Below are 288,358 nucleotides of genomic sequence, written 5' to 3' on the forward strand. Positions count from 1 at the left end.
ATCGTTTAAATATTTCTATATATCTGATTTTTTTTGCAGAAATATATATATATATATATATATATATATATGATACAAAAGAAGTGACCAGCGCTCTATAGGATCTTATCTATAGTTTAACTTTATATAGATATCTGGGTTCAGTGTGTATAGAGATCTGTGTATGGAGATATCTAATGACCTGTAACAGGTGGTATTGTGCAGCGTGAACCAATGATTGTGTGTACCCCTAGCACAGTAGGTAAAATATGGAAAAAAGAGAGCAGATCTTGGTAGTTCAGCGCAACTAAATACAAATAAAGGTACAGTATAAATACAAATTATAATAAGGAGTCAAAATGTAAATCTAGGTATTATTGAAGATTCATGAAAAATAGTTCAAAACAATCTTGTATATATTCCACGTAGGTGCTGGAGTCAAATAAGAGGTATAGTAAGTAGAAGGATGTCTCCTTACCAGAATATACATCAATCGTATGAGGTAAGGGATGATCATGTAAGGAGTATTGGCCGTCCCTTCTTAGTTTGGCAGGTAGGAGTGTCCCAGAGTTGTAGTCTTGGAAATGGGTTGCCCTAGGGTCCTTCTCTGCGAACTTGTGTATGGTCTTTGTCTTGTGAAACTTCCAGAGTAATTGTAGCTTGAGCCTAAGTGTCTCTCCGGAGTATGGTACTTCAGACAGTGTTTTCTGGTCCTCAGTTTTTCAGGTGGATATAGGAAAAAGAGAAGAGTACATAGTGTGATACTGTATAAACAATCAATTTATTCAAAGCAATTGTGGTAAGATATACACTCACATGTAAAACCCTCAATCCGTGATGAGGTAAGATTGTGGCACATAAAATGGTATAAACACTTAGCCAGTAAATCACACAGGTAATGATGGTGAAATACAAGGTAAAATATAGGTGGTTTGTTTCAGAATGCTGTATCCCAAATTCTGAGTTCTGAACAATGTTCCAGGAATAGGGGAGCCCAGCTGAGTTTTTACAAGAGTGCACCCTTTACATGTGTAGATATTTCGCACCAAAGTGCCAATAGCTGGCTGATGTTGATGCAGCACAGTGTGTTTCAAAACTGGCCGCCCAAAAGGACGAATATTTCTGCTGTAGTGAGCGTAAGAGCCCTGGCAAAAAGTTATGAGCGTTTACAACTTAAAAAACAAATATATATACATGAGTAACTTGCGTAAAAATGTTGCTCAGTAGTCGGTCACAAAACAAAGTATGTGAAAACTGCACTGCCACACTTCTACTAACACCTTACGCGTTTAGAAGTTTAAAACTTACTTCTTCATCAGAGGCTGTGTGTAGTGCAGAGAGACAGGTAAAGCTTTTAAAGGCGTGAAGCGGGAGTGGTTTTCACATACTGCGTGTGACGTCATTGCGTTGTGGCTGTGAGGCGTCCAATCATACCAATTGAGTACCGGGTTGTTATGGTTACAATGCGTAAATATTCTGTCCTCAACATTATGAAAATTCTTTCCTTTAAATATTTCCGAGGATATTTTCTGTGTTGTATAGCGGGGTAGGGGATCGGGACAACAGAGTGTGGTGAAGATCGAAAATGGTAAAGATAATGCAAATGTTGAAAATGAATGATACCGGAAATGAAAAGCTGCTGATTTTGACCCTTACTTGGCGTGAAGAGTTACTATGGTTACCTCGTTAGTGTACAAGGTTGTGTAGTCCGAACAGGGATTATTTCCCTTGGGTTTGACAGCAGCAACATCAATTCATAAAAAGCATATATTCACACTATAAAAATATTTTAAAAACATATTTAGCCTTTAGTGGCAGAGCAGACTGGATAATTATGGCCTAGATTTAGAGTTCGGCGGTAGCCGTCAAAACCAGCGTTAGAGGCTCCTAACGCTGGTTTTGGCCGCCCGCTGGTATTTGGAGTCAGTGATTAAAGGGTCTAACGCTCACTTTGCAGCCGCGACTTTTCCATACCGCAGATCCCCCTACGCCATTTGCGTATCCTATCTTTTCAATGGGATCTTTCTAACGCCGGTATTTAGAGTCGTTTCTGCAGTGAGCGTTAGAGCTCTAACGACAAGATTCCAGCCGCCTGAAAAAAGCAGGAGTTAAGAGCTTTCTGGCTAACGCCGGTTTATAAAGCTCTTAACTACTGTACCCTAAAGTACACTAACACCCATAAACTACCTATGTACCCCTAAACCGAGCTCCCCCCACATCGCCGCCACTCGATTAAAAATTTTAACCCCTAATCTTCCGACCGCCACCTACGTTATACTTATGTACCCCTAATCTGCTGCCCCTAACACCGCCGACCCCTATATTATATTTATTAACCCCTAATCTGCCCCCCTCAACGTCGCCGACACCTACCTACACTTATTAACCCCTAATCTGCCGAGCGGACCTGAGCGCTACTATAATAAAGTTATTAACCCCGAATCCGCCTCACTAACCCTATCATAAATAGTATTAACCCCTAATCTGCCCTCCCTAACATCGCCGACACCTACCTTCAATTATTAACCCCTAAACTTCCGATCGGAGCTCACCGCTATTCTAATAAATGTATTAACCCCTAAAGCTAAGTCTAACCCTAACACTAACACCCCCCTAACTTAAATATAATTTTAATCTAACGAAATAAATTAACTCTTATTAAATAAATTAATCCTATTTAAAGCTAAATACTTACCTGTAAAATAAACCCTAATATAGCTACAATATAAATTATAATTATATTATAGCTATTTTAGGATTAATATTTATTTTACAGGTAACTTTGTATTTATTTTAACTAGGTACAATAGCTATTAAATAGTTAAGAACTATTTAATAGTTACCTAGTTAAAATAATAACAAATTTACCTGTAAAATAAATCCTAACCTAGGATATAATTAAACCTAACACTACCCTATCAATAAAATAATTAAATAAACTACCTACAATTACCTACAATTAACCTAACACTACACTATCAATAAATTAAATAAACACAATTGCTACAAATAAATACAATTAAATAAACTAGCTAAAGTACAAAAAATAAAAAAGAACTAAGTTACAGAAAATAAAAAAATATTTACAAACATAAGAAAAATATTACAACAATTTTAAACTAATTACACCTACTCTAAGCCCCCTAATAAAATAACAAAGCCCCCCAAAATAATAAATTCCCTACCCTATTCTAAATTAAAAAAGTTACAAGCTCTTTTACCTTACCAGCCCTGAACAGGGCCCTTTGCGGGGCATGCCCCAAGAAGTTCAGCTCTTTTGCCTGTAAAAAAAAACATACAATACCCCCCCCCAACATTACAACCCACCACCCACATACCCCTAATCTAACCCAAACCCCCCTTAAATAAACCTAACACTAAGCCCCTGAAGATCTTCCTACCTTGTCTTCACCATCCAGGTATCACCGATCCGTCCTGGTTCCAAGATCTTCATCCAACCCAAGCGGGGGTTGGCGATCCATAATCCGGTGCTGAAGAGGTCCAGAAGAGGCTCCAAAGTCTTCATCCTATCCGGGAAGAAGAGGCGATCCGGACCGGCAACCATCTTGATCCAAGCGGCATCTTCTATCTTCATCCGATGACGACCGGCTCCATCCTGAAGACCTCCACCGCGGACCCATCTTCTTCCGGCGACGTCCAACTGCAAAATGACGGTTCCTTTAAGGGACGTCATCCAAGATGGCGTCCCTCGAATTCCGATTGGCTGATAGGATTCTATCAGCCAATCGGAATTAAGGTAGGAATATTCTGATTGGCTGATGGAATCAGCCAATCAGAATCAAGTTCAATCCGATTGGCTGATCCAATCAGCCAATCAGATTGAGCTCGCATTCTATTGGCTGTTCCGATCAGCCAATAGAATGCGAGCTCAATCTGATTGGCTGATTGGATCAGCCAATCGGATTGAACTTGATTCTGATTGGCTGATTCCATCAGCCAATCAGAATATTCCTACCTTAATTCCGATTGGCTGATAGAATCCTATCAGCCAATCGGAATTCGAGGGACGCCATCTTGGATGACGTCCCTTAAAGGAACCGTCATTCTGCAGTTGGACGTCGCCGGAAGAAGATGGGTCCGCGGTGGAGGTCTTCAGGATGGAGCCGGTCGTCATCGGATGAAGATAGAAGATGCCGCTTGGATCAAGATGGTTGCTGGTCCGGATCGCCTCTTCTTCCCGGATAGGATGAAGACTTTGGAGCCTCTTCTGGACCTCTTCAGCACCGGATTATGGATCGCCAACCCCCGCTTGGGTTGGATGAAGATCTTGGAACCAGGACGGATCGGTGATACCTGGATGGTGAAGACAAGGTAGGAAGATCTTCAGGGGCTTAGTGTTAGGTTTATTTAAGGGGGGTTTGGGTTAGATTAGGGGTATGTGGGTGGTGGGTTGTAATGTTGGGGGGGGGGTATTGTATGTTTTTTTTTACAGGCAAAAGAGCTGAACTTCTTGGGGCATGCCCCGCAAAGGGCCCTGTTCAGGGCTGGTAAGGTAAAAGAGCTTGTAACTTTTTTAATTTAGAATAGGGTAGGGAATTTATTATTTTGGGGGGCTTTGTTATTTTATTAGGGGGCTTAGAGTAGGTGTAATTAGTTTAAAATTGTTGTAATATTTTTCTTATGTTTGTAAATATTTTTTTATTTTCTGTAACTTAGTTCTTTTTTATTTTTTGTACTTTAGCTAGTTTATTTAATTGTATTTATTTGTAGCAATTGTGTTTATTTAATTTATTGATAGTGTAGTGTTAGGTTAATTGTAGGTAATTGTAGGTAGTTTATTTAATTATTTTATTGATAGGGTAGTGTTAGGTTTAATTATATCCTAGGTTAGGATTTATTTTACAGGTAAATTTGTTATTATTTTAACTAGGTAACTATTAAATAGTTCTTAACTATTTAATAGCTATTGTACCTAGTTAAAATAAATACAAAGTTACCTGTAAAATAAATATTAATCCTAAAATAGCTATAATATAATTATAATTTATATTGTAGCTATATTAGGGTTTATTTTACAGGTAAGTATTTAGCTTTAAATAGGATTAATTTATTTAATAAGAGTTAATTTATTTCGTTAGATTAAAATTATATTTAAGTTAGGGGGGTGTTAGTGTTAGGGTTAGACTTAGCTTTAGGGGTTAATACATTTATTAGAATAGCGGTGAGCTCCGGTCGTCAGATTAGGGGTTAATAATTGAAGGTAGGTGTCGGCGATGTTAGGGAGGGCAGATTAGGGGTTAATACTATTTATGATAGGGTTAGTGAGGCGGATTCGGGGTTAATAACTTTATTATAGTAGCGCTCAGGTCCGCTCGGCAGATTAGGGGTTAATAAGTGTAGGTAGGTGTCGGCGACGTTGTGGGGGGCAGATTAGGGGTTAATAAATATAACATAGGGGTCGGCGATGTTAGGGCAGCAGATTAGGGGTACATAGGGATAACGTAGGTTGCGGCGGTTTACGGAGCGGAAGATTAGGGGTTAATAATAATATGCAGGGGTCAGCGATAGCGGGAGTGGCAGATTAGGGGTTAATAAGTGTAAGGTTAGGGGTGCTTAGACTCGGGGTACATGTTAGAGTGTTAGGTGCAGACGTAGGAAGTGTTTCCCCATAGCAAACAATGGGGCTGCGTTAGGAGCTGAACGCTGCTTTTTTGCAGGTGTTAGGTTTTTTTTCAGCTCAAACAGCCCCATTGTTTCCTATGGGAGAATCGTGCACGAGCACGTTTTTGATGCCGGCCGCGTCCGTAAGCAACTCTGGTATCGAGAGTTGCATTTGCGGTAAAAATGCCCTACGCTCCTTTTTTGGAGCCTAACGCAGCATTTGTTTTAACTCTCGATACCAGAGTTATATTTATGGTGCGGCCAGAAAAAAGCCCGCGGAGCGTTAACAGCCCTTTTACCGCCGAACTCTAAATCTAGGCCTATATCTTTAAGACAAATTTTAAATCCCAAATTATTTTGTAGGATCAAAGTTAAATAAAGGTAGGGAGACCCAGGGTTGAAGACTTTGTGCACGGAGTTTAGAGGTCAAATTCCGTATTGGGGGGATACTATTATACTTGGCCTGTGCCTGGGGTTATTTTTGTATAGAAATTATGTCATATTGCAGGATGTAGAGAATATTTTGGGTTTACCTATATCGTCCAATCTAGCAGGACATGCATCCAGAAAATGTACTGGATTAAAATAGGGCATTATTACCACTGGTATTAGGAAAAGAGCATTGTATCTACATGTTGCACTACCCCAAGAAGCTAACCAGTAAGGTGTTATACTTGAGTATTTTCAGATCCTAAGGATAAGGGACATTTTGTCCTATTCTTATAGTGAAAGTTGGGCATCCTGTTGTGTACTCCCTGATTGTGAAAGGAAGCTATAACCGATACTGTTTGATTTTTAATATTGGTATATGAGAGATAGGTCAATTGTATAGGGTTTTCTATTAATATGATGTTATATTTATTAGCATTTCATATTTCTTTGTTATTGTTGTTGTGTGTGTATGTGGATAGATAGGTTTGGCTACAGTTGATGTACTAGGGCACCAAAATTCAATATTAGAGGAATGCTACTAAGTCTATGTCCTCGTTTAGTCCATTGGGTGTCATGGTACCCATATAGTGGATCCAGTAAGATTCTCTCTGATGAAGTTGCTGGAATCTATCACCTCCTCTTTTTTGGAGTACCACATGTTCCAAGATATTTCCCCTTAGGAGTAGGGGGTTTTGTTGATGTGTAGTTTTAAAATGTCTGGAGAGACTATGGTCCTTGCAGCCATCTTCAATATTTTTCAAATGTTCTAATAGACGGGTCTTATATGTTCTTTTGGTAAGTCCTATATATTGGAGTTTGCATGGGCATTCCAACAGATATACGACAAAGGTAGTTTTACAATTGGTTAGCCTATTAATGATGCAGGTCTTGTTAGGAAAAGTTTTGGACTGGATTATTTTGGATGGTTTATTAGAGCTGTACGCGTGCTCACATACCTTACAGTTCAGTCTGTTACATTTGAAGAAACCTTTGCTTTTATCTGTGAGCCAAATTTCTCCTGTATCTTGCTTGAGTTTGCAAGGTGCTAGCATCTGGTTGAAGTTTTTGTTTCTTCTAAATGTAATTTTAGGTGCTAGACCTATTGTATTCTTCAGTAGTTTGTCCTGTTGTAAAATTGGCTAGTATTTTTTAAGAATTTTTCTGATTTCTGGTGCGGCTTCATTGAAGGTGATGATCATAGAGATGTTCTGCGATTTAGATATATTCTTTTCATTTTTCCCATTGAGTAGACTTTTTCTTTCCAGTGATCTAACCTTCTTTTGAGAATTCTCTACAAGTTTTTTCAGATATTTCTTTTGGATAAATTTATTTGTTAGCAACTCAGATTCTTTGTTGTAGTCACTTATTTTAGTGCAGTTTTTTTCGAACCTGTTGAAACTGTGCATACGGGATGTTACTGATCCAGGGTTGGTAGTGACCACTGTTTGCTTGCAAATATCCGTTGCAGTCTGTTTCCTTTGTGTAGAGTTTAGTTAGAATGTTGTTGTTTTCATGGAACAATATCAGGTCTAGGAACTCTATCTGGATCTCTGAAATTTTTGAGGTAAATCGGAGATTTAGCGTATTAACGTTTAGGGATTCGATAAATTCTTGACAGGTGTTCTCTTTTCCATCCCATATGACTACAATATTGTCTATCGTCTATATAATGTTATTGTGGAAGGGATTATTGGTATAAATGTGCGAATTCGCCCATATATAAGTTAGCGTAACTGGGGGCCATTGTGGTCCCCATGGCAGTTCCGCTAGTTTGTAAGAAGAATTTTTTTTCAAATAGAAAGAAGTTCTTCTCCATGACAAATCTAATACTGTCTAAGATAAAGAGTTGGTGAACTTCAGTAAGTGTAGTTTTCTTTTTCAACACTTGTGCCATCATTTGTATTCCCAGATCGTGTGGGCTACAGGTGTATAGGGATGACACATCTAGTGTAACCCATCTGTACGTATCTTTCCATTGTAGATTACTGAATTTTACTATGAGGTCCGTGGAATCTCTAATGTATGATGGTAATAGATTTACCAGTGGCTTTAAATCTAATCCACATATTCAGATAATCTTGATGTTAGGGAGTCGATTCCAGACACTATTGGCCGCCCCGGAGGGTTTGTTTGATCTTTATGGATCTTCGGTAGGTGGTAGAAGATCGCTTTTCTTGGATATGGGTGAGTGAGATATTTCAACTCATTCGTATTTAGTAATTTGTTGAAATTAGCTGTGTCAATCAAAGAATCATATTCTTTTTGGAAAATGATAGACGGGTCCCCTCTGAGGCATACATAAGTCAGAGGATCATTAAGAAGCCTGTAGGCTTCAGCAATGTAGTCCGATTTGTTTTGGACTACTAGGCCTCCCCCTTATCAGCCTCACTGAGCACTATGTTATCCATATCCATAATGGATTGGAGTGCCTCTTTTTCCTTTTTGCACAGGTTGTCCTTCTTGATTTTGAAATTGACACACAGATTTTAAAGTTCTTTAGAAACTAAGTCACTAAAGGTGGGGCTGAAATTTCCCTTAGATTGAGTGGGATAGAAGATGGACGTAGGTTTTAAATTGGAGTTGTTTCTGTCTTCTGGATTTGTGTCTCTCTGATAGTTTTCATTTTCCTGTTTTTAGTTCTACAAATCCCTGAAGATCAGCACTCACCAGCTACTGACATCACCCGGGTGCACTACCAACCATATCCAAACAAAGCAGTGTAAAAACCATGATCCGGCTGAAATCCCATAAGTAGTCTTCAAAACAGTAGGCACTCACGGTAAATAAACAAAGACTTTATTGCGACCAAATTTTTAAAAATGCTCACAACTTATTCCCCTATGTGCAAAAGATTGCAATGTGAAATATTTACAGTAAAAACACAAAATGTACACACCTATAAACAAATATATATATATATATATACACACACAGTATGTGTGTCAGTATTTTGTTGAACAACCTTTTGCTTTAATTATAGACTTTAGTCTGTTAGGATACGTCTTTACTAACTTTTCACATCTAGACTGTGCAATATATGACCACTCTTCTTTGCAGAACTGCTCCAGTTCCGTTACATATATTGGTGACCGTTTGTGGACTGCAGTCTTCAAGTCATGCCACAGATATTCAATGCAGTTTAAGTCTGGGCTCATCTGACCATAACACCTTTTTCCATGTGGCCTCAGAATCTCCTAGGTGTGTTATGGCAAAGCTCAGTTATGGCAAAGCACAGTCGTAACTGCATGGGGCATGTCTTGAGGAGTGGCTTTTTTCTTGCAACCCTCCCATACAAGCCACATTTGTGGAGAATTCGTGATATTGATGTCACATGCACACAATGACCACTCTTTGTCATAAATTACTGCAACTGCTTCAGAGTTGTTGTGGGCCTCTTGGTAGCCTCTCTGACCAGTTTCCTCCTGGCTCTTTCATCCAGTTTAGGGCGGCGTCCTGATCCAGAGAGGGTCTATGTTGTACCAAATACCTTCCACTTAAAAATAGACTTCACTGTGCCTCTAGCCATTGATAAAGCCTTTGATATTTTCTGTATCCATCTCCAGACTTGTGCCTGTCTACAACTTTATCCCCGAGATCTTTTGACATTGCCTTGCCACCCATAGCTGATTGTATGCTTCAGTTGCACAACCTGGGACTGAGATTCTCCAGGAAAGCTCTTTTCATGCTGAGCTAATAAATATGCCCACAGCTGATCACAGTTGAAGGTCAAATGGCTTTGTGTATGCCATTGAGAAGGTGATTAGCTACACCTAATTGAGTTTACAAGTACTTTTAGGAGGGGGTGATCCTTTTTCCAACTCAGTGATTCTGTTTTTGAATTGTCTTTATTTTTGCCTGACATTTTGGTGTTATATCTTTCACTTGGATGTTATAAGTTGCACTGAGTAATTACAACTGGATAAACAAAAACGGTGCCTGTCTTTATTTCAGGCTGCAAAGCAACAAAATTTGATTATTTTCAAAGGTGTGATTCTTTTAAATACCCACTGTACATACATATCCATCTTTAGACATATATATTTATGCATCTCTATAATTTTTATTAGATAGTGTTATTATGAATGCAACTGTACTTTATAATTAATTTTTTATGTGTTTTGTGACACTTTTTTGTTTTGCAAAACAGTGAACCAGAGTTCTGAGGATGCGGTAAACATTCTAGCGTAAATCACAATTGTGCTAACATTTGCTTTCAACTCGTAAAAAAAAACAGCAGAATACCCAATGAGCACAAACACCAGCAATGAACCCCTAATCTCTCATGCAAACGTTAGCTCTACACTCAGTATCTGGCCCTATATATCTTTATAAATCGATATATAGATATAGGTATACATAGATGTATATAGAATTATTTATTTAAAATAAAAATAACATTTTCCAGTATGTGAAAAACATTGGAATGTGAAATATTAATCACTCTTGCTGGGTTAGCGTGAGGGATAAATGTTAGTTTTTTTTAATCTCTGCTTTCCATTGAATTCTATGGAGAGAAAAAGCTAACACGGTCACATATCTGAAGTCCTTTACTTCTGACGGTGTTAATGCCTAGGCAAAAGCGCTAAATAGCTTACCACTTGTAATCTGGCCACTAGTTAGACCATTTTTAAAGTGTGATTAATGTTTTTGTTTGTTTGTTTGCTTTGTTTCTGAACTCAATTAACTATCTATCTGCCAAACCCCATAACTGATTGCATTACAATCTATTGATTTAGTGCTGCCCAATAAGGTCAGAATATACTAAAACATACACATTATTCATCCTAAGCAAACCAAAATACAACTTTCATTTAAAAACTGATAAAGGGATAATAGAGTCAAAACTGAATTATTCACCAATGCATTTCTATTGTGAATAAAAGTATTTTATGCAATAGACTTGTATTAGCAAAATAGTTGAAGCCATATCTTATAATTTGCACAGGGCACGAGGAGCATATGTATATATAACATGCACATGCATTCAGACATCCTGAAACAGAAATTACTTTTACTAGAAATATTTTTGCTTAAACACACTTAAGAAAATATGTGCATTTAAATTTTGATTACAATGTCCCTTAAATTCCTGTTCTACATGTAAAATAATTTTATATTGTTTAAGGGACATATTTTTTATTTTTGTTAAAGGGACAGTAAAACATGTTTGGTAAAGGCTAGTGTAGGGCATATTTGTGCTTGAAACGTCTTAAGGGTTATGCTGACTGACTGAGACGTGAATCTGGTACTGTGTGTGAGTGTGCAACATTGTTGCCATTTGCCAATGTTGGGGTGGCGATTCCTTACTGTATATAAATGGATAGCTTGATCACTCCCTATTTTGTTCCTGACTGTTCAAGAGAAGATTTTTGGCAGAGAAGTTTGAATGATGAATCGTCCCAGACGTCAATCAGTACCACCAAAGCGGTTGAGAGAGGCTTCACCGGTGACACGGTGAGTATCTGTGAGGGGGAGAGAGGTTAGGCCTGACACTGAGAGGAGGACCTCCCTGCTTCTCGGCAGGATGCTATTTCGCCCCCAGGCCTATCTTCTACCACCACATTTCCCTTAACCCAGGATAGGCATTTGTTTGATTCAGGGGTGGTGGGAGGATTAGAGGAAAAGGATGGGGCCTTGTTTAGTAGGGCTGATGATGGAGGGGTTGGACCAATCCGCCCATGGGTAATCTAGGCGGCGGCCTAGTGGCATCGACCCCCTGCAGTGGTGGTTCCGGTGGGCCCGGTGGTCCAACTGGCCCCTCTCAGGTGGAATACTCACCTAACTTACCTCTTAACGATGCAGCGATGTTGGCGGTTGCGGCCTTGATCCAGGCCATTGCGTTGTCAGTTTCCGGTCCGGTTGTCACAGGGGAAGGGGGTCGCGGGCAGTTTGGCAGTTCCCATCTGGGTCCTGTAGGCATTGGATCATTGATGAGTGGTCCCTTCCATGGTTCCGGGCTTTCGTCAGGAGCCACAGGTGGGGCATCCTTCTCGGTTGGTGACTTCCGGGCGGTATGGCACGGTCATGACATAATTTCCAGTCGCGGGTGTGGCAAAGGTATAGTGGGCGCGCGGTATGTCGGATTCGATGGTGCAGGTGAGTCGGGAGTCCGGGGATCCAGGGTGGGTGGCAACGGGAGGGAAGTTGATTCCTCAGCTCAGATTGCAAACTATAGACAAGGGCAAAGGGGGAGCTCAGGTCAGGTTCCACAAGGGGTGTTCAGAGGTGGTTCACATTTCATGAGAGAGGGTGCTTGGCAGGGGAATTTGGACAACATAGAAGTGATATGCAAGGGGGATTGGGTTCACTTGCATTTGGGCATGAGCAGGCTGTGATGAGGGAAATATTTTGACTGTCTTCTATGCTAGCTCAGGGCGCAGGGGTTTTGCCCAAAGAAAGTGGGCAGTTTAATCAGGCCGCATCTAGTAGCAGGTCAGGGGAAATTTAAAGGCTGAATGTGGGTTCCACCATATGCACAAGAGAGCACGGATGTCAGGCAGTGGGGCAGGGGTCACCCTGCGAGTTTGGCTGTGACTGCGACTGGACAATTTCAGGCTCATGGTCCTAGGTCAAGGGGAGGGCGCTTGGCATGGATCCTAGCCAGGGTGGAGGGTTTGACACCCATCCTGTGGTTATTGGTTCTCCCGGAACATCTTTTTTATTGCAGGAAGGTGCCAACTTGGGCAGCAGTTTGTCTGTGAGGCTGTCAGGGTGCCAGGAATCAGACTGAGACGAGAAGTGCAAAAATAATCACACCTTTATTAATAGCAAAAAATAATAAAAAAGTCCATAAGTCAAATAACAAGCCAGGAATAAAAAAACAGAGCTGGTAGTCAGACGAGCCGAGTCAGGAGCCAAAGTGAATAGTCAGAAGAGCCGAGTCAGGAGCCAAAGAGAGTAGTCAGACGAGCCGGAATCAGGAACAAGGAAAACAGCAGAGTCAGGAACAAGCCAGGGATCAGGAACCAGGAGGGATGTCAGATAGCCAGGTAATATACAGGAGCTCTCACAAACAGGTCTGAGACAACGCAAAGGCAAAGCATACTGAACAGAGGCCCTTTAAATAATAAGTGATGACATCACAATTCTGAGACTGCATCCTGTCTCACATGAATGATGCACACCAGTCTGGCCATTAAAGGAAGTGCAGGAAATGAGCAGCATCCCCCACAATGCACCATAGTCTGCAAGAGAGGTGAGTAAAATGGCTGCCAGCAGCACATGGCAAACAAAACAGGTAAAAACCCTGACAGTACCCTCCTCTCAACGACCCCTTCCTCGCAGGAGGACAAAAGGCTTATTGGGGAAATGGGCATGGAAGGCACGGAGGAGGGCGGGGGCATGAATATGAGAGGAGGGAACCCATGAACAATCCTCCGGACCGTAGCCCCTCCAACCAAATACTGTACGCGGCCCCTGGACATACGAGAGTCAATAATGCTGCTGACCTCATACTCCTCATTGTTATCAACAAAGATAGGATGGGGACGAGGCAACACAGTGGTAAACCGATTACAAACCAATGGTTTCAAGAGGGAGACATGAAAAACATTGGAGACGCGCATTGAAGGAGGAAGGTCAAGAGTGTAAGCCACAGGATTGACCTGTCGGAGTATTCGAAAAGGACCAACATAACGGGGAGCCAGTTTATTGGAAGGCACACGAAGGTTCAAGTTGCGGGAGGACAGCCAAACTCTCTCACCAACCTGGTAGGAAGGCGCGGGCAGACGCCTACGATCAGCCTGGAACTTTTGGCATAGAACGATGAAAGAAATCCTGAATCTGCACCCATGTGGAACGGAGTTGCCGGAGATGCTCCTCCAAAGCTGGAATACCCTGAGACATGAATGAATCGGGCAACAAGGATGGTTGAAACCCATAATTCGCCATGAACGGGGATAACTTGGAGGAAGCATTAATAGCACTATTACGAGCAAACTCAGCCCAAGGTAACAGTTCAGACCAATTATTGTGGTGATCTGAGACATAGCAACAGAGGAACTGTTCCAGAGCTTGATTAGACCGTTCCGCAGTCCCATTGGATTAAGGGTGATATGCCGAGGAGAAGGAAAGCTGGATCCCCATTTGAGTACAAAAGGAATGCCAAAATCTGGAGACAAACTGGCTACCTCGGTCCGACACTATCTCCTTGGGTAACCCATGTAAACGGAAGATCTCCCGGGCAAAAATTGAAGCAAGCTCCTGAGCGGTAGGCAACTTCTTCAAGGGAATGCAATGTGACATTTTAGAAAAACGGTCAACCACCACAAGGATAACAGTATTGCCATTGGAAACAGGGAGCTCGACAATGAAGTCCATGGAAAGATGTGTCCAAGGACGCTCACCATTAGCAATAGGTTGAAGATGACCCACAGGAAGACGTTGAGGAGTCTTATTCTGTGCACAAACTGAACAGGAGGCAACATATGCAGAAACATCAGAATGAAGACCTGGCCACCAGAATTGTCGAGTGACAGACCAAATCATTTGGTTCTTGCCTGGGTGACCTGTGGATTTAGGATAGTGGTAAGTGTGCAAAAGTTTAGTTTGAAGATTCTCAGGAACAAAACACTTACCACTAGGTTTCTCAGGAGGTGCATTGGTTTGTGCAGCCAGGATCTCCTCCCCCAAGGGAGAAGTCAAATTACTACGTATGGTAGCCAAAATATGGTCATGAGGTATAACTGGAGTAGGTACAGACTCCTCCTTGGGCAGAGGTGAAAATTGTTGAAAGAGGGTATCAGCCCTAACATTCTTACTACCAGGCAGATAGGAGACCACAAAATTGAACCGAGACAAAAATAGCGCCCATCTGGTCTGTCGGGGTGACAAACATTTTGCTTCAGAAAGATAAGTTTGTCAGGAATAACATGCTTGTTTATTTACATCATACTACCCCTTTAAGATTTGGATCATGTGAACGCCATTTCCTATTTAAGGATCATTCACCCTCTGAGCGCTGCTTGGTAATTCGATATCTTAGGATTGTTTCTGAGCCAGATAGCAGCTAAACCTACAAACGTTCTTATAAAATATATACCAAACTAACTAAACTTTATCTGCAACCCTAGCTCACAGGCAGCATTACCTGAATCTTTCATCAGCCTTTCGGATCTCAAGGAACACAGCTGAGATGCTTATACTGCAGAATCTGCAGTTCCCCTTCACCGCTCCTCGTTTCAGCTCAGCGTGTGACGTCATGCTCACTCGGCTCTCTCATGCTCGCAGCTTGAACGGACCTCAGCTGTGTTTGGATTTAACTTCTGCCACTGCTATTGCGGTCCGGACCAAGGACCCAAGTACTCCAACTTACGTACTACACTATTCTTATCCGGATTCTCTTCAACTACATTACGGTACAGTGCACTGATACTAAACAATTGCTCAAACAAGTTATATTATACCTGTGCCCTCTAAACAGTAGCGGGACACCTTATTATCTTATTGTATAGAAGGTATACTTTAACCCTTTGTTATCAGTATTGTGAACTCTAAACCTACCTAATACTTTCTCACAAAAGGCTTGCTAATTGATTACCAAAGTATATAAAATGAACTTAGGCCTTCTCCAGTTCATTAACCCTCAACAAGCTTAATTAGAAACTGGTTCTTCTTTTGTAAATTTGGATCCCCACATATTTAGCTTTAGTCTGGATCTACATATAAATCAGTAATTGTTTTTACAGGTTCAACATATTCCTTATATATATGCATACACATATATTTTATATTCTTTAAGATTACCATCTTAATGACCCCTCCATAGGTCACCCTCAGTCTATGAGCAAACATAAGGTAATTTAAGGTAAGTTTTCTAATTACCTGAAGTGTGTTGTGAGACTGAGTGGAGAATACACATATATATTCAGATTCTTCATATATATATATATATAAATATATATATATATATATATATAACAGGGTAATCACCATAAAAATCCTAACAAAGTTAAATTCTTGTGGTCAGTAAGAATGAGCACTGGCATGCTAGTACCCTCGAGAAGATGCCTCCATTCCTTGAGTGCCAAAATTATAGCCAGTAATTCTCTGTCGCCAATTTCATAATTGCTCTCAGCTGGAGACAATTTCTTAGAGAAGAAACCACACGGATGCAAGGAACCGTCAGGTGTAGGACATTGAGGCAAGAGGGCACCTACTCCAGTCTCAGACGCATCGACCTCAAGAACGAAAGGCAGGACAGGGTTAGGATGAGCCAGAACTGGAGCGGCAGCAAAGGTAGTTTTAAGACTATCAAAGGCCTTAATAGCAGTAGGTGACCAATGGAGTGGATCATTCTCTTTACGGGTCATATCTGTGATAGGTTTGACCAAGGAAGAAACGTTTTTAATAAACTTTCTATAGTAATTGGCGAACCCCAAAAAACGTTGAATAGACCGAAGATCAACTGGGCGAGGCCACTGCAGAACTGCAGATAACTTGTCAGGATCCATGGAGAACCCTGCAACGGAGATAACATAACCTAGGAAGGTTACTTGAGTCTGATGGAACTCACACTTCTCGAGTTTACAAAACAGGCCGTTCTCACGTAGTCTCTGAAGAAGCCATGTAACATCAGAACGATGAGCCTCAAGTGTGGGTGAGTGTATGAGGATGTCGTCTAAGTACACCACAACACACTGTTGCAACATATCTCGTAGGACATCATTTATAAATTCCTGGAAAACAGCAGGAGCATTACATAGGTCAAAGGGCATTACAAGATACTAATAATGCCCGCTCCTGGTGTTAAATGCTGTTTTCCATTTGTGGCCCTCCTTGATCCTAACGAGATTGTACGCTCCTCTCAAATCAAGTTTAGTAAAGACCATAGCTCCCTTGAGGCGGTCAAAGAGTTCCGTAATGAGCGGAATTAGGGTAAGCATTCTTAAAGGTAAGATGATTAAGACCCCTATAATCGATGCATGGTCTTAACTCGCCACCCTTCTTCTTTACAAAGAAGAAGCCAGCCCCTGCAGGAGAGCAGGATTTGCGGATTATCCCCCGCGAAAGAGCATCAGCAACATACTCCTCCCATAGCACAATTCTCCGCAACAGACAGAGGGTAAACCCGACCCCGAGGAGGAATGGCTCCGGGTTGCAGGTCTATGGCACAATCGTAAGAATGGTGAGGAGGCAACGTACCGGCACGCACCTTGTCAAACACGTCTAGGAACTCTCGGTACTCCTCTGGCAATTGAGAAACCGAAGAAGTGCACAAGACTTTAAGTGGTTTCCAAAGACAAGAGGAAATACATTGCGGGAACCACAACAACATTTCGGACCTGCGCCAATTAAGACTGGGATTGTGCTTTTGGAGCCAGGGATAACCCAGAACAACCGGAAAATGTGGAGACTTTATCACCTGGAACTGGAGGGTTTCAAAATGGAGAACCCCAACAGCCATGGATAACGGAGCAGTTTCGTGAGTAACGAGTGCGGGCTGAAGGGGCCTGACATCAATTGCCTCAATAGCAAGAGGAACAGACCGAGGCAAAACAGGAATGGAGTATTTTGATACAAAAGCACTGTCAATGAAATAGCCCGCAGCACCGGAGTCAACAAGAGCCTGGGTGACTATGGAGGAGTCCACCCAGGAAAGGACAACTGTGACCAAAGGTTTCTCCTTTAGCAGTTCCGGGGACGAGGATAAACCACCCAAGGTCTGTCCCCGACAGGACCTTAGGTGTGAGCATGTCCCGGCCGTGTAGGACAAGTCTTCAAAAGGTGGCCCTGTAACCCACAATAGAGGCAGAGCCCCTCCGTCCTCCTAAAGGCCCTCTCCGCCACGGAGAGATGCATGAATACCAACTGCATTGGCTCAGCAGTACCTGGTGACTCGTGACCAGGAGGCAAGGGAGGAGAGGGAGGCATGGGTGGGAACGAACACGTAGGAGACAATGGAACAGGAGGCTTCCACAAGCGCTCCTTGAAAGAGGACCTCTCACTTAGTCTGATGTCAATTAGGATCAAAAAAGACACCAATGCCTCAAGATCCTCTGGTAAATCTCTTGCAGCAACTTTGTCTTTCATCACATCAGAGAGCCCATGAAAGAAGGCAGCAACAAGGGCTTCATTGTTCCAACCTACCTCTGCGGCAAGCATACGGAACTCAATAGCATACTGAGCAACAGATCTTGTACCTTGCTGAATGGACATGAGTTGTTTAGCAGCAGAGGAGGAGCGAGCCGGAACATCAAATACCCTTCGAAAGGAGGCCACAAATTCAGGGTAATATGAAATCACAGGTTTATTAGTCTCCCACAAGGGATTAGCCCAGGCAAGAGCTGTGTCAGAGAGTAACGAGATGAGAAATCCCACCTTAGCTCTGTCAGAGGGAAACGCCTGAGGTAACATCTCAAAGTAAATGCCCACCTAGTTCAAAATTCCTCTGCACTGATTAGGATCGCCTCCATATCACTGAGGTAGAGATGCAGAACCGGACATGCTCCTGGTAGGACTAGGTGCAGCAGTGGAAACAGGAGCAGTCATAACTTGCAGGACACTTTGGTCCAAATGTGCAGTGCGAGTCAGCATGGTTTGCAGGGCTAGTGCAAATTGATCCAAGCGGTGATCCTGTTCATCCATCCTGGAAATTATGGCAGGTAAAGGTGGATTATCAGCACCATCAGGATTCATGGCCTTTGCGTAATGTCAGGGTGTCAGGAATCAGACTGAGACGAGAAGTGCAAAAATAATCACACATTTATTAATAGCAAAAAATAATAAAAAGTCCATAAGTCATATAACAAGCCAGGAATCAAAAACCATAGCTGGTATTCAGACGAGCCGAGTCAGGAGCCAAAGCGAATAGTCAGACGAGCCGAGTCAGGAGCCAAAGCGAGTAGTCAGACGAGCCGGAATCAGGAACAAGGAAAACAGCAGAGTCAGGAACAAGCCAGGGATCAGGAACCAGGAGGGACGTCCGATAGCCAGGTAATATACAGGAGCTCTCACAAACAGGTCTGAGACAACACAGAGGCAAAGCATACTGAACAGAGGCCCTTTAAATAATAAGTGATGACATCACAATTCTGAGACTGCATCCTGTCTCACATGGATGATGCACACCAGTCTGGCCATAAAAGGAAGTGCAGGAAATGAGCAGCATCCCCCACAATGCATCATAATCTGCAAGGGAGATTAGTAACATGGCTTCCAGCAGCACATGGCAAACAAAACAGGTTAAAACCCTGACAGAGGCATGAGGAGGCTCCGGGACCATTGGGGCTTTCAGGACCTAGAGTGCTTTCGATTGGACAGCAGAGGTCGGCACTTCCACTTTCGACATCTGGAGCAGGTGAGACAGGTGTTAATTTGGAGCAGGGGGTGGGTGAGAGAGACGACTCATTGGGGCCAGTGTCAAAACCTCAGAAATGGTTATTAAAATACTTACATAGATTGGTGGCTGGGCAAGAGAGGCAGAGTCAAGGCTGGTACCTGGGGCAGCTGGGGCACTTGCAGTGAGTACCATTCAAGGGGAGAGTGGGAGTGTTGCTACTGTGGGACCATGGGCTGTTAGTACGGCTGTAGCAGAAAGGAAGGTAGCGTTGCAAGGGGATTCATATCGCTGCAGTATCCACTCACTGCATTCAAATCTTAAAGCTAAGGTTGTAATGAAGATTAGAGAAGGGAAGTTTGTCAACATCTTTGAATTGTCGGTTGAGACATATAGGGCGAAAGAGCGGCGCAAGGACGCCACTGGTCCAAAGAAGGTCAAGCGACCTGAAACTATTGATAAGTAGAGGAGTTGTTTTAGGGTATAAGGCATCTTGCCTTATTGAAGCAAAGTCAAAGCAGCATTTAGATGTGCTGAAAAATATGGAAACTATCGAGTTTATCCATAAAACATACAAAGATGGGGTATAGAGGTCATATTATAGGAGGAAGATGGTGGGGAACCAGTTGTTGTCCTACAGCACAACGGATGTTCATCTATGGCAATGTTTGGGGGCAGAGAGATCACCTTCCCCAGAGGGGGGTGCTCAGGTTTGAACAGACAACCTGGGGGGTGAAGAGAAATGGTCGGGAGTGCTGGAACTATAACGACGGGAAGTGCGATAGAGGGGCAAACTGCTCCTTTCATCACTCCTGCTAATACTGTGGGACAGCACATCCCGTTACAGAATGCTCAAAGAGAAAGGAAGGCATGGGCAGAGGTGCAGGTAGAGGAGCAACTGGTGTAAAGGGCCCCAATGCCACTGAGGTTGGGCGCTCTTGAGCCGTGGCTCAGGGCTTACCCAAACAGGGAGGCCGCAGAATTACTGTCAGGTTTATACAAAGGCTTTCGCATTCCCGTGTCGGGTGAGGTAGTAGGAGCTCAACAGAAGTTGAACTTGAAGTCGGCATATGAGTACCCTCGGGTAGACAGGGAAACGTTGGACAAGGAGATGACGTTGGGGTGCACGGCAGGCCCGTTTAGGTAACCTCCTTTGAAAGGGCTGGGGGTCTCACCTTTGGGGGTTGTGCCAAAGAAGGACCCGGGGAAATTTCGGTTGATTTAGCACTTATCATACCCGAAGGGTAAATTGGTGAATGATGCAATCAGCCCGGAAGTTAGTTCCATCCATTACCAGTCGTTTGATGAGGCAATGCCTTTGGTGCAGCAGGCAGGGGTAGGGGCCCTCTTGGCTAAGCTGGACATTGAGTCATCTTTCCATTTGTTGCCAATTCATCTGGCATCCTTTCGACTGATGTGGTGTTGGTTTGAGGGTGCCTACTTTGTAGATCGTTGTCTACCAATGGTCTGCTCAGTTTCCTGAGGTTTCTTTGAAGCGTTCAGTACATTTTTGCACTGGGCGATTGCATCGGCGGCCAGGGGGGGGGGCGATAGCACATTATTTGGATGACTTTTTGCTTGTAGGTAGGGCAGGGTCATCAGAATGCGCAAGGTTCCTTTGGCGAAATCGATACCAAGAAAAGGCAATGCATGTTACCAGCAAACAAGGTGGTGCGGCGGCAGAATGGCTCCCGCTAAGAGAGCTTTAGTCATTATTGGGTCTGTTGAATTTCACATGTAAGGTAATTCCGATGTGGAGGGTGTTCAACATGAGGTTGGAAGGCCCATTAAAGGGTGATGGCAGGGAGCGCAGGCAGTGTAGGATATCCAGAGAAATGAGGGAAGATTTGAAAGTCTGGAAGCTGTTCTTAGAGGACTTTAACGGAATATTGTTGTGGAGGCAGGGTAGGAAGTCTAGTCAAGCTTTGCATTTGTTCACGGATGCGGCAGGCGCCCATGGCTATGGGGAATATTTCAACGGTGCTTGGAGCGCGAAGCCTTGGCCAAGGGAGTGGGCGGAGAAGGGCTTGACCAGGAATCTAACTCTGCTGGAGTTGTTTCCCATTGTAGTAGCTATCAAGTTATGGGGGTGGCATTTGGCCAATAGAACTGTTATCTTTTATTGCAATAATATGGGTGTCATGTTTGCTATCAACAATTTTTCAGCTTCTTCCCCAATTGCTGTGAGGTACCTATGGTGGCTAGTGCTGAGGTGTCGGCGGCACAATATTGACATCATGGCACTTGCTGGGGATTAATAATGTAGTAGCGGACATGCTGTCTCGCTGTCAGTGGGTTCTGTTTAGGAAGTTGGTTCCGGGAGCGGATGAAGTTAGTGCTTCTTGTCCTTCATCTCTTTGGCAGGTGGCCGAGGGGGGATGTGCTGAGTTTGCTGATGAGAGCATCATTGTCCCCTGCTACTTGGCAGGCATATGTAAAAAATGGGCAGAGTGGGAAGCCTTCCTGATGGGTAAGGGTGTTCCTTTAGCAGCTGGCTCTCCAGCATTGTTACTTGAATGGATGGTGCATTTGAAGGAGTGTGGATGCAAAAAAGGGGCGCTGCAGTGGAAGCTAGCAGTTTGACATTTTTTAGTAAATGAAGGGGCCTCCCAGATTGTACCGGTACTTTCTTGGTCAGGCAAGTGATGAAAGCTTGGGGTAGAATTGAAGTTTGGTCGGTTGACAGGTGTGAACCGATTACAGTGCAGAGGTTAGAGGCTTTTCTGGCAGTTTTGCTGAGTGTTTGTGCAGATGATTACGAGGTCTGTTTATTTCGAGCAGCGTTTTCATTGGCATTCTTTGGGGCTCTTAGGATAGGTGAAATGATGACACAGTCTAGGGTATCAGTAGGAGCTGGAATACAAATGCAGCATGCTAAGTTCGATTTGCAAGCATTACTATTGTTCATCCCTAGATCTAAGATAGATCAAGAAAGGAAGGGCGTATGGTTGTTGATGCAACAGCAGTCTAACCCAGAGTGTTGTCCAGTAAGGCTTGTCTCTGAGTACTCTAGTAGACGTCAAGGGAATACAGGGCAATTTTTTATTAATAGTGATGGTGCTAATTTGTCCAAATTCCAGTTTAGAAAAGTTTTAAATTGGGCAGCAGAAAAGGCTGGCATTAACCCTGATGTCATAGCTCCCCATTCGTTTTGCATTGGCTCGGCCACTAGTGCGGCAGCTGCTGGGGTACCGGAACAAGGTATACAGAGGTTGGGTAGGTGGAGCTCAAAAAGGTACAAGCTGTACATTAGGCCATTAAGGGGAAACAACTAGTAAGAAGAATGCTGTTGGGTTAAGTTATAAGTGTTAGTACAGTTCCTATTTAATTTCCTCTATTTTAGGTATAAGAACCCCTCTGTGTAGAGCGTGGATAGTCGGACATTTGTATGTCCACTGAGCGGCAATCCACGACTTGACGTGTCTGGGCGGCCAGCAGCTGGGGATTCGGCCAGCAGCTGGGAATTCGACCAGATGTGGTTTCAATTAGATGGCTGTGGAGGAGGTGAATACTTTGGAGAGATTTGCCGGGGTGCCTTAAAGATGCCTTTCTCCAATGGGGAAGGCCTTCATTGATAGTGCTGCATCTGGGGGAAATGATGTGGGTAGTGTGCCTGTGCTTGAATTAGCATCTATCATACAGTCGGATGTTCGCTGGATGAAAGTGCGATTCCCAGGAGTGAGAGTGACCTGGTCGAATGTCATTGCTCCTTTGCAGTGGAGGCATGTGAGGGTGCATAGGTCAGCTTATCAGATCAGGAAGAAGCTGAATAGGGATGTAGGAAGGTTAATCCTGGAGGAAGATGGGTTAGTGATCAGGAACAAATATATTTTGGGGAACTGCAAACGTCTATATCGACCTGATGGCATGCACTTTACTGATGAAGGCTTAGATTTGTTTTTGACAAATTTTAAAGAGGCGTTTAGACACCATGTCCTATAGTTATGCCCTAGATTGGTTGTTGGTTGTGGTAAGAGTTCCAATTTTTTTAAGGGGAGATGGATCCTGTAGAGAACAGAGAGGCGCCAAATAGGACAATAACGGTGATAGCAATCGGCTACAGGAGGCTGATGAAACGGCTAGTTTTTAGCTGAGAAACGCGTTGCTGGTTCTAACTGACTATTAATAAACAGTCTTTTAAATTATTTACTGCCTGTGCACCGTCTGACGCTCTGGGTTTCCTGATCCGTATGGTGTGTCTGTCGACTCTCAATAGAACCGACCTGCTGTCTCTGGCACTATTGACGTGCCGCTGCTCCTGTGAGTAGTTTTTTGTAGGGGGGGACCTCCTATTGTGCTGTGTTGCTGTTCTTCAGACGTTATTGTCGAATTTGGCGCCTCTCTGTTTCTGTTCTCTACAGGATCCATCTCTTCATCTGTCTCTGTCGGGAGTGCTGCCGTCATCAGGGAAATCTTATTGGCCTATATCCAGCGCACCTCTCTGGGGCTTTCTGGCTCCGGTTATTTCTTGACAATTTTTTTAAGGGGTATAGTATGTTTCTCTTGTGGCAGGGTTATGGCCTAATAATTTTTCTGGCTTCTGTAAGGAGGGGCATGATGTTGCAAGTTGCAGCTTGTAGGCCTGCTGACCTTGAAATCCCTGTCGGATGATGCCAACCCCTGAAGGGCAATTCTTGGCAGGAGCATTGCAGAACTCGACTTGTGGCTGTTGACCTCAATACGCTTGTTGTAAATATTGTTATTTATATATGTTAGGACCTCAGATGCTGCCACCTCAAGTTAAGCTTCAAGCTTTGAGAAAAAGTTTAGTATTGTTTGTGCCTGGTTGTTTAAATAAACGCGACTTTGCTCCATGGTCTTTTATCTCCAACAGTTGTCTGTGTGTTTATTGGGGTAAGGTGAGAGTTAAGTTATGGCAATTTAACCCTTAAGCGTTCTAAAATGTTGCAGTAATTCAGGCAGTTATATCTTAACCTTGATTTTAATCCTAACCCAGGGGTGTATTAAGCTGTAGGCAAACAGGGCATTTGCCTAGGGCGGCAGATTGGGGGACACTTTCTGCAGGCTTTGAGTCTTTGGGGAGCGTCAGGAGATTGGCATTGAATTTAGCAAGACCAAGGAGCTATCAACTAACCATAGGCTGGGCCGCAACTGAGCCTTACAAGTACCTGGTCCACCTAACTCCTCAGCTACCTCCCTCAAGCAATATCCTGCAGCTACAGACTGTTCCTATGCAGTTATAGTTCCTACCCGGGGCACATCAATTGTTTGGAGTCAGTCTGAAGTGGATGGTGAATGGACCCTATAACTCCTATTTGCAACAGCCTACAATCCAGTCCGCTCCCTCCCTCAAGGTAAGACCTGCAATGGCAGTTCCTACTCAGTGCCATGGGGAGCACTTGTCTGGAAGCTGCATGCTGGTTTGGTGGTGGGTGATGGGTGCTTCGCAGCTTGGTTGTTCACATCCCTCTGAATACAGTTTGCTCCAAGTAATGGTATTGTACCTCATGTCTGGCTATTGCGCTGCTGCCCTTTTGTAAATAGCAGCTGTGCTTTACGCATTTAATACCAGTGCCTGAGTTTTGTGACTGCTGTGTTCCAAACCATTGTGCTTCCATTCTTTGCACTGTGCACCTGAGCCTCATCAGCATGATTACTTTATGCTGTTAGTCACAGTGCACTAGGTGCTCTCTAATAAAGCTGTTCCCTTGTTTTTTTTTTGCTGCTGCCTGGTGGTATTGGTGCGTATCACTCCGTGCGTCACGTGACACTATCCACCGCTGGAGGAACAAACTGTGGGAGCAGGTCAGAGACAGAGTGATGTAACGCAGGTTAAATTAAAAAGAAAGGCACATGTTTTCTTTTTGAGAAACAATATTCAAATCATTAACAAAGATGAAGGGCTAGATTCCAAGTGACGTGCTATTAAGTGCTCTATTTGATTATTAACTTTGGTAGAAATTAACTTTTTGCCAGATAGCGAGTACGTTAATGTATTCTCCCCATAGACTTCAATGGAATGCGCAAACTTAAAAAAAACTAGCACCTCTATTCGCTTGCTAACCCAATCACTTTGAAACTAAGAGCACTAAATCTGACATGAATTATGCATATTTCACATTCCAATGTTCTATATATCTGATGATTTTTTTGGTAAAATATATATATATATATATATAAATAACACATAGAGAAAGTCCAGCACTCACTTACAAGCTCTCAGCTAAGATTTAAAAGCAAAAATGAAAAGGTTAGTTAGCGCATTTGGCCAAATGGGACAAGCCCAGGTACCACATCAAGGTCCTTTCCAATAACTGGGACCCTAAAAAAGCCACACAATGCAAGCTTTCAAATACAATCAAACTGGGAACAAGGGAAGGGTGCACAGGCTTACTTTATGCTGTTAGTCACAGTGCACTAGGTGCTCTCTAATAAAGCTGTTCCCTTGTTTTTTTTTGCTGCTGCCTGGTGGTATTGGTGCGTATAACTCCGTGCGTCACGTGACACTATCCACCGCTGTAGGAACAAACTGTGGGAGCAGGTCAGAGACAGAGTGATGTAATGCAGGTTAAATTAAAAAGAAAGGCACATGTTTTCTTTTTGAGAAACAATATTCAAATCATTAACAAAGATGAAGGGCTAGATTCCAAGTGACGTGCTATTAAGTGCTCTATTTGATTGTTAACTTTGGTAGAAATTAACTTTTTGCCGGATAGCGAGAACATTAACGTATTCTCCCCATAGACTTCAATGGAATGCACAAACTAAAAAAAAACTAGCACCTCTATTCGCTTGCTAACCCAATCACTTTGAAACTAAGAACATTAAATCTGACATGAATTATGCATATTTCACATTCCAATGTTCTTTATATCTGATGATTTTTTTGGTAAAAATAAAATAATATATATATATATATATATATATATATATATATAAAAATAACACATAGAGAAAGTCCAGCACTCACTTACAAGCTCTCAGCTAAGATTTAAAAGCAAAAATGAAAAGGTTAGTTACCGCATTTGGCCAAATGGGACAAGCCCAGGTACCACATCAAGGTCCTTTCCAATACCTGGGACCCTAAAACAGCCACACAATGCAAGCTTTCAAATCCAAACAAACTGGGAACAAGGGAAGGGTGCACAGGCTTATGTAATCACCCTAGACATATACAAAACACGGAAGAGAACTGCACTCTCATAACGGATCGGGGTACACATCCCATGACCCTGTAACATGCTCAGTCCTGGGTGCTCACGGGCACTCACAGGAAGCTGTGCTGTCCCCAGAGTCACAGGCAGTTAACCCCAGACAGGTCTGGGTGCAAGAACCATAGGGAAATTACAAAACAAATGAATACAACACAGCACTACCAATTTGGGTAAAATTCTAGGAATACTTTATTTCCATAACATGCATGTATTATCACATGGACCGGTCCTAGCATTTCTTAACTACTGTATATATTGTGTACTATATATTCATTGCTTTTAACCACATTTTTTCTTTATTGGTTGGTTGTTGCCATTTTAGTGAGCTTGCGCTCGGCACAGTGTGAGAATAAAGAACTACCTTTTTCAAATGCAAATTGTGTTGCTGTTTTGTTTATCTTTTGGAAAAGAGTGCTGAATTCCCAGTCTTTGATGAGGTTTCATTATAAACCTCTTTCTCTTCTTGATGTTTGTTTGATAAATTTGGAATGGGTCTGCACCATATTATCTATATGTTGACCTTCTCAAAATTCTTCTATATATGAGTTGGTATCCCTGTGTGTATTTAGGAAGCTAAATATACTCCTGCAACACTATATTAACTTAGCAGTTTTTCCATCCACACTATTTAGTAATTTTTCTATTTTTCACCTTAAGACTTGGGCTTATGCCCTCACTTTGGTTCTCTATGTGGATGAAGTTGCTTTAATTTGGAATTCATTTTTTGAAGTAGAGGTTCTTTGTTCTACGCACTGTGCTGATTTGTCTGGCTCTGTATCTGTGGCAAAAATGGCCTTTGTACTATCTGATGAAACCTGGGAAGCAGACCTCTTAGCCTCTCTGTCTATGCCTAGCACCTCTGAAGGTAATAATGCTGGGGTGAATCCCCTGAATGTCTTTTCTGCGTTCAAGGAATATAAAAAACTCTTAGTTAAACAAGTCAAATTATGGGCTGAGACTGCTAATTTGGAAAACTATATAAAGAATAATATCATATCCAGAGGTTTGAGACTAAGGCTAGATCCGGGTACAAACCTCAGGGAAGACGAAGGAGGTGAAAGTTTCATGGAAGACTGGAATTTAAGCCTCTCAGAATGTTCTATCATTTTAATGAAAAAAATGGTAGCAAGAAATAAAGAGAGGTTTGACAAAACAAGACAACTAGTTGAAGAAGCTCTAAAGGTTATAAATACCTTTGAACAAAATCCTAATTTTGGAAAACTAAATAGTGAGATTCAAGAACAATTAGCTAGACTACAAACAGATATTAAATTGCGTAAAAGTAGAAAACTAGCTAGAGACAATAATGATTATTTAAAAAATTGTGTATACAATTACCAAACTGTAAAAGGGTCACATGACTCAGGAACGGATGGTTCTCATATTGAACAAAATACTCAAACGTCAAAAAACGGGCAAGTAGAGAAACTAACTGGTACAACAGGAGGAGAGGGGGTAGAAAAATACACAGGAGGAGGGAATATAAACTCCAGAGGGAGGAGATATCCCATCAGACAGAATCGGCAGAGAGATTACAGCCAGGAGAGAGGACAGAGGGGACATCCCAGGAGGTACAGAGGATAGAGGGGCTTCTTTGCCACAACTTTCCACAGTTCCAGTGGTGAATATATTTGTAAAACAGGTAGAAAAAGACATATGTAGCATGACTCTGACAAATATAGTTGACGACAATCTAACTAAGTCAGAAAGGAAATTACTGAATGAACTAATAACAGCAGATAATGTGGTGATAAAATAAGCGGACAAGGGGGGAAATGTGGTCCTCTGGGACCAGACTAGTTACGTGTTAGAAGTCAAAAGACAACTCCTCAACAGAGATCAATATTTACATTTAATATTGAATCCAATATCTGGTATCCAGTCCTTAATTTTTAAGAAACTAAATGATGCAAAAAGCTGTGGCATAATTAATCTTGCTAAATTTAAATAAAAATGGTGACTAGCAACATTTTTAGAATTAAAAGAAACTAATTTTAAACTATTAATTAACCTACCCTAACTATTATACTACAATTAAATCAAACTAGCAATTAAATAAACTAAATTACATATAAAAAAACCTAACCCTACTAAAATTATTTAAAAATACTATTAAACCTTATTACAAATTACTAAATTACAAAAAAAAATAAACGCTGTTACAAAAAATAAAAAACATTAAATTACAAAAAACAACAACCACATTATAAAAAATTAAAAAAATTACACCTAATTTAATAGCCCTATACAAATAAAAAAGCCCCACAAAATAAAAAAAACCCATAGCCTACAATAAACTACCAATGGCCCTTAAAAGGGCCTTTTGTGGGGCATTGCCCTAAAGAAATCAGCTCTTTTACCTGTAAAAAAAATACAAACACCCCCCAACAGTAAAACCCACCACCCAACCAACCAACCCCCCCAAATAAAAAAACTATCTATAATAACCTAAGCTCCCCATTGCCCTAAAAAGTGCATTTGTATGGGCATTGCCCTTAAAAGGGCATTTAGCTCTATTACATGGCCAGACCCTAATCTAAAAGTAAAACCCACCCAAAAAAAATTAAATAAACCTAACACTAACCTCAGACGATCCAGTTATTGAAGTCCCGCTTGAAGGATCCATCCAGCCGGCAAAGTCATCATCCAGGCGGCAAGAAGTCTTCATCCAGGTGGCCTTTTCCATCTTCATCCAGCTGGAGAAGTCCTCATCCAGTCGGCAAGAAGTCTTCATCCGACTTTTAGGGGGGTTGGTTGTTTGGGTGGTGGGTTTTACTGTTGGGGGTGTTTGTATTTTTTTTTTTACAGGTAAAAGAGCTGATTTCTTTGGGGCAATGCCCCACCAAAGGCCCTTTTAAGGGCCATTGGTAGATTATTATAAGCTAGGGTTTTTTTATTTTGGGGGGCTTTTTTATTTTGATAGGGCTATTAGATTAGGTGTAATTCTTTTTATTTTTGATAATGTGGTTCCCCCCCCCCCCCGTAATTTAGTGTTTTTTATTTTTTGTAATTAAGTGTTTATTTTTTTTTTTGTAATTTAGTAATTTGTAATAAGGTTTAATAGTATTTTAATTTTTTTTAGTAGGGTTAGTTTTTTTTAATATGTAATTTAGTATATTTAATTGCTAGTTTAATTTAATTGTAGTATAATAGTTAGGGTAGGTTAATTAATAGTTTAAAATTAGTTTATTTTAATTCTACAGGTAAGTTTAAATTTATTTGAAGATAGGGATGTTGTAATTTTAATTTAAAGTTAGCGGGTTGTTAGGTTTAGGGGTTAATAGCTTAATTTATTTTTTGGTGATGTGGGGGGCTGATGATTTAGGGGTTAATAGGTTTAGTTAGTGGTAGTGATGTGGGAGGCCAGAGGTTTAGGGGTTAATACGTTTATTTAGGTTGCGGCGGAGTCGGGGAGCTGCGGGATAGGGGTTAATACATTTATTAATGTTGTGGTGGGGTCGGGGAGCAGCGGGATAGGAGTTAATAACTTTATTTATGTTGTGGCGGTGTCAGGGAGTTGCGGGATAGGGGCTAATAACTTTATTTAGGTTGCGATGGTGTCGGGGAGAGACAGGATAGGGGTTAATAACTTTATATAGGTTACGGCGGGGTCGGGTAGTAGCGGGATAGGGGTTAAACATTTTAGTATAGTGGCAGCGTTTAGTGACCGAATAGACTATATATTAGTATAGTGGTAGCGTTTAGTGGCCGAATAGACGCAAGATCGATGACTGTTAGTGAATAACAGTCTGATGCTCATCGCCCCGTACTTGATGCAGGTCTTTTTGCCGGCTTTTTTATAAATAAGGAGAGCGTATTGAGATACGCGGCCGTGATGTTAGGCGATGTTAAGCAAGCGTAATGGTGCCGGCGAATGCAACAAAGTTGAGGCTTTGATAAATATCCCCCTGTGTCTCAGTGTTGTAGTCTGGCAAATTTTACTATAGTAATTGTCACTATTTTACAGGTACAGTTTTTATTGAATACTAATTGAATACTGTGCTGTTGTAGACTAGTGTTAAAATAAACTTAGCACTATTGCACCCCAAATATTTGCTAGTTCAAACATGTTTAAACACACTGGCAAGTGAAAAGAAAGCTAAAACTGCCTTGTTTCACTTTAAGGCGGTTTTTACTTTACAGCTGGGCTCCGGTCCCATATATATATATATAATATATATATATATATATATATATATATATATATATATATATATATATATATATATATATATATATATATATATATATCAATAAAAAATTGTTGCATAGGAAATCTAGGCAAGTATCCCTGCTTGCTTTTACCCAGTAAAACTCCATATACACTGTTACCAATGTAGAAGAGGATTCTGGGTAAAATAGGCAAATATGATATCCAACATCTCAGATTTTTTGCTTCATACTAAGTTAACACACAGCGATTCCCTAAGAGGGAGATTGCAGCAAATACAGAAATCACCACTAGACAGCCTGTTTTGTTCTTGTTAGAACTCATCAGCAGCAGATAGCTTTCTGATTGCTGCTTAGGTAAAGCTCATTTAAGGGTTAAATAAAAATTAATTAAAATTATGGTGGAGATAAAAGTATGAGATTAAAATCCTCCATGTCTCAAAAGTAAATCAATAAAAATTATTGCATAGGAAATAAGCACATCTAGGCAAGTATCCCCGCTTGCTTTTACCCAGTAACACTCCAGTCCATATACAGTGTTACCAATACACAAGAGGATTCTGCATGGAGGATTTTAATCTCAGACTTTTATCTCCACCATAATTTTAATAAATATATATATATATACACACACATATCATTGAAGGTTGTGATCAAGAGTAAGGTTATTATTAGAAAAACACTTTCCTGCAATCCAGTAATGTATTTAGTTTATTTGCTGGCCTAGGCACTGCCAAATCTGCTAAACCCAGAACAGCCCCCACCTGCAGGATTATCACTGGTTGGTGAGATCTTGATCGCTTTCCACCCTCTTGGTGTCCATGTTTTAAAGCACTGCCTGAGCCACACCAACAACCTACCCAGACACCCCCATTGTCTGTCCATACACCATTCACTCTTGACCCTGCCCTCCTATCACAGCCTTGAACATAAGCAGCCTATGACCCCACCCTTCATTACATGATTCCACTCACAAGATGCCATTAAGTCACTGCTCAAAAATAAACAAGATGTCAGTTGCTGTATTAAAAATAAAAGTCTCTTTATTTAGATATAATTAAAACATGGAGGCTTGCGCCGTACTCATAGTCTTAAAACACCATGCACACACTCTAGTTTAAAAACCCCACACTGGGATTTGATTGGTGGAAATTTTAAACATCAATTAGGGCTTTACAGGTACATTACATAATACGCTCTTTTTTTTAAACAATGTGATAGAATGTATATTTTGATTCTCACAATGTAAAATATCCACTTCAACAATATCTTAAATTCTATGTATTCAAACATTACTTTCCATCCTTGTTGATACATTGCATAGTTTCTGCCCTCATAAGTAATTTGAGATGGCCCATACTGATGGGTAAATGGATATAAACATAGATATAAAACTAGAAGAAAAGATACTTCCGAAATTTTCCCTGGAATCCCTCTTAAAGGAACTGAACTGCCTAATTAGATTTTTATATAGTATCAACTACTGAGGGTGTAACATTTATACCCTACAGGGCCTTAGATAAGAAAAGATAAGAAATTAAGGAGCAAAAGCAATATATGCTTCTTGGTATAACTTGATATAACTTAAGACTGGGGCTTTTATTATCAAGTATAATTGAGGGTACTCATCAATCCTAAGCACACATCAGTGCTATCAGTTAATATGGAGCAAAAGTATATGAGGCTGAGATACATAAGGGTGATGATGGTTTGCTTATGAAGGGACCCGGGGGATAGGCTGATGACAAGATCAATTCCAATGATTGATAAAGTCATATTCAGAGTTCAGACCAAAGGGTACCTTGGTCTGAAGTCTGAATATCCAGTACATCTCCTGCCTGGATAAAATCTGGAACTTGTCTCCACCCCTCCCCCGGGCCTGGACTTTCTCAATTATCATCCAGCTAAGGCTTGCGCAATCTTTGTTATGTGTATTAATAAAATGATTTACTATGGGGGTGCTGCTTTTACCAACTCTAATGGTTGATAGATGTTCACGTATCTGTGAGCATACCTCCCTTGTTGTTAAACCTATGTATTGGAGGTTACAAACTGTACACCATACAAGATAGATGCAATACATAGATCTACAGTTCACACAGGCTGCCACTTCAAATCTTTCCCCTGTTGTACAAGATTGGAAAGATGAGCCTATATGGACATGTTCACACGCCTTACATTGGGTATTCCCACATCTGTATGTTCCCCTATGCCTAAACCAAGACGATTGTATAGCTGAAGCAGGTTTTTTGAGTTGTGAGGGAGACAAAATGCTACCCATCGATTTATTTCTTCGATACGAAAATCTGCAGCCCTTACTGACTGCATCAGCTAGACCATCATCAGCTGCCAATAATTTAAAGTGTCCCCGGATTATATTAAAGATAGTGTGGTATTGTTCTGAATAATCCGTAACAAATGTCAGTTTGCGCTCTGATTGACCATTGGATTTTGTGCGATCTCTCAAAAGGGAGTCTCTTTTTAATTTGTCTACTTCATTCCTGGCTTTCTTGAGAACTCTAACACTATATCCCCTTTCTTTCAATCTATCCTGCAATGCATCAGCATGACATTCATAGTCTTTTGCTTGTGTACAGTTCCTTTTAAGACGAATGAACTGTCCCTTGGCCACAGAATATGGCACTTGTTTGGGATGGCAACTCTGGGCATGCAATATACTATTTCCTGAAATTGGCTTTCTGTACACTTCTGATGTAATTTCACCTGATTGCCACCCCTGAGCTCCACATCTAGATAATGGTTTCTCTGTTTGTTTGTTTCATATGTGAAACGCAAATTGAATTCATTCTGACCCAAATATTGCATAAGTTCATCAACCGAGTGTCTCTCACTGTCCCAAACAAACAGCAAATCGTCTATGAAACGATGGTACATCCTAATTGCAGGTCGGAAGGTGTTACCATCTGCATAAATGTGGGACCGCTCCCACCAACCCATAAATAGGTTGGCATAAGTGGGGGCGAACTTAGCGCCCATAGCGGTCCCACATTTCTGCAGATAGTAATCACCCTCAAATTGGAAATAATTATGTGAGAGGAGAAACTCTGTGACCTCCAACACAAAGGCTCTGAAAGGTTCACCATAGGACGTCTTATTGATTAAGAAATATTCAATAGCCTTTAATCCTAAATGGTGGGGAATTGAGGAATACAGTGATGTGACGTCCACAGTGAGCCACACGGAGTTTTGCGTCCATGTAATTTGATCAATCAGATTCAAAACATGTTTTGTGTCTTTAATGTAGCTAGGAAGGGCTAAGACCAAGGGTTGTAATAGATCATCTAGCCACTCTGAAAGGTGCTCTAGCATGGACCCTATTCCGCTGACTATCGGCCTCCCTTGCACGTTCTCAGTTGTTTTATGCACCTTTGGTAGGTGTTTTGTGCTGGCCCGCTGATTGGCTCAAGCTCCACCAGGCTCCAAATGTCCAAGGCGTACTGCAAGCTGACAATGGAATCCAGGAAGTGAAATCACGCCACATGTGGGGTGACGCAGAAGAGTCGGAAGATGCTGAATCCGCATGGTGTGGATGGACGAGGGTCCGGAACAGCGTTCAACAAGACCGAGGAGGTCTAAAGTCAGAGGTACTGGGGCATGAAAGGGAGCGGAGGTATACAAGTTATACATAAGTAATATATATTTGTCTGCTGACCGGGACTTTCGAAAAAAACCTGCCTGAACTTTGCTATGTTTGCACTATCTCTACAAAGGCTATTGGTTACATATTGATACTTGGGAACATGTTATACAGGGCCTGTTTAAACAGCGCAGTACTCAAAAGCAGAAGTTATGAATGGTAGCGCTGGTCTGATTTGATTGATTTTTTATTATCCAAAGAGAGAGGGGGGCATATAATTATAATTACATTATTATTACTGCAACATAATTGCCCACAGAATTAATAAGAAATTCACAGCTTAAAGCTTGTCTGGACATTACTTGAAAGCAGTTACCTTATTTTGTTGCTTTGAACCATTTCCTTTTTTGCTATTTGTATTTTTGGTGTTTGGGCAAAAACACCAGGTTTATATTGCAACACTATGCAGCAAAATATGAATCAAGAGGGATCAGCTGTGATCACCTACTACTCATTAAAAGAAGTAAATGAGAGAGACATTGACAATGTTGAGATAGAGCATATATTCTCACATGATCGTAAGAGTTTTGATCTCCCTATGCTTTTTGATGAGATGGAACGCCTTTTGATTAAGGAAAAGAAAATTAAATGGGATATTTGGACATTAGAGAAGTACTTAGCCCTTAATATGATACCTAGGGGCCTGCGAATCAGTAAATTCCCAACTTTTGAAACTGATGACCAGGAGTTTATTGATATGTGGAAACTCATCTTAAGTGACTGTTCTGGGCGATTAATGAAGTTACTGATAAGCTATAAAACTGAAATGTTGAATGCAATCAGGGTTGACATTTGTGATGTACAAACTCTTTTAAATAATTTTTGTGCCAGTATTGATTTTCCCAAATTTGATGCAGTATTACAAAAAACAATCAGAGAAGTTAAGGAGGAGATTGTTAGTATTAAGCATAACAAATTTTTAAGGGATAAATCAGACTATGATAATAATAAAATTTACATTTGGAATAGAGGTCAAAGATTTCAATACAGGAGGAGTCAGAACAGGGGGTACAAGAGAGGAAGAGGTAGGAGACAGAGAAGCAGGGGCAATAAAACTGTCACTTTCTCAGACAGTGAGGCTGATTCTGGGGATGATAACACATATTCAGCTAAGGAAGAAACCCTTCAGGACACGGTTAATAGAAATACTAATTACAACAGGTTTTCTGGACGGGGGAACATGCACACTAGAATGGATATGAGACAGGGCCCTAACAGGGTACATGCAGCTCAACACTCTGGTAGACCTAGGTTTCAACAACAAAACACACAGCAACAGAGAAGATATCAACCATCTGTAAATCCTGTTCCTTCTTTGGAACAACAACCTATGATTGAGATAACAAGTAGAGATGAAGAGTTTTCACAGATGGAACAGGTTTTTCACATGGGTCAGCGCTCCAGGGGAGGTGGGACGGTCATTATGCAACCCGAACAAGGGAGGTATCCAGTAAGGCAAACCAGGATGCCATCAAAATACAAACCGTCATAAATCTATCTGATTATGTTTTGACAAAAGAAGAGTACAGAGTGTTGGGTTTGGGCTTGGGTTTTGTACCCACTGTAAATTTTAATTTGTTTAATACAATGTTAGATCTTAAAAAATTTGTGCGCAATCTAACACTCTGTAAACACTTCAGAACTAATGATTTAGAAATCCACTCAGAACAACCCCAGGGGCAAACAAATCCTAATTTATACCAAGAGTTTCAATTTCAGGATGTATGTGACCTCATTGCTCTGAGGGGTTTGGAACAGGAGACAGGAACTGATATTGTGAATACTCAAACTACAGTGCACAAGAAATACAAAAATCCCTCCACTTTCTACCCCATTCAGAGCAGGGGGAATACCATAGAGACCTTTTACAGAAGAGTTGAGGCTGACTTAAGAGCACTCAATCACGAGAAGAAATCAGTGAAAAATAATCTAAGTGTACGTGAACAACAAGCTATGAAATCATTAAGTGACAATATGAATATTGTCATAAAGCAGGCGGATAAGGGGGCTCCGTAGTTGTTATGAACAGGTCACACTATATAACTGAGGCCTTAAGGCAATTGGGAGATACCAACAGTTACACTAAACTTAAGGGAGACCCAACAAATGTGTTTCAGAGACAGCTTATGCACCTTTTGGATGGGGCAGTGGAAGAGGGCTTCATTGACAATGACACCTGTCAATATTTATATGTCAATCACCCTATTATTCCAATTTTCCACCACCTACCAAAGGTGCATAAAACAACTGAGAACGTGCAAGGGAGGCCGATAGTCAGCGGAATAGGGTCCATGCTAGAGCACCTTTCAGAGTGGCTAGATGATCTATTACAACCCTTGGTCTTAGCCCTTCCTAGCTACATTAAAGACACAAAACATGTTTTGAATCTGATTGATCAAATTACATGGACGCAAAACTCTGTGTGGCTCACTGTGGACGTCACAGCACTGTATTCCTCAATTCCCCACCATTTAGGATTAAAGGCTATTGAATATTTCTTAATCAATGAGACGTCCTATGGTGAACCTTTCAGAGCCTTTGTGTTGGAGGTCACAGAGTTTCTCCTCTCACATAATTATTTCCAATTTGAGGGTGATTACTATCTGCAGAAATGTGGGACCGCTATGGGCGCTAAGTTCGCCCCCACTTATGCCAACCTATTTATGGGTTGGTGGGAGCGGTCCCACATTTATGCAGATGGTAACACCTTCCGACCTGCAATTAGGATGTACCATCGTTTCATAGACGATTTGCTGTTTGTTTGGGACAGTGAGAGACACTCGGTTGATGAATTTATGCAATATTTGGGTCAGAATGAATTCAATTTGCATTTCACATATGAAACAAACAAACAGAGAATCCATTATCTAGATGTGGAGCTCAGGGGGTGGCAATCAGGTGAAATTACATCAGAAGTGTACAGAAAGCCAATTTCAGGAAATAGTATATTGCATGCCCAGAGTTGCCATCCCAAACAAGTGCCATATTCTGTGGCCAAGGGACAGTTCATTCGTCTTAAAAGGAACTGTACACAAGCAAAAGACTATGAATGTCATGCTGATGCATTGCAGGATAGATTGAAAGAAAGGGGATATAGTGTTAGAGTTCTCAAGAAAGCCAGGAATGAAGTAGACAAATTAAAAAGAGACTCCCTTTTGAGAGATCGCACAAAATCCAATGGTCAATCAGAGCGCAAACTGACATTTGTTACGGATTATTCAGAACAATACCACACTATCTGTAATATAATCCGGGGACACTTTAAATTATTGGCAGCTGATGATGGTCTAGCTGATGCAGTTAGTAAAAGCTGCAGATTTTCGTATCGAAGAAATAAATCGATGGGTAGCATTTTGTCTCCCTCACAACTCAAAAAACCTGCTTCAGCTATACAATCGTCTTGGCTTAGGCATAGGGGAACATACAGATGTGGGAATACCCAATGTAAGGCGTGTGAACATGTCCATATAGGCTCATCTTTCCAATCTTGTACAAAAGGGGAAAGATTTGAAGTGGCAGCCTGTGTGAACTGTAGATCTACGTATTGCATCTATCTTGTATGGTGTACAGTTTGTAACCAACAAGGGAGGTATGCTCACGGATACGTGAACATCTATCAACCATTAGAGTTGGTAAAAGCAGGACCCCCATAGTAAATCATTTTGTTAATACACATAACAAAGATTGCGCAAGCCTTAGCTGGATGATAATTGAGAAAGTCCAGGCCCGGGGGAGGGGTGGAGACAAGTTCCAGATTTTATCCAGGCAGGAGATGTACTGGATATTCAGACTTCAGACCAAGGTACCCTTTGGTCTGAACTCTGAATATGACTTTATCAATCATTGGAATTGATCTTGTCATCCGCCTATCCCCCGGGTCCCTTCATAAGCAAACCATCATCACCCTTATGTATCTCAGCCTCATATACTTTTGCTCCATATTAACTGATAGCACTGATGTGTGCTTAGGATTGATGAGTACCCTCAATTATACTTGATAATAAAAGCCCCAGTCTTAAGTTATATCAAGTTATACCAAGAAGCATATATTGCTTTTGCTCCTTAATTTCTTATCTTTTCTTATCTAAGGCCCTGTAGGGTATAAATGTTACACCCTCAGTAGTGGATACTATATAAAAATCTAATTAGGCAGTTCAGTTCCTTTAAGAGGGATTCCAGGGAAAATTTCTTTATATCTTTGTTTATATCCATTTACCCATCAGTATGGGCCATCTCAAATTACTTATGAGGGCAGAAACTATGCAATGTATCAACAAGGATGGAAAGTAATGTTTGAATACATAGAATTTAAGATATTGTTAAAGTGGATATTTTACATTGTGAGAATCAAAATATACATTCTATCACATTGTTTAAAAAAAGAGTGTATTATGTAATGTACCTTTAAAGCCCTAATTGATGTTTAAAATTTCCACCAATCAAATCCCAGTGTGGGGGTTTTTAAACTAGAGTGTGTGTATGGTGTTTTAAGACTATGAGTACGGCGCAAGCCGAAACATGTTAGTCTATTTTTTTCTCCAGTAGGGCATGTACCCTCCATGTTTTAATTATATCTAAATAAAGAGACTTTTATTTTTAACTACAGCAACTGACATCTTGTTTATTTTTGAGCTTTATTTTTTGCCCAAGTCAGTTGCTGTTTTCTCACAGAAGCTGCACTGCAGTCCGGACTTGCCTTTAACCCTCTCTCTGGATGATACCCTTTTTACCTGTTCCCTGAAGATATAGCAAACAGCATTTGAAAAGATTTTGGGAAGATTTTGGGAGTACCTGCATACGGCTCTATTGGTCTTTACAGACAACAGGAGACAACAGGAGACAGCAGGAGTCCCATGGCAGAAAGTTTAGTGCTGGCCCGCTGATTGGCTCAAGCTCCATCAGGCTCCAAATGTCCAAGGCGTACCGCAAGCTGACTACAGAATCCAGGAATTGACATCACGTCACACGTGGGGTGACACGGAAGAGTCGGAAGACGCTGAATCCGCATGGTGTGGACGGACGAGGGTCCGGAACAGCGTTCAACAAGACCGAGGAGGTCTAAAGTCAGAGGTACCGGGGCATGAAAGGGAGCGGAGGTATACAAGTTATACATAAGTAATATATATTTGTCTTCTGACCGGGACTTTCGAAAAAAACCTGCCTGAACTTTGCTATGTTTGCACTATCTCTACAAAGGCTATTGGTTACATATTGATACTTGGGAACATGTTATACAGGGCCTGTTTAAACAGCGCAGTACACAAAAGCAGAAGTTACGAATGGTAGTGCTGGTCTGATTTGATTGATTTTTTATTATCCAAAGAGAGAGGGGGGCATATAATTATAATTACATTATTATTACTGCAACATAATTGCCCACAGAATTAATAAGAAATTCACAGCTTAAAGCTTGTCTGGACATTACTTTAAAGCAGTTACCTTGTTTTGTTGCTTTGAACCATTTCCTTTTTTGCTATTAAGTCACTGCTGACAACCTATTTAACCCCCCACATCCTGAAAAGCCTCTGGGAAATGATGGAAGGTTTGCATATTTGCCTCATATATTTCTCACAACCAGAGGCCAGGTACTGTATGCATGAAGAAACCATACACCCCCATTAGACAACCACAAACCATTGCTTTGTAATAAATAATGAGAATAGGAGTGTAAAGACTCCAAAGGACAGTACTTGTTCTGCCCTCTAAAACCTACTGCCCTATGCACAGGCCTAGTAGCCAAAATAAGCTTTAATAAGTAGCCAAATAGCTTTAAAAGTAATGAACTATTTTACACTGACATTCTAAATCCCCTTGATCTATTTTGATCAGTAACATGTTCATGTAGATATTTCCACCTCCTCCTCCCACACCTCTTGAATTGAAAACTAGACATGACTAAGAACTAGTACATGAAATTAACAAAGTCCTCCTGAACAGAACACTAAACAAAGCATAGCTCACAGAGTAAGACACAATGACAAGTACAGGTAGCCCTCAGTTTATGCCGGGGTTAGGTTCCAGAAGGAATGGTTGTAAATCGAAACCGTTGTAAATTGAAACCCAGTTTATAATGTAAGTCAACGGGAAGTGAGGGAGAGAGGTTCCAGGCCCCTCTCAAAATTGTCATAAGTAACACCTAAAACATTATTTTTAAAGCTTTGAAATGAAGACGTTAAATGCTAAACAGCATTATAAACCTAATAAAATAATTATACAACACAGACTTCACTTGCATTTTTCTGCAAACAGTTCTTTCTATGCATTCCAATCTGGACTGATTTATAGACAGGAAGATCTTGTTCCTTTAAAATCTGCTCGATAGCTCAGGTCTGGTTAAACTGATTAATTTCAGCTTGCTTGACTTTGCTGCAACACAAGCGGACAGCTCCACCTACTGGCTATTTTAATCAATGCACTGCTTCTCAATGCTTTTCAATAGCAGCCACATGACTGGAAAAAAGGTTGTTATTCTGAAACGGTGTAAATTGAACCGTTGTAAAACGAGGGCCACCTGTACCAGGGAATGCATTGAATTAGCAAATCTTAAAAAGTCATCTTTAATTTGTTTGAAACATTCTTCTTACTCTTTAGCTTATCAAGTTGTCCCTAGTACTTGCCTGCTGTGACAGTTTCAATTACGTTGTGATGGGACTCTATATTACAATTGAAAAATAGTATTTGTTTATATCAATAACAGGTTAATAGAAGACTAGGATGTGTGCTAGCTTACTGACTGCTACATAACATCAGACATGTTCTCCTGAGGTTTATATTAAGGGAACTCTTAGGTTGTTTCTGCTGCTTGGATAAGGTATGTGGCTTTTTAGCAATATGCAACTGGCAAATATATTTTAGATCCCCTTGTACAATCACTATCACCTAGATTACAAGTTTTGCGTTCGTGCTTTAACGCTGAAATTAAAACAGTTCAACAGTAATGCAGCCATTACGAGTCTTGTCGGTATAGCTGTACCACAAGCATTTTAGCCTGTAACGCAACTTCACTCCCGCACCCAAAAAAATGACGTTTTTGTATGGGATTACCATAGCGCTGCCATTACAAGTTTTGCGGTGAGGCTAAAATACTTGCATTCCAGCGTATACCGACACGATACGTTCCACAATCTGAGACCAGTAGTAATTAGTTTTGTGCCACAAAACTGTTACACAAAACTCATAACTAAACTGTTACAAAGTACACTAACATCAATAAACTACCTATTAACCACTTAACCGAGGCCCTCCCTCATCGCAAACACTATATTAAAGTTATTAACCCCTATTCAGCTGCTCCCCAACATCGCCGCTACTAAATAAAGTTATTAACCCCTAAACCTCTGGCCTCCCACATCAATGCCACTAAATAAATCTATTAACCCCTAAACCGACAGCCCCCTACATCGCAATAAACTAAATTAAACTATTAAAATGACAAGATCCCTAAAAGGGCCTTTTGTAGGGCATTGCCCTAAATAAATCAGCTCTTTTACCTGAACAAAATATAAAGACCCCTCCAACAGAAAAACCCACCACCTAACCAACCCCCCAAAATAAAAAACCTAACTCTAACAAAAACCTAAGCTACCCATTGCCCTGAAAAAGGCATTTGTATGGGCATTGCCCTTAAAAGGGCATTCAGCTCTTTTTCTTGCCATGAAAAGGGCATTTAGCTCTTTTAAGAAACACCCAAACCCTAATCTAAGATAAAAACCCACCCAAAAAAAGATTAAAAAACCTAACACTAACCCCCGACGATCCACTTACAGTTTTTTAAGTCCGGACATCCAGGCGGCAAGAAGTCTTCATCCAGACGGCGAGGTCTTCATCCATCCAGGCAGCATCTTCTATCTTCATCCAGGCGGCATCTTCTATCTTCATCCTGGCGGGGTCTTCTATCTTCATCCTGGCGGCGCGGAGCGGGTCCATCCTGAAGACATCCAGCATGGAGCATCCTCTTCATATGGTCGCCATCATATACTGAATCTTCAATGCAAGGGAGCCTTTTCAAAATAGCGTCCCTTGCATTCCTATTGGCTGATTTGATTTTTGACATTCAAATCAGCCAGTAGGATGAGAGCTACTGATATCCTATTGGCTGTTCAAATCAGCCAATAGGATGAGAGCTACTGAAATTCTATTGGCTGTTTAAACCAGAATTCCCTGATGGCAACTCAGTAGTAAGCAATAGTAATAATATTATGCATGCTGTTTTGTGTAATGATTTTGCGGATATATAGATACATAGATTGATGATAGATTGATGATAGATAAATAGATAGATAGATTAATGATAGATTGATATATATATATTGATGATAGTTAAATAGATATATTTATTTATTTATTTATATATATATATATATATATATATATATATATATATATATATATATATATATATATATATATATATATATATATATATATATATATACAGATATAGATATAGATATATAGATAGATGATAGATAGATAGATAGATAGATTAATGATAGATAGATTAGATAGATAGATAGATAGAACTGCAAAATGCACTAATAAAAGGCCTCCCTGTATTAGGATAGTGCACATTCTCCACACACCTATGTATTGACTGGCTGTTATGGGCCCCCCCAGCACTTGGGCCCTGGTGCCACTACACCTGTTGCACTAATGACAGTGCCGCCCCTGGACTTTAGGAAAGTGCTGTCCATCTAACATGTCAAAATCTGTTTTAAATGTGTTTTTATTATACCAGTCAAACATACAGTTCTCCTTGTGAACACAGTTTGAGACACCCTCACGGCATTGCCAGCATTCAGAGATGATAGACAGGGTCTACAGTTCTCAAACTCCAGCAAAACAAATGGGTCAGATAAAAGTTGTGGATGTTCATGGAGGAAAGTAGAATCGATACATAAAGAGGTAGTTTCTGTATCATCATCAAAAGGACATGAAAGTGATATTTTCATGGTTCAGATAGAGCATAGATTGTTAGAAAAGCGGGAGTGTTTTTTTAATTGTATACTTTACCTGAATAATAAAAGTATCATTCTGTTACTGAGAGAGAATGTAAAGAATCTAAATAATAGAAAAGCCAATATCCCTGAACAGGTGATACTAAATTCCTGAGGCAAACCTGACAGAGCAGAGCAGAGATCTGCACAGAACATGTCTAGTTACAGCAAGTACATGGAGAGGAGAATGTGAGGAGACAACAAGAGAGAGGAACAGTAGATCTTGGGTACAGAGAAAGGGTGGTGGGTGTGAGAGTACCTGCAAAAAGGGCAGGACTTGTTGTTGAGGGCTTTGTGTGATAGTGACAGCAATAGTGATTTTATTGTTGAGGCCTAGGAAAGTTAATAGCAATTCAAAGAGATGTAGAAAATGAATAACAGTGTGTAAAGAAAATTCTAAATTCATAAAGCACTGCAGGAAGCTCAGGCAATTATGTGAGAACAGCTGAAGTTGGGCATCAATTATCAACATATGAAGACCAGGCAGATGATAGACCATGTGTAAAGAAGTAGATTTTGGTGCCATCCACATAAAAGGATTTAGTGAACCTCAGAATATTTTATTAAGGAGTTCAGTAATTATATGCAGAATGAAAAGAGAAGGGGACAAAGAACGAAGCCTTGTGGAACCCTAACAAAGATTTCAGTAGCGGACCTACTACCTATTAACCCCCTAAACCAAGCCCCCCCCACATTGCAAACACTAAAATAAAAATGTTTAACCTCTAATCTGCTGAACCGGACAGCAAAGCCACTATAATAAACATATTAGGGGTTAATAAACATATTAACCCCTAAACCCCTATGCATTCCAATCTGGACTGATTTATAGACAGGAAGATCTTGTTCCTCAGGTCTGGTTAAACTGATTAATTTCAGCTTGCTTGGCTTTGCTGCAACACAAGCGGACAGCTCCACCTACTGGCTATTTTAATCAATGCACTGCTTCTCAATGCTTTTCAATAGCAGTCACATGACTGGAAAAAAGGTTGTTATTCTGAAACGGTGTAAATTGAACCGTTGTAAAACGAGGGCCACCTGTACCAGGGAATGCATTGAATTAGCAAATCTTAAAAAGTCATCTTTAATTTGTTTGAAACATTCTTCTTACTCTTTAGCTTATCAAGTTGTCCCTAGTACTTGCCTGCTGTGACAGTTTCAATTACGTTGTGATGGGACTCTATATTACAATTGAAAAATAGTATTTGTTTATATCAATAACAGGTTAATAGAAGACTAGGATGTGTGCTAGCTTACTGACTGCTACATAACATCAGACATGTTCTCCTGAGGTTTATATTAAGGGAACTCTTAGGTTGTTTCTGCTGCTTGGATAAGGTATGTGGCTTTTTAGCAATATGCAACTGGCAAATATATTTTAGATCCCCTTGTACAATCACTATCACCTAGATTACAAGTTTTGCGTTTGTGCTTTAACGCTGAAATTAAAACAGTTAAACAGTAATGCAGCCATTACGAGTCTTGTCGGTATAGCTGTACCGCAAGCATTTTAGCCTGTAACGCAACTTCACTCCCGCACCCAAAAAAATGACGTTTTTGTATGGGATTACCATAGCGCTGCCATTACAAGTTTTGCGGTGAGGCTAAAATACTTGCATTCCAGCGTATACCGACACGATACGTTCCACAATCTGAGACCAGTAGTAATTAGTTTTGTGCCACAAAACTGTTACACAAAACTCATAACTAAACTGTTACAAAGTACACTAACATCAATAAACTACCTATTAACCACTTAACCGAGGCCCTCCCTCATCGCAAACACTATATTAAAGTTATTAACCCCTATTCAGCTGCTCCCCAACATCGCCGCTACTAAATAAAGTTATTAACCCCTAAACCTCTGGCCTCCCACATCAATGCCACTAAATAAATCTATTAACCCCTAAACCGACAGCCCCCCACATCGCAATAAACTAAATTAAACTATTAAAATTACAAGATCCCTAAAAGGGCCTTTTGTAGGGCATTGCCCTAAATAAATCAGCTCTTTTACCTGAACAAAATACAAAGACCCCTCCAACAGAAAAACCCACCACCCAACCAATCCCCCAAAATAAAAAACCTAACTCTAACAAAAACCTAAGCTACCCATTGCCCTGAAAAAGGCATTTGTATGGGCATTGCCCTTAAAAGGGCATTCAGCTCTTTTTCTTGCCCTGAAAAGGGCATTTAGCTCTTTTAAGAAACACCCAAACCCTAATCTAAGATAAAAACCCACCCAAAAAAAGATTAAAAAACCTAACACTAACCCCCGACGATCCACTTACAGTTTTTTAAGTCCGGACATCCAGGCGGCAAGAAGTCTTCATCCAGACGGCGAGGTCTTCATCCATCCAGGCAGCATCTTCTATCTTCATCCAGGCGGCATCTTCTATCTTCATCCTGGCGGGGTCTTCTATCTTCATCCTGGCGGCGCGGAGCGGGTCCATCCTGAAGACATCCAGCATGGAGCATCCTCTTCATATGGTCACCATCATATACTGAATCTTCAATGCAAGGGAGCCTTTTCAAAATAGCGTCCCTTGCATTCCTATTGGCTGATTTGATTTTTGACATTCAAATCAGCCAGTAGGATGAGAGCTACTGATATCCTATTGGCTGTTCAAATCAGCCAATAGGATGAGAGCTACTGAAATTCTATTGGCTGTTTAAACCAGAATTCCCTGATGGCAACTCAGTAGTAAGCAATAGTAATAATATTATGCATGCTGTTTTGTGTAATGATTTTGCGGATATATAGATACATAGATTGATGATAGATTGATGATAGATAAATAGATAGATAGATTAATGATAGATTGATATATATATTGATGATAGTTAAATAGATATATTTATTTATTTATTTATATATATATATATATATATATATATATATATATATATATATATATATATATATATATATACAGATATAGATATAGATATATAGATAGATAGATGATAGATAGATAGATTAATGATAGATAGATTAGATAGATAGAACTGCAAAATGCACTAATAAAAGGCCTCCCTGTATTAGGATAGTGCACATTCTCCACACACCTATGTATTGACTGGCTGTTATGGGCCCCCCCAGCACTTGGGCCCTGGTGCCACTACACCTGCTGCACTAATGACAGTGCCGCCCCTGGACTTTAGGAAAGTGCTGTCCATCTAACATGTCAAAATCTGTTTTAAATGTGTTTTTATTATACCAGTCAAACATACAGTTCTCCTTGTGAACACAGTTTGAGACACCCTCACGGCATTGCCAGCATTCAGAGATGATAGACAGGGTCTACAGTTCTCAAACTCCAGCAAAACAAATGGGTCAGATAAAAGTTGTGGATGTTCATGGAGGAAAGTAGAATCGATACATAAAGAGGTAGTTTCTGTATCATCATCAAAAGGACATGAAAGTGATATTTTCATGGTTCAGATAGAGCATAGATTGTTAGAAAAGCGGGAGTGTTTTTTTAATTGTATACTTTACCTGAATAATAAAAGTATCATTCTGTTACTGAGAGAGAATGTAAAGAATCTAAATAATAGAAAAGCCAATATCCCTGAACAGGTGATACTAAATTCCTGAGGCAAACCTGACAGAGCAGAGCAGAGATCTGCACAGAACATGTCTAGTTACAGCAAGTACATGGAGAGGAGAATGTGAGGAGACAACAAGAGAGAGGAACAGTAGATCTTGGGTACAGAGAAAGGGTGGTGGGTGTGAGAGTACCTGCAAAAAGGGCAGGACTTGTTGTTGAGGGCTTTGTGTGATAGTGACAGCAATAGTGATTTTATTGTTGAGGCCTAGGAAAGTTAATAGCAATACAAAGAGATGTAGAAAATGAATAACAGTGTGTAAAGAAAATTCTAAATTCATAAAGCACTGCAGGAAGCTCAGGCAATTATGTGAGAACAGCTGAAGTTGGGCATCAATTATCAACATATGAAGACCAGGCAGATGATAGACCATGTGTAAAGAAGTAGATTTTGGTGCCATCCACATAAAAGGATTTAGTGAACCTCAGAATATTTTATTAAGGAGTTCAGTAATTATATGCAGAATGAAAAGAGAAGGGGACAAAGAACGAAGCCTTGTGGAACCCTAACAAAGATTTCAGTAGCGGACCTATTCAACAGAGAGCCCTGGTGCAAAAAATTTTTTTTGGGCCTCCAAAGGTAATTTAGTTGTAAGCAATAGTAATAGTATATATGCTACTCTATATAATGATGTGATAGATAGCTCATCTGCATTAGGATTGTACACTGTCTACACATGCTTATGTATAGACTGGCTGCTATCAACCACCCCCCAGCACCATTGCACCTGCTGCACCAATGGTAGTTCCGCCCCTGAGTAGTAAAGGGGCAGAAGAAGTCCCAGAGAAAGACAAACTGTGAGTAAAGTTAGAGAGACAGGAAGAGCATCACAAGAGGGTGTTGTCACATCTTCCAAAGTTTGGCTCTGAGGGTAATTATTATCAGTGTTACAGGCTGCAGATTTGAATGATTTACATGTATTAAACCTTTACACCTAGTGCTAAGCAGGTTATTTGTCATAGTAGCAGTGATCTTTGTGGAGTGGTGGGTGAGAAACAAGATTGCATGGCGCAGATTTAGGGCTAGATTACGAGTGGTGAACGCCAGCGATATCAGGTTTAACAGCCATTTGGGTGCAAGTTAAATTCTGCTCGTATTACAAGTTGAAACTAAATGCGAACACGTGAGCGCAACCAGGATTTATGCTAGAATGATTATCACGACCTTAGAGCTCAGGTTAACTTACGCTGGAATAAAAAGTACAGTTACACTCATAATAACACTGGCCTAGATAACGAGTTGTGCATTAGGGTTAAAAAGCAGCGTTAAGAGGTCCTAACGCTGCTTTTTAATGCCCGCTGGTATTACGAATTTTGCAGGTACAGGTGTACCGCTCACTTTTTTGGCCAGACTCGGAAATACCGCAAATCCACTTACGTCAATTACGTATCCTCTTTTTTCAATGGGACTTGCATAGCGCCGGTATTACGAGTCTGACCAAAAGTGAGCGGTAGACCCTCTCCTGTCAAGACTGGTACCGCATTTTAAAGTCAGTAGTTAAGAGTTTTACACTATAACGCCGTGGCATAAAACTCTTAACTAAAGTGCTAGAAAGTACACTAACACCCATAAACTACCTATTAACCCCCTAAATCAAGCCCCCCCCACATTGCAAACACTAAAATAAAAATGTTTAACCTCTAATCTGCCGAACCGGACAGCAAAGCCACTATAATAAACATATTAACCCCTAAACCGCCGCACTCCCGCATCGCAAACACTAGTTAAATATTATTAACCCCTAATCTGCCGTACCTAACATCGCCGCCACCTACTTACATTTATTAACCCCTAATCTGCCGCCCCCAACGTTGCCACCACTATACTGTTTTTAACCCCTAAATCTAAGTCTAACCCTAACCCCCCTAACTTAAATATAATTAAAATAAATCTAAATAAAATTACTATAATTAACTAAATAATTCCTATTTAAAACTAAATACTTGCCTATAAAATAAACCCTGAGCTAGCTACAATATAACTAATAGTTACATTGTAGCTAGCTTAGGGTTTATTTTATTTTACAGGCAACTTTGTATTTATTTTAACTAGGTACAATAGTTATTAAATAGTTATTAACTATTTAATAACTACCTAATTAAAATAAAGACACATTTACCTGTAAAATAAAACCTAACCTAAGTTACAATTACACCTTACACTACACTATAATTAAATTAATTACAATTAAATAAAATTATCTAAAGTACGAAAACCCCCCCACTAAATTACAGAAAATAATAAAGAAATTACAAGATTTTTAAACTAATTACACCTACTCTAATCCCCCTAACAAAATAAAAAGGCCCCCCAAAATAAAAAAAGCCCTACCCTACACTAAATTACAAATAGCCCTTAAAAGGGCCTTTTGCGGGACATTGCCCCAAAGTAATCAGCTCTTTTACCTGTAAAAAAAAAATACAAATACCCCCCCAACATTAAAACCCACCACCCACACAACCAACCCTACTCTAAAACCTACCCAATCCCCCCTTAAAAAAACTTCTTCTGCCCGGATTCAATGAAGACTTGTGCCGGTCCGGATGTCCTCTTCTGCCCCATCGGTGCCCGGCTGGGTGAAGACGGCTCAAGGTAGGGTGATCTTCAATGGGGTAGTGTAAGGTTATTTTAAGTGGGGATCGGGTGGGTTTTAGAATTAAATTTCTTGTAATATTTTTAAATTTTTTGTAATTTAGTGTTTGTTTTTTGTACTATAGTTTAGTTTATTTCATTGTGTTTTATTTTAGATAATTGTTAATTTATTTAATTTATTTATTGATAGTGTAGTGTTAGGTGTATTTGTAACTTAGGTTAGGATTTATTTTACAGGTAATTTTGCAATTATTTTAACTAGGTAGCTATTAAATAGTTATTAACGATTTAATAGCTATTGTACCTGGTTAAAATAAATACAAAGTTGCCTGTAAAATAAATATAAATCCTAAAATAGCTACAATGTAATTATTAATTATATTGTAGCTATTTTATTGTTTATTTTATAGGTAAGTATTTAGTTTTAAATAGGAATAATTTATTTAATTTGAGTAATTTTATTTAGATTTATTAAAAATAGATTTAAGTTAGGGGGGTGTTAGGGTTAGACTTAGGTTTAGGGGTTAATACATTTAATATAGTAGCGGCGATGTTGGTGGCGGAAGATTAGAGGTTAATAAATATAATGTAGGTGTCGGCGATGTCCGGTCGGCAGATTAGGGGTTAAATAATTTTATTATAGTGTTTGCGATGGGGGGCCCTCGGTTTAGGGGTTAATAGGTAGTTTATGGGTGTTAGTGTACTTTTTAGCACTGCAGTTAAGAGCTTTATGTTCCGGTGTTAGCCCATAAAACTCTTAACTACTGACTTTTATATGCGGTAGGAGTCTTGGAGGTAGAGGCTGTACTGCTCATTTCTTCCAAGACTTGTAATACCAGCATTAGGCAAATCCCATTAAAAAGATAGGATACGCAATTGACGTAAGGGGATTTGCGGTATGGAAAAGTCACAGAGGAAAAGTGAGCGGTACACCTATACCTGCCAGACTTGTAATACCAGCGGGCATTAAAAAGCAGCGTTAGGACCCTTTAACGCTGCTTTTTAAGGCTAACGCTGAACTCGTAATCTAGTCGTTTTTATTTTAAAAATTGCATTTTTAAAATACGAGTGCAAAAAAAATTCTTCTAGCGATGTTAACACTTGAATGCGAGTGCAAACAACAGCTCCACTCGTAATCTGGCCCATAAAGTGTATTTGTAATGTAAATGGTAAGAAATGGTTATATTCTGTAGGGTAGAAGAAAGTCTTAGATGGGAATCTGGATTCCTACACAAAGGGGCATATTTATCAAGCTCTGTATAGAAACTCTCTTGAAGGCTCGCCGGAAGCAGAAGTTATCAAGAAGTTATGACCGCTGCTCGATAACTTGTCCGTCTGCTTTGAGGCGGCGGACAGAATTTGATTGGGTTGATTGACACCCCCTGCTAGCGGGCGATTGGCCAAAAAAATCTGCAGGGGGCGGAATTGCACCAGCAGTTAACAAGAACTGTTGGTGCAATGATAAATGCCGATAACGTATGCTGTCAGCATTTATCGATTGGGTATCGATGTGCAGCGGACATGATACGCTACTTCTTATCATGTCCGCTCGCACATTATCATTTCCGTTTGCACATGGCTTATAAATAGCTTTCAGTAAAGGAGATGTCTGTTGAGGAACTAACATTATTTAGTTTCAGGTATTTCTGTTATTCATCAAGATATTATGGAGAGGCAAATGACAGCTTCATATACAAAATAAAAAATGAAAAGAAATCTATATGAATACAGAATTCATAAGGACAATGACTATTTTTCTTCTGCTTTAAGAACCTTATATTAAAAGGCAAATCATTAACAAACCATTTTTTCTTGCAAGTGTTACATTTAGTGCTTATGACAGAACAATTTTAACAGATTCTAGCCAATACATTTCAAAACAATGCTATTTATTTGCAATAAAGCATAAGGATAAACTTCAATGTTTTGAAAATACTAAAACCGTTGAAAACATGATCAGTAACATAACATGATATACTGTCGTCTATTCATTTACATGAAATAGCATCTTCCATCAAGAAACATTTTTGGCCGTATGCAAAAAAAAAAAATTAAATGCTTCTGTTACCGGGCTTTTGAGAGAACTTTTCTCTTGATCTGCCAAAAATAAACTGAAAGGCAAAAAAATGAAATGCACTTTCTTTAAATGATGCATTCACCATTATTTACTATTTAATTTACGAGAGTTAAAGTTAAATGTGTATGCAGGTAAGTTACACTAAAGTCACGATTAAACTTTCATGATTTAGACAGAACATGCAGTTTTAAGAAACTTTATCATTTACATAATCAAATTGTGCACAATTTTTTATAGGCACATTTTGTAAGCCACCAGTCTGTGATTAGCTGATGGATGTCACATGATGCAATGGTCTGACAAATTAAATTTTTTAATTTGACAGACAAAAAAATCTACTGCTGTACCACTCACTGACTACACATGCAGTCACGAGCCGATTAAGGAGACTACACGTGCAGTCAGGAGCCAAAGCCGCCAATGGGAATAGTTTCAGTTCCCACTGAGCTGCGCCAATTGGTTAAGATGATCTGTGACCCACTAGGTATCAATCATGTGTCAACCATGTGATATGCATAGCAGGCAGGCGGAAAGTCAGAAACCCAAAAAAATTTTTAAAAAAAAATTAAATTTAAAAAAAATTGTGCTGAAGCAGGGACACACCTACACACTGCTGCCGACACACTAGTGTGTCCCGACACACAGTTTGGAAAGCACTGCTGTAAAGCCTTCAAAACCAAATTAAGACTCCAAGGAGGAGACATTTATTTAATGACATGCTTGATACAAACTAAAGCCTGAACAAAACAGTGAATATCAGGAAGCTTAGAAATTTTTCTGTTAAATAAAACAGAAAGAGCAGAGATTTGTCCCTTCAAGGAACTTGCAGACAAACCCTTATCCAAACCATCCTGAAGAAACTGTAAAATTCTAGGAATTCTAAAAGAATGCCAAGAGAATTTATGAGAGGAACACCATGAAATGTAAGACTTCCAAACTCGATAATAAATCTTTCTAGAAACAGATTTACAAGCTTGAACATAGTATTAATCACAGAGTCAGAGAAACCTCTATGACTAAGCACTAAGCGTTCAAATTCCATACCTTCAAATTTAATGATTTGAGATCCTGATGGAAAAACGGACCTTGAGACAGAAGGTTTGTCCTTAATGGAAGTGGCCAAGGTTGGCAACTTGACATCCAAACAAGATCCGCATACCAAAACCTTTGAGGCCATGCTGGAGCCACCAGCAGCACAAACGATTGCTCCATGATGATTTTGGAGATCACTCTTGGAAGAAGAACTAAAGGCGGGAAAATATAAGCAGATTGATAACACCAAAGAAGTGTCAACGCATCCACTGCTTCCGCCTGAAGATACCTGGACCTGGACAGGTACCTGGGAAGTTTCTTGTTTAGATGAGAAACCATCAGAACTATTTCTGGAAGACCTCACATCTGAACAACCTGAGAAAACACATCTGGATGGAGGGACCACTCCCCTGGATGTAAAGTCTAACGGCTGAGATAATACGCTTACCAATTGTCTATACATGGGATATGAACCTACAGAAATTAGACAGGAGCTGGATACCGCCCAAGCAAGTATCCGGGATACTTCTTTCATAACTTGGAGACTGTGAGTTCCACCCTCATGATTGACATATGCCACAGTTGTGATATTGTCTGCCTGAAAACAAATGAATGGTTCTCTCTTCAACAGAGGCCAAATTTGAAGAGCCCTGAAAATCGCACAGAGTTCCAAAATATTGATTAGTAATCTCGCCTCTTGAGATTTCCAAACCCCTTGTGCTTTCAGATATCCCCAAACAGCTCCCCAGCCTGAAAGACTTGCATCTGTTGTGATCACAGTCCAGGTTGGACGAACAAAAGAGGCCCCTAGAACTATACGATGGTGATCTAACCACCAAGTCAGAGATAGTCGAACATTGGGATTTAAGGATATTAATTGTGATATCCTTGTATAATCCCTGCACCATTGGTTCAGCATACAAAACTGGAGAGGTCTCATATGAAAACGAGCAAAGGGGACCGCGTCCGATGCTGCAGTCATGAGACCTAAAACTTCCATGCACATAGCTACTGAAGGAAATGACTGAGACTGAGGGTTCCAACAGACTGCAATCAATTTTAAACGTCTCTTGTCTGTTAGAGACAGAGTCATGGATACTGAATCTATCAGGAAACTTAAAAAGGTGACCCTTGTCTGAGAAATCAAAGAAATTTTTGGTAAATTGATCCTCCAACCATGTTTTTGAAGAAACAACACTAGTTGATTCGTGTGAGATTCTGCAGAATGTAAAGACTGAACTAGTACTAAGATATCGTCCAAATAAGGAAACACCGCAATAACCTGTTCTCTGATTACAGAGAGTAGGGCACCGAGAACCTTTGAAAAGATTCTTGGAGCTGTCGCTAGGCCAAAAGGAAGAGCGACAAATTGACAATGCTTGTCTAGAAAAGAGAATCTCAGAAACTGAAAATTATCTAAAGGAATCAGAATATGAAGATATGCATCCTGTAAGCCTATGGTGGACATATAATGCCCTTGCTGAACAGAGGGCAGAATAGTCCTTATAGTCACCATTTTGAAAGTTGGTACTCTTACATAATGATTCAAAATTTTCAGATCCAGAATTGGTCTGAATTAATTTTCTTTCTTTAGGACAATGAATAGATTTGAATAAAACCCCAGTCCCTGTTCCTGAAACGGAACTGGCATGATTACCCCTGAAAACTCCAGGTCTGAAACACACTTCAGGAAAGCCTGAGCCTTTACTGGATTTGCTGGGATGAGTGAGAGAAAATATCTTCTCACAGGAGGTCTTACTCTGAATCCTTGAAAAATCTTAATCTGCCCCCCACCAGCTGAGCTGGAATGAGGTCCACACCTTCATGCAGACTTGGGGGCTGGCTTTGGCTTCTTAAATGGCTTGGATTTATTCCAATTTGAAGAAGGTTTCTAATTTGAAACATATTCCTTGGGGGAAGGATTAGATTTAACCTTAGGTATTTTATCCTGAGGCAAAAAAACTCCCTTCCCCTCAGTAACAGTTGAAATATTTGAATCCAACTGAGAACCAAATAACTTATTACCTTGGAAAGAAAGATGTAGCAATCTGGAGTTAGACGTCATGTCAGCATTCCAAGATTTAAGCTACAAAGCTCTTCTAGCTAAACTAGCTAAAGACATATATTTAACATCAATTTTGATGATATCAAAAATGGTATCACAAATAAAATGATTAGCATGTTGAAGCAAGCGAACAATGCTAGACAAATCAGAATCCAATTCTTGTTGCACTAAATTTTCCAACCAAAAAAATTGATGCAGCTGCAACATCAGCCAAAGTAGCAGGCCTGAGAAGATGACCTGAATATAAATAGGCTTTCCTTAAATAAGATTTAAGTTTCCTATCTAAAGGATCTTTAAATGAAGTACTATCTTCTGTAGGAATAGTAGTATGTTTAGAAACTCCAATGTAACTGCTGGCAAAGGATACATTTTTTTAAAACTTTGAAGAAGGAATAAAAGAAGTACCAGGCCTATTCCATTCCTTAGAAATCATATCGGAAATAGCATCAGGAACTGGAAAAACCTCTAGCGTAACCACAGGAGGTTTATAAACAGAGTTTAAACATTTACTAGTTTTAATATCAAGAGGACTAGTTTCCTCAATTTCCAATGTAATCAACAGTTCTTTTAACAAAGAACTAATATACTCCATTTTAAATAAATAAGTAGATTTGTCAGTGTCAATATCTGAGGAAGGATCTTCTGAATCAGATAGATTCTCATCAGAAGAGTATAATTCAGTATGTTGTCCGTCATTTGAAATTTCATCAACTTTATGAGAAGTTTTAAAAGACCTTTTACTTTTATTAGAAGGCGGGATGGCAAACAAAGCCTTCTGAATAGAATCAGCAATAAATTCTTTTAAATTCACAGGTATATCTTGTACATTAGATGTTGAAGGAACAACAACAGGCAATGTACTATTACTGATGGACACATTCTCTGCATGTAAAAGTTTATCATGACAACTATTACAAACCACAGCTGGAGATATAATATCCACAAGTTTACAACAAATGTACTTAGCTTTGATAAAACTGTTATCAGGTAGCAGGGATCCAACCGTGATTTCTGAGACAGGATCAGATTGAGACATCTTGCAAATGAAAGAGAAAAAACAACATATAAAGCAAAATGATCAATCTCCTTATATGGCAGTTTCAGGAATGGGAAAAAAATGCAAACAGCATAGCCCTCTGATAGAGAAAAAAAGGCAAGAGGCATATAGGAATGGGGTTTTAAATAATGAAAATATTTGGCGCCAAGTATGACGCACAACACAAACAGAAATTTTTTTTTGCTGCTAACATCCAGATATGACACACTCGTGTCATTGAAAACGCAACCCTGTGAAAGGACACAGCGTCTACTAAGACGCCGGAAATTATGAATTTGCGTCTAGCATAACTTTGCACCAAAAAATCTCGCGCCAAAAATGACGCAATATACTTTGGCATTTTGCGCCCTCACGAGATTAATTCTGCCTGGGAATTTAAAATGACAGTCAATTGAAAAAAGACTATACCCCAGGTAACAAATAAATTTTTCCTAAAAAATGCATTTCCCAGGTATGAAACTGACAGTCTGCAAAAGGAAATATACTGAAACCTGAATCATGGCAAATATAAGTACAATACATATATTAAAACTTTAAATAAATGCATAAAGTGCCAAAACATTGCTGAGAGTGTCTTAAGTAATAAAAAACATACTTACCAAAAGACACCCATTCACATATAGCAGATAGCCAAACCAGTACTGAAACGGTTATCAGTAGAGGTAATGGAAAATGAGAGTATATCGTTGATCTGAAAAAGGGAGGTAGGAGATGAATCTCTACGACCGATAACAGAGAACCTATGAAATAGATCTCCCGTGAGGAAAACCATTGTATTCAATAGGTGATACTCCCTTCACATCCCTCTGACATTCACTGTACTCTGAGAGGAATCGGGCTTAAAAATGCTGAGAAGCGCATATCAACGTAGAAATCTTAGCACAAACTTACTTCACCACCTCCATAGGAGGCAAAGTTTGTAAAACTGAATTGTGGGTGTGGTGAGGGGTGTATTTATAGACATTTTGAGGTTTGGGAAACTTTGCCCCTCCTGGTAGGATTGTATATCCTATACATCACTAGCTCGTTGACTCTTGCCAATTACATGAAAGAAAAAGCCATTTTGAAGCTACATTGGTGCTGCTCTCTAGACATTGCTTCATTCAAGTGATGGTCAGTCTTTGTCAGCCAATACAAACTTGGGAGTAGTCCCTATCAGCCAGTGAGGAATAAATGCTTTTAGTAGAATTTGTGTGCAAGAATGCATATATATATATATTATATATATATATATATATATATATATATATATATATATATATATATATATATATATATATATATATATATATATATATATAATCAAGATAAAGATAAGCACTCACTGGATTTAAGTACAATAACTATTTATTACTACCAATAAATAGTTATTGTACTTAAATCCAGTGAGTGCTTATCTTTATCTTGATTGAATACCCTGCCAAGCACCCTGGTCTATGTTTGGGTTGGCGAGTGAGAGTGCACTAACTTGGAGTCTATATATATATATATATATATATATATATATATATATATATATATATATATATATATATATATATATATATATATATGAACCTAACCCCTTTACTACCTGGAATTTCAGAGACGAACTTGCCCAAAATACTGGATAATTTTTAGCATTTTCGCTATCACTCCATTTAAACAGAAATAGATCCTTGTTTGTTCGTTTTTTTATTTACCTGTCAAAACTATATATATTTTTTTAAGCAGACAACCAAAGTTATTGAACTAGGCCCATTTTGGTATAGTTCATGCCACCAATTCACTGCCAAATGTGATCATATAAAAAACATTGTTAACTTTTTCACAAACTTTGGGTTTCTCACTGAAATTATTTACACTCCACTTGTGCAATCATGGCACAAATGATTGTAAAAGCTTCTCTGGGATTCTCTTTGTTTAGAAATGGCATACATACATGGCTTTGCCATTGTTTTTTGACAATTAGAATGCAGCTAATTTCAGCTGTGCATCACACTTCTATTATTCTTGGCAGTGAAGGGGTTAATCAGGTAGTATGTAAGGTTGATTTTAGCTGTAGTCTAGAGATTACCCTCCACCTGACGCTTACCATCACCTGATCCCTACCTGATCCCTCTCAAACAGCTCTCTTCCATCCCTCAACCCCCAATGGTCAACACCATCTTAGGTACTGGCAGACAGTCTGCAAATATGAAAATTTAAAGGGATACTAAACCCAAATTTTTTCTTTAAAGGGACACTGAACCCCAAATTTTTCTTTTATGATTCAGGTAGAGAATACAATTTCATACAACATTCCAATTTACTTCTATTATCTAATTTGTCATCTTGATTGTAAATTCCCACAGGAATAGGGCCCTCAATTCCCCCTGTATTTGTCTGTAAAATGTTGTCATTTATTGTATTGTTTCTCCATTGTACTGTTCCTTATACCATGGGCAGCGCTGCAGAATCTTTTGGCGCTTTATAAATAAAGAATAATAATAATAATAATAATTTTTAGATATCCTTTGTTGAAGAAATAGCAATGCACATGGGTGAGCCAATCACACGAGGCATCTATGTGCAGCCACCAATCAGCAGAAATCTAAAGCTTAGGAGCCGGCACATTTTTGGTACAGAACCTGGGATGTGCTTGCTTATTGGTAGCTACCTGTCAGCCACCAATAAGCAAGCGCTATCCATGGTACTGAACCTAAAATGTGCCGGCTCCTAAGCTTTAGATTTCTGCTTTTAAAATAAAGATAGCAAGAAAAATTGATAATCGGAGTAAATTAGAAGGTTGCTTAAAATTACATGTTCTATCTGAATCATTAAAGAAAAAATAAATTGGGTTTAGTGTCCCTTTAAGGCAATTTTTAAAAAAAAATTTTTAATGTATTTTCTGCAGTGTATGATCCCCCCTTAACCTCCAACCTCCCTGATCCCACCCAAATAGCACTTTAACCCTCCCCCCAACTAGTGTTTGTCATCTTAGGTACTGGCAGCTGTCTGCCAGTATCTAAAAAACACTTTATATATATATTCCAGCGATCATTAGTTAGGGACCCCTCATCCCACATTTTTTTCTGTAGTGTAGCTCCCCATCCCTCCCTCCCTCTCCCTTTATTTTAATTTTTCATTAATGTAAGGCCATCCCACTCCCTCCCCCTCCCTCCTCCCCTCTGCTGCTGGACCGCCCACGCGCCTCCCGGATTCCCTACCACACCTCCCGCCGGCTCCAGCAGATGATCATTACAGACGGTGACATACACAGTGTTACCGTCTGTAACGTCATGGCAAATGCCTTTATATGGAACCGGAGCACCAGATGCACTCCGGTTTCATATGAAGACAGATGCCATAAGCTCAGGAACTCCAGCTCTCAGCTGTAACTTAACAGCCAAGACTGCTGGAGCGTCCTGCAGCTCTGACGTTGTGCAGTACCATAAGCAAAGTACCGCACAATATATATATATATTATTATGGCTTGGGGTTAAATGGACATGAAACCCCAAAAAATTATTTCATGATAAAGATAGAAAATACAATATCAAAAAAGTTTCCAATTTACTTCTATTATCAACTTTGCTGCGTTCTCTTGTTATTCTTTGTTGAAGAGATACCTAGATAGGTAGCGTGCACAAGTCTTCAGCACTACATGACAGGAAGTAGTGCTGCCATCTAGTGCTCTTGCTAATGTATAACATTGTTGCAAAACTGCTGCCATATAGCACACTCCTGAACTTAGCTTCCTGCTTTTCAACTAAGAAAAACAAGAAAACAAAGACATTTTGATAATAGAAGTAAAGTACAAAGTTGTTTTATATTGTATCCTCTTTCTGAATCATGAAAATGGGGGTTTTATGTCCCTTTAACCTTTTCTGCATATGAAATATGTTTAATATATTTGATTGCTGCTTTTCACTTAGAATAACAGTATATTCCTTGTTTTTTTCCTTTTAGCAATCTTACTTGAACAGGCAAACTCTTGTAAAACTGAAACCGCCACCTATAGTCAAAATATGAATACTGCAGTATTCTCAATAGAAAATCTATGTAAACAAGAGATGGCAGCAGAAATCAAGGTACAAGTGAGAGTGGGAGAAATAGAGAGAACCTAGCCCATTTGAAAGGATGTTCCTGCAGCTGCTTGGAATAAAACAATTATCTGCAACTTTTTTATATTTTCTCAATCACATTTTAGGCTTTTTTAACAATTGAAAATGAAAATATCAGTATCTAAGTATAGAAAGGAAGAAAGAAAGATGTTAAGAAGGCCTTTGTGTATATATTCAGAGATACAATTAGAAGGTCTGCTCTTCCTGTCTTGCAGGCTCAGCTCATTTGAATGTGCATGTTGTTGAGAAAATTGGGTTGTGCTTTCAATGAGGATCAAAAACAGCTATTTCAAATACAAAAATATTGGAGCTATTTCCCATGCATTCAACGCTCTGCAGCTGGTGTAACAATTCATTAGAAACACATTGGCCCAGCGATATTGCTTATTGCATTTTGTGCTATCATTAGCCTTCCACTTGTAATCTGGCCCATTATGGGTGAAACCAGTTTTACCAGACAGTGCCCTTTTAATCATTAACTAACATAGTATATGATACCCTGGTTACTTGGCATCTTTTGGAGATAAGTTTGACAAAAACTTATATTTAAATAAAATTATGTTGGATTTGTGGTTTCAAATGATGGGGATGCAAAAAAATGCTAAGCTATTTTAGTCCTGTCTGCAATATTACTGGATATCATTTTATAATGTGCTAATTAAGTGATGGAGTCTAGTCAAGATTATATAGCCTGAAATGTAAAAATTGTAAAGGACCCTTTAAGACTTTAGCAGTGTGATGTACTGTCAGCAGACAAATATGTGTCCTGTAAAAGCTAGTATTTTGTAAGTGACTTTTTATAGAGTTGCCAAGGTTTCCAGTAAAGGGTAAAGCTTTTGAAGTTTGCTTAGAAAGCTATTGTGGTGAGAATATATCCCTAAAATACAAAACGGTCTATCAGTCATCAGCTGGCTCAGAAGAAGAGACAGAAACATTACAAACACGGCTGGTAAACAGTGTTTATGTGCATTATAGGGATATTAATGCAAACATACGGGGAGGCACCAGACATGATTTCTTTAACAGCCATAAAATAAAGACTTTATCCATCTACATAGTACATTTCTAAATGCTTTTATTGAAAATTCTTGGATCTTAAACAGAAATTTGTAGAAGGTATAATGTGGATTGTTTTCTCTTAATGCAGAATTAAACTTAAAGGGACACTGAACCCAAATGTTTTCTTTTGTGATTCAGATAGAACATCCAATTTTAAGCAACTTTCTAATTTACTCCTGTTATAAATTTTTCTTCATTCTCTTGCTATCTATATTTGAAAAAGAAGGCATCTAAGCTTTTTGTTTGGTTCAGAGCTCTGGACAGCACTTTTTTTTTATTGGTAGATTAATTTATCCACCAATCAGCAAGAACAACCCAGGTTGTTCACCAAAAATGGGCCATCATCTTAACTTACATTCTTGCATTTCAAATAAAGATACCAAGAGAATGAAGAAAATTTGATAATAGGAGAAAATTAGAAAGTTGCTTAAAATTACATGCTCTATCTGAATCACGAAAGAAAAAAATTTGGGTTCAGTGTCCCTTTAAAATTTCATGCTCTATCTGAATCACGAAAGAAAACATTTGGGTTCAGTGTCCCTTTAAACAATTTCTATCATCTATATAAAAAGAACATTATTTAAACATTTACATTAGTTTTTGTTGAAGGGAAAGACAAGTCAAAATTAAACTATCATGATGCATGCAATTTAAAAAATAACTGAAAAGCTAAACATGGGTTGGCTCGTATGCTAATTTCTAAGCCCTTGAAGGCCCGGCCGCCTCGTATCTAAATGCATTTGATAGCTTTTCACAGCTAGAGGGCATTAGTTAATGTGTGCCATATAGATAAAATTGTGCTCACATCCTTGGAGTTAACTAAGATTCAGCACTGATTGGCTACAATGCATGTCTGCAAAAATAACTGATATAAGGGGGCTGTCTGCAGAGGTTTAGATACAAGGTAATCACAGCGGTAAAAAGTATATTAATATAACAGTGTTGGTTATGCAAAACATGGGAATGGGTAATAAAAGGATTATTTATCTTTTTAAACAATAACAATTCTGGAGTAGACTGTCCCTTTAAGTGAATGTACATGTTTCATGAATACAGGTGAAAAAGTTCACTTGGAGGGACTATAATGCTTACTTAAGCGTGCTGGAGCGCCGTGCTAACTTGCTCCTCTTCTTCACAAAGCCCCGGCCACGCTATCAGGAGGTTTAGTGTTGCGGCTCCCAAGGCCTGCACTAAAGGACCTTCTGTTTGTGCGGCTGGGCTCTGTGAAAAAAAAGGTTGGGTTAGCGCCTCTCTCCGCCCAGCTATGGTAAGTGTTTTTAACTATTTAAAGGAAATTAATGAATAATGCTGATTTGTTTCATTATTCCTTCTTTTTCTTTAAATATTGTGCAGCATTTGTTCGTATATTCATATACATGTTATCTTGCAAAACAAACATGAACTGCTACAAATGTGGAAAAGTCAAATTTACAACTGCAACAATTTAAAAACATTTTGGCAAAGTGTAATCTGTAAATAAAATACATGTAATTGTTAATGATTTGAATGTCTTTTTTATGTTAATAGTGTCTTCCTGTTTAGAACTTTATCTCGGCAATCACATGCATTCTGGGGTGTTCTGGGATGTGCTTGGCCAATTGTTATGATTTTTTTATCTACACAGTAACTCAGAATGCAGGATGCAATTGTCCTTACAAAGGGCCCAATGTAAGGACAATTGCACTGAAGTGACGGACATAACCCCCCCCCCCCCCCGAAGACGGTTTGACTGAAATGCCCTACTCTCGTGCATGTGCTTATATAGTGATGCATCTGGGCATTGAATGTTCAGTGTCCACTGCCCATTCACTGCAAAAACAGGTGGATTTGTTCCTAAGTGGGGAACCTAATTTGGCCCTAGCTTCAACATGAGGCTCAAAGTATTGAGTCTTGCAGCCCTGTCTCGTCATCTTAAAGCTGATAGAGTTATCTAATTCTTTGTTTTATTTTCATTTTTTTTTTACTTTTTACTAAATGTCTTTTGTGCAGAAATTAGGGGGACTATTTTATAGAGTGTAATTTTTTTGTAATTTTAACTTGTTTGTTTTTTAAAACTTTTTTATGATGCTGGTATGGTAGAAATTGTTTCATGCTGAGAGAAGTTAATAGGTTTAAATGAAGCTGGACTTGCCCCTCGCTGCTCTGATGGAGGGGGGTGTTAATCTATATGAATTTTGACATTTTTGAGAGATGAGTTAGAAGCTATTTTTTTCAGTGAGTTTTAAAATTGTATTGAATTTAGCTCAACAAGTAGTACTGAGATTTTTCCTTTCATCAAAAACATTTTCTTGTCCATTTTGGAAGAAGAACAAGTATTGTACCAAGTCAGTCTCATTTCTCAGCATTTAATTGTTTACTTATATGAAGTTTATTACATCCTGCCAGTTAAGACCAAAATACTTACAAAAACTTGTTAGTATTCATTTGTTTACTTTGAGTGACCTTTAAGGTGTTAAATACTGACCTCTAGCATGCTGGAGATCTGCGCTAACTCAGATCCTTCGTCTCACAATGCTGGGCCGCACAAATAGAGGCTTAACACGGCAGATCCCAAAGCCTGCATTAAAGAAGAAGCCCTTTTCATTCAAATACCTTGTCATATACAATATACCTTTTAACCCCCTTATATACATTTTTTTAATCAATATTTAGATTAATAATTTTTATCACATTGTGTATATATGAACGTAACACATTATTTTAATGTATTTATGTTGTTCGGAGCACTTTTTTTTTTAACTCGAGGGGCATATTTATCAATGTGCGAGCGGACATGATACCAAGTAGTGTATCATGTGCGCCGCACATCAATAAATGCAGACAGCATATGCTGTTGGCATTTATCATTGCACCAGCAGTTCTTGTGATCTACTGGTGCAATGCCGCCCCCTGCAGATTCGCGGCCAATCAGCCACTAGCAGGGGGTTTCAATCAACCCGATTGTATTCGATCGGGTTGATTTCTGTCCGCGGCCTCAGAGCAGATAAACAAGTTATGGAGCAGCGGTCTTTAGGCTCGCCGGAAACAAGGAGCCCCTAGATCTCCACTGTCACAAATCCGTTGTGTGCTAAATTTGTTTTGTGCTCTAGGGAATGTGTTTACTTTCAACTTCTTGTAATATGCGCACTAACAAACTAACAATGATCTAGCCCACAGTGATTTGATCATACTCATGCATACATATTCTTGATTAGCTCAACAACTGTATCCTCATATGTAGTGGCATGGGAGCATAACTTTAACTATGCATTTAATAAATTTGGAACAGTTAAACACATAGCAAAGTAATTAATTTGTGTAAAAATAACATGCTCTAAATAGGAAATGTAATTTTTACACCAAAATATCCATTTAGTAAATTAATTAATAACATTACAGCGGATAAAAAACAAACACAAAGGTTTTTTTATCTCAGTTTTGATCTCTATACATTTTAAATGCACCTAAAAAAATGACTTAGTAATAACAATTTTGCATTACATCTAGATATTTACTAACTATTAAAACTGAAATCACAGTTTCTACTTACATAACAGCTGCTACTAACGGTGTCCTCAAATGTGTATAATGTAAACAAGAGCAGGTGTGCAAAACTTATATCTGGACAGCCAGCACAGGAACCTTTGATATGTAGATGAGTTGGAGTATGTGGCCCCAAGCCAATATAATCACAGACTATGATATTTTGTTGATTGTGTTAACAGGACAAAATTAAAAAAAAAATTCTATTGTGCATATCAAAAAGCACAATACTGCTATAAGCATAGTACTGAGGTTGCTCCTTGCCTCCCTTTTGTCATGGGTGCAGTCATGTTAAAATCTGTCTTTTACTACATTTCAGTGCTGACCTGTTTGCATATGTGCAGCTGCCAGCAACTCGCTTTCAGATACCTGCAGTGAAACCTAGGTTCCAAGATGGCAACACCCATGATTAGAGGAAAGTGCATGAAATAGATTTAGATGTTTAAAGGGACAGTATACTGTAAAATAGTTTTTCCCTTAATGTGTTTACAATTGCTTTTTTTACCAACTGCAGAGAAAAAATGTATGAAAACTAGCTTTTTAAGGCTTATTTGTGTATATTAAAGCTCTGAATTTGTGTTTAGAAGCCACAGCCTAATAAAATGGGTTGAGCTTGTAGGTATAATATGATCTCATTACTGTATCACATTGTGTATATATACCTGCTTCTTTATCTTATATCTGTCCTTAAAACAATCACCAGTACTTTGAGAGAACAATGGAAAATCAACATTGTATTACCTTATGTCTGCTATATCTGACTGGGAGTGTAATTTCTTCTGCTGGCTGTGTTTACAAAGCTTATCTATAGCTGGTACGCGCGGCCACAAACTTTCAGAATAGGTGGGGATACCACATGCTAAATCAACAATTTCAAATGCCAATATAAGGGTAAAGGAGCTACTTGTAAACAATTTAATACACTCCAGCAGGTAAAGTGGATCATTGGGAACAAATTAAAGGGGAGAAAATTTTTGAGTAAACTGTCCCTTTAATGTCCCTTGAAGTTATAATTGTTTAAACTGATTTTGAAACTACATTTAGGTGCATGTTTGTCCACTCATCCCTGGGGTCAGATAATTCATTGGGTTAGATTTATCATAGTGCGAGCGGACATTATACGATGTAGCATACGCTGTCGGCATTTATCATTGCCTCCTGCAGATTTGTGGGTTGATTTCTATCCACGGCCTCAGAGCAGGCGCACAAGTTATAGAGCAGCGGTCTTTAGAAGGCTTGCACGGAAACAGGGGCATCAAGCTCCAAATGGAGATTGATAAATCGGCTCCATTGACTTAAAATGGCCACATTATGATACTTCTGAAATGACATACAGGGCTAGATTACAAGTGGGGAACTAAAATTAGTGCTGGTCATGATAAGCAAAATTGCAACAAGCTAACTTGCTAACTTACAAGTTGAAAGTAAGTGCGTTCGCTCAAGCTCAAATTAAATTATTGCATGTAGGGGTATATTTATGAAGCAGTGGATGCTGCTTATCCCGCGCGAGCCTTCAGGCCCGCCGGAAATGTAAGTTAAGAAGCACCAGTCTTAAGACTGCTGCTCCTTAACTCAGATACTATCGGGATGATTGACAACCCCTGCTAGCAGCCGATTGGCTGCGAATGTGCAGGGGGCGTCCAACAGTTGTTAAATCTACCCCCTAGTGTAAAGTGTAAGGGTTAAAATAAAATGTGCACCAGACACAACATAAATACACACATATATACTATATATTACACACATATATACTATAATCTAATACAATTATTCATATAAATATTTTTTTTTTATAAGGGTTAAAAGTTATAGGGTTTAACAAGGTATTTAACTGAAAAGGCTTATATTGTATACATATATGTCTAAATATGTGTATGGGTGTATATATACTGTATGTGTATATATATATGTGTATGTACATATATATATATATATGTTTTTATATATGTGTGTGTGTGTTTTATATTTACAAAAAAAATCATATTTACATAGAAATAAATATTTAAAAATATAAAGAACATTTTCTTCTATGTGAAGAACATTGGAATGTAAAATGTTTATAACTACCTTCGGGTTTGGGGCTGTAGGTCTAATGCAGTGTCGGGTTAGCGAGCAATAAAGTGTTAGTTGTTTTTTTTAAGCTCTCTCCATTGAAAAACAAAAGTACTAATGGCACTGCTGAAGGTTAAGAATTAGGGTAGCCTATTAATCTCTGAGTTTATAGATACCGTATGTGTAGGTTTGTATCTATAACTCTGTGTTAATTACAACATGGCTGAGGTGCTGTGTACTTGTATACTGAACCACACAGAATCAATCCTTGGATTGAAAATTTGTACACCTGGGTAGCACTCTTCCCCTTATTCATGGATGGCAAAATTGGGCAGAGACTGGATATCTTTGGAGAAAGAGTGCTTAGGGATATTTAAAATATAACCTTTATTTGTTAATTTAAAACAAAAACAAAAGCTTACACACAATCCACATATATACAATGTTTAAAAACACAGGATTTGGTCGGATTTTTTATATAATCCAATATTCTTTATTTGAATATAGTGGTTGTCGTTTACATTAAACGTATATTGATCTATCTTAAGTCAGAGATATCTGTAGGGATCAGTAAGAATCTGATTTTCTTGTAGAATACGTGATCTCACTTCGCTTTGCACCACTGAGATAATAAATCTATTGTTCCTAAACTTGGGGTTTAAGTCACAAATAAAAGTGTCTTTTTTAATGTTATGTGAGTGGATACACAATTGTACAATTTTATGGGAACTAATTTAAGATTATATTCAGCAGAATCTGGTTTGTATTCTGTCTTGATGTATATATTGGGATTTTAGATTTAACAAATCGAATATTACTGCTGATTGCAAAGGAATATATATGTAGTATTAGTCTAGAGTAGATGTTGTTCTTGGCTTATAATAATGAGCTAAATCTACCACTATTGCAATTACTGTTTGAATGTACTGAGATAGTCGCCTGATATATTAACAGACTGTAAGATTGAACTATTGTAACTGCTGTATATATATGCTAAGGATTTAGCCTAATATATTTCCAGACTGTTGTGCTGAACTCTCTGGCACTTCAAATAAAGTATGTATATATCTAACACAAAATTTGTTCCATTTTTACAGTAGGTTGTATGGAGTATACAATACTTATTGGCGTCAAAGTGCTGATAATCACACTTTTGTCGTTCAGCACTACTTAGATTTACTTTACTTATAAATTCCAATGAGTAATGGGTTAGCTGAGACAGATATTCTTAATGTCTTGTTAATATAATATAGACCCCATTTTGCTGCTGAATTAAGTGCTTATTCTATTGGTTTCTAATGTACCATACGAGAATTGCTATATATATTTAATATGTGTATACTCAAAAAGTTACTCGATAATCACTAATTATGCCACAACTTCGGATTTAATTACAAGTAGAGTCTCTATGAATATTACAAGATACTGCAAGATAACTGCAGCGGTAAGAAGGATTCGTTCTGATACTTATAGCGAATCTAGTATTTTTTGTGTTTGTTAATGTCTGTATACTTTTCTCTACCGGTTATCTCTGAGTTTTTTCTAAGTTTATATAAACACGGCTAGCAGTTTGGCGTTTTTGGTATCTATAACTTATTAGATATTGGGGTAATGTATCTAAATCCCCTATTTCCGTACTGATATACTTATGATACCGCCTTGCCGCAACTGCCGGTTACCAATATAAAGTACACGGTACTAGAAAGTACCTTATTTAGGAGATTCTTAGCTGTAGTCTTAATGTTAACAACCAACACACATGCTTCTATTATTTACATTAAGGACCAAATATCCTGCTAGTTAAAAAATGTTAGGAGGCATTCACAACAAACATTTCCCTAACATGTTTCGCCACTAACGTGGCTTTTTCAAAGGGTACGGCGCGGCCAGATTTGTGTCTTTTTATTCAATTGAAGTCTAAGGAGAGAAGAAGTTAACGCGGTCATGATATCCGTGTTTTGCTCTTGCACTAACCTTTTTACTTTCAACTTGTAATACGTGCACTAACCCGTCTGCGTTAAACGTTTACTTTGAGCATTGTTAGTACGCGGGTGACAAAATGTTTAACATGCCACTTTTAATCTGGCCCAAAGTGTATAATCATAGGAACTAACAAATATTAGCACCACCCCCTTGAAACCATTTAGCATCTGCAACTGTATAAGTACTAGAAATACATCTTCACCTTGGTATTCATTGGTATTCATTCTACTGTTCAAAGGTTTTCATAGTACAAATGTTTTTAATATATGAAATGTAATATTACACATTTAAAAAAATGTTAACTTTTAAACGTTTATTCTTTTAGACTTATGCTATAACAGATTTGTTTTTTAAACTGACTCTTCGAAGTGCAACATTTACATTTATCTTATTGCAGTGAAATGTAACAATCACTTTAAAAAAATAAAAATAATTCATCACTCATAAAATGAACAAATATGAGAAACGTTTGTTATATTTAACAAATATGACAAAATGTCCATTAAATGAACATCATTTATAGCAAATCATTTTTATTGTGTGCTTTATCCTCCAGCAACAGAATTTAAAATATACATAGAAATAATTTGATCGTATTCCTTGATAATACCAGATATGATACTACACAGCCAACTCAGAAATACCATACAGATGTTTCTACATCAACCACTTTGAAGTCTGTGAAGGGTTACTTTGTATTCCAGTTGTAAAATGTGTGAACTGGAAGTTACATTAGAAATCTCCTTACACTTTTAAGAGACATGAACCACTTTGAGATTGTAATAAAAAAATATTTGATTGTGTGTAGTAAAGTAACTTTGCAAAATGTTCACTATTTGCATATGTATTTATTTAGTTGGTTTAGATGTGCACGCTGCAGCCTTCTCGAGTATAGGCCATAAAACAGAAATCCTTGCTCTTAGTCCATAGATATACTGAGACAGGTGTGCAAGTATAACCCTGCTACCTATCTGACCCTAACTGGCATCAGCAGAGACAATCCGATAAGGGACTGCAAAACAATGGCTATTTTGCTAACATGCTCACAGTGGGAAGGCTTATATACTTCAGTAACAGCTCATGAATAGCTCCTTCAAAGAAAATAAATGTTGGGTGTAGTTTGGATATCGAAAAACAGTTAATGCAAACAAGAGATGTGTTAGAGCCTAATATTATTGCAACATTACTTGCATATAAATATATGTTTAACACCTGCAAACGGATTAAACACAAACAGTTAATGGGCAATGTAATGTAAATTTGGTTTCCCCTTAATGTGTTTACAATGACTTTTTATACCAGCTTCTGATTTTAAAATGTATCGGAAATTGCTCCTTTATGTATATTTTTGTATATGAAATAGCCACCTCTGTTACTTCAAAACCACAAGTCAATGAAATGGGCTGAACTTGCAGAGAGAGCAGACCTCATTAGCTTGTCTTTTTATATTTACACGTCAAACACACGCTAAAAAAAAACCCTACCTACACTATTTAACCTAAAATGCCACAACACCCATCACAATAAACCCCCAACACTACTTAATCCCTAAACTGTCCCAAACCCCCCATCACAACAAACCCCCTACACTACTTAATGACTAAACTGTCACAAACCCCATCACAATAAACCTTCTACAAATCCCTACACTATTAACACCTAAACTGCCACAACTCCCATCGTAATTTAACCCCCCTACACCTCAAATCCTATTTTTCTAGTATGAAACCTTTATTTATTAATATTTCCTAGATACCATCCTGAACTAGTAAGCTTAGACTGAGTGAGGGAGTCCTGTGTGTAGAGTAGCAGATGTTCTATGGGATAGTCGGTGCTGTCTGGGGTGTGTCTAGCATGCAGTTATCCCTGGTCTCTTTAGAAACCATGACATTTATAAACCAGAGAAAGCTTTGAGAGGGTCAGACCTCATAGATGGAGACAAGCTCTGTGAAAACTTAGGTGTGCAAAAATGTTTTCTTTATTCGTTTGTCAAAGGAATGAACACATTTGAGCTATATTTTGTCTGAAAATTGGTTGATGAACTAAATATATTAATGAATGAACACAAACATTTGTTCATATAGTACTTATATATATATTAAATGGAGTACTAAGGGCTAGATTACAAGTGGCGCTGTATTTGTATTTCAAAATCGTGAAAAATCCACTAGAGTTAAGCTTTTGCACTAGTCGGGTTGCATTAATATTACAAGTTTCAAAAAACTTATTTTGCGCTAGCGTTAACACGAATATCGCAAAAAACCTAACTTAAGTTTTCACGTGCGTGTGCATGTATTCCCCCATAGAAATCAATGGAGAGAAAAAAGTGGGGAAAAAGCTAGCATCCTAGATCGTGCAAACACCGTTGCATTTTCGCATTCCCCATAGAAGTCAATAAGGAAGATTTTTTTTAAAAAAAACCATCGTGTAAACAACATAGCATATTCGCATTAGCAAATGTGAAATATTTACAGTAAATACATAGTTAAAATCTTTATTAAATATGAATATTGCATAAATATGTTTTATCATGTTTTCATCTACTTAATGGCAAAGGGCTCTAATGCACTTATATATATGTCTATGTGTGTGTACATATATATTTATTTGTTTATATGTGTATATATGACTGTTCAAACATATATACACATATAAATGCATCCATGTATATGTATGGTATGTGCCTCAATGTTAAAGGGACACTGAACACAAATATTTTCTTTTGGGATTCAGATAGAGCATGACATTTTAAGCAACTTTCTAATTTACTCCTATTATCAAATTTTCTTCATTCTCTTGGTATTTTTTTTTATTATTTTTTTTTAATTTCTTTATTTATTGAAAAGACCCAGAAGGGCGCAACACAACAAGTGCACGAAGAAACAACAATCAATTTTCACAGTTATGGCATCATAGCAGAAACTTCACTTCATGGTGTATGTACTGGTCTGTTACGTTCTTGAAGTGACTATCACCCAACCAGGCGTTTTCAATTTTTGAATAAAACCAGAGAGAAGGGGTGAGGGAGGGGGGGGGAGGGGGGGGGAGGGAAGAAAGGAGAGGGATGGAAAAGGGGGTAAAAACGAAGGGGAGTGGGGAAAGGGAAAGGGAGAGGGGGAAAAGGGGTTAACCAGTTGGAAGGGGGGGGGGAGAGGGAAGAAGGGAAAAAAGGGAAGAGAGGGGGAAGGGGTGGGGGAACCAATACATTCCCAGTAACAAGAACAATCAAATAACAGCGACAACGACAACAGGGCCCTTTGTCTAGGTAACAGGACCCGGGTCAAATGGCAACGAGAAGAAAAACGGTATTCTTAGCATGACAACAGTTCAGTTTACATGGCAATAGTTTCATATTAAGAGGCTTACATCCCGTGGTCAGTGCAATTCAGGTAGATACTCAGGGCAGCTAGCACCAACACAGGTGGTCTCAGAGGGGGGGGGGGGGATAAAACACCTCCAATTAACCCTTTCGTGACAGGGTTAAAGTGCCTACATCGGAACAACTGTTCCGATGTAGACAAATTGAAACTACGCGATCGTGCATACGATCGCGAGATTTCAATTATTGGATCGCATCTGGGGGGCGTCCCTACAATCCTAGGAACGCCCTCCAGACCGCGATTAAATCCCTGAAGCACAGAAGGCTTCAGGACAGCCGTTAGTTATGACGTTCCATTCCGTCATAACGGCTTTAAAGCCCAGTCTAATTATGACGGAATGGAACGGCATAACGGCTTTAAAAGGTTAACAGGAACAGTCAATAACAACGACAATAACAGAGCCCTTTATCTGGGTAGCAGTACTCGGCTCAGTGGTTCGCAACAGGCGGACAAAGCCTTAAATTCATTGGGATTTGCTGGGGAGGAGGCACCCGGTCTGTCCTGAGTGATTTGTAGTACGTTTTCCTGCACATATTAGCCCCAACGCGTTAGAGTCTTGTGGGGAGGGTATGGAGAGTTAGAAAAGTGAAAGAAGTAAGGAAGGCAAGAGAAGGGGGAGGAAAGAAAGAAGGGGAGGAAGAAGAAGAAGAAGAGAGGGGAGAAGTTGGTATTTTTAGGAATCATTTAGCCTTCCTGTGGGTCCATGGCCTCTAAGTCTCTCTGTCATCATGAATGTACTATTGGCAAAAGGCGATATTATCTGTGCGTAAATGTTGGCGGGTAAGGTCAATAGATAGGGTTCCCATTTCTTGTAAAAAGCCTTAATTCTCTTCTCTAGGTCTCCCTTAACATCTGCCTGTTCAATTAACAGTTGTGTGTGCAGAAGGCTAGTAAAATGTGTTATGTGTGGTGATTTATTAGAAACCCAATGTCGTAGAATTAATTTCCTAGCTATCTGGATGGCGGTATTTATAAAGCGATCCTGTGGGGTACTCTGTGTGTGTCCCCTAAAAAAGAAAACATCATGTATTGTTAAGGCCAGTGTCACGCCACAAATCCTGTTCAACCTGTATTGTATCTTATACCAGTATTGGGCTATTTTGGGACAACCCCAAAACAGGTGGGTGATGTCTGGACTAGGTAAAGAGCATTTAGGACATGAGTCTATCGCGCCTGGAACCCACTTGGCTCTAAGGTGGGGGGTGATGTAGCTGAAATGTATGAATTTAAGGTGCATCTCTCTATACCTCATCGCAATTGTGCTAGTAGCAAGCAGCTTAAAGCTGTTTGAGATAGTGTCCTCACTAATGTTAAGGTCTGTGCAGCAAGTCCATTTGGCACTCAACTGTTGCATGAACTCAGCAGATTTACGTTCCATGATTAAGCTATAGATGTAAGAAATAGAATGCGATCCCTGCTTAGTCAGAGAGCAGATGGTGTCTATTGGGGTGACAGTCTTGCCTCCGAGACCCTCAATTAGCAGTTTACGGTCATAGTGTGTGGCTTGGAGATATGCAAATGTACTGTGTCTGTGGAGGTCAAATTTATCTTGTAGGTGTGCTAATGGGAATATTGTGTTGGTAAGGGGGTTTATTAAATGTGAGATTGCGCTTAGCCCCTTCTCTTCCCAGTGGGCAAATATTCACGTGGTCATGCCTGGGAGGAAGTTAGGGTTAACCCTCAGTGGGAGATGTTTAGTAACTGTGGTGGGGAGCTTCCACCACTTGCATAATTTTACCCAGGCACGTAGTGGATCTCTGAAAAGAATGTTGTCTTTGATTTGGGTGGGTAGAGTGTGTATGGGGGCATGCGGAAGGAAGGCTAAGTGGAGTGGGTGGACTAGGGATTTTTCAAGCTTTTCGTCATTAAAGACTGACGTGCGTGCTAACCATTCAAATACTATTTTTGTCAGCATCGCCCAGTTGTACCATTCAACGTTCGGAAGTTTTAGCCCTCCTTTGTCAGTAGGTAATGCTAGTTTTGTTCTGCTGATTCTGTTTCTTTGAATTCCACGCAAAGTCACTGAAAGCACTAGATATGCTCTTCAGGTCCCTCTGTATCAATAGCAAGGGGAGCAACTGTAGCGGGTATAACAATTTGGGCATTGCCATCATTTTAATTAGACTCACTCGACCCAACAGGGATATAGGCAGTTTAGACCAGCTCGCCAGCAGTGAACGAATTTGTTTAATCACTGGCGGGATGTTCAGTTTGTATTATAGATGCGGGTTAACATGTAGGTGAATGCCCAGGTATTTGAAAGAGCCATCCGTGATCTTAAGCACAGTTTGAATGGATGTGGGGGGCTGCAAGCTAGTCAGGTATGTCATTTCCGATTTGTCTAGGTTCACCTTGTAGCCCGAAATGACTCCAAATTGCTGGAATACGGAAACAAGTTTGGGTATGGTATCATGGGGCCTGGTTACATATAAGAGTAGGTCGTCAGCATACAATGATAGGTGCATTGAATGAGACCCTACCTGTAGTGCTGGCAGTTTGTTTCTGATATATATAGCTAGGGGTTCTATGGCCAGGATAAACAGTAGGGGCGATAGGGGACATCCCTGCCTAGTGCCTCTTTTGAGGAGAAAAGGCTGGGACACCTCTCAATTCACTATCACAGAGGTGCAGGGACTTTGATATAGTGTTTGTATGAGCCTATGAAAATCCCCAGTAATGCCGAATTTTTCCAGGGTAGTCAAGAGATGGTCCCATTCTACTCTGTCAAATGCCTTTTCCGCGTCGACAGAGAGAAGGCAGGCCTCTGGGAGTGTATCGGGGTCATCTTTATTACGGCTTTTTCCTTGCCAGTAGTGCTCTATCACCGACAAAGTCTTGTGTATGTTGGTGACTGAGGAACGGTGCTTCATGAATCCTGTCTGGTCTTTATGGATAACTGACCCTAGTACAGCAGCTAGCCTGTTTGCAAGTATGGCCGTAAAAAGTTTATACTCGCTGTTTAAAAGCGCTATTGGCCTAAAAGAGGCAGGGGACGTCGGATCTCTATCTGGTTTCAAAATTAAACACATGAGTGCGTCAGCGAAGTCATTTGGGGGGGTTGCCGTACCCTTCAGGTAGGCTGTAAATGTCTGGGCCAGCAGGGGGCTGAGTTCCACTTGTAATAGCTTATAGTACTCAATTGGTATCTTGTCGGGGCCTGGGGTCTTGCCCAGCTTAGCTGCCTTAATGGCTTTCAGCACTTCCGACGCGTGAATTGGGGCGTTGAGGAGATCTAGGCTGTCTGGACTAAGGGAGGGAGGAACAATCTGTCTCCAGAACTCATCCCTGTCATTCTGTGTACATGGCTGCGCCATGTAGAGTGCGGAGTAAAAGTTTAGAAATTCTGACATAATGGATTTAGTGTCTGAGTGTATCACCCCTTGTGTTTGAATTGAGGGAATTATGGATTTAGGGTTAGCCAGCTTTACCACATTAGCCAGCAGCTTTCCAGTCTTGTCCCTGAATCTATAGAACCGGCCCGTTCTATATGTTTGAAACAGATGGTCCTGTTGAGCCAGGGCATCTTCCCTGAGCCTCTTTTTCTCGTAAAATCTATTTCTGTATTGGGGGGAGGGATGAGCTAAATATTGGTTATATGCAGCTGTTACTTCTGCTGTGGTGACAGTTTCTGTCTTTTTCCATTTAGCATTATAGTGAGCGGTAAAACTGGTAATTTGTCCCCTCATGACTGCCTTAGATGCTCCCCAAAAAATTCCCGGGCTATGCAAGTGCTGGGCGTTAAAAGTATAGTACTCATTCCATTGGGTTTTTAAATGTTTACTGAACTCAATGTTGTGGTATAGTTAAGTAGGGAAGTAGGGAATAATTCTTTAAATGTGGATGAAGAAATTTGTTCATCCACAAACAGGGAAAAACTACCCAATTAAGGAGTTCATGAACTGTAGAACTAAGGGAGTAGTATATGTTGCCATGTGTAAGTGTCCCCTTATTTACGTAGGTTAAACCTCAAGAGAGTTAAGAACAAGAGTTCTACAGCACATAGGTGACATCAAATGGGACAGGAATGTACCAGTAGCTAAGCATATGAACACAGTTCACAGCCAAGACAAATATCAGATATACTTTTTTGCCATTGAACAACTTAAATTGAAGGGCAGAAGGGGTGATATTAATAAACTTCTGCTTCAGAAAGAATGCAGATGGATACACAAATTAAAATCAGCATCACCAAAGGGTCTGAATGAGGAAATTTCCTATAAGAGCTTCCTTTAGAGACAGTATCCTAAGCAAAGACTCAAATCAATGTCTATATACCACTGAAATAAACTATAGTGAATTGGGCTCAGCTATAAATATGAATATTGAAATACCTTGAATACTCAAATATATTTTTTCATATATAAACGCAATTAATATCTGCCCTTTTGCAATTTGAAATTACAATATGGAATACGTGATAGTTGTCTGAGTATTTTTGGCTATGATATATAAAGATATAAAGGATGCTAAGCTCTACCTATAGTTACTTCATAAACCTATTGATATGAACTGTACTAGATTTTTGTATGGCAATAAAAACACTAATGTGAGCATAATTCACCTACCTGAGGCACCTACGATAAATAAAAACCTAAACAACTGATATGTTACTATGTTGATTTTAAGTGATGGTTATAAATTGCTGTAATACCCAAACAATCCGGTATTAATCTCTCCGTATTCAATGTAAATACGAACAAAGAGCAAACATAATATACTAATCCATAACATTGCACAATCACATTGCAATAGCTGTCACTCTTGATTAAGTACTGACAAGATATATGGAAGCCTGTATATGCGCTGTGAAGAACAAGGGTAGACTTTGGCTCGAGGAGGAAATCCTGATACCATATATACGAACTACACACCTATATGCAAATAATGAATGGATATATTTAGGTTACCATGTTGTACTTGAGAGATGGCTCTAAACTGCTGTAAATAATCTTCAATTGATTTCAAGGTAACCAAAGTACATTAAAACAGTGAACAAAACACAGAATGCTGATCAAAATACTGCATAACCAAACAGCAATAACTATTGCTCTTTATTAAGTATCGACATGATAAGCAAATGTGTATAGATTCCATGGAAGTAAGCAAGATCTTGGCTTTAGTAGGATACCTTGTTACTATATACTAGATCTACACATCCATATAAGAATACTAATATATTCAGTAGGAAGACAGTTTCTAATATCTTCAAACATACCTCTATAATTTTGTGGATAAATAACATTGAATAAACCTACACTTTCTAATACCTGAATACTAAGCTGTAGTATACGATCGCCACAGCTATTGCGGTGAACACTTCCGCAATACACAAGCCATTACCACGGCAACCGTTGATGATAAAAGACGGACTATGAGGCTGGGCCGGCCCTATGCCCTGACGAAGTCACGCACAGTGACGAAATGTGTCGGTGGGCGTGCTCTAGTATGGTGTGAGAGCAGCTACTGAAACTTATGCTTGTTTGTTGTAATACCCGCTGGTTAAACAGCGGATTTGTATCATAGCGTTATAGCGCAACAGGTTGATAGTTGTACATTGAATTTGCAAACTGTGCCAATAATATAGAGAATTAGTTCGTTTAGTGACGATACGCACATAGAACTATACTGATTTTTTTCTAGGCTAAGTGAGCATTTATAACCTTGCAAAGAGAAGCCCTTATAATTATAAGGTGGTTTGATGTACACACTGCAGACCTTATGAATGATGATAAGCGCTATACCGCTACTATTACACGATAGACTATCTCATCTCACATGAGCATAAGAGTGTGATTCTTCAGGACACATTGATACTGTATGAATGTTGTGTTAGTTCACTTATAGGGATCAAGTTAGAAATCGGCTGACTGGGTTAAATCCCAGCAGTAGGCAGGTAGGAGGACGCCTTTGAGCGCATAGGCTGTGTGTTTGTGTTTGGTTCTAACTCTACAATATCCCATACTACACAACCTAGACTCATTCAATTACACACTGCACTAGCATCTACTAGATCACACTGCCCTCACTTTTAACTCTTGGTTTTATCTTTTTGTTGGATCATTAAAAATAACCAAAATATAGAAACTAATGGTGACAACCTGTTTCTTTAGTATGATCCAATTTAAGTGATTTGTTTGTCCTTGCATATATGTTCATTAAAGTGTTAATTTTTATCTATTCTATCTAAGTAGGGAATCTCCAAGACTTTTGAGTGGGAGAGCTGGGTTTGGGGCCAAGTAGCAGCCATATGGGCGCATGGTCTGATATTATGATGTCTGAGATGTCAGTCTGTGGAATTTGTACATGTAGCTGACCAGAGCACAAGAAGTAATCAATACGTGAGAGAGTCCCGTGTGTTTTGGAGGCGCACGTAAAGTCCCTCCTAGTCGGGTTACGGGAGCGCCACATGTCAATGAGGTTCAGTGAGTTTTTAAAGTCTGCTATGATGTCTGTTTCTTTTTTCCGCTTGTTAGCGTGAGTCCTTTCCTGTCTCTTAGTGTGCGTATCAGATCTATTCTCTTGGTATTTTTATTTGAAAACCAAGAATGTAAGTTTAGATGCCAGCCCATTTTTTATGAACAACCTGGGTTGTTCTTGCTGATTGGTGGATGAATTCATCCACCAAAAAACAAGTGCTGTCCAGGGTTCTGACTTTCTTTTTCAAATAAAGATAGCAAGAAAATGAAGAAAAATTGATAATAGGAGTAAATAAGAAAGTTGCTTAAAATTGCATGCTCTATCTGAATCACACAAGATAAAATTTGGGTTCAGTGTCCCTTTAAAGCCATTTGCCTGCTTTGTTTCCTAACACCCAAGGTCTCATATCTTTGAGACCTTATAACATTTTTGTGGAATATTTTTTTTAAATAATTTTTTTTAGACAGTGTTAATATGAGTGTAACTGTACTTTAGAATTTATTTTTTAAGTATTTTGTGCAACTTTTTTGTTTTGGAAAATAGTTAGCCAGAGCTCTGAGATTGCGGTAAGGATTAAAGCATAAATGGCCATTGCAATAGCGCAATCGTGATTTCGCTCAACTTGTAATAGCGCAATGAAAAAGGCTTGTGAAAAGACGATATCGCTTGCGCAAAACCATTTGCGCCTCACTTGTAATCTAGCCCTAAATGAACAGATGATTGAATTTAGTATTTGCTAATTAATTAGTTTAGCTAACAAATTAATTTCAACAAATCTTCATTTTAACTTGTTCTTTTGTTTTGCAAACTAATTATGAAAATACATTCTTGCAGGTATTCTGCCTAATTTGTTTTAATTTTCCTTAATTTGAGCATCTTTAATAATTTAAACAAAAGCTCCTCTAATGGATTCTATTGCCTTAGAAAACAAAAAAAAAAAAAACACCTAAGCTGCATAAGATGTTGTAGAAATTCCGAATTTCATTTATTTATTTGTAATTAGGCTGACCATATTGCCGCTTTAAGAAGGAACACATATGAAAAAACATTTCTTTAAACAGCCCTGAAAACAGCCCTGACATATGTATTTTTCATATGTGTCCCTTTTTAAAGCGGCAATATGGTCAGCCTATTTATAATGCAACCTCCGGCCATCACACCCCTCCAAAATAAGCAAATCTTCTTGTCAATCAGTAGGTTCTGATACAAAAGATAACTTTAGTAATTGCATGCGTGTGCAGGTGCACTGATACATTTTAATGACTTCTGGTTGGCTTTACTGTTCCATGAAAAGATGAAAATATATATATATACTAGAACAGGGGACGATGAGGGGAAAGAAATACATTTACAACTTGCTCTGCTTAAAGGGATAGAAAATTGAAATGTGCATGGGTGCATTTCAATGTGAAATAGAAGCATTTTTGCAAAAATGCTTCCAGCAAAGTGTATTACTGTTTTTCTACAACATACACACATATCCTGTGAGGGTCTGTGCTCCAGTATTCAGAATCAGAGATTTAAACATTTTGTTTATTGCTTCTGTGAAGACTTAAATGGACATTCCAGCCAAAATGTAAATGCACATAGATGAATTACATCTTTGATTAGAAACATATTTGCAATATACATGTATTAGCTAAAATTAGGGCTGCCAGTTGCCACCCGTTCCTTAAAATACAGAACACTTATAAGTTACACATGCTGCAGGGTGTGCAGGGAGGAATATGAATAGTGCTGTCCAGAAACACAATACATGTTCCTACCTGCACACCCTGCAGCATGTGTAACTCATAAGTGTCCAGGAAAACATGGCTGAAGTGGCAACCCTAGAAATGCTTCTGGTAAAAGTTATCACTGTTTTAATGTTAACATTTTTCTCTGCATGTGAAGGATAGCTAGATATTCTCAGTGCACCAGCATTTTAAATACTGTAGCTGCTCAGAGTGCGAGGGGGACTTGTATCATGTCAGCAATTATCAAAATGAGTAATTACCAGATGGTACAAGCACTTTAGGCTCTCTGAGCAAGTGCTGCATTTAAAATGCTGGTGCACGGTGCATATTTAAATACACTTTTGAAACAGCTGTAGCTTTTATTAGAAGCATTTTTGCTAACACATGTATATTACAAATATGCTTGTATTCAAAACTGAAATGTATCCATGTGGATTTCAATTTTGACTGGAATGTCCCTTTATTTGTGTCATACAAGCCATCACTGACTCTCTGAGAAGGTGTGGTGTTTGCATGCTGGTGCACGGGCCTCAACGGATATGTGCGTATGCTGCAGAAAAACAGTAATAACTTTTATTATTATTTTTTGGTCATGGAAATATATTGTAAAAATTCTTCTATTTTATATTGAAATGCACCCCTGCACATTTAAATTTTGACATTTCTATCCCTTTAAAGGAAAGGTTTATAAACTTTATTGTCCCTTTTAAAGGAACATTAAAAAAAAAGTTTGTTTATTCAGCACAGGAACATCCATTTTTTCAAATAAAAGAAGCCATTGTACTTCATAATGAAACATTCTATTTTAAATGAAACAGAGAGAATCATGTCCCTTTTACATTATGGCCTTTATTACAAGTAGAATGCAAAATTATCAGCGCTAACTCCACTCAAGCACAATAAATAGCGCTCTTATTCGTGTGCTCATTTTACAAGATCAAAGTAAAACAAACAAATTAGCCAATAGGATTGAGCTTGCATTCTATTGGCTGATTGGAACAGCCAATAGAATGCAAGCTCAATCCTATTGGCTGATTGGACCAGCCAATAGGATTTTTTCTACCTTAATTCTGATTGGCTGATAGAATTCTATCAGCCAATCGGAATTGAAGGGACGCCATCTTGGATGACGTCACTTAAAGGTACCGTCATTTAGTCGTCGGCCATCGGATGAAGAGGATGCTCCACGTCAGATGTCTTGAAGATGGACAAGCTCCGCTCCGGATGGATGAAGATAGAAGATGCCGTCTGGATGAAAACTTCTGCCCGTCTGGAGGTCCTCTTCTGCCCGGATAGGATGAAGACTTCTGGCTGTCCTGAGGACCACTTCTCCCCGGTTGGGTGAAGACGTCTCAAGGTAGGGTGATCTTAAAGGGGTTAGTGTTAGGTTTTATTAAGGGTGGTGTCAGGGTGCCAGGAATCAGACTGAGACGAGAAGTGCAAAAATAATCACACCTTTATTAATAGCAAAAAATAATAAAAAGTCCACAAGTCAAATAACAAGCCTGGAGTGAAAACCAGAGCTGGTAGTAAGACGAGCCGAGTCAGGAGCCAAAGCGAATAGTCAGATGAGCCGGAATCAGGAACAAGGAAAATAGTAGAGTCAGGAACAAGCCAGGGATCAGGAACCAGGAAGGACGTCAGGCAGCCAGGTAATACACAGGAACTCTCACAAACAGGTCTGAGACAACGCAAAGGCAAAGCATACTGAACAGAGGCCCTTCAAATAATAAGTGATGACATCACAATTCTGAGACTGCATCCTGTCTCACATGGATGATGCACACCAGTCTGGCCATAAAAGGAAGTGCAGGAAATGAGCAGCATCCCCCACAATGCACCATAGTCAGGAAGAGAGGTGAGTAAAATGGCTGCCAGCAGCACATGGCAAACAAACAGGGAAAAAAACCCTGACAGTACCCTCCCCTCAATGACCCCTCCCCCGCGGGAGGACAAAGGCTTATTGGGGAAACGGACAAGGAAGGCATGGAGGAGGGCGGGAGCATGAACATCAGAGGAGGGAACCCAAGAACGCTCCTCCGGACCGTAGCCCTTCCAGTGAACCAAATACTGTACACGGCCCCTGGACATACGAGAGTCAATAATACTGCTGACCTCATACTCCTCATGGTTGTCAACAAAGATAGGATGGGGACGAGGCAACACAATGGTAAACCGATTACAAACCAATGGTTTCAAGAGGGAGACATGAAAAACATTGGAGATGCGATTCGAAAAGGACCAACATAATAAGGAGCCAATTTATAGGAAGTCACACGAAGGTTCAAATTGCGGGAGGACAGCCAAACTCTCTCACCAACCTGGTAGGAAGGTGCAGGCAGATGCCTACGATCAGCCTGGAACTTTTGGCGCTGCATAGAATGATGAAGGCAATCCTGAATCTGCACCCACGTGGAACGGAGTTGCCGGAGATGCTCCTCTAAAGCCGGAATACCCTGAAACATGAATGAATCAGGCAACAAGGATGGTTGAAACCCATAATTCGCCATGAATGGGGATAACTTGGAGGAAGCATTAATAGCAATATTATGAGCAAACTCTGCCTAAGGTAACAGTTCAGACCAATTATTGTGGTGATCTGAGACATAGCAACGGAGGAACTGTTCCAGGACCAAGGAAGAAAAGTTTTTAATAAACTTTCTATAGTAATTGGCGAACACCAAAAATCTTTGAATAGACCGAAGACCAACTGGGCGAGGCTACTGCAGAACTGCAGATAACTTGTCAAGATCCATGGAGAACCCTGCAACGGAAATAACATAACCTAGGAAGGTTACTTGAGTCTGATGGAACTCACATTTCTCAAGTTTACAAAACAGGCCGTTCTCACGTAGTCTCTGAAGAACCCGTGTAACATCAGAACGATGAGCCTCAAGTGTGGGTGAGTGTATGAGGATGTCGTCTAAGTACACCACAACACACTGTTGCAACATATCTCATAGGACATCATTAATAAATTCCTGAAAATCAGCAGGAGCTTTACATAGGCCAAAGGGAATTACAAGATACTCATAATGCCCGCTCCTGATGTTAAATGCTGTTTTTCATTCGTGGCCCTCCTTAATCCTAACGAGATTGTACGCTCCTCTTTAGTACAGACCGTAGCTCCCTTGAGGCAGTCAAAGAGTTCCGTAATGAATGGAATAGGGTAAGCATTCTTAATTGTAAGACGATTAAGACCCCTATAATCGATGCATGGTCTTAACTCGCCTCCCTTTTTCTTCATAAAGAAGTATCCAGCCACTGCAGTAGAGCAGGATTTGCGGATGATCCCCCGCGACAGAGCATTGGCAACATACTCCTCCATAGCACAATTCTCTGCAACAGACAGAGGGTACACCCGGCCCCGAGAAGGAATGGCTCCGGGTTGCAAGTTTATGGCACAATCGTAAGACCGGTGAGGAGGCAACGTACCGGCATGCACCTTGTCAAAAACATCTAGGAACTCTTGGTACTCCTCTAGCAATTGAGATACCGAAGAAGTGCACAAGATTTGAACTGGTTTCCGAAGACAAGTGAAAATACATTGGGTCGACCACAACAAAATTTCAGACCTGCGCCAGTCGAGACTGGGATTGTGCTTTTGGAGCCAGGGATAACCCAGAACAACCGGAAAATGCGGAGAGTTTATCACCTGGAACTGGAGTGTTTTAAAATGGAGAGCCCCAACAACCATGGACAATGGAGCAGTTTCATGAGTAACGAGTGTGGGCTGAAGGGGCCTGCCATCAATGGCCTCAATAGCAAGTGGAACGGACCGAGGCAAAACAGGAATGGAGTGCTTTGATACAAAAGCACTGTCAATGAAATAGCCCACAGCACCGGAGTCAACAAGAGCCTGAGTGACAATGGAGGAGTCCACCCAGGAAAGGACAACCATGACCAAAGGTTTCTCCTTAAGCAGTTCCGGGGACGAGGATAAACCACCCAAGGTCTGCTACCGACAGGACCTTAGGTGTGAGCGTTTCCCGGCCATGTAGGACAAGACTTCAAAAGGTGGCCCTGTAACCCACAATAGAGGCAGAGCCCCTCCCTCCTCCTAAAGGCCCTCTCTGCCGCGGAGAGACGCGTGAATCCCAACTGCATCGGCTCAGCAGTACCTGGTGACTCGGGACCAAGAGGCATGGGAGTAGAGGGAGGCATAGGTGGGAACGAACAAGTAGGAGGCTTCCGCAAGCGCTCCTTGAAAGAGGGCCTCTCTCTGAGTCCGATGTCAATTAGGATAAAAAAGACACCAATGCCTTGAGATCCTCTGGTAAATCTCTGGCAGCAACTTCATCTTTAATCGCATCAGAGAGCCCATGAAAGAAGGGGGTTCATTGTTCCAACCTACCTCTGCGACAAGCGTACGGAACTCAATAGCATACTGAGCAACAGATCTTGTACCTTGCTGAATGGACATGAGTCGTTTAGCAGCAGAGGAGGAGCGAGCCGGAACATCAAATACCCTTCGAAAGGAGGCCACAAATTCATGGTAATTTGAAATCACAGGTTTATTAGTCTCCCACAATGGATTAGCCCAGGCAAGAGCTGTGTCAGAGAGTAACGAGATGAGAAATCCCACCTTAGCTCTGTCAGAGGGAAACGCCTGAGGTAACATCTCAAATTAAATGCTCACCTGGTTCAAAAATCCTCTGCACTGAATAGGATCGCCTTCATATCGCTGAGGTAGAGGTGCAGAACCGGACATGCTCCTGGTAGGCATAGGTGCAGCATCGGAAACAGGAGCAGCCATAACTTGCGGGACACTTTGGTCCAAATGTGCAGTGCGAGTCAGCAGGGTTTTACAGGGCAAGTGCAAATTGATCCAAGCGGTGATCCTGTACATCCATCCTGGAATTAATGGCAGGTAAAGGTGGATAATTAGCACCATCAGGATTCATGGCCTTTGTGTAATGTCAGGGTGCCAGGAATCAGACTGAGACGAGAAGTGCAAAAATAATCACACCTTTATTAATAGCAAAAAAATAATAAAAAGTCCACAAGTCAAATAACAAGCCAGGAGTCAAAACCAGAGCTGGTAGTCAGACGAGCCAAGTCAGGAGCCAAAGCGAATAGTCAGACGAGCCGGAATCAGGAACAAAGAAAACAGCAGAGTCAGGAACAAGCTAGGGATCAGGAACCAGGAAGGACGTCAGGCAGCCAGGTAATACACAGGAACTCTCACAAACAGGTCTGAGACAACGCAAAGGCAAAGCATACTGAACAGAGGCCCTTTAAATAATAAGTGATGACATCACAATTCTGAGACTGCATCTTGTCTCACATGGATGATGCACACCAGTCTGGCCATAAAAAGAAGTTCAAGAAATGAGCAGCATCCCCCACAATGCGCCATAGTCAGGAATAGAGGTGAGTAAAATGGCTGCCAGCAGCACATGGCAAACAAACAGGGAAAAAAACCCTGACAGGGGGATTATATGGGTTTTAGAGTAGGGTTGGGTGTGTGGGTGGTGGGTTTTATTTATTTATTTATTTTTTTTGAAACAAGCTTTATTGAATTCAAAAAAAGTGCATACAATAAAAACACATTTCTACATACATCCTTTGCTTGCGTTTTAACCATTGTGTCCAACTATGTATAATTTAAGGATATGTCCGATCATATATTATTTCTGCATGCATACATTGTATATTAAATATCTTTGCATATCAAGCCTGTTATATTTTTTTCTTTTCAAATACTCTCCTCCTTTATAGGTACTAATTAACTTATCTAACTTAAAGTAAATAAAAAATAAAATAAAAAATTTGGGGGGTAGTAAGGTTCCTGTATGGGGAAGGGGGGGAGTAGGAAGGGAAGGTTGAGAAGTGTGTTTTTAGTTTTGATTTTGCTAAGTCTATTTTGCTCAGAGACCAGTGCCCCTCCACGTGGCCAGCATCATTTCATGCATTTCTATTTGTTTGATTTTAAAGTAGTGGAATCTCTCTAATGTGAGTAGCTCATCTACCGTGTGGCTCCACTCCTCGAGTGACGGGACAATCCCTGACTTCCATCTCCTAGGTATTAATTTTTTGGCTCCTGTGAGCATTTTAAGCATCAGCGCTCGCGTATGTTGAGCTTTTACTTCTGGTAAATGAAACAGGAGGGTTGCCTCAGGCGTGCTTGGTATGGTTATTTGCAGTCTGTCTGACATAATGTTAAGCACTTTGTCCCAATAGTCTTTTATTTTTGGGCACTCCCACCAGATGTGTAAAAGTGTGCCCTGTTCACCACAATCTCTCCAACACATTGGGCTGGCTGTCTGATAACATCTATGTAGCTTTGTTGGAGTTAAATACCATCTACTAGTGAGTTTTAAATGAATTTCCTGAACGTTATCGGAGATGGAGGAGCGCTTTGTCATTTGAAAAGACTTGAGCCATGTGTCCTCGTCAATGTCCCTGCCTAGGTCCCTTTCCCATGCCTTTGTGTATGAGGGGAGAGTTGAGTCAGGGGGCGCTGATAGGAGTTTATATATTAATGAGATTAGTCTCCGTACTGGTTTGTTTGATGTACAAAGTGTTTCAAATGTAGACAGAGCTCTCATGAAGTTCTCTTTATGTTTGTGGTGCATTAAGAAATGTTGAAGTTGGTTGTATCTCAACCATGAGTGAAAAATAGTACCATGTTTCTCTATCATGTCTTGTTGGAGTGGTAATTTCCCGCCCACCATTGCAAAATGTAAGGAGCCTTCGCGGAGGCTGTAGGGCCTACTCATTTGTGTTCCCAGACGGCAATATGGTAGGTCTGGGTTTTCGATTATAGGTAAGAGCGGTGAATGTTTTGATGAAATATATGTGCTAGTATTAACTGTCTTGTCCCATATTCTTAAGGTTTCTGATATAATAGTGTAGTTATTGATGATTCTCGGGCGGCTTGTTGGCGATGTGAATGCTAGGACACTAACATTATTAAGATTGAGGAGCTGGCCGTCTAGTTTTATCCAAGCTTTGTGGTTGTAGTTATGGGCCCATTCCACAATTTTTTGTAGGAAAATAGCCTGTCTGTAAGATGCCAGTTCTGGGAAGCCTAATCCTCCTTTATCTCTAGTCATGTAGAGTGTTTTTCTTGGGACTCGGGGTTTGATATTATTCCATATGAATTGTTCAAGTATTTTTTGGAGCTGTGGGAGGAAGTTTTTAGGGATGGGGATCGGGAGTGTTTGTAGTATATATAATATACGTGGCAGGATGTTCATTTTTATGACTCCAATTTTGCCTAGCCACGACAGGGGCTTATTCTTCCATGAGGATAGATCTCTAGTAATTTCATTTTTCAGCTTGAGGTAATTTAATTTAAATAAGTATCGGGGGTCCCTTGTAAGAAGGACCCCCAAGTATTTCAGATGAGAGGTAGCCAATGGTATGTGGTGTGTTTCTCATATTTGTAAAAGTTGCGCTTGTGGCACCATTATATTGAGGATTTCCGATTTTGTGACATTTAGGTGAAAGTTAGAGAGGGAACCGTATGTCGCAAGGTCTTCTAAAAGATTTGGGATAGATACCTCGATGTTAGTGAGGGCATATAGAATGTCATCAGCGTATAACGCTTGTTTATATTCACTGTCTTTTATTACAATTCCAGTGATGTTTGGATTATTTCGGATTTTTTGTGCTAATGCTTCAATTGATAGGGCAAATAGAAGTGGGGAGAGGGGGCAGCCTTGTCTCGTACCGTTTATGATGTTGAAAGCGTCTGAGAGGGTTCCGTTCACCCTCACTCTTGCATTCGGGTCAGAATACAAGGAAAACAACAGATTCGTAAACACATCTCCAAATTTCATAGCTTTCATCACCCGACGCAGGAAGAGCCAGTCGACGTGATCGAAGGCCTTCTCCGCGTCGGTTGAGAATAGTACCATTGGCACCCTCTCATTGCATGCATGTTCTATGAGTTGTACTACGTTACAGGTGTTGTCCCTAGCCTCCCTTCCCGGGACAAAGCCCACTTGGTCTGTAGAGACCAGGGCCGGTAAATATTTATTTAGGCGTAGTGAGAGTATTTTGGCAAGGATCTTGATATCAGTATTCAGAAGTGATATAGGCCTAAAGTGTTCGGGAGCCGTGTGAGGTTTTCTCGATTTTGGGATTACTGATATGTAGGCCTCTAGCATTGATCTGGAGAGTTGTGGTTCTTTGATTAAGTTGTTAAAGAGTTGGAGCATTCTGGGTGCTAGGGTGTTGAAAAAGGTTTTGTAGTACTTGATAGTGAACCCATCCGGGCCTGGGCTCTTGCCGTTTGGGAGATCCTTAATCGCTAGTAACAGTTCTGCTTGGGATACAGGTAGGTCTAGTGTGTCAGCGTCTTCTTTTGAAAGACAGGGTAAATCCAGGGTCGCCAGGTAGGCGTCTATAGATCTCTCTCTGGTTAGGGTTTGTGTGTGTGTGCCGGGCTTCTCAGCAATGTTGTATAGGGCCCTATAATATTGATTAAATGCGTTAGCTATTTGTTTATTACTTTTTATTCTAGCGCCCTCTTTGTCTGTTAAACTATAAATATGTGAGCGAAGCTGCTGTCTCTTAATGGATCGGGCCAGAAGCTTTCCTGGTTTATTACCATTTTCGTGGTATTGTTGTTTAACAGAGAGCATTTTGCTTTGATATGCTTCTGCAAGGTGCTGGTTGAGTTCAGTTCTGGCGCTTTGAAGTTGTTGTGTAACCTCCTTATCTGCCGTGTTTTGCTTATGCCTTGTTTCCAAGGACGCAATTATGTCTAGTATTGATTTATGTTTTGCTCTGTATTGCTTGCGCAATCTGGCTGTTTGTTGTAGGAATTCTCCTCTAATTACACATTTATGAGCGTCCCACATGGTGGGTAGTGATGTGTGGTCTGGTGTGTTATGTAGGAAGTATTCAGTTACTGATTTTTGTAGTTCTGTTTTAATTAGGGGCTTATCCAGTAGGGTGTCATCCAGTCTCCAGATATAAGATGTTGGAGGTAAGTCAGGCCAAAAGATTTCGGAGGTGACAGGTGCGTGATCAGACCAGGTTATATGCCCTATTCTGCATTCTCCTACCATATCCAAGCCCACTGTATCTGTGAATATACAATCTATGCGTGAGTATTTGGCACAAGGGGGTGAATAATAAGTGAAATCTTTGGAGGTAGGGTGTGCTGTGCGCCAGGTGTCGTGCAGGAGCAGGTTTGCTAACGACGCCTTCACCGACTTTAGTGTTGTCTTGCTAATACTGGAGGTGCCATTGGAAGTGTTGTATTGTGGGTCCAGGGGTACATTTATGTCTCCAGCTACAAATATTGGGCCTTTCGCAAAGTCCAACATTGATTTAGAGAATCTTTTAAGAAATAAATGTTGGTCGCTATTTGGGGCGTATATTGATGCAAGGGTGATTGGGTGCTCGTAGAGCGTACCTGTCAATATTATGAAGCGTCCCTCTGGATCCCTTTCTATGTGAGTGTGTTTAAGGGGGATCGAGTGATGAACCAATATTCCAACCCCACATTTTTTTGAGGAGCCTGATGCTAAATATGCTATGGGATATTGCGTGTTGTGCCATTTGGGTTCCTTGCCTTTCAGGAAGTGCGTTTCTTGCAAAAATATGACGTGACTGTGTAACTTTTTTAGTTCTCTGAAGGCTATAGACCTCTTCCCTGGGTTGTTTAGGCCTTTAGCATTGATTGTGGTGAAGTTGAGGTTATGTGTTTGAAATTTGCTTTTGTGGGTACTCATCTTGCCGTGTAGAGGGGGTTTGGGTATTTGGGGAGACTAGGGAGGGGGGGAGGGAAAGAAAAAAAAACAAAACAAAAAAACCTTAACAAGTATCAGAATCTAGATTAACGTCTGATTCCTCAAACGACTAGGTTTTGTCTTTTATGTCAGATAATTTTTGTACTTGTGCAGTTAAATATGACAAATGTGATTCTTTAATTACTAAACAAACAATTCAAAAATACAGTGTAAAGAAAAGAAAGAAAGAACTAAAAAATAACCTGCATATTACAATAAACTTGTAGTATTTCAGAGGGAAGTAATCCACGAGAATATGCAACATACAAAACGATAACAGTTTCTAAGACCCTTATGTGATAATCCTAAGTATCTATATAGCCCATCACACCCAGCAGTAAAGGGTGCGGGTAGTGCTGGTAACATAAAAATGATCAGTAGAAGTAATTCCCGCAAATTTTGTTTCAGAGTTTGCTTTAGCAGGGGAGTTCTACTTTAAATTTTTGTAGTTTTCAAGAATGTATAACAGGTGTAGTTAAGTAGTTGCACTCACCAGTCCACATGTAGGATCGTTAGTCTGGGCCTGAGTTTCAGAAATAGCTAAGAACATTTGATTAACCAAGTAGGAACAATTTAACCAATTATGATTAACATACAATAACAGTTTTAGTAACATTTTTGAATCTGGTTGGGGTATCGTTAGTCACATGTGTGAGTGATCAGTAAATTTGACCAAGTCAACGTTATGGGTAGTGTCAAGCATTGAGGGTGCTATTTATTGGCTGGTGCTGTGCTTCTTGTGATGGCGTTCGTCAGGTATCAGGATGCCAGTTTCATAAAAAACACCGCTGTGCGCTATGGGATACTGGCTTTAGTGAATAGTTCTTCTAGATTAATACCTAATGTTAAGTCTGTAGACCAAAGTCTGTATGTTCAGTAAGTACTAAGGATCAGGTGATCCATTCACCCTCCTTGGGTAGGTCATGTCCAGTTTCTGTGGGATTTGTATTATGTTTGGACTCAGTTTGATCATTCCTGTGACACTTGTCACTCCAGATCAAACCCTTGTAAAGTGTTAATGAGTCTAGTTTTTCAAAGTTCCCATCCTTTAAATTTGTGGTTAGTTGGCTATGTCCTGGAAGATTCTCCTGTCTCTTCTCTATGGCTGTTCTTTTCAGGCTGTTGTGGGTTTATAGAGTCAATGTCCGCCAGAAAGCTTGTAAGTCTGAGCCTGGCCTGTAGATCAGGACTTTGTTGTGGTGTGTGACTATCAGAGATACTGGGAACCCCCAGCGGTATTGGATCTTGCGGTTTCTGAGTTGTGTTGTGACATGAGCCAATTTGCGCCTTTTTTGTAAGGTGTTTGGCGATAAATCTGTGTACAGTTGTATCTCCGTGCCTGCATGCTGGACAGTTTGTTTAGACCTCGCACAGCGTAGCAGTTCTTCTTTGTCCCTATAGCTAAGGAATTTAATTATTATGTCTCTAGGGGGGGCTTTAGGAGGGGGTTTAGGCCTCAGCGCTCTATGAGCCCGTTCTATTGGGATCTCAGCGGAGGTCGGTGTTCCCTTTATTGTGCGAAATAGGCTTTGTAAATATCCTTCAATGGCGGTAGGGTGTACTGATTCAGGGACTCCTCTAACCCTTATATTGTTCCGGCGTCCCCTATTGTCTAAATCCTCTAATTTATCTGATAGAGATTGTATGATTGCTGTGTGATCTTGTATTTCAGCGGCGTTATTTTGAGCTTTATTTTCAGTGGATGTCTGTGCTTCTTCTACCGCTGTCACTCTGCACTCTAGTGAGCTGATGTCTTTGCGCAAGTCCTGGAACAAACTGCGCATTTCTTGCAGTACATGCTATATATCTTCTTTAGAAGATAAGTGCAACAGGTCTTTTTTAGTGACGTTTGCTTGCATATGAACATCTTCCTGCTCATTCTGTGCAGGGGTCTTAGGGTGGGATCCCTCCATGGCACTTCTGTCTAATTCCACGTGGTGCTCAATAGGTTTTAAAAATTTATTTAGAGGTTTTTGGGATGTTTTTTTCTCTGCTTTTTGGTTCTTTTTTATAGACATTCCCCACCATGTGTTAATAAAGCAAGGTGAGCTGAGTTTTGTGCTTGAAAGATGGCTGCGTGGCAGGACCCAGGGTAGCTGAGTTCTTACTGGCAGTGCCCAGATGTTTTTTATGAGGTGTTTGGTGGGTATTGACTAATCCCTGCTGCTTAGGTTTGCTAGGGTCTGGTTTTTAGATACTCGTTGCCTAAGCAGTGCTTATGTGTGCACCTCCCAGGGCCTTGTCCTCACTGCGTGCTCCCTGTAATAATTGTGTATGTGCAGGCCTTGTTATGCGCCTTCCGGCGTTATTATATTGGTGCCTTATGTAGATGAGAGGTCTAGTGTTGGCAGGGGCAGCAGTGTAACACCGGGTGTCTGTGACTCCTCTCTGCACCCTGTGTCTCTTGCTTGTTTGCTTATATGGCGGGCTAAGCACAGTTATGTGCTATGAGAGGTGATCGCGTGTATCTGATTATGCACCAACCTTATTAGCGCATATGGTGCGGTCCCTCTGCCGCTCCTGCCCAACACTTCTTGTCTCCTTGTGAAGCGATTCTGTCACGGCGCTTCTGGTCTCCATCTGTTAGCCCCAAAGCGTGGGGGCTGCTGCTCGTTTGAATTTTTGTATAGTGGTGCGCCGTGTAGCGCTGGCTAGACCCGCTGTCTCAGTACTTGTGTGGATCTTGGAGAGGTCAGATGCGGTGCGTGTAATTAAGTAAAGGAGGTATCCAGGCTAGATCTTCATGTCCCCAAAGCTTGGAATCTTAAGTTTTAGGGTCTATGTAGCCATATTATGCTGTCGCTCTATCTCGTGGATTAGGAGCTGATCTAAGATGCGGCCATTCGCCTGCGTGGCCAAGCTCCGCCCCCGGGTGGTGGGTTTTAATGTTGGGGAGGTATTCTATTTTTTTTTACAGGTACAAGAGCTGATAACTTTGGGGCAATGCCCCGCAAAAAGCCCTTTTAAGGGCTATTTGTATTTTAGTATAGGGTAGGGATTTTTATTATTTTGGGGGGGCTTTTTATTTTATTAGGGGGATTAGATTAGGTGTAATTAGTTTAAAAAATTGTAATTATTTTATTATTTTCTGTAATTTAGTGTTTGTTTTTTTCCGTAATTTAGATAATTGTATTTAATTGTATTTAATTGTAGTTAGTTTAGGTAATTAATTTAATGATAGTGTAGTGTTAGGTGTAATTGTAACTTAGATAAGGTTTTATTTTACAGGTACTTTTGTATTTATTTTAGCTAGGTAGTTATTAAATAGTTAATAACTCTTTAATTACTATTTTACTGATTAAAATAAAAACAAAGTTGCCTGTAAAATAAATATAATTCCTAAGCTAGATACAATGTAACTATTAGTTATATTTTAGCTAGCTTAGAGTTTATTTTAAAGGTAAGTATTTATTTTTAAATAGGAATAATTTAATTAATTGTAGTAATTTTATTTAGATTATTTAAAATTATATTTAAGTTAGGGGGGGTGTTAGGGTTAGACTTAGGTTTTGGGGTTAATATATTTATTATAGTGGCGGCGACGCTGGTGGCAGCAGATTAGGGGTTAATAAGTGTAGTTAGGTGGCAGCGACATTGGGGAAGGCAGATTAGGGGTTAATAAATAAAAAGTAGGTGTTGGCGATGTTGGGGGCAGCAGATTAGGGGTTCATTAGTATAATGTAGGTGGCGGCAGTGTCCGGAGCGGCAGAGTAGGGGTTAATAATATAAAGTAGGTTGCAGCGATGTTGAGGCAGCAGATTAGGGGTTAATAAGTGTAATATTAGGGGTGTTTAGACTCGGGGTTCATGTTAGGGTGTTAGGTGTAGACATAAATTTACTTTCCCCATAGGAATCAATGGGGCTGCGTTAGGAGCTGAACGCTGCTTTTTTGCAGGTGTTTCCATTGATTCCTATGGGGAAATCGTGCACAAGCTACGTAAGCAATGCTGGTATTGAGGTGAGATGTGGAGCTAAATTTTGCTCTACGCTCACTTTTTTGCGGATAACGCCGGGTTTAAAATAACCCGTAATACCAGCGTTGCTTGTAAGTGAGCGGTGAGCATAAACTGAGCGTTAGCACCGCACCCCTGTTACCGCAAAACTCGTAATCTAGGTGCTTGTTTCTTCTTCTCTGTTGTAATTTATAATATATATATATATATATATATATATATATATATATATATATATATATATATATGTGTGTGTGTGTGTGTGTATAAATGTCTGTCCTGACCACTACCAATTGACTATACAATAAAGCTAAATATATGTTTAATGAATCTAGACCATATTTTCTTATATACCTATAAGAGTGTATTAATCATGCGCAAGATAATGGAATTATTCCAAATCATCTTGGAATACTGGCAAATATGTTGAAAAGGTCAGTTTTCACTTCATTAACACCCTTTGGCCTCTAGTTATTAAGGTCTGTCGGACCTGATCCGACAGTGCGGATCAGGTCCGACAGACCTCGCTGAATACGGCAAGCAATACGCTAGCTGTATTCAGCATTGCACCAGCAGCTCACAAGAGCTGCTGGTGCAACGCCACCCCCTGCAGACTCGCGGCCAATGGGCCGCCAGCAGGGGGATGTCAATCAACCAAATCGTACTCGATCGGGTTGATTTCCGGTGATGTCTGTCCGCCTGCTCAGAGCAGGCGGACAGGTTATGGAGTAGCGGTCTTTGTGACAGCTGTTTCATAACTGCTGTTTCTGGCGAGCCTGCAGGCTCGCCAGAAACACGGGGAGCTTGATACATATGCCCCATTATGTGTTGAATTACATGTGTCCATTTTGTTGCTGAAATAAAGCGCAAAACCCGTGGTCAGGAGAGTTGAGATTACCGAAGCCATTGCTGCCCATGCATCATATGGGTTATTTTCCTGCTATGTGCTCTGATCCAGTCTGAACATTTCCCAGTTCGGAAATGTTGTTATTTCCTGCATTGGGGTAACTCAGAATTTGGGGGGAAAAACTCACAGATCAGGATCCAAAAACCCCCCACATAAACAGCATCAGAATGACTGGAATCAACCCCAGTGTTAAATGATTTTAAAAAGTACCTTTCCATATAGATCTTTTGCTATACAGTGCTTAATTATTTATATAAGATGTGCATTTATATAAAATATCCCTTTAAAATACACACTCTGCATTCACAGCAGTTAAAATGACAGATTTCTTATATTGAAAGTGTTAAACATTTTTAAAGCCACAATGTATAGTCTAAAATACAGTGTGCTTTTCATTTTTTCCTGAACTTGTATGTTTTTTTGTTTCTCTTTTTTTTTCTCTTTTTCTTTGTTTGTTTTTAAGGGAAAGGCTATTAGGCTGAATACAGGGTGACTGACAATTTGTGTCTTTAGCGCTTATACTGGAAAAACTCCCACCAAAGGCAGAAGAAAAAAAATGCAGCTTTTCCAGAATATCTGGACATGCTCTGAAAAGAAATGTTAACTACTAGAATAAATAATTATATCCCTATTCAAGTACATTTGGAAACATGTTTTAGCTAGTCTTGGATTCAAAAATAGGACAAGAACACGCATGAAATAAATGTACTAGCACCTGTCCAGCCAAGATTCAGAATCATGTAACAACATTTGTTTTACTTGTCCTGTCCAGAGCTGAACCAGTTTACACTGAGGTTTCTGGTAGTTTTAAAAGCAAGTGTCATGAATTGGTATAAGCAGAAAAATTCTGGGTTCAAACACATCAGACAGTGGTCTAGATTCATTGAAGCTTGCTAGGTTACATAGAAGTCTTGTTATAAAGGTGAGATTACGTCCATTGAAGGGACACTAAAAACTATGGGGTAGATTAGGAGCGGAACACAATTTATCGTCCCTGTTTTCTCGTTAAAGTTGCTAGAAGGAGACTTTTTACGTGCGTCGGGTAGAGCGCAGATTACAAGTTAAAAGTAAAAAGTTTTTGCATGAGCGCTAACCTGACGCACGCAAAAAGCCGAACTTTGAAAATCATGAACGCATTAACGTATCCCACCCATAGGCTTCAATAGAGTGCGAAAAATGGAAAAAAATACTAACATCCAACATGAAATTTGAATATTTCACACTCCAATGTTCTTCACATAGCAGAATATGTTCTATTTATTCTCAAACATTTATATATATATATATATATATATATATATATATGATTATTTTTTTGGTATGATAGATATCTATATATCTATATATATATTTATTTATATATATATATTTATATATACAGTATATATACAGTATCTCACAAAAGTGAGTACACCCCTCACATTTTTGTAAATATTTTATTAGATCTTTTCATGTGACAACACTGAAGAAATGACACTTTGCTACAAATGTAAAGTAGTGAGTGTACAACCTGTATAACAGTGTAAATTTGCTGTCCCCTCAAAATAACTCAATACACAGCCATTAATGTCTAAACCGTTGGCAACAAAAGTGAGTACACCTCTAAGTGGAAATGTCCAAATTGGGCCCAATTAGCCATTTTTCCTCCCCGGTGTCATGTGACTCATTAGTGTTACAAGGTCTCAGGTGTGAATGGGGAGCAGGTGTGTTACATTTGGTGTTATCGCTCTCAGACTCTCTCATACTGGTCACTGAATGTTCAACATTGCACCTTATGGCAAAGAACTTTGAGGATCTGAAAAAAAAATTGTTGCTCTACATAAAGATGGCCTACGCTATAAGAAGATTGCCAAGACCCTGAAACTGAGCTGCAGCATGGTGGGCAAGACCATACAGCGATTTCACAGGACAGGTTACACTCACAACAGGCCCTGCCATGGTCGATCAAAGAAGTTGAGTGCACATGCTCAGCGTGATATCCAGAGGTTGTCTTTGGGAAATAGACATATGAGTGCTGCCAGCATTGCTGCAGAGGTTGAAGGGGTAGGGGGTCAGCCTGTCAGTGCTCAGACCATACGCCGCACACTGCATCAAATTGGTCTGCATGGCTGTCATCCCAGAAGGAAGCCTCTTCTAAAGATGATGCACAAGAAACTTTGCTGAAGACAAGCAGACTAAGGACAAGGATTACTGGAACTGGCCTGTGGTCCGATGAGACCAAGATAAACTTATTTGGTTCAGATGGTGTCAAGCAGGTGAGGAGTACAAAGACAAGTGTGTCTTGCCTACAGTCAAGCACGGTGATGGGAGTGTCATGGTCTGGGCTTGAATAAGTGCTGCTGGCACTGGGGAGCTGCAGTTCATTGATGGAACCATGAATGCCAACATGTACTGTGACATACTGAAGTAGAGCATGATCCCCTCCCTTCTGAGACTGGGCAGTAGGGCAGTATTCCAACATGATAACAAACCCAAACACACAACCAATATGACCACTACCTTGCTAAAGAAGCTGAGGGTAAAGGTGATGAACTGGCCAAGCTTATCTCCAGACCTAAACCCTATTGAGCATTTGTGGTGCATCCTCAAACGGAAGGTGGGGGAATGCAAGGTCTCTAACATCCACCAGCTCCATGATGTCATCATGGAGGAGTGGAAGAGGACTCCAGTGGCAACCTCTGGTGAGCTCCATGCCCAAGAGGGTTAAGGCAGTGCTGGAAAATAATGTAGGCCACACAAAATATTGACACTTTGGGCCCAATTTGGACATTTCCACTTAGGGATGTACTCACTTTTGTTGCTAACAGTTTAGAAATTAATGGCTGTGTCTTGAGCTATTTTGAGGGGACAGCAAATTTACACTGTTATACAGACTGTACACTCACTACTTTACATTGTAGCAAAGTGTCATTTCTTTAGCGTTGTCAAATGAAAAGATATAATAAAATATTTACAAAAATGTGAGGGGTGTACTTACTTTTGTGAGATACTGTGTATATATATATATATATATATGATTATATACAGATGTGTATATATACAGATATTTATAGGAATAACTATTTAAAAATACTTAGAACATATTCCCCTATTTGAAGAACATTGGCATGTGAAATATTTACAGTAAATACTTTGTTAAACACTTTATTAATCCCTTCACCCAAAAGACACACATACACAGCTGTCCTTTCTCACATCAGTGTCTGCTTATCTATAATTTCTTGTTGGATGGCCTCTCACCACCTAAAAATCAACATGTCCAAGACTGAGTTCCTTCTAATCCCCCCTCTAATTCTACCCCGGTTTCTAACTTTCAATCACTGTTGGTGACACCACTATCTCCCGATCACCCCAAGTCTGTTGCCTAGACCTAAACCCTATTGAGCATTTGTGGTGCATCCTCAAACGGAAGGTGGGGGAATGCAAGGTCTCTAACATCCACCAGCTCCATGATGTCATCATGGAGGAGTGGAAGAGGACTCCAGTGGCAACCTGTGAAGCTCTGGTGAGCTCCATGCCCAAGAGGGTTAAGGCAGTGCTGGAAAATAATGTAGGCCACACAAAATATTGACACTTTGGGCCCAATTTGGACATTTCCACTTAGGGATGTACTCACTTTTGTTGCTAACAGTTTAGAAATTAATGGCTGTGTCTTGAGCTATTTTGAGGGGACAGCAAATTGACACTGTTATACAGACTGTACACTCACTACTTTACATTGTAGCAAAGTGTAATTTCTTTAGCGTTGTCAAATGAAAAGATATAATAAAATATTTACAAAAATGTGAGGGGTGTACTTACTTTTGTGAGATACTGTATATATACAGGGAGTGCAGAATTATTAGGCAAGTTGTATTTTTGAGGATTAATTTTATTATTGAACAACAACCATGTTCTCAATGAACCCAAAAAACTCATTAATATCAAAGCTGAATAGTTTTGGAAATAGTTTTTAGTTTGTTTTTAGTTATAGCTATTTTAGGGGGATATCTGTTTGTGCAGGTGACTATTACTGTGCATAATTATTAGGTAACTTAACAAAAAACAAATATATACCCATTTCAATTATTTATTTTTACCAGTGAAACCAATATAACATCTCAACATTCACAAATATAAATTTCTGACATTCAAAAACAAAACAAAAACAAATCAGTGACCAATATAGCCACCTTTCTTTGCAAGGACACTCAAAAGCCTGCCATCCATGGATTCTGTCAGTGTTTTGATCTGTTCACCATCAACATTGCGTGCAGCAGCAACCACAGCCTCCCAGACACTGTTCAGAGAGGTGTACTGTTTTCCCTCCTTGTAAATCTCACATTTGATGATGGACCACAGGTTCTCAATGGGGTTCAGATCAGGTGAACAAGGAGGCCATGTCATTAGATTTTCTTCTTTTATACCCTTTCTTGCCAGCCACGCTGTGGAGTACTTGGACGCGTGTGATGGAGCATTGTCCTGCATGAAAATCATGTTTTTCTTGAAGGATGCAGACTTCTTCCTGTACCACTGCTTGAAGAAGGTGTCTTCCAGAAACTGGCAGTAGGACTGGGAGTTGAGCTTGACTCCATCCTCAAACCGAAAAGGCCCCACAAGCTCATCTTTGATGATACCAGCCCAAACCAGTACTCCACCCCCACCTTGCTGGCGTCTGAGTCGGACTGGAGCTCTCTGCCCTTTACCAATCCAGCCACGGGCCCATCCATCTGGCCCATCAAGACTCACTCTCATTTCATCAGTCCATAAAACCTTAGAAAAATCAGTCTTGAGATATTTCTTGGCCCAGTCTTGACATTTCAGCTTGTGTGTCTTGTTCAGTAGTGGTCGTCTTTCAGCTTTTCTTACCTTGGCCATGTCTCTGAGTATTGCACACCTTGTGCTTTTGGGCACTCCAGTGATGTTGCAGCTCTGAAATATGGCCAAACTGGTGGCAAGTGGCATCTTGGCAGCTGCACGCTTGACTTTTCTCAGTTCATGGGCAGTTATTTTGTGCCTTGGTTTTTCCACACGCTTCTTGCGACCCTGTTGACTATTTTGAATGAAACGCTTGATTGTTCGATGATCACGCTTCAGAAGCTTTGCAATTTTAAGAGTGCTGCATCCCTCTGCAAGATATCCCACTATTTTTTACTTTTCTGAGCCTGTCAAGTCCTTCTTTTGACCCATTTTGCCAAAGGAAAGGAAGTTGCCTAATAATTATGCACACCTGATATAGGGTGTTGATGTCATTAGACCACACCTCTTCTCATTACAGAGATGCACATCACCTAATATGCTTAATTGGTAGTAGGCTTTCGAGCCTATACAGCTTGGAGTAAGACAACATGCATAAAGAGGATGATGTGGTCAAAATACTCATTTGCCTAATAATTCTGCACTCCCTGTATATATATATATATATATATATATATATATATATATATATGATTATATACAGATGTGTATATATACAGATATTTATAGGAATAAATATTTATTCCCCTATTTGAAGAACATTGGCATGTGAAATATTTACAGTAAATACTTTGTTAAACACTTTATTAATCCCTTCACCCAAAATGACACACATACACAGCTGTCCTTTCTCACATCAGTGTCTGCTTATCTGTCATTTCTTGTTGGATGGCCTCTCACCACTTAAAAATCAACATGTCCAAGACTGAGTTCCTTCTAATCCCCCCCTCTAATTCTACCCCGGTTTCTAACTTTCAATCACTGTTGGTGACACCACTATCTCCCGATCACCCCAAGTCCGTTGCCTAGGAGTTACACTTGACTCCAATCTGTTCTTCATACCCCACATCCAATTGCTCTCTTCATCCTGCCGCAACCACCTACGCAATATCTCCAAAATTCGTCAGTTTCTGAGTGCTGAAACTACTAAACAGCTAATCCACTCCCTGGTAATTTTCCGACTTCACTACTGTAATAACTTACTAACTGGCCTCCCTCTCTCCCGTCTCTCCCCTCTTCAATCCATCTTAAATGCCTCTGCTAGGCTAATCCACCACTCCCGATGCTCTGTATGTGCTGCCCCTCTCTGCGAGTCCCTTCACTATATATATATATATATATATATATATATATATATATATACACACACAGTATATATATTTGTAGAGGGCCAGCATTCATGGTTTTAAGACATCTACACAGGGTGCTTTCAAGATATGGGTATAGGCAGAAGATAAAGGATGCACTCGCCACAATTTCAAAATCGTTACTTTTATAAGTTGTAACATTTTGGGGTGTTACCCCCTTCGTCAGACATCAAAAATTAACTAATATCTGATGAAGGGGGTAACACACCGAAACGTTAAAACTAATAAAAGTAACAAATTTGAAATCCTGGTGAGTGCATCCTTTATCTTCTGCCTGTGTGTGTGTGTGTGTTTGTATATATATATATATATATATATATATATATATATATATATATATATATATATATATATATATATATATATATATATATATAATGGTATTTTGGTACAATATATCTATATATGTACATGATTATATATAGGTACTGTATATAAATATACAGATCTCTCTCTCTCTCTCTCTCTATATATATATAATATATATATATGATATATATATATATATATATATATATATATATATATATATATATACATATACATACAGTGGGGGGAAAAGTATTTAGTCAGCCACCAATTGTGCAAGTTCTCCCACTTAAGAAGATGAGAGAGGCCTGTAATTTTCATCATAGGTATACCTCAACTATGAGAGACAAAATGTGGAAACAAATCCAGACAATCACATTGTCTGATTTGGAAAGAATTTATTTGCATATTATGGTGGAAAATAAGTATTTGGTCACCTTCAAACAAGCAATATTTCTGGCTCTCACAGACCTGTATCTTCTTCTTTAAGAGGCTCCTCTGTCCTCCACTCATTACCTGTATTAATGGCACCTGTTTGAACTGTTATCAGTATAAAAGACACCTGTCCACAACCTCAAACAGTCACACTCCAAACTCCACTATGGTGAAGACCAAAGAGCTGTCGAAGGACACCAGAAACAAAATTGTAGACCTGCACCAGGCTGGGAAGACTGAATCTGCAATAGGCAAGCAGCTTGGTGTGAAGAAATCAACTGTGGGAGAAATAATTAGAAAATGAAAGACACACAAGACCACTGATAATCTCCCTCAATCTGGGGCTCCACGCAAGATCTCACCCCGTGGGGTCAAATGATCACAAGAACAGTGAGCAAACATCCCAGAACCACACGGAGGGACTAGTGAATGACCTGCAGAGAGCTGGAGCAACGTAACAAAGGCTACCATCAGTAACACACTACGCTGCCAGGGACTCAGATCCTGCAGTGCCAGACGTATCCCCCTGCTTAAGCCAGTACATGTCCGGGCCCGTATGAAGTATGCTAGAGAGCATTTGGATGATCCAGAAGTGGATTGGGAGAATATCATATGGTCAGATGAAACCAAAGTAGAACTGTTTGGTAGAAACACAACTTGTCGTGTTAGGAGGAGAGAGAACACCATACCTATTGTGAAGCAAGGGGGTGGCAACATCATGCTTTGGGGCTGTTTCTCTGCAAAGGGAACAGGGCGAGTGATCCGTGTACATGAAAGAATGAATGGGGCCATGTATCGTAAGATTTTGAGTGCAAACCTCCTTCCATCAGCAAGGGCATTGAAGATGAAATGTGGCTGGTCTTTCAGCATGACAATGATCCCAAACACACCACCCGGGCAACGAAGGAGGGGCTTCGTAAGACGCATTTCAAGGTCCTGGAGTGGCCTAGCCAGTCTCCAGATCTCAACCCCATAGAAAACCTTTGGAGGGAGTTGAAAGTCTGTGTTGCCCAGCGACAGCCACAAAACATCAATGCTCTAGAGGAGATCTGCATGCAGGAATGGGCCAACATATCAGCAACAGTGTGGGACAACCTTGTCAAGACTTACAGAAAACGTTTGACCTTTGTCATTGCCAACAAAGGATATATAACAAAGTATTGAGATGAACTTTTGATATTGACCAAATACTTATTTTCCACCATAATTTGCAAATAAATTCTTTCCAAATCAGACAATGTGATTGTCTGGATTTGTTTCCACATTTTGTCTCTCATAGTTGAGGTATACCTATGATGAAAATTACAGGCCTCTCTCATCTTCTTAAGTGGGAGAACTTGCACAATTGATGGCTGACTAAATACTTTTTCCCCCCACTGTATATATATACTATATTATATATATATATATATATATATATATATATATATATATATATATATATATATATATATATATTTATATATAAATATTTATTTATAAATACATTGCAATGTTCTGCACATTGCTTAAACATGCTTTTTAATGTTTTCAGCTACTTGACTGCAAAGGGCTCCAATGCACTTCTATATATGTCTTTATATGTATACATATGTATTTATGCGTTTATATGTCTGTAAATAGATATATTAACATATAAATACATAAATACGTATATATATATATATAAATATAAACACACCTATATACAGTATATACATATACATCTTTAGAGATGTATATGTATGTATCTCTAGGTTAAAGCCCTTTGTCTGACTTTTTTTTCTCCTTACACCTGAGACCTCATATTTTTGAGCCTTTATAACTTTCTTGTGCAATTTTTTTTACAATAATTTATATTAAATGGTGTTTTGAGTGTTATGAGTGTAACTGTGTACTTTGTAATTTATTTTTGATGTGTTTTGTGCAACTTTTTTGTTTCTCCAAACAGTTAACCAGAGCACTGAGGATGCGGTAATCATTCTTGCATAAATCGTGATTGTGCTCAACCACGTTTACTTTTAACTTATAATATGAGCGGTAAACCCGATGTGCACAAACACCCGCAATAAACCCCTTTTGCTCGCACATAACTGTTAGCGCCACACTGGCCTTTATTGTTTAATGTCCCTTTAAGGCAGTGTTTCCCAAACTTGCCCGTGACCCTGAACACAAAACTTTTTTGGCCTGGTGACCCTTGGCATTTAATTTTTTTTTGCCAGGCACATTTTTATTGGTATATTGACAAATTTAACAAGCTTAGAAAAATCGTTATGCCAGAAAAGCAACTGCAAACAAACTGTATAAAAATTCAACCCCAGGGGGCGGAGCCTAGCCACTGAGCTGCATCTCGATAGTGCTCTTAGGCCCTGTGGTGTTTAAAAGGCAATAATAAGGCATGAACCCTTAATTTAACTGTTAATCCTACATCGTAGGATAAAGGGGTGCCTCAACAAGCCATCAGGGCTGGCAGATGGAATAAGACAGGTGCCTGATGCCCAATCCACTGACCGATTACATCCCAAGGCAGAAGGGTAAAACCGCTATAAGGGGCTAGTCACATGCCTGAGCTGATTATTGGGTCATCAAGTCTGCGGCCTACAACCACCATACCATACATTACACAGGGGCACACAATCCTCGACCGAGGAAATGAGCTGAGAGTGAACATAGGCAAACCGGAGTCCTGGGCCACCAGACAGTGAATCTGAGCTTGCGGTTCTTGGGGCATCCGAATAAAACTCATATGATTGAAGGTGAGGAACTATTACAACTATACAGTGGGGAAAAAAAGTATTTAGTCAGCCATCAATTGTGCAAGTTCTCCCACTTAAGAAGATGAGAGAGGCCTGTAATTTTCATCATAGGTATACCTCAACTAATCACATTGTCTGATTTGGAAAGAATTTATTTGCAAATTATGGTGGAAAATAAGTATTTGGTCAATATCAAAAGTTCATCTCAATACTTTGTTATATATCATTTGTTGGCAATTACAGAGGTCAAACGTTTTCTGTAAGTCTTGACAAGGTTGTCACACACTGTTGCTGGTATGTTGGCCCATTCCTGCATGCAGATCTTCTCTAGAATATTGATGTTTTGGGGCTGTCGCTGGGCAACACAGACTTTCAACTCCCTCCAAAGGTTTTCTATGGAGTTTGAGATCTGGAGACTGGCTAGGCCACTCCAGGACCTTGAAATGCTTCTTACAAAGCCCCTCCTTCTTTGCCCGGGCGGTGTGTTTGGGATCATTGTCATGCTGAAAGACCAGCCACATTTCATCTTCAATGCCCTTGCTGATGGAAGGAGGTTTGCACTCAAAATCTTACGATACATGGCCCCATTCATTCTTTCATGTACACGGATCACTCATCCTGTTCCCTTTGCAGAGAAACAGCCCCAAAGCATGATGTTGCAACCCCCTTGCTTCACAATAGGTATGGTGTTCTCTCTCCTCCAAACAAGTTGTGTTTCTACCAAACAGTTCTACTTTGGTTTCATCTGACCATATGATAGTCTCCCAATCCACTTCTGGATCATCCAAATGCTCTCTAGCATACTTCATACGGGCCCGGACATGTACTGGCTTAAGCAGGGGGACACGTCTGGCACTGCAGGATCTGAGTCACTGGCAGCGTAGTGTGTTACTGATGGTAGCCTTTGTTACGTTGCTCCAGCTCTCTGCAGGTCATTCACTAGGTCCTGGGAAGTTTGCTCACTGTTCTTGTGATCATTTGACCCCACGGAGTGAGATCTTGCGTGGAGCCCCAGATTGAGGGAGATTATCAGTGGTCTTGTATGTCTTCCATTTTCTAATTATTTCTCCCACAGTTGATTTCTTCACACCAAGCTGCTTGCCTATTGCAGATTCAGTCTTCCCAGCCTGGTGCAGGTCTACAATTTTGTTTCTGGTGTTCTTCGACAGCTCTTTGGTCTTCACCATAGTGGAGTTTGGAGTGTGGCTGTTTGAGGATGTGGACAGGTGTCTTTTATACTGATAACAAGTTCAAACAGGTGCCATTAATACAGGTAATGAGTGGAGGACAGAGGAGCCTCTTAAAGAAGAAGATACAGGTCTGTGAGAGCCAGAAATATTGCTTGTTTGAAGGTGACCAAATACTTATTTTCCACCATAATATGCAAATAAATTCTTTCCAAATCAGACAGTGTAATTGTCTGGATTTGTTTCCACATTTTGTCTCTCATAGTTGAGGTATACCTATGATGAAAATTACAGGCTTCTCTCATCTTCTTAAGTGGGAGAACTTGCACAATTGGTGGCTGACTAAGTACTTTTTTCCCCACTGTATAACCAGAGGGGTTAAACCATGCATAGCAATTACTTTAAGGACATTTAAAGCCTCATAAGCACAATATAGGACCGTTTCCTAATACATCTAAAGAACCATAACTTTTACAAATATGCCCCAAGACAGGTCAGGCCCTGAGCTGATAACTGACTCACTGTCCAAACCCCTTGTAGCAGGGGACACATTACCCACCCAGCACAAACTGGCAACAAACCTAGATATGCCCAGTAAGAAGTGACTAAAGATGGATAAAGGATCTACCTCTAAAACGCTGGGCCACTATTTAAAGCCTGCAGTGCCACAAGCATCTTTGCCAACCAGCCCTGCAGAAAACAGACAGCAAACTGTAACTGCCTAAGTACATACCCCTGAACTGCTACCTACTAACTAGAAGTCCCAACGCTGCTATTACAAGTCTTGAAATAACAGGCTCACCGCTCACTTTTTTGGCCAGACTATTTTTTCAATGGGATTTTCCTGTGAGTGGTAGACCCTCTCCTGTCAGGACTCGTACCGCATTTAAAAGTCAGTAGTTAAGAGTTTTATGGGCTAATGCCGTAGTATAAAACTCTTAACTAAAGTGCTAGTTGGGTGAAGACGTCTCACGGTAAGGTGATCTTCAAGGGGTTAGTGTTAGGTTTTTTTAAGAGGGTATTGGCTGGGTTTTAGAGTAGGGTTGGTTGTGTGGGTGGTGGGTTTTAATGTTGGGGGGGTATTTGTACTTTTTTTTTACAGGTAAAAGAGCTGATTACTTTGGGGCAATGCCCCGCAAAAGGCCCTTTAAAGGGCTATTTGTAATTTAGTGTAGGGTAGGGCTTTTTTTATTTTGGGGGGCTTTTTATTTTGTTAGGGGGATTAGATTAGGTGTAATTAGTTTAAAAATCTTGTAATTATTTTATTATTTTCTGTAATTTAGAGTTTGTTTTTTCCGTACTTTAGATAATTTTATTTAATTGTAATTAATTGTATTTGATTTAGTTAATTAATTTAATTATAGTGTAGTGTTAGGTGTAATTGTAACTTAGGTTAGGTTTTATTTTACAGGTAAATTTGTCTTTATTTTAACTAGGTAGTTATTAAATAGTTAATAACTATTTAATAACTATTCTACCTAGTTAAAATAAATACAAACCTGCCTGTAAAATAAAAATAAACCCTAAGCTAGATACAATGTAACTATTAGTTATATTGTAGCTATCTTAGGGTTTATTTTATAGGTAAGTACTTAGTTTTAAATAGGAATTATTTAGTTAATTGTAGTAATTTTATTTAGATTTATTTAAATTATATTTAAGTTAGGGGGGTTTAGGGTTAGGGTTAGACTTAGGTTTAGGGGTTAATAACTTTATTATAGTGGTGACAATGTTAGGGCCGGCAGATTAGGGGTTAATAATATTTAAATAGTGTTTGCGATGCGGGAGTGCGGCGGTTTAGGGGTTAATATATTTATTATAGTGGCGGCGATGTCGGGAGTGGCAGATTAGGGGTTAAAATATTTATTTTAGTGTTTGCGATGTGGGAGGGCCTCGGTTTAGGGGTTAATAGGTAGTTTATGGGTGTTAGTGTACTTTTTATCACTTTAGTTAAAAGTTTTATGCTACGGCGTTGTAGTGTAAAACTCTTAACTACTGACTTTTAAATGCGGTACCAGTCTTGACAGGAGAGGGTCTACCGCTCACTTTTTGTCCGACTCGTAATACCGGCGCTATGCAAGTCCCATTGAAAATATAGGATACGCAATTGACGTAAGTGGATATGCGGTATTTCCGAGTCTGGCCAAAAAAGTGAGCGGTGAGCCTGTCATTTCAAGACTCGTAATACCAGCGGGCGTTAAAAAGCAGCGTTGGGACCGGTGCAAGACTCGTAGTCTAGCCGTAAATATTTATAATTGATATGAGTGTGAAAAGAGATGGGGAACACTGTCAGCAGTTTAAATTTATAAATACAAGAAAGAATAAATAAAAGCAAATACTTTTATTTATTATTGATACACTTGGGGTCCAGTGATAATAAGTGGGTGTCCAGTGGAATCAGAAGTGGGGTGCAGTTGTATCAGTGGGGGTCAAGTGGTATCAGTGAGGGTCCAGAGGTATCAGTGAGGGTGCAGTGATAACAGTGAGGTGCATTGGTATCAGTGAACTCCAGTAAAATCATTGGACCCCATTGTTATCACTGCTAACATTGGAACCCCTGGTACCACCACACCCCCACTGTTATCACTGGTAACATTGTACCTCCCTAGTACCACTGGACCCCAACTGATAGCATTGCACCCCTACTGTTATCTCTGGAACCCTACTGATAACACTGGACCCTTGCAGATACCACTGGAGCCAACTGCTATTACTTATACCATTGGACCCCATAGTATCAAAGCACCCCCTGTACCAATGCAACCCTCCCCTCCCCCCAATAACACTGGACCCCCCCACTTACTTCCAGCATGCTAGAGAGCGGAAGGAATCTCACCATACAGTGCAGAGCGGAAGATCATTTTCTCTCTGCACTATATGGTGACCGCAGAGGTGGTAATTTAAAAAAAATCTGAATCTCCACAGCAGTTGCCTGCTTCTCTCCATCAGGGCAGTTGGCAGCCACTTGGATCTGAAAAAACTGCTGTGGAGGTGCAGAGTTCCTCAGTCTATTACCTCTGCTTTCATAGACGGGAGGAAGTAACAATAGACCACTTCCTCCCTGCATTCTACAGAAGCCGCGGAGGAGGTACGAGAGTAACTCTGCACCTCCATGGCAGTTCCTGAATCCAACTGTGATCAGCTCCCGTTTGGAGTGTGCGGGCACACACTCCTAAAGCCTTCCGCGACCCTCAGGAGGATGCTCGTGACCCTCATTTGGGTCGCGACCATTAGTTTGGGAACCACTGCTTTAAGGCATGTTTCACTTATATTTTCCAGAGTTTCATTAGTATGTGTTCAAGCGTTTAACAGATATAGGCCTATATTACAAGTGAAGATCAATTAATAGTGCAGGAGGGTGCGTTATATTGTGCTATATTGTCTCAAGGAAAGAACAACAAACAATCTATTACAATTGGATGGTTAAAAATGTTACCCAAACCATCTTAACAGGGTCAAATCTTTTTTGTGACTGGTCACAACACTATGTGCTGTTCTAACCTTAAGGACTTATCTATATAAAAGCATCATACACAGATACCATCTGCTGCAGAATACAACAGATAAGGAGTCTGACAATGAGCCTCTTTCTAATGAACCTATTATTACTGTAATGGCTGCTAGCAGCAGTGTTCCACAGCATATTTCAGGCTGCGGCCTTTCACCAGCCCTCCTGACAGAGTACACTTGGGTCTCTGCCATATAGCAGTGTTTAGTATACGCTGCTTACCTACTTGGGTTTGCCTATTGATCATATCTGTACACAATATGACAACTTTTAATAAGCGAGATTAGTACTCTACTGGATGAATATCAAGCAGCCTTTGAAAAGATGCTGATGGCTGCTTTTAAACTCCTGAATGCCAGTATTTCCACTGATATTACTTGCGAGGACCCTGACATCAGATGCCAAAATGGTGGCAATGCTCTATGGCCCCAGAATGTGCCATTTACCTCCTCAGGTTGCTGTCAGATCCTGAAGACAGATCATTCACCCTTGCTAGAGCCAGTGAGGGTCTTAGTGAAGAAGACCAATATGGAGGTAGATTAAAAGGCTGAGATCAGTCCTAGTCCTCCCTGGATGTTAACCTTTACTCTGAAGGCCCTCTAATAATGTTTAGTAGAGTGCAGACTTCAAAAACCATGCAACAAGCACATACAAACCCCAAGAGGATATCAGAGCCCAGGCATACATATCTGCAGTTCCATATAAATCCTGGGTTGGTTAAGGTCCTCATAGTGACTGTCAATGACTATCCTACATTGCAAGTTTGCAACATATTCTATTCTTTCTTATCAGTTATTGATCCTTTTATGACTCCTTTGTCACTTTATGATGGCTAACGTGACTAGGATATGAGGATCTCAGGAGTCTTGGATTATATATGGTCATTGAAATGATGAACATTTAACTTGCTAATTTTTTAGTGAGTAAATTAAACCCTCTTACTTTTCATGGTGTAACTAATACCAACAATATTAGTATGCCTGCTGTTTTCATGGACGACCACAGATTTACCGGGTTGACTGTAATATATTAGCCTCTGGTTGCTTTCTAGATATATGGGTTGCTCTATGATTTTACAAATAGGTTACAGCTACAATTAATACTGCTGCTTAATATTACCATGTAATGTTTAAACAAAATCTACCATTTATTATGCACTGAGAGCTGTCACAACAATGTATTTACTGCTATTCTAATTATTGTCATGGTATCATATCTGTTGAATTTTAGACAGGCAGTCTATAGATATTTTGTCATAGCTCTCATTTATTATATAATTATGTGTAATTCTTCCTCATTATATAGAAGGTAACAGGTTTAAAGTTTTTTTCCTTTGCTTTCTTTGGACATGAAACACATTTTTTTCTTTCATGATTTAGAAAGAGCATGCAATTTTAACCCCTTAATGACCGAGGACGTGCAGGGTACGTCCTAAAAAAAAGGCAGTTAACGCCTGAGGACGTACCCTGCACGTCCTCGGTGTGGAAAGCAGCTGGAAGCGATCCTGCTCGCTTCCAGCTGCTTTCCGGTTATTGCAGTGATGCCTCGATATGGAGGCATCCTGCAATAACCTTACATGGCCATCCGATGCAGAGAGAGCCACTCTGTGGCCCTCTCTGCACCGGACATCGATGGCCGGTATCGTTGGTGGGTGGGAGCCGACTTGGGAGGCGGGTGGGAGGCCATCGGTGTATCCTGTGTCATCAAGGGGGGCGGGATTGGAGGCGGGACCGTTAGGGGGCGCGCGTTGGGGCGCGCGCGTGCACGGAGGTTGGCGGGCGGGCGCGTGCACGGGGCGGGAGCGGGTGGGAACCGCCACACTACGGTAAATATTGTTAAGAAAAAATGCCCTAATCTTGTTTGTGCAAAAGCACAAAAAGAGATCATGGAGGGGTGGGGGGTTGGTTTTGTGTGGGGGGAAGCTACACTACAGAAAATGTTAATTAAAAAAAAACAAAAAACATTTTTTCTTCTAAACTGGGTACTGGCAGACAGCTGCCAGTACCCAAGATGGCGCAGATTAAGTTAGAGTGGGAGGGTTATAGAGCTGTTTGGGGGGGGTCAGTGAGGTTGGGGGCTAAGGGGGGGGATAGTAAACAGCAGCATATGTAAATATGCTTTTTAAAAACACAAAAAACAAACAAATATAGCTTTTATTTTAGTACTGGCAGACTTTCTGCCAGTACTTAAGATGGCGGGGACAATTGTGGGGTGGGGGAGGGAAGAGAGCTGTTTGGGAGGGATCAGGGGGTCTGATGTTTCAGGTGGGAGGCTGAGCTCTACAATAAATGTGATATTAACCCTGCAAGCTCCCTACAAGCTACCTAATTAACCCCTTCACTGCTAGCCATAATGCACGTGTGATGTGCAGCGGCATTTAGCGGCCTTCTAAATACCAAAAAGCAACGCCAAAGCCATATATGTCTGCTATTTCTGAACAAAGGGGATCCCAGAGAAGCATTTACAACCATTTGTGCCATAATTGCACAAGCGGTTTGTAAATGATTTCAGTGAGAAACCTAAAATTGTGAAAAATTTAACGTTTTTTTTAATTTGATCGCATTTGGCGGTGAAATGGTGGCATGAAATATACCAAAATGGGCCTAGATCAATACTTTGGGTTGTCTACTAAAAAAAAAATATATACATGTCAATGGATATTCAGAGATTCCTGAAAGATATCAGTGTTCTAATGTAACTAGCGCTAATTTTGAAAGAAAAAAAATGGTTTGGAAATAGCAAAGTGCTATTTGTATTTATGGCCCTATAACTTGCAAAAAAAGCAAAGAACATGTAAACATTGGGTATTTCTAAACTCAGGACAAAATTTAGAAACTATTTAGCATAGGTGTTTTTTGGTGATTGTAGATGTGTAACAGATTTTGGGGGTCAAAGTTAGAAAAAGTGTATTTTTTTTCAATTTTTCCTCATATTTTATAAATTTTTTTATAGTAAATTATAAGATATGATGAAAATAATGGTATCTTTAGAAAGTCCATTTAATGGCGAGAAAAACGGTATATAATATGTGTGGGTACAGTAAATGAGTAAGAGGAAAATTACAGCTAAACACAAACACCGCAAAAATGTAAAAATAGCCTTGGTCCCAAACGGACAGAAAATGGAAAAGTGCTGTGGTCATTAAGGGGTTAAACAACTTTCCAATTTACTTCTATTGTGTAATTTGCTTCATTCTCTTTATATCCTTTGTTTAAAAGCATATCTAAATAGGCTCAGTAGCTGCTGACTGGTGGCTGCACATAGATGCCTCGAGTGATTGGCTCACCCATGTGCATTGATATTTCTTCAACAAAGGATATCTGAAGAATGAAGCAAATTAAATAATAGAAGTAAATTTGAATGTTGATTAAAATTGTATTATCTATCTGAATCATGAAATATTTTTTTTTGGTTTCATGCCCCTTTAATATCATAATCTATGTTATGTTAAGCTGCAGCCCTTTGTGGACAGGATATCCAAAGATATATTATTTGGGCCACAGGTTAGATTAGATATGATAAGTTTAGTACTAAGTGTAACAGGGTAGTTAGGGACCTCATACCTTGTTTCAGGATTGTCATAGGCCTAGTTTAACCTGTGTCATAGGAAGTAGTTATGATCACCATGAAGTGTTTTTTTTTGTTTTTTTTTTAAGTAGCAAAATACTGGAGTCAAATGATGTATCACGTTAGCATTTTCAATAACTTATTTTATTGTTAATTTTGTATCATTTTATTACATGTGTTTGGTTCACAAGGGGCGCCTCTCTGTGCTTTAACTCCCTTGTTCTTCCCCTGTTCTATCGAGAACTCCAATACCTTGAAAACTCCAATCTGACGTCACTTCCGATGATTCCATGCATCTGATTGGTTCGTGTGAGTGACAGGATTCACAACCAATCAGATGGGCACTGTAATCGCCTATCTTCACTATCTATTTTGCCTCTGCCTGGGGGTTTACTTGGGGTGTATGCCAGAGGATCAGCGGTGCATCCCCCTAGACAGGCAAAAAACAGATAGTGAAAATAAAAGAGTCACCGGAAGTGACGTCAGATTGGAGTTTTCGAGGAATTGGAGTTCTCAACAGAACACCCCCTTATTTCATTGTTGCCTCAAAGGGGGTTTACTAGAGGCAGCGGCCACTACTTACCGATCAGTGAATTTTTGTATTGCAAATCTTTCAATATTTTCTGGAGATAACTAACTTTCCTTAGTAAGAAAACTTAAGGTTTGTTTTTTCATTGTAGTAAGTAGGCACTATCTGTAGTACATTTATGTTGTATATGTCTGTCTGGTATGTATTTTTAAGAGTTCATTTGAGAATAGTTGCCTTTAATTTGCCTGTTTTACTTACTGTACTACAAGTGATATGGTTTGTGCTTGAGCAATGTTCAGCACAATCTATTTGAAAACTAGGCCATAGTTGTATGAGATTCCCAATACATGATATCTCACATCAGTATCAGAGGGCCCTGGTGCAATTTTTTTTTGGGGGCCCCTCAAAGGTAACTCAGTACTTAGCAGTAGCAATAATATACTTGCTGCTCTATGTAATAATTTTAAGAATAGATAGATGGATGGATGGATAAATGGATAGATAGATGATAGAGAGATAGATAAGAGGAATCTGCACTAATACAAGGTTCCCCTGCTTTAGCACTGTACACATTCTGCACACACCTATGTATAGACTGGCTGCTATTGGCCCTCCAGCACTAGGACCCTGGTGCCACTGCACCTGCTGCACCAATGGTAGTTCCACCCCTGTCTCACCTATCAAATGAGAACTGTCAGCAATATGTAAAAGCAATAATTATAGCGACAACACTTCTGCAAAACATGTTATGATTACTGCCTCTTTAACTTATTGAAATGGTAACACTAATGAATTGGAATCACAAAGAAAATAAAGTCAAAAACCTCAAATACAACATGTATGCATGACAAACTATAATGCAATCAGAAATCAGAGTATTGTTTTAACAGTGTATAAACAAGAGTAAACCTCAAACTAGGTTTAATTAATTGGGAAAAACAGGACAGTGATTCTTGCTACTGGTGTCATGCTGTTGCTAGGGACGCGGCACCTGCTACTCTGCTCATTGCCTAGTGCTGAGTCGGCTCCTGTTGCTTGCAGCGGTGACATCGCTCCTCTAACTCTGAAGCCGGTCAGGATCTCCTGTGGTGCGAATCCTGCGCCTATGTAAGTTGCTCACTTTCTGCCTATCACTGCCCAAGTATAGGTGTTACTTTGTATGCTCCTGGGTGTGATCGTTATTATTGTATTCTGGATTGCCATATCGTTATTGAACTCTGCCTGTCTGACTACACTTGAGTGAGCCGTAATCCTCTGAGGAGGCTTATGTCCCGCTTCCTCATAATTTTAGACTTACATTTTTTTAGTAGTGTTAATTTTTTTTAATGTGTATTTTAGTTTTTTTAATAAGTAGTTATTTTAATTTTAGTATAATAATTTAGTATAATAGTTATGTTAGGTAAACTTTCGGCTAGATTACGAGTTGTGCGTTTGGGTTAAAAAGCAGCGTTGGCCGTTCCTAACGCTGCTTTTTAACACCCGCTGGTATTAAGAGTCTTGCAGGTACAGGTGTACCGCTTATTTTTTTGGCCAGACTTGGAAATACAGCAAATCCACTGACGTCAATTGCGTATCCTATATTTTCAATGGGACTTGCATAGCGCCAGTATTACGAGTCTGACCAAAAGTGAGCGGTAGACCCTCTCCTGTCAAGACTGGTACCACATTTTAAAGTCAGTAGTTAAGAGTTTTACACTACAAGCCGTAGCATAAAACTCTTAACTAAAGTGCTAAAAAGTACACTAACACCCATAAACTACCTATTAACCCCTAAACCGAGGCCCCCCCACATCGCAAACACTAAAATAAATATTTTAACCCCTAATATGCTGAACCGGACATCGCCGCCACTATAATAAATATATTAACCCCTAAACCGCCGCACTCCCGCATAGCAAACATTAGTTAAATATTATTAACCCCTAATCTGCCGGCCCTAACATCGCCACCACCTACCTACATTTATTAACCCCTAATCTGCCGCCCCCAATCCTATTGGCTGATCCAATCAGCCAATAGGATTGAGCTGGCATTCTATTGGCTGTTCCAATCAGCCAATAGAATGCCAGTTCAATCCTATTAGCTGATTACATCAGCCAATAGGATTTTTTCTACCTTAATTCTGATTGGCTGATAGAATTCTATCAGCCAACCGGAATTGAAGGGATGCCATCTTGGATGACGTCATTTAAAGGAACCTTCATTCAGTCGTTGGCCGTCGGATGAAGAGGATGCTCCGCGTCGGATATCTTGAAGATGGACCCGCTCCGCGCCAGATGGATGAAGATAGAAGATGCCGTCTAGATGAAGACTTCTGCCTGTCTGGATGACCACTTCTGCCCGGTTGGATGAAGACTTCTGCCCATCTGGAGGACCACTTCTGCCCAGTTGGGTTAAGACATTTCCCAGTAGGGTGATCTTCAGGGGGTGAGTGTTAAGTTTTTTTAAGGGGGGATTGGGTGAGTTTTAGAGTAGGGTTGGTTGTGTGGGTGGTGGGTTTTAATGTTGGGGGGAATTGTAATTTTTTTTACAGGTAAAAGAGCTGATTACTTTGGGACAATGCCCTGCAAAAGGCACTTTTAAGGGCTATTTGTAATTTAGTGTAGGGTAGGGCTTTTTTATTTTGGGGGGCTTTTTTTTTGTTATGGGGATTAGATTAGGTGTAATTAGGTTAAAAATCTTGTAATTTCTTTATTATTTTCTGTAATTTAGTGGGGGTTTTTTGTACTTTAGATAATTTTATTTAATTGTAATTAATTGTATTTAATTTAGGTAATTACTTTATTTGTAGTGTAGTGTTAGGTGTAATTGTAATTTAGGTTAGGTTTTATTTTACAGGTAAATTTGTCTTTATTTTAGATAGGTAGTTTATTAAATAGTTAATAATTATTCAATAACTATTTTACCTAGTTAAAATAAATACAAAGTTGCCTGTAAAATAAAAATAAACCATAAGCTCGATACAATGTAACTATTAGTTATATTGTAGCTATCTTAGGGTTTATTTTATAGGTAAGTATTTAGTTTTAAATAGGAATAATTTAGTTAATTGTAGTAATTTTATTAAGATTTATTTAAATTATATTTAAGTTAGGGGGTGTTAGGGTTAAACTTAGGTTTAGGGGTTAATAACTTTATTATAGCGGCAGATTAGAGGTTAATAAATGTAGGTAGGTTGCGGGATGTTAGGGGCAGCAGATTAGGGGTTAATAAGTACAATGTAGGTGTCAGCGATGTCTGGGGCAGCAGATTAGGGGTTAATAAGTGTAAGATTAGGGGTGTTTAGACTCGGGGTTCATGTTAGGGTGTTAGGTGTAGACATAAAAAGTATTTCCCTATAGGAATCAATGGGGCTGCGTTAGGAGCTTTACGCTGCTTTTTTGCAGATGTTAGACTTTCTTTTAGCTGGCTCTACCCCATTGATTCCTATGGGGAAATCGTGCACGAGCACATTTTACCAGCTCACCGCTAACGTAACAAGCGCTGGTATTGAGGTGAGATGTGGAGCAAAATTTTGCTCTACGCTCACTTTTTTGCAGCTAACGCCGGGTTTGTAAAAGCCCATAATCCCAGCGCTGTCTGTAAGTGAGCAGTGGGCATAAACTGCTCGTTAGCACTGCATAGCCTCTAACGCAAAACTCGTAATCTAGGTGTAGGTGTTTTTTTTTTTTAATTTTACAGGTAAGTTTTTATTTATTTTTAAGATAGGGATATTGTAATTTTAATTTAAATTTAGGGGGTGATAGGTTTAGGGGTTAATAGTTTAATTTAGTAGTGGCGATGTGGGTGGCTGGCGGTTTAGGGGTTAATAGATTTAGTTAGTGGCGGCTGTGTCAGGGAGCAGCAGAAAAGGGGTTTATAACTTTATTATAGTGGCAGGGATGTGAGCAGGTGGCAGATTAGGGGTTAATAAGTTTAATATAGTGTTTGCGATACGGGAGGGCCTTGGCTTTAGGGGTTAATAGGTAGTTTATGGGTGTTATTGTACTTTGTAAGATTTTAGTTATGAGTTTTGTGAAACATTTTTGTTACACAAAATCCATAACAATTGCTCTCAGATGGCGGTATGGATCGTGTCGGTATAGGCTGTAACACAAGCTTTTTAGCCGGACCGCACAACCTGTAATACCTGGGCTATGGAAATCCCACGCAAAAACGTAATTTTTTTGAGTGCGGGATTGACGTTGCGTTACAGGCTAAAATGCTTGAGGTACAGCTATACCGGCACGTAACGGCTGAGTTACTGTTTTTACGCTGAAATTTTTTTCAGCGTTAGAACCGTAACGCAAAACTCGTAATCTAGCTGTATGTTTGTCTAATGCATTTTATGAAAGGTTGTATGGACACCAGGGAGGCATTTTGTGTTGGGGAAAATGGACTCTGGTGTTAGAAAAAAAAAAAGACAGGCAAAGAGCTTTAACATAGAGAGATACGACTTCCGGCTGGGGGCGGAGCATGCAGGTAGCTGGCAGGTAGCTGCTGTCGGCTCCGTCGGTCCTTGTTACTGTTCAAGGATATTAACAAACTCCAGCCTCCGAACTGCGCCTTGGTCTACTGGGATTAGACCTGGCACCTGATCTGGGGATCTCGGAGCAGAAGTCACTATAAGGCTGAAATTGCTCTCTCGCCAAGGGCACACTGTCTAACTGTCTAACCATCATAACCCAGGGTTTCGGAAACCCACCGTATTGGTTTGGGTCTGCTGCACACTTCACTCCCGTATTTGATTGAACTACAGCAGAAAACCTGAAGCTGCATATGGTCTGGCCTGAAGATGGGAGATAAGAAAAAGGTGGCGTTCGTATAAGGAGATACTGACCGGTAGCGGCTAAGTGCGGTGTGTGGCTGGAGGTTAACCGGCTGGAGAACCGTGGTGACCGCTGATACAAAGTTAAAGTCCACAAGGAAATCAGCTCTGCACACCAGCGGGGATCGGATGCGGTGAGATAAGCCGGTGGGGTTCATGGCCCCTTAAATTAGAGGGATCTTCAGGCGCGATACAAACCTTGCTATCTCGGAGGTGAAGGTGTGTCCCCGGCTGTTGCAGTATTTTAAAGGTAAGTATTTAGTTTTAAATAGGATTAATGTAGTTAATAATAAAAATATTATTTAGATTTATTTAATTAATATTCAAGTTAGGGGGGCGTTAGGGTTAGGGTTAGACTTAGGTTTAGGGGTTAATAATTTTATTACAGTGGCGGCGGCGTAGTGGGGGGCAGGATAGGGGTTAATAAATTTATTATAGGTGGCGACGGTGTAGGGGGGGCAGATTAAGGGTTAATAAATTTATTATAGGTGGCGACGGTGTAGCGGGGGCAGGATAGGGGTTAATACATTTAATATAGGTTGCGGCGGGTTCAGGGAGCGGCGGTTTAGGGGTTAATACATTTATTATAGTTGCGGTGGGCTCCGGGAGCAGCGGTTTAGGGGTTAATATGTATAGAGTAGCTTGCGGTGGCCTCCGGGAGCGGCGGTTTAGGGGGTAATAATTTTATTTAGTTGCGGCGGTGTAGGGGGGGACAGATTAGTGGTGTTTAGACTCGGGGTACATGTTAGGGTGTTAGGTGCAGACAGCTCCCATACAAATCAATGGGATGTCTGTCAGCAGCGAACTTGTACTTTAGCTATGGTCAGATTGAGCCAATCAGATTGAGCTCGCATTCTATTGGCTGATCGGAACAGCCAATAGAATGCGAGCTCAATCTGATTGGCTGATTCCATCAGCCAATCAGATTTTTCCTACCTTAATTCCGATTGGCTGATAGAATCCTATCAGCCAATCGGAATTGAGGGGACGCCATCTTGGATGACGTCCCTTAAAGGAGCCTTCATTCGTCGTAGTCCGTCGGTGAAGAAGGAGGTTCCGCGTCGGCGGGAGGAAGATTCAAGACCCGGCTTGGAAGATGACATCGCCCGGATAGAAGACCTCTTCAGCGCCTCTTTGAAGATGACATCGGCCGGATCGAAGACTTTTCTTCAGCGCCGCCTGGATGATGACTTCATCGGATGGAAGATTTCTTCAGCGCCGCTTGGAGGATTAACTTCTTCCGCTCCGGATGTCCACTTCGGTTCCATCGCTGCTCGGCTGAGTGAAGACAAGGTAGGATGATCTTCAGGGGATTAGTGTTAGGTTTTTGTAAAGGGGGTTTGGGTTAGATTAGGGGTATGTGGGTGGTGGGTTTTAATGTTGGGGGGGGTTGTATTTTTCTTTTACAGGCAAAAGAGCTGAATTCTTTGGGGCATGCCCCCACAAATGGCCCTTTTAAGGGCTGGTAAGGTAAAAGAGCTTTGAACTTTATTTAATTTAGAATAGGGTAGGGCATTTTTTTATTTTGGGGGGGGGTTGTTATTTTATTAGGGGGCTTAGATTAGGTGTAAGTAGCTTAAAATTGTTGAAATATTTTTAAAATGTTTGTAACTTATTTTTTTATTTTTTGTAACTTAGCTTTTTTATTTTTTGTTCTTTAGTTAGTTTATGTAATTGTATTTAATTGTAGTTATTTGTAGGTAGTTTATTTAATTAATTTAATGATAGTGTAGTATTAGGTTTAATTGTAACTTAGGTTAGGATTTATTTTACAGGTAATTTTGTATTTCTTTTAGCTAGGTAGTTATTAAATAGTTAATAACTATTTAATAACTATTCTAACTTGCTAAAATAAATACAAAGTTACCTGTAAAATAAATTTAAATCCTAAGATAGCTACAATATAATTATTAATTATATTGTAGCTATATTAGGGTTTATTTTACAGGTAAGTATTTAGTTTTAAATAGGAATAATTTATTAAAGTATAGTGTAGTGTTAGGTGTAATTGTAACTTAGGTTAGGATTTATTGATTTATTTTACAGGTAAATTTCAGTTTATTTTAGCTAGGTAAGCTATTAAATAGTTAATAACTATTTAATAGCTATTGTACCTAGTTAAAATAAATTGAAAGGTACCTGTAAAATAAAAACTAATCCTAAGATAGCTAGAATATAATTATTATTTATATTGTAGCTATATTAGGGTTTATTTTATAGGTAAGTATTTAGTTTTAAATAGGATTAATGTAGTTAATAATAAAAATATTATTTCGATTTATTTAATTAATATTTAAGTTAGGGGGGCGTTAGGGTTAGGGTTAGACTTAGGTTTAGGGGTTAATAATTTTATTACAGTGGCGGCGGCGTAGTGGGGGGCAGGATAGAGGTTAATAAATTTATTATAGGGGGCGACAGTGTAGGGGAGGCAGATTAGGGGTTAATAAATTTATTATAGGTGACAACGGTGTAGGGGGGGCAGGATAGGGGTTAATAGGTTTAATATAGGTTGCGGCGGGTTCAGGGAGCGGCGGTTTAGGGGTTAAACTATTTATTTAGTTGCGGAGAGGTGCGGGATCAGCAGGATAGGGGTTAATAACTTTATTATAGAGGGCGACGGTGTAGGGGGGGCAGGATAGGGGTTACTAGGTATACTGTAGGTGGCAGCGGTGTCCGGGAGCGGCGGTTTAGGGGTTAATACATTTATAAGACTTGTGGCGGGGTGTAGGAGCGGCGGTTTAGGGGTTAGTAACTTTATTGAGTTGCGGGAGGCTCCGGGGGCGCCGGTATAGGGATAGAACAGTGTAGTTTAGTGTGAGTGCTTAGTGACAGGCTAGCAATAAAGCTGGGAAAAAGCCAAAGAGCAGCGAGATCGGATGAGTGATAACTGTCACAGTCTGCTGCTCATCGCCCCGCGGCTTTTTGACAGCTTTATTTGATAACTTAGGCGTATTTTTTCAGGTCCGCGGCGGCCAAGGTAGGCGAGCTTAGGCGGGCGTATTGGGCCGGCGAAGCCAGAAAAGTAGACGGCTTGATAACTACCCCCCATAGGCTGAATTGCTAGTCTTATTTAATGCAAGAAACTCCTTTTGATATAACGCTATTAAATACCACTGGTTGGAACCAGAAACTTTGTATACAGAGAATAATGTGTAAAGGTTCTGCAAAGTGGGTTTGGTTTAAAAAAGTATTTTGCCAAGTATTAATTTTAAGTTCTACAAATTCTTTATACCTGGAAAATATCAATTAATATTTTTAGGAGTCTGCGGAATCTAAATTAGATTTGGGTATAGTGAGCTTTTTGGCTTTAAATTTGGGAATAGAGGCGCTGAAGTCAATTTTGAGGCAACTCATAAAGATTTGAGGTAAAATTTTTGCTATCCTTTTTTTTGTTTTTTTTTGTTTTTTTTTGTTTCCTTCCTCACTGAGTTCACTAAGGATCACTAAGTGTAACACTTTTTTTGCACAATAAGTGCATTGGGATTGATATTTTGCACCCTTTTTTTCTTTTTTTTTTCTTTTTTTTCTTTTTTGTTACACTACTGGCTGATTTCAGCCCCTACACACACATTGGGATCAGTGAATCCCTCTTCCTTTTTTTTTTTTTTTTTTTTTCACTGAGTTCACTAAGGATCACTAAGTGGAACACTTTTTTGGCACAATAAGTGCATCGGGATTGATATTTTGCACTTTTTTTTTTTTTACACTACTGGCTGACTTCAGCCCCTACACACACATTGGGATCAGTGACTCCTTTTTTTTTCCCTCACTTTTTTCACACACTAAAGTTATAAAGGTCACCAAGTTTTAACATTTTTTCTGTGGCACAATAAGTGCTTGCGCTTTTTTTTTTTTTTTTCACCAGACTGCCCCTCCGGCGGTCTGTCACTGAATAATACACACAGTCCTTATTTTTCACTTAGGTATTCATAATTTGCCCTTAATTCACATATATTGAAGTGAATGGAGAGGTTTATCTCTCAACAAAAAAGTTCCTCTCCTAGTATGCCCCCGAAACAGAAAGAGAAGCGAGGTAACTCCAAAAATATAGAATTACCTCATGACACCTCACAAGACCGCAATGCTTTGAATTTGTTTAATGATATGTCTGAATTTGCTGCGGAAGTGGCAAAAATGATGGCTCCACATTTAGACGTAGTCAAACAGGAAATTAAGGCTGAGATTTTTAATCTTTCTAATGAGATTAGACAATTCAATGCCCGAATGGAGGAGGTCGAGACAAGAGTTTCTGACCTAGAAGACAGATTAAATGTTGTATCGACTGTTCAGGATAAGGCCATCACCCAGTTACAAGCTTGAGTTGAAGACCTCGAAGATAGGTCAAGACGGAACAACTTAAGAGTGATTGGCCTTCCTGAAACAGCTGAATTTCAAGATGTATTAAAATTTGTCTCTGTCACACTTCCTCAGGCGCTCTTGATTCCTCCTCCTCCTACACCATTTCTGATAGAAAGAGCCCATAGAATAGGGACACTCAGAGAAAATAATACTTCGTCCAAAACAAGGTCCGTCATTTTCAAGTTTGTCAATTATCAAGACAAAGTTTTATATCTGAACCACTATAGAAAACTTAATTCCCTGATTATCAACTCCCACAGAATTTCAATCTTTCAAGATTTTTCCGCAGAAACTAGGGCCAAACGTAGAGAAATGTCCCCTTTCTTCGATAAATTTAGCAAAGCAGAATGCAGTGTTAGACTGGTTTATCCAGCTAAACTTTTAATCAATAAGGCAGGGGTTTTATATGTGGCAAACAATAGTGAGGAAGCCAGGTCTCTATTTAAAAAAATGGACATAGCTTGATTAGTAGTAGGTGATGAAAATGTCTTGGGAAGTCTTTAAATAGAACCAAGAATGGAAGATAGTGGGTTTTTAATTCGATGTGTTATAAAATTGTATACAGGTGGCCCTCGTTTTACAACGGTTCAATTTACACCGTTTCAGAATAACAACCTTTTTTTCCAGTCATGTGACTGCTATTGAAAAGCATTGAGAAGCAGTGCATTTATTAAAATAGCCAGTAGGTGGAGCTGTCCGCTTGTGTTTCAGCAAAGCCAAGCAAGCTGAAATTAATCCGTTTAACCAGACCTGATCTGTCTAGCAGATTTCAAAGGAACAAGATCTTCCTGTCTATAAATCAGTCCAGATTGGAATGCATAGAAAGAACTGTTTGCAGAAAAATGCAAGTGAAGTCTGTGTTGTGTGATTATTTTATTAGGTTTATAATGCTGTTTAGCAAATGTTTTTGTTCATTTAACTTAGTTTAATTATATATTCTGTGTTGTGTGATTATTTTATTAGGTTTATAATGCTGTTTAGCATTTAGAGTCTTCATTTCAAAGCTTTAAAAATAATGTATTAGGTGTTACTTATGACAATTTTGATAGGGGCATGGAACCTATCTCTCTCACTTCCCATTGACTTACATTATAAACTGGGTTTCAATTTACAACGGTTTCGATTTACAACCATTCCTTCTGGAACCTAACCCTGGCGTAAACTGAGGGCTACCTGTATAGTGTTGAAATTTAGTTGTGTCAGAATCGCGTAATGTAGGGTCTTGCCAGATCAAGCTGGATCTAATTTGCAAGCTAAATTTCTTCACCTTAGTGGACTTAAAAGAGACATAGCCATCAAACAAATCTTTTGGTTGCAAATATATGCACTGTTACAGAAGAATTGTAATATATTTAATTTATGTGACTTTCTTTTTATGGGCATTAGTTGTTCTTGTTAGACTGCATATATAGCTAGGTTGTTGTACAATAGTTATTATTTAAAAACTGTGTAAATCAGAGAAAAGTATAGGAAAAAAGGAAAAGTATAGGAGAGGGGATGCAGATAAGTGTACAATATTTTTTACAAGGGGGTTGGTAATTCGCCAAAATGAATCAATTTTGTGTTGTTAACTGCTTTGTTTTGTTTTACAATATATTATACCCAGCCCTGCGCGGCAGAAAGAGGTGGATTTCTGTTATGTGTACACTTAGTTTGTGTTAAATAAATAAATATTTTAAAAAAAACATAGAGAGATACATAAGTATACATCTCTAAAGATGTGTATGTATGTAGATATATGTCCATATATGTATACATATGTATTTATGTGTATATATGTATTTACAGACATATATACACATATAAACACATAAATACATATGTATACATATATAGACATATATAGAAGTGCATTGGAGCCCTTTGCTGTTAAAGGGAAACTAAACCCAATTTTTTTCTTTCATGATTCAGATAGAGAATGCAATTTTAAGCAACTTTCTAATTTACTCCTATTATCAATTTGTCTTTGCTTGTAATCTTTATTTAAAAAGCAGGAATGTAAAGCTACAGAGCAGGACCATTTTTGGTTGAGAACCTGGGTTATGCTTGCTTATGGTTTACTAAATGTAGCCACCAGTAAGCAAGTGCTATCCAGGGTGTTGAACCTAAATTGGGCTGGCTCCTAAGATTTCAATTCCTGCTTTTTAAATAAAGATAACGAAGAAAATTTGATAATAGGAGTAAATTCGAAAGGTGCTTAAAATTGCATGCTCTATCTGAATCATTAAAGAAAAAAATTTGGTTTAGTATCCCTTTAAGTAGATTAAAACATGAAAAAAACATACGTCTAGATTTAGAGTTCTGCGTTAGGGTTAAAAAGCAGCGTTAAGGGGTCCTAACCCTGCTTTTTAATGCCCGCTGGTATTATTTTAACTAGGTAGTCAGGCAGGAAAGGGTCTACCGCTCACTTTCTTTCCCGCGACTCGAGGCTACCGCAGATCCCCTTACGTCAATTGCGTATCCTATCTTTTCAATGGGATTTGCCTAACGCTGGTATTACGAGTCTTGGAAGAAGTGAACGGTAGAGCCTCTACTGACAAGACTCAGACCGCTAAAAAAGGCTGTAGTTAAGAGTTTTATGGGCTAACTCGGGAACATAAAGCTCTTAACTACTTGGCTATAAAGTACACTTACACCCATAAACAACCTATGAACCCCTAAACCGAGGCCCCCCCCCCACATCGAAAACCTTATAATAAAAATTTTTAACCCCTAATCTCCCGCTCCGGACACCGCTGCAATCTACATTATACGTATGAACCCTCAATCTGCTGCCCCTAACATCGCCGACACCTATATTATATTTATTACCCCCTAATCTGCCCCCCCAACGTCGCCGCCACCTACCTACACTTATTAACCCCTAATCTGCCGACCAGACCTCGCCACCACTATAATAAATGTATTAACCCCTAAACCGCCGCCCTCCCGCATCGCAAACACTATAATAAATGGTATTAACCCCAATCTGCCCTCCCTAACATCGCCGCCACCTACATACAATTATTAACCCCTAATCTGACGCCCCCAACGTCGCCACTACTATAATAAAGTTATTAACCCCTAAACCTAAGTCTAACCCTAACACCCCCCTAACTTAAATATAATTTAAATTAAACGAACTAAATGTACTATCATTAAATAAATGAATCCTATTTAAAACTAAATACTTACCTATAAAATAAACCCTAATATAGCTACAATATAACTAATAGTTACATTGTAGCTATTTTAGGATTTATATTTATTTTACTGGCAACTTTGTATTTATTTTAACTAGGTACAATAGCTATTAAATAGTTAATAACTATTTAATAGCTACCTAGTTAAAATAATTACAAAATTACCTGTAAAACAAATCCTAACCTAAGTTACAAATACACCTAACACTACACTATCAATAAATTAATTAAATAAATTACCTACAATTATCTAAACTAAAATACAATTAAATAAACTAAACTAAAGTACAAAAAATAAGAAACACTAAATTACAAAAAATAAAAATTTTTTACAAGAAGTTTAAACTAATTACACCTAATCTAAGCCCCCTAATAAAATAAAAAAGCCCCCTAAAATAATAAAATGCCCTACCCTATCCTAAATTAAAAAAGTAATCAGCTCTTTTACCTGTAAATAAAAATACAATCCCCCCCAACATTACAACCCACCACCCACATACCCCTACTCTAAAACCCACCCGATCCCCCCTTAAAAAAAACCTAACACTACCCCCCCTGAAGATCACCCTACCTGGAGCCGTGTTCACCCAGCCAGGCACTGATGGGCCAGAAGTGGACATCCGGAGCGGCAGAAGTCTTCATCTGATCGGGGCAGAAGAGGTCCTCCAAGCGGCAGATGTCTTCATCCAAGTGGCATCTTCAATCAACCGGAGCGGAGCCATCTTGAATCCATCTGGCGCAAATTCATCCTCTACATACGATGTCCTAAGTCCGAATGAAGGTTCTTTTAAATGACATCATCCAAGATGGCGTCCCTCGAATTCCGATTGGCTGATAGGATTCTATCAGCCAATCGGAATTAAGGTAGGAAAAATCTGATTGGCTGATGCAATCAGCCAATCAGATTAAAGTTCAATCCGATTGGCTGATCCAATCAGCCAATCGGATTGACCTCGCATTCTAGTGGCTGTTCCGATCAGCCAATAGAATGCAAGGTCAATCCGATTGGCTGATTGGATCAGCTAATCAGATTGAACTTCAATCTGATTGGCTGATTGAATCAGCCAATCAGAATTTTCCTACCTGAATTCCGATTGGCTGATAGGATTCTATCAGCCAATCGGAATTAAGGTAGGAAAAATCTGATTGGCTGATTGAATCAGCCAATCAGATTCAAGTTCAATCCGATTGGCTGATCCAATCAGCCAATCGGATTGACCTCGCATTCTAGTGGCTGTTCCGATCAGCCAATAGAATGCAAGGTCAATCCGATTGGCTGATTGGATCAGCTAATCGGATTGAACTTCAATCTGATTGGCTGATTGAATCAGCCAATCAGAATTTTCCTACCTTAATTCTGGTTGGCTGATAGAATCCTATCAGCCAATCGGAATTCGTGGGACTCCATCTTGGAAGACGTCATTTAAAGGAACCGTCATTCGTCGTTCAGTCGTCGGCCAGGATGGATGTTCCACGTCGGAGGTCTTCAGGATGCTGCCGCTCCGCTCTGGATGGATGAAGATAGAAGATGCCGCTTGGATGAAGACTTCAATCGGATGGAAGACCTCTTCTGCCCCGCTTGGATGAAGACTTCAATCGGATGGAGGACCTCTTCTTCCCCGCTTGGATGAAGAATTCGGCTCAGCTGAGTGAAGATGACTCAAGGTAGGGAGTTCTTCAGGGGGTTAGTGCTAGTTTTTTTAAGGGGATTTGGGTGGGTTTTAGAGTAGAGGCATGTGGGTGGTAATGGTTGTAATGTTGGGGGGTATTGTATTTTTATTTACAGGTAAAATAGCTGATTACTTTGTAATTTAGGATAGGGTAGGGCATTTTATTATTTTGGGGGGCTTTTTTATTTTATTAGGGGGCTTAGATTAGGTGTAATTAGTTTAAACTTCTTGTAATTTTTTTTTATTTTCTGTAATTTAGTGGGTTTTTTGTATTATAGTTTAGTTTATTTAATTGTATTTTAGTTTAGATAATTGTAAGTAATTTATTTAATTAATTTATTGATAGTGTAGTGTTAGATGTATTTGTAACTTAGGTTAGGATTTATTTTACCGGTAATTTTGTAATTATTTTAACTAGGTAGCTATTAAATAGTTATTAACTATTTAATAGCTATTGCACCTAGTTAAAATAAATACAAAGTTGCCTGTAAAATAAATATAAATCCTAAAATAGCTATAGTTATATTGTAGCTACATTAGGGTTTATTTTATAGGTAAGTATTTAGTTTTAAATAGGAATAATTTATTTAGTTTGTTTTATTTAAATTATATTTAATTTAGGGGGGTGTTAGGGTTAGGGTTATACTTAGGTTTAGGGGTTAATAACTTTATTATAGTAGCGGCGACGTTGGGGGCGGGAGATTAGGGTTAATAATTGTAGGTAGGTGGCGGCGATGTTAGGGAGGGCAGATTAGGGGTTAATACAATTTATTATAGTGTTTGCGAGGCGGGAGTGCGGCGGTTTAGGGGTTAATACATTTATTATAGTGGCGGCAAGGTACGGTCGGCAGATTAGGGGTAAATAGGTGGCGGCGACATTAGGGGGGCAGATTAGGGGGTAATAAATATAATATAGGTGTCGGCGATGTTAGGGATAGCAAATTAGGAGTTCATAGGGATAATGTAGGTTGCGGCGGTGTCCGGAGCGGAAGATTAGGGGTTAATAATATAATGCAGGTGTCGGCGATAGCGGGGGCGGCAGATTAGGGGTTAATAAGTGTAAGGTTAGGGGTGTTTAGACTTGGGGTTCATGTTAGGGTGTTAGGTGTAGACTTAGAGAGTGTTTCCCCATAGGAAACAATGGGGCTGAGTTAGGAGCTGAACGCTGCTTTTTTGCAGGTGTTAGGTTTTTTTTCAGCCAGCTCAGCCCCATTGTTTCCTATAGGGAAATCGTGCACAAGCACGTTTTTCCAGCTTACCGCTACCGTAGGCAACGCTGGTATTGAGGGTTGAAGTGGAGCTAAATTATGCTCAACGCTCCCTTTTCTGAGGCTAACGCAGCCATTCAGGCAACTCTAAATACCAGCGTTGTCTTAAGGGTGCGCTGGAAAATAAAGGAGCGTTAGCACCGCGGGTCTTTACCGACAAAACTCTAAATCTAGGCGATATTTATTCAATATTCATTTTTAATAATTGTTTTAACTAAACATTTACTGTAAATATTTCCCATTCAGCACATAGCACAATAGGTTCTAAGTATTTTTAAATAGACATTCAAATATATATATATGTATAAATTTATATTGTACCAAAAAACATCTTCTATGTGAAGAAAACATTGGAATGTGAAATATTCATATTTTCATGTCAAGTTAGCACACTTGAGAATATGCGATCGGGTTTGCGAGTGAGTAGGATGTTAGGGATTTTTTCCACTTTTTTTGCTCCATTGACTTCTATGGGGCAATAGGTTAACGCACGCATGCTTTTTGCACCTGACGGTTAGCACGCGAACGAAAACAGTTTTACTTTCACTCATTACTTATCGCGCAGGAATGTGAAATAACGCTCCACTTGTAATCTGGTCCTTAATCTTTTCTTTTTATTGGCCAGTTTAAGATTTGGCTCTTTCTTTGCAACTCTGCCTAGAAGGCCGGCATCCCAGAGTCGCCTCTTCACTGTTGACATTGAGACTGGTGTTTTGCAGTTTATTTAACGAAGCTGCCAGTTAAATACCTGTGAGGCATCTGTTTCTCAAACTAGACACTCTAATGTATTTGTCCTCTTGCTCAGTTGTGCACGGGACCTCCCACTCCTCTTTCTATTCTGGTTAGAGTCAGTTTGCACTGTTCTGTGAAGAGAGTAGTATGCAATGTTGTAAGAGATCTTCAGTTTCTTGGCAATTTCTCGCATGGAATAGCCTTCATTTCTCATAACAAGAATAGACTGACAAGTTTCAGAAGTTCTTTGTTTCTGGCCATCTTTGAGCCTCTAATCAAACCCACAATTGCTGATGCTCCAGATACTTAACTAGTCTAATGAAGGCCAGTACAACACTTTTCAGCTGTGCTAACATAATTGCAAAAGAGTTTTCTAATAGCTTTTTTAAATGATAAACTTGGATTAGCAAACACAATGTGCCATTGAAACACAGGATGGATGGTTCCTGATAATGGGCCTCTATACATATATGTAGATAGTCCATTAAAAATCAGTCCTTTCAAGATACAATAGCCATTTACAACATTAACAATGTCTACACTGCATGTCTGATCAATTTGATGTTATTTTAATGGACAAAAAAAATTGCATTTCTTTTCAAACCAAGAGATATTCTAAGTGACCCCAAACATTTGAACACTAGTTTATATACTGTATATATGTGTATGTATGTATACACACACATACAGATATTTTTTGTGCCTGTGTAATAAGAAACACTGTCTCAATTTGTTTATATAATAAACAAGAAATGGTTAAACTTCCTTCATAGAAAGTTTAAGTGAGTCCAAAACAATAAAGAAATAAATGTTATACTTACTGGAAAGGGTAAAAGCTAGTAAGTTGGATTAGGGCTTGCTCCTGCATGTAATGCATACAGTGCATATTAGAAGACAAGATTTATTGTTGACTTACATTTTTCAGATGGGTGTATGCCGCACTATCAGTTTGCTTAGGGTTTATGTATCACTTCAGTTGTTTTACATCCTGTGCCAACTCCTAGTAATGACAGCATGCCAAAAACCTCCATTATTACTCAGCCCAGAAGATTGTTTTTAATGAAAAGCAAAGACAGATTTTTTTGCAACTCTCCCATTTAATTGTGATTTCATTGACTTCAGAAAAATAAATACTAACAAACCATGATAAAGAGAAAGAAAAAAAAAACTAGGCTTACATAGACAAATATTCCTGTTTTAGCTCAAACTTAATTTTATTCTTATCATAAATTCAGGTTTATATTGAGCTCAACAATTATCATACTAAAGAACAGAATATTTTTCTCCTGAAAAATGTTAAACATAGGCTGTTAAAATTTGAAATAAAACTAATTTAACAGTTTTGTTTATGCTATTCCTATTAATGTTGATTGGTGTATTAGGACAACTACCTGGTCACTATTGGTTGAGAGGAGCATGCCTCTACTAGCCTGACATAAAAACTTTGGTTGATTCAGGATATAAACATATGTTGATTGTCCCAATAGCGCTATGTTATAAAGGGATCCACATTGAGATTGCCGAAGGGTTTGCGTGATAATACAAGTGCAAACCAACGTGCACAAAAGCTTACTTCTAGTGTAATTAACGCTCGAGCGGAAGGGATAATTAGCGCTCTACTGGCCCTATGTATTTAAAGTAAATTCAGTATTTAAATATATGTGTGTTTAACTTTTGGTGGAAGAAGATTTTGTATATGGTATATTAATATCCCATAGAAGACAGTTGCCATGGCTTTTTCCTTTTACAAAAGTGTGTTTTAGTTCTACTATCATGACTGCATTGTACAAAACATGTTCTATATTAATAACTTATTAATATTTAAGTTTGTGCCAGTGTGGTCACAGTATTAGAAGCAAACCCCTTCAGTACCATGTAAATTTACTTTAATACATATCTATTACAATAGCACTATACTCAACGTGTTTATATGTGGTTAGCATTTGTAGGTCTTGTTAGCTTTAACATGAAACCCACATTTTTTTCTTTTATGGTTTAGAAAGAGCATGCAATTTTAAACAACTTACTAATTTACTTCTTTTATCTAATTTGCTTCATTCTCTTGATATCTTTTGTTTAACAGCATATCTAAATAGGCTCAGTGGCTACTGTTTGGTGGTGGCAAATAGATTCCTCGTATGATTGGCTCACCCATGTGTATTGCTATTTCTTCAACAAAGGATACCTAAAGAATAAAGCAAATTAGATAAAGTCCTCCTACAGCAGCTGCGTGTTCTCTCCTGTTCAGTGATAGGTAAGCAACACCACCCAATAGAGGTTATATTAATAACCAATTTATTCTGCACAATGAATGAAACAGAAATCTGGGATTAAACACATCAAACAACTGCTTACAGTTTAACGGCTACACACCCAGAAATCAGACCTCAGATGAGACATATGTCTTCATCAACCCCTTGATTGCCAGAGACATATGTCCCTGCAATTTATCCTCCTAACTGTCTGGTACATGAACCCACTTAACATTTATTTAACCCTTAAAGGCCCTAAATACCCCTAGGCAATCGAGAGACTAAATCACTGTTCTGAGTGTGTTATATGATTAACACCTGATATTCTGTTTTTGTTTTTTTACATTATTTTAAAAAAAAAATGGTAACTGTGTATGTATGTTTTAATATAAGGCTCACATTTTTCATTCGGACTTATACATTTAAATCAAATTAGTTACGTCAACAATATTTTGGACCACATTTATAAATAGGGATACATATTATAAAATAAATCACAAAACAAAGCCACATTATCTTCCATATTTCTCACAAACTGGTTTGCTTCCAATTCTTGTTTCCAATTTAAGTCTTATATTTTATAAGTTGTAAAACAAATTCTGATTTATGGGGATCTTGTTAAAGCACTGTTGTTTTTAAAGTCCTCAAATCCCTTTTTATCCATTAACTTTGATGTGAGCTGTGAAGGCAATAATTGCTTTTTTATAATATATGATCTGTCTTGTGACTAGCTTCCTTAATAAAAAATGTCATCTACAGAAATTGTTGGAGCCTGGAGCTACTTAATGACTATTTTATTTCAGTATATTATTATATGTTTTTCTTTGATCAGAACTTCATAGTAAGCAAGTTGATTATACAAAAGCATGTACCATGGGTGTGTATTTGTATGCATGTTAAAATATGCCACCTTGGACCTGGAGATCAATCATTATGAGAAGGGGGTTGGCGGGTGATTTTAAAGTTACAGTTACAAAATAAATCTCCTTGTTCAACCACAAAACAATAAATGATTTCAATATTAAAGCATATCTCCCAAGTGTCCTGGATATTGCGGGATCGTCATAGGTTGTAAGGTTTGCCTGCTGACCCTTCTGCAGGTCCCCACTCATCAGGCAAAATTTCCTGGATTTCAAGGCCTACCTGTTTCTGCCTCACACTTCCTAGCCATAATATGTCTTCTCGTATAAGTTTTATATACTTAACCAATTTTGGGCTAGATTACTAGTGGCAAGTGTATTAAAAGTTGAAAGTAATTGCAACCACGCAAGAGCTAACTAAATTTGCGCTCGTCGGGTTAGCATGACTGCAGACCTGGTGTAAAGGGTTAGCGTTAAAAAAAAAAAGTTTTTTAAACACAGCATAAGTGTCGCCAGTTGCACACGCATCCTCAAAGGAATGTTGGCTGTGCGAGGCAGCCAAAATAATGTTGGCTGTGCGCACAGCCAAAATAATCCACCTGGATGCAGTGTTGGGAAACCCGAAGCCTTAAAAAAAAACAAAAAAAACGCAACAGCCCGCATGAAATAACGAAAAAGCACGTAACCGCCTGCAAGAAATAAATAAAAAACATGTAACCGCCCGCACAAAATAACGAAAAACCTAACTGCCCGCACAAAGCATAACAAAAAAAACTAACTTCTCGCACTAAGTATTAACAAACAACTAAACCGCAAACCCCCACATTACAAAATAATAAAGTAATTAACCTCTAATCCACAAATAACATAATTAAAATATTAACCCCTAAACCGCCAACCCCTCACATCGCAATAAACCTAATTAACCTATTAACCCCTAAACCGCCAAACTCCCACATCGCAATAAACCTAATTAACCTATTAACCCCTAAACCACCAAACCCCCACATCACAATAAACCTAATTAACCTATTAACTCCTAAACTACCAACCCCCCACATCACAATAAACCTAATTAACCTATTAACCCCTTAACCACCAAACCCCCCACAACGCAAATAACTTATTTAATTACTAAGCCTCCTAACCTAAAACCCCCTAAATAAACCCCAAAATTAAGTTACAATTAAAATAATAAAACCTAATATTAAATTACAAAAAAATAATCTAAAATTACAAAAAATAATAAATAAATAAAATTACAGATAAAAATAAACAAAATTATCACACAAAAAAATTTAAACCTAATGCCTATGAAAATAAAAAAGCCCCCCAAAATAAAAACACCCCCTAAACTAAACTACCAATAGCCCTTAAAAGGGCTTTTTGTAGGGTTTTGCCCTAAGTTAAACAGCTCTTTTACATTTAAAAAATACTAAGTCCCCCCTAACAATTAAAACCCCCCACCGACTAAACCCCCCAAAATAAAAAAAACTATCACTAAAAAAACCTAAACTACCCATTGCACCTAAAGAGGCATTTGTATGGGCATAGCCCTTAAAAGGGAATTCAGCTTTTTTTACTGCCCTTAAAAGGGCAATCAGCTCTTTTACAGCCCATTAAATTCCTAAATTTAAAAAAATAAAAAAAATATCCTAAGACTAAGACCCAAATAGGTACTCACCGTTCCTAAAGTCCAGTAGAGAAGGTCTTCTTCCAGGCAGCTCCATCGTCTTCCATCTTCATCCGGAATGAAGGCGGCGCGGAGCGTTTATAATAAGCGCTTGTTTTTTTTGTTTTTTTGTTTTGTTTTTTTTTAAAGAGTTTTTATTAATGAAATTGAAAACTTACAACACAATGAGGTGACATTAGTGAACAATCAGCAGTGATACATTGTATTAATATCATCTTCATAAATACAATTACATAAGTGATCTACATTCATTGGTCAGCTTTCCTTCTACTTAGAACGAACACATAGCAAATTATTTTATTGCATGTATGTATTCTTCCCAAATAAATTTAATATTAAAGTACTCCTCTAGCTTATGGAGTTTGTAGTAGTGATATTTTTCAAGGGACAACACCAAACTAACATATTCCTTCCATTCTCCCATTAGAGGTATAGATTCTTTCTTCCATAACCGGGGAATTAGTTGTTTCGCACAGTTTAACATAATGTATAATAATGTAGTCCTCAGTTTACAATTCAATTTAACTGGCTTGTGGAATAAGCATATCAGAGGATCTAGAGGTAGGGTGATATGAATTACTTTACTTATTTCTCTAATTATATCCTGCCAATATTCACTTATCTTGGGGCAGCCCCACCATATGTGCGTAAGCGAGCCTACTTGACCGCAGCCTCTCCAACAGTTGGCATTTGCCATGGGGTATATTTGTGCTAGTCTTTGGGGCGTGTAATACCATCTACTGAGAAGTTTCATATTTGTCTCCCGGAATCTCACTGAGGATCTCGAGGAGTTCATCTTAGAGATGATATCTAACCACTCCTTTTCAGAAGGTTTAGAATTTAGCTCTTCTTCCCACTTTTGTGTATATGTGGGAAGTGTGCGAGATGTTCCTTGTGTTAGTAGTTGGTATGTGGTGGACAGATATCCCCTAGATATTATTGTCGTGTAGCAAAGGGATTCAAATGGAGTTAATGCCCTGCACAGTTTGCTTTTCTCGGGATGTGAGCTAATTATATGAGCTAGCTGATGGTATTTAAACCAGTGGTCAAGATGTGTTATGCCTTAATTAAGCAATTCTGCCTGTGTGCGTAATCTACCATTGTCAAGTAATGTATTAAAGGGTAGCAGTGTGTGTATGGAACATGTCGCATTTGGGTTGGTATTTTTCTCCCCTTTCGCTAAAGTTGGTGTAAGTGGAGAAGGATTAGAAGAGAGCATGCTGTCCTTTTTGAGCATTCTGTCCCATTGTTTGAGTGTTTCGGTAGTGAGCCACGAAGGTGTAAGTAATGTTTTCCGTTGTGATCCCGTCTCCCAGCATATACTACTGAGGTTAGTGTAATTGGCCATTTCTCTTTCTAACGCTACCCATTCTTTATCATTTTCGTCCTTACACCAATTAATAATGCGTGTTAAGTGCACTGCAGATTTATATAACGTTAAATTTGGGACTCCCATTCCCCCCCTCTCCTTAGGCATGTACATTGTCTTCATTGATACTCTAATCATGTGTTTAGACCAGATAAAGGTATTGATGGTGTTTTGTAGGGATTGCATATATTGTTCAATTATGGGTATGGGTAATGTCTGTAGCAGATACAGTATTTTTGGGAGGATCATCATCTTTATGGTGCTAATTCAGCCTAACCATGACATAGATTTGAATGTCCAGTCCTGGAGTTCCTGCTTAACTCTTTGTTGTAATGGGAGAAAATTTAAGGAGAATAGTTTGTCTTTATCATTAGGGACTTGTATCCCCAGATACCTAATAGAGGTATTATTGTGTTTATATGAAAATGTTCGTTGTATATGCTGTATGGTATTTTGAGTGTTGTTGAAGCTTAGGAATTCCGATTTAGATTCATTAATTTTGAAATATGACACTTTGCTGTACCTAGAAAATTCTGTGGAAAGGGCCGTCAAGGATTGTATTGGGTTTGTGAGTGTTAACATGACATCGTCTGCATATAATGCCATTTTATGCTCTCTTTTATGTACTGTGATACCCGAAATATTGGAATTCTGTTTTATATTTGTCGCCAATGCTTCCATGGCCATCACAAATAGAATGGGTGATAATGGGCATCCCTGACTTGTGCCATTCGATATACTTATTGGTGAGGATAATGTATCATTTAAACGTATTTTAGCTGTGGGATGCCTATATAGGGCGAAAATGTTCTCAATTATGAGGGGACCAAAACCAAATTTATACAGTGTAGCCTTTAAAAAATCCCAGTTTAGCCTATCAAAGGCTTTTTCCGCGTCTACGGACAAAAATATTGTAGGAGTATTCATCTTAGAGGTGTAATCGATAAGATTAATTATTTTAATAGTGTTATCTCTGGCTTCTCGGTGAGGTATAAATCCTGCTTGATTGGTGTTGATTATTAAAGGGAGTATTCTATTCATTCGTGTGGCTATTATTTTTGCGAATAATTTTGTATCTACATTAAGCAATGATATTGGTCTAAAATTGGCTAGAGTGGTGGGGGGTTCCCCAGGTTTGGGAAGTACTGTGATATGCGCTTCTACCATATTTTGGGGAAAAGGGTTGTCTTTATTTATTTTATTGAAGAGGTTCAAGAGATAGGGGGTCAAGATGTCCTTAAAGGATTGGTAATAGCGAGCTGAGAACCCATCTGGGCCTGGACTTTTTCCCCCTTTCAGGTTTTTAATGGCTTGAAATATCTCTATTTTGGAGATAGGGGCGTCTAATTCTTTTTTCTGCTGATCAGTTAGTGTTGGAAGCTTAGTGTTATCTAGATATGTGGACACGCTGGATCCTAGACCTGCTTGTGAGGTTGGATTATTTAGGTTGTACAAGTTATTATAGTATTCCTGAAATCGTGCAATGATCTCCGGGGTAGTATAGATTTTGTGTGTCTTGGAAGTATGTAGTTCGTGAATGTGGGATTTGAGTTTCTTGGCCTTCAGGTATCTAGCTAACATTTTCCCTGCCCTATTCCCCTCATAGAAGAATCTTTGCCTATATTTTTGAGCAATAGTCTGCTGTTCCTGGGCTAATAATTTTTTAAGTTTATATCTACACTCTTGCAATCTTTTGAGAGTACAAGGGTCTGATGGTTTATTTTTGTGTTGTATGTCTAGGCTTGAGAGCTGTGTGGTCAAGTCAGTGTAATGCTGTCTGTCTAACCTCTGTTTTTGGGCTTTGTATTTTATAAATTCTCCTCTTATATAGCATTTATGTGTTTCCCATAATGTTATTTCGTCAACTTCTGCAGTGTTGTTTATGTCAAAGAAGACTTTAAGAGCCTTATCTAATATCTCTTTTCTTTCTTCAGAATCTAACAAGGAGTCGTCCAGTCTCCATTGAAACTCAGAATTCCTAGTGTTGGGCAAACATAATTGCAGGGTCATTGCAGAATGGTCTGACCATGCAGTTGGTTTTATCATAGAGTTTTTGGAGAGTGGTAGGCCTTTTTGGTTGATGAAAAAATAGTCTAACCTTGTGTAGGTTTTATAAGGGGCCAAGAAAAATGTATAATCACGCTTTTCACCATGAAAGTACCGCCAGGTGTCAAAAAGATTATGTTCTCTCAATGCCTTCCATAAAAATCTGGCTGTTTTGAGGGACACTCCGGTTGTGGGATTTGAGCTATCTAATGTTGGTTGGATTGGGAAATTAAAATCACCTCCCAATATGAGTACTCCCCTAGAAAAGTCTAATATCTTTTGAAACATACTCTTGAAGAAGGCTGTTTGTTTGTTATTTGGCGCATATATATTTATAAGTGTCACTGGGCTTCCATATAGAAGCCCAAAGATCCCCAAAAACCTACCTTCTCTATCTTTAGATGTTTGAATGTGCTGAAAAGCAATATTCTTATCTATAAGAATGCTAACCCCTCTTTTTTTGTGTGTATGAGTTATGGAATTGTTGTGTGAAATGTTGACCATGGTACTTGGGCTCCCTATGTCTTTTGTAATGTGTTTCCTGCAAGAAAAGGACATTTGCTTTACACTTATGCAAGTCTGATAGTGCTGCTGCACGTTTTTGTGGTGAATTTAATCCCTTTACATTCTGGGATATGATATTTAGATTATGCGCCATAATATTTGTCATGAGAGCAATAGGGGAATGTGAGAGTGTAGAAAATATTCAATTCTATGGGATTGCATTGGGGGGGGTATAGAATCGGGGTGTACCTTGTAAAGGCTTCCCATATATCTGATCGCCCATATGAACCCTTTACCATAACCTAAACTGTGCTTAGAGGGAAGGATCACCCCTTGCAAACCTAGGAATGTAATTGTACAATATTTAACCTCAATGTTTACAAAACAAACTAATAATATAACAATGAAAACAGTAACAAGTAAAAAATCGAACAGTCATTCTCCAAAATTCAAAGTTAGAAAATTAGAAAATTGGAAATAACAACACAATACTTAGGGGTCATATATAGGGTGACCTTTGAGTCTAAGTATCATTTATACTTAAGGCTTTAACTGGTAGCTTTAGGGTTGCTATGCAACGTGTATGAGAAATACAAATAAACATTATAAAGATGTAAATAAAAGTGAGGCCTTATATTGGGTGGTATTATTTTTACCTCTAGAGGTAGGGCCTAAACATTATCTAATATAGAGTCTGTAAATATACTTAAATCATCAGATGACACATATTCATATATATAGTTACGGGTCCTCAGGTTCCGATTCAGAGTCTTCATCATCTGAAGGGATTTGAGTTGTATGCTTAGATAGTCTCTGTTCTTTCGGAACCCCTTGTGAATTGGATGTTGCTTTCTCTCTTTTTTTGCGTGAAGAGGCAATGTCCCATGACTTTTCTTGTGATTTTCCTTGTGATCTCGGTTTTTCTTTATCCTGATTTTTGTGTGTTACCTCCATAGCAGGAGGGTCTAAGTCCAGCAACCTGCAAAATTGTTCCACTTCCGATGGGCTGGAACAAAAGACTCTTTTGTTGTTGTGTAGAACCAGCAGCTGGAAAGGAAATCCCCATCTATAAGGGATTTTTTTATTTCTCAGGAGTGTGGTTAAAGGTGATAATTCCTTCCTTCTCTGTAAAGTCCTTACTGCCAAGTCAGCATAAAACTGTATGACGACTCCTCTAAACCTCACTGGTTGTTTCTTTCTGGAGGCAGCCATGATGTTCACCTTTTCCAGGAATATTTTGAATTTTATTATAATGTCCCGTGGGGGAGCAGTGTCCGGGGGTTTCGGTCTGAGGGCTCTGTGTGCTCGAACCCACTGTATGTTAGCACCATTTGAGTCATTTAACAGATGTGTGAACAAGGCGGGCAAATATACAGGTAGATCTTTTGGGAGTACTGATTCAGGGACCCCTCTAAGCCTGATATTTTTCCTCCTTCCCCTGTTCTCAAGGTCCTCCAATTTATCTTGTAGGGATGTAATCAATTCCGCCTGCTGTCCAACTGTGTCTTGTATGGTTGTGAGATCTTCTCTCATGATGTCCCCCTGATCCTCCAATGCTTCTATCCTGAAGCCTAGGGTGTGCATATCCTGCTTAAGCTCTTGTAATTCCTCCCTTATACAGGTTCTGACTACTTTAGCTATATCTTGTGTTGAGGCAAGAGAAGATAAAATGTGAGATGGTATTAAAGTTTGACTTGTGTCCATGTTTTCTGAAACTTGGTGGGGAAATTCACTTGGAGAAGATGGCGTGCTGGGGGTTACTTGGCGCTTTTGTGTTTTCTGGTCAGTATTAAAAAATGCACTGACAGACTGGCTTTTGTTTAAGGGAGTGCGGGAGCTTTTGGGAGGTTTAATATTCTTTTTTGTAGCCATCCTCACATGTATGTCTGTATTAGGCTCAGGCCTAGATAAAGTCAAGTCAAGTGCGTTGTTAAAAGTTCTTGTGGGTATGTAAAAATGGAGCTCTAGTTGGGAGATTTAACCCTCTACTCTGTTGTGAGTACTGCTGTATCCCCACACTTTACAAACTTATGTCTGCTTTGTGATGTTTATATTAATCCACTCGTTGCGCCCCCAGCTCCGTTTTTCATATAAAATCTGATTGTAGCTGTAGAACCTATCCCCTCCAACTTTCTCCCCACAACGGGTGCGGAGCTCCTATCTTTTCAGCTAAACAGCATGGCCGCTACTGTATTCTGCTGCTGGCTCCGTACCTGAATTTTGCGCTGCGGATCTGGAAACGGAGGATACTGTTAGAATCCCCAAAGCATCCGGTGCCTAATCCATTAACTTGCAGCTCTCTATGCCTTCATAAGACCCACATGGATCTTTCTATCTCTGGTCCCCTTCACAGAGCTCAGGGCTTAAGCAGCCATCTTAGCTGCGGCCGGCTCCGCCCCCCTATAATAAGCGCTTGTTATTTTTACTTTGAGAAAAGCCTGAGAGTGCATTCTTCTGGGATACTATTCAACAACATTTTTGCACCCAGGTGGTTGTTATTTGGTGGGTGGATTTGCAGCTTGATTTTGTTGATATATATAGGTATAAATATATATATAACAATAAAAAAAAAATATATATATATATATATCATTTAAAAAATATTTTCTTCTAAGCTAAAAACTAAGAATGTGCTTTAGCACAGTTTCGGTTAGCTCATGAGCAATACATTAAAAAGGCTTTCTTCATCATGTTCCATAGAAGTCTATGGGGAGAGAAAGTCATCACGGTTGCGATATCCAAAATACAGAAGTTAGAGCACGTGAGTTACTGTAGTAAGCTACTCACTTAGCCATACAACATCAAAGTTTTTTTAATGATGAACAGCAGAGCTTTTAACACATTGTAAACATTTTCCTAGCAGTAAATTTTACTAGTGGAAATTTTAACAAGTAAGTGCATTAAAAATATTAAACATGAGAAATACAGGTGTTCTAAAATATTTTGATTTTTAGACTAAAACTAATTCTTTTAGTGAACATCCAAAATTGATGCGTAAATATAAATTTAAAGTAGATTATATCATATCAAGCCTCTAGAATAAAGTCTCCTCTGCTTGCAAAAAACATAATATATATATATATATATATATATATATATATATATATATATATATATATATATATATATATATATATATATATATATATATAAAATTTAATAGCATTTACTCTTAATTTTAAATAAGTAGTAAATTTATTTTCTGCAAATTTCAAAACTTAATTTGCGGCCCCCTGTTACATGTGACAGTCATTAGCCAATCACAGACTCATATACGTATACACTGTGAACTTGTGCACATGCTCAGTAGTAACTGGTGCCTCAGAAAGTGTGACTGTTAAAAGACTGTGCACAATTTGATAAAGGAAGTAAATTGTAAAGTCTACTAAATCTGCATGCTCTATATAAATCAGGAGAGTTTAATTTAAATTTTAGTGTCTCTTTAAGCCATGGAATTTCAAATATATTGAGAGAAATCAGCACTTAAAAACTTTGATACGATAATTCCTTTACCATAAAAAATGTACAGCCTCTTTCTACTACTACACAATCCCTCCCTGCAAACAATAGCATTTCTTTTCAAAATAGTACGGCTACATCATCTGAAATCTTCCATTTCAACCCATTTTACAGAAAAGCTGTAACTAAATGAAACAAATCCCCTCTCTGGAAAAAACTGATGTAAGTAAATTCATGAAAAACAGAGGATTTTGGGAGTATTACTACTATGCCACAAATGCAATATTAACAATTGTCCATCTTTGAAGATTTTGATGATTCTCACAGACTTTCACTGAAGTTTATTAGAATCAAACTGTTACATTTCATGTAGATAAAATATAGATTTGATTAGGAAATATTTGATATTTAGAATGAATACAGTCAAAATATGCTACCTTAACATAGGTTATAGAAAATTCAACCATCTATATACAAATAATTAAATTTTATTTAAACCTCAAATTTTAGTAAGTAAAGTAATTGATACCAGAAATGTGGTAATATTTCTTATGGGGTAGAGTATTCTTAGCTTTCTTTGACCTGTCCATCAGTTCTGGAGATATAAAGTTATATATATATATATATCACAGTACAGTTATAACAATGTTGTCTGTGATATTTCTCATAGTTATGGATATAGATGCCTTGGTATGGGGAGGTACAAATTATTATTGATGTCAATGTTTTTAACATATGTATTTGTTAGGAATGTAATCTTTGTTTTGTGTTTTTTATATAAAACACAGAATACTCAGAGATTCATGTATAATGGTTTGGAATATAACGGCCACTATATATACTGTGTGTGTATATATATATATATATGTTACGGGTAAAGTCCGAAATCCGTGTAATCCTAGGATTAAAACCCAAAGTAGTGTAATTCCCCTTCAACATTATGTTTTTTTGCTGGGGGGGTTCAAGGAAGGCACCCCTGGCATCCACCCCAAGTGAACCTTGGGGACTGAGATTTAAAAGGGGGCTTCACCCTTGAACCCCACCAGGCAGAGGCAAAATTAGATAGTGAAGATGTGGGAATTACAGTGCATTGTATATATGTTTCATAAATGTATTTGTTACTGAAATGTACTGAAAAGCAGCAAACTTTTTTTTTTTCAATCAAATATATAGAAGATGTGAATATTTATGATGAAGTGAGTTGATGCACTCTGATTAGATTTATGATGTTACTTTGTGCTTTACCCACAGCACTCTGAGTAGATTTATAATGTTACTTCGGGCTTTAACCAGAGCAGCTTGGGTAATCCTAGGATTACCCAATTTTGGACTTTACCTGCAACATATATATACAGTGGTCCCGGACGACCTTGAAATTTCTTAAATAAATGGTCTGCTAATATATCTGTCATAAAAACTTAAATTTTTATAAAGATTTCTCATATTAGGTTGTTCCTACTTTTTCTAATACTGCTCCACACAACAAATTTCAAATAGCAAATAAAGTAATTGTAGAGGCTGTTGCAGTTTTCTCACAGTGACACTGCACTTCTCAGGTCAATATTCTCAAATGATAGGGTTATGTATAACAGAAAACAAGGGGGCTGATTTATCAAGGGCCAAATGGCCCCTGATGCCCCTGTTTCAGGCTCTCCGGAAACAGCAGTTAAGAAGCAGCAGTCTTCTAACCGATGCTCCTTAACTGATCCGCTGCCTCTGAGGCTACGGACATCAATCCACCGGATTCTATATGATTGGGTTGATTGACACCTCTTGCTAGCGGCCGATTGGCTGCGAATCTGCAGGGAACGGCATTGCACAAGCAGTTCCCCAGAACTGCTTGTGCAATGTTAAATGCCGACAGCATAGGCTGTCGGCATTCAGCGATGTCTGTCGGACATGATACGCTACAGTGTATCATGTCGGACAGACATTGATAAATGGACCCCAAGGTGTCTATAATACATGAAGAATTAATCCCCTAATCTGGTCATCAAAAAATATGCATTGCTTAAAAGAGATGATGGTTAAGAGTTTGTCTATAGTAGAGATGGTTCTACACTTTAATGTCTAAGTCTATTTATCATTCTCCTTGTCCTGCTGTAGCATAAGATATTTAAAAAAAAACAAAATCTACCTTGTAAAGGTATCGTTGTTAGTGCCTTTAAGAAGTAGGTTACTACAGCAATAAATGTGCAACCTCCATAGTATCTGCAAAACAATTGTGTGTAAGAGAGTTTGTGTGTGTTAGATAGTGAGAATATAAGAGAGTGAGAAATAGTTTGTGTTTGTGAGAAAGTGAGAATATATGTGAGAGAAACTGTGTGACAAAGGGCTCGATGATTGAAAGCTCTCTGGGCTGGGGAGATTACAAAAGAATGCACGCCAGTCCTTCTATTTTTCCTGGTGTATGATCTAAAGACACTTTTTACTCTGAAAACAGGGTGTCTCGCTAAGGGGCGTATACTGCATTTTCATATGAAATGTGCACAACAAAATTCGTATTTTAAAGATTATACAAAACAAATATTTGAACCATTCACACAAAAATAAGCATGAAAAAATGTATTGTTAAGGTGCATCAAAAACTGTAACAAAATTATTCACTAAAAATCGTATGTTAAAAAAAAGTTAAAATTGTATGTAATTTACACAGGAATAAATCAAATTAAATATGCATAACATAAATTGTAATTGTAGTGCACTGGATGTGCGAAAATCCCACAGAAATGTGAACTTATAAATACAAAATGCAAAGCGTAATTGTAATTTTTTCGTAAAATGGGCTGAACATGGGCGTTCCATGGACGTATATGAAAATGTCTCTCTAATTCCAGCGTAATTCTATAAAGATTTTCGCACTGCAGATATCACAGTTTTTTCTCGCCAACTAAAAGGTGGCCAGCTTTTCTCAAAACACTCAAAATAATTATAACCCTAATAGATAAACAACTATATACGAAAATATAGGCGAATATCAGATGCTTAATGCAGAAAGCAGCATAATGTGAGTTATATTGGCGGCAGGATTTTAATTTTAATGTGCTCCCCCTGCTCCCTGCTAACTTCGCTCTAAGGAGCAAAGTGTCCCTATCCAGCGAACTCCAATACTTTTAATAGGAGCCATCTCGCCACTCGCAGGGACTGCCCCTTTTTTACTATCATTGCACTGGGGCAGCGTTGCGAGAGTCGGCTAGAAAAAGTGGCTTTGAGCAGGCGAAGTTTATATCATCGAGCCCAAAGTGTTTAAAAGTGTGTGTGAGTCTTATTTGTAAGAATATGTGAGAGTTAGTTTCTGTGAGTGTGTAAGAGAGAGCTTGTGTGAGAGTGTTTGTGTGTGTGAGAGTGTTTGTGTGTGTGAGAGTGTTTGTGTGTATCTGTGATTGTGTGTGTGTGTGCGTATATAAATCTGAGTGTGTACATAGCCATGGCTATATTTGTATGTGTGCAATTATTCCTGCCTTAGCTTGCTGCCATGTGAACAAGAATATTCTCTTTTTAGGTATGAGAATAAGTTTAAAATATTTGTTAGTATATAACTGTATAGAAAGAGTGTTTTATTCTTAATACAAATATATATTAGAAGCGTATAATGGTGTAATACAAGTTTGCGTATGACATCATGAAAATTTGGAGTTGAAAAAGTGGGACCACTAAGAAATTTCATGGGACCACTAGCTCTTGGGCAACTTTTTCAAGCCCTATATATATATATATATATATATATATATATATATATATATATATATATATATATATATATATATATATATATATATATATATATATATATATATATATATAAACCAAAATTCATTAAAATTATGGGGGGAGATAAAAAACTGAAATTAAAATCCTCCATGTCTCAAAATTAAATCAATTAAATATTTGCATAGGAAATTAGAACATATAGGCAAGTATCCCCGCTTGCTTTTCCCCAGAAATTCTTAATATACAATGTTACCAATGCACAAGAGAATTGTGAGTAAGATATGCAAATTAGATATGCAAATTCTCATTTTTTTTGCTTCAAAAATACTGTTTTGACACAGCGATCCTTTTAAGAGGATTATGACAGCAAACCAGAAATCACTCACTAGACAAGCCTGTTTCGTTCTTTTTGAAACTCATCAGTAGGAGATGGATTTCTGGTTGCTGCATTGGTAAAGCTATTTTCATGGTTAAACCAAAATTCATTAAAATTTTGGTGGGAGATAAAAAACTGAAATTAAAATCCTCCATGTCTCAAAATTAAATCAATGTAAATATTTGCATAGGAAATTAGCACATATAGGCAAGTATCCCTGCTTGCTTTTCCCCAGAAATTCTTAATATACAATGTTACCAAAGCACAAGAGAATTGTGGGTAAGATATGCAAATTAGATATGCAAATTCTCATTTTTTTTGCTTCAAAAATACTGTTTTGACACAGCGATCCTTTTAACAGGATTATGACAGCAAACCAGAAATCACTCACTAGACAAGCCTGTTTCGTTCTTTTTGGAACTCATTAGTAGGAGATAGAATTCTGGTTGCTGCATTGGTAAAGCTATTTTCATGGTTAAACCAAAATTCATTAAAATTATGGGGGGAGATAAAAAACTGAAATTAAAATCCTCCATGTCTCAAAATTAAATCAATGTAAATATTTGCATAGGAAATTAGTACATATAGGCAAGTATCCACGCTTGCTTTTCCCCAGAAATTCTTAACATACAATGTTACCAATGCACAAGATAATTGTGGGTTAATACAGATTTATTCTTGTAACAAGAGAGCAACATCAAACAGTCTACTGCTAGTCTGCAACAGGAACAACTCAGTATAAGGCATGTGCATATTCATATAATTGATACATCTAACAACTGTATCATGTTCCTAATACAATATTGAGCTAAAAGGCTGGAAAATGTCCCACCAAAAGGCAAATTGTTTAGAGTTTGTGAATTACCATCAGCTCATGTTCCCAATCACAGCACAAACCTGCTGTATTTATAATCCAAAAGAATCAAGCTTATTATCTCAGCAAGTGGCAATCAGATATATTCTACTAATTCAGGATTATCCATCCATTTAAACTGCCGGAAGAAGCCCGTATGTTTGAACGGGTGAAACGCACGTAGCTGCTACTTAGCGGGCTTGTCAGCTGCAAGCCGCTGAACACTACTGCTTGTCTGCAAATTTTTTGAGCCATCGAAAGAGGCGAACTTATGCCCTCAAGTGCCTTTGACATGTTTGTAACTGCTTCTGTATCCTAAAAGGAACACTTGTGGCAATATCAACATTACTAAAGTGTGTGAATGGTGCTTTTACCCAACCCAAGAAGAAGGAGACATGTACACATGATGCAAGGTAACACAGCATATAACCCCAGTTTACCTAAAATGCCGAAAGTGTGAAAGCAACACTGAGCTGTTCCTAAGCTTACATCGACTAAGGTAATATAGCGGTTTGCTGTTTTTCATGTTGTGTATCCGGGGTTGGAAGGAATTGGTTCACCTGATTTTCTGCATCATTGGCAGTTTAAATGGATGGATAATCCTGAATTAGTAGAATATATCTGATTGCCAGATATTGCATTAGGAACATGATACAGTTGTTAGATGTATCAATTATATGAATATGCACATGCCTTATACTGAGTTGTTCCTATTGCAGACTAGCAGTAGACTATTTGATGTTGTTCTCTTGTTACAAGAATAAATTTGCATCATGTATTAACTGCGGGCATAGACCTTTCTCTCCTTTATCCTCCTGTGTGTTTTTTATGTGTGACATTTATGATAGAGTAATAGTTTAGTGCTGGTGAATAGTGGTCTTTTTCTCTCTTTTTGTTTCTATATATACTGTATATATATATATATATATATATATATATACAGCTCTGAAAAAATAAGGGACCACTGCAAAATTATCAGTTTCTCTGGTTTTACTATTTATAGGTACGTGCTTGAGTGTTTTTATCTATAAACTACTGACAACATTTCTATTCATTTTTAAACAACACAATACTAATGTTTTAATTTAATAATTCAAAATTCAATATTTGGTGGAATAACTCTGATTTTCAACCACAGCTTTCATACGTCTTGGCATGCTCTCCACGAGTCTTTCACATTGCTGTTTGGTGACTTTATGCCACTTCTGGCTCAAAAAATTCAAGCGGCTCAGCTTTGTTTGATGGCTTGTGACCATCCATCTTCCTCTTCATCACATTCCAGAGGTTTTGATTGGGGTTCAGGTCAGAAGTTTGGGACTGGCCATGACAGGGTCTTGATCTGTTGCGGCTCAATCCACACATTTATTGACCTGGCTGTGTGGCATTGAGCATTTTCCTGTTGGAAAAACAATACTCAGAGTTGGGAACATTGTCAGGCAAGAAGGAAGCAATATTTCTTCCAGGATAACCTTGTACGTGGCTAGATTCATGCAGACCTCTGGTTAATTTTTAAATGTGTCCCAACTGCCCCCCAAAAAATGTGTGTAGTGCCTTTTGGAAAATTAAAAAATATGAGCATCGTTTTAAAAAACAAACAAAAGAAAAGCACAAAACAGTTGTTAGGGGTTAAAGTAGGTGGGTGTGGGGTGTAAAAAAAATTGTGATCTATGGGGAGCCGTGTTTTTACTATAAATATATATGTATATGCTTATATACATAAATAATTATGTGTTAATGTGTGTATTTACACATATAAGCACATGAGTATTTATTCATATACATACTGTATATATTTATATTTGCTGCCATTGCTGTGCTTCTTACCCCCTTTGCTGTGCTAGTTCTCATGCCGTGTCTAATAGCATTAGAATGAGGCTCACATTGGAGCCTTTGGAAGCGCGCTCTCATGAGCACAATGCTTTCTAGCAATGCGAATGCAAGCTTGTGTTCGCATTGTGCTTAACTTGTAATACTAGTGCACATTAGTGTGCGCTACTATTACTCAGTGGAGTGCTAATTCTGCTTGCGTGCAATCGATATTTAGCGCCCCACTTGTAATTTGGCCCTTAATGTATACATATGGGTAGTTGGATGTTCCAGATTAAATTGAAAGAAATGCTCTTCCTGTTAGTAAACAAAGGAGCAAATGTAATTTTCATGAGTTAGATCAGATAACTGTATATTTTCTCACATCTTTAGTACCTCTTTGCAAGGGAATACTAAAAGGTAATAGGATAAATTGCATTTTTTTCTCAAAAGTATTGGGTATTTCTTACTTCAATGACATGACACTTTATTCATATAATGCATCTCAAAACCAGCAAATGTTTGTATATACAGTATATGAATATTACAAAATGTATATAGCAGACACATACTGGAATCCAAAAATCCTATGTTAAATATTAATATTTGTTTAAAAAAATTGAAAATGGTATTATCCACACAGGACTGTCCAACAGCTATACTTAGAATTTATCACGGAAGGTCAGGATGTTTCCTTTGATGTTAGAGCCTCAGACCAGTGGAAGAAAACAAAGAGACAGAAAAAAAGACTGTGCTCCAGCAGAATGCAGTAACACCGGCACCATGGTCCTGTTTGAGGTTCCTGACACCTGGTAGCTGTGATGATCAAGTTACCGGGAAATAACATTTGAAAGCCATTTATTTTATTTTGTCCAGAAAATGTAGATGACTTTTTGTGTACGTGGTTATCTTCTCCCATCCTCTGTACAAACTTCTCCAATTCTAGCAGATCATTGCTCAAGAAAATTGTTAGTAAATAGAACAATGCATTTATTAAACATCGTCCATTTAAATATTGTGGAATTAAGATTATCCCTCTAGTTTATCCTCTTCTATCTCACAATCTTGAAATCCATTTAGGCAAAGGTTGAGTGGTTTCTGAAGATCTTCAAAGAACATTATAAACCAACTCTAACATGATCCTCCATGTGTTTGGACTGATTTTTCATAGTCTCTTCTAAACTACTAGTAAATAATGTATTTTTTTCCAGACAACATTTTTTCCCCCATCACTTCAAATGTGAGAATTCCATCTGTATGTTTTATAATTTTCTCATTGCCTAGACATATCAATGGAACCTAACATTCAGAATGCTGAGTCTAATGACTATGTTTTCATCACTTTACTCTAGAAGGGCCTAATTTAGGCATCTTAAATATTTATGTCACAAAACATCACTTGTATTCTACACAAGAACAGGACTTTATTTTCATGTATTCAAGATCTATGTAATTTTGCTGTGCTCACTTTTGTCTACACCATGTGATAAATCTTACTTAGGGGCCTATCTATCAAGCTCTGTACGGAGCTTGAGGGCCCGTGTTTCTGGCGAGTCTTCAGACTTGCCAGAAGCACAAGTTATGAAGCAGCGGTCTAAAGACCGCTGCTCCATAGCCCTGTCCGCCTGCTCTGATGAATTAAGATGAATTAAACACCTAAATTATATAATTTATTTTTTGTAAAACGGTTGCCTATTTAAGAAAAAAACAAACTTTAACAACGGCTGTTTGTTTTTGATTAAATGCAAGCATATATTAGCAGATTATTCCAGAAAGTTTTTTTTGTATTGTGGAAACTTCTTGTGTATTTCCATAAAATGAAATTAAAGAAAATTTTGTATTAAAAAAAAAAGTTCTCACAAATTTAAAAATATCATTTCATCCTCCAGTCCTCGACCTCAAATGTGCCTGGTCTATACAAAATAACTTTTTAAATAATTTTTAAAATGTTTTTTAATGTATGTTGATGCAGATGTTGGCAGTTTACCCTGGGTATATGTAACTTATTACCAGAGACCCACAGAGTTAATCATGATGACACAACTTTATGTCCATTGAGCCTATGGGGCCGATTTAACATTGTGCGGACTAACATGGTCCACTGTAGCGGATCAGATCTGCCGCATATCGATGAATGCAGACAGCATACGCTTTCAGCATTTATCATTGCACAAGCATTTCTTGTGAAATGCTTGTGCAATACCACCCCATGCACATTCTTGGGCAATCAGCAAGGGGTTAAAAGTTAGATCGTTTCAAAAAACGGCTTGTCCCATATAATAGTATGTAATCCTTTAGATATATGTTCCTGTGTGCTTTTCTGTTTCCTAACTCGTTGTAACTAAGACTGGGCACTTTGTTACAACGAGTTAGGAAACAGAAAAGCACACAGGAACATATATCTAAAGGATTACATACTATTATATGGGACAAGCCGTTTTTTGAAACGATCTAACTTTTACACCTACAATTTTCCCCAAAGTTTCACTTTGCATTGATATTTGTGCATAAAATAAATGCACATTTAACTTTCCAAATTATACAAGGTGGATTGGTGACATATCGTAATAAGTTATAAACCGCAGTATAACTCTGATATATACTAGTGGTGCACCACTATTATAGATTTGCCAATAAGTCATATGTGTGGTCTCTCATTTTTTATTCTATGCAATAACTTTTTTAACATAAAGTACTTTTTCCTAAGTATGCCTATTTTTTAAATGTTTAGGACCGGTCATAGATCTGTGATATTAAACATTTTGTGTCCATTATAATAAATGTTTATGTATTATATCTACTGTTTGATGTATTGATCCTTTATTATTTTATATCTAGATTGCATTTGCTTACATTAGTTTTAAACTATCCCCTGTTGCTGCCAACGCACTTTTACCAAACTTTACCATTTTAATCTCATCTCCTGTTTTAAAACCTCTCTACAGTGGCCTCAGCAACCTCAATTTTCCTCTACCACCTTTCATTTGCCCTTTGGATTAACTGCTCGTGTGTTATATCCTCCCTCTCCTACATTTATTCTCTAGATGGAATATCTTGAAAGTTTAATCCAAGGCATTTTAGCAGCTTCATTTAATTTGAGAACCTGAAGTTTTTTTTTCACTATTTAGTATTTTATTTGGAATAAGTTCACAGTTACTGTTAGATACATTCATGTGAAGTAAGTTCCTTTTCCTGTATTTAATCTCTTGTGATAGGGTCTGAGAGTTAATGGGGTATACTATTTATTATTATTTTTATTTATTATTATTATTATTATTTATCTTTAATTTTTTTGGAAAGGGGTAATAGAATGCAGAACTGTTATTACTCAGAAACACCTTGATTACAAATTTTGTGTTACAGCTTTTAACACTGAAAAAATGGCAATTCCAGCATAATGGCCAGCAACGCATATTACGAGTTGTGTCGGTATAGCTATACCGCAAGCATTTTAGCCTGTAACACAATGTCCATTCCGCAATGTGTGGGATTTTCATAGCGCCGGTATTACAAGTTGTGCGGTCCGGCTAAAATGCTTGCGTTACAGCCTATACCGACACGATCCATACCGCCATCTGAGAGCAGTAGTTATGAGTTTTGCGCAATAAAAATGTTTCACAAAACTAATAACTTAACTGTTACAAAGTACACTAACACCCATAAACTACCTATTAACCCTTAAACTGCCACCCTCCCCCATCACAAACACTATTTAAAACGTATTAACCCCTAATCTGCTGCCCATCCACATCGCAACTATTAAATAAAGATAATAATCCCTAATCCGACATAGCCGACACTATAATAAAGTTATTAAGCCCTAAACCTCCGGTCTCCCACATTGCCACCACTAAATTAACCTATTAACCCCTAAACCTCCAGCCCCCCACATTGCCGCTACTAAATAAACCTATGAACCCCTAAACCGCCAGTCCCCCATATCGCAAAACACTAAATTAAACTATTAACCACTAAACCTAACACCCCCCCTAACTTTAAATTAAAATTACAATGTAACTATCTTAAAATAAATAAAAACTTACCTGTAAAATAAAAAATAAAAATTTAAACTATAAATTAACCTAAACCTAACATAACTATTCTAATAAAATTAAAAAACTACCAATTAAAAAATCTAAGTTACAAAATTTAAAAAAAAACTAACGCTACGAAAAAAATTAAAAAATCTAAAATGACAAAAAACAATAAACACTAAATTACGAAAAGTAAAAAACTCTAAGTTTACAAAATATAATAAACAAAATTATCAAAAATAAAAACAATTACACATAATCTAATAGCCCTATAAAAATAAAAAAGCCTCCCCAAAATAAAAACACCCCCTAGCCTACAATAAACTACCAATAGCCCTTAAAAGGGTCTTTTGTAGGGCATTGCCCTAAGTTAAACAGCTCTTTTACCTGGAAAAAAAATACAAAGTCCAAAAAAAAAAACAGTAAAACCCACCACCCAACCAAACCCCCAAAATAAAAAACCTAACTCTTTAAAGGGCATTCAGCTCTTTTAAAAAAGCCCAAAGCCCTAATCTAATTTTTTTCGTAGTGTTAGTTTTTTTTAAATTTGTAATTTAGATTTTTTTAATTGGTAGTTTTTTTTTAATTTTTTTAGAATAGTAATGTTAGTTTAATTTATAGTTTAAACTTAGTTTTTTTCTATTTCACAGGTAAGTTTTTATGTATTTTAAAATAGCTATATTGTAATTTTAATTTAAAGTTAAGGGGGTGTTACGTTTAGGGGTTAATAGTTTAATTTAGTGTTTTGTGATGTGGGGGGGGCTGGCGGTTTAGGGTTTAATAGGTTTATTTAGTAGCGGCGATGTGGGAGGCCAGAGGTTTAGGGATTAATAACTTTATTATAGTGTTGGCGATGTCGGGGAACGACAGAATAGGGGTTAATAACTTCTATTAGTGTTGGCGATGTCGGGGGTGGAAGATTAGGGGTGTCTAGACTAGGGGGTTATGTTTTCCCCATAGACATCAATGGAAATGCGTTACAGAAATTTTTCATTCCGCACTTTAGGTGTTTTTCTAATACTCTCTCCTCATTGATGTCTATGGGGGAAAACGTGCACGAGCATGTCAAAGCAGCCCTTGGATTTTGTGCGGTTTGGAGCTTAACACCACCATATCGCACGCACAAGGAGGCTTTTCAGTAACTCGCAATGGCAGCGCTATGGAGAGTGAAATAATGCATCGTTTTTGGCGTTAGTTTCAAACCCTGTTTAGTGCAAAACTCGTAATCTAGGTGAAAATCTTTTATTCAACAGTTTTTTTTAACATTTATTAAATATCTTAATGATTAAGAAATATATGTAAATGGGTAAATATATAAAAACAATATATTAATTATTTTTACCTTAAAGGGACATGACACCCAAATGTTGAAGCACTTGAAAGTAGCTGTAAAAAGCTAAATTATAAAATATCACCTGAACAGCTCTATGTAAAAAAGAAAGTTATTTACCTCATTTTTTAAGTATTCACACCCCACTGTAAAGAGTTTAGTCCCAGGACATCGAAGGGAGTGTGCCTCTAGCATGTGCAGTCACATTCATGTTATTTTCCTATTTAATTTAAGGAAGTTTTAAGTGAAATCTCATGAGATCACAGCAAAGCAATGCCAGACCTCAGCACTGCTCATGCTAATGGGCTATTGTGTTTTTTTTCTTTCTTTCCAATTTGCAGATTTATAGCATCTCTAACTTTTCACAGAGTACTTACTCTGGTGAGCTAAAGATATTCTGAGGTAAAATATCTTCCTTTTTTATATAGAGATGTTCAGGTGATATTTTCATGTCAGCTTTTTACAGTTATGCTGCATCACTTTCGGGTGATTTAGCATTTGAGTATTCTGTCCCTTTAATATTTTCTAACTGGTTTGCAAGCTGAAAAAAGCATTATGGCTCATTATGCAAGAAAGGATTGATTGCTGCCCTACTTTATGTCTTGTAGACGAGACAAAGTGCAGATACTTTTTACTGATACCCTGAAGCTGCTAATAACTCAATTAGTATGATTTGTTGACTTGGTGATGGGGTTTTCCTGTCTTCAATACATTTTGTTTTAAAAACATAAGCTTTTGCATATACATATACTTATAATGGAAAAATGTTTATCAAACTGGATTTTTATTGACGGCACTGCTTGCCTTGTAATTTCTTACAGTAGATCAAGAAATAAAGTGTTGCAATTTGTGATCTTGAAATGCAGTTCCTATAAGTCATAAAAATTGACTAGGTGTGTCACAGGGATAAAAGAGAAAAAAAAATGATGTCTAATTATATAAATATTCCATGTAATACTCCTCCCAAAGGATCTTATATTATTATGGGCCAGATTACGAGTGGAGAAATAAGAGTGATGCGAGACGATAAGGAATTTATCGCAGGTTTTTTGCTCGTATTACAAATGAAAAGTAAATGTGATGACTTTAGCCCAATTGAGGTTAAGGGGCCGATTTAACAATGCCTGGCGGACATGATACCCTGCAGCTTATCATGTCCGCCAGACATCGCTGAATGCGGACAGCATATGCTGTCGGCATTCAGCATTGCACAAGCAGTTCTAGTGAACTGCTTGTGCAATGCCGCCCCCTGCAGATTCGCGGCCGCTAGCAGGGGGTGTCAATCAGCCCGATCATACACGATCGGGCGGATTGCTGTATGCCCCCTCAGAGTTATGAGTATGAGTATGAGTTAAGGAGCAGAAGTCTTAAGACCACTGCTTCTTAACTCCTGTATCCAGCAAGCTAAAGGCTCGCGCGGAAACAGGGCGAGTTGGCCCCATTCGGGGCATAGTAAATCGGCCCCTAAGACTCATCGGGTTAAAGTGTCCTCAGACCTCTGGTTAAGTGTTTTGCGAAACAAAAAAGTTACACAAAACACATCAAAAATACATTACAAAATACAGTTACACTCATAATAACACTGTCTAATAAAAAATATATAAAAAAATGCACAAAAAGTTATAAGGGCTCAAAGATAGGAGTTCTTAGGTGTTAGAATAAAAAAGCTTTAACATAGAGATATATACATATACATGTTTAATAATGTATATATATATATATATATATATATATATATATATATATATATATATATATATTTATATAATTTGCATTAATCACTTACTGAAATCTGACTTACAATAGTGTAAAATTGTAGGTAGCAAAATAAAAGCTAAAAATTAGCACTGGCGAGCAAAAGGTTAAGCAACATTGTGTTTGCTATATCTTTTACATCCTGTAAATGTCAAAATAATGTTCCTTCAAAAGATCAGTACTTCCTCACTACAGTTCACTTTAATGGATGATCAATTTATGATCCAATGTAAAAAACTGTACATGTTCAAAGATTTCTAATACTTTCATGTGTTGAAGAAACAGCAAGCTTTATTAATCTCATTCTTATTAAACATGTCAGCAGTACTGAAGGTGTTTGAGGAAATGTGGTAAAGTTTTTGTCATAAAACTTATTACAGGGAACTCTTTCTGAAATAGTTAAGAATATGGTGTGAATATTAGAGGCTGCCGTACGGCGAGTGGGTACAGGATGTTTGATTCATGTTGTACAGGCAGACAAGTGGCAGCATGTAAAATGGGAGTGGAGTCATTTAATATAATCTACTACAGAACTAACTATATGGAGCAGGGCAAGTCTGCCTTACTAAGGAAGATAGACACAGGAACTATAAAAGGTCAGAAATTTTACAGGAGACCTTTAATTAAAGGGACATGAAACCCAAATATTTTCTTTCATGATTCAGATAAAGAACACAATTTTAAAAAACTTTTATTTTACTTCTATTAGCTAATTTGTTTCATTCTCTTGGTATTATTTGTTGAAGGAGCAGCAATGCACTAATGGTTTCTAACTAAACACATGGGTGAGCCAATGACAATCGAGATATATATATATATATATATATATATATATATATATATATATATATATGCAGCCACCAATCAACAGCTAGAACCTAGGTTCTCTGCTGCTCCTGAGCTTGCCTAGATAAAACTTTCAGCAAAGGAGAGAAGGAAGCAAATGAAATAATAGAAGTAAATTGGAAAGTTGCTTAAAATTGTGTTCTCTATCTGAATTCTGAAATAATTTTTTTGGGGTTTCATGTCCCTTTAAACATTAAACTGTAACATTTTTTATTATGAAAAAGAATCAGATGGGTGAGTTAAAATATTTGCATGCAAAAACGATGTTAGTCTATTTAAATTGTTATTGAAGCCAATTGAAAATGCATATCCAGAGAGACAGGCTACTAACTGGGAAATAAATATAACTAACATTGCTCTATTAGTCAAGCAGGCAAATTCTCCACCAACATGAAATTAAAAAGTAGTTTTATTCAGTACTGGATCATCCATTAAACAAAGCAACCCCAGAAGAAAAATATTCGCCTAGATTACGAGTCTTGCTTTAGCCTTAAAAAGCAGTGTTGAGGGGTCCCAATGCTGCTTTTTAACGCCCGCTGATATTACGAGTCTGGCAGGTACAGGTGTACCGCTCACTTTTTTTCCGTGACTCGAGCATACCGCAAATCCACTAACGCCGGTATTGCAATCGCTTGAAAAAGTGAGCGGTACAGCCTCTACCTCCAAGACTCCTACCGCATTTTAAAGTCTGTGGTTAAGAGTTTTATGGGCTAACGCCGTAACATAAGATTCTTAACTAAAGTGCTATAAAGTACACTAACACCCATAAACTACCTATTAACCCCTAAACTGAGGCTCCCCCCACATCGCAAACACTATAATAAGATTATTTAACCCCTAATCTGCCGACCGGACATCGCTGCCACTGTAATAAATATATTAACCCCTAAACCGCTGCACTCCCGCCTTGCAAACACTAGTTAAATTTTAATAACCCCTAATCTGCCGTCCCTAACATCGCCGACACCTAACTACATTTATTAACCCCTAATCTGCCGCCCCCAACGTCGCCGCTACTATATTAAATGTATTAACCCCTAAACCTAAGTCTAAACCTAACCCTAACCCCCCTAAGTTAAATATAATTTAAATACATCTAAATAAATTATTCCTTTTTAAAACTGTAAAATAAACCCTAAGATAGCTACAATATAACTAATAGTTACATTGTAGCTATCTCAGGGTTTATTTTTATTTTACAGGCAACTTTGTATTTATTTTAACTAGGTAGAATAGTTATTAAATAGTTATTAACTATTTAATAAACTACCTAGCTAAAATAAATACAAATTTACCTGTAAAATAAACCCTAAACTAAGTTACAATTACACCTAACACTACACTATCATTAAATCAATTACATAAAATACCTACAATTAATTACAATTAAATTAAATAAACTAAACACTAAATTACAGAAAATAAAAAAGAAATTACAGATATTTTAAAGTAATTACACCTAATCTAATCCCCCTAATAAAATAAAAAAGCCCCCCCAAAATAATAAAATTCCATACCCTATACTAAATTACAAATAGCCCTTAATAGGGCCTTTTGCGGGGCATTGCCTACTCTAAAACCCACCCACCCCCCCTTAATAAAACCTAACACTAACCCCCTGAAGATCACCCTACCTTGAGACGTTTTCACCCAGCCGAGCACAAGTGGACCTCCAGAGGGGCAGAAGTCTTCATCTGATCTGGCCAGAAGAGGACATCCAGACTGGCAGAAATCTTCATCCAGGCCGCATCTTCTATCTTCTTAAGGTAGGAAAAATCCTATTGGCTAATGCAATCAGCCAATAGAATTGAAGTTCAATCCTATTGGCTGATCCAATCAGCCAATAGGATTGAGCTCGCATTCTATTGGCTGTTCCAATCAGCCAATAGAATGCGAGCTCAATTCTATTGGTTGGTTGCATCAGCCAATAGGATTTTTCCTACCTTAATTCCGATTGGCTGATAGGATTCTATCAACCAATCGAAATTGAAGGGACGCCATCTTGGATGACGTCACTTAAAGGAACATTCATTCTTCAGTCGCCGTCGGATGGAAGAGGATGCTCCGCGTTGGATGTCTTCAAGATGGACCCACTCCGCTCCGGATGGAAGAAGATAGAAGATGCCGCCTGGATGAAGACATGCCGGTCTGGATGTCCTCTTCTGGCCGGATCGGATGAAGACTTCTGCCCCTCTGGAGGTCCACTTGTTCCCGGCTGGGTGAAAACGCCTCAAGGTAGGGTGATCTTCAGGGGGTTAGTGTTAGGTTTTATTTAGGGGGGATTGGGTGGGTTTTAGAGTAGGGTTGGGTGTGTGGGTGGTGGGTTTTAATGTTGGGGGGTATTGTATTTTTTTGAAGGTAAAAGAGCTGATTACTTTGGGGCAATGCCCCGCAAAAGGCAATTTAAGGGCTATTTGTAATTTAGTATAGGGTAGGGAATTTTATTATTATTTTTTTTTATTATTATTTTATTAGGGGGATTAGATCAGGTGTAATTAGTTTAAAATATCTGTAATTTCTTTTTTATTTTCTGTAATTTAGTGTTTGTTGTTTTTCGTAATTTAGTTTATTTAATTTAATTGTAATTAATTGTAGGTATTTTATGTAATTAATTTAATGATAGTGTAGTGTTAGGTGTAATTGTAACTTAGGTTAGGGTTTATTTTACTGGTAAATTTGTATTTATTTTAGCTAGGTAGTTTATTAAATAGTTAATAACTATTTAATAACTATTCTACCTAGTTAAAATAAATACAAAGTTGCCTGTAAAATAAAAATAAATCCTGAGATAGCTACAATATAACTATTAGTTATATTGTAGCTAGCTTAGGGTTTATTTTACAGGTTAGTATTTAGTTTAAATAGGAATAATTTATTTAGATGTATTTAAATTATATTTAAGTTAGGGGGGGTGTTAGGTTTAGGGTTAGACTTAGGTTTAGGGGTTAATAAACTTATTAAAGTGGCGGCGACGTTGGCTGCGGCAGATTAGGGGTTAATAAATTTAATATAGTTGCGGGGACGTTGGGTGGGGCAGATTAGGGGTTAATAAATATAATGTAGGTTTGGCGATGTTGGGGGCAGTAGATTAGGGGTTCATAGGTATAATGTAGGTGGCGGCGGTGTCCGGAGCGGCAGATTAGGGGTTAATAATATAATGCAGGTGGCGACGATGTCGGGGGAGGCAGATTAGGGGTTAATACGTGTAAGATTAGGGGTGTTTAGACTCGGGGTTCATGTTAGGGTGTTAGGTGTAGACATAAAAAGTATTTCCCCATAGGAAACAATGGGGCTGCGTTAGGAGCTGAACGCTGCTTTTTTGCAGGTGTTAAGTTTTTTTTCAGCCAGCTCAGCCCCATTGTTTCTTATGGGGAAATTGTGCACAAGCACGTTACACCAGCTTACCGCTGACTTAAGCAATGCTGGTATTACAGTGAGATGTGGAGCAAAATTTTGCTCAACGCTCACTTTTCTGAGGCTAACGCCGGCTTGCAGAAAACTCTTAATACCAGCGTTGTCTTAAGTGAGCGGTGAGAAAAAAAGGCTCATTAGCACCGCACACCATTACTGACAAAAACTCGTAATCTAGCCGATTGTATTTTGACATCAGAGAGGCCATCTAGTGAGGGTAAGAGATAGGAGTGTGTTAAAAAGCAACTAAAGTCAAAATTAAAATTTTCATGTTTCAAATAAAGCATTCAATTTAAAAAACAAAAATCCAATATATTTCCATTATTAAAAGGTGCACATTCTTTTTATATGCACAATTTCTGGGAATCCAGCTCCTATTAAGCATGTGAAACATTACCATTGTGCATCTGTATATACAGTGTATGATTAGCTGACAGTTGTCACATGGTACAGGTGGAAGGGAAATTAGATTAACTTTGAAATTTGCCAGAAAACATTCTACTGCTCATTTCAAGTAAGTGCTATTGCACTGTCTTTTTATTTTGTACATATCAAATATTCATTTCTACTGTATTTAGTGGTTCTTTAACCCCTTAACGACCGACGACGTATGCCATACGTCCTAAAAAAAAAAAGCACTTAACGACCAAGGACGTATGGCGTCCGTTATGTCGTCGGTTAAACAGAGCACTGGAAGCGATCGAAATCGCTTCCAGCTGCTCTAACAGTATTGCAGGGATGCCTCGATGTCTAGGCATCCTGCAATACTGTTGCCGAGTGCCGGGACCGGATTGATCACTCCCCCACGAGTGATCACTTCCGGTTTTGCTCCACGTGGAGCCCGGCAGTGTTTCAGAGCATCGGAAGCGATCGGACACGCTTCCGATGCTCTGCTTGTGTGCTAAGTGCCTCGGTGGGTCGAGGCACTTAGTTAGTTATAAAATAATAAATAAAAAAAAATAAAAAAAACGGATAAAATTAAAAAAAAAGCCCAAATAGCCCCCCCTTCACTAGGCATCCAAGATGGCGATGCCCAGTGCATCATGGAGCCTCTGGGGGTGTCCCTAGCCTGCATCATCATAGGGGCAAGCTAGGGTCACCCAATCTGAGGCTCCCACCCAAAAAAATAAAAATAATAATAAAATCTCCCATTTGTCTGATCATGTCAATATTTGTAAATATTGACTATGATCAGTGTGGATCTCCCTCCCTCTCCTCACTTGCCATTTTGTTGGAGAGAGAGACCTGTATTTAGCAGAGAGAGAGATTTATTTCTTTTATTTGTTAAAAAATATAGAACCAAAGGCTCTTTTCAGAGCCATTAACGCCTAGCTTGCCAGTGATCACTATAAATCACTGGCAGTAGCATAGCTGCACTTTTTTTTTTTTTGCTGCATTATTTTAGGGGTTAATTTTTTTTGTTGAATTTTTTTTTTAAAAACCCAAATGCTCTTTTCAGAGCCATTTAGCTAATTTAATTTAAATTCCAGAGTCATTAACCCCTAGCTTGCCAGTGATCGCTATAAATCACTGGCAGTAGCATAGCTGTACTTTTTTGCTGTCTGTGCATTTTGTTAGGGGTTAATTTTGTTGTTGTAATTTTTTAAAAACCCAAATGCTCTTTTCAGAAACATTTAGTTAATTTAATTTTCAGAGCCATTAACCCCTAGCTTGCCAGTGATCGCTATAAATCACTGGCAGTTGCATAGCTGTACTTTTTTGCTGTCTGTGCAATTTTTTAGGGGTTAATTTTGTTGTTGTAATTTTTTAAAAACCCAAAGGCTCTTTTCAGAAACATTTAGTTAATTTAATTTTCAGAGCCATTAACCCCTAGCTTGCCAGTGATCGCTATAAATCACTGGCAGTTGCATAGCTGTACTTTTTTGCTGTCTGTGCATTTTTTTAGGGGTTCATTTTGTTGTAATTTTTAAAAAATCCAAAGGCTCTTTTCAGAACCATTTAGTTAATATAATTTAATTTTCAGAGCCATTAACCCCTAGGTTGCCAGTGATCGCTATAAATCACTGGCAGTAGCATAGCTGTACTTTTTTTGCTAGTTAATTTAGTTAATTAATTTAAGTTTTTTTAGTAATTTTTTTCTGTGACAGATACAAAAATGTCACAGAAAAGATATAGTGCTGAGGAGGCGTATGGCATCCTTGCGTCAGAGTCAGATGCCTCAATGTCTGACTCAGACCCCAATTTTGACCCTGCCATATGCTCAGATACATCACTAGATGCAGTCTCAACTGATAGTGATGTATCTGTGGCTGCTAGCCTCCCCTGCTACCCCCCTATCAGTCCCCTGCTAGCCCCCCTGCCAGAAGGAGGCGTGTTGATGCCATTGCTGCTGAAGAGTGGGTAACGCCTCATCTCCAGAGGCCAGATATCCCACCCTTCACAGCAAATGCTGGCATAAATATAGATGTGGCAGGTTTTAGCCCCCAGCAGTTTCTGGAAGTGTTTCTGGGCGATGATATATTGGGGAACATTGTCGCCCAAACTAATTTATATGCCTATCAGTTCCGTGCTGCAAAGCCTGGAACATATTTGGCAAAGCAGCAATGGGCCCCCATCAATGTGCCAGAATTCAAAAAATTCTGGGCATTGACTATGCTGATGGGCATCATAAAGAAACCCTCCATTCGCTCCTACTGGAGTAGTAGCCCCATCTGCTCTACCCCCATTTTCTCCCAGACTATGTCGAGGAAGAGGTATGAAATGACAACAGCCTGTGCCCCCCTAGGGAGCATCCCCAATTTGACAGGCTGTATAAAATCCGCCCCCTGATAACCCACTTTTCTGCCAGGTTTGCAGAGGCTTATACACCTGGAAGGAATATATGCGTTGATGAATCCCTAATGAAGTATAAGGGAAGGCTGGGATTCAAGCAGTATATTCCTTCCAAACGCTCCAGATATGGGCTAAAGGTGTATAAGCTCTGTGACAGCGAGACTGGGTATACTCAGGCCTTCTGGGTGTATGAGGGAAAGGATAGCCACCTTGACCCTCCAGGTTGCCCAGAACATATGGGAACCACTGGCAAGATTGTCTGGGACCTAATATTACCCCTAATGAACAAAGGGTATCACTTGTACTTAGACAATTTTTATACAAGTGTCCTTTTGTTCAAGCTACTGTATTGCTTTGATACAGTAGCTTGCGGTACAATTAAAAAGAACCGCGCAGGTTTCCCAGGACAACTTGTACGCACCCGGCTACGAAGGGGGGAGACTTCAGCTCTGCGCCAAGAGGAGCTGTTGGCACTTAAGTACAGAGACAAGAAGGATGTATACCTTCTTACCACCATCCACACAGAGAGGACGGTGGCGGTTTCTGTACGTGGCAGAGCTGAGATCATAAGGAAGCCAGTGTGCATCAAGTCTTATAACCGGCATATGGGTGGGGTTGATCTGGCTGATCAGCTGCTGCAGCCCTACCTAATTATGCGGAAGACAAGGGCCTGGTACAAAAGGTTGCAATTTACCTAATGCAGATTGCAACCCACAACACTTTTTTATTGTTCAAAAAAGCAAACCCCAGAGTTAAAAAAACCTTTTTACAATTTCAGCTCCAGATTATTACGGGGATTTTGTACCATGATGCACCTGCTCCCCGGGCGGTGATGGGAGAGAGCAGAGTTGGGGCTACCTATTTTATTTTTAAAATCCCCCCTACTGCCGCAAAGCAGAAACCACAAAAAAAATGCAGAGTCTGTACCAAGAGGGGGAAAAGAAGGGACACCATATATCACTGTCCTGATTGCCCTGGACAGCCTGCACTCTGCATTGGGGACTGCTTCAAGTGGTACCATACAATGGTCAATTTTTAAAAAAATAAATACATTTGCTGTTATATATATATTTATTTATTTTTTGGTTATGTTTACTGTTAGATGTTTTTTTTTTTTTTTACTTTTACTGTGCCAGATTTTCACATTTCACTACTCTATTTTTTTCTAAAATTGGGCCTGTTTTTTTTTTTTAACCAAAACCCCTGTCTAACCTATGCATGGGGGACATAGGTGTTCTCAGGGTGCCTTGCAAAAAACAACCTGAAGTATGTTTTTGTAATAACTTACAACAGTCTCTCCTAAATCATAGTCAAAAAGCAATGTGTCTGTAAAAATGAAAATTGAAAAATTACCACCATACACTTTCTCCAATTTTTTGGGCTAAAACGGTTGCTTCAAAGGCATCAAAGCACACCATATACAATACCTTGGGGTGTCAACATTTTAAAAATATACACTTTCATGGCAATAAATAAAAGTGGGGTATGCGATAGGCCCCAAACTAAAGATATCAGAAGAAATACTCTCATTGTTAATAACTAAAATCACAAGTCATAAAATTGTAACATAACCTTCCCAAAATCCTGGCAAACCGATGCATGGGGGGCATAGGTGTACTCAGGGTGCCTTGCAGAAAACAACCTGAAGTATTCTTTTGCAATAACTTACAACAGTCTCTCCTAAATCATAGTCAAACAGCAATGTGATTTTAAAAGTTAAAATTGAAAAATAACCACTATACACTTTCTCCAATTTTTTGGGCTAAAATGGTTGCTTCAAAGGCATCAAAGCACACCATATACAATACCTTGGGGTGTCAACATTTAAAAAATATATGCACATTCATGGAAAACAAATAAATTGGGGTATGTTAAAAGACCCCCCAAAAAGACGATAGGCAAAAAAAATATGTTAAATGTGAAAAAAAATCACAAACACATGTCAGACATTTGGCATTGCACCCCCCAAACAAGCCACCAAACCTATGCATATGTACCCTAGGGTGTCTACTTTTCAAAAATATATGGTTTGATGGGGGTAAATTCTATTGGTCAGCTTCAGAAATGTCCAAAATAGGACATGGGTGCATGATGACCGATGTGAAAATTCCAAGTTGAAAAACTGGAATAAGCTACCTAAAAATAAGGCCATTTAGCCCCCAGAGAACCTGACACACCTATACATGGGTGGTATCACTGTACTCAGGAGATGTTGTTGAACACATATTGAGGTGTTTTTTGGCAGTAACACATAACAGGAACTGAAAATCCATGCCTAAAGTACAATATGTGTTAAAAATAACACAAAAAAATGACTACCCAAAAGTTTGACAAAGACTAGTGGTTGAATTAGTGCATGGAAAGTGTTAAAATACCAGCATTTGAAATACCCTAGGGTGTCTACTTTTAAAAAATATATGGTTTGATGGGGGTAAATTCCATTGGCCAGCTTCAGAAATGTCCCAAATAGGACATGGGTGCATGATGACCGATGTGAAAATTCCAAGTTGAAAAACTGGAATGTGCTACCTAAAAATAAGGCCTTTTAGCCCCAAGAAAACCCAACACACCTATACATGGGTGGTATCACTGTACTCAGGAGATGTTGTTGAACACATATTGAGGTGTTTTTTGGCAGTAACACATAACAGGAACTGAAAATCCATGCCTAAAGTACAATGTGTGTGAAAAATAACACAAAAAAATGACTACACAAAAGTTTGACAAAGACTAGTGGTTGAATTAGTGCATGGAAAGTGTTAAAATACCAGCATTTGAAATACCCTAGGGTGTCTACTTTTCAAAAATATATGGTTTGATGGGGGTAAATTCCATTGGCCAGCTTCAGAAATGTCCCAAATAGGACATGGGTGCATGATGACCGATGTGAAAATTCCAAGTTGAAAAACTGGAATGCGCTACCTAAAAATAAGGCCTTTTAGCCCCCAGAGAACCCAACACACCTATACATGGGTGGTATCACTGTACTCAGGAGATGTTGTTAAACACATATTGAGGTGTTTTTTGGCAGTAACACATAACAGGAACTGAAAATCCATGCCTAAAGTACAATGTGTGTGAAAAATAACACAAAAAAATTACTACACAAAAGTTTGACAAAGACTAGTGGTTGAATTAGTGCATGGAAAGTGTTAAAATACCAGCATTTGAAATACCCTAGGGTGTCTACTTTTCAAAAATATATGGTTTGATGGGGGTAAATTCCATTGGCCAGCTTCAGAAATGTCCCAAATAGGACATGTGTGCATGATGACCGATGTGAAAATTCCAAGTTGAAAAACTGGAATACGCTACCTAAAAATAAGGCCTTTTAGCCCCCAGATAACCCAACACACCTATACATGGGTGGTATCACTGTACTCAGGAGATGTTGTTAAACACATATTGAGGTGTTTTTTGGCAGTAACACATAACAGGAACTGAAAATCCATGCCTAAAGTACAATGTGTGTGAAAAATAACACAAAAAAAATGACTACACAAAAGTTTGACAAAGACTAGTGGTTGAATTAGTGCATGGAAAGTGTTAAAATACCAGCATTTGAAATACCCTAGGGTGTCTACTTTTCAAAAATATATGGTTTGATGGGGGTAAATTCCATTGGCCAGCTTCAGAAATGTCCCAAATAGGACATGGGTGCATGATGACCGATGTGAAAATTCCAAGTTGAAAAACTGGAATGCGCTACATAAAAATAAGGCCATTTAGCCCCCAGAGAACCCAACACACCTATACATGGGTGGTATCACTGTACTCAGGAGATGTTGTTGAACACATATTGAGGTGTTTTTTGGCAGTAACACATAACAGGAACTGAAAATCTATGCCTAAATTACATTGTGTGTGAAAAATAACACAAAAAAATGACTACCTAAAAGTTTGACAAAGACTAGTGGTTGAATTAGTGCATGGAAAGTGTTAAAATACCAGCATTTGAAATACCCTAGGGTGTCTACTTTTCAAAAATATATGGTTTGATGGGGTAAATTCCATTGGCCAGCTTCAGAAATGTCCCAAATAGGACATGGGTGCATGATGACCGATGTGAAAATTCCAAGTTGAAAAACTGGAATGCGCTACCTAAAAATAAGGCCATTTAGCCCCCAGAGAACCCAACACACCTATACATGGGTGGTATCACTGTACTCAGGAGATGTTGTTGAACACATATTGAGGTGTTTTTGGCAGTAACACATAACAGGAACTGAAAATCTATGCCTAAATTACATTGTGTGTGAAAAATAACACAAAAAAATGACTACCCAAAAGTTTGACAAAGACTAGTGGTTGAATTAGTGCATGGAAAGTGTTAAAATACCAGCATTTGAAATACCCTAGGGTGTCTACTTTTCAAAAATATATGGTTTGATGGGGTAAATTCCATTGGCCAGCTTCAGAAATGTCCCAAATAGGACATGGGTGCATGATGACCGATGTGAAAATTCCAAGTTGAAAAACTGGAATAAGCTACCTAAAAATAAGGCCATTTAGCCCCCAGAGAACCCAACACACCTATACATGGGTGGTATCACTGTACTCAGGAGATGTTGTTGAACACATATTGAGGTGTTTTTTGGCAGTAACACATAACAGGAACTGAAAATCTATGCCTAAATTACATTGTGTGTGAAAAATAACACAAAAAAATGACTACCCAAAAGTTTGACAAAGACTAGTGGTTGAATTAGTGCATGGAAAGTGTTAAAATACCAGCATTTGAAATAACCTAGGGTGTCTACTTTTCAAAAATATATGGTTTGATGGGCGTAAATTCCATTGGCCAGCTTCAGAAATGTCCCAAATAGGACATGGGTGCATGATGACCGATGTGAAAATTCCAAGTTGAAAAACTGGAATGCGCTACCTAAAAATAAGGCCTTTTATCCCCCAGAGAACCCAACACACCTATACATGGGTGGTATCACTGTACTCAAGAGATGTTGTTGAAGACATATTGAGGTGTTTTTTGGCAGTAACACATAACAGGAACTGAGAATCCATGCCTAAATTACAATGTGTGTGAAAAATAACACAATAAAATGACTACCCAAAAGTTTGACAAAGACTGGTGGTTGAATTAGTGCATGGAAAGTGTTAAAATACCAGCATTTGAAATACCCTAGGGTGTCTACTTTTCAAAAATATATGGTTTAATGGGGGTAAATTCCATTGGCCAGCTTCAGAAATGTCCCAAATAGGACATGGGTGCATGATGACCGATGTGAAAATGCCAAGTTGAAAAACTGGAATGCGCTCTCTAAAAATTAGGGCTTTTAGCCCACAGAGAACCCGACACACCTATACATGGGTGGTATCACTGTACCCAGGAGATGCTTCTGAAGACATATTAGGGTGTTATTTGGCAGTAACCCTTAACATTATCAGTAAATGTATTCTTAAATTGCTATTTTGTCAAAAATCGAATTATTTTTTTTTTCCCCCCCAAACTTTGGCATAGATTGGTGGTAAAATGGTTGCATGAAAAAAAGTCAAAATACCCCAAGTTTAATACCTTAGGTTGTCTTCTTTTAAAAAAATATATACATTTGAAGGGTTATTCAGGGATTCCTGACAGATAATTGTGTTACAATGTAACTATCGCCAATTTTGAAAAAACATGGTTTTGAAATAGCAAAGTGCTACTTGTACTTATTGCCCTATAACTTGCAAAAAAAGCAAAGAACATGTAAACATTGGGTATTTCTAAACTCAAGACAAAATTTAGAAACTGTTTAGCATTGGTATTTTATGGTGGTTGTAGATGTGTAAGAGATTTTGGGGCTCAAATTTAGAAAAAGTGTGTTTTTTTTTCATTTTTTCCTAATATTTTATAATTTTTTTATAGTAAATTATAAGATATGATGAAAATAATGGTATCTTTAGAAAGTCCATTTAATGGCGAGAAAAACTGTATATAATATGTGTGGGTACAGTAAATGAGTAAGAGAAATATTACAGTTAAACACAAACATCGCAGAAATGCAAAAATAGCCTTGTTCCCAGATGGTCAACAAATTGAAAAGTGGTCTGGTCACTAAGGGGTTAAAGGAGCAGGTGACAGGCATCAGCCAATCACAAATTCATATACGCATATTCTGTGAATTCTTGCACATCCTCAGTAGGAGCTGGTGATTTATAAAGTGTAGATATAAAAAGACTGTGCACATTTTGTCAATGAAAGTAAATTGGAAAGTTGTTTAAGGGGAGGTGTGAAGGGGGGCCTGTATAAGGGGGTGGACAGTGAAAGCTATCAGCATTTTTTGAGATCTGTTCCTTCTATCTGAGGCCGCAGCAGTGGCAGGGTGCTGGCCTTGTGGGTGACTTTTAATTGAGGGGACAACCTGGTACCGTCCTGTATGCTGGGGAGAGATTTACTTATGGAGGGCATGACTGGCTTTAAGTTAGCAGAAGGCACATAGGGGTTGATTAATCAAAGGCTCTGCTTTGCCAGCCTTCGCCCCCCCCTACAAGTCCGTATTTGTGAAGCAGCAGTCATCTATATGTGTGTACATATGTATTTATTTGTGTATATATAGACATATATATGAGTGCATTGGAGCCCTTTGTAGTCAAGTAGATGAAAATATGTAAAATACTTTTTATGCAATATTGAATAAAGTGTATAACTGTGTATGTACTGTAAATATGTGAAGAACATTGGAATGTAAAATATTCATATTTTCATGTCGGGTTAGCGCAAGTAGGTGTTAGGTTTTTTCCACTTTTTTGCTTTATTGACTTCTATGGGGGAAAATGTTATCGTGCGCACAATATTTTAAGTTCAGCTTTTTATGTGCATCGGGTTAGCGGGCGGGTGAGTGAAAAAACTGTTTACTTTCAACTTGTAATATGAGTGCAACCCGACTCGTGCAAAAAAGCTTACTTCTAGCGCAGTTAATTCTCGGGCGAGAGTGTTAAATAATGCTCCTATAGTAATCTGGTCCTAAGTTGCTTAAAGAGACACTGTACAGTACTCGAAAAATTCTATCAGGCATATAAAAGAGCAGCATTTACACATAATATTTTCGACTGAGAAAATGCTAGGTTAAAGATGATTATATTTAAATTGAAATTATCACTCAAGTATCTTTTTCTAATAATGACAATTTCTACTAACAACTGCTTCTGCTTTAATGGCAGTGAGGCAGAGAGTTCACTTTAGAAAGCCTTTATATTCTGCGCGCAGTTTCTGACCTGCTGTACTAGGCAGCCAAGCAGTTGAGGTTCTAGAGGGGGAGGTACAAATCAACCCAATCTTCTATTTTGCCCCTCCATTGTGCTGAGGAAAAGGGTAAAAAGGTAAAAATGACTACTCCCTGCCTCTGTCCTTTTAGGCAGGTCAAGTCTCACAACCGCCACCCCCAGATCACCAGGCTCTGCACTCAGAACTTCTGCAACCCCCTGCAATGACCCTGGATCACTGTTAACTATTATTCCGCCAACCCTGTCCCCAAACATTGAGAATGTACAATGAAACCAATAATAATGTTTTATGGGAATGCTACTGCTGTCAAGTACACAAAACACAAAGGAAAAAAATGACCAAGATTGCAGGCAAACACACTCTTAAGAAGAGAACCTGTTTGCCTGTAGACACCACTTGCGATGCAGCATCAGATGGCAAAATCTAACATTGCTCAAGATCATGTTTACATTTTGCCGTGCAATGTCAGTCACCCCGAACAAGCAAATGTCAAGGTGATTTATCTCCCAATCTTTGAGGTGTTGGAAAGGCTAAAAAAAGAGTGATTTTATAAATAATAGTAGTGAGATACTGTAATAGTAAAATACATATTAGATCCCCAACACAATTATACCTAATAAACAAGAGGAAAAAGGTTTTTCCTTTTTACTAATTAATAGGGTGGGGGTGCTCAATATCCTAGATAAACATTGAAAAAATGTAGAGAAAAAATATGGATATAACAGAGCACTTGAATAGTCTGGTGCAATACTGGAGCAGTGCTATCTTTGTCAGAATCCCACACAATTGAATATACTCAAATTAAGTTACATACAAGCTTTTAACACACTAACTAATAAAATCTCAGCATTTGTCAGGCGCTCTGACAAATGCTGAGATTTTATTAGTTAGTGTGTTAAATCCATAATTATAATAGACATTAACTTACAAGCTATTTCATTGGTAATTATTTCTGGATATCGATTTGTGTCCAGGCTCATTACAGACCAGTATAATTACAGGAGCTTGTATGTAACTTAATTTGAGTATATTCAATTGTGTGGGATTCTGACAAAGATAGCACTGCTCCAGTATTGCACCAGTCAGTTAATTTTGTGTGAGGTCAATCCTCTTTTTAGACTAGCAATCGTGCAATCCGCGAGCATATTATGGTGCTTCCTTGCCAGACCTACCCACTTAACACACTATAGATAGTTACAAACCGGTATCTCAGCACTTATCATTTATTTTAAATGCTTTTATATACACCTATTTGTGTGAATGTTTGTCACAATATATTTTAATTTCAACATATATTAAAAGTTACGTTTTATATATCATACCCAATCCTGCAAACTCATCATACAGAACTATTTACTATTAGGACTATTCGAGTGCTCTGTTATATCCATATTTTTTCTCTACATTTTTTCAATAAAAAAAGAGTGAGCCTGCACCATAAAGCCTCAAAACTTATGAATGCAGGTTTATAGATTTTCTACATAGCATAGGATGAAATAAAGAGTACTGCAATACTATGTTATTGAGAGGCTTGTATGTGAGTCCATAGGAGTTGATAGCACATGAATCTTTATTTAGTTCATGTACTTATTAGATGACTTGGGGCCCAATTCTCTAAAGCTTTCTAGTATGTTTAAAAAAAACTTTCCAATTTACTTCTCCTTTCAAATTTACTTTGGTCTTTTTGTGTCCCTTGTTAAAAAGCAGACAGGAAGGTGTAGGAACATGCACATGACTGGAGCAGTCTATGGCAGCAGATTTATAACTATGTTATACATTTGAAGAACAGTAGGTGGCAACAGTGTTTCCTGTCATATATTGCTCCAGAAATGAGCACAATATATCTCTTGAACAAAGAATATAATGAGAACAAAGGAAATTAGATTTTTTTATTTTATTGTTTGCTCTTTCTGAATTGCAAAAAGAACAATCTTGAGTTTCATGTCCTTTTAAAGATTCACTTGCATTTGTACCTGGAAAACATTTAATTTTAAATATAAGGAATTTGTTCTAATTGATCTGCCATCCTCTAGAACAGCGCTCGCCAACCAGTGGTCCATGGACCACTGGTGGCCCACGAGAAGATGTTGGTGGTTCTTGACACCATTACGCAGGAATTAATCTCCTCTGATGGTGTCACCCATGTTGTGCCGCAACTCCCTACAGTGCCTTGCTGGACATCAGTGAAAACCGATGGAGGAGGAGTTAAATTACAATCTCCCTACGCACCAGGCCCGGGCTGGACATCGGGCATACCGGGCATATGCCCGGTAGGCCACGAGGTAGTTTAGCCATGCCCACTGCGACCTCATTTTTTTATTGTTGAAAACTGAATTATTATTTTTTTTAAATATTTAATAAATGTTAACTTAATGTTTAAACTTTATTATCTGTATACTACTAATTTATGCAGCACTGCAGCATCAAATTCCATCCCTGATTCAAAATCCTCAACTTTGGTCATGCCGTACGGTACTACACTAGTAGGGCCATATACAAACATTCCCCATTCAGATCGGCCACACAGGCGCACTGCTTCCGGGGGTTAATTTTTGCTACTGACAGGTCTGAGCGCACGGCTGTTAGACAGAATAGTAATGCTGCCTGTGTGTCACATGTGTCAGTGGTTGGAGGCCGGAAAGATGCTGCCGCCGGGCCGGATGGGTCCTCCAGTCCATAGGCTGAGGCGCCATCCATCTCCATTGCATTCCGTGAGGCCGTGGGATAGACAGCGAGTAGTGCGGTTCCAGACTGCCAGTGTGAGGAGAGCTGCAACTCCGAGTGCGATGCCAGGGCAGGTAGGTGAGGTCTGGTCTCAGAGAGAGTGGACCTTTTCTTTGGAGTTGGTTGTTGAAAATAATACATACATACTATATTATACATTCATTTACTAGCCGTCCGCCTATGTACAGTTTCCTCTGCTGCTTATTGCTGAGTCAGAGCCCAGTAAGGGTTACTCATAATTTATCATAGATTGAAAAGCAGAGAATGTTGCCCCAGTTTACAGATGATACACAGAAGTGAGCAGTGTGTGAATAAAGCACAGAAAGTCACTTATGCTTAGTTTATAGTCTCACAAAATGTTTATTTTATTGCTAAAGTGACTTTCTGTGCTTTATTCACACACTGCTCTCCACTGTGCATCATCTGTAAACTGGAGCAACATTCTCTGCTTTTCAATTTATGATAAATTCTGAGTAACCCTTACTGGGCTCTGACACAGCAATAATTTACAGAAATAGGTGCAGTGTGTGTCAAACTACCACATAACCCGGCAGTTTGCTTAGTATGAGGAATCCATCAGTGACCGGACAGTGTTGTATGCTCACAATAAACTTCATTATCAAACAACCCAAAAGAGATTTGTTTTCTGGCAAAGAAAAAAAAAAACACTCTCTAGACACATGAATATCTTAACCAATAGTGGTGCCATTCAATAACAGCTGCCTTATTTACATGCCCAGTGCTCTGTGCCCAGCAGAGGGGTAACTGAGGCAGAAAAGCTAGTAATAAGTAGTAGGCTGATGTTGCTAACGTCCCACCTGCACACTTGATACTTAAATTTTTGGTCAATGTTTTGCACCCCCAGTTTTCTGTGACCCATAACCTCCACTGATCTAGACCCTGTTCCCAAAGTAAAGTTTCTAGTCAGCTGGTCCTGATATAAGGTGATATAGCCTCCAAGTGATTTCTAATCTCACCATCCCGATGTAAGGTGATATAGCCTCCAAGTAATTTCTAATCTCACCATCCTGATGTAAGGTGATATAGCCTCCAAGTAATTTCTAATCTCACCATCCTGATGTAAGGTGATATAGCCTCCAAGTAATTTCTAATCTCACCATCCTGATGTAAGGTGATATAGCCTCCAAGTGATTTCTAATCTCACCATCCCGATGTAAGGTGATATAGCCTCCAAGTGATTTCTAATCTCACCATCCCGATGTAAGGTGATATAGCCTCCAAGTAATTTCTAATCTCACCATCCTGTTGTAAGGTGATATAGCCTCCAAGTGATTTCTAATCTCACCATCCCGATGTAAGGTGATATAGCCTCCAAGTGATTTCTAATCTCACCATCCCGATGTAAGGTGATATAGCCTCCAAGTAATTTCTAATCTCACCATCCTGATGTAAGGTGATATAGCCTCCAAGTGATTTCTAATCTCACCATCCTGATGTAAGGTGCCCTATGCTCTGGCCTCCACAAAATAGGATCCTCAGCCAATAGCTGTACAGCAAAACCTGCAGCATAGGAGCAATCAGCTCCCCAGGTGCCTCCATGCTGGTCAGTTCCACTCCACTCTTAGCAAATATTGCAAGTAAAGAGCGTGATGTGCCCCAGTAAGCTTCCTTGAGGTGTGGGAATATCTAGTGCATATGTCCAGCCTGATCTAAGGAACCTGCAGTAATTAAGCACAATCTAGGTGAGCAAGTAAAAAACAGTCAATCATAACCCCACATCATAATGGTAATCATGTGCCTTTTTACACCACTTGAATAATTAATGTGCTAATGCAGCCCTGAAACTCAAACTGTTTTATATGCTGAATACTAAATGCCAGCTAAATGTAAAGGGCCCCATATACCTCTGTTCATTACAAATATGCCAAAAAAGAAGTAACACTACATTTTCTTTTATGAATTACAGGCAACTATGGGAGTGATAAAGAATTTCTATGTTTGTGCTCCTGGTAAGTCAGGTGGTTAAACCACCACTATGTACATGTTACTGGCAACCACAAGGATACAATGACTGCTCAGTTGTGATATATATATATATATATATGTGTATGTGTGTGTGTGTGTGTGTTTATGTGATCAAAGGTGTTACCGAAGGTTGAGCTTTTAAGGGGACATTGTGTAACTATGAAACTTGCTGAAATAATCATAGTCCCATGAAATAGCCAGAGTGAGAGGCAGAAATAGATAGGTAATTTTTAACCTTTATTATAATATATTTCTATAGATGGAAATAAACATACATGTATGTATATATACTGTGTATATATATATATATATATATTCAGAAGAAGGGGTAATTTTTGATCCCCAAAACATCAAAAAATCCCGAGAGTACTTTCTACCTTCTTTCCTATTTTTGTATGCAAGCACACAGGGGGTTGGACTATGAGGACATCTTTACTGATTGTGTTTATATGTATATTTATTAAATGGTGAGCGGAGGGGGGGGAAAGTGGGCTTCTTTGCCCTAAAATGCCCGGGCCTCTTTTTGGTCCCAGTCCGGCCCTGCTACGCACATTGCGTAGTACTGCGCAACTTGCAGAGCTAGATTGTATTTTTAACTCCTCCTGCCCGGCGCACTGTTCAGAGGAAGATTATTCCATTCTAAAGCCAGCAGAGGTTGGTATAGTCTTGGCTTGAAATAGTGGAATTAAATTATATAAAAAAAGAAATTCTTAAAAAATTTCTCTCATATTTAATTTATTTTCTTCCCGTTACCTGTCTCTTTGTAGTAGTTTTCCTAATTCCTTCAGATGGACTTACATCACTGTTTGTCTTCCTCCACTCCATCTTCTTTTTTTTTTAATTAAATATTTAATATTTTTCATTCTAATCATTTTCCCGCGCACAAAGCCATTCCACCTGAATTCCAGTAATTGCCATCCAGCAGATCAGCCATATCCCACCAGTATTATTGTAATTGCGAGTAACATCAGTCGTGGTTAGCTCACATCCATATTGAGAGCTTTCTGATATAAACTTAATTTATGACTCCAATGTCTGTCCAGGATCATAAGTAGTTTTGAATATTTCCTAACTGGGGAGGTAACTTGGAAGTCTTGTGGTCTTTTTAAACATATTTTTTTCCACTTTCTGCCTCTCTGTTTCCAGCTTAAAAGTTGGCACTCACCCCTCATCTGTCATTTGGAAGTATTCTCTCAGTTCTGTCATTCAATTAGTTAATTCCAAAAAATAATTCTTAATGTGTGTATATTTGTGTATATATATATATATATATATATATATATATATATATATATATATATATATATATATATACATAATGTAAACTTAGCTATGGTTATATTAGTTATGTACAGTATGTGTGTATGTGTATATATATATATATATATATATATATAGGCTTACCATAATTTTTAGAGGTGAAACTGGGACCACCTGGTGCGGTGCCAGTGGGGGTGTGGTCAGGAGCGTGGTCAAGGGGGCGTGGCAATTACCAGTCCTTTTAAAGTAGAAGCTTTTGTGTGTGTAATGTTTCGTGGATACTCTACCCTTCCTCAGTCAAACAAGTGAATCACACAGTTTAAATAGACCATAACACCACCCCCTAGTGAAAAAGGCACCATTACATTGTCATAGAAAATAAGTCTTTAATCTAAATCTCAGATGCTAAATAATGCCAAACATCAAGCATAATTATCACTTTCATAATTATCAATTTCACAATTTAATATCTGCAGTGTAATATGTGTTTTATGTGTCTAATTAAGGAACAGAGCCAAATACTGATAAGGCATAAATACAATATTGAATGAAAGTAAAAAAGAAACACGTACCCAGGGCCGTCTTTAATATTGACTGGACCCCGGGCAAACATTTTCTTGGGCCCCCCCTCCCAAGCAATTTCGCTCTCCACCCCAACATCCCAAAAAACAACTAAATCAATTTTTTTTTTTTTTTTTAATTATTAGCCCAGCAGTGGATCATCCACTGCTGGGCTAATCATTAAAAAAAAATTGCAATATGTGAAACTGGACCTAAGCAGTACTAATAAGTAAATAAATATATAAATTCCTCCACTTTGGATTAATTTAATATGCTTTTGAATGTGATTCTGGTGTGAGGTTAGCTGGTTAAAGAGATTTAGAGCAGCCAACAGGAGCAAAGCAAGGTAAAGACTGAGGCGGAAGCATAGAGGTGCATACAGATATAAGTTTACTGACTGGAACAGTAGAACTACTATGGGAAGCTGTAAAATCTGAAACAGAGAGAAATAAAAACTATAAAAATAAACCTTACCTTAATGTGTGAAGTATCAGCATGACACTATACATCAGCCACAGCAGCACATGTCACTACTTTGCTAGGAACAAGTTCCCTCTCATCCTGCACTAGACAATGCTGCATGGGGGAGGGGCATGTGTACACTCACTTATTCTTCCCACTGACACCTTTCTACAAAGCACTGTTTTCCTAACAAACTTCAGTTAGTTGACCTTAGAGCCACAACAGAAAGAGCAGGGATAAGGGGACCAGCAGACTGCATGTTGTCTGCCCAAGGCTGCATGGATACAGATGAGTCACACAGCCTCAAGACTGAAGAGAGCAGTGTGTGCAGCTGCACAGATGCTCAAATCCTCACGTGCCTGACACTCCAGCTTTCGGCTGCATGCGCCTATAGTAAGCCCTACCCAGAAACAATCCCCACCACCAGAGCAGTTACCTGGTAACAGTGGTAACCCCAGCAGGACCTTTTCTGATGCAGTGGGATTGACTGGATGTCTACTTAGGGCTTAGCATCCAGTGCTGCACAGTGCACATCTAAAACAGCACATGGCACTAGCTTGGAATGTCACATGACATTGGCACGGTCTGGCACCTTTTCTCACAAATAAATATAAGCAGAGAACGTTTGACTGTGACAATATTAGGACTGACTGTGTGTGTCCCCCATGTTACATGACATCAGCAGTCTGGCATGAACTTAAAAAAAAAAAAAAATTTTTTTTTTTTTAGGACTATAGGGCCCCTCAACAAAGACTGGGCCCAGGGCAGCTGCCCCTTTTGCCCTGTGTTAAAGACGGTCCTGCACGTACCTGCTAAAGCTCTTTAAGAGGCTACTCTATACCATAATGCAGGAAGATTATAGCCAAAATGCTATCCTGCATGCAGTAAAGCAAGATCCAGGCCAAAAATCCTGCCTGTCTGTACTTCCTAGTCATACCCATATGATTCCCCTAAAGGTGTATTACCGGCAATGTCACCAGGGGTCGGGGGTGTTAAATTCTTAGAAAAATAAACCAAGTAGTACTACAAAATTTAAAAAGCCCTATGCTGCTCACTCAGCCTGTATTACTAAATGTAAACTTTGAAGGACACAAACATTAAGCTAAGCAGTACAAAGTACCAGCATCCAACTATGCTGGAGAGCCACAGTCCAGTCATTTTGAATAATGTGTCTGGGTTTCAGGTGGGCTGAAACCCGGACACATGATTTGAAACCTGGAGGTGGCAACCCTACTGGGACAGAATGAACAAATGGGTGGGACACTGGGACAGCGCCTCCAAACCGGGACAATCCCAGTAAAAGTGGGATTTCTGGTAAGCCTATATATATATATACATAATGTAAACTTAGCTATTGTTATACTAGTTATGTACAGTATGTATGTATGTGTATATATATATATATATATATATATATATATATATATACATACATAATGTAAACTTAGCTATTGTTATACTAGTTATTTACAGTATGTATGTATGTGTATATATATATATATATATATATATATATATATATACATAATGTAAACTTAGCTATGGTTATACTAGTTATGTACAGTATGTTTGTATGTGTATATATATATATATATATATATATATATATACACATAATGTAAACTTAGCTATGGTTATACTAGTTATGTACAGTATGTGTGTATGTGTATATATATATATATATATATATATATATATATATATATACATAATGTAAACTTAGCTATGGTTATACTAGTTATGTACAGTATGTGTGTATGTGTATATATATATATATATATATATATATATATATATATATATATATATATATATATATATATATACATAATGTAAACTTAGCTATGGTTATACTAGTTATGTACAGTATGTGTGTATGTGTATATATATATATATATATATATATATATATATATATATATACATACATAATGTAAACTTAGCTATGGTTATACTAGTTATGTACAGTATGTGTGTATGTGTATATATATATATATATATATATATATATATATATACATAATGTAAACTTAGCTATGGTTATACTAGTTATGTACAGTATGTGTGTATGTGTATATATATATATATATATATATATATATATATATATATATACATAATGTAAACTTAGCTATGGTTATACTAGTTATGTACAGTATGTGTGTATGTGTATATATATATATATATATATATATATATATATACATAATGTAAACTTAGCTATGGTTATACTAGTTATGTACAGTATGTGTGTATGTGTATATATATATATATATATATATATATATATATATATACACACACACACACATTTTACAGGTTTGTACCTTTTTTTAAAAAAAATCATGTTAGTGGTCCACGGGATTCAAAATTGTGAGTTTAGTAGTACATGAGGTCTGAAAGGTTGGCGACCCCTGCTCTAGAAAAAGATATATTTTTTAAATTGGAAACACATTTAGACACTTCCCATAGTGAATGTCCAAAAACAAAATCCATTAATAATATTATTAACCACTAATTTTATAAAGACTTTTTAAACAAATACTCTAGTTACACAATCACTTCCCCATGGGCTAGATTAGGAGTGGAGCGCTATCTTAACGTGCTCCCGTAAATTTACAAGTGTCTGGTTAATGCTACCACTAGCTTGTGGTTTCACTTTGCGCTAAGACCACTTAACCAGAGGACAGACCTCTGGTTAAAGATAAAAAGTTGCCCCTAATGCCCACAAAATAAAGTGGACAATACTTCATAATAATAATATATTAATATGAGCATTTTTATTTAAAAAAATAATAAAATCTGCACAAAGCAGTTATAAGGGGTTAAAGTGAAGGGATGTGGGGTGTTTGATAAAAAAATGGCACTTAAAATGCCTTTATATGGAGGTGAATGGATGACTGTGTTTTCACTATATATATATATATATATATATATATATATATATATATATATATATATATATATATACTTATATACATATATATTTATGTGTTAATATTTGTATATACACATATAAACATGGAAGAGCGTTTGCATTGCACCACACTTGTAATACCAGTGCACATTTACGTGCGCTTGTATTACTGAGTGGAGCACAAATATTGCAATCGTGTAAGCGCAATATTGCGCTCCACTCAAAATATAGCCCTAAATCAATGTTTTAAATAAATTACAACAATGTTTGGATATAAAGGGACATTGGACTCAAAATATTATTCTCCATAAAATGTATAATTAAGGGAAATTAATATATTTGCAATATACTGTAATGGTTTATTTTGCATTTTGTTGTTGTACAATACATCTGAAAGTGTACTTTTTCTACTCCCAAAGTGGCTGCAGGGCCTTCATCTTACTTAAATACTGTAAAATGCAACGGACTGTGCAATATTCTACACAGTGATTGGTTAGATCAGGGCAGGAAAATAGATGCCACAAGGATTTCCTAGGTGTGTTTCCGATCATCACATTTGGGAGCAATCCAAGTTACAATTTTTGAAACTGAAATTTAAAGGATAAAATTACCTAGTTCTCTTTTAAGCAGGATGCCAAAAAAGTGAACTGAATCCATTGCAATCATATTAGATAAACATTACACAATCTCTTTTCTTAGAAGTTCACATTACCATGATATTAACATTTTCTGGTTGATATTTAGAGGTGTAATTTGCCACATTGCAGTCAAATTATGTAAAACAGCTGAATGAGACAAACATTACTGGTGTATAGTTTTAACATTGTACCTTGGGGATATTTATGGACATGTTGTAGTATTTGGAGAAACTCAACATATTGTAGAGCAATCACTCTCTGTAGATTTAGTGACTGATCTGCCTGTTAGTCAATATTTTTTTCTATGATCATTTATGCCTACGTAATGTAGAAAAAGGAATAAAAACATGAGTAATCATTTGTATTTCCCTAGAGAATGAACTCATTGTTGCCAGTCCTGAAACTCCTGGGTCAATCCTGGGATTTAGCTTTTTGTTCCTGGACTTTATTGTCCTGGTAACTGTCCCTGAGAAAACTTTGGATTTAGCTCTGTAGGTCTTAAGTAGTGTCGGGCTAGCATACAAACGATAAGTGTTAACGCGGTCGCTATATCGGAAGTTCTGATGTTAGCTCAAACTGGGTTTTGCTTGTTTGTAAACAATCTACTTTTAACTTGTAATGCGGAAAAAAATATATATTGTGCCACTTGTAATCTGGCCCACAATGTTTAATTATGCATTATTAAAGAAAACTTTGCAATGAAAAGTCATTATTTATTTTGGATGAGTTTTGTGTGATTTAACTCTTTCAGAAAACAGAAATTGAGCCTTTGGGGCATATTTATGGTTGTGCGAGTGGACATGATCCGATATAGAGCATCATGTCCGCTGCACATCGATAAATGCTGAGAGCCAATGCCACTAGCGGGGGGTGTCAATCAACCCGATTGTATTCAATTGGGTTGATTTCTAGCGATTTCTGTCCGTGGTCTTTAGACCGCTGCTTCATAACTTCTGTTTCTGAAACACGGGGCATCAAGCTATATGCCCTATATTACCTATGAAAACTATATTTTTACCACCATGTTTGTTATCAGCAACAAATGATTCTTTTTTATTTTATATTTATAATATATATATTTTGTAGTGTAGGGACCCCTCCCATTTTAAGATCACCTTTTTCTGTAGTGTAGGGTCCCCCTTCCCGCTCCAGTTGATATTTTTCTGTACTCAGTATTTTGAATAGGCAGCACTTTCACTTCAAAGGGATTAAAGCTGGTACGTTGCAGAATTTCACCATACACTCTCGTCTGTGTTCCACTGGTTAGAGCACCTCAGTAAAGCAAGGGACAGACATGGTGGAGTACAGTCAAAAATAACCAAACCACTATATGGAAAATACTCACAGGTTGTAATTTAAAAATGTTTGTTTTATTGTTCAAATCTTTCTCTGGCTTTCTCGAGAGAAAAATACAAATCAATCAGAAAACTTGCCAAATTAAAGCTGTACTCCACTTTGTCTGTCTCTGTGGTAAAAGTGTATGGTCAAATTCTCCAACGTACCAGCTTTAATCCCTTAGAAGTCAAAGCACCACCAATTTGAAATACTGAGTGTGAATACGGCAGAGGAGTAACAATGGCTGGCAGTATCCTTCATTATTAAAGGTACGTTTTTTTTTATAGATCTTGTATTGCACTTGATAATTGTGATATTTTTCCATAGTTTAGGGACTCCTCCCCCTTCTCCATTTAAAACCATTTTCCGTAGCGTAGGGAAACTCACCCCTCACCCCCCTCTTGCACTGCCCGCTCATCTCTCTCCTTTTCTCCCTCTGCTCTTACTTGGCACCAACAGAAGATCATTACAGAGAGTGATACAGTGTCACTCTCTGTAACGATCAGCGATTTGACTTCATATAAACGCACAATGACACAATGGGTTGACTCCTAATATTTTAGTGTTTTCCCTCCCCCCGAGAGTGGCTGGAGTGTTTTCTGTTATTGTAAAAAGCTGACACTCTTACATGGTGCACAGTGATTGGTTGTTTAGTGCAGGAGCTTGTTTATACCTCTCCCTAATTGGCTGCATCAAAACAGGTAAGATAAACAGCATTCCAGAGACTTTTCAATATGTGTGTCATTGGGCAGCAAAACAATGCATATTTTGCTTTTTTTTAAATTATGTTATTTGTAGATCATTTGAAATGCAGTGAATAATTTCTGATGCATAAATAAAAACATATTAAATGTCCCTATAAATACAGAGTAACCAAGGAGATGCTACTAAGATCAAAGATCACTTTCACCAAATACACAAGTAAACCAAATGCTGCTCACCATAAATAGTCAGGTAACCAATTTGGTGTATTATCAGTTGCTAAAGATATTGGGGCCTATCTATCAAGCTCCATACGGAGCTTGATAACCCGTGTTTCTGGATCGCCAGCAGGCTCGCCAGAAACACCAGTTATGAAGCGGCGGTCTAAAGACTGCTGCTCCATAACCTGTCCGTCTGCTCTGAGCAGGCGGACAGACTTTGGCGCAATTCAACCCGATTGAATATGATCGGGTTGATTGACACCCCCTGCTAGCGGCCGATTGGCCGCAAATCTGCAGGGGGAGGCATTGAAATAGCAGTTCACAAGAGCTGCTGGTGCAATGCTGAATACGGAGAGCGTATTGCTCTCCATGTTCAGCAAGGTCTGTCAGACATGATCCGCACTGTCGGATCAGGTCCGACAGACCTTTGTTAAATAGGCCCCATAGAATGTGGAGAGTTGCCAGCTATCCAAAATTTAGCCAAACAGTCCAGTATTTCAATTGGCTGCCCAGTAAAAGTAATGTAAAAAAATAAAAATAAGTTTGGTCTTATTTGTGGTCTTATATGACCAATGAATATACTTTGTCTAGTCTCAGGGCTGATTTTTGCAAACAATTGACAGGGGCTTCAGAATTATGGATTTAATGTGAGATAAATAATCATGTGACTGTCACATATAAAGGGCATGTGGCTGTCAGGACCATGTTTTTCAACTGAGGTCTGATTAAGGTACCACCAATTTCTCAAAATTTTTCACAATTTCTTTTGTTTATGTCATTATCAATGTGGTGAAGTCTTGGAATATAAAATAAAAAAAGTTATTTCATGATTCAGATAGAACATACAATTTTAAACAACTTTCTATTACCAAATTTGTTTTGTTTTCTTGGTTTCCATTGTTTCTTTCTTTAACAAAAGTATCTACTGTAACTGTAACATTTATAATAAATAACTTTACTAAATTAGATGTAGAATGTATATAAGACCAGGAGTTATTCAAGAACTATGGACACTATGGGGCCGAATTATCAAGTTCCGAATGGAGCTTGATGCCCCTGTTTCCGCGTGAGCCTTCAGGCTCGCCGGAAACAGCAGTTATGAAGCAGCGGTCTAAAGACCGCTGCTCCATAACTGGCCCGCCTGCTCTGAGGCTGCGGACATCATTCCACCCCATCTCATACGATCGGTCTGATTGACAACCCCTTCTAATTGGCCGCAAATCTGCAGAGTGCAGCATTGCACATGTAGTTCACTAATCTAATACTAAACTACCAATAGCCCTTAAAAGTGCATTTTGTAGGGCATTGTCCTATGTTAAACAGCTCTTTTATTTTAAAAAAAATACCAATTACCCCCTAACAATAACCACCCTACCCAACCAACCCCCCCAAAATAAAAAACCTAACACTCAAAAAACCTTAGCTATCCATTGCCGCTAAAGGAGCATTTGTATGGGCATTCAGCTCTTTTACTGTGCTTAAAGGGGCAATCAGCTTTTTTACAGCCCATTAAATCCCTAATCTTAAAAATAAAAAAAATTAAAAAAATTAAAAAAAACTAAGACTAAACCCCAAATAGGTACTCACCGTTCCTGAAGTCCGGCAGTGAAGGTCTTCTTCCAGACGGCTCCATCATCTTCTATCTTCCTCCGAAGCAAAGGCGGCGCGGAGCAGAGGCGCGGAGCAGAGGCGCGGAGCAGTCTTCCCCGATGCGGCAGTCCTCAGTGGCGGTCCTCAGCGGCGTCGATCCTTAGTGGCGTGGAGGCTCCTCTTCATCCGATCTCCGGCGTACACTGAAAATTGAATGCAAGGTACCACATTCAATTTTGGGTAACTTGCATTCCTATTAGCTGAAATTTTGAAATCAGCCAATAGAATTAGAGCTACAGAAATCCTATTGGCTGTTCAAATCAGCCAATATGAATAAAAGATACCCCAATAAATATGGGGTAACTTACATTCAATCTTTAGTGTGCGACGAACAATCTCATGAAGAGGAGCCTCCATGCCGCTGAGGACCGCTGCCGCTGAAGACTGCCACTGAGGACCGCCGCTGAGGATCCATGCATCAGGGAAGCCAGCTCCATACCTCAGCTCCATGCCGCCTTCACTCCGGATGAAGATAGAAGATGATGGAAGCGCCTGGAAGAAGACCTTCTCCTCCGGACTTCAGGAACGGTGAACCTATTTGGGGCTTAGTTTTAGGATTTTTTTTTTTAAGATTAGGGATTTAATGGACTGTAACAAAGCTGATTGGCCTTTTAAGCGCAGTAAAAGAGCTAAACGCTGTTTAATTTAGGGCAATGCCTTAAAAAAGCCCTTTTAAGGGCTATTGGTAGTTTAGTTTAGATTATGGGGTGTTTTTATTTTGGAGGGGCATTTTTATTTTTATAGGGATTAGGTTTCATTTTTTAAAAAATTTTTTGATAATTTTGCTTATTTTTTTCTTTAATTTTAGAGTTTAATTTTTTTTGTAATTTTAGATTATTTTTTTTGTAATTTAATGTTAGGTTTTTTTTAAGTGTAACTTAGTATTGGGGTTAATTTAGGGGATGTTAGTTTAGGGGGCTTAGTAATGAAATTAGTTATTGTGTTGTGGGGGGTTGGCGGTTTAGGAGTTAATATGTATATTAGGTTTATTGTGATGTGGGTTTGGCGGTTTAGGGGTTAATAGGTTAATTAGGTTTATTGCGATGTGGGGGTTGGTTTAGGGGTTCATATTTTAATTATGTTATTTGCGGATAAGGGGTTAATTACTTTATTATTTTGCAATGTTGGCGGTTTCTGTGTTTGTTAATACTTTGTGCAGGAGGTAAGTTTTTTTTGTTATACTTCATGCGGGCGGTTAGGTTTTTTATATTTCTTGTGGGCGGTTACGTGTTTTTTCATTGTTTTGTGCAGGCGGTTGCCAACATTCCTTTGAGGAAGCATGTGCAACTGGCGACACTGATGGACGCGTTACAAACGTGATTATAGTATAAATTCCCCAGTTTTGCATAACCAACATAGTTATATTAATATACATTTTACCTCTGTGATTACCCTGTATTTAAACCTCTGCAGACTGCCCCCTTATCTCAGTGCTATTGACAGACATGCATTTTAGCCAAACAGTGCTTATTTATGTGGCCTACATGTACTTGCGCTAACTGGGAAAAACTTTCAAAATGCACTGAAATAAGAGGCTGCCTTCAAGAGCTTAGAAATTTGAATATGAACCTACCTTGGTTTAGCTTTCAACAAAGAATATCAAGAGAACAAAGCAAATTTGATTTTAAAAGTAAATTGGAAAGTTTAATTTCGACAAGACTGTCCCTTTAAAAGTGATCTGTAAAAAAAACAATCATCTTACTAGAAAATATCACTTGAACATCTCTATCTAAAAAGGAAGATACTTTACCTCAAAACTTCCTCAGTAGCCACATCCCATTGTAAAGGGACTTTAAACAGCCATTCAGGATGCTAGTCTCAGGACTTGCAAGGAAGTGTGCATCTGGCATGTGCAGGCACAGTCATGTTATTTCTCTCATCAGTATAAGGACGTTTACTATGAAATTGTGTGAAAGCTTGTGATATCACAGTAAAGCAAAGTGTAAACTCAGCACTGATTATGCTGATTGGTTGTTGTTGTTTTTTTGTTTTTTTCGCTATGCAGGTGACAGAAAAAAGAGTAGCTGTAGATAAAAATATACTCTGGTAAACTGAAGACATTTTGAGGTAAAATATCTTCAGCTTTTACATAGACATCATGTGATAGTTTCTTGCCAGCATTTTACAAATATGCTGCATCACATGATGGATTAATACATGTCCCTTTAAGTTTATACAATAGTGTTATGTTGTATATCTTCATGACGTCATTGTGGAAGTGGATTTTTTTTCCCACAAATTATCTGATTTGTATGAGTTTATATTGGATTGTAATAGGGGAGGTTATCGAGCCCAAACACCCAAATGCATCAGGACCTGTTAGCTTCTCTCATTTTCACATTGCATTAATAAAGTGATTATTTTTAATTTTTACTATATGCTCCACTATTTCTGTTTATTGTTCAACTATTTTTAAACCTGAAAATGGCATAAACGCATTGTTTAGTCTCTCCCATAAGCCGCAATTCATTGTTTCTTCCCCTATGAGCCAATCAGGAATGTCATATGCAAAAACCACCAATCATAGGCTGTGTCCTGCTCAGGGTTGGAAATGCTTTCTGTGTGGCTAAACACAGTTACCAAGAAATATTCATGTTATAATAAAAAATGTTTCCATAGAATCATGAGAACCCAGTTTACTAAACTATACACATACATCATTAAATCACTAGAAAAAAAATAGAAAGAAATAAAAAAAAGCACTTAGGCAGGACCAATGGGAAAATGTGCTGCAACATGCCTGTGTTTTTTTGAGGACCATTTAAAAACAAATTTGCTTATTTAGTCCATATAAAAAATTTCCTTCATCAACGCAGAAAAGCAAAGAGCAAACAACGTTAAGCGCTTTTGCCAAGAGATGTACTGAACGCATAACAATACAAACACGGCCTTGAAATACAACCTCTTGTGAGTGTAAGAAAATAAACATTTTCAGCAAATGGACTTTTCTTAGAAAGGGAAACATTTTAACAGGACGTTTATTTTATTTTGGGAGGGGGGGGGGGATTATAATCTTTCCTAACATTTCTGGGGACATTGTATTTTTCCCTTGATCAAATACTATAATGATTCAAACACGATTATATAACAGACTATACCGATGTTTAAGGGACATTAAAACCTTTGTGTATCTGCATAGAGTTTAGAAAATATCAGCATTTAAAAAGATAGTAAACAATTTGAGATTTTAATATAAAATGATTATTTATGTGTAGTAAAACAACTTTGCAATATACTTCAATTATTTATTTTGCCTTTTTTTATTTACCTTACCATCCTCTTCTGCTTCTCTGTTTCTTTTTAAAAGTGAATCATGGTGCGCTGTCTAATCACAGCGAGCAAAATTGTGCCATTGAACTAAATGCAGAGCGCTTCCGTGCTTTGTAAAGATGCTGTCTGCTTTACTCAGTGTGGGAAAACATTACATTTAGTTCAATGGCCTAATTGGCCGTGTTGTGATTAGACAGGGTGACTGTGATGCACTTTTGAAAATAACAGCGGAGCAGAAGAGGTCGGCGAGGAAGGTAAGGTAAGTACATTTTAACCCCTTAACGACCGAGGACGTGCAGGGTACATCCTCAGAAAAAAGGCAGTTAGCGCCTGAGGACGTACCCTGCACGTCCTCGGTGTGGAAAGCAGCTGGAAGCGATCCTGCTCGCTTCCAGCTGCTTTCCGGTTATTGCAGTGATGCCTCGATATGGAGGCATCCTGCAATAACCTTTTACGGCCATCCGATGCAGAGAGAGCCACTCTGTGGCCCTCTCTGCACCGGACATCGATGGCCGGTGTCGTTGGTGGGTGGGAGCCGGTGTGGGAGGTGGGTGGCGGCCATCGATGGCCCTGGTCATGTGGAGGGGGGCGGGATCGTGGGCGGGTAAGTCCGGGGGCGGGGGCGGGCGCACGCACCTGCACGAGGGGGCGGGGGCGGGCGCGTGCACGGGGAGGGAGCGGGTGGGAACCGCTACACTACGGAAAAAATGTGTCCCAAAACAATAAAAGTGGGACAAAATTTAAATCTATAAAAAAAACCTTAGGTGTGATTTAGGTGGTGGGGGTTGGTCCATGGGGGGGGGGGATTGAGCTACACTACAGAAAAAAAAAAATAAAAAAATAAAAAATAAACATTTGATTGTTCAAACTGGGTACTGGCAGACAGCTGCCAGTACCCAAGATGGCCCCCAATAAGGCTGAGAGGGAGGCTTAGAGAGCTGTTTTGGGGGGGATCAGGGAGGTTGGGGGTTAAGGGGGGATCCTAAACACAGCATATGTAAATATGCTTTTTTTTTTTCTTAAATTTTTTTATTTTTTATTTTAGTACTGGCAGACTTTCTGCCAGTACTTAAGATGGCGGGGACAATTGTGGGGTGGGGGAGAGAAGGGAGCTGTTTGGGAGGGATCAGGGGGTGGGATGTGTCAGGTGGGAGGCTGATCTCTACACTAAAGCTAAAATTAACCCTGTAAGCTCCCTACAAACTACCTAATTAACCCCTTCACTGCTAGCCATAATACACGTGTGATGCGCAGCAGCATTTAGCGACTTTCTAATTACCATAAAGCAACGCCAAAGTCATATATGTCTGCTATTTCTGAACAAAGGGCATCCCAGAGAAGCATTTACAACCATTTGTGCCATAATTGCACAAGCTGTTTGTAAATAATTTCAGTGAGAAACCTAAAATTGTGAAAAAATTAACGTTTTTTTTACTTTGATCGCATTTGGCGGTGAAATGGTGGCATGAAATATACCAAAATGGGCCTAGATCAATACTTGGGGTTGTCTACTACACTACACTAAAGCTAAAATTAACCCTAGAAGCTCCCTACATGCTCCCTAATTAACCCCTTCAATGCTGGGCATAATACACGTATTGTGCGCAGTGGCATTTAGCAGCCTTCTAATTACCAAAAAGCAAAGCCAAAGCCATATATGTCTGCTATTTCTGAACAAAGGGGATCCAAGAGAAGCATTTACAACCATTTATTCTATAATTGCATAAGTTGTTTGTAAATAATTTCAGTGAGAAACCTAAAGTTTGTGAAAAAATTTGTGAAAAAGTGAACAATTTTTTTTATTTGATCGCATTTGGCGGTGAAATAGTGGCATGAAATATACCAAAATCGGCCTAGATCAATACTTTGGGATGTCTTTGAAAAAAAATATATACATGTCAATGGATATTCAGGGATTCCTGAAAGATATTAGTGTCCCAATGTAACTAGCGCTAATTTTGAAAAAAAGTGGTTTGGAAATAGCAAAGTGCTACTTGTATTTATGGCCCTATAACTTGCAAAAAAAGCAAAGAAGATGTAAACATTGGGTATTTCTAAACTCAGGACAAAATTTAGAAACTATTTAGCATGGGTGTTTTTTGGTGGTTGTAGATGTGTAACAGATTTTGGGGGTCAAAGTTAGAAAAAGTGTGTTTTTTTCCATTTTTTCTTCATATTTTATAATGTTTTGTATAGTAAATTATAAGATATGATGAAAATAATGGTATCTTTTGAAAGTCCATTTAATGGCGAGAAAAACGGTATATAATATGTGTGGGTACAGTAAATGAGTAAGAGGAAAAATACAGCTAAACACAAACACCGCAGAAATGTAAAAATAGCCTTGGTCCCAAACGGACAGAAAATGGAAAAGTGCTGCGGTCATTAAGGGGTTAAGGGGGTGAAATCTTTAATTTGCTTTATTTCCTACATGTACCGCTATGTTAATGTCACATTAACGTGTTAATGTTAATAGTTACATGTAACATTAATAAGAATGCTCACTGTCCCTTTAAGGGTTTTCCAATACTTACAACTGGACTAGGCACATAGCGGGCTTCACATAACTAACACTGCACATATCTCTATCTAATTGGCTTCAGTAGAGCTTCTAAGTACAAAACAATGATGCTTTTTATAACATAATGACTGTCGTTTTGTGTCTACCCCAATACCATGTCCAGATTGGCTCCTCCAAATAAGGAAAGGGGTGGGTGGAGTTGTGCTATTAAAACAATTGTAGCAAAGAAGGTGTTAATGCATTCACAACATTATCAAACTATACATGTCGACAGGCAAAAACATTTTTTGGATTATTTATTTGTCCCTAAATAAAATCTTTTGTTTTATCTGATATTCGTTAGGGGTTGTTCTGTACTCATTTGTTAATTAAAATGCATTTTTCTATTTCTTATGGGGAACTTCTTCAGGCCTGAAGAGAAGCAACTAGACAACAGCTTAACCTTAAATAAAGGAGTAGCTAGTGTTATTGCTACAAGTCAGCAGCAACATAAAAATGTATGAGGTCAGGATTGGCCAAGAACAAAAGTCAAGCCAACATACTTATTGGCTACACAAGAGAGAAGGAAAATGACAAGGACATTGCTAACTTGTTATTGAATAGGTTACATTTGAACTTTAGAAAGCCTTTCTGGCCTTTAGAGTAATGTTTTTATTACATGAATGAATCAACTTTTTTTTTTTCTTTAAAGGGTGATGTTTATGCAGGGCATTATGGTTGGCTAGGTTGGGCTCCTCCCTCGGCCAATTGTAATGCTTAGTAACATTGCACACTAGATTTTTCTTTGCATAAATGTTTTGTAGATGATCCCTTTATACAGCACATATTGGGGAGTGTTCTGTAACAATGTATAGTTTTGCTTATTTTTTAATAGTATTGTGCTGAATTTCAGACTCCTAACTAAGCCGCAAAGTATTAGAAAAATAATTATTTAGCAAAGCCAGCTTGCGCTACTGTCTAGATGTAGGGGCTGATTTAACATGGGCCGAATGGCCCCTAATCGCCCTGTTTCCGCGCAAGCCTTCAGGCTCCCTGGAAACAGCCGTTAAGAAACAGTGGTCTTAAGACCGCTGCTCCTTAACTCGTCCGTTGCCTCTGAGGCTGCGGACATCAATCCGCTCGATCGCACACGATCGGGTTAATTGACACCGCCTGCTAGCGGCCAATTGGCCGCGAATCTGAGGGGGGGTATTGCACAAGCAGTTCACCAGAACGCTTGTGCAATGTTTAATGCCGACAGCGTATGCTGTCGGCATTCAGCGATGTAGCGTATCATGTCCGCCAGACATTGATAAATCGGCCCCTGTAGTGTGGTACAAAGTTGTGTAATGTGTGGATAAATGTCATTTAAACTTGCAGTTCATCTATATGTAATCAACTTCTTATGAAATACTGTTATGTATACACAAATGTATGGCACTGGGTTGTTAATCCATGATGATAAATCAGAAAAGATTAAAAATAGCAATCTGAGTGGGGTTTATACGTAGCACAATGTATTTAATTAAAGAATAAACTATTAAATACATTTATTTGTGTCTGTTTTGAAAAAGCATCACTGCTTAGATAAACAATTTCTTTGGGAAAAAATAAATGCATTTAAAACAGTTCATATAGAAGTTGTAGATTGCATTACCAGAAGTCAAAACAAATAGTGATACAAGCAGGTAGATACACAGAAATACAGACTGATACACATAGATGAATAGACATACAGATACATTGTGCACTTAATTTGAATACTATTTTATTAATTTCTATAATATATATAATTAAGTTAAGGAACACAGTGATGTATTTCTAAAATTAATTTATTTAATATAGATCTCCCGTTGAGCAGGACTGATTGACAGTGCTAACACCATTACTAGAAAGGCCTGACCAGATAGAGTTAGAATGGCTTTAGGGCAAAAAGATTAGACCAAATCAACTAAATCCTCTTCTCGGAGGATGTAAATAAAACCTTAGATGAGTGTAGCAATATACATATTAAGAAAATCTTTGAATGCAAATATGGGAACTACTTGCAAATCTGAAAGGTGTCATTAGTGAATCATTAGAGAGCAAACAATAATGATAGACCAGAGAGTTTCTGTAATCTTTACAGCACCTAAAACGGCATGTACAGTAAACCTACCAGTTCTTCATCTTCAAACTTCAAATGAGTAGTAGATTTTTTTCTGACAATTTTAAAAATTATGTCTATTTCCACTCTCCCTGTACCATGTGGCAGCCATCAGCCAATCACAAATGCATATATGTATATTCTGTGAATTCTTGCACATGCTCAGTAGGAGCTAGTGACTCAAAAAAATTAAGTATAAAAAGATTGCGCACATTTAGTTAATCGAAGTAAATTGGAAAGTTGATTAAAATTGCCTGTTCTATCTGACTAATGAAAGTTTAATTTTGACTTGAGAGTCCCTTTAATAAATACTAAATATTCTTGTTCTTAAACCATGTCTAAAAACATCCTCCCCTAGATTCTGCATGTGCACCATACACACAGACATACACACTCATATACGCACACATACATACACACACACACACACACATATATTCACACAGGCACCATATACACACACGCACATACACAAACACACAGGCACATACAAACACACATGCCTACTACACACAAGCACATACACACACCCACAAAGACACATACACCCAGACACATACATTAGCGCTGCGGAATCTGTTGGTGCTCTACAAATAACCGATAATAATAATATACACACAGGCACGTACACACACATATGCACAAATGCATAAAGGCCCACACATATACATACACACACATATATACACACACAAGCACACATACATACATACACATATACACACACACACACATGCACAGACAAACACACACACCTACACACAGATACACACACCCACAAAGGCACATACACCACACACATACAAACATACATATACACATACATATACACACAGGCTTGAACACACACATATGCACAAAAGTACATACACACAAACATTCAGATATGCACAGAGACACATACACCCACACACAGGTACATATACACACAGGAACATACACACACATGCACATACACACACACATGATCACATACATAAACACACACATACATACACTCACATATGCACAAAGACACATACACACAGGCATATACATATGCACAAAGGCTCATACATGCACACACATACACACAGGCTGAGGCACATATGCACACGTTCACAACCAAACACACACACACACACACACATATACACACAGACAAATTCTCTCAGTGCATCCTCTCTCACTTCTCAATATCCTTCCATTTGGTCTTCATTTCTCCTTTTTTCCTTGCACATAGTCATTTATAATTTGTTCATTCCCATCCGTTAGCACCTGTGATAGCATTTACTCCTGTTGCAAATCTCCAGCATTCTGGTGCTTCTTCCAACACGGCAATGCAGGATCAGGCAATACTGAGCAATTGTAGCCAATACAAAAGCTGAGAAAAGCAATAACATATTTCAAACTGTGAAGCTGTTTTCAACAAAATTGAGTTTGCTACAGCAGCTAAATTATTGGCCCTCAATCATGCACATGCCATTCTCCAATCGCCCTCCAACCAGGGCTGTGCATAAATCCACTTCATCTTCTATAAAGTGCGATCTGTCATCTCCCCCAAGCATTGACTCACATACCTTTCAGCTTACTCTTAGCAATTCTCAATATACAAAATAGAATCAGCTCCTTTAAAATGAGTACTAATATCCAACCACCATCTGGGCATTCTGTCTCCAAACATTCTAGGCTTTACCACCACTGAACGTACTCTTATACCTAGGTTATCCCTCTAATACAGGTGAAGCTCAAAAAATTAGAATATGGTGCAAAAGTTCATTTATTTCACTAATGCAACTTAAAAGGTGAAACTAATATATGAGATAGACTCATTACATGAAAAGCAAGATAGTTCAAGCCGTGATTTGTCATAATTGTGATGATTATGATTTACAGCTCATGAAAATCCCAAATCCACAATCTCAGAAAATTAGAATATTACATGCAATTAATAAAACAGGATTGTACATAGAACAATATCGGACCTCTGAAAAGTATAAGCATGCATACTGTATGTACTCAGTACTTGGTTTGGGCCCCTTTTGCAGCAATTACTGCCTCAATGAGGAGTGGCATGGAAGCTATCAGCCTGTGGCCCTGCTGAGATGTTATGGAAGATCAGGATGCTACAATAGTGGCCTTCAGGTCTTCTGCATTGTTCGTCTTATGTCTCTCATTTTTCCCTTGGCAATGCCCCATAGAATCTCTATAGGGTTCAGGTCAGGCGAGTTTGCTGGCCAATCAAGCACAGTAATCCCACGGTCATTGAACCAGGTTTTGGTGCTTTTGGCAGTGTGGGCAGGTGCCAAGTCCTGCTGGAAAATGAAGTCAGCATCCCCATAGAGCTCGTCTGCTGAAGGAAGCATGAAATGCTCCAATATCTCCTGGTAGACGGTTGCGTTGATCCTGGACTTAATGAAGCATGGTGGGCCAACACCAGCAGATGGCATGGCTCCCCATATCAACACAGACTGTGGAAACTTCACACTGGACTTCAAGCATCTTGCAGTGTGTGCCTCTCCATTCTTCCTCCATACTCTGGGTCCTTGGTTTCCAAATGAGATGCAAAATTTGATCTAATCAGAAAAGAGGAATTTGGACCACTGAGCAACAGACCAGGTCTGTTTTTCTTTAGCCGAGGTAAGATGCTTCTGACGTTGTTTGTTGTTCAGGAGTAGCTTGACAAGAGGAATACGACATTTGAAGCCCATGTCCAGGATCCGTCTGTGTGTGGTGGCTCTTGTGAAAGTCCCCAACACTTTTGAATGGCCTTTTCCTGACAATCCTCTCCAGGCTGCGTTCATCCCTGCTGCTTGTGCACCTTTTTCTTCCACACTTTTCCCTTCCACATAACTTTCTATTAATTTGCTTTGATACAGCACTTTGGGAACATCCAACTTCTTTTGCAATTACCTATTGAGGCTTTCCCTCCTTATGGAGGGTGTCAATGATGGTTTTCTGCACAACTGTCAGGTCAGCAGTCTTTCCCATGACTGTGATTCCTACTGAACCAGACTGAGAGACCATTTAAAGGCTCAGGAACCCTTTGCAGGTGTTATGGCTTAATTAGCTGATTAGAGTTTGAGCCTAGATTATTGCACCTTTTCACAATATTCTAATTTTCTGAGATTGTGGATTTGGGGTTTTCATGAGATGTAAGCCATAATCATCACAATTATGACAAATCATAGCTTGAACTATCTTGCTTTGCATGTAATAAGTCTCATATTAGTTTTAAGTTGCATTAGGGAAATAAACAAACTTTTGCACAATATTCTAATTTTTCAAGTTTCATCTGTAGCTATGCATTCTTTTATAGTTGAGTGAAAGTTAATATTACTATTGTTTACACAGCTAGGACCTAAGGCTTTGTGGCAATTAGGCAAGTTGTACAATAAATTGCATAAATTATAGGAACATGAAACTGAAAATGTTTCTTTCATGTTTGAGATAGAGCATACAATTTTAAACAACTTTACAATTTACTTCTATTTTGCTTTGTTCTTTTTCTATCATTTGTTGAAAAGAATAACTAGGTAGGCTCAGGATCAGCAATGCACTAGTGGGAGCTAGCTGCTGATTGGTGGCTGCAAACATATGCCTGCTGTTATTGGCTCATCTGATTGGTTCAGCTAGCTCCCACTAGTGCATTGCTGCTCCTTTAACAAAGCATACCCGCTGGTGTTACGAGTCTTGCAGGTTTAGGGGCACCGCACACTTCTTTGGCCTTACTGCAAAACGACTTAAGTAAACTTCATAAAGTCTTTTTTTCTATGGGACTTCCATAGCGCCGGTATTACGAGTCTGTCCTGGGAGGCCAAAAAGTGAGCGTTACACACCGTCAAGAGTCCGAACGCATTTAGAAGTCAGTAGTTAAGAGTTTTACACTACAATGCCGTAACATAAAACTCATAACTAAAGTGCTAAAAAGTACACTAACACCCACTAACACCCATAAACTACCTGTTAACCCCTAAACCGAGGCCCTCCCGCATCGCAAAACATTAAAAGAAAAATTTTAACCTCTAATCTGCCGCCCCCAATGTCGCCGCAACCTACCTACACTTATTAACCCCTAATCTGCCGCCCCCAATGTCACCGCCACTATACTAAATGTATTAACCCCTAAACCTACGTCTAACCCTAACACCCCCTAACTTAAATATGATTACAATAAATCTAACTAAAAATTCCTATAATTAACTAAATTATTTCTATTTAAAACTAAATGTTATTTCCAGTTTTTGAATGTTACTTTCATTTTCAAATGTTCAGAATTAGATTAAATATCCACATTCAAAATTTCTAATGTAACATTCGATTTAACAAATACTATTCGGAAGTTCAAAAGTTCATGTGGTAGGGAATTTAGTGAATTGATACAGATACAAATATATGAATTGGAATGTTTCTATTTCGAAAATTGCATCATTTCAATACTTTTTTAAAAAGCATAAGAACTAATATAACAAATATATTGATTCAAATTTTTCAAATTCAAATATTGAAAAATTTGGATTGAATTATTAGAAAAATCTGAATAGTATATTACATTTAAAGAAGGCATTAGAAATACCATTATATTAAACAAATGTTAGAATGTTGCATAAACATGCAACATTTTAAACAAATAAATGTGGTTAAAATTTGTTTCGAAAACATTAAACTATCCCTAATGCCTATGCATCTGTTCAATAAAGAATATTAAGGGAACAAAGGATGTACATTGGAAACCATTTTTTTAAAATTGTATGCTCTGTCTTAATCACAAAAGAAAATGTTTGTGTTTCATATCCCTTTATTTAGTCATTTGATTTGTTAGTTCTTTGCTTTAGGCAGGAAAGCCACTCATCCAATAACAATCCAGCAAATGCCAATCTGAGTTGATTGATTCCAGTATCAGCCAATTCTCCAATTACGATCCAGCAAATGTCCCTCTGAGTTTATTGATTCCTGTATCCGCTAATACTAACCCCATTAAAGGAACAAACTTAGTTATAATATACCTGGTTCTGACTTTCCATTCACATGTGCCTTGCATGCTACTGCTGTCTTGCCATAAAGCATAATATATTATTAATACTATAGTATTATCAAATATTATATTAATCATTTAAATTTAATATAATATTTGCGTTTTTTTGAGAGAATAGTGGAGGAAAGAAGGGGGGGTGCTTTAGAAACAGGACAAAGTTGGAAGGTGGAAAGTTGGGGGTGTTTGAGGGTTTAGGGAAGGGCTTGGATGTAAAACAGAAGTGAAGGGTAAAAAATATTTTTACTTTAATATTTTTTTCAAGCTGTACCACAATGTCCCACAGCTCATGTGTTGCTTCCTTGGGTGCCCTGCCGACCTGCCTGTCCTTCTGCCTGCTTGTGTTAGGGTTGCAGTGGCAGAGATGGATATGGTTAATTGTGGTGAAGGATGGGTTGGGTAAGGTTAATTGTGAAAGACTAACACTAAGCTGTACTAAAAAGTAATTTGTTTAATGAAAAAAGTTCAAATGTAAATTCGATTACAGCATCAAGCAGCAGAAATAGCATAAGATGCATTTTTCATGATAGCACTTTTTAAACCTTTGAATTTATTTGAATGTAAAATTGTTTGTATTTGCAGGATTTTATAATGAACCCACAAATATTTGTTTATTTTTTACTAGGAGTGGATCCTTCCTTAGGATCTGAATGCAGAAAAAGGTGACCACTTGTGCGATTCTGCTCTTTTTGGAGCCGCATTTACTGTTGTGAAAGTTTAACACAAAACGATCTATGCAAATCCAGATCCACACAGATTTTACCTGTGTTTCAAAATCTTCTTTATTACTACAGTTTTTGCGAATTGGTAATAGTTGACTTTTAGGGATGTTTTTCTTCCACATATAGTGATGACAACTTGTTTGGTGTATATACGGCTAGATTATGAGTTGTGCGTTAAGGTAAAAAAGCAGTGTCCTAACGCTGCTTTTTTTACGCCCGAGTCTTGAAGGTTTAGGGGCACCGCACACTTCTTTGGCCTTACCGCAAAACGACTTACGTAAACTTCGTAAAGTCTTTTTTCTATGGGACTTCCATAGCGCTGATATTACGAGTCTGTCCTGGGAGGCCAAAAAGTTTGCGGTAAACCCTACCCTGTCAAGAGTCCTAACGCATTTAAAAGTCAGTAGTTATGAGTTTTATGGTACAACACCATAACATAAAACTCATAACTAAAGTGCTAAAAAGTACACTAACACCCATAAACTACATATTAACCCCTAAACCGAGGCCCTCCCGCATCGCAAATGCTAAAAGAAAATTTTTAACCCCTAATCTGCCTCTCCGGACACCGCCGCCACCTACATTATATGTATGAACCCCTAATATGCTAACCCCAACATCGCCGACACCTACATTATATTTATTAACCCCTAATCTGCCGCACCTAATGTCGCCGCCACCTACCTACACTTATTAATGCCTAATCTGCCGCCCCCAACATCGCCGCCACTATAATAAATATTAACCCCTAAACCGCCGCACTACCACCTCGCAAACATTAGTTAAATATTATAAATATAAATATCATCAGCCCTTTTGGAATTTATCATTACATCAATTGATTTTATTTTAAAACACAATTTCTTTTGGTTTAATGGAAAGTATTATTTACAGGTATGTGGAACCGCCATGGGCACCAGGTTCGCCCTGAGTTACGCCAATATTTATATGGACCATTTCGAACACACTTATGTATGGTCCAATGGAGTCCTTGGGGCGGGCCTGGTGTCCTGGAGGAGATACATAGACGATATTTTATGTATATGGAATGACAGTGAAAGCGAAATGGATACTTTCGTTTCTCATTTAAATAATAACAACATGAACATAATCTTGACACCTGAAACCAGCAAAACAGAAATCACTTTTTTAGATTTAACTATATACATATCAGAAGGTAACATACACACAAAACCTTATTTCAAAAAATGTGACACCAACACATACATTAAGAAAGACAGTGACCACCATCCAACATGGCTGAAAGCAGTCCCCAAAGGACAATTTCTTTGAATGAGAAGAAATTGTGATACCATAACTGATTTTAACATCCAATCGAAAATTATTAAAGAGAGATTTGAAGAAAAGGGATATGAAACTAGCCTATTAGAAAATGCCAGGATAGAAGTAGCAAATAGAGATAGAACAACTTTAATCTCAAACATCACTCAAAAGAAACAAGAGTCTTCCAAGACATATTTCCCAAGATTCACTACCACTTTTAATTGTGGCCACAAGCAAATAAAACACATTATAAATAAACATTGGAAAGTTTTAAAAAAATGATGAATATTTAAAAACCATTATCCCAAACAGACCATTCATTACTTTCAGAAAAGGTATGAATTTCAAACAAAAATTAGCATTGTCTCTCATAAAAGGAATGAATCCACCTAAACCAATTCAGATTTCAAACTTGACAGGCTTCTACATTTGTGGACATTGCAAAGCATGCAACCACACAAAGAAGACATATAAAACTTTCACTTCAACAGTAACAGGCAAAACATATCCAATTAAAGAATTTATCAGTTGCAAAACCAAGAATGTGATATATCTAATACAATGTGAATGTAAAGTACAATACCTAGGCCAAACTTCAAGATTCATAAAAACTAGAATACTTGAACATATATACAAAATTGATAAAAAGAAGGATGATCATGGTGTCCCTATTCACTTTAACAACTGTCAATGTTATAAAAATAAAAATCATCTATTTTGGATAGGCATTGAAAAAGTCTCCCTACATTGGAGAGGGGGTGAAATAGAAAAATCACTAAATAAGAGAGAATTATGGTGGATACACACACTAAAGACCTATGGCCACCATGGATTAAACAAATATATCAGAGTAGCGGCTTTCATATAATTAGATCTAAGAGTATAATATAAAAGATGTTTTATCTATATAATTTATCATTTTGGTTTTATCCTATCATGCATTATCAATTTTTATTTTTATTTTTATTTAATTTTATATATTTTATATCTATCATAAAATTTTGGTGAGATATTAGTTTCTCTAATACTATTCAAATAAGCATTAAAAAATAACATAACACTTGTAAATGCATTTTTGAAATGTTATATAAAAGTGTAAAGTGTAAAGTTTTATTTGTAAAACGAACTCTTAGTGATCTGCACCATTCATTTTAGATCATTGCACATAACAATTGGATAAACCGGGACTATGGACAAACTGATAAACCCCCTTCTTTGCTATATCCGGAGAAAATCCATCCACATTGGGAAGAAAACAAAAGGTTGCCGAAAACCATCCAGGATTGGCCCTTCCATCAACATGTGATCACAACACAAGAGCGGACCTGTTTTGGAACTTACGTACATCATGAACTCGAAAGGGAACTACTGTTTTTTTCTTAGATGATTTTGATTGGTCCAAATAAGCGAAGTAAAATTTTCATAATATCCTCATCCGATTTACATACTAAAACTATAATTGGATTTATCGCATTTTTGCACACAAAAAAGGCTGAGGATATTAACACCTCAATTTTGTAAGTCTGGCTCCAGTAAACCAGAAAAGGAACATTGATTAATTCTGTATAAAAAGCACCTGTGTAAACCCAAAGGCAGCATCTCATCATTTTACTGCTCTTGAGAAAGACGAAACATCGTTGAAACACGTAGAGCTTCTGTTTATGAGCTTTTATCTATCTGTCCATAGTGACACTTTTAAATAAATTTGTATCTTTTATGAATTTTGTTTGCTGCCTTTTGGATTCTTTTAACCACATCAGCGGGTGCGCTGTACTAGGAGCCGGATTCCGATTTTATCGGAGTAAGTATACTGCACATTTTGTATCAAGTTATACATTGTATTTTGAGTACATTATCCTGTATTCACAGCCACAGTGGATTTGGGGAATCTTTAACCGTAATACATCACACAGATTAACTCTTAAAGAGGAAGCTGGACTCATTTTTTCAGAGTAAGTATACTGCACTAATTATGTGGTGTTGATCTACACACATAGAAATAAAGCCCTCTCATTCTCAGGCAATTTTGGAGCACTGTAGAAGAAAATACCTGCGCCTCTATACCAAACACCACTACAAATATTATTAACCCCTAATCTGCCGCCCCCAACTTCGCCGCCACTACAGGTACAGGGTACGTCGCACACAACCTGGTCTTTAAAGACCAGCGACGTACCCTGTACGACTTTGGGGATTAAAGCGGCTGGAAGCGATCCTGATCGCTTCCAGCCGCTTTACGGTTATTGCAGTGATGCCTCGATATCGAGGCATCCTGCAATAACCTTTTTCCCCCATCCGATGCAGAGAGAGCCACTCTGTGGCCCTCTCTGCACCGGCATCGATGGCCGCAATCGTTGGTGGGTGGGAGCTGACCGTGGGAGGCGGGTGGGCGGCCATCGGTGACAAATTGAAGAGAGAGGGGGGCGGGATCGGGGGCGGGGTTGTTGGGCGCGCGCATGGGAGCGCGCGCGTGCACGGGGGCCGGTGGGTGGGCGCGTGCACGGGGAGGGAGCGGGTGGGAACCGCTACACTACAGCAAATTAATTATATAAAACTGGCAGTAAGGGGGGATACAATCCCCAACAAAAATAAATATAAGGGATCTGGGAGCGGGTGGGGGATTTGTCTGTGGGGGGGGAAGCTACACTACAGAAAAAATGGAATTTTTTTAAAAAAAAAAACAAAAAAAAAACATTTGTATTTGCAAACAGGGTACTGGCAGACAGCTGCCAGTACCCAAGATGGCTCCCAGTAAGGTAGAGGTGGAGGGTTAGAGAGCTATTTGGGGGGGGATCAGGGAGGTTGGGGGCTAAGGGGGGATCCTACACAGCTGCATATGTAAATATGCTTTACAATTTTTTTTTAAATTTTAAATATACCTTTTATTTTAGTACTGGCAGACTTTCTGCCAGTACTTAAGATGGCGGGGACAATTGTGGGATGGGGGAGGGAAGAGAGCTATTTGGGAGGGATCCTGGGGTGTGATGTGTCAGGTGGGAGGCTGATCTCTACGCTAAAGCTAAAATTAACCCTGCAAGCTCCCTACAAATGACCTAATTAACCCCTGCACTGCTGGGCATAATACACGTGTGGTGCGCAGCGGCATTTAGCGGCCTTATAATTACCAAAAAGCAACGCCAAAGCCATATATGTCTGCTATTTCTGAACAAAGGGGATCCCAGAGAAGCATTTACAATCATTTATGCCATACTTGCAAAAGTTGTTTGTAAATAATTTCAGTGAGAAACCTAAAATTGTGAAAAATTTTACGTTTTTTTTAATTTGATCGCATTTAGCGGTGAAATGGTAGCATGAAATATACCAAGATGGGCCTAGATCAATACTTGGGGTTGTCTACTACACTACACTAAAGCTAAAATTAACCCTAGATGCTCCCTACATGCTCCCTAATTAACCCCTTCACTGCTGGGCATAATACACGTGTGATGCGCAGTGGCATTTAGCGGCCTTCTAATTACCAAAAAGCAACGCCAAAGTCCTATATTTCTGCTATTTTTGAACAAAGGGGATCCCAGAGAAGCATTTACAACCATTTATGCCATAATTGCACAAGTTGTTTGTAAATAATTTCAGTGAGAAACCTAAAGTTTGTGAAAATATTTGGGAAAAAGTGAACAATTTTTTTTATTTGATTGCATTTGGTGGTGAAATGGTGGCATGAAATATACCAAAATGGACCTAGATCAATACTTTGGGATGTCTTCTAAAAAAAAATATATACTTGTCAAGAGTTAATCAGGGATTCCTGACAGATATCAGTGTCCCAATGTAACTAGCGCTAATTTTGAAAAAAAATGGTTTGGAAATAGCAAAGTGCTACTTGTATTTATGGCCCTATAGTTTACAAAAAAAGCAAAGAACATGTAAACATTGGGTATTTCTAAACTCAGGACAAAATTTAGAAACTATTTAGCATGGGTGTTTTTTGGTGGTTGTAGATGTGTAACAGATTGTGGGGGTCAAAGTTAGAAAAAGTGTGTTTTTTTCCATTTTTTCCTAATATTTTATAATTTTTTTTATAGTAAATTATAAGATATGATGAAAATAATGGTATCTTTAGAAAGTCCATTTAATGGCGAGAAAAACGGTATATAATATGTGTGGGTACAGTAAATGAGTAAGAGGAAAATTACAGCTAAACACAAACACCGCAGAAATTTAAAAATAGCCCTGGTCCTTCAGGGAAAGAAATTGAAAAATGGCCGTGTCCTTAAGGGGTTAAAGTTATTAACCCCTAAACCTAAGTCTAACCCTAAACCTAACACCCCCTAACTTAAATATAATTTAAATAAATCTAAATAAATATTCCTAGCATTAACTAAATTATTCCTATTTAAAACTAAATACTTACCTATAAAATAAACCCTAAGCTAGCTATAATATAACTAATAGTTACATTGTAGCTATCTTAGGATTTATTTTTATTTTACAGGCAAGTTTGTATTTATTTTAACTAGGTAGAATAGTTATTAAATAGTTATTAACTATTTAATAACTACCTAGTTAAAATAAAGACAAATTTACCTGTAAAATAAAACCTAGTTACACTAGTTACTCTAACACCTAACACTACACTATAATTAAATAAATTAACAAAATTAACAACAATTAAATAAATTAAATTAAATTAGCTAAAGTACAAATCCCCCCCACTAAATTACAGAAAATAATAAACAAATTACAGAAATTTAAACTAATTACACCTAATCAAATAGCCCTATTAAAATAAAAAAAGCCCCCCAAAATAAAAAAACCCTAGCCTAAACAAAACTACCAATAGCCCTTAAAAGGGCCTTTTGCGGGGCATTGCCCCAAAGTAATCAGCTCTTTTACCTGTAAAAAAAAATACAAACAACCCCCCAACAGTAAAACCCACCACCCACACAACCAACCCCCCAAATAAAATACTAGCTAAAAAAAACTAAGCTCCCCATTGCCCTGAAAAGGGCATTTGGATGGGCATTGCCCTTAAAAGGGCAGTTAGCTCTTTTTCAAGCCCAAACCCCTAATCTAAAAAATGAACCCACCCAATACACCCTTAAAAAACACTAACCCCCTGAAGATCGACTTACCGGGAGACGTCTTCATCCAAGCCGGGCGAAGTGGTCCTCCAGATGGGCAGAAGTCTTCATCCAAGCCGGGCAGAAGTCTTCATCCAGACGGCATCTTCTATCTTCATCCATCCGGCGTGGAGCAGGTCCATCTTCAACACATCCGACGTGGAACATCCTCTTCTTCCGACGACTAAAACAGCCAATCGGAATTAAGATAGAAAAAATCCTATTGGCTGATGCAATCAGCCAATAGGATTGAAGATCAATCCTATTGGCTGATCCAATCAGCCAATAGGATTGAGCTTGCATTCTATTGGCTGTAATTTCTGTAATTTTTTTGTACTTTAGCAAATTTAATTTTATTTAGGTAATTGTATTTAATTTTGTTAATTTATTTAATTTTAGTGTAGTGTTAGGTGTTAGTGTAACTTAGGTTAGGTTTTATTTTACAGGTAAATTTGTCTTTATTTTAACTAGGTAGTTATTAAATAGTTAATAACTATTTAATAACTATTCTACCTAGTTAAAATAAATACAAACCTGCCTGTAAAATAAAAATAAACCCTAAGCTAGCAACAATGTAACTATTAGTTATATTGTAGCTAGCTTAGGGTTTATTTTATAGGTAAGTATTTAGTTTTAAATAGGAATAATTTAGTTAATGATAGTAATATTTATTTAGATTTATTTAAATTATATTTAAGTTAGGGGTTGTTAGGGTTAGGATTAGCCTTAGGTTTAGGGGTTAATAACTTTAATATAGTGGCGGCAAAGTTGGGGGCGGCAAATTAGGGGTTAATAAATGTAGGTAGGTAGGTGGCGGCGATGTTAGGGCCGGCAGATTAGGGGTTAATAATATTTAACTAATGTTTGCGAGGTGGGAGTGCGGCCGTTTAGGGGTTAATATGTTTATTATAGTGGCGGCGACGTTGGGGGAGGCAGATTAGGGGTTAATAAGTGTAGGTAGGTGGCGGCGACATTGGGGGCGGCAGATTAAGGGTTAATAAATATAATGTAGGTGGCAGCGATGTTGGGGGCAGCAGATTAGTGGTTCATAAGTATAATGTAGGTGGCGGCGGTGTCAGGGGCGGCAGATTAGGGGTTAATAAGTGTAAGATTAGGGGTGTTTAGACTCGGGATTCATGTTAGGGTGTTAGGTGTAAACATAAATTTTATTTCCCCATAGGAATCAATGGGGCTGTGTTAAGGAGTTTTACGCTGCTTTTTGGCAGGTGTTAGACTTTTTTTCAGCCGGCTCTCCACATTGATTCCAATGGAGAAATCATGCACGAGCACGTTACACCAGCTCACTGCTGACTTAAGCAGCGCCGGTATTGGAGTGTGCGGTAATGAGCAAAATTTTGCTCAACGCTCACTTCTTGTCTTTTAAAGATGGGTTTCTGAAATCTCTTAATACCAGCGCTGCAGGTAAGTGAGCGGTGAGACAAAACTGCTCGTTAGCAACGCACAGCCTCTAACGCAAAACTTGTAATCTAGGTGATAGTTCGCATCATCTGTCTTAAAGTGGGTTTTTGTATTTATCCTTTGATCCTTTATATAAATTTATAAGTCTAAAACATACATTTTTGTTATACTTTTATCACTAGTAAATTTGATGTTTCTATTGTTATTCATTTCTAAGAGGAACTGATCGAATTCTGATTCTGTCCCTTTCCAAATAATTAGGACATCATCAATGTAGCGTCTGTATACGACCAGATTTGCTGCACGATCATTAGATCAAAGAAATTCCTGTTCCCATAACCACATAAAGAGGTTAGCATAACTTGGGGTGAATCTGGTCCCCATGCCACACTGTTGTATATAATCCTTTGTTAGGATCTGAATGTGGAAGAAGGCGACCACTCATGGGATTCTGCTCTTTTTGGAGCCGTATTTATTCTTGTGAAAGTTAAACACTAAAGGATCTGTGCAAATCCAGATCCTAGTGTGTTGAACTTTCACAAGAATAAATGCAGCTCTGAAAAGAGCCAAATCCCTCAAGCAGTCACCTTCTTCCATATTCAGATCCTAACAAAGGATTTAAATGTCCACCCCTATTTTTACTTTAATTTTACTTTTGCACCAGACTGATATTTTTATTTACACGTATAATGGGCATGGTCCCCTTGCATGGGGTCTGCATTTTAAAGGAACGTCAAACAGCAAATGCTAGATATACTGATTTATTCAAACGCCTACATTATCCTGAAAATAATATGTAGCTTTATTTTTAATTATTTCAGTTGTTAAAGTATTGGACATATAAGTGTTTAAAGTTTAGTTTCTATACAGTTTCTACAAATGAATGGGCACTGCTATGTTACAATCTAGGTTTTGCCCTTATCTATCAAGTCTGCTGAGGACAATTAAAGAGAGATATAAAATGGGCAATCAAAGAGATAGTGCAAACAAAGCTGTGCAGAATATAGGATTGCTAGAATAAAAAAGGTTCCACACTTCCTTGTTTTAACACTGTATTTTATTGCTAATTATCCTCAGCAGTAGAGATAGATAAGTGTTACAAAAGGTTACAAAATAGCTTCGCCCATTCCTTTATAGATTATAGAAACTTAGTGTAATTAAGAAAACCAGCAATTACAATAGTTAAATTACAGGAATGGAGGACAAAATAACTAATGAAAGTATATTGCAAAGTCTCAAAATATTTAAGGCTAGATTACAAGTGGAGCGCAAAATATTGCTTTCACAAAAGCAATATTTGTGCTTCACTTAGTAATACCAGCGCACGTAAATGTGCGCTGGTATTACAAGTTAGGTGCAATGTGAACACAAACTACGGCATGAGAACCTAGTGCAGCGAAGGTGATAAGTCGCGCAGCGATGAGCAGCAGATTTAAATATATATGTATATGAAACACATAAATATATTTCTTTCTAATGACACGGTGAGTCCACGGATCATCATCAGTTACTGTTGGGAATATCACTCCTGGCCAGCAGGAGGAGGCAAAGAGCACCACAGCAAAGCTGTTAAGTATCACTTCCCTTCCCACAAACCCCAGTCATTCGCTTTGCCTGCGGTGCAAGGAGGACGTGAAGTTTTCGGTGTCTGAAGAAATTGGATTTCTTTTACTTTAAGGAAGATTTTATTATTTTGAATGCCAGAGTATGTTTACTCTGAACTTCTCAAGTCTAGCCGTAATCCACGTTAGTCTCTTCAGTAAGGCAGTGGTGGCTTTAAAGCAGTTAGGAACTTGTAAGGTAGCCCTTGCTGCGTTTTCCTAACATGTTTGCTGCCCTAAGTGTGAAAAGCCAGAGTAGGTTTACTCTGTCCTTTCTTGTTTCCACAGGTCTCTATGAGAAGTGGCATCCTCTCATGCCGGGTGAACTGTCCTCCTGTCGGACAGCTGAATATGCAGGTAAGTGCCTTTTGTCTTCTGGGGCTAGGAGGCTGGCACTGCAGGGGTTCAGCCCTATCTGTATTTAATTTGGGACAACAATTCCTTAATAAGGACAATTTCTGGCAGCGAGCAGGTACTTTTGATGTGATTGGGGAGATTTAGGAGTTAATCTTCTTCAGGATAGAAGGGGTTAACCCAAACTTGAGGCTCAGATTATTTATATATTAAGTTTCAAATACTTATGTATAAGAAGATTTTGGAACAGTTCAAATTCCTATGTATTTTGAATATTTAGTGGGGAATGAGGAGACTTTTTTATGTCTTTATTTATGTCTTTATTGACTAGGGAAGAACTCGCTTTTCCTTTCTGTCGCCCTGTTTTAAGGGGAGCGATTTACATTCGTAGGTGGTTTTTCTTCCTTTTATGTTTGAATAGGAAGAAGAAGACATCAGTGCGTTTGTTGCATTCCCTTATGGCAGATAAAGCGTGATGTATGCCTCGTCTTCTTGCAGTTTATCCCGCCTCCTTCTTCTCAGATGGAGCGGCACCATTTTGGGCTCTTAGAAATACAGTACATAGTCCCGATTGTTCTCCAGGTGGAGATCGGAGCTGCGCACTTGTGCTGCAAGTTTGCAGTTTATTTAAGGAGATGTATGTTTAATATTTAGCTGCTGCAATAGACGTGCTATATCATTATGTACCAAGGGCTAATCTTAGACCTTAGAGATTTACTCATTAAAAAGTACCAAATAGTATTTTAATCCATTATAAGAGGTACATGCTCTGTTATAGCAGTATGAATGTCGTCCTTAATAAAGGCCCTGTGGGGCAAATTGCTTGATAGATAAATAGTATAAATTTGTCTATAATTTTAAATTATATTTTTATTCTGCTTGTTTAGCTTGATGTCTATGTAAGCAGTTATTATTTGCCTTTTTTCTGTCTTTGTTCCCTATACGGCTGGCACAATTTGTAAAACTATTGTGTGTACAGTTAGTTTGCTGCCTCAGAACCTCATTTTTCCACAGGATTATGCTTTTTAGATTTTGCAACAGCTTCTCCTATACGTCCCAAGCTTTAACGGCATCACAGGCAGTGCCCTGTGGTTCCTCTTAATCTCAAGGAGGAGTGCATTGCTTGCAGATTTTACAGCTTAGGAATTTGTTAGATATGTGCATGGCGAAAAAATTTGGTTCGGTTTGGATCGATTCGGATTTTTTCAAATTTGGTTCGGATTTGAAAAAATTAGTCTGGATTCGGTTTGATTTGGTTCGGTAATTCGGAATTTTGGTAAGTGTTAGGTGGGATGTGCTGTGTATTAGACTAGTATTATGTACTGTATATTAGGTATAACCCCTAGCAGAGTGATATAACCTAATATACTGTACAATACTAGTGTAATCCATGGCCATCCGAATTTACAGAATAAATCCGAATAAATCCGAACTAATTCGGATTTATTCGGTAAATTCTGCACTATTTTAATTTGTAAATCCGAATCAATCTGAATCCCGAATTTTATGAATTCGGCGGAATTTCCGAATCGATCTGAAACGAAACGCACATGTCTAATATCTGTGATATATTCTAGTCTCTGAGCCTCATATCTCCCAGGATGATACTGTTTAGACAATGAAACAGTTTTCTCCTTATCTGTCCGAAGCCTCTATGGTGTCACATGCAGTGCCCTGCGATTCCTCTCAATCTCCTGGAGGAGTATGTTTGCTTTAACAGATTTTGCAGCCGAAGTGTCCTCCGCAGATATCTGCAGCTTTCCTGTTTGCAAGAGTATATATTATTCGGATTGTAAGGTTTCTGCTCAACGTTCTCTATGCAGGTTGCTCTCTCTTCTGATTTGGTGAGGAGAAGACTTCTGAGGGTGAAATCTCTAATTGGACAGTTTAATTCCTTCATCTGATGCTGAAGTCATATACTTCAGATGTATGCTTGATCACCTCGTGTATGTAAAGGAGGTTTTGGCTACTTGGACAACATCGATTTCCTTGTTGTTGTCAACCTTTCATAGTTTCATTTCAATGATGTTCTTTCCTATGAGGAAGTGTTTCTAGTTGTGCCTTGGAATTTTTCTCAGGATTCGGAGAAGCTAGGGATACCTTTCTCCCTGTCTCCCATCCCTCAAGGGATTTTCCTTTAGCTGACTCCAAGTTGCACGGTGCCTTATGTAGAGGGAATTTTTTTACTACGGCTCATAGAACTTTGATCCTTATGGTCCTCCTTTTCGGATCCTTGGATGTGAAGCTGGAGGTTTAATTGTTCATTTTGAACAATGCCTTGTCTTATTAGACTTGCTGTGCTAGCTGCCGGGTGTTGTGGCTGAGGACTTGTTCAAAGGAGAAGCCTACCTGTGGCTTAGCAGTACAGCTTAGGCTTTATAGTTCTGCAGTTGCAGGTTCAATTTTTTATGATTCTTCCAATTCCATGCTTCTGGCATTTCCTTTCTAGGATGAAACCTTGTTTGGACTTGGCTGGTAGACCTGTCTCCTGACTGTTCGGGTGAAAAGAGGTTTTTCTTCTACTCATCAGGAGAGTAAAACTAAAGGGAGGTTTTCCTTTCCTCTTTCAGCGGGATTAGTCATGTTTCTTGGAGTCCTTTTTAAGGTTCCTCCCAGGGGCAGATTTCTCGTCCCAGAGTTTCTGCAAGTCAGGCATGATGAGAGGCATTCCTTAAACTGAGTTCAGGGCCTTCCTCTCTAGGAGGGATAGTTCCAGTCCCAGTTTGGGAACGGAATCTAGGTAATTACCTCAATTTCCTCAGGTTTTCTCCTTCAAAGTTGTATACATTATCCTTTGGTTCAAGAGGACCTGTTCAGATTGAACATAGACCTGAAGGATGTGTGTTTATTGTTCCCATTATCAGGGTCTGCTTTAGTTTCTGAGTCATCCTAGAAAGATATCTAGGATTTGAGGTATTACAGGAGTGTTCTTCTTCAGACAGAATCTGGAGAAGAGTTCCTTTGTCCAGTCCTTTGTCCAGCCTACGGCCATCCACCCTGAATGCACCCGATCTTGTCTGATCTTGGAAGCTAAGCAGGGTCGGGCCTGGTTAACATCTACAAAAGTGATTTATTAGGGACATTAATAGATTCTCTATCATAGGAGAAGATTCTAAAAGAGGTCAGATTTTCTTTTCTCTGCAGGCTACTGTCCAGGCAACGGCAAGACTTTTTGGTCTGGTAAATAGTTTAGCCTTTTGATAACCAAAGGGTTGGGAGTTTGGTTCCAGCTCTAGTTGTTTTTGCTTTCACTTTTCAGTGACTCGTTGTATAAGAGGAATGGGTCAGAGGATTACTTTGGACAACATTCTTTTGCTAATTTCCATAGAATGGAGAATATTCTGATCTGTCTCAGAGGATAGATCTAGGTCAGTCGACAAGAGTCTCTATCCCTTAGTGGTTTCTCAGGAGTAGCTGTCTTAGGGTGTGTGCTTCCTTAGACATTCCTGAGTGTTGTGACCATGGACACCATCCTACTGGGCTTGGATTCAGTCTGGGTCTTGTTAACAACAGGGATATGGACTAGGAAGTGTCTGCTCTCCTTTTTCCCATCTTGAAGTTAGGAGCGATTTACAATGCTCTGATGGCTTGGCCTCAGTTGTTCTTAGCAGGGTTCCAGACGGACAATGTCACCTCAATGGTTTTCATCAACAACCAGGGAGGAACTCAGAGTTCCTTAGCCATAAAGGAGGTGACTTGGGTTATTCAGTGGGCGGAAGCTCACTTCCTCCTGGGGAGTGAGAATCTTTCCAGAAGGGTTTTTCCAACTTCACTCTCAAATGGATGGTGCAGAGTTGGATTTGATGATGTTTAGGCAAATTTGCCAAGTTGCCAATGTCCAGAGATTCACAGACCATTCTGATAGATGCTCTGATGGTGCCTTGGGATTTCAGGTTGGCTTACCTGTCTCCTCCGTTTTCCTCTCCTTCCACGAGTCATTGATCGTATCAACAGGAGAGCGCATTGGGAATTCTAATAGTCCCTGCGTGGCCTCTCAGGATCTAGTATGCGGACCTATTGGAAAGGTCATTTCTTCCACTTTTGAATCTGAATCAGGGTCCATTTTTTCATCCTTTTTTTCTTTCTCTGAAGCTGACTGCTTGGAGATTGAATGCTTAGTTTTGTGGGGGGTTTTCTGAGTCTGTCTTTGTGACCTTGATTCAGGCTTACAAGCCTGTTACGAGAAAGGTTTCCATAAGATATGGCATAAATTTCTTCTTTGGCGTGATTCTGAAGGCTTCTCTTGGTGAAGGGTCAGGATTTAGCATTTTATCTTTCTTCAGGATGATCTGGAGAAAGGTTTTTTCAGTTTTCAAAACAGATCATGCATATGTGTCTGGCGGACGTGCCAGATGTTAATTTTTTCGTCAGGCCTTGGTCAGAATCAGGCCTATGTTTAAATCTGTTGCTCCTTCTTGGAGCCTTACCTTTGTTTTTAAAGTTTTACAACAAGCTTTGATTGAGCCATTGCATTCCATAGATATTAAATTGTTATCTGGAAGGTTTTGTTTCTTATTGCTATCTCATCTTCTCGGAGAGTGTCAGAACTCTCAGCTTGGCAGTGTTATTCGCCTGATCTTCTCTTTCATGCCAATGAGGCGGATCTTGGCACTACTTTGGATTCTTCCTAAAGTGGTTCTGGACAAATTGTTTTTATCAAGAAATTGTTGTTCCTTTCCTTTGACATAGTTCTTCTTTTCTGAAGAATGTTTCTTGCACGACGTGGAGGTTGTGCGTGATGTCATAAGCATTTTCGCCAGTTTTCTGCCCTGTTTGTTTGTTTCTCTGAGAAACGTAAAGGTCTGAAAGCTTCTGCTTTTTTTTCATTCTTTAGTAAGAAAAGTATATTTGGCTTTTGCCTATGAGACTGCTGGGTAGCAGTCTCCTGAAACAATTTCAGTTCTTTCCACTAAGACAGTCTCTTCTTTTTGGATATCAAAATGAAGCTTCTGTGAAAGGGATTGCTAGGCTGCTACTTGGTTTTCTCTGCATAGCCTGCCCACATTTTTTCATAGTTGATTTTTTTGAGGTTTCTTTAGGGAGAAAGGTTCTGCAAGCTGTGGTGCCTTCTGTTTAGGTTGCCTATCTTGCCCTCCCTTATCGTCTTTGTCCTCTAGCTTGGGTATTGATTCCCAACAGTAATTGATGATGATCCATGGACTCACCGTGTCATTAGAAAGAAAACAAAATTTATGCTGATAAATTTATTTATTTCTTGACACGGTGAGTCCACGGCCCTCCCTGTTTTTCAGAATGTTTTTTTATATAAACCTCCGGCACCTCTGCACCTTGTGTTTTTTCCTTTCTCCCCTTTTCCTTTGATCGAATGACTGGGGTTTGTGGGAAGGGAAGTGTTACTTAACAGCTTTGCTGTGGTGCTCTTTGCCTCCTCCTGTTGGCCAGGAGTGATATTCCCAACAGTAATTGATGATGATCCATGGACTCACCGTGTCAAGAAAGAAATGTATCAGGTAAGCATAAATTTTGTTTTGTATATAAGCATATACATATATATTTACAGGGATAACACAGTCCCCATAGACTAGCTGTAAAGGCTTTGTAACACTTTGTAACACCCGCATCCACCAACTTACCAACTGCTTAGTGCAGTTTTTAAAAAAAAAAAAAATGCTACAGATTTTTATTTTAACAAAGGGACCTCACATTTTATTTTGGGGGCAATTGAGAGACATTTTAAAAATTAACCAGAGATCTGATCTATGGTTAATTTTTTGAATGCTAATTGCTACCGCGAGCTCACAGTAGCAATAACCAGCCACTTGTAATGGCTGGTTATTTATCGCATGCCCGTAAACAGGCGAGTTTGACCTTTTCTGGGTGCGCATTAAATTAACGCTCCACTAGTAATCTAGCCCTTTATATACCTTTATATGTATACTGATGTCTGCTTTCTTTTCATATGCATAGGAGGCTGAGGGTGGAGTGTTGCTTTTTCGTCCCATTTGTGGGTGTCCCAGCCTAACCTTATCAACAGTACTAAATTGGTAGCTTCCAAATATATTTTTAAAAAGGTTTTATACTGGATTTTTAGATCAGTATCTGTGCATATTCTTCTTTATAGTAGTGTCTATTACATGCAGCTATATGAAAATTGGTGTATACTGTCCCTTTAAGTCTGCCACCTTTATGGGTGGGTCCCTCACTTTCTGTTGCCTTTTCAATGTAAACCATAATTGATTTTGATTATAGCTTTTTTTCTGGCAGATATTTAACTTAATTAATTAATTACTTAATTAATTCATAACATTTTTTAATTAATCAGGAATGTCACACATTTGAAAAATCCTTTATGGATCACACACTGTATAATAAGTTTAAAATAAAAGAATTATGGGAAATTTTGGAAGGAACCAGGTGCAGCATATCCACAGAATGAGGCACCAATGAAATGAGCTGCAAAAAACAGTTAATGAGTCATGACCAAGGCACAGTGGGTAAGAGGTCAGGATCCACCCATATAGAATTGGGCTGCTTCTGTCTGATCTCTCAGCCAGGCCCTTCCCAAAACAATATGACTCATGTAATTACACAAGCACTTTCCCAAGGAGAACAGTGCCCCCACCCCATTATACAACGCAAATGTCTGTGTTAAAAAGACAGCCCCTGACTGCAATTTATGCTAACAATATATACTACTAAATAAGTTATACCGTTTAATGCACTAAAATTTGTTCCGCTGTAGGCCCTGCCTCACAGGTGTAGCCGTAAACTAAAAATAATTTGCTACGTTGCAGCAATTCAGAAAGAAGCAACGGAGTAAAGAGGCACAGAATACAATAAACAAAAAACAACAACAGTGTATTAAAGATACAATGTTGTGCTAATTTAGAAATCAGGATATTAGGAATTCAGATTCTTTCCTAATATTTAGTGCAATTAATTCAATTATTATGAAAAAGAAACAAAAACAAAATGCCATGTATAATAATAATAAAAAAAATATGCACCACCGCAAACTTAGATAAGATGGGTTTGAAAGCAACATAAAATAATCCAACATGTAGTTAAAAAAAAATCCCAAATTCATTGATAAGCTCATTTTTTTGGATCTGCTAGACCATAAAGCTAAAACTTACTAAACGTTGTGTTATATTTTTTTGTGGTTTGTTGAGGGCATTTAGTTTCTAACATTCTGTCTTTTCATTTTACTTTTATGCCTACAGTAAGGTTCTCAAACTGTCTTGGGGCGTAAGTGAGGGTTATTCCAGCCCTGGGCGTAACAATGTTTAATAAGCCTATTCCTTAGCACCTGCATTAAAGCTATCATTCAACAATGTTTTAGTGTCCCTAGGACTAAGCCCATTGTCACCTGTCCCTCTTCCTGTAATCTTCCTAGTGATTTTGGTCACTTGAGACACAACAGAGCCTGCAGCCACAAGTTTACAAAACCTACATGTTCTCTCTTTTTTATAAGTATGTGAAAGAAACCAGTTTGTCAACATGAGTCTTAGCATCAGATCCGAAGAACAGGTCGAACCTGATAGGAATAGAGAGAAGAGAGAGGCGTTACTGTGCTCATTTAAGATGAAATATTGGTGTGTATATATACACACACACACACACATATAATTAATATATTTATTATATCTATCTATCAACTGTTATAAATATATATATATATATATATATATATATATATATATATATATATATATATATATATATATATATATATATATATATATATATATATATATATATATATATATATCAGAAAAAAGAAAAGAATAGGCAAAATCAAATTGACAGCCAAATAAAGTAAGGGATTACAGCACTCTTTTAAATTGTAAATTAATGTATACGAAAGACAAAAAAGTCCATCAGTATTAAATTATCAACACAAGTGCAAAGAAAAGGCTACGTGCCCCCTCAAAAGCAATATACATACTAAAAATCCTAAAGACCGATCACGTGACTAAAATATAATACTCCATATACAATACAGGCAAGGTATCCTAATGCAAATTATAGTGGACCAACTACACCCCAGCTGCACACAGGACCCCTCTGATGCAGAGAGGTAATGCATGAGCAGGTCAACATCAAAAGGGATCTAAGTTGTCCAGTGTAAATGCACTCACACACTGCAATGCTTATGAAGACAAAATAAATGACATGCCATTATATGTACATATTAGATAAAGTCAATCTATATAGCGCACAAACTGCACAGTAGCAAATCCTCCAAAATGTAGACATACTGTGCAAAATAAAGAGTGTACATGTATATTGTCTTACATGCGGGGTCAGTGCTCATACATACTCCATTATATTGTATTCCACAGCTTGCCAGAAGCTTTATAAGCAACTAAACCTTATGGAACTAAGAGTAGAAAGATCATTTAGATGCATCCATCCACTGGGTATACTGTCTATGACCATAAGGCTAAAAGTAGTGGTCGGATAATCAGATTAGCATCAGCGTTACGTCACCATCAATGTAGATCGGCCATATGCTCTCAACATGTTTAGTTCAAACAGACCACCAGTTATCAATAGCAGACAGATAGTCACATAAGCATTAGTGGTACGTCACCATTCATGTGAACTGGCCATACGCCCTCGGCATGATTAATTCATGTAGACCACCATTTATCAATAGCAGACAGATAGTCACATAAGCATTAGTGGTACGTCACCATCCATGTGAACTGGCCATACGCCCTCAGCATGATTAATTCATGTAGACCACCAGTTATCAATAGCAAATAATAATTCACATGAACATCAGTGATACATCACCATCCATGCGAGCAGGCCATTCGCTCTCAGCGTGGGTAATTCAAACAGACCACCAACTTATGCTAAGCCTATATTCCAAACTTGAATCATGTCCCTGACACGTCATCCGTCAAGTGAACAAGTCAGCCATTGCCAACACACATTTCACACCCACATCACTGTAGTAGGTAGGGCTTTCTTAGGGATATCTTTAGTTGTCTTTGATTTCCTTTTAAGCACTGCAACTCTTTGTCGCTAGGAATTGGTGAAATTTTCTTAAAGGCACAACATAACATTAATACAACATTTATAATCTATAATTGTATTGTTAATGATTGTTAAAAATTTGACGCAAGTTAGTAAATGCGTTACAACTTAGTATAACAAAACAACATCCCTTTATTATCTGATGTAAAGTTTTCCTCCATTAGATGAATCTTTAATCTATTTGCCACTTCTCTGACCATATCAACCTAGGAGGCATGCGCTATATCGATTGACTTTTACTTTTTGTCTATTTTGCATTATCTAATATGTACATATAATGGCATTTATTTTGTCTTGATAAGAATTGCAGTGTGTAAGTGCATTCATACCGGACAACTTGGATCCCCTTTGATGTTGACCTACCCATGTATTACCGCTCTGCATCAGAGGGGTTCTGTGTGCAGCTGGGGTGTAGTTGGTCCATTATAATTTGCCTTAGAATACCTTGCCTGTATTGTATATAGAGTATCATATTTTAGTCATGTGACCGGTCATTAGGATTGTTAGTATGTATATTGCTTTTGATTGGATGTAGCGTTTTCTTTGCACTTTGAGCACCATGTATTGATACTTTAATACTGATGGACTTTTTGGTCTTTTTTGAATAAAGGAATTTACAACTAATAATATCCCTTAATTTATTTGGCTGACTAATTATGGTTTTGCCTTTTGTTTTCTTTTTCTGTAATTTATATAAAGGATTTCAAGGGTCTGCACCAAATATTAATTAATTATATATGTGATATTGAAATTGAGTTTAAATCTTTGATTTCCCACGTCCTTTTTTGAGATATATATATATGTGTGTGTGTTTTAAAATAAATGAAACTTTTCATAAATGGATTTAAATTTTTTGTTTTAGCATCTGCTATTTCAGACTCGCAAAATGGAACAGACTATTATTGAAAACACACATTTTTAATTTTATTTTTCATGAAGAATTTTTTTTATCACATAGGCAATTACTTTATTTTTTGCATATGTTCTGAAATGTCTTCTAATTTATTTTGTTAGAGCATTTTTATTTCAAAACAAATGTATTTACTTTACTATGGCCTAGATTTAGAGTTTGGCGTTAGCCGTGAAAACCAGCGTTAGAGGCTCCTAGCGCTGGTTTTAGGCTACCTCCGGTATTTGAAGTCACTCAAAAAAGGGTCTAACGCTCACTTTTCAGCCGCGACTTTTCCATACCGCAGATCCCCTTACGTAAATTGCGTATCCTATCTTTTCAATGGGATTTTTCTAACTCCGGTATTTCGAGTCGTGTCTGAAGTGAGCGTTAGAAATCTAACGACAAAACTCCAGCCGCAGGAAAAAAGTCAGTAGTTAAGAGCTTTCTGGGCTAACGCCGGTTTATAAAGCTCTTAACTACTGTACTCTAAAGTACACTAACACCCATAAACTACCTATGTACCCCTAAACCGAGGTCCCCCCACATCGCCGCAACTCGATTAAATAACCCCTAATCTGCCGACCGCCAACTACGTTATCCTTATGTACCCCTAATCTGCTGCCCCTAACACCGCCGACCCCTATATTATATTTATTAACCCCTAATCTGCCCCACACAACGTTGCCGCCAGCTACCTACAATAATTAACCCCTAATCTGCCGACCACAAAGAGCCGCCAGCTACATTATAACTATGTAACCCTAATCTGCTGCCCCTAACACCGCCGACCCCTATATTATATTTATTAACCCCTAATCTGCCCCCCTCAACGTCGCCTCCACCTGCCTACACTTATTAACCCCTAATCTGCCGAGCGGACCGCACCGCTATTATTATAAAGTTATTAACCCCTAATCCGCCTCACTAACCCTATAATTAATAGTATTAACCCCTAATCTGCCCTCCCTAACATCGCCGACACCTAACTTCAAACATTAACCCCTAATCTGCTGACTGGAGCTCACCGCTATTCTAATAAATGTATTAACCCCTAAAGCTAAGTCTAACACTAACACCCCCTAAATTAAATATAATTTTAATCTAACGAAATTAATTAACTCTTATTAAATAAATTATTCCTATTTAAAGATAAATACTTACCTGTAAAATAAATCCTAATATAGCTACAATATAAATTATAATTATATTATAGCTATTTTAGGATTAATATTTATTTTACAGGTAACTTTGTATTTATTTTAACCAGGTACAATAGCTATTAAATAGTTAAGAACTATTTAATAGCTAAAATACTTAAAATAATTACAAATTTACCTGTAAAATAAATCCTAACCTAAGTTACAATTAAACCTAACACTACACTATCAATAAATTAATTAAATAAAATACCTACAATTACCTACAATTAAACCTAACACTACACTATCAATAAATAAATTAAATACAATACCTACAAATAACTACAATGAAATAAACTAACTAAAGTACAAAAAAAAAAAGAACTAAGTTACAAAAAATAAAAAAATATTTACATAGAAGTTCAGCTCTTTCGCCTGTAAAAAAAAACATACAATACCCCCCCCCCAACATTACAACCCACCACCCACATACCCCTAATCTATCCCAAACCCCCCTTAAATAAACCTAACACTAAGCCCCTGAAGATCATCCTACCTTGTCTTCACCTCACCGAGTATCACACCGATCTGTCCTGGCTCCGATATCTTCATCCAACCCAAGCGGGGGCTAGACATCCACTGAAGAAGTCCAGAAGAGGGTCCAAAGTCTTCATCCTATCCGGGAAGAAGAGTAGATCCGGACCGGCAACCATCATCTTCCAAGCGGCATCTTCTATCTTCATCCGATGAGGACCGGCTCCATCCTGAAGACCTCCACCGCGGACCCATCTTCATCCTGCGACGTCCAACTGAAGAATGACGGCTCCTTTAAGGGGACGTCATCCAAGATGGCGTCCCTCGAATTCCGATTGGCTGATAGGATTCTATCAGCCAATCGGAATTAAGGTAGGAATATTCTGATTGGCTGATGGAATCAGCCAATCAGAATCAAGATCAATCCGATTGGCTGATCCAATCAGCCAATCAGATTGAGCTCGCATTCTATTGGCTGATCGGAACAGCCAATAGAATGCGAGCTCAATCTGATTGGCTGATTGGATCGGGTCGGGGATGTTAGGGCAGCAGATTAGGGGTACATAGGGATAATGTAAGTAGCGGCAGTTTACGGAGCGGCAGATTAGGGGTTAATAATAATATGCAGGGGTCAGCGATAGCGGGGGTGGCAGATTAGGGGTTAATAAGTGTAAGGTTAGGGGTGTTTAGACTCGGGGTACATGTTAGGGTGTTAGGTGCAGACGTAGGAAGTGTTTCCGCATAGCAAACAATGGGGCTACGTTAGGAGCTGAACGCGGCTTTTTTGCAGGTGTTAGGTTTTTTTTCAGCTCAAACAGCCCCATTGTTTTCTATGGTGGAATCGTGCACGAGCACGTTTTTGAGGCTGGCCGCGTCCGTAAGCAACTCTGGTATCGAGAGTTGAAGCTGCGTTAAATATGCTCTACGCTCCTTTTTTGGAGCCTAACGCAGCCTTTATGTGGACTCTCAATACCAGAGTTATTTTTATGGTGCGGCCAGAAAAAAGCTGGCGTTAGCTTTTCGGGTCGTTACCGACAAAACTCTAAATCTAGCCGTATGTGTTTAGTTAAATACATGCATACATTCTACTCACTAGATGCATTCAGAGCAGAATTGAGGTATTCCTGTGGTGCAACTTTGACAACCTATTGAAGGAATTAAAGATAGTTAAAAAAAAGAAATTTCATTGTAAATAACATCCACTAACAAAAATAAAACATTTTATTTTTAAACTAGAATTTACAGTACATTTTAAATTTCATATATTGTGTTTCTACTTTTTTTTTTTTACAAAAGAAAACAAAAAACCTCACAGCACAATATCCTTATGTATTTACCAATTATTTGTTATTTAAAATATTCCATTGCTAATTGTAGGTTTTATTACTGTAGATCATGTAATAATTGTTTAGACTGTGGTTAAAAATGCTGTTTTTCAGAGGTCTTGTCTCAAAATGGATGGTAAACTATAATAAAACAATAACCAGTTTAAAAAGACATGATTACATGGCTCACTATAATCCTACAGTAATTTCTTACGGTACAGGAAACAATTACAGGACCCACAGTAATGCTATTGTAACAGGACTTAAGGTATTTACAGCAAGTCTTATTGGTTATGTTGCCTAAATGAAAGCAATTAAATTCTGCTTTGTAAACAACTTATTGTTTTATCTAAAGGTTTTTGGCTTTTAATAGTTACTCTAAACAGATTATTATAACAGGGACACCTAAGTTTTAATAGGCACATGCCTTTGCAACAATACCCAACAAAATTTTATTTATTACTAGTTTTTTTTATGTTCAGAAATCTTTACTGTGAAACAAGACTAAATGAAAATGCATAACAGTTTACCTAGTACAAGTGTAGGTAATTGCTGGTGTAACTGGGGCAGCCAAAATATTTTAAACAGAAGCATTTCACAATAATAATAATAATAATACATAAAGAAACAGTATACTCAGAAAAGCAGCAGATAAGAGTTCATTGTATTTAAAGATCAAGGAACACTCTTTAAAAAGGGCTGAACTCTTTTTTTCCGACACGCACATTGAGGGTTATTTCTTTGGATGTCTCTTGTTTACATAGTTTTTTTTGTAGCTTAAACCACTACACTGAAATTTTTTAGCATAGGTGGAGATTTCAACAGGAAAAACAGATATTTCATTCATGTTACAAAATAAAGGTAAACAAGCTATAAATATATAATACATCCCAGAATGTAAAAGGATCACTGGAGAGATTTTTACAGTACACCTTCCCTTTAAGACAGGCAAAAAACAACCATGTTGATAATTATGATTTTGCTAAGCAATCTCTAAAAGATAGGAACCTGGGCTACAATTAACATAATGTTGTTGAATCAGCTGGTAAGGACAGATATCTTGTAGTAAAGGAGACTGACAATTCAAAACTACTTGGCTTTATATTGAAGCTGACCTCATGGTATGTGACATAAGCATATTCCTTCTCCTGGGGGAAAAAAACTCCACAGAGATATAAAGATACATACCAATGATGCAAATTTCATGTTTTCTGCCCAAATGACATTTCTTTTGAAGGCTTAAAATCTCTATAGCTACAAAATGAACGTGAATAGTTGTGTCAACCCTCCTTCACCGTATAACACAAATGCATATCAAAAATTAGAGTGAGATAGGCCAAGCTTGATAGAATATGAACATTTGGAACCTGGTATTTAACACTGAAAGAACCACTAATATATCCTACATTAATTATTTCTACCACTCATGTTTTGATGACTGGTCTATCAAATTCACATTAAACAGTTAATGTTCTAATGTCCAGGTTACATAGTGACTGGCCGCTCTAACTGGCCCAGATCTTGTGTCTTTCAGAGACCCAGTTTTCAAGAGGGAGATTTTTTTGTTGTCAAACTCTCTTGCTAGGATGGAGTTATGTTTTTTCACATTTGTAGGCCAAAATCCCAGATGGAGCTTAGGGGACAGATGCATGCCTCAGGTGTCAAGAGCCAAACAGTGTTTTCCAGTTGGAGCATTTTATTGATTTAAATGGCTCTTTAATTGAAATGATTTTTATTTTGGACACCCAACAAACTGAGACAGCATATAGCATATTTCAGGGTCAATAAACACTACCCTTTAATAATGTTAATTCATCAAAAGACAAATGTGCTACAAGTGTAGCTTTTTATGGGTAAAATTTAATGTTTGTGTTCATTAAAACTGGAAGCAAGTGTTTGAATTGCGTAGTTTCTTAGAATTTCTTGTATCAAGCTTCCCTGAATCTATTTAACTTTTTTGACCCATTTTTTTTGTAAATGGGCTACCTGTTACTTAGAAATAAAGGAAGAGAGAGTAGAAAATCAGTAAAATAGGTCTATACACAAAGTACATGATATTCTAAAGGTGTCTGGGCTTGTGTGATACCGTAAGAAGTCTTGTCAGTACTGTGAAGCCCCTGGTGGAATAATTAAAAGACAGTTTTTCCTTCCCTGGAGGAGCCAATCCAGGCTTGAAACTGCAGCTTATAAGGTTAGTTATGGTCATATTGTTAGTATACAGTGTATTGTTTTGCATTTCTCATCTGTTAAAGTCAATTAGGGAAATAGATGTAGCAGGGTTAGCCTTGATATGACTGCAGTGTGCTTTTTCAGTTCTGAGAGTTTGAAAAAAACAAACACAATTTTATTAGGGTTTAATTACATGAAAAATAAAATATATAATAATTATATATATATATATATATATATATATAAATGAAAAGTATACTACAAAAGTGTTCTACTATGCATAAATAAACCTGTCATATTAAAATCACAAGTTATTTACTGCCCCTTTAAGTAGATGCCTAAATTACAATAGTGTTCAAAAAATTATTTTCTAAATCCTATAAAACAAAAAATAAAATTAAATGCTAAAATAAAAACAAACAGAAAAAAAAATGTTTTCAAATCAAATCAAATTTAAATGTCTTTATCATGATGTACAGTACATTGTACAGCAAATACTGATGACAAACTATAGGAGGTTTCATCTGACATGCGGAAATAACAACATATGATCCAGTTCCTATTATGGGAGATAACATGGTATTATAGCGATTGCCTGAAGAATTGTCTGCTCTCTTGCGATGATAGGCAAAAAAAAATAAATCATTTTCCATGTTGGATATCATCTTCAGTTAAACCTGGCTCTTCAAAGCCTAGGGCAGACTTGATATATTTTGCTCCCTTTTTAATATAAAAAATCAACTCTAATTAAATTAGAGGGTCACATAGACAGAATTAGTACAGGCTGCCCCAAGGTTCTTTTGACCCAGTTGAACTCCTTTGCCTTCACTCAAGTCAGAAGTGGTCAAATATAGAAGTCAACTAATGCCCACGAGGGGACTGACTCTGGACACAGATGATCATTTCTAAACAACGTAATACACACTTTTCAGTACGAACTGCAAAATACGGGTTCCTTTCCAAGATAATGGACCCACAGAATGTCATCTTAGGTTGGCATGTTGTATAAAGCTTGCAAATAATGCTTTATTTTAAGGGAGCAACTCATAATCTCAATAATTAACCAGTCTAAGTACTTAGTGCAAAGACCAGTTTCCTCTTTAACATTACAATAAGTTATGTACAGATGTTTGTGTGAGTGAGCACTTTTAATTAGGACTACATAAAGTGCTGGTAAGGGGAGTTCTTAGATTTGCTTTAACTTTGCTAAAGACTTAAAAATTATACTTTCATGATTAAGAGAGAGTGAAAAAATTATATTTTCTAAATATGGTTTATGAGATTGTACTAATGTAGTCTCAGGTGTGTGCACGTGTCTTGCACACTACATGTATAATATTGTTGTATAATATTGTTGCAAAGAATTCTGCCATAGCTGTGATCAAGAGATTGCTTCAGTATGATCTCATATAAAGATTTTTTTTTTTAAAAAAAAGGATGTCAAGAAAAAGAGGTAAATTTGATAAATAAGTATTTTTTAATGTTATCTAAATTCTATCTGAATCGTGTAACATTATTAAAAATTGTTTTTTTTAAAAATTGGTCAAATCTTCTGGTATCCATTGTAGAAAAGTAAATATAGGCAGGAATGTGCATGTGTCTGGTGCAATATATAGCAGCAGTTTTGCAAGAATGCCACTGCTGTGCTCTAGCTAGGCACATGCACCCTACCTACCTCAGTATGCTCTTCAACAAAGAATACAATAAATACAAAGAAAATTTTATCATAGAGGTAAATTGGAAACTTTTGTAAAAACTGTATATGAATCATTAAAAAATTGGGGTTTTGTGTCACTTTTATTCTTTCATGTTGCTTGTAAGGTTGTTTTACTAGAGATTAGCACATGGAGCATACACAGAAACTGGCACTGGTATGCTCACAAAAAATATATTATCATTTAAGAAAAACAAACAAACAAAAAAAACAGTTCAGACTTATTGATAAGGAAATAGTTTTCAGCTTTACAATTGTCAGTAATGGTTTTCATTTTTGTATAATTTAAATAAAGTGTTTCTTTAACTCACGTCTGACTGCAGAGGAATCTTGCACAGCATTTTTATGGTGCACATTCCTTATTCGCTCACTCTGTAGTTAACTTATTTTGTTTTGCCATTCTACAATGAAAAGCTTAGCTCCTGGTTTTATGAAAACACAATCAAACGTCTATACAATATCCCTGAATGAAAATGACCCAAGAGCTGACAGTTCTGGCAAGACCTGCATAAAAACTAATGAAGGGGAAATGTTAAAAAAAGTAACATTGATTTTCCACTACTTTGATAATTATATATATATATATATTAATAAAACAATGAAAGATGTTTTCAGTGTCTGAGCATAACCTAAAAGTGCGTTGTGCTCACATGCCAATTATAACCTCTTTACACCAAATCTGAATGTCTAATCCTTTTGCCTCTGAGTTTAGTTTAAGACATATGTACGTAGAGTAAATAAGGACTATTTAATACAGCATAATAAAAAGACAATGCAAAAGCACTTAGTCTGAATGTCAAATAAGCATTCAATTATTCCTGACAAATGTATTTTTTCCTTCTAATCACCAGCCCCGTGTGTCATGTGACAGCCAACAGTCAATCACAGACTAGTATACATATACTCAGTGAACTTGTGCACATGCTCAGTAGGAGTTGGTGCCTCAGAAAGTATGAATATAAAATATTGTGCAAAATAAGATTATGGAAGTCAGTTGGAAAGTCTCTTAAAATTGCATGCTCAATTGCAATAATGAAAGTTTAATTTTGACTTTAGTGTCCCTTTAGTAAAAGCACAAAGAGACACATCTGGCAGCTAATACATATATATATATATATATATATATACATTTTTAATTATACATTTTTTTAATGCTATCATTATTTGCTTTTGCTGTAAATTTTGCTTGTTCCATTTTCTCCCAGAAAGGGTTAAGTGCCTCCATAATAATTTTTCTTTTGTGATTCAGACAGGACATACAATTTTAGAAAAGTTTCCAAATTACTTAATCAAATTTGCTCTATTCTCACTGTATTCTTTTTGAAGAGCATACCTAGATAGGTAGCGTGCATATGGCAAGAAAGACTGCAGGCATTTAGGGGTGCTTGGACATGTATAACACTGTTAAAATGAATCTTGCAAACATGGTGGCATATATGACGCCAGACAAAACCTGCTTTTCAATAAAGGATACCAAATGAACAAAGTAAATTTGATTCTAGAAGTAAACTGGAATTTTTTGAATCATGAAAGAAAATTTGAGGTTTCATCTCACTTTAAAAGGACAAGAAAGCCAACATACTTTTTAAACAACTTTCCTATTTACTTCTATGTCAATTTAGCTTAATTCGAAGGTAAACAAAGGTAATAGAAGAAAATTAGAAAGTTCTTTACAATGGCCTGCTCTATCTGAATCATGAAATAAACATTTTGGGTTTCATGTCCCTTTAAGTATTGTGACATTTTCCTGAGTCTACAATATTCTACACAGTGATTGTTTACTCAGGTCACAAGGTCATTTACATCTGTCCCTAACGGACCATAAAGGATACCAGAGACATGGGTCCCACCATGTTTATCAAGAGTTGTACCACTTTACTGCTCTTGATTGGCAAAACCTTGAAAATTATGCTAAGAAGATGACCGCGCTAAATGACATTAAAATATTTATTTTGCAAGGCTTACTTATAGGGATATAAAACCCAAGACAGAACATAGCATTTTAAAAAAAGTTTCCAATTTACTTCTATTATTAAATTTGCTTTGTTCCCACGATATTCTGTGGGGAAGAGATACCTAGGTAGGCATCTGTAGCGCTACATGGCAGGAAATAGTACTGCCACTTGTGCTCTTGCAAATAGATAACATTTTTGCAGATCTGCTGCCATATAGTGCTCCTAAGCTTATGTCCCTGCTTTTCAACAAAAGGTACCAAGAGAACAAAGAAAATGTGATGATAGAAGTAAAGAAAGTTGTTTAAAATTCCATTCTCTATCAGAATCACAAAAGAGAAATATTTTGGTTTCATATCCCTTTAATTGCTGACATTTGCTATGAGTGTAATGTTGCTTATTAGCAATTGCTCTCCCCTTGGAATCTAGCTACATTTTGTATTTATTTGAAATTTTCTATCTTGCTGAAATAGTTTTTTTATATTTCATTAATTGGGTTTAGTATCCAATGTCCTTCAATATGATTATTAATATTGTATAAGAAAAATTTTTTTTTTTTTTTTTTTTTTTTTTTAATTTTTATTTATAATCCAAACATTGTCCAGAAATATTATTGTAAAGCTGAAGACATAGCATAATCAAATAATACAATAGATTCATCAACATAATACTATATTCATTCATGCATATAGTTAAATTTAAACTGATCGTCATGTTAAACGATAAGAAAAAGTTTTAAAGGGACATTAAGGGCTAGATTACAAGTGGAGTGCTAAATTATTGCACGCCCGCAAGCGGTCAAATTTGCCCGTTTAGCGGGCGCGCAATAATTAATTAGCCATTACAAGTGGCAGGTTATTGCTACCACAAGCTTGCTTACTGGTGCCACTTTTTAAACTTCCACATCATCAAACTGGCTGTCACCATCTTGGAACTTTGATTTGCACCCTATGACAATTTTTCTTCGTTCTCTTGTTATCTTTATTTGAAAAAGATGGAATATAAGCTTAGGAGCAAACTAATTTTTGGTTCAGCACCCTGGGTAGTGCTTGTTGATTGGTGGCTACATTTAGAAACCAATCAGCAAGCAATACCCAGGTACTGAACAAAAAATGGTCCGGCTCCTAAGCTTACATTCTTGCTTTTCAAATAAAGATACCAAGAGAACGAACATTTGCTAATAGGAGTAAATTAGAAAGTTGCTTAAAATTGCTGCTCTATCTGAATCATGAAAGTTTAATTTTGAAAAGACTATCCCTTTAATGTTTGAGCGGAAGCGTTAATTTGCGCTTCACTTGTAATCTGGCCCTTTATTGGTATTTTTCTGATGGTAATCATTAGATACGTTTCCCTGAAGTTTTCTTCACTTTGAGCAGTGGTTGCAATAAATAAAATCAGAACTAAATTAATAATTAAATAAAGACAATTAGTCTAAACCTTCATGAGCTTTAATTTGTGATTAATATTATTATCAAATGTAACATTTAACGGGACATGAAAACCAAATATTTTATTTCATGATTCAGAAAAAAGCATACATTTGTCCCCAATTTACTTGTTATCTAATTTGCTTAATTTTCTTGGTATCCTTTGATGAAAAGCATACCTAGGTAGGTAGGCGCAGGAGCAGGGAACTAACTGCTGATTGTTGGCTGCACATATATACCTCTTATCATTGGCTTACCACTGTGTTCAGCTAGCTCCCAGTAGTGCATTGCTGCTCCTTCAATAAAGGATACCAGGAGAATAAAGCAAATTTGATAATAGAAGTAAATTGGAAAGTTGTTTAAAATTGTACGCTCTATTTGAATCATGAAATAAACATTTTTGGGTTTCATGTCCCTTTAAAATAATAAATGTAGCTTTCAAATATTTAAATATTATAGTTCAAGATTTGAATGTTAGATTCAATGTTTAAATATTTCCCACTCAGGGAAAAATAATACAAATAGTCAAACAAAAGTTACTAATCTACTCAGTATTAAAGACAGTAATAAAATATTTTTTTTTAATGTTTTTTTCTAGTCTGGGATTGTAAATTTGTGGAAATTTCCATCATGAGCTGTTAATAATTGGTACCAACAAAAGTGCTTGTTATTCCAGGCTAATTTGTGATCCTATCCTATGTAGGCTTCTGTTGTTATTAGCTGGTAGTAAAATGTGCTATCACAGCAGAATCTAGGCCATAATATGTAAATGACCGCACATATGTACTTACCTATAGCTGGTATACTAATTATATAACTATGTGCTGATATCTCCAACAAACATTGTATATAAACACAGCTTTATAACATGACAGACTTATTCAGTAGCTGTCTCCTTTATCTGAAATCAAACTGCTCTTTTTCAGTAAAGTACAACAATTGTTGCATGTTGAATTAAATTAATATATATATATATATATATATATATATATATATATATATATATATATACTGTATATATACTGTATATATTATATTTTTTATTGTATCTCCATAATTAAAAACATTTCTCGCTTCCCCTATCATGGCAGAGAATCAAATATTCCAATGTGATTTTACATTTGAAGCACTCTGTTGCTGCAGGAGAATTTCGTTGGCGTAAAATAAACTTCTTCTCTGGCAGAGGATATGAGAGACAGAAATTTTAGTTTAACCTTTTCAGCACTGTACCCTTGGTAAATGTTACACTTTTGCTGCTATTAGTACCAGGCAGTAGGAGCCAAAAAATAATAAATTCTTACACTGATTTTCGTTTACAGCTGCAATAGGAAAGTAATGAGCTAAACAAATCTGGTGGCATTATTTAATTAGAAAAATAGTACAATTCATCAGATTAGTAAACAAACAATATAACAGAACAATTTGATTAATACCCTATAAAACCCTATAAAAACAGGTTTTTCAAGCAGGTCTTTCCTTGGATTTTCACAGACGGGCAAAATATTTAAGGTAAAGGAAAACATAAAAGGATATTAATATTTTCCTCAGTTTTATCTAAAAGAGAATGTTTAAAGGGATAGTAAAGTCCAAATTAAACTTTCATGATTCAGATAGGGCATGCAATTTTAAACAACTCTCCAATTTACTTTTATCATCAAATTTGCTTTGTTCTCTTGGTATTCTTAGTTGAAAGATAAACCTAGGTAGGATCATATGCTAATTTCTAAGCCCTTGAAGGCCGCCTTATATGAAAGCATTTGACAGTTTTTCACAGCTAGAAGGCGTTAGTTCATGTGTTTAAAATAAATACCATTGTGCTCACGCATGTGGAGTTATTTAAGAGTCAGCACTAATTGCCTGAATTGCAAGTCTTTTAAAAGATCTGAGATAAGGAGACAGTCTGCAGAAACTTAGATACAAGGTAATTACAGAAGTAAAAAGTATATTTCTGTAACAGTGTTGGTTATGCAAAACTGGGGAATTGTAAATAAAGGGATTATCTATCTTTTTAAACAATAACATTTTTTGGTGCTTACTATCCCTTTAAAATGCAATGCACTGCTTTATTTTATTTAAAATGGTTGCTCCAGTGCTGAATACATTTTCAGTGGAAGTTGGTCCTATGAACTAGTGACCAGTATAGTCTCAGGAATCAGTTGTACATAGTTATGCACTTCCTTTAAATAAAATTTCTTTTTAAATACAAATGTTCTTTCATATATAATTTTTGAATATTATATTGCTTTAACTAAATGCTGGTGATGATACATTCCAACTGTGTTTTAAAGCAATATTTTCATTTAATCAAAACAATTAATTCATGACGTTATCAATTTCATATTATTTTATAATTACATTTTTTTAAATGTCCAACTACTTAATTGCAAACATAAATTCTGAACATACATTCTGATTATCAGATCTAGTTTGATTACACTTTTCATAAGTGTGATTTGTGCAAAATTAAAAAAATGTATTATACCAACAATTATTACAATGTTTAACGTAAATTCAATATGCATAAAAACATTAGCATTGAAATAAATTCAGTGTGAATAGCTTGAAACAAGTCAAAATTGGTAGAATTTAGTGAAATAAAGTTTCTGTAAAAAAAAGTTTTCTGATGTATTGGAAAAACATAATTTATGTAAGAACTTACCTGATAAATTAATTTCTTTTATAGAAGCAAGAGTCCATGAGCTAGTGACATATGGGATATACATTCCTACCTGGAGGGGGCAAAGTTTCCCAAACCTCAAAATGCCTATAAATACACCTCCCACCTCACTCATACTTCAGTTTAACGTATAGCCAAGAAGTGAGGTGTATAAAAAGGATTAAAAAGCATACAAAAAGAGGAACTGGGAAAAAATAATGTGCTTTATACAAAAAAATCATAACCACAAATAATAGGGTGGGTTTCATGGACTCTTGCCACTATGAAAGTAATGAATTAAAGGGGCACTGAACCCAATTTTTTTCCTTTGTGATTCAGATAGAGCATGCAATTTTAAGCAACTTTCTAATTTACTCCTATTACCAATTTTTCTGCATTCTCTTGGTATCTTTATTTGAAAAGCAAGAATGTGAGTTTAGATGCCGGCCTATTTTTGGTGAACAAACTGGGTTGTTCTTGCTGATTGGTGGATAAATTCCCCCAATTAACAAGTGCTGTCCACAGTTCTTAACCAAAAAGTGGCTGGTTCCTTAGCTTAGATGCCTTCTTTTTCAAATAAAGATAGCAAGAGAACGAAGAAAAAATGATAATAGGAGTAAATTAGAAAGTTGCTTAAAATTGCATGCTCTATCTGAATCATGTAAGAAACAATTTGGGTTCAGTGTCCCTTTAAGGTAAGTTCTTACATAAATTATTTTTTCTTTCATGTAAGTTGCAAGAGTCCATGAGCTAGTTACGAATGGGATATAATACCCAAGATGTGGAAGTCCACGGGTCACTAGAGAGTGAGGGAAACAATAAAAACAGCTATTTCCGCTGAGAAATTAAATACCAAAAATAATTTAGTTTTTTATAAGGCATTAGAATCAAGCTGAAACAACTGCCTGAAAAACCTTTCCACAAAAGGCTGCCTCCGAAGAAGCAAACACATAAAAAACGTAAAATTAGAAAAAGTATGCAAAGAAGACCAAGTTGCTGCTTTGCAAATTTGATCAACTGAAGCTTCATTCTTGAGAACCCAAGAAGTGGCATCTGATCTAGTAGAATGAGCTGTAATTCTCTAAGCTTTGTGAATTAAAAATTCAACCAAAAATCAGAGAAATAACAGAGGCTTTCTGACCTTTCTTGGAGTCAGAACAAATAACAAATAATCTTAAGTAGCCTCAACATAATATTTCAAAGTTCTTACCACATCCAAAGAATGTAAAGACCCTTCAAGAGTATTCTTAAAAGTAGGACACAAAAAAGGAACAAAAATTTCCTTATTGATGTTGTTAGAATTCACAACTTTAGGCAAAAATGTAAATGAAGTCTGCAAAACAGCTTTATCTTGATGGAAAATGAGATAAAGAGCCTCAGAAGAGTGAGCAGACGATACAGAAACTCTTCTAGCAGAAGAGATAGCCAAAAGAAATAACACTTTCCAAGAAAGTAATTTAATGTCCGGAAAATGCATAGACTCAAAAGGAGGAGCCTGTAACACTTTCAAAACCAAAATTGAGACTCCAAGGAGGAGAAATAGATTTAAAAACAGGTTTAATATGAATCAAATCCTGAAAAAAAACAGTGAATATCAGGAAGTTTAGCAATCTTTCTATGAAATAAGACAGAAAAAGCAGAAATGTGTCCTTTCAAAGAATTTGCAGACAAAACATTTATCCAAACCATCCTGGAGAAACTGTGAAATCCCAGGAATTCTAAAAGAATGCCAATAATAATCATGAGTAGAACATCATGAAATATAGGTTTTCCAAACCCAAAAATAAATTCTCCTAGAAACAGAATTACGAGCCTGTATCATAGTGCTAACAACTGAGTCAGAGAAACCTCTATGACTAAACACTTAAGCATTCAATTTCCATGCCTTCAAAATTAGAGATTTGAGATCCTGATGGAAAAAAACAGCCCCTGAAACAGAAGGTCTGGCCTTAAATGAAGTAACCAAGGCTGGCAACTGGATATCCTGACAAGGTCTGCATACCAAAACCTGAGAGACCAAGCTGGTGCTATCAGAAACACATAAGATCATTCCATTATGATCCTGGAGATCACCCTTGGAAAAAGAACCAAAGGTGGAAAAGTAAGCAGGTTGGTGAAAATTAAGAAACTGCTAGAGTATCCACCATTTCCACCTGAGGATCCTTGGATATGAAAAGGTATCTGGAAAGTTTCTTGTTTGGACGACAGACCATCAGATCTATTTCTGGAAGACCCCACATCTGAACAAGATGAAAAAAACACATCTGGATGGAGAGCACTCCCCCAGATATAAAGTCTAATGACTGTGATAATCCCCTTCCCAATTGTCTATACCTGATATATAAATCACAAAAATTTAGACAAGAGTTGGATTCCATCCAAGAAAGTATCCGAGATACTTCCTCCATAACTGAAGGACTGCGAGTCCCTCCTTGATGATTGACAAATGCCACTGTTGTGATATTGTCTGCTTAAATAACAAATGTAAAAGTTGTCTCTTCAATAGAGGCCACGACCGAAGAGCCCTGAAAATAACATGAAGTTCTAAAATATTTATTGGTAACCTCGCCTCCTGAGGTTGCCAAACCCCAAGTGCTGTCAGAGACTCTCATACAGCTCCCCCACCTGAAAAACTTGCATCTGTTGAGAATACAGTCCAGGTAGGCCCCCTGTACAATAAGGTGATAGTCCAATCACCAAATCAGAGAGAAAAAAGTGTTGGGATTTAAGTATACCAGTTGTGATAACTGAAAATAATCCCTGCACCTATGGTGCAACATGCAAAGCTATAGAGGCCGCAAACGAAAACAAGCAAAGAGGATTGTACCTGATGCTGCAGTCATGAGACCAAAAACTTCCATGCACATAACCACTGAAGGAAAAAATAGAGATTGAAGGTTTAGACAAACTAAAATTAATTTCATTTGTCTCTAATCTATCAGAGAAAGAACCATAGATAATAAAATTTATCTGTAAACCTAAAAAGGTGACTCTTGTCTAAGGAATCAAGAAACACTTTTGTAAATTGATCCTCCAACCATGTCTTGAAGAAACCACACTAGTTGTATCAAGTGAGATTCTGCTGAATGAAAAGATTAAAGCTAGTACCAAATATCATCCAAATAAGGAAACACCACAATACCCTGCTCTCTGAATACAGATAGAAGGGCACCAAGAATATTTGAAAAGAATCTCTGAGCTGCTGCTAGCCCAAAAGGACAAGTGACAAATTGGTAATGCTTATCTAGAAAAGCGAATCTCAGAAAACAATAGTGGTCTGAATGAATTGAAAATAAGCATCCTGTAAGTCTATTGTGGACATGAAGTAACCTTGCTAAACAGAAAGGCAGAATAGTCCCTATAGTCACCATCTTAAAAGTTGGGACTCTTACAAAACAAATCCATAATTAGTCTAAACAAATTTTTCTTTAGGACAGTGAATAGATTTGAATAGAAACCCAAACTCCGTTCCTGCAGAGGAACTGGAACCAACACCCCTGAAAACTCTAAATCTGAAACACATTTCAGAAAAACCTGAGCTTTCACAGGGTTTGTTATAACATGGAAAATAATCTTCCCATGGGAGGTTTTTATTCTGAAACCTATTCGATACCCCTGAGAAAACAATATTCTGAATCCACTGATTTGATCAGAAACTGTCCAAATGTGTTGAAATAAATTCAATCTGCCCCCCCCCCCACCAGTAGAACTAGTTAAAAGGCTGCACCTTCATGCAGTAGTTTAATTATAAGGCATGGAATGATTCAAATTCAGAAAAAAATCTAAAATCAGAGCCAGAGGCTTTAGGGGAATGTTATAAACAATTGGGAGTTTAAAAATTACCCTTAGATTTCTTAACTTGGGGCAGAAAAGACTACCTTTACTCCAGTAATAGAGGAGATAACAAAATCCAATAGAAACCTTTTAAAAATTAATATCCTAAAATAATAAGATAGTAATCTAAATTCAAATACCATATCAGAGATTTTAGCCATAAAACTTTTCTAGTAAAAATGGCTAAAAACAAAGATTATCAGATAAAATTACATAAAATACAACATCATAAATGAAATGATTAGCATATTGAAGTAAAAGAACAATGCTTAGACAAATCAAGATCTGATAACTAAACTGTCCAACCAAAAAGTTGAAACAGCAGCAACATTAGCCTAGAAATGGCAGGTTAAAAAATATGGCCAATATGTAAATATGCTTATCTTAAGATAGGGAAAAAAACTTCCTATCTAAAGGTTCCTTTAAAAGAAGAAATATCTTCCATAGAATAGAAGTACGTTTGGCAAGAGAAGAAATAGCCCCACCTTAAGGCCCTTTTAACTAAAACACTAAATTAGCCATAGGAAAAGGATATAGCTTTTTAAACCTAGAAAAAAAAGTTAAAAAGAAGCACTAAGTTTAGATTCCTTACTAAACATATGATAAATAGCATCTGGAATAAGAAAAACTTCAAGAGTTACCTCAGAAGCTTAAAAAAACAGAATTCAAACATTTGCTATTCTTGTTATCAAGAGGACTAGATTCCTCAATACTCAAAGTAAACAATACTTCGTTAATCAAGAATGACTACATTCAATTGAAAGTTTGATTTATCAAAATCTCTGGAATAGGATCCTCTGAGTCAGAGAAAACCACAATAGCAGAAATACTACAGTATGCTGTCAATCAATACAAACTTCAAAGGTTTATGAGAAGTTAGGAGAGATCATTTACATTAATTTGAAGGCGGAATAGCAGTCATAGTCTTCTCTATATCTTTTGCAATATAATCCTTTATATCAACAGTAATATCATGTACATTAGACTGTGAAGATAAAACAGTAGATGCATATGTACTATAGAAACATTATCAGTATGAATAATAAAACATAACAAGAGCCACATATTTGAGCTGAAGAAATAAAATCAGGTAATTTAACAATCTACACACTTAGCTTTGGTAGAAATGGTGTACAGGCAGCATAGTTTCTACAGTAACATCAGAGACATGATCAGTTTGAGACATCTTGAAAAATGTAACAAAAAAGAAAAAATAACATTTAAACAAAATATCCAATTTCCACAAAATAGCAGTTTCGGGAATGGGAAAAAATGCTTATATGAAAAACAAAAGCAAATATCATAGCCCTCTGTAACAACGAGAGCAAAAAGAGGGAGAGACTTAATATAATAAAAAAATTTGGCGGCAAAAATGACTCCAACAAAGATGACGCAAATGCTGAGAAAAAAACTTTTGCCGCAAGGTTAACAGAAAATTACACGATTTGCGTCATAACCAGCACGACTTCGCGGAAAAAAAATTGCGTCAAGAATGACACAATAAACAGAAGCATTTTGCGCTATTGCGAGCCTAATTTGCCCTGTGGAAATTTGAAAAAAACATGACCAAAGTTACAACTAGCTGGAACGTCAGGTAAGAAAAAAAATGTACTACATTTCTCCCAAACATAATTTTACATACTGAAACTGTTAGACTGCAAAGGGAAATAAACATAGACCTGACTCATGGCAAATATATTCAATATATATTTAAAACTTTAAAAATATAAAGTGCCAAACATAGCTGAGAGTGTCTTAAAAAAGATATATATTTACCTGAAGACACCCATCCACATATAGCAGACAGCGAAACCAGTATTTAAACATATCAGCAGAGGTAATGGTAGAGGAGTATTATGTCGCTCTGTAAAGGGAGGTGGCAAATGAATTCCCACAAACGAATTTACAGAGAGCCTTAGAATAGATTTCCCATAGGTGAAAACATGGGATCATTAGGCAAATATTTCTCACATCCCTCAGACAAACACTGTACTTTAAGAGGAACTGGGCTTCAAAATGCTTAGAAGCGCCTTTCACAGAAGAAATCAAGCACGACTTGCTTCACCATCCTCCAACGAAGGCAAAGTTTGTAAAACTGAAGTATGAGTGAGGTAGTAGGTGTATTTATAGGCATTTTGAGGTTTGGGAAACTTTGCCCCCTCCAGGTAGGAATGTATATCCTATACATCACTAGCTCATGGACTCTTGCCACTTACATGAAAGAAACTACTGTTGAAATGCCTCCATTCAAGGTATAGTATAGGATGTTATCATGCCACTAATGCATTTGAAAAGCTTGTAATTGTGGGTAATAGTGGGAATTGGGTAATCATGGGGTTTTCTATTGGACTAATATTGCATTGAATCTGAAAATACTATAAAAATGTGTGTGAGACAATGCAGAGACCTCTCCTGTCGCTTTTGCAGCTTCCCATGAAGAGCAAATGTTCTGGTTTCCCAAGCAAATCCAGGGTCTGTCTGGCTCCATCCAAAAATCACATGGCTCCTCCCACAGATAGTCCAGCACCTCCATCAACACTCCTAACCCAGCCCACTGTACACCCACTGTACACAGCCACTCATACTTTTCCCCTCACCTACAAGTCTCCCTCATCTCTCAGTCCCAGAAGTCTTCAGGGAAATCCTGGGAGGTATGCATGATAATTCTAATGGCTTGGAAAGGAATGGAGGTTCCTCTCTTATAGTTTAAGATACCCTCTCCAACTATATAAATAAGTAAAACCTGCAGGGCTAACATTATTAATATGATGAGAAAATTTAAAACAGACCCAAGAAGTGCCCACTTGTCAACTCTATGAAGTGGTGACATAACTATATGATTTTATCTTCGGAATATACACATAGCTACTTTATAAAGTAAACTGTTTAAAATATCTGGCCTATTTCATGTAAGAACCCCCCCATATACCTTTGTAGCTTAAAAAGGCATTTGGCCTAGTTAAGTGATACTCTCATATAACCTTTAATGGCATGTGATAGGCCACACCCTTAGTGAATTGGGTATAAAGGGGAACCAGTGACTAGTATCTCTAATCTCTTCTCCTCCTCTGCTGATGATGGTTGATATTGGACAGAGAGACAAAGCACATATTAGAGAATTTGGCTAAGTCTTTTACCTTATTTTCTTGGGATAAATTCTCTTTGATTTTTATATTTAGTTAGCAGTGTTGCACATATTAGGTTTATGATAGAATTGCCCTCTATAAACGGGACTGATTTGTTGTAAATAAATATGTGTATATATACCTGAATTCATCTTATCACATCAAATATAATTATGTATATAGTGTTTTACTATAGTTGTGATCACTCATTGTAATAATTTAGTGGTTTAACCATAATATTATATAACATTTTATTAGTTTGAATTTTTTTAAACATTACATTTAAAATCACATACGAGTGTTTTTTTGCTTTAAAGCATTTTTTTTTTTTGGGGGGGGGGGGAATGGTTAAACACATAGTCTCACTTGGAAGCCACAAAGAACTGTGGGCCATTAGCAGAAAAACAGCTGGTGAGCCAATCAGCAATGGTATTGGCACGTCTCTGTTAATCACCGCTGTGTTCAGATAAGCAGCTACAGCAATAAACTATGGGCTAGAGTACTAGTGGAGCGCTAATTTATCACCCAACCGTAAAAGGGCAAATTTACCCGTTTATGGGCGCATTATAAATAGCCAGCCATAAAATTAACCATAGATCAGATCTCTGGTTAATTTTACAAATGTCCTCAAAATAAAGTATAGGTGCCTTAAAGGGACACTGAACCCACATTTTTTCTTTCATGATTCAGATAGAGCATGCAATTTTAAACAACTTTCTAATTTACTCCTATTATTAATTTTTCTTCACTCTCTTGGTACCATTATTTAAAATAGCAGGAATGTAAGCCCCATTTTTGGTTCAGAACCCTTGATAGCGCTTGAAGATTGGTGGCTGCATTTAGCCACCAATCAGCAAGCGCTACCTAGGTGCTGAACCAAAGACGGGCCGGCTTCTAAGTTTATATTCCTGATTTTTCAAATAAAGATACCAAGAGAACGAAGAAAATTTGATATTACGAGTAAATTAGAAAGTTTAATATTGCATGCTCTATCTGAATCATAAGAGACAACATTTGGGTTCAGTATCCCTTTAAAAAAATAAAAAAAATAGTAGTATCTTTATTTTTAACAAAAATAACTGCACAAAGCAGTTTTAAGGGTTTAAAGTGTGCTGGTGTGGGGTGTTAGAAAAAAAAAAAACGGCACTGAAATGTGCCTTTACATTGCGGTCTATAGGGACTGTGTAATTACTATAAATATATATGTGTATGCTTATATACATTTATATTTATGTATTAATATGTTTATATACACATATAAACACATAAATATATATGTATGTATTTATATACACATATATTTAATATTTGCTGCCCATCGCTGCATGACCACCTTTCGCTGTGCTAGGTTCTCAGTCATGTATGACGACATGAGAACGAGGCTCCCATAATTGGAGCCTATGGAATTGCACAATCGTGAGCGGAAAGCTTTCATGCAATGTGAATGCGAGGTTGCATTCGGATTGCGCTTTACTTGTAATACCAGTGCACATTTGCATGCACTGGTATTACAAAGTGGAGAGCTAATAACACTTGCATGCAAGCGATATTTAGTGCGCCACTTGTAATCTATCCCATAGAGTTGGAGGCTAAATAGTACAAAAATCATATGCTATAATGAAGTAGAACATGCTAATTTTGCACTAGAGTATCTCCTTATAGCTTTGTTTAATAAAATTAAAAAAAAGTTTACAAACGGAAGAAATCTTTACCTGCACATAAAATAACTTTGGAACTGTGTAGTGAGTGGCACTTTTTGCAATAATATGTGAGTTGGTCCAGGGGTAGCCATGAGGTTGACAGCACCTGGTCCAACATGAAGCAGAAATGATGATGTTTTTGGCAGCTTTTCCAGTTGAGCTCTGACATGTTCCTCTCTCCCTCGAATAGAGACAGAGAGAGAGAGTGAAAAAAAATCAAAACAAATCAATCCACATGTTCAGTGCAGTGAGGAACTTTCCTGTCATATCCCTCAAAATGTTTTCAGGTTTCAGCACCGCAGATGTGAATGAACAAGACAAAGAGACAGCTCTGTGCGATTTTGCTTTGTCGGAATCGACGGCATGAGGGAAGCAGAACAGAAATCTGTACAGCTCTGATGAGATATTGTCAAACAAATGCACGGGCGAGTGGAGAGGACAGGGACTAATCAATGCGCGGGAAACACTGAGCTTGCTAGAACATAGTAATCTCACAGAGGGATGTAAGGATGACAAACTATAACTATTGCTAAATCCCCTTATAGGTCAAAACATAACTCCCCTTAAAATGTTTGATTATAATTAATTTAAATTATTTTCCCCTGTTTTTTTCTCTATTTAAAAATGATATTGTGCCCACTCCCTTAGACAAGCTGGAGTGCCTGAAAATCCTATAAACTGCACAGAGATTGGGTAATATGTGTGGGAGCTCATTTATATTTGTCCATAATTGGCTACATCAAAGGAAGTAAGAAAAAAAAATATTCAAATTATTTTCAAGAGGTTTGCCTCTGGACTGCATTGCATACTTTTCTTACAAAAAGGCAGTTTTGTCATGCAGTGAATAATTTCTGATGTGTTAAAGGGACAGTAAAATCAAAAAGAAATGTTAATGATTCAGATAAAGCAGGTCATGAATCAGATAGAGCAAGCAATTTTAAATAATTTTCAAATGTACTTCTATTATCAAATTTGCTTTGTTCTCTTGGAATTCTTTCCTGAAAAGTAAATCTAGGTAGGCTGATAGGAGCTTTGGAGTGTACACTTGTGTTTAGCATTCTATAGGCAGCAGTGTCTGCAACTATGTATAACCGCTATAAACATTGTTTCAAATGCTGCTGCCAGATGGCTAGAGACATGTGCACGCTCCTGAGCTCACCTAGGAAATCTCTTTAACAAAGGATAAAAAGGCAACTACACAAAAGGAATAACGCTCTCTGGGTAGCGTAGGACTAGCTCAATTTTTACAGAAGGTTATAATGTCCCTTTAAGTATAAAATATAAGTTTACCTGAGCCTGCTACATCCTGCACAGTACACTAGATTCACTAAGAAGACACCATACCCCCCCCACCCCCGTCTGTCCAGCTTCTCAAGGTTCTATGTTATTTTATGCAGTTGATTGATCCACTGAAACTCATTAATCTCTCCATTTGTTAATGAATGAGCTGCTTAGAATTGCATTCAAGCTTGTGAGGCTCAAGAGTCTGGTGAGGCCAATGAAGTTGGAGAAATTTGAGGCATCACTAAGAAAAAACTGTCTATTAAAGGGACATTGATCACTAAATGCATTTTATAAGCACAGTACTAAGGTTATTCCTTGCCTCCCTCTAGACTAGGGATGGGCGAATGTGTAAATTTTTAAATTTCGAATGTAGAACGAATGTTATTACCGAAATTCGAATTCTAAATCCGAATGTCGATAAGAACGAATATTCTTAAAAATTCGAAAATCGAATGTTATTTACAGTTTTCGAATGTCATTTTCGAATTCGAATGTTTATAATTATATCGAATGTCCACATTCGAAATTTCGAATTTAACATTCTATTTAACAAATACTATTCAGAAGTTCAATAGTTCATGTGGTAGGGCGGGAATCTAGTAAATTGATACATAATAGATACAAATATATCATTTTGAATGTTTCCATATAGAATATTGCATAATTCGAATATTACATTTAAAGAAAAAGCATTAGAAATACTATTACAATCTAAATTCGAATTTTTCGAATTCGAATACACGTATTGCATAATTCGAATATTACATTTAAAGAAAAAGCATTAGAAATACTATTACAATCTAAATTCAAATTTTTCGAATTCGAATATTGCATAATTCGAATATTACATTTAAAGAAAAAGCATTAGAAATACTATTACAATCTAAATTCGAATTTTTCGAAAAGAATATTTTCGAATGTAATCGTAAAATTCGAAACCGAACATTCGAAAATCGAATGTTAGAATGTTATGTAAACATTCGAAATTCGATTGAACGAATGTGTTAAAATTTGTGCCGTTTTTCGAATGTTGCGAAACATTCGCCCATCCCTACTCTAGATATGGGCGCCACCATTTTGAAATCTTGCTTTCACTACATTCCAGTGCTGATGTGTTTGCACATATGCAGCTCATTTCCATCAGATACAGGCAGAAAAACTTAAGTTCCAAAATGGCCGCACCCATAATTAGAGCAAGGGGCATGAAATATAGTTAGTGTTTTATGTCCCTTTAATTGCTTAGCACTTCATTAACATTTACAAAAACATTGCTAACAAAATTCTAGTTTTAATTGTCCACAAGACATTTATATTTAAGCAGATATTTGCAACACAGTTATTGTTTGCCATTTTAAAATATAATAATAGTTTAAGGTCCTTGTAACTAAAATGTAGATGCCATCCTTAAAGAGATATGAAACCCACATTTTTTCTTTCGCGATTCAGATAGAGCATACAATTTTAAGCAACTTTCTAATTTACTCCTATTATCATTTTTTCTTCATTCTCTTGGTATGCTTTGTTGAATGTGCAGCAATACACTACCGTTTGCTGACTGAACACATGGGTAAGTCAATGACACTCAATATATACATGCAGCCACCAATCAGCAACTAGAACCTAGGTTATTTGCTGCTCCTGAGCTTTGCTAGATAAAGCTTTCAGCAAAGGATAACAAGATAAGGAAGCAAATTAAATAATACAAGTAAATTGAAAGGAGGTGGAGCTGCGTGAACACGCACAAACGCATGTGGACGCTACCACGTGGTCAACATGATGCGTTGTAGCTGAGGTTGCTTTTCTCTGTGCGGCTGAATCCTTGGCGTGGGGACCGAACGCTTGCAGCCTGACTGAGCAGGGAATAGCCAACGGGGTTTCTCATCAACCTGCTTCACTTCCACACAGCGTTTTTTCATTCATGCTGAGTGTGCTGTGCTTTGATGCAGTGCTTTTTGAAGACTTCCACTAGAACAAGGAAGGATCCTTATCACTCTAAAGGGTTTGAAGCATTTAAAACCTACACAGACCCCCATGTAAGCAGATAATATATTTCAGAATGGCTTCTTGCTGTGAGTCATATACAAGAAGAGGACTGTAAATGCTGTGGTTTGGTAATCCAGTCTGAGAGTGGGGGGTGCATGTTGATTTTGTTTTTTCCTCTATATCTTGAAGTTTTGATTGCTTATAATCTTATGTAGTCCCTCATATGCTGTTTTCAGCTTAATCTTAGTGAAAACACCAACACAGGTGAAGTTTCACTGACACTCTTGAATTTTGTTATCTGGGAAATCATTGCGAGCTTGGTAAACTATCCTGGGAGTGTGGGATGCACTTATATTCCTTGTACAGTATATAGTGAGATGTAAACTCTCTAAAGGCTTATTTAAGTACCCACATTTGCTGCCTGTCTTGGCTAAAACCCAGTGAAGACACCAATTCACTCATAGAGCTTTTTCCACTTTGACTATTACATTTAAGGCTCTTTAGTTATGGAAAATTGAGTTTCATAGAAGTGAACAAAACCAAGGCAAAAGCTGTTGCTAATTAATGTTTCTTCAACAAGAGACTCTTCTATGTCTGATAACTTAATCTGGGTGTGAGATTTACACTGGTTGTTGCTGCTTATTGTATACAAGCACAGAAAATTCCTTTCCAGTACAGTTTAAATTCTTACATCTGTTTCCCTACTCTTGGCTTATTTTTCTAACGACGACATTAACCTATTTGCAGGGACTTTTATACTTCTCTGGCTGATCCCTGTACAAGAATACACATAATCAAAGATGTGAACTTTTAATTTGAAAGTTTCACTCTATTTTTGTGACCCCCCATACATGTTTGGTGACCTAGATTGGGTCAGAAAGCTACACTGGTTCCTGCTATTTATCATATATAAGAACAGAAAATTTATTACAGGACCACAGCAGTTCTTTTCATGTAGAATTATATAGATTGATATACCTGTTTTTCTACTTGTGCTTTTTATGCCTGCAAAGACATTAATCACACACTGTTTAATTACCACCTGGTTTACTCTTTATAAGATCGTCTATATTGATAATTCCGAGTTCTTAATTTGGAATTATAGCTCTATGTATATGTTTTGTATGCTACTCTGGGTAGGAGAGCTTTACTGATTGTTGCTGTTTATTACACATAAGAATCTCCAAGTATGGCCTCTAAAAGAGATAAGAAAAACAAACAACCTTCAGAGTCCTTAGTTGAACCACACTCTGATATTACATTATCTGTATCAAATGACCCTATAGTCAGACAACTCCTAGTAAAGGACATTATTGAATCTTTATCACCTTATTTTGAATCTCTAAAAATAGAATTTAAATCAGAGATATTGTCTCTGAGACAGGAGGTTAGAGAATTCTCTACCCGAGTATCAGAATTAGAACAGCGAGTATCTGATCTTGAAGATACTAATGTTTTACAGAAAACACATTTGGCAGAGAATCAAAGTATGACCCTAAAACTTGATCGTAGCAGAAGGAATAATATCAGATTAATTGGGATTCCTGAATCAAAGGAAAATGAAGATCTAATAAAATGTGTTTCTGTAACACTCCCCTCCCTACTGGAAATCCCTCCATCTTCTATTCCTATTATTGCGGATAGAGCACACAGAGTGGGCAAAATATTTACTAATAGCGATGGGAGTAACAGACCTAGACCAGTTGCTAAAAAATTTAAGTTTCAGGAGAAAATACTTCTTCTTCAACCCTTTTGTAAAAAACAAATTGTTCAAATAGAGAATGCCCGGATTAAAATATTTCAAGATTTTTCTTACAAAACTCTTAATAAAAGAAAAGAGCTCTCTCCTATTTGTAATAAAATGTTAAAAGAAGGCATTAGGGCTACAGTAATTTATCCTGCTAAGTTGAAGGTCTCTGATGGTAATACAATATATTTTTTTGATAGTGCAACAGAAGCTGAACAATTTTTAAATCTAAAAAACAATCCTGTTAATTGTCCTCAGACTTGTTCCAATGGGGTTCAACCAGTTTTTCATCTCCCCCACCCCCTTTTTTTCTCCTCTCTCTCTTTCTTGTATATTCCATGGACTTAGTAAATTAAGACATGGTTAAAGCTAGGAATCTTACTATACTGTCTTGGAATATAGGGGGAATCACTTCGACACTTAAAGAAATTACATACTGATATATCCTTCATTCAGGAAACTCATCTATCATTAGAAGAATGATTGAAACTTAAGACCCAATGGGTAGGATAGGCAATAGTCTCTCCTTCACTTGCTAGGAGGAGGGGAGTAGCTATTCTTCTCGGAAAATCTTTTAAATATTCCTATTTTGATTCTGATGGGAGAATTATTATATTAAAAATAAAAACTATAAATGGTTTATTTACTATATGCAACATATATGCACCCAATGATTTTAATCCATTATTTTGGAATCTCCTCCAAACTAGGATATTAAAAACAGTAGAAGGCCACCTTATTTTAGGAGGAGATTTCAATATGAACCCACAGTACCCCATAGACAGGGTAAGAACTGTGCCAAGACCAATAGAGAAAAACAAGAGAATAAACAGTTTAGAAAACTTTTTTTGTAATCTGGGAATCAGAGATATCTGGAGAAAACAGAATCCTGATATCAAAAATTATACATGTATGTCAAAAAAATATGGTTCTCTCTCTAGGATCGATATGTTTCTTATTAGCAATAGCTTTATAAATATGGGAGTTAATACATTGATCTCTCCCTTTTGTCTTTCAGATCATGCACCTATTATACTGGAAATTTCTCTTTTTTGTTTTAATTCTTTTTTTCGTCGTTTTCATTTCCCAAGTTACTGTACTTGTTTAATAATGTAAAATGCAGAAACTATCTTGTTAGAAAATGGGAGGATTATTGTTTCTTCAATCAAGCACACCAAGGGCGGAACTACAGGGGGTGCAGAGGTCGCAACTGTGACCGGGCCCCCTAGGGTGGGACCCCAGCTTTAAAAAAAAAAAATGTTTCCAATAAAAAACTTTGACCTGCCACTGCCTGCACTTATATCATGTGAGTGTGACTTGATGCTTCACTGGTGTCTCTGTCTCTGACTACAGGGGTTAGTGTTTATGTTTTACCCATTGGTGTTTATGTGTGTGTGTATGTTTGTATGTATGTATGTGACTGTGTGTGTATTTATGCATGTATTAGTGTGTATGTGGTCACTTTATAAAATACTGGGATGGGTAGGGTCAGGCCATCCATCTCCCCGGCAGATTACAGACTGTGTCACTAAATAACTATATACAGTACTGGTGGGTAAAACAGTGTCACTATATACAGTAATAGGGGGTCAGACCATCTCACAAATTGCAGACATGTAACATGTAATCTGATTAAAAAAAAAATTTCTGTGTTAAATGTTAAAAAAAAAAGATATGTATCAAATTCACCTTTTTTTGGGGAGGGGCCTTCTTAGATTCTTGCACCTGGGCCCTGTGGTTTCTAGTTACGCCTCTGAAGCACACATAGATAATCCTGAGCTGTTCTGACAGACTACCAAAGCAATCTTGACCGGTGATATTACTTCTTTTATGATTAATATGAAGAAAAGACACATGAAGAGAGAAAAATAAACCATAAATCATTTAGTTAATACAGCCAATGCTTATCTCATAAATTCCTCCAATGAATATTGGGTCAAATATCTCAATGCTAAGAAAGAACAAGATACTTTACTTCTTCATTCTACAACATTGAATGAATTAAAAACCCAGGCTAAATACTATAGATATGGGAATAAGACGGGTAAACTCTTGGCTAGAATGATTAAAAATTCCTTTAGTTCCCAAGGTATTGAAGCAATTCAATTAAATGGCAATATTCACAAAGATTCCAAAAAGATTTTATCATCTTTTTTCTTATTATTATTCTGATTTATATTCATATAAAGAATCCAACCTAGATTGTAAAGTAAAATTCTGGGATAGTATTTTTGGTCCTGAGTTGCCCAGAATATTTACTACCCTTGATTAATGTTCCTATTTCCGATAAAGAAATTTCAGATAGTATAGATTCTATATCCTTACATAAAACACAGAGTCCAGATTTACTTCCTAATTAATTTTATAAAATGTTGAAACTTCCATATCTAAAAACCTTTTTAATCATTATTTCATAAACAAATAACCATGTTCGGACACCTTCTCTGCATCCTGGACTACTTTGATTTTAAAGAAAGGTAAGGATCTTCTTGAAATGGGTTCCTATAGGCCGATAGCTCTATTAAACTCTGATTACAAAATCGTAACTACTATTTTTGCTAATAGACTCCAGAGCCCTTTAAATCAAATAATCCATTCTGATCAGGTTGGTTTTCTTAAAGGCAGAAATGCTTCTGCTAAGATTAGAGAATTATTTCTTACAATAGATTATTGTTCATCAAAAGTAGCTTTATCTTTATAATTTTTTATAATGTATATATTACGCCTGGTAAAATATCTATCTGGTCTAAGAACGTCCATTTATGTACAAGATGCAGTAAAGAGAACGCAGATATTTTGCATTGTTTATGGTTATGCCCTAAAATATTCCAATTCTGGGGTAAAATATCTTTTTGGATCAAACAGACAGTTAATCCTACATTCACCATAACCTCTCGAGACACTCTCTTTCTAGTTAGATATTCAACGAGATGTAAGGATTATAAATTGATAAATACTATACTGATATTAGCTTGAAATCTCATTTTCAGGAACTGGAAAGCGACACATGCGCCCAAATTTAGAGAATTTAAGAAAGCAGTAATTATGCAAATAATCTTGGAACAATATAATATTTCAATCACAAATAGTGATCAGGTACACACATTTTTTTCTAAATGGGAGGGAGTAATCAAATCACTCCCGAATAAAACCCAAATTCAAATAGTTAAGCCAAAAAGCAACTCTACTTTCATCCTTCAAAACATCTTAGCAGGTCATTACCCTGGGTGGTGGTCGACCGGCATCGAAGAAGTAGTGACATCGGTGGAGGCAGGGGGAGAGGGGTAGGGGAGTGAAGGGATAGAGGTATATGTGTTTTTTTTGTTTGTTTTTTTCCTGTTTGTTCATTGTTATTTACTTATTTTGTATGCTTGTTGTGGATGTGGTGTCTATAGAATGATGAATGAAATGTCCTCAAGTCTTGGATAGATCTCAGCTTGGAATGTTTGATAATTCGGACGATGGGCTAGGTCAAGGGGAGAATCCTTGAGCTGATAGTTAAAGGGAAAAGTGTTTCTCTTCATCTCTATTAAGTATTGTGTTATTACATTGAGAGTATTATTTTTTTTTTCATATTTATTCTTGTAAGTCAATTGAGACACGGTCTGGTTTTCTTCTTTTTCCTGTACATATATGACCCCCACAAGGACCTGGTATGCTTTCATGATGTAGCCTATAATTATATAGGTATCTATTTTGTTTTCTCTTGAATTATCAGAAGATATGATATATTTATTGCAAAATGCTGTAAGAATTTTTGTTGAATTGTTTTTTTGCATGTGAAATCAATAAAAAAAAAAAATTAAAAAAAAAAAAAAGTAGCTTTATCTACTGCATTATTTAGAACATATGAGGATATGGCTGTTCTTTCACTGGATGCAGAGAAGGTGTTTGACTTGGTGCTTCACAATCATATATTCTTCTCTCTGGAAAGATTTGGTTTGCATAGGCTTTTTTTGCACTTTATGAAGAATATTTATAACACTTCAAAAAGAGCTTTGTTAAAGGGACAGTCTACACCAGAATTGTTATTGTTTTAAAAGATAGATAATCCCTTTATTATTCATTCCTCAGTTTTGCATAACCAACCTCTGTGATTATCTTGTATCTAAGCCTCTGCAAACTGCCCCTTTTTTCAGTTCTTTTGACAGACTTGCAGTCTAGCCAATCAGTGCCTGCTCCCAGATAACTTCACGTGCACGAGCACAGTGTTATCTATATGAAATATGTGAACTAACACCCTCTAGTGGTGAAAAACTGTTAAAATGCAATCTGAAAAGAGGTGGCCTTCAAGGTCTAAGAAATTAGCATATGAACCTCCTAGGTTAAGCTTTCAACTAAGAATACCAAGAGAACAAAGCAAAATTGGTGATAAAAGTAAATTGGAAAATTGTTTAAAATTACATGCTCTATCTGAATCATGAAAGTTTATTTTGGCCTAGACTGTCCCTTTAATTAATGGTCAACTGATAGAGAACATTACCTTAAAACAAGGGACTAGGCAGGGTCGCCTGTTCTATTCATCATAGCTATAGAATCTTTAGCCATTGCTATCCGTCAAAGAATTTGTAACATTTGTAAAAGAGAAATTAAGGTTGCCTTTTATGCGGATTATCTCTTAATCTATATTTCTAATCTTTAGAGAAATATCCTGCAACTCTTACAAGAGATTGAAATATTTAGCACGTTCTCTGGTTATAAAGTAAATACAACAAAATCATACATTTTCTGGCTCAAGGAACATCATCCCTCTATAGTATCTATACCATTTAAAGTGGCAACACATTAATTTACATATCTTGGTATTAATTTTTCAAGAGATCCGTGTACCTGGTATACCTTAAACATTACAAAGATAATCTCTACGAGCAAGGAAGATTTGCACCATTGACATAATTTGCCGCTAAACATTTTGGGAAGGGTTGCCATGTTTAAAATTATCTCTTTCCTAAGATTCTTTAGGTAATCCAGAATATTCCTATAATTCTTAAAAGATCTCCACAATTTTTACTCTTCATTATCGCATTTTATATGGCAAGGGAAAATACCTAGAATTGCCCTGAAAAGATTATTTTTGGGAAAAGAACATGGTGGTTTGGCACTTCCCGATTTGAACTTATATAGCTTAATTTCTTTGGCGTGATTTGTTGTAGGTTGGCTTGGGAATTCAAATTATTTTTCTTAATTAGAACTTGAAGGGAATGTTTTATACCCATATTTACCTATAGCCATCCTTCATTGTACTCTTAAAACTAGATCAGTTACAATCCTATGCTTGGTATACAATCTACTCTTAGCCTGGCAGAATATATGTATAAAAATGGGTCTTACATATGCAATTTCTAACCATCAGATTACTACGGGAAATCCTGAGGTGTCAGTGGGAAGAATAAGTGAGTGCACACATGCCCCTCCCCCATGCATCATCATCTAGTGCATGGTGAGAGGAAACTTGTACCTAGCAGAGAAGTGACATGTGCTGCTGTGGCTGCTGATACTTCACACATTAAGCACACTTTGGTTATACACTTTGGTTATCTACTTTGGATTAGGCGATGTCCTTCCGAGGACGTGTTCCTGTGCAGGTCAATACTAGTGGATTGAGTCAGCCGAGCGGTTCCGAAGCCTCGGCCTGCTGATTATTGCACTAGATATGCACCTGGGCTTCTGAGTATATCTGACATCTGCATTTTGCCTCTATATACCTAATTCTAGGATATCACACCATTAGGCACCTCTTCTCTTTCCTACCTTTAGGAACCGACATCTACTTGGAATATGGCAGGATCAATAGTCTGGATGACAAAGGGAGATAGAGGGGGTACTATTATTATTAGTATCATTTTCTTTCCACCTTATTTTTTTTTTTGGTCCTTCTGGGGTAGGGTTTGAAAAGAGCAAACGCAGACAGAGAGTACAATTATTAGACTTATTTCAACACAGATATTGAGATACTACTAATAATTTGTATTGTCAGTTCTATATATTTGATCATAATATCCTGGGTTTTTTGTTCCCCTTTTGCTTTTTGTATCCTGTCGATTGATAAATAAAAGAATAAAAAAAAAAAGTACATTGAAGTTGTTTAAAATGTTATTCTCTATCTGAATCATGAAAGAAAAAAATTGGGTTTCATGTCCCTTTAAGCACTTGTCATTAAACGTTATCACTGTATAGTTTTGTATATACATAATACTAATAAAGTTAAATTGCATTTGTAAGAAATTTTTCTGGCTATGTTATACTGTAGGACAACATCTATTTAAAATAATGTACAGTGGGTATTAAAAAGAATCACCCCCCTTAAAAATAATCACATTTTGTTGCTTTGTAGCCTGAAATAAAGACAGACACAGTTTTTGTTTATCCAGTTGTAATTACCCAGTGCAACTTATAACATCCAAGTGAAAGATATAACACCAACATGTCAGGCACAAATAAAGACAATTCAAAAACAGAATCACTGAGTTGGAAAAGGTATCAACCCCTACTAAAATTACTTGTAAACTCAATCAGGTGCAGCTAATCACCTTCTCAACAGAACACACAAAACAATTTGACCTTCAACTGTGATCAGCTGGGGGTATATTGATTAGTACAGCATGAAAAGAGCTTTCCTGGAGCATCTCAGTCCCTGGTAGTGCAACTGAAGCAAACAATCAACTATGAGTGGCAAGGTACTGTCAAAAGATCTCTGGGATAAAGTTGTGGATAGGCACAAGTCAGGAGATGGATACAAGAAATATCAAAGGCTTTATCAATGCCTAGAACCAGAGTGAAGTCTATTTTTAAGAAGTGGAAGGTATTTGGTACAACACAAACCCTCTCTGGATTAGGATGTCGCTCCAAACTGGATGAAAGAGCTAGCAGGAAACTGGTCAGAGAGGCTACCAAGAGGCCCACAGCAACTATAAAGCAGTTGCAGGAATTTATGACAAAGGGTGGTCATTGTGTGCATGTGACAACAATATCACAAATTCTCCACAAATGTGGCTTGTATGGGAGGGTTGCAAGAAAAAAGTAACTCTTCAAGACAGGCCACATGCAGTCACAACTGAGCTTTGCCATAACACACCTAGGAGATTCTGAGGTCACATGGAAAAAGGACTAAAATTGAATCATTTGGCCTCAACACCAAAGGATATGTCTGGAGGAAATCCAATACAGCTCAACCGTGCAATTAACACCATACCTACAGTAAAGCATGGAGGTGGTAATATCCTATTATGGAGGTGTTTCTCTGCAACAGGCACTGGAGCACTTGTCAGGATAGAAGGAATAATGGATGGGGCAAAATATCGTCAAATTCTTGAGGAAATCTGCTGCCCTCTGCCAGGAAGTTGTCAATGGGAAGAAGGGTTACCTTCCAACATAAAAAAACACAAAGTCCGGAGCTGCAATTAAAACGTTCTTTACTTTATTAATCCTTTTAAAAGCGGTACATGCACAGACACAGAAAAAACATGCCCTTAGTGTCCAAAGCTTATGCGTTTTGGCTACATTGCCGTACTCATAGCTTCCTGACCACCTTCTCACTAATGAGCTATTTAAGAGGTGTAAAAACATTTGATTCGCTAGGGATCCATGTTTAAAGTTAACTGTTTCATTGCTGTCCAGTTTAGCTAGAATGTTAATTGACTAATTAACCCCTTAACGACCAACGACGTATGGGGTACGTCCTGCAAAAAAATGCAGTTAATGACCAAGGACGTACCCCGTACGTCGTTGGTCTTTGAAAGCAGTGGAAGCGATCCTGATCACTTTCAACTGCTTTCATGTTATAGCAGTGATGCCTCGATATTGAGGCATCCTGCTATAACATTTTTAAGCCGTCCGATGAAGAGAGAGCCACCCTGTGGCCCTCTCTGCATCGGCCATCAATGGCCCTGTTCGTTGGTGGGTGGGAGCTGATCGTGGGAGGCGGGTGGGCGCCCATCAGTGGGGAAGGGGGGCGGGATCGAGTGCGCGCGCGGGTGCTCACGCGTGCACGGGAGCGGGTGCGCGCGCGTGCACGGGAGCGGGTGCGCGCGCACGGGAGCGGGTGCGCGCGCGCGGGTGGGAACCCTACACTATGAAACACTGTAAGGTGGGAGAGAGGGGGTTGAGGGGGGGCAAATGTTTTACAAATGTTAAGGATCTGGGAGGGTGGGAGGTTGGGGGTTGAGGGGGGGCAGCTACACTACAGAAAATAATATTTTTAAAATAACATAATAATAAAATGTTCTTAAAAACATATTTGATTTCAAACTGGGTACTGGCAGACAGCTGCCAGTACCCAATATGGCGCATAATAAGGCCGAGAGGGGGGTTAGAGAGCTGTTTGGGAGGGGGGATCAGGGAAGTTGGGGGCTAAGGGGGGATCCTACAGAGCAGAATTATCTTTTTTTTTTTTTTTAAATCCACAAAAAACTCTTATTTTAGTACTGGCAGACTTACTGCCAGTACTTAAGATGGCGGGGACAATTGTGGGGTGGGGGAGGGAAGAGAGCTGTTTGGGAGGGATCAGGGGGTGTGATGTGTCATGTGGGAGGTTGATACCTACACTAAAGCTAAAATTAACCCTGCAAGCTCCCTACAAGCTCCCTAATTAACCCCTTCAATGCTGGGCATTATACACGTGTGGTGCGCAACGGCATTTAGCTGCCTTCTAATTACCAAAAAGCAAAGCCAAAGCCATATATATCTGCTATTTCTGAACAAAGGGGATCCCAGAGAAGCTTTTACAAACATTTATGCCATAATTGCATAAGCTGTTTGAAAATAATTTCAGTGAGAAACCTAAAATTGTGAAAAATGTAACGCTTTATTTTTATTTGTTAGCATTTGGCGGTGAAATGGTGGCATGAAATATACCAAAATGGGCCTAGATCAATACTTTGGGTTGTCTACTACATTATACTAAAGCTAAAATTAACCCTAAAAGCTCCCTACAAGCTTCCTAATTAACCCCTTCAATGCTGGGCATAATACATGTGTGGTGCGCAGTGGCATTTTGCGGCCTTCTAAATACCAAAAAGCAATGCCAAAGCCATATATGTCTGCAATTTCTGAACAAAGGGGATCCCAGAGAATCATTTACAACCATTTGTGCCATAATTGCACAAGTTGTTTGTAAATAATTTCAGTGAGAAACCTAAAGTTTGTGAAACAATTTGTGAAAAAGTGAACAATTTTTTTTATTTGATCGCATTTGGCAGTGAAATGGTGGCATGAAATATACCAAAATGGGCCTAGATCAATACTTTGGGATGTCTTCTAAAAAAAAATATATGCATGTCAAGGGATATTCAGGGATTCCTGAAAGATATCAGTGTCCCAATGTAACTAGCGCTAATTTTAAAAAAAAGTTGTTTGGAAATAGCAAAGTGCTACTTGTATTTATTTCCCTATAACTTGCAAAAAAAGCAAAGAACATGTAAACATTGGGTATTTCTAAACTCAGGACAAAATTTAGAAACTATTTAGCATGGGTGTTTTTTGGTGGTTGTAGATGTGTAACAGATTTTGGGGGTCAAAGTTAGAAAAAGTGTGTTTTTTCCATTTTTTCCTCATATTTTATGTTTTTTATAGTAAATTATAAGAAATGATGAAAATAATGGTATGTTTAGAAAGTCCATTTAATGGCGAGAAAAACAGTATATAATATGTGTGGGTACAGTAAATGAGTAAGAGGAAAATTACAGCTAAACACAAACACCGCAGAAATGTAAAAATAGCCTTGGTCCCAAACAGACAGAAAATGGAAAAGTGCTGTGGTCCTTAAAGGGACAGTATACACCAATTTTCATATAACTGCATGTAATAGACACTACTATAAAGAATAATATGCACAGATACTGATATAAAAATCCAGTATAAAACTGTTTAAAAACTTACTTGGAAGCTGTCACTTTGGCTCTGTTGAAAAGGTAGCTGGAAAGCCCACTGCAAGTGGCAAATAAGACACTCCCCCCCTCCCCCTTCTTTTGCATATGAAAAGACCCTTTACACAAACAGGAGCAAGCTGGAGTAGGTAGTCGAGCGTATTCACATAAAACTTTGGGGCTTGGTTAGGAGTCTGAAAATCAGAGCAATGTTATTTAAAAATAAGCAAAACTATACATTAATTAAAAAAAACAACTTTATGGGCTATATAAATAGATTATCTACAAAACATTTATGCAAAGAAAAAATGAGTGTATAATGTCCCTTTAAGGGGTTAAAGGGACATGAAACCTAATTTTTTTCTTTCATGATTTAGAAAGAGCATGCAGTTTTAAACAACTTTCTAATTTACTTCTATTATCTAATTTGCTTCATGCTCTTGATATTCTTAGCTGAAAAGCATATCTAGATAGGCTCAGTAGCTGCTGATTGGTTGCTGCACATAGATGCCTCCTGTGATTGGCTCTCCCATGTGCATTGCTCTTTCTTCAACAAAGGATATCTAAAAAATGAAGCAAATTAGATAATAGAAGTAAATTGGAAAGTTGTTTAAAATTGTATTCTCTATCTGAATCATGAAAGAACAAAATTGAGTTTAGTGTCCCTTTAACCCTACATTGCAAACTCAGCTAAACTTAGGGTTATAGCAATTTACATGACACACTCTAACAATGATTGCAACATATTGAATTAACATTTGATAGAAATAGCTACAATAAGTAATACACAATTAAAATGTGACTTAAAAGCAGTTTTGATTTTTTAACACTTTCACAACCCCATAACACAGTTAACAAAGCTAGGATAGTAACATGTCAACTTAATTACACAAAAGAAATTGTAATTTATTATTCATCCAGCAATTCATTATTATGCTATACTCCACCCAAGTCAAACATAGTATCGACCATTAAAACATATGGACCTAAATTTACAGTCTGCTTAGTTAAATAATGTCTTAAATGTATTGACTGCAAAATCCCAAAACTAATGGGGTATAATGATATTACCGCAGTTGGATAGATATGTACAGTTAGAAACTTTTCATTTGTTCATCCATTGCAGTGTTATTTCATACTATGTAGCTTAATCTAATTAAATTGTATCCTAGAATTGGGGTGAGAATACTCAAGTATTTTCAACCCTAGACTGTATATTAACAGGCAAATATTACAAATGCATTCCTGTTTATACTTGATTGAAACCTTAAACTCAAGAATTTTTAGCATTGGTGCATTACCAGAGTATCCCACCAATGCACCAATGCTAAAAATTCTTGAGTTTAAGGTTTCAATCAAGTATAAACAAGAATGCATTTGTAATATTTGCCTGTTAATATACAGTCTAGGGTTGAAACTCATTAAAAACTCATTAAATTAATGACATTGGATACTTGAGTATTCTCACCCCAATTCTAGGATACAATTTAAGTAGATTAAGCTGCATAGTATGAAATAACACTGCAATGGATGAACAAATGAAAAGTATGTTTCTAACTGTACATATCTATCCAACTGCGGAAATATCATTATACCCCATTAGTTTTGGGATTTTGCAGTCAATACATTTAAGAAATTATTTAACTAAGCAGACTGTAAATTTAGGTCCATATGTTTTAATGGTCCATACTATGTTTGACTTGGGTGGAGTATAGCATAATAATGAATTGCTGGATGAATAATAAATTACAATTTCTTTTGTGTAATTAAGTTGACATGTTACTATCCTAGCTTTGTTAACGGTGTTATGGGGTTGTGAAAGTGTTAAAAAATCACAACTGCTTTAAAGTCACATTTTAATTGTGTGTTACTTATTGTGGCTATTTCTATCAAATGTTAATTCATTATGTTGCAATCATTGTTAGAGTGTGTCATGTAAATTGCTATAACCCTAAGTTTAGCTGAGTTTGCAATGTAGGGGTAATTAGTCAATTAACATTCTAGCTAAACTGGACAGCAATGAAACAGTTAACTTTAAACATGGATCCCTAGCGAATCAAATGTTTTTACACCTCTTAAATAGCCCATTAGTGAGAAGGTGGTCAGGAAGCTATGAGTACGGCAATGTAGCCGAAACACGTAAGCTTTGGACACTAAGGGCATGTTTTTTCTGTGTCTGTGCATGTACCGCTTTTAAAAGGATTAATAAAGTAAAGAAAGTTTTAATTGCAGCTCCGGACTTTGTGTTTTTTCAAGTATGAGCCTACTTCTTTTTGGAGCGGTTGCAGTTGGTGAATCCATGGAGGCCTAATTACCAAAAGGAGGTGAATTCTGACCACACGCTCCATCTGCTGTCCCTGATTGCCATTGGGATTGTTCTACCGGGCATCGTTTCCTCCCTTGAAAGTCGGCCGTGTCTGTTGACGTCATTCTACTGAGCCCTGGAGTGTTTGGGCGGACGCTAGTGCAGCGTGTTGTGGCTGCATGCTTGTGGGAGCGTACTCCACGCAGGGATATGGCGGATCGCAGAGAGCCTAGGAGAGAGGTCTCCCAAACAGCTTTCCACCCAGTGAGCAAAGAAAAGGCAGTGAAGAGAGGGTAAGTCCTTTGAGGATAAGGAAAGAGAAGCAGGGACTTTTGAAAGTTTTGCTTTGGATCTCGGTGTGGTTTTTCCTAGCAGTGTGATCAGCTTGCAGCAAATTGATTTCACCTTATAGGAGGCACTTACGCGTGTTCCCCAAGGGGTCACCCTTTCATTGGGGCTACCTTTTTGTTACCTTCCAACATGACAATGACCCAAACCACACAGCAAAAATGACCACACAGTGGTCGAAGGAGAAAAATGTGAATATCCTTGCATGGCCTACTCAGAGCCCAGACTTAAACCCTATTGAATACCTGGTGCATAACTTGAAGACTGCAGTCCACAAATGGTCACCATCAAATGTAACAGAACTGGAGCAGTTCTGCAAAAAAGAGTGGGCAAATATTGCACAGTCTAGATGTGTAAAGTTAGTAGAGACTTATCCCAACAGACTAAAGGCTGTAATTAAATCAAAAGGTGGTTCAACAAAATACTGACACAAGGGGGTGATCCATTTTCCAACTCAGTGATTCTGTTTTTGAATTGTCTTTATTTTTGCCTGACATGTTGGTGTTATATCTTTCACTTGGATGTTATAAGTTGCACTGAGTAAATACAACTGTATAAACAAAAACTGTGTCTGTCTTTATTTCATGCTGCAAAGCAACAACATGTGATTATTTTCAAGGGGGGTGATTATTTTCAATTCCCACTGTATCTACTTAATTTGCAGGAGGGTTGTGTAGCCAAAGGCCCAGAGGTTAGAACTGGGTCCTCTGGTACTTTTGTATCGACAACATTTACTTGTTCCCTGACTACCAAACTTCCCTCAGTGGAAACATATTGACACCTCATCTTGTCTGAGTACAACAGTTTTAGTCTCGATGGATTCAACATATGTTTCTAGATCTGTGTGTACTTGTAGGTTTGCGACACACATTTTGATAAATAATTATTTATTTGGAATTTGATTATATTGATAATTTTTTGATTATTTGAAATTGAAAGATTTTTTGGGAGTACTAACTGGGTACACAAGGGATTCACAAACTACTGCCCACAGGAAAATCAAACCTACTGCCTGTGTTTGTATACATATTTTTTTTTTACTTATTCAGCAAAACGTAATTTATGGATATTTCTATTGAATCACAGCCATACAGTGCAGATTACCCAAAAGCTATATATAAATACAGTGATAATTTGTTATCTCCCTTTTTTTATACAAGCACATACATACATTCTGCATCTTGACCAGCAAAGCCTAAAATATTTACTATGTGATCTTATTACAAAATGTTTGCTGACCCCTGGGGTGGGCAACAGTGATCTACAAACTATGTAGGAAGTTTGAAATAGGATGAAAAATAATTCTACACAATATTCAAGATGAGCCTTGACTAGTGATTTGTGTATATATATATATATATATATATATCCTATTATATAAAAGGCCAAGTGTGTTTGTCCGAAGCTGTCATGCGCAGTAGAGACAGCACGAGGACAAACACACCTGGCCTTTGAGTCCTATTCCCTAGCTGATCCATCATCTGCGGCAGAAGTGGGCGTGACCAGGCATGAGTGGGGGCGTGGCTGATGTGAAGGGGGTGTGACCGGACACAAGTGGCTGGAAAGGGGCGTGGCTGTGTGTGAAGGGGGCGTGGTCGGGCGAGGTCGCGAGATAGAGAGGGGAGAGAGACAGAGAGGAGGGGAGAGAGAGGAGGGGAGAGTCGGAGAGAGGAGGGGAGAGTTGGAGAGAGGAGGGGAGAGTGGGAGAGAGAGGAGAGGGGGAGACATAGAGAGGAGGGGAGAGAGAGGAGGGGAGAGAGAGAGAGGAGGGGAGAGAGAGAGAGGGGGAGAGAGCGCAAAAAGAGATGGGGGAGTGAGAGAGAGCAAAAGAGAGGGGGGGAGAGCGCAAAGAGAGGGAGGAGAGAGCGCAAAAGAGAGGGGGGAGAGACAGAGAGAGCAAAAGAGGGGGGAGAGAGAGCACAAAAGAGAGGGGGAAAGAGAGAGCAAAAGAGAGGGAGAGAGAGAGAGCAAAAGAGGGGGGGAGAGAGTGCGAAGAGAGGGGGGAGAGAGAGCACAAAAGAGAGGGAGAGAGAGAGCGCAAAAGAGAGGGGGAGAGAGAGAGAGCAAAAGAGGGGGGAGAGAGAGAGTGCACAAAAGAGAGGGGGAGAGAGAGAGAGCACAAAAGAGAGGGGGGAGAGAGTGCAAAAGAGAGGGGGAAGAGAGTGCAAAAGAGAGGGGGGGAGAGAACGCAAAAGAGAGAGGGAGAGAGAGAGCGCAAAAGAGAGGGGGAGAGAGAGAGAGCGCAAAATAGAGGGGGGAGAGAGAGAGCAAAAGAGGGGGAGAGAGAGAGAGCACAAAAGACAGGGGGGAGAGAGAGGAGAGAGAGAGGGGGAGAGATAGAGAGAGGGGGAGAGAGAGAGAGAGAGATAGAGGAGGGGAGAGAGAGAGAGGAGAGAGGGGGAGAGAGAGGAGAGGGGGGAGATAGAGAGGGGGGGAGAGTGCTCAAAAGAGAGGGGGAGAGAGAGTGCAAAAGAGATGGGGGAGAGAGAGAGCTCAAAAGAGAGGGGAAGAGAGAGCACAAAAGAGATGGGGGAGAGAGAGCGCAAAAGAGATGGGGAGAGAGAGAGCGCAAAAGAGAGGGAGGGAGAGAGCACAAAAGAGAGGGGGGAGGGAGAGTGCAAAAGAGAGGGGGAGAGAGAGAGTGCAAAAGAGAGGGGGGAGAGAGAGCGCGCAAAAGAGAAGGAGGGGAGAGAGAGAGCGCAAAAGAGAAGGGGGAGAGAGAGAGCGCAAAAGAGAGGGGGGAGAGAGAGAGCTCAAAAGAGAGGGGGGAGAGAGCTCAAAAGAGAGGGGGAGAGAGAGAGCAAAAGAGAGGGGGGAGAGAGAGAGCAAAAGAGAGGGAGAGGGAGAGAGCGCAAGGGGTAGGACCGCTGTACTGCAAAAAATGGCCCGTGTGAACGGGCTTTAGGACTAGTAGTTATATAAAACATAAGTACCATGTGCTGCTAATGCTTCTTCCTATAAAACCAAACATACTCCTGGTCTTACCTGCTGTGCTAGTGCATTGTTTACTAACCTTCAAATTGTCTGAAATAATAATTCACAATTCCTGTTGCTCCAAGTTAAGTGGCATTGTGTCTATAATTAAAGGGATATGAAACCCCAAATGTTTTTATTGTGTTTCAGAGAATACAATTTTATAAAAGTTTCCAATTGCTTCTATAATCAAATTTCCTTCATTCCCATGGTATTCTGTGTTGAAGACATACCTACGTAAGTATCTAAAGCACTACGGGGTCCATCCGATAAAAAACGTCGCCCGCAAAAGCCGGCGACGCCAATATTTGCGCGGGTTTGGTATCACATATACGGCGTAACCTAGAAGTTACGCGCGTATATTTCTGCCGTCGCCCGTAGTTTTTTGGGACATAGGCAGGTATACCAAACCCGCGCAGTTTGGTATCCAATATGCAGCGTAAGGACTTACGTGGCGAAAATGGAGAAAACTTACTCCATTTTCACCTCGCCACAAAAAGCAGCCGTAAGAAGCCTTACGCTGACTATTGGAGCCCCGTAACTCCCTAAACTGGCTGCTAAAATAAACCTAACACCTAACGCATGCGCAATGTCTATCTCCCTGTCAACCGCGATCTGCTAAAATAAACCTAACACCTAACGCATGCGCAATGTCTATCTACCTGTCAACCGCGATCCCCCCCCCCCGAAATCCCTAATAAAGTTATTAACCCCTAAACCGCCGCTCCCGGACCCCGCCGCCATCTACATAAACTAACCCCCTACTGTGAGCCCCTAAAACCGCCGCCATCTACCTTATCTATCCCCTAATTAGAACCCCTTACACCGCTGTCATCTACCTTATCTATCCCCTAATCTGACCCCTTACACCGCCGCCACCTATATAAAAATTATTAACCCCTAATCTAATCCCCCTATACCACCGCCAGCTATATTAATATTATTAACCCCTAATGTAAGCCCCTTACACCGCCGCCATCTCTATTAAAATGATTAACTCCTTATTTAATCTACCTACCCCGCCGCCAGCTATGTTATCTATATTAACCCTAAGTATATTATAGTTAATATAGGTATTACATTATATATATTAACTATATTAACCCTAATTATATTAGGGTTAATATAGTTAATATAGTTACTATAGTATTTATATTAACTATATTAACTCTATCTAACACTGCAACAACAAAAGTCCAGCGCACCCGGCAGCAATGAGACTCAACAAGTTGATATGCCTTGATATATACCTTTAATTCTGTTAGATGTTGATCACAGGGCTAGACAAAGCCAAATATGCCTGATGGCCAGACAGTCAGTGACTGAGGATTGCTATGTAACAACATAAGGAAACGCGTCTGACCATTATTTCTTTTCCCTAACTGCTGCCTGTCATATGCTGTCTTACTTTTAGCGTGTTGGACTGTCTGGCCATCAGGCATATTTGGCTTTGTCTAGCCCTGTGATCAACATCTAACAGAATTAAAGGTATATATCAAGGCATATCAACTTGTTGAGTCTCATTGCTGCCGGGTGCGCTGGACTTTTGTTGTTGCAGTGTTACTTTGGTGGGCGTGGATGGAGCGCTCCTTTTTCCTTCGCACCGGAGCAGATGAGCGAACGTACATACGTCATCAGGACGTCTAGCAAGAAAGTGGGTGTGTTTACTACGTGAAGAGTGTCACGTGATCGGATTTGACACGCTGCTGTGTCTGAGCGCTTCCCTGGTTGCGAGTGTTAACTCTATCTAACCCTAACACCCCTAACTAAATTTATATTAAATTAATCTAATTCATTTATAAACTAAAATATTCCTATTTAAATCTAAATACTTACCTATAAAATAAACCCTAAGATAGCTACAATATAATTAATAATTACATTGTAGCTATGTTAGGGTTAATATTTATTTTACAGGTAAATTGTTAATTATTTTAACTAGGTATAATAGCTATTAAATAGTTATTAACTATTTAATATCTACCTAGTTAAAATAATTACCCAATTACCTGTAAAATAAATCCTAACCTAAGTTACAAATACACCTACACTATCAATAAATTAAATAAACTACAAACATCTATCTAAAAATACAATTAAATTAACTAAACTAAATTACAAAAAAACCCCCACTAAATTACAAAAAATAAAAAAAGATTACAAGATTTTTAAGCTAATTACACCTATTCTAAGCCCCCTAATAAAATAATAAACCCCCCAAATAAAAAAAATTCCCTGCCCTATTCTAAATTAAACAAATTTCAAAGCTCTTTACCTTACCAGCCCTTAAAAGGGCCTTTTGTGGGGCATGCCCCAAAGAATTCAGCTCTTTTGCATACAAATACAATACCCCCCCCCCCATTACAACCCACCACCCACATACCCCTATTCTAAAACCACCCAAACCCCCCTTAAAAAAGCCTAACACTACCCCCCCTGAAGATCTCCCTACCTTGTCTTCACCACACCGGGCCGAACTCCTGATCCGATCCGTGCGATGTCTTCCTCCAAGCGGCAAAGAAGAATTCTTCCTCCGGCGATGTCTTCCTCCAAGCGGCAAAGAAGAATTCTTCCTCCGGCGACGTCTTCCTCCAAGCGGCAGCAAAGTCTTCATTCTTCCGGCGGCATCTTCAATCTTCTTTCTTCGCTCCGCCGCCGCGGAGCATCCATCCCGGACGACTACTGAACTTGGAATGAGGTACCTTTAAATGACGTCATCCAAGATGGCGTCCGCCGAATTCCAATCGGAATTAAGTTAGAAAAATCTGATTGGCTGATTGAATCAGCCAATCAGATTCAAGTTCAATCCGATTGGCTGATCCAATCAGCCAATCAGATTGAGCTCGCATTCTATTGGCTGTTCCGATCAGATTTTTCTAACTTAATTCCGATTGGCTGATAAAAGTTAACAGCTCTATTACCTTACCAGCCCTACCGGGCGAAGGCAGAAATATACGAGCATAACTTCTAGGTTACGCCGTATCTAGGATACCAAACCCACGCAAATTTTGGCATCGCCGGCTTCTGCGGGCGACGCTGTATATCGGATCGGGCCCCTGGAGCGTGATCCGATAAAGATCGTAGTTTGCGGAGCAAGCGAGGGAACCCCCGCCGCCCGTAGTTTCAGCTCGAACCAATCAGCCAATCGGATTGAACTTGAATCTGATTGGCTGATTTTTCTACCTTAATTCCGATTGGCTGATAGAATCCTATCAGCCAATCTTAATTCGACGGACGCCATCTTGGATGACGACATTTAAAGGAACCTCATTCGTCGGGAAGTCGTCGTGCCGGATGGATGTTCCGCGTCGGAGGAGCGAAGAAAGAAGATTGAAGATGCCGCTTGGAAGAAAACTTCGCCCCGATGGAGGACCTCTTCTCTGCCGCTTGATTGAAGACATCGCCGGATGGAAGACTTCTTCTTTGCCGCTTGGATGAAGACATCGCTGGATGGAAGACTTCTTCTCTGCCGCTTGATTGAAGACATCGCCCGGATCGGATGAAGAGTTCTGCCCTGCTGGGTGAAGACAAGGTAGGGAGATCTTCAGGGGGGTAGTGTTAGGTTTATTTAAGGGGGGTTTGGGTTAGAGTAGGGGTATGTGGGTGGTGGGTTGTAATGTTGGGGGGTGGTATTGTGTTTTTTTTTACAGGCAAAAGAGCTGATTTCTTTGGGGCATGCCCCGCAAAAGGCCCTTTTAAGGGCTGGTAAGGTAATAGAGCTGTTAACTTTTTTAAATTAGAATAGGGTAGGGAATTTTTTTTATTTTGGGGGGCTTTATTATTTTATTAGGGGGCTTAGAATAGGTGTAATTAGCTTAAAAATCTTGTAATCTTTTTTTATTTTTTGTAATTTAGTGTTTTTTTTGTTTGTAATTTAGTTTAGTTTATTTAATTGTATTTTAGTTTAGATATTTGTAGTTTATTTAATTTATTGATAGTGTAGGTGTATTTGTAACTTAGGTTAGGATTTATTTTACAGGTAAATTGGTAATTATTTTAACTAGGTAGCTATTAAATAGTTATTAACTATTTAATAGCTATTGTACCTAGTTAAAATAAATACCAAGTTACCTGTAAAATAAATATAAACCCTAAAATAGCTACAATGTAATTATTAATTATATTGTAGCTATCTTAGGGTTTATTTTATAGGTAAGTATTTAGATTTAAATAGGAATATTTTAATTAATAATATTAATATTAATTAGATTTATTTTAATAAGAATTTAGTTAGGGATGTTAGAGTTAGATAGGGTTATTATACTTAATATATATATAATATAATAACTATATTAACTATATTAACCCTAATATAATTAGGGTTAATATAGTTAATATAGCTGGCGGCGGTGTAGGGGGATTAGATTAGGGGTTAATGTATTTAATATAGCTGGCGGCGGTATAGGGGGATTATATTAGGGGTTAATATATTTAATATAGCTGGCGATGGTATAGGGGGATTATATTAGGGGTTAATGTATTTAATATAGCTGGCGGCGGTGTAGGGGGATTAGATTAAGGGTTAATGTATTTAATATAGCTGGCGGCGGTATAGGGGGATTAGATTAGGGGTTAATTAATTTAATATAGCTGGCTGCGGGGTAGGGGGATTAAATTAGGGGTTAATGTATTTAATATAGCTGGCGGCGGGGTAGGGGGATTAGATTAGGGGTTAATAATTTTAATATAGCTGGCGGCGGTGTAAGGGGCTCACATTGGGGGGTAGTTAATGTAGGTGGCGGCGGAGTAGGAACTCACATTAGGGGGTAATATAAATAATGTAGGTGGTGGCGGGGTCCGGGAGCGGCGGTTTAGGGGTTAATGCATTTTTTATTGTTAGGATAGTGAGGGGGGATAGCGGATAGAGGGTTAGACGTGTCGGGCTATGTTTGGGAGGCTTGTTAGACAGTACGGGTGATTTAATAATTTAGTCAGTTTCTAAAGTGCCGTAAGTCACTGGCGACTCCAGAAATTTGTACTTACGCAGATTTCTGGACATCGCTGGTTTATCCGACTTACGGCACTTTAGCATCTGACGGCGCCGTATATAGGATAGCTCGAGTTGCAAGCTGAAACCACGGGCGGCGGGGGTTCCCTCACTTGCGCCGCAAACTACAATCTTTATCGGATCGCGCCCAAGATGAGAGAAACCATAATGTAGACAGAGGTTAAAGGAGGAAGAAGGCCCAGTAAGATATTAGGTTGGCATTATTTTGAAAACTTTGGAGCTTTAGGGAGTTCTGGGCTTTGCAGCACTCCAACAGCAATGAAATCAGGATTTTATATTGCCACTGATTGAACCTTATATTGTGAACATTAAACATTAAAAAACTCACAGCACACATTCTTATTTAAAAAATACAGATCAAATGCTACCTGTTAACAGTAACTGGAAACAGCAACCAAAATATTTGTAGAATTTAATGGAGAGTTTTGTTAATACCAGTTATTAAGTTAACAACCCAAATATGATCAGATCATAATATTTAAGGCACCATATTTAAGACGAGAGAGAGAGAGAATATACAGTATCTCACAAAAGTGAGTACACCCCCCACATTTTTGAAAATATGTTATTATATCTTTTCATGTAACAACACTGCAGAAATGAAGCTTTGCTACAATGTAAAGTAGTGAGTGTACAGCCTGTATAACATTGTACATTTGCTGTCCCTCAAAATAACTCAATACACAGCCATTAATGTCTAAACCGTTGGCAACAAAAGTGAGTACACCCCTAAGTGGAAATGTCCAAATTGGACCAAAAGTGTCAATATTTTGTGTTGCCACCATTATTTTCCAGCACTGCCTTAACCCTCTTGGGCATGGAGTTCACCAGAGCTTCACAGGTTGCCACTGGAGTCCTCTTCCACTCCTCCATGACAACATCACGGAGCTGGTGGATGTTAGAGACCTTGCGCTTCTCCACCTTCCGTTTGAGGATGCTCAATAGTGTTTAGGTCTGAAAACATGCTTGGCCAGTCCATCACCTTTACCCTCAGCTTCTTCAGCAAGGCAGTGGTCGTCTTGGAGGTGTGTTTGGGGTTGTTATCATGTTGGAATACTGCCCTGCGGCCCAGTCTCCAAAGGGAGGGGATCATGCTCTGCTTCAGTATGTCACAGTACATGTTGGCATTAATGGTTCCCTCAATGAACTGTAGCTCCCCAGTGCCAGCAGCACTCATGCAGGCCCAGACCATGACACCCCCACCATGATGCTTGACTGTAGGCAAGACACACTTGTCTTTGTACTCCTCAACTGGTTTCCACCACACACGCTTGACGCCATCTGAACCAAACAACTTTATCTTGGTCTCATTGGACTAGAGGACATGGTTCCAGTAATCCATGTCCTTAGTCTGCTTGTCTTCAGCAAACTGTTTGCATGCTTTCTTGTGCATCATCTTTAGAAGAGTCTTCCCTCTGGGAAGACAGCAATGTAGACCAATTTGATGCAGTGTGTGGCGTATGGTCTGAGCACTGACAGGCTGACCCCCCCACCCCTTCAACCTCTGCAGCAATTCTGGCAGCACTCATACGTCTATTTCCCAAAGACAACCTCTGGATATGAGGTTGAGCACGTGAACTCAACTTCTTTGGTCAACCATGGCGAGGCCTGTTCTGAGTGGAACCTGTCCTGTGAAACCGCTGTATGGTCTTGCCCACCGTGCTGCAGCTCAGTTTCAGGGTATTGGCAATCTTCTTATAGCCTAGGCTATCTTTATGTAGAGCAGATCCTCAGAGAATTCTTTGCCATGAGGTGCCATGTTAAACTTCCAGTGACCAGTATGAGAGAGTGTGAGAGTGATAACACCTTTAACACACCTGCTCCCCATTCACACCTAAGACCTTGTAACACTAAAGAGTCATATGACACCGGGGAGGGAAAATGGCTAATTGGGCCCACTTTGGACATTTCCACTTAGGGGTGAACTCACTTTTGTTGCCAATGGCTTAGACATTAATGGCTGTGGGTTGAGTTATTTTGAGGGGACAGCAAATTGACACTGTTATACAGGCTGTACACTCACTACTTTACATTGTAGCAAAGTGTCATTTCTTCAGTGTTGTCAAATGAAAAGATATAATAAAACATTTACAAAAATGTGAGGTGTACTCACTTTTGTGAGATACTGTATGTGTGTATGTATATGTATGTATATATATATATACAGGTAGCCCTCAGTTTACGCCGGGGTTAGGTTCCAGAAGGAATGGTTGTAAATCGAAACCGTTGTAAATTGAAACCCAATTTATAATGTAAGTCAATGGGAAGTGAGGGAGATAGGTTCCAGGCCCCTCTCAAAGTTGTCATAAGTAACACCTAATACATTATTTTTAAAGCTTTGCAATGAAGACTTTAAATGCTAAACAGCATTATAAACCTAATAAAATAATCACACAACACAGAATATATAATTAAACTAAGTTAAATGAACAAAAACATTTGTTAAACAGCATTATAAACCTAATAAAATAATCACACAGCACAGACTTCACTTGCATTTTTCTGCAAACAGTTATTTCTATGCATTCCAAACTGGACTGATTTATAGACAGGAAGTTCTTGTTCCTTTGAAATTTGCTCGATAGCTCAGGTCTGATTAAACGGAATAATTTCAGCTTGTTTGGCTTTGCTGCAATACAAGCGGACAGCTCCACCTACTGGCTATTTTAATAAATGCACTGCTTCTCAATGCTTTTCAATAGCAGTCACATGACTGGAAAAAAAGGTTGTTATTCTGAAACGGTGTAAATTGAACCGTTGTAAAACGAGGGCCACCTGTATATATATATATATATATATATATATATATATATATATGTGTGTATATATATATATATATATATATATATATATATATATATATATACAGGGAGTGCAGAATTATTAGGCAAGTTGTATTTTTAAGGATTAATTTTATTATTGAACAACAACCATGATCTCAATGAACCCAAAAAACTCATTAATATCAAAGCTGAATAGTTTTGGAAGTAGTTTTTAGTTTGTTTTTAGTTATAGCTATTTTAGGGGGATATCTGTGTGTGCAGGTGACTATTACTGTGCATAAATATTAAGCAACTTAACAAAAAACAAATATATACCCATTTCAATTATTTATTTTTACCAGTGAAACCAATATAACATCTCAACATTCACAAATATACATTTCTGACATTCAAAAACAAAACAAAAACAAATCAGTGACCAATATAGCCACCTTTCTTTGCAAGGACACTAAAAAGCCTGCCATCCATGGATTCTGTCAGTGTTTTGATCTGTTCACCATCAACATTGCGTGCAGCAGCAACCACAGCCTCCCAGACACTGTTCAGAGAGGTGTACTGTTTTCCCTCCTTGTAAATCTCACATTTGATGATGGACCACAGGTTCTCAATGGGGTTCAGATCAGGTGAACAAGGAGGCCATGTCATTAGATTTTCCTCTTTTATACCCTTTCTTGCCAGCCACGCTGTGGAGTACTTGGACACGTGTGATGGAGCATTGTCCTGCATGAAAATCATGTTTTTCTTGAAGGATGCAGACTTCTTCCTGTACCACTGCTTGAAGAAGTTGTCTTCCAGAAACTGGCAGTAGGACTGGGAGTTGAGGTTGACTCCATCCTCAACCCGAAAAGGCCCCACAAGCTCATCTTTGATGAAACCAGCCCAAACCAGTACTCCACCTCCACCTTGCTGGCGTCTGAGTCGGACTGGAGCTCTCTGCCCTTTACCAATCCAGCCACGGGCCCAACCATCTGGCCCATCAAGACTCACTCTCATTTCATCAGTCCATAAAACCTTAGAAAAATCAGTCTTGAGATATTTCTTGGCCCAGTCTTGACGTTTCAGCTTGTGTGTCTTGTTCAGTGGTGGTCGTCTTTCAGCCTTTCTTACCTTGGCCATGTCTCTGAGTATTGCACACCTTGTGCTTTTGGGCACTCCAGTGATGTTGCAGCTCTGAAATATGGCCAAACTGGTGGCAAGTGGCATCTTGGCAGCTGCACGCTTGACTTTTCTCAGTTCATGGGCAGTTATTTTGCGCCTTGGTTTTTCCACACGCTTCTTGCGACCCTGTTGACTATTTTGAAGGAAATGCTTGATTGTTCGATGATCACGCTTCAGAAGCTTTGCAATTTTAAGAGTGCTGCATCCCTCTGCAAGATATCTCACTATTTTTGACTTTTCTGAGCCTGTCAAGTCCTTCTTTTGACCCATTTTGCCAAAGGAAAGGAAGTTGCCTAATAATTATGCACACCTGATATAGGGTGTTGATGTCATTAGACCACACCCCTTCTCATTACAGAGATGCACATCACCTAATATGCTTAATTGGTAGTAGGCTTTCGAGCCTATACAGCTTGGAGTAAGACAACATGCATAAAGAGGATGATGTGGTCAAAATACTCATTTGCCTAATAATTCTGCACTCCCTGTATATATATATATATATATATATATATATATATATATAAATAGCAGGTGTCCAGCACTCCAACCTTGGCACTATGTCAACCATCTGGGTGCAATCCTCAGAGTTCATATAAAGTAAAGCTTGAAAGTGAAGGGCGCTCTCAGGATGTTTTTAAAGAACCACAAAATGTTTTTATTAGGAATCTCAACAAGTCATCAAGGACAAAGTCGACTTTTCGGCTCGCGTCAGAGCCTTCTTCAAGACAAAGATAATCTCACTTTGGCACGTAGCCGAAGTGAGATTATCTTTGTCTTGAAGAAGGCTCTGACGCGAGCCGAAACGTCGACTTTGTCCTTGATGACTTGTTGAGATTCCTAATAAAAAGATTTTGTTGTTCTTTAAAAACATCCTGTGAGTGCCCTTCACTTTCAAGCTTTACTATATATATATATATATATTTGAAAATCAAAGGATGCAAGATAGCGCAGGTGAAACAGCTAGTATACACAGATCTAAATTACTGACGATATAATATCATAAAGAGTATGAGTCTGCAACCAGTTATACCCAGAGCAGTAACACAAATGGCACAATAAAATAAAAATATAAAATATATAATATATACGTCTGAGGTTAAGAACACAGTCCCAGAGGTAGATAAAAAATGAGGTCAGAAAGAAAATCTTCGTCACTTTCTCCCCTTTTGGATGTGTACTTACTTCTAGTCCCCTCAATCTTATGAGGTAAGAATGTAGCAGAATCACAGATGGGCTAGGCACCTCCTGTAGTATGGATCAAGCTGGTCGTGGATCTCTGGAGATTGTAGAATCTTGTCACTCTTTTCTCATGTAGAAATCCAGCACACACTCTAGATTCTTGTGCTCTCTTAGTGGATGGAAACTTTCAGTTCCGGTAACCATATATGCAGGAAAAAACAGAAAAACAGTACATAGTGTAAAAACGTTTTTAATAGTGATACAAAGCACAACACACTAAATTCCACTCACATTTAGAATCCTCAACTAATGAGGCATGAACACAGCACATAGATAAGATCAGCAACGTCCAGTGGTAATTCGTGATGACAAAAATATCCTGGTAAGCACTTAAAGCTCCAGAGTACTGGGACAAAGCTAGATCCAATACATACATAGGAGGAAAACCTTTTTCTATAATATAAACTTACGCGTTTCAAAGGGGTTAATTCAGTTCAATTCCCTTCTTCATCAGATGAAGAAGGGAATTGAACTGAATTAACCCCTTCGAAAGTGACGAAGATTTTCTTTCTGACCTCATTTTTTATCTACCTCTGGGACTGTGTTCTTAACCTCAGACATATATATTATATATTTTATATATTTTATATTTTTATTTTATTGTGCCATTTGTATTACTGCTCTGGGTATAACTGGCCGCAGACTCATACTCTTTATGATATTATATCGTCAGTAATTTAGATCTGTGTATACTAGCTGTTTCACCTGCGCTATCCTGCATTCTTTGATTTTCACTTTGTACTGTATTAGAGGTGTGAAGGGACTCCTCTGCATTTTAGGATTTGGCTGCAAGTTACCCACAGCTAGGGTGGTTATAGAGGTGCCCTGTGAGACTGTCTGGGTATTCTAATTTCTGTATAGTAGTGCCATAGGGTGATTTAGGGGCTTCTGTCCTTACCTCATCAATCTTTTTTGTTTTATATATATATATATAAATATTTATATATATATATATATATATATATATATATATATATATATATATATATATATATATATATATATATATATATATATATATATATATATAGGGAGTGCAGAATTATTAGGCAAGTTGTATTTTTGAGGATTAATTTTATTATTGAACAACAACCATGTTCTCAATGAACCAAAAAAACTCATTAATATCAAAGCTGAATAGTTTTGGAAGTAGTTTTTAGTTTGTTTTTAGTTATAGCTATTTTAGGGGGATATCTGTGTGTGCAGGTGACTATTACTGTGCATAATTATTAGGCAACTTAACAAAAAACAAATATATACCCATTTCAATTATTTATTTTTACCAGTGAAACCAATATAACATCTCAACATTCACAAATATACATTTCTGACATTCAAAAACAAAACAAAAACAAATCAGTGACCAATATAGCCACCTTTCTTTGCAAGGACACTCAAAAGCCTGCCATCCATGGATTGATTCTGTCAGTGTTTTGATCTGTTCACCATCAACATTGCGTGCAGCAGCAACCACAGCCTCCCAGACACTGTTCAGAGAGGTGTACTGTTTTCCCTCCTTGTAAATCTCACATTGGATGATGGACCACAGGTTCTCAATGGGGTTCAGATCAGGTGAACAAGGAGGCCATGTCATTAGATTTTCTTCTTTTATACCCTTTCTTGCCAGCCACGCTGTGGAGTACTTGGACGCGTGTGATGGAGCATTATCCTGCACGAAAATCATGTTTTTCTTGAAGGATGCAGACTTCTTCCTGTACCACTGCTTGAAGAAGGTGTCTTCCAGAAACTGGCAGTAGGACTGGGAGTTGAGCTTGACTCCATCCTCAACCCAAAAAGGCCCCACAAGTTCATCTTTGATGATACCAGCCCAAACCAGCACTCCACCTCCACCTTGCTGGCGTCTGAGTCGGACTGGAGCTCTCTGCCCTTTACCAATCCAGCCACGGCCCATCCATCTGGCCCATCAAGACTGACTCTCATTTCATCAGTACATAAAACCTTAGAAAAATCAGTCTTGAGATATTTCTTGGCCCAGTCTTGACGTTTCAGCTTGTGTGTCTTGTTCAGTGGTGGTCGTCTTTCAGCCTTTCTTACCTTGGCCATGTCTCTGAGTATTGCACACCTTGTGCTTTTGGGCACTCCAGTGACGTTGCAGCTCTGAAATATGGCCAAACTGGTGGCAAGTGGCATCTTGGCAGCTGCACGCTTGACTTTTCTCAGTTCATGGGCAGTTATTTTGCGCCTTGGTTTTTCCACACGCTTCTTGCGACCCTGTTGACTATTTTGAATGAAACGCTTGATTGTTCGATGATCACGCTTCAGAAGCTTTGCAATTTTAAGAGTGCTGCATCCCTCTGCAAGATATCTCACTATTTTTTACTTTTCTGAGCCTGTCAAGTCCTTCTTTTGACCCATTTTGCCAAAGGAAAGGAAGTTGCCTAATAATTATGCACACCTGATATAGGGTGTTGATGTCATTAGACCACACCCCTTCTCATTACAGAGATGCACATCAACTAATATACTTAATTGGTAGTAGGCTTTTGAGCCTATACAGCTTGGAGTAAGACAACATGCATAAAGAGGATGATGTGGTCAAAATACTCATTTGCCTAATAATTCTGCACTCCCTGTATATATATATATATATAATTATTAAGCACTGCAACTGCAGCCAAATACAAACAAACAAAAATAAACAGTATAGGTAGCCCAGTTGAAAAGTTTCTACAAATGTATTTTGAGTGCCACCTTGGGTACTTGTGCCATAGTGTTACCGGCCCTGGTGTATTGCAACATGTTTATCACAAGGTCCCTTTAGAAGATGATTTAAAGGGATAGCAACGTCAAAATTAAACTTGCATCAATCAAATAGTGCATGTCATTTTAAGACAACTTTTAAATACACTTTCAATTTATTGTTGAAAAACAATGCTAGCTAGTGATTGGTGTCTGCACACATTTGTCTCTTATGATTGGCTGACTGTGTTCAGCTAGCTCTCAGTAGTGCATTGTTTCTCTTTCAGGAAAGGATATCAAGGGAATGAAGTGAATTTGATAATAGAAGCAAATTAGAAAGTTGTTTAAATTTGTATGTTCTATCTGAAAATAATTTGAGTTTCATGTCCCTTTAACTGCTCCCTATTTATGTTGCCAGATTTCTGTCATAGTAGTTTTTTTCATTTAAAGTTGAATGTTGAAAATTCTTAAGAAGATATATGGAAATGTCAGTTCAACCACACCTATACCTACAGTTTTCCATTAATCTTTCATCATTCATTATGAAAGAGTAGTTTCTGGTCTTTTTCATGCACCTGTTAATTTTCTCCAAAAAAAAAAAATATTAACAAAATTGGCCTTATGGCTTAATAAATCTTAATTTTACTATTCAAACACCCTGGAATAACTTTCAGAGATGCTAACGTCACCATTCATGAAGGTATAGAAACTCTGCTTGAAGTAAATACAAAGTAAATCATACATGCAATAGGTCACATGCTGTATACGACAAGCTAGATTTATCAATTTGCGGACAGACAAGGTTCACTTGGAAATTGTTATCCGTATTTAGCATTGCAAGAGCAAACACTTGTTCTGTGCCGCCCCCTTGCTCTAGCGCAACTAATTGGCCGAGAACAGAGATTGCCAATCACTCCTGTCAAATGAGTCTGGGGTGATTTTGACCCGCCAACTCTAAGATGCCAGAGAGGATTTAGGAAGCAGCGGATTAAATAAATGAGCGAGTCTGCAACCTTAAAATAAATAAACCCCTGAAAATTAATTTCTGGTGGGACACAAGAAGATAAAATTGCGTAGAATTATTAATTTTGTTTTCCTGAAATTAAAATATTGTTTTAAGCACTGAATAGATTTTATGTTACATTAAAGGACCAGTAGACACAGTAGATTTGCATATTCAACAAGTGCATGATAACAAGACAATGCAATAGCACTTAGAGCTCCATGTATGAAGCAGAGTAAGCTTTTAAGGATCCCATGCAAGGCAGGTTTGCACCAGCGGTCATTAGACAAAGAGAAATCAGAGAGAGAGTCCCTTCTCTCACGCGATTGGTCACGCGAGTGAAGGGGGCAGGCATTACACGCTCTGCTGAATGATGATGCATAGGGCCAGAGGACGAACAGATCTGCTACCCGTATGTAGCGAAGGTGTGCGGACAGCTTCTCAAGTTGAGAAGCTTTACGCACGCATTTTAGTACATGGGGCCCTTAGTCTGAACTTCAAATGAGTATATTGTTTTTTTTGACAAGTTTTCTAGCTATGTCTGTTTCCACTGCTCCTGTATCATGTGACAGCCATGAGCCAATCACAAATGCATATATTCTGTGAATTCTTGCACATGCTAAGTAGGAGCTAGTGATTTAAAAAGTGTAAATATAAAAAGACTGTGTATATTTTGTAATGGAAGTAAATTGGAAAGTTGTTTAAAATTGCATGCTCTATCTGAATCATCAACGTTTAATATTGTCTTGAGTGTCTCTTTTAATAAAGTGCAAAAAACAAAATGTTCTAATGTGTTAGAATGTTGTATTGTTTCACTGATGCTTACACTGATGTTGATCACGATATTGTGTTTTCAGCAGATGTGTACTGTACTTTGCCTGGTATTATCAGTGTGTGTGTGTGTGTGGGGGGGGGGGGGGGTTTCAATGATCATAATCCCAAATGCTTCTGCTAATACATCACCTAAAGCTCAAAATCCGTACCTATTGAAAATGACACAAAATAGTTATCTGTGATTTTTTAATGGAAAAAGAGAAGGATTAATGACAAACAAAAATGGAAAATTTAGGGGTTAGTGATAATGTCACAGGTTAAATGATCCCTTTTAATAATGTGTAGTGATGATAATAGGTGACGTGCAATTAACCTGTTGTGCCCCAAAGCTATAGCTTTACACATGCATGTCTCTCTAAGGCAGGGGTGGGCAATTATCGGCCCTCCAGATGTTATGGACTACATCTCTCATAATCCTCTTTCAGCCATAATGCTGGCAAAGCATCTTGGGAGATGTAGTCCATAACATCTAGAAGGCCGATAGTTGCCCACCCCTGCTCTAAGGGATTTGGTAGAGTGGGCACATGTGTTTTTGGGTTATCTATTCCTCTAATTTTTATTAGTGTAAAAGTGCTTATTATTACATTTTTATATTTTATTGTTCGAGCAGGAAATGTTTGTATCTATTTTGCGATCTTGTCATTCAATACTTTTGAAAACTTTTTTGGGGTACTCGGTAACTAATTGAAAAAATTGTTATCTAGGGTTTATCAAGTCCTTTTTTCACTGTTTAATTCGATAAGTGAAAAAATAGCCTCATTAAATATGTTGTTTATTATTGAGGAAAAAAGTGCTGCAGATATACAATGAAAATTGGCAGATTTTGATTGTGCTGACAGAGAAAATGGCTCATTGTTAGCTATTCATGCCAATAATTATAATACAATAGATTTAGATCAAAACAGGGCTAAACACATAGTTAAAGGGTCAGCCTACATGATGACTGTTATTGTTTAAAAGATAGATAATTCCTTTATTACCCATTCCCCAGTTTTGCATAGCCAACAGTCATATTAATATACTTTTTACCTCTGTGATTACCTTGTATCTAATCCTCTGCAGACTGCCCTCTTATCTCAGTTCTTTTGACAGACTTGCATTTTAGCCAATTAGTGCTGACTACTAAATAACTCCAATGGGATTGAGCACAATGTTATCAATATGCACACATGAACTAGCAGTGTCTAACTGTGAAAATGAACTGAGATAAGAGGTGGTTTTAACAGTTTAGAAATCAATTTGAGCCTACGTAGGTTTAGCTTTCAACAAAAAATACCAAGAGAATAAAGCAAATTTAATAATAAATGTAAATTGTAAAGTTATTTAAAATTGCATGCCCTAAGTAATGCTCCTTTATTCATCCAATTTACAATCTTATTTTAGAAGCAGCCCCAGCTTGTCATCTCACAATGACTAATCTGCTCTACAGAAATAGACATTTGTTAAACTGAGGAAGTGTAAACATAGACTGGGGGTTACTATATGGTAGATAAAGAAATTATATCATGTTAAAGGGACATAATGCTGCAATAAGAGAATGTTCCACATGCATTACAGCATTTTTGTTATTGCAGTACTGCTTGTACTGTACTGTGGTTAAAGTCAAAATTAAACTTTCATGACTCAGAATGAGCACACAAGTATAAACAACTGTCCAATTCACATCCATTATCTAATTATGCACATTTTTTTATACGCACAGAGTCTAAAGCACCAGCTCTTACTGAGCATGTGCAAGATTCTCAGAATATGCATATATACTTTTTTGTGATTGGCTGATGGCTGTCACGTGATGCAGTGGAAAAGGAAATTGAACTAACTTTGAAATTTGCCAGAAAAATCTATTACTCATTTGAAATTAAAGCTAAGTGCTTTTGTGTTGTCCTTTTATTGTGCATTTATTAGTTATGTTTAGTGTTTAGTGGTCCTTAAAGCCTTGCAAGCTGGGTAAAGACATAGTTAAAGTCAGCTCCAGAGCAGAAATAAATCTCCACTCCAGAGCTTGACACAGTCTGGATATTGGTGGCTACACAAATCTAGGCTCAGTGAACTTCAGGGTACAAACACATACTTATAGGCCATTAGAAAATGCCATAATACATTAAACGATTTCCTTATTGTAGTTTTACATCCATTTAAAGGGAAATAAATTGTAAATAAAAGATGTAATTCATTCTCTTTTTATGGTGGAAAATTAACATGTTTTTTTCTGTTCTTACAAAACCAGGCACCCTATTAGTCATTATACTAATCTGCATGACTAATGATAGCTTAATAATTAAGTACAAAGGATCAAAGCTAACTCCCCTGGAGGATTTACAAACCGTCCTATAACTAATTATAGTAAAATTCCTTCAAAGCTTTTCGCTCAGCCTGCAAATTTCAGAAGTTTAAAGAAAACAAATTATTTTTAAATGTAATACTTATTTGGAGTTTTTATTTTGTTAAGATATAATATTTGTTTAAATATGTAATAAAATGTGTTACAATATTAATGTTACATAGAAATTATGTTTGAATTTTAAAGAACCAACAAAAATGTTGTTACCTTTTCACTTAAAGGGACAGTCTACACCAGAATTTCTATTGTTTAAAAAGATAGATGATCCCTTTATTACCCATTCCCCAGTTTTGCATAACCAACAGTTATATTAATATAATTTTTACCTCTGTGATTACCTTGTATCTAAGCCTCTGCAGACTCCCCCCTTATTTTAGTTCTTTTGACAGACTTGCATTTTAGCAAATCAGTGCTGATTCCTAGGTAACTCCACATGCATGTGCACATTGTTATCTATATGGCACACATTAACTAACACCATCTAGTTGTGGAAAACTGTCAAAATGCATTCAGATAAGAGCCTTCAAGGGCTAAGAAATTAGCATATGACCTACGTAGGTTTAGCTTTCAACTAAGAATACCAAGAGAACAAAGCAAAATTGATGATAAAAAGTTGGAAAGTTGTCTAAAATTACCTGCCCTATGTGAATCATAAAAATGAATTTTTGACTAGCCTGTCCCTTTAAGGACCATTTTAAAAAAAAAAAAAGTCCTTTTATTTCAATTTAGAGAAATACAGGAACATTTTAGTATGTCACACACACACACAAATTATACACACATTACACACACAGCACACACATTACATACCTTCACTATGCAACTATACCACACAGACAGATATACTTGTTACACACACGCACAAATACAGGTATATCATAAACACACTTATAGATCTACTAATACACACACTTATAAAGGTAAGTTATTACACACACACACATGCATATTGTTACACACACAGTAAGATAAACTATTACACACATACAAACATACATATATATTGTTACACACACACATACGCACACGCATTTACTATTACACACATACAAACATACATATATATTGTTACACACACACATACACACACATTTACTATTACAGACATACAAACATACAAATATATTGTTACACACACACATACACACGCACACACACATTTACTATTACATGCACACATTTACTATTACACACACACATACATGCACACATAAAATTTACTATTACACACATACAAACATACATATGTTATTACACACACATACACGCACACACACATTTACTATTACACACACACATACATACAAACATACATATATATTGTTACACACATACATGCATACACACATTTACTATTACACACACACATTTACTATTACACAAACACATACTGTACATGCACAAACACATTTACTATTACACACATACAAACATACATTTATACAGTATTGTTACACGCACACACACATTTACTATTACACACACACATGCACGCACATTACACATACACACACACACACACACACATACAAACATACATATATATTGTTACACACACACACATACATGCACACACACATTTACTATTGCACACACATACATGCACACACACATTTACTATTACACACACATACATGCACACACACATTTACTATTACACACACATACAAACATACATATATATTGTTACACACACACACACACATACATGCACACACACATTTACTATTACACACACACATACATGCGCACACACACATTTACTATTACACACATACAAACATACATATATATTGTTACACACATACATATGCACACACATTTACTATTAGACACATACCAACATACATATATACAGTATTGTTACACACACACATACACGCACACACACACACATTTACTATTACACACTTACAAACATACATATATATTGTTACACACACATTTACTATTATACACATTCAAACATACATATATATTGTTATACACACACATATACACACATACACACTCATTTACTATTACACACATACAAACATACATATATATTGTTACACATACACGCACACACACATTTACTATTACACACACAAATACACACATACATGCACACATAAAATTTACTATTACACACATACAAACATATATAAATGTTGTTGCGCACACACATTCACGCACACACACATTTACTATTACACACACATACATAGATATTGTTACACACACATGCACACATTTACTATTACACACAAACATACATATATACAGTATTGTTACACACAGATACATGCGCACACACACATTTACTATTACACAAAAACATACATGCGCACACACATTTACTATTACACACTTACAAACATACATATATATAGTTACACACACACACACACGCATGCACACACACACATACAAACATACATATATATTGTTGCACACACATACATGCACACACACATTTACTATTACACACACACATACATATATAGTGTTACACATATACGCACACACACACATTTACTATTACACACACACACATACATATATAGTGTTACACATATACGCACACACACATTTACTATTACACACACACATACATGCATACACACATACATGCACACACACATTTACTATTACACACACATACATGCACACACACACACACACATTTGCTATTACACACCCAAACATACATGCGCACACACACATTTGCTATTACACACACACATGCACACACATTTACTATTACGCACACACATTTACACACACATACACGCGCACACACACACATTTACTAATACACACGCACACACACACTTAATATTACACACACACATACATGCGCACACACACATTTACTATTACATGCATATAAACATACACACTTAATATTACACACACATACATGCGTACACACACATTTACTATTACATGCATATAAACATACACATATATTGTTACACACACACATATACGCACACACACATTTACTATTACACACACAAATATACGCACACACACATTTACTATTACACACACACATACATGAAAACACACATTTACTATTACACACACACACATACATGCACACACACATTTACTATTACACACTCATACACACATTTAATATTACACACATACAAACATACATATTGTTACACACACACACATACTGTACATGCACACATGCATTTACTATTACACACACACATACATGCATACACTCATTTACTATTACACACACACATACATGCACACACACATTTACTATTACACACTTACGCACACATTTAATATTACACACATACAAACATACATATTGTTACACACACACACATACTGTACATGCACACATGCATTTACTATTACACACACACATACATGCACACACTCATTTACTATTACACACACACATATACACACACACATACATGCACACACACATTTACTGTTACACACATACATACATGCACACACACATTTACTATTACACACATACAAACATGCACACACACATTTACTATTACACACATAAAAACATACATATATATTGTTACACACACATTTACACACACACACATTTACTATTACACACACATACAACAGCACTGCGGAATCTATTGGCGCTCTACAAATACCTGATAATAATAATAATAATACATGCATACTGTAAGGTGATCTTGTTTTTTTACTTTTTTTGTAAGAATGAAAAAAAGGAAATTAGCCTTCAGCTACTTTTATTTAGTAACATGCAAAATACTTCCCTAACTTGCGGCTAGATTACGAGTTTTGCGTCTTGAGGGGTGCGGTACTAACTTGCACGTTATTGTCACAGCTCACTTCCCTACAGCACTGGTATTACAGATTTATAAAAACCCGGCGTTATCAGGCAAGAAGTGAGCGTAGAGCAAAATTGAGCTCCATACCGCACTCCAATACCAGCGCTGCTGAAAGCCGCGGTGAGCTGGTGAGCTCATGCACGATTTCCCCATAGACATCAATGGGGAGAGCCGGCTGAAAAAAAGTCTAACACCTGCAAAAAAGCAGCATAAAGCTCTGTAATGCAGCCCCATTGATTCCTATGGGTAAAAAAAATTGTTTACACCTAACACCCTAACATGAACGCCGAGTCTAAACACCCCTAATCTTTTTATTAACCCCTAATCTGCCGCCCCGACATCACCGACATCTGCATTATACTTATTAACCCCTAATCTGCCGCTCCGGACATCGTCGGCCACTATAATAAAGATATTAACCCCTAAACCACCGCACTCCCGCCTCACAAACACCAGCTAAATATTATTAACCCCTAATCTGCCGCCCCTTACATCGCCGCCACCTACCTACATTTATTAACCCCTAATCTGCAGCCCCCAACGTTGCTGCCACTATACTAAATGTATTAACCCCTAAACCTAATTCTAACCCTAACCCTATCACCCCCTAACTTTAATATAATTAAAATAAATCTAAATCAAACCTACTATCATTACCTAAATTATTCCTTTTAAAACTAAATACTTACCTATAAAATAAACCCTAAGATAGCTACAATATAACTAATAGTTACATATTGTAGCTAGCTTAGGGTTTATTTTTATTTTACAGGCAAGTTTGAATTTATTTTAACTAGGTAGAATAGTTACTAAATAGTTATAAACTATTTACTAACTACCTAGCTAAAATAAATACAAGTTTACCTGTAAAATAAAACCTAACCTGTCTTACACTAACTCCTAACCTTACACTAAAATTAAATAAATTACCTAAATTAAATACAATTACCTAAATTACAAAAAAAAACCCACTAAATTACACAAAATAAAAAAAAGAAATTATCAGATATTTAAACTAATTACACCTAATCTAATAGCCCTATCAAAATAAAAAAGCCCCCCAAAATAAAAAAAACCTAGCCTAAACTAAACTACCAATAGCCCTTAAAAGGGCCTTTTGCAGGGCATTGCCCCAAAGAAATCAGCTCTTTTACATGTAATTTTTTTTTTACAAACAACCCTCCAACAGTAAAACCCACCACCCACACAACCAACCCCCCAAATAAAATACTAACTAACTAACTAACCTAAGATCCCCATTGCCCTGAAAAGGGCATTTGGATGGGCTTTGCCCTTAAAAGGGCATTTAGCTCTTTTTCAACTGCCCAAACCCTAATATAAAAATAAAACCCACCCAATAAACCCTTAAAAAAACATAACACTAACCCCCGAAGATCCACTTACAGTTTTGAAGACCGGACATCCATCCTCAACGAAGCCGGGAGAAGTCTTCATCCAAGCGGCAAGAAGTCCTCAACGAAGCTGGGAGAAGTCTTCATCCAAGCCGGCAGAAGTCGTCCTCCAGATGGGCAGAAGTCTTCATCCAGATGGCATCTTCTATCTTCATCCTTCCGACGTGGAGCGGGTCCATCTTCAAGACATCCGGCGCAGAGCATCCTCTTCTTTCCACGGCTAACAACGAATGAAGGTTCCTTTAAATGACGTCATCCAAGATGGCGTCCCTTGAATTTCGATTGGCTGATAGAATTCTATCAGCCAATCGGAATTAAAGGTGAAGAAATCCTATTGACTGATGCAATCAGCCAATAGGATTGAGCTTCAATCCTATTGGCTGATCCAATCAGCAAATAGGATTGAGCTCGCATTCGATTGGCTGATTCGAACAGCCAATAGAATGCGACCTAAATCCTATTGGCTGCCCAAATGCCCTTTTCAGGGCAATGGGGAGCTTAGGTTATTTTAGTTAGTATTTTATTTGGGGGGATGGTTGTATGGGTGGTGGGTTTTACTGTTGGTTGGTTTTGTAATTATTTTTTACAGGTAAAAGAGCTGATTTCTTTGGGGCAATGGGGCCTTTTAAGGGCTATTGGTAGTTTAGTTTAGGCTAGGGTTTTTTTTATTTTGGGGGGCTTTTTTATTTTGATAAGGCTATTAGATTAGGTGTAATTAGTTTAAATATCTGATCATTTCTTTTTTTATTTTGTGTAAATTAGTGGGTTTTTTTTTGTAATTTAGGTAATTGTATTTAATTTATGTAATTTATTTAATTGTAGTGTAAGGTTAGGTGTTAGTGTAAGACAGGTTAGGTCTTATTTTACAGGTAAATTTGTATTTATTTTAGCTAGGTAATTAGTAAATAGTTAATAACTATTTACTAACTATTCTACCTAGTTAAAATAAATACAAACTTGCCTGTAAAATAAAAATAAACCCTAAGATAGCTACAATGTAACTATTAGTTATATTGTAGCAAGCTTAGGGTTTATTTTACAGGTAAGTATTTAGTTTTAAATAGGAATAATTTAGGTAATGATAGAAGGTTTTATTTAGATTTATTTTAATTATATTAAAGTTAGGGGGTGTTAGGGTTAGACTTAGGTTTATGGGTTAATACATTTAGTATAGTGGCGGCGACATTGAGGGCGGCAGATTAGGGGTTAATAAATGTAGGTAGGTGGCGGTGAAGTTAGGGGCGGCAGATTAGGGGTTAATAATATTTAACTAGTGTTTGTGATGCGGGAGTGCAGAGGTTTAGGGGTTAATATGTTTATTATAGTGGTAGCGATGTCAGGAGCAGCAGATTAGGGGTTAATGAATTTATTTTAGTGTTTGCGATGCGGGAGGACGGTGATTTAGGGGTTAATAGGTAGTTTATAGGTGTTAGTGTACTTTTTAGCACTTTAGTTATGAGTTTTATGTTACAGCTTTGTAGTGTAAAACTCATAACTACTTACTTTAGATTGCGTTATGAATCTTGCGGGATAGGCTGTACTGCTCACTTTTTGGCCTTGGTTGATTGTGTGGGTGGTGGGTTTTACTGTTGGGGTTTTTTTGTATTTTTTTTTTTTACAGGTAAAAGAGCTGATTTCTTTGGGGCAATGCCCCGCAAAAGCCCTTTTAAGGGCTATTGGTAGTTTAGTTTAGGCTAGGGTTTTTTTTTTATTTTGGGGGGCTTTTTTATTTTGATAGGGCTATTAGATTAGGTGTAATTAGTTTAAATATCTGATCATTTCTTTTTTTATTTTGTGTAATGTAGTGTTTTTTTTTTGTAATTTAGGTAATTGTATTTAATTTAGTTAATTTATTTAATTGTAGTGTAAGGTTAGGTGTTAGTGTAAGACAGGTTAGGTTTTATTTTACAGGTAAATTTGTATTAATTTTAGCTAGGTAATTAGTAAATCGTTAACAACTATTTACTAACTATTCTACCTAGTTAAAATAAATACAAACTTGCTTGTAAAATAAAAATAAACCATAAGCTAGCTACAATGTAACTATTAGTTATATTGTAGCAAGCTTAGGGTTTATTTTACAGGTAAGTATTTAGTTTTAAATAGGAATAATTTAGGTAATGATAGTAGGTTTTATTTAGATTTATTTTAATTATATTTAAGTTAGGGGGTGTTAGGGTTAGACTTAGGTTTATGGGTTAATAAATTTAGTATAGTGGCGGCGACATTGGGGACCGCAGATTAGGGGTTAATAAATGTAGGTAGGTGGCGGCGATGTTAGGGGCGGCAGATTAGGGGTTAATAATATTTAACTAGTGTTTGTGATGCGGGAGTGCATCGGTTTAGGGGTTAATATGTTTATTATAGTGGTAGCGATGTCAGGAGCGGCAGATTAGGGGTTAATTAATGTATTTTAGTGTTTGCAATACGGGAGGATGGAGTTTTAGGGGTTAATAGGTAGTTTATAGGTGTTAGTGTACTTTTTAGCACTTTAGTTATGAGTTTTATGTTACATAGGTAAATATATATATCTCCAGTGCCAAGAAGCTACCACACAGGCTCCTCCCAAAGAGGCAAGATCTCTCAACCAGATCTCAGAAAAATAGGCCAAATTAGCAGTGGAGAAGCGCTAAAAAAACCTTTAAGGGGAAATTCCAGCTAAAGGTGGGATCTATGGGTATTACAAAAATAGGAATTATAATGAATTTTAATTAACTATATTTTAAATTCATTATAATTCATATTTTTGTAATACCCATAGATCCTACCTTTAGCTGGAATTTCCCCTTAACCCCTTAATGACCACAGCACTTTTCCATTTTCTGTCCGTTTGGGACCAAGGCTATTTTTACATTTTTGCGGTGTTTGTGTTTAGCTGTAATTTCCCTCTTACTCATTTACTGTACCCACACATATTATATACCGTTTTTCTCGCCATTAAATTAACTTTCTAAAAATACCATTATTTTCATCATATCTTATAATTTACTATAAAAAAAATTATAAAATATGAGGAAAAAATGGAAAAAAAACACACTTTTTTTAACTTTGACCCCCAAAATCTGTTACACATCTACAACCACCAAAAAAAAAACATGCTAAATAGTTTCTAAATTTTGTCCTGAGTTTAGAAATACCTAATATTTACATGTTCTTTGCTTTTTTTGAAAGCTATAGGGCCATAAATACAAGTAGCATTTTGCTATTTCCAAACTACTTTTTTTCAAAATTAGCGCTAGTTACATTGGAACACTAATATCTTTCAGGAATCCCTGAATATCTATTGACATGTATATATTTTTTTTTAGAAGACATCCCAAAGTATTAATCTAGGCCAATTTTGGTATATTTCATGCCACCATTTCACCGCCAAATGCGATCAAATACAAAATATCGTTCACTTTTTCACAAATTTTTTCACAAACTTTCGGTTTCTCACTGAAATTATTTACAAACAGATTGTGCAATTATGGCACAAATGGTTGTAAATGCTTCTCTGGGATCCCCTTTGTTCAGAAATAGCAGACATATATGGCTTTGGCATTGCTTTTTGGTAATTAGAAGGCCGCTAAATGCCGCTGCGCACCACACGTGTATTATGCCCAGCAGTGCAGGGGTTAATTAGGGAGCTTGTAGGGAGCTTGTATGGTTAATTTTAGCTTTAGTGTAGTGTAGTAGACAACCCAAAGTAATGATCTAGGCCCATTTTGGTATATTTCATGCCACCATTTCACCGCCAAATGCGATCAAATAAAAAAAAAACGTTAAATTTTTCACAATTTTAGGATTCTCACTGAAATCATTTACAAACAGCTTGTGCAATTATGGCACAAATGGTTGTAAATGCTTCTCTGGGATCCCCTTTGTTCAGAAATAGCAGATATATATGACTTTGGTGTTGCTTTCTGGTAATTAGAAGGCCGCAAAATGCTGCTGCGCATCACACGTGTATTATGGCTAGCAGTGAAGGGGTTAATTAGGAAGTTTGTAGGGAGCTTGCAGGGTTAATTTTAGCTTTAGTGTAGAGATCAGCCTCCCACCTGACACATCAGACCCCCTGATCCCTCCCAAACAGCTCCCTTCCCTCCCCCACCCCACAATTGTCCCCGCCATCTTAAGTACTGGCAGAAAGTCTGCCAGTACTAAAATAAAAGCTTTTTGGGGGGTATAGGTTTTTTTTTTTTTAAAAATAATAATTATTCTGCTGTATAGGACCCCCCTTAGCCTCCAACCTCCCTGATCCCCCCCAAAACAGCTTTGTAACCTTCCCTATCTGCCTTATTGGGGCCATCTTGGGTACTGGCAGCTGTCTGCCAGTACCCAGCTTATACAAAAAAGTGCTTTTTTTTCTTAAGTTTTTTTTTTTCTGTAGTGTAGCTTCCCCAAACCCCCCCCCACCACCACCACAAACCCCAACCACCTCATTGATTGTTTTTTTTCTTCAGTTATTTTAAACTGATTGCACCTTTTTCTGTAGTGTAGCGGTTCCCACCCGCTCCCTCCCCGTGCACGCGCCCGCCCCCGCCCTCCCGTGCACGCGCGCGCGTCCGTGCGCGCCCCCGGGCATCCCCGCCCACGATCCCGCCCCCCTCCACATCTCCAGGGCCATCGATGGCCGCCACCCGCCTCCCGGTAATGCTCCCACCCACCAACGAAGGAAGCCACCGATCTCCGGTGCAGAGAGGGCCACAGAGTGGCTCTCTCTGCACCGGATGGCTTCAAAAGGTTATTGCAGGATGCCTCCATATCGAGGCATCACTGCAATAACCGGAAAGCAGCTGGAAGCAAACAGGATCGCTTCCAGCTGCTTTCCACACCGAGGACGTGCAGGGTACGTCCTCAGGCATTAACTGCCTTTTTTTTGAGGACGTACCCTGCACGTCCTCGGTCGTTAAGGGGTTAAAGGTTTTTTTTAGCGCTTCAATCTCCACTGCTAATTTGTCCTGACTCCTGAGTTTTATGTTACAGCTTTGTAGCGTAAAACTCATAACTACTGACTTTAGATTGCGTTACGAATCTTGCGGGATAGGCTGTACCGCTCACTTTTTGGCCTCCCAGAAAAAGCTTGTAATATCGGCGCTATGGAAGTTCCATTGAAAAAAGACTTTACGCAAATTGCGTAAGTTAATTTGCGTTACGGCCAAAAAAGTGTGCGGTACAGCTTTTTTGGACAACACTTGTAATAGCAGCGGTATTGAAAAAGCAGCGTTATAACCCATAACGCTGCTTTTTCACTCATAACGCAAAACTCGTAATCTAGCCGTTGGATTTTGATACAGTCAAAAAAAGGAGCCCCTTATTATATAGCTCTGTTTTGAGTCTCTGGATATATTTCACTTCTATATGGGTGACTGTCTCTTCCCTTCTCATGTATATTGTCTCTCTTCTATCATCTTCTACTTTTTTTTACTAATCTTTTGTCATACATGTCTCTTTCTTCCTATGACTGAGCTATGTCCCCTCCTTACAAATGTCCATCTTCCCCCTTCATTTTTAAAACTATCTCCCATTTCCATGTCTTTTATTTTTTTCCCTACTTCCTTTACCTTTTCCACCTCTTCATTTCCCATACTACTTGTCTGTATAGCTCCACCATTTCCACACCAGACTATTTATTTTAATCCTATATCAACCTGACTCATTCTTCCCAAAACATGCTGTCTCATTCTTTCTTCTATGAATATTTAATATGTGAGATTATGCACTATTCAAAACAAATACTAGGTTGCTATAGACCAAATACTTAAAATCAACACAAATATATTAAACACAATGCTAGATATATACATGGCCACAGGACTTAGACAAACTAAAATGATGTACAGCTTTTAATATCCAAAACTGTGGTTCTAATTATTAATAAATGTATTACAATAACTGTATAAAAGTATTTGTCAAACAGAATTAGGCAGAAAATGTAACAGGATATAAAACAGTCAGTTTCATTGTTGTAATAAAAAAACAAAAAACTATGTAGTGACTTAATACTCAATAGAAATATTTTAAATGTGTATTATACATCATTTTAAAAGCTTTTACATTTTTTTTTTCACTTCATTTTTGAAGGATCCATTACTTCCTGTCACTGCCTAAAAAATTGGCTGGGGTCTGTACAGAAAGAGAAAGGATTCTAGGTGACACCTAAAACAGCTACTGTTAGTTTATTGCCCATGCTCAGTAGAGGAGAGTTGCTACAAAAATCACGTGACAGCAATGGTAGCTTTCTTATCTAGGGGTCGATCCGATAAAAATCGTCGCCCGCAAAAGTCGGCGACGCCAATATTTGCACGGGTTTAGTATCCTATATACGGCGTAACCTAGAAGTTACGCGCGTATATTTCTGCCGTCGCCCGTAGTTTTTTGGGCCATAGGCAGGTATACCAAACCCGCGCAATTTGGTATCCAATATACAGCGTAAGGACTTACGTGGCGAAAATGGAGAAATCTTACTCCATTTTCACCTCGCCACAAAAAGCAGCCGTAAGAAGCCTTACGCTGACTATTGGAGCCCCGTAACTCCCTAAACTGGCTGCTAAAATAAACCTAACACCTAACGCATGCGCAATGTCTATCTCCCTGTCAACCGCGATCTTCTAAAATAAACCTAACACCTAACGCATGCGCAATGTCTATCTCCCTGTCAACCGCGATCCCCCGCCACAATACCTAATAAAGTATTTAACCCCTAAACCGCCGCCATCTACATAAACTAACTGCCTACTGTGAGCCCCTAAAACCGCCACCATCTAACTGATCTATCCCCTAATGTGAACCCCTAAAACCGCCACCATCTAACTGATCTATCCCCTAATGTGAACCCCTTACACCGCCGCCATCTATATTAAAATTATTAACCCCTAATTTAATCTACCTACCCCACCGCCAGCTATATTATCTATATTAACCCTAAGTATATT

At 38.2% G+C, this 288,358-nt stretch overlaps 1 long non-coding RNA gene across 1 annotated transcript; it reads left to right on the forward strand.

Annotated features, from left to right (window-relative positions):
• Positions 1 to 39,262: 39,262 nt before the first annotated feature.
• Positions 39,263 to 200,408, forward strand: LOC128649998 (uncharacterized). Its single transcript, XR_008400713.1, has 4 exons — positions 39,263 to 39,382; positions 173,950 to 173,992; positions 197,307 to 197,343; positions 199,843 to 200,408. It is a non-coding gene; the product is annotated as an uncharacterized LOC128649998 (long non-coding RNA).
• The last annotated feature ends 87,950 nt before the right edge of the window (positions 200,409 to 288,358 follow it).

This window comes from Bombina bombina, chromosome 1 (genome assembly GCF_027579735.1).
Source record: "Bombina bombina isolate aBomBom1 chromosome 1, aBomBom1.pri, whole genome shotgun sequence".
Classification (NCBI taxonomy): Eukaryota; Metazoa; Chordata; class Amphibia; order Anura; family Bombinatoridae; genus Bombina; species Bombina bombina.